The sequence below is a fragment of the Harpia harpyja genome, chromosome 2 (assembly GCF_026419915.1).
Source record: "Harpia harpyja isolate bHarHar1 chromosome 2, bHarHar1 primary haplotype, whole genome shotgun sequence".
Classification (NCBI taxonomy): Eukaryota; Metazoa; Chordata; class Aves; order Accipitriformes; family Accipitridae; genus Harpia; species Harpia harpyja.
Genome location: NC_068941.1, coordinates 43,125,060 through 43,382,386, shown reverse-complemented (window position 1 = coordinate 43,382,386; position 257,327 = coordinate 43,125,060). Strand labels below are relative to the sequence as shown.

Genomic DNA, 257,327 nt, shown 5'->3' with positions numbered 1-257,327 from the left:
CCAGCGACATTCCTGGGATGATACAAGAGAGGTAAACATCCCTATAGGAAGACTGGTACTTGACACACCTCCATTTCTTTATAGCACTGATGGAGCTATAAGGTGCTTGCATTTCTTTGGTTTGCTTTTTCTCAGTCACTTTGTATATTGGGAGAGAAAAATTTGACTTTTTCAGAGGTGGTTCAAGGACCAATATACATCTGTATTTCATGGCCTCCGAAGACTTTTCTGCACAATTCAAAGTCACTGAGAACTCACATCCAGAACTTTAAAAAGTTTCTGGAATTTTACTGCCCTAGTCACAGAAGAGGCTGTTCTTTGTTTTTCTTATTCTAACAAAAAGTTCTCTTTTCACTGATAGAAGTTTTTTTCCCCCAAAAAAGAATTATTTCAGTTGTGATATATACCCACACTTTTGCTCAGAAGTGGGATGTATTGTAAATTCTGCTGTAAAAAAAATTACTTTATTGGCAAAAATGGTAAATCTACCAAGGCGGCAGTGCCCATCAGTAAAAATGAAATATTTTCCTCTAAAATGCTAACATATATACCTGCTTAATACATTACTTGCTATTTTAGCACGTATGCTTGATATGCACCTTAGTACAGGACAAATGTGGTGGCCTCAATATCCGTGGCTATAGGGGGAGTTCTGTCCACATTCTTCTTTGCTATTGTTTGCTATTTTCAGTTCTAAGTCATTTACTGATTTTTTTTCCCCTTTTGGAGAATGAGGCTAATCTCTTCTATTGGCTCAAAGATGGTTTGGGTTTTTTGGTTTTTTTCCCCAGAAAATTAAGTTTGTATTCCTATTAAACTGGTGCAGTTCCTTTTTCTGGATTTTTCCCCCAGTATGAGTGAATCACTATCTCACTGTGCTCCCTTTTTATCCAACCCAAATATTAAATATATAAGATCATAGGCAAGCACTTGAACTTTTGGAGAATCAGGATTATGCAATGGTGGAAAATGAGAAGAAAGTGTTTTTTAAAGGTTGAAGAGAATTCAGCTTCAATAGACAGGGAAAATCCCACAGATTTAATTCTTGTAATGGATGGCAGTTACACACGCTCTGCTTTCTGGGATGAGTATTATTCCATAAAGGAATGCAACATGAACCAGTAGTTAAACTAGGACAGATGTTGCTGGAAATATTTAAAAGATGTTTACTTTATATTATTAGTGATCAAATATGCAATGTTCTTGGGTATGTCATCCTCATGACTTCCCACAAGACATAATATTTTCCTTGTTGGAAAAAGCAAATAACTAAGTTGTAGGCAGCTTTTAGTAACTGAGATGTTTTGGACTGGTGATGTAGCTGCTTAAGTATCCACCAACGCCACCATCCCCCAGCCCAACCCCTTCCCCAGGCTTGCTCCCCTTATTCCCTCCATACCTTAAAAATGCTTCCCCCATCTCCCAGTCACCCTCTCCCAGCCCAGCACTGGTACTTTCCCTGGTAACTTTCCAATGAGGAACTTCCACCCTGAACTTCCTGGAGCAATCTGTTCCTTCCTCCCGTGGCCACCACTCAGAATAACCTGTTTCTTACTGTCATTTGCTGGGTGAATCTCTCCGGGATTGACTTACGAGGTGAAAAGGGATTTTTCTGACTGGGGTGTGAAACCAGCAAATGCAGAGTTTTCCTTCACAAATCTCTCAAAGGTTTCACCTATAGCAGTAAAACTGCTGCAGCCTTCTCTGAGGACATGGTTGTAGTGATTTAAAAAAAAAAAAAATTAAAAAATCACTGCAGTTAATATGCTCCTGTAAAGTTAAAGCTGATTTAAGACTGCCTACACTCAAAGTTGCAGCAATATAATCCCCTTTAACTAATCAGGTGTGAGTTGTGTGTAGAATGTACCCAAATCCTCTATTATAGATGAAAAAAGACTGAGCAGCTGCAAAGAAAAAAAGGGAGGTGTGAACTCTGCCTTCTTTTTTTCTCTCTCTCGAGCCTCCCACCCCTTCAGAACCAAAGCAACCCTGTTGCACTAAAGCAGGGACAGCACAGAAGAGAAAACACTTCTTCGTGATCTCCTTACTGCTTCTCCCCACCACCCACCCTGCCCTTCATCACCTGCCTGACACAGGCATCACCCTCGTGGCCCCCAGCCCTCCCAACCCGGTTCTCCTGAATAACTGCAGCCACGTCACCCCAGGGAGGTCAGATCAAATGCCTTTTTTCTTTTTTAAGGACTAATGACCCATACCACGTTTTCAAAGCCAAAAAAGCAACGCTGTTCTCTTCCCCGTTCATCCTCACTATGTACCCCCATGTTGTCAAACTCCTTTTTGGTTTCTTAGCTCCCACCTACCTTGCTTTTTCAGTTCCCTACCTGTTGCTCAATCCCCTCCAGCGTCGCGGAGCAGAGGGGCTGTGCGGCGGGAGGGGAGGGGAAGGTCACAGGCCGTGGCTGGGCCTCGTGCTCCGAGACGGTCGTAGGAGGAGGTTGCCCTCTGCTACAGCACAGGCTTTGTCCCCTTGGTTCCTCAGCCTCCTTCCTCTTTTTCCTCCTGCTTTTGGTCTGCCTTCCCACAGTAAGCGTGAAACTGGAGTAGCCGGAAAGATGGCTGCTGCCATTTTCCAGCTACCCCTCCTACACATCTATCTTTGATGGGGATCGAATATTTTTGCCTTATTGTGAACTCTTTTTTGGCCTGTCGGCAATGGCCAGTGAAGGAGGCTTGCTTCTAGAAGAGCTGAAGCTCTGTGCTGAGGTGGAAAGGCAAAATACTGGAGAGAACTCTGTATGCTGGCCAAACAGCAAGCCTTCTGCAGGCTCCTACTTTTTAAATGCTCATCTGCTAAATATGTTGCTTTTATATCATTTACAGAATGTTTCCCTGCCCTGAGGCCTTTTCTATATATGTTTGCTACAGTATGGTCATAAATTATTTTTCTCATCAGCCTGAGGGCACAAAAATTGATACGGCTCTTACACCACTGCAATCCCATTGACTTCAGGGGAATTACTTGCCATTACAGCAAGTGAAATCAGGATGAATAAATACGCCGTTTCTCTGCTATTCACCGTTAATGCTGTAAAGCCCACTGGAGTAGGCAGAGAAAGCCAGAGATTGACTCTTGCTTTACTCTTGTTCAGTGCTGCTGCTGAGTGCATGACAGGATAAACTACTTGTTCACATACACCTGCAGAGCGAGGTAAGAAGATAAACTCTTACACGTATACCACTTTCTGTCTCAGATCTCACTGGCACATAAATCAGCACCTGCCTCTCTCACCATGCAGTAGACCAGCTGTGGCAAACAGGCTGCAGGACGGGTAGCGCAGGGCATCCTCTTTCTCACTGAGAACCAGAACTGCTCTGACTAAGCATAGAAGAGCCAGTGACAGAATAATGATCTGCTATCTATTTTTACTATCAATTTGGAAATCCTTTTTTTATTTTCTCTAGCTCGCTCTGTTGGGAATCAAGGCACTCAAGCCATTCAGTCACACACAGAGGGCTTTCATCCTCATCTTATAAATGGGAAAACCCTGAGACCCAGAGATCTTAAATCATTTGTCCTTAGCCATAAATGTGGTGGAGGCAGAAAGAGTTTCCAGTTCCAGATTGCCACTTGTTGTGGTTTAACCCCAGCCGGCAACTAAGCACCACGCAGCCGCTCGCTCACTCCTCCCTGGTGGGATGGGGGAGAGAATCGAGAAAAAGTAAAACTCATGGGTTGAGATAAAGGCAGTTTAATAGGACAGAAAGGAAGAAAATAATAATAAAGATAATAATATGACAATAATAATAATCAAATAATTAGAATATAAAAAACAAGTGATGCACAATGCAATTGGTCACCACTCGCTCACCAATGCCCAGTTAGTTTCTGAGCAGCGATCTGCCCCCCCCCCGAGTTTATATACTGGGCATGACACTACATGGTATGGAAAACCCCTTTGGCCAGTTTGGGTCACGCTGCCCTGGCTGTGTCCCCTCCCAGCTTCTTGTGCCCCTCCAGCCTTCTTGCTGGCTCACCATGAGAGGCTGAAAAATCCTTGACTTAGTATAAACATTACTTAGCAACAACTGAAAACATCAGTGTGTTATCAACATTCTTCTCATACTGAATCCAAAACACAGCACTATACCAGCTACTAGAAAGAAAATTAACTCTATCCCAGCTGCAACCCGGACACCACTTGAATACCTTTAACCACAAGACCATCCTTCTTCATTATTCCTTAGAGTTTAATTTAGACGCAAACATAAGAAGGCAACAAAACAAAAGAAAGAAAACCTCAGGCCCTGATCCACCATGAGTCAGACACACAAAGCTGCCAAACTGCATCCAGCCATCACATGGTTGCTGTAGAAAATGCTGGCAGTTGCCTCCCTATGCAGAGGTCAGTTACGATTGCATACTATGGAGATACTCCCCAGATGGGCTGTGAGTTATTTGGGAAGAGGAGGAGAAAGGATCTGTCAAAGCCAGACACGTTCTGGAGACACATCCTCGTGAACAGACCCAGGAATCACCAACCCAAGCTATGTCCTTAGTGGATCTCAAGTCACAAACACCTTGAGGAGCCCCTGCTGGGTCTGCCTGGCCTTCAGTTTCCCTCCACGTGTATTAATAGAATAGTCTATCCTAATATTTTAATCCAAAAGTTACTAATGACAGTCTTTCTCTTCCTAATGTTAATACATTTTTCCTGGTATCTTCCTTTTAGACAATAAGGGAATAACGAATATGTCAATAATTAACACCTTACAGTTCTTTGTAATAAAGAGGTCATGTACTTTCTCAGCAGCTTCTGTCTCCACGGATGCAACCAAGGCTAGTGTTAAGGCTATGGTGGTATTCTTCTGAGCTTTGCCTGTGTACTTAGCTATATCTATTGAAGTGAGCAGCAGCAAAATGGCTCAAAACATGGACATGTACAGAGATGAAGGTGGTACTTCCAGCTCATAGCTATCATGTCTCACTGTACACAGTGTTGTTCCCAATGGAGAAATTAGTTTTCCTACCTTCACACTGTCAGCTGCACACTGATCGAAATCTTGAAGGTTTTCTTTATGTACAAGACCTAGAATATATTTTTGTTTCAAGCAATGAACTACAAAAATTATTTTCTTGTCTGTGCCCTCTGCTGATACATTCTCAGCAATGAACACATCTTCCATTCTTCTCTAAAATAAATAGATTTCCTCTACCCTTCTCACTGCCCTCCTCCAAGTTAGAAACGTCAGGAATTACAATTGCTGACACTGTGCTTGCTGCAGGACTAGCAAGAAGTGGGGCTTTGGTATAAGCAGAAATTTGACCTGCCGTTTTCTCAGCCTTCAGCTCAGGGAAAGAGGATGTTGTCTCTTGCATAAAGGGGTTTCGCAGAGAACTCACATAACCTATTCTCAGACACTGCTTGTTCATAATTTCAGTTAAAATTGCAAGCAAATGAGTACGGATTTACTTGGCTTGACTAAACGTTTCTACTTTAAAAAGAAAAAAAATCATGAAAATATTGCAGCTCCAGTTTCTCTCATTTCTCATGTCACTAACTCACAACTTCAGGCTACCCTGTAGCAAAACTGTGGAAGTTGAGATCTAACATTTGCAGCAACTGATTTGCACAGGCTACAACAAATCCTTTTGCAGATTTACACAAGAGAATAAAGAGTCAAAACCAGCTCAGTCCCTTTGTTCCCACTGTAGTTTTCACTGTTGCAAAAGGCAGTTCAATTTCATATAATCACAACAGCAAGCAGCTATAACAGAATACATTAAAAACACATTTGTTCAATAAAAGAATGCCATTTCACAAAAGGTCATGCTTTCAGTTTTGAGGAGGCTGCTAGTCACAAGCAAAATGCCAATATATCATGTCACAAAGCACTGACTTGTCTATTCCCTAGCCGCCTTAGCTACAAAAATGAGACAAGTAGTATTTACCTACCTCCTCAGGTACTGAAATATTTGGTCATAAATTAAAAATACATACTACTGAATATTTAAAATGAGGCACATGTGAAATAAGACATGCAGCTCCATAAAGTCGATAACATATGGGAAACGCACTGTTAAGAGTCTCATCAGGAAGAAAAAAACAGTAACTACCGGTTTTAGCAGTTTACTTAATTGTGTACAACATTCCACAGCATTTATTTAGAAGACGGCTACTTGATACTAAACTTTAACTATTTAAGACAAACTGCCATTTCAGGGAGTTTCTCCTCTCCACCTAAATGACTGCAGCCGTAGCAGTCTGTTTCCAGTGATGGTGTAAAGGACACTGCCATAGTTATACACTACTGCATTATCTCATCCGTAGCTCTAAAGTGCTATTTCCTATCATTTTAGCCTGCATCCTGTAAAGTTTCCAACATCTTTGAAGGTGATTTTTATGCTAGAAGAAAATTCATTTTTAACCTAGGGGTAAATTATTGCATCATTTAATCTGCAACCTCCTCTTGAATAGAAGAGCCTAGCTCTTTGTCCATTTGTCTCTTGGGCACTTAGTTAATGAAGGAGGAGAATTTTGCTGATTGTATTGGCTAAATTTTTGTCTTTTTAAAATGTTGTCCAAGCAAAAAGATGAATACTCATCAGTCCAAATAGATGGGGAGAAATATAGTACTGCCTATGATATTAAATCTTCTCTTTTTTTGTCCTAAGTGATATTTTCAAGTAAATCAGATTTCTGTATGTCAAGTATTAGAGGCAGCAGCACCTGTAATTATGATTTGTTTTTAAGGAACTACTTTTTGGTGATTTATACCTTTTCCAAAGAAACCATTCAATTAAAACGGCTGGCGGTGGATGGGCAGTCTCATTTTTTAAAAGATTCAGCTATCATGGATCACCTTTATCTCAGAATTTGGGGAATAGAAAAGTACATAGCTTTGCCCTTACTATAAAAAACAAGTAAAAAGAATGGGTTTTGTTAGCTCTCACACGTAGTAACTCCAGAAAGGACACTTGAAATTCCTCAAGTTTGCTGTCATGACGAGGTTGTGCTTTTGCAGTTTCCACCTCACCAAGCCCTACAGCTTGGGGCAAACAGTTCATCATTCTCAGAAGCAATCTATAAGAATTTGTCGCCTAAGTTCAGTGAATATCCCCAGTACTGCATGTGCTTCACATCCTTTGAACAGGGAAAAGAGAGAACAAGTCTAAAGATGAGAAGGTATGAAAATAACGCGAAGTGTGAAAAGGTGGCTGTGAAGACGGAAAAAGATGAGAGCAGAAGAGCCCAAAACCAACAGCAGGAGCAGGGGATGGGGGAAAAGGCTGCAAGCCAGGAGGAGACAAAGGCAGAAGCTGGGGAGGTAGAGGTGGGAGCTGAAGAGGTCTTTAATCAGTCCTCTCTCACACCTTGTTTCAGAATTTGACAATGAACAGACAGCTCTTGAGCCTCAACGTACTTCTGCTGTCTAGCAAACAGCTACAAAACCCAATGGGGAAAAACATGCTTTCTCGTTCCCCTTATGTCTTACCTTTAAACATTGCCTTCTGCAACCTTTATTTTATTTTAATTTCTTTTTTTCAAAGTAATAAAAAATCCCTACTGTAGCAGCATTAAAAGACAATCAGTTTTGACTGTTGGGCAAAGCACAGGAGGAATGCAGATAATCAACAAAGAGTTGACAACCTAGAAATTCTTGTCCCCTTACAGAATAACTGCTGGGTGGATATAAATTCTTCCTCCTATCAGTTACATACAGGCTTTTTTGCCTACATACATCTTAAACATCAATTATCCATGCAACTTAGAAAAAAAAAATCATAATTGATGCTCTCTTACTCAAGGCAAGTTTTGAGAGAAAATTGGTGCTCTAAACGGCAAAATATTCAAGCAAAAGCACTGATTATAACTCTGTTATCGATACGAGCTTTTAAATGGCATATGACACATCCAGATTGGTTCAGTAAGAAAACAGGTTTAGGGTTGGATAGTAGCTGAGATTTTTTTGTTGGTTTTATGGCTAAGGGCAGCCAGATGGATAGGGATTTTATTATAGGTATTGGCAAGTTAATGCTGCTGAAAGCCTGACACATGACGCATTGACTCCAAGTTGGAACATCAGATTTTCATCAACATTAAATTCAAGCAATTTTTCTGAAACTGCAGCCTGGATGTGCCACCACGGTTTGTGTATTACCTCCCTCAAAAGAAGAAAAGCCACAAACATCAGGAATTATTCTGTCTGAAGTGAAAAAGATGAGCGAAGAGCATTCACCACAAGAGAAAAGCCAGAATTCTTGAAAACTTGTGCATGCAAACACGTATGCTAAGCTCTGCTCACCCGCACGCTCCGCTCGCAGGCAGGTCACAGAGCACGCTGCCCTCTTCGCATCACCCAGCCTAGAAAACTGGATTTCACCATCAGTCATCTTCTGCCTTCCAGCCCAGCTTCCAGACCAGGGAGAAACATTCCAGTAATCCCCAAATCCTGTACTGTAGATGAACCCCTAATACATATGTGATTTGTTGAAAATACATGCATCATATTCATCGGTTAAATTCCTGATTTCCTAATTCAGATATGAAAACGGTGCTGGCTTGGAATGCCTGAATCAAAGCAATCTGGCTGGACTTGAGTAGTCTCCAAAGGAGTCACCCGTGGGTGACATTTATCTTTGTTTCTTCATTTGTAGCATAGACAAAGGGAGCCATTTACATTCCTGAAAGATCTTGTCTCAGCAGTTTCCCTTTTGAGACCGTACAGTAAGGGGAAAAGCTAACTAATCTATTTGTGGACTTCAAATAGTACACCAGAAACTTTATAAGCATGGACAGGTGCCTGCCTGGGAAAGCTGGTCATCTAATTTTAGATACGCCAAGATGAATAGGAGGAAAAAAAAAATATTATAGAGAGAGTAGGCTTAGCAAAGAAAGAATTATGGCCAGTAAGAGAACAGAGTAACTCGATCAGTGCACATCCACGCAGCATGATATTTCATTATTAACACGAAGGATAAAAAACTTTACCGTTAATATCACTTGATCTGCAGTGATTAAACATCTCCCTGGAACTTCTTCTCTCTTCAGAAGAGGAGTTCTTCCTAAATTTGGCCCCTATCTCTTAGCCAGCCTCGCATCAGACCTTCTGCAACAGTACAGATTTCAGCTGCCATAGTGGGCACCAACTACCTGAGTCACCACAGAAAGGTTACCTGAACTGAGCTTACTGCAGCAATCAGCAAGGAGGGGGGCTCAGAAAAATGAACAGAGAACTGCTGCATTTGAGCTATAGCAGAGAAGGTCAATGTTTTCCTGACTAATCAGGGATTTGGGTCAGGAGACACTGGAAATGAGCTAGGTTTTGGATGCTGCTTCCACCAAACCCAGGATCTGCTTGGCTTGTGGTGCCTCCCAGCACTCAGCAGCCCAGCTGGAAGCCATAAGCAGCTATCGGCTTGGGGCTCATGACATCACCGTGGCACCGAGCACATTTTTCACATACTAAGACAGCACGGATACAGGCTGTTAGCTGATGGAGTTTATCAAACAGCCAAACTGCCGGCTGCAGACGCTTCATTTCTGCAGGTTAAGCTTTTGTTTTGTTGGAGTGGTCACATTTTTCAGCTGCGAAGAGTTTATTAAAAGAAAAATCATTGCCATTAGCATCAGTTAAACTTGCATGTCAGAACACCTAAAAACTAATTTTTGGAACGCATACAATGCCTTGCAACTCCTCTTTGGTTTTCTGAAGAGGCCGAGGTTTCTGGTTGTAAATTTTTCTTACCAGTAACTCAACTGTCTTGTGAAACGTGCAGAAATCGCAGAAAGCAGTTTGATAAAGGAAGGCACGTATTTAACTTCAGCAAGGCCAGCCCCTGGGAATAATGCAGTTTTGTACCGCAGCGCAGGCAGTCTTGTGAAAGAGAAATGAATCAGCCATGTACTCTGCCCTGTAGCCTCACAGAAGCTATGCTGAACCACAGGCGGAGGGGCCAGCTTTTCACCTTATTATACCTTTGGGAAACAGGAATTACTATTGTTGAGGAATGTTGCAGCGTGCTAAGAGGTTTCACAATCCCAGGGCAGACGGAGATGGTGAAAGAACCTAGATCTGTCAAGTTAAAGGACTAAATCATTGCTTCAGTCATGTGCCTCTGGCAGCCGCCACCCACTCGCCTGCAGTTGGGTTGCCTTTTTCTGTGCTAAGGGAACGCAGGGTTGCCAAGGCAAGAGACGAGGATTCATCTGGGGGCTCAGACGGGGGAAACAGACACACGCGCCCTTACAACGGGCAACGCTGCCGGTAGCCCACGGTCTGGTTTTAGACCTGAGGGAGAAAGGCCAAGCCTAAGCCCAGAGCTCTGCTGCAGCCCTGCGGACACCGACACAACACGCGGGAGAAAACTGTATCCTGATACAGAGGCTGTGGTTGGGCATCCACTCCTCATGGGGCCTGGTTTCTTAGAAGAGTCCCGTCTTTTGATTTCAAAGCCTGTGAAGTCTTGCTCATGATTCCTAGAGTGAGAAATGCATAGAGAACTAGTATTAGAGGTCTACTTAAGTCTACTCTGTATTGACCAGGTAGATGTCAGCTGCTCAGCAAAACAGACTTCTGCTGGGTTCTTTAGGTCTGAGTGATTTCTGAAGACAGCACGGTATCAGAGCTACACTAACAAAATGCTTTTAATTCAAAGTTTTAGTGTTTCAAAGTTCAGATGTGCAGCTGGTCACATTTACAGGTAATTTTAAATCGAATTTTTACTGTGCCAGGAAGCTTTGGGTGCCAGCAAGAGTGAAATACAGAAGGCAGCTTTATTTCTGTTGCTGGTTTTAAGGCAAGTTTTTAACAGCTTCCAGTTAGCTTGGGCAAAGGAAGCTAGCTGCAAAGTAAATTACAGAAACTTAAGATTTGCTACACTTACTGTTTAACTGAAATAATACACTGCAAATGTACAAATAGCACTGTAGCGGTCATGAGTCCCAAACTGGAAGGACATGTGACCAAAATAACTGAGGACAAGTTACACTGAAGTACAGGTTTGAAAAACAGTTTAAAAGTTGATGTCGTTAATAAACTTTGTCTCAACTAACAAGATGACAGAATCCCAGTTCCAGGGGTCTCCTGTGTCCTGAACACAGCACAGCCTGAGCGGTTACTACTACTTGGGGGTTCCCTACTGATTTTTTTATAGGATGGCTAGTGTGAAGCCTCAATCTCACATCAGCAAAAAGCTTTGAAAGAGGAAGACAACATTTTCTTATTCTCTGTTGGTGGCATACAGCCACTTTCCCACACACTAGACGGGAGTTTTAAAAGAGCTGTACACTTTTGTCTTCTACCCAGTCATGACTGTTAGGGTCTGATTTAAGACAGCTGAACTCCAGAGTGTACTCTTAGCTATAAAGGCATGATTTGACCTTGACTTCCGAGCAGCCACTGCTCAAAGCCTTTGCATTCTTCTTCAAATTGTTCCACCTCTTTATGGATTTTTCCGGCTGACCCTTTTGATCCTATTTGAAGAAGCTGAGTGGGGGCAGTTCATTGCATGGAAGAATATTAGGCCTGAAGAACAACAGCTGTAGCTCCAGCAGAAGAACTTTTATATGGAGCTGTCTTCCTTATAATTCCTACGAAGCTGCCTTCTAAGCACAAAATATGCTTAGCAGTTCATCTTAATTCTCTGATGACTTTGCCTTTCCCCAGCCAGCAGGACAGCGATTTTGCAGCTGCTGCTACTGCACCTCATTTATCAGCAGCTTGCTTTGCCGGTGCTTAGAGCGCCGACAATTGTGGTCATAAGTCATGCAGAACCAGGACTCCACTCTTGAAGGAAACAAGAGCTACATGATGCCCTTCTACAGCTTTCACAGCTGTGGGAGATGCTTAGCTGGATTGCCGAGTCCCGCTCCCGCTGACGCCCACTGCCAGCCCCGCGTCACTGTCAATGCTTTGTAATGGTCAGGAAGCAGAGTCACAAACTGGAAACAGAATGAATATATTCTGCACTTTTCCAGGAGTTACTCCTCTTGTTAGAGTGTTATTAAGGTCAGAAATAACGACAGCTACCCTCACAGGGGGCTTTAGTGGTGAGGAAGGGAACAATTAGAATATATTTCAATAGGTTACCTTAGACAGTCTCCAGTGGAATAATAGTCAGGTCCAATATGACATACAGCGAAGGGTAATAGGTCTGCAAAGCTGAGCTACTTGATCCCAATCTAGAGCTAGGCAAGCAATCTGAAACGAGCTTTTACACTAACCGCAGCTGGGGAAAAGCAGAATTGAATTGGCACCAGTCCCACAAAACATGCGTTTCAGTATTATAGCCAGCTGTAGCTCTGTTACTTCACCAGTCCTTCAGGGTGCAGTTTTCATGTTACAGCTAAGCTGAAGTAATGGGCAGGCGATGCTGGAAAGGCGAGTCGTGCTTCTCCCTCTCATCCTCAACACCTGGTTATGGATTCTCAAGGCATCAGTAATAGCTCTCATCTGACCCCTACTGCAAGCAGGTAGGTAAGGGTAGATTTCCACCAGCAAACACAAGTGATCAGCAGTAGATTGGCTTAACTAATGAGAAACCCACTACCCAGAATTCCCATTTCATCACTGCTTGAAGTGGACTACACTGAAAGGGGCAGACCTGTCGTCCTCTTCACCTGCTGCAGCCACTTCCCTTGCACTGGCAGTAGCACCCACACGCTCAGGTGATGAGCTCAGAGACCCAACCTCATCTGATGAGCACAAAGATCAGAATAATGTGCTTCTTGGTTGGACAGAGCTCTGAGCAACCTGATCTAATTGAAGATGTCCCTGCTTATTGCAGGAGGGTTGGACTAGATGACCTTTAAAGGTCCCTTCCAACCCAAACTGTTCCACGATTCTATAAACAGTGTTCCTTCCTGTAGCAGGCACCTAGTCTTCTCTTTCTCTTGGTGTCAAACCTTGCATTTCATCCCCTTGGCATGTGGGAAAAACTCAGGGTCCAACTGGGTTTGGCATTTGCTGTCCTTCAGAAACCAGTGGTGCCTCTTAACCACTCATTTTTACAACAAGAGCCACTACTTAGTCTCAAGCAGCAGAAAGAAATCATTTAATATCCTTTGTTTCAAGACACAGTTTGTATGTTTGTCTAATGATCCAAAAAGCACCTTATCCTCAAGGGCACCCACCATCTCCAGCTACCCAGCAGCTGGCCAAAATCAGCCAGCTCCCCAACAACAACGGCCAGGATTGCCATGGCAATTTATCTCCTTACTGAATGAAAGTCACATCTTGTCTGGTCATGGTTGCTTTTCATCTTCTGATTCCCACCACATGGATTAAAATAAGCAGCACCAAGACTGAATCAGAAACTTATAACAGACACTGGTACAGAGTCAAGTGGCGTTTATGACCCATAATTTTACATTTTTGCTCATTCTTCCTTTATTTTCTGCTGTCCCTATCCTTTCACATAGTTTAAAGCTGTGACGCTGGTTACAGTATTTCAGCTCGCATGCGTACTTCAGAGCAAAACTGCATTATATCACTATTTTCTATACTAAAATAGACAGGTATAAAGATGCTGCATTGCCACAGCAGAACATTCATTGCAGATACCTGCATGTCAATGTGTAAAAGCTAGCGCATGAGCTGTTTCTGTGAAGCAGTGAGTTAACATCTTGTACGCTCCACATGCTTGCCTGTAACACCTTCCCACTGCCTCAAACAAGAAACTCACTCAGAGACAAGTTTGATCCTTCAATTCTGCCTTTATTTTTCTGAAAACTCGCACTTCTCTTGAGTGGTTACTGACTCCTGCTATTTCTCACTAAGTGTTGCTCAGTAGCTTGTCATGAGTTACTTTTCCCCACATCATTTATGCATCCCAAGCAAAAAATAAAACGCACAAGAGCAAAGCAGCAGGTGTTTGGAAAACCAAAATACATTTCTTTGGCAGCATCCATGTAGTAGATACTTTCAGCTAAACTATCCTTATAGGCACAATTGCAATTGTACATAACAAGCTTTCGAGGCAGTATATAAGAATGAGAGAACTCTCTTTTCTTTTTTCTTCCCCAACAGACAGATGTCTCGATGCCAGACGCTATGTCTCTGACTCTTTAAAGCAATTGCCAGGAAGGGAAAAGGGAGGTGTATGCATCCCCCCACCCCAAGCATGTCTGGTAGGACTGTCCAATGACGAAGGCATTATTTTAGGACTCAGAAGAGCAGGTACTAACCTTTGCCGCAGCCTCCCTGCATACCTTTGGCCAATCACCTCATCCTTCTGTAATGAATGGCGGTAATTACCAGAATGCTGAGAAAACTAACAGGAGCTGCTTTTATGCTGAGCCACAGACACAGGGTGAAAATTCCCCACCTGCCACCAGCCAAGCTTAATGAAGAATTAGGAATGGTTAATCAGTGTGGTTAACTCAGCATGGTACTGAGATTAAAATGTGTTACAGAGTGACTAGAGACAGGTTTAGTGAATCCAGAGACGATCTCAGTATTGCTGTGTAGTGCTGCACCATGTTGATAAGCTGTGCTATCAGGATGCTCTATGCTATACAACATCGCAGAGCGTGTAAAACTGCATTTAACTCGAGCAAGTCCTCCACACTGTAAAGTTCACAACCTTGTTTCAACCTCAGCTACAACGCAACCCAGCTTAGCATCACAGCTCTAAGAAAAAGGGCAGCGGTGTGCACGTTGGCAGCCAACCATCATCAAACTATTGGAAGTGCTACAATGCAAAGGGTAGTCTAATGCTGCCAGAGGTTTCACCCCAGACTGCTAACAAGCTTATCTGTGTGCAAAATTGTAGTTACATGCTTTTTAGCGTATTCCTCTTTTGTCGGGGAAAGAGTGACGCTTAGCGATACTCAGAAACCAGCAGCGAGACAACCTGCAGGTGCAGTTTGCCGCTCGGGTTTATCGGGACAGCGATTTCTAGGGAGCCCCACTTCAAGTGCTTTGCCTCCCAGGATGGGACCACCGAGCTCCTAGCTCTCCGACTGGACCAACGTTTGAAATCTCCTCAGCACAAATCACACAGCCCATACCAGCTTTCTTCAGGGCTGGCAGAGCAATTGTTGGCCACCAAAATAGACATGCAGAAAAAGCTTCATATATTTAGAAGAAAAGAGAGAATACTAACTTCAAAAGCAAGTGGGGAGAAGGCAAGCCAGCTTCCCTGTAAGGTTTAGTATGATCCCAGAGATGAACTAGTTAGATTAGGTCCTTAGCAGCAACATAGTTTAAACATCACAAGGGTCAGGACAGGAAGCCTTCTAAAGATGAGAACAGCATTCTTGAATTACCAGCTTCCTTATCAAGGGCATAGGCACTCACACCTGGGAAGCCACCAGGTCTTCTTCAGAGCTTATTTAATTCAAGCACATAATAACATACAGCTACTCCTCCAACCGCTCCCCCTAGCCAATGTATTACCTACGACAGCCAGAATTTATTTAGCAACATTACAAATGGGCTTTGCATCTTTTGCTTGTGGTGTTTACCCACTACTGAGCAACAGGAGAGACTACTGCATTCTTGGGGGAAGAAAGTGGCACACAGAGAACCAGAGGCAGCTGTCTACCTTCAGGGTGTAGCCATAGCTAGGTCTAACACAGATGGTTTAAATACCAGAGGCCTGACAAACTCACTTGAAACGCTGGTGTCTAAGCTATGTCCCCAGTTGTACTGTGCTGACATAGGTCAGTTCGTCGCTCACTTTGGCAATCGCATCAGGCAGACATGCAGAGGACCCTGCTCAACAAGCCATCGGATTGAGTCACCCTTTCACGTTAGGGACATCAAACCCTTACAGGAGACTGCCAGAAGTGCAATTATGGTAAACAGCGGGGCAAAAGAAAAAAATTAGCTTTCCCTCAGCACAAACTCCATTTTTGTTTTATCCCCGTGCCAGGCAGCCCGCTCCCTATATTCTTGAACAACAAGGCCACAATGCAAGGGCCAGGCTGGCCTGGGACTCGGGCAGCCAGGAAGGCTGTCTTCACCCACACAGTAAACGGGCTGCAATGGTTCAGGCATCCCAGGCACCTCTGCTTCCCAAATGAAAAGGTAAGATATCTTCTCTATTAGAAACAAACCTAAAGGATTAAAGCTGTTGCACCATGATAGTAGTGCCCTTACAGGAGCCAGTCCCTTAAAGGGCAGGAGGAGCTGATGGTTTGGAAATGTGATTTTTAATTTCACATTGCTCATGGTGCAGCCCTGTTTCAAGGTCAAAAAATTTGCATGTTCTAGGGAATCACAAATAGTTCAACAAAAAATGCTCAATTCAAACCTCCTATATTTTTCAAAGCTGAAGCAAACAATTTAGGAGACTTGTCCATTTTAAGGCTAACAGGACCTGTGCAGATCTTAAAAAGAAAAAAAAAAAGGTGATACAATACTGTAGAAAATGAAAAATTAAAACATTTATGTGATAGTAATGTGCAGAAAAGAGGAGAAAACTCCCCAGGCTCATTTTGCCTAGCAAAAAAGAGATGAGGTAGTAAAATAAAGCAAAAATGGTAGTTAAGGACCTATTTGAAAGAATTTTGTTATACACAGGCTTAGACTTCAACTCAATGGAAGGGAAAACATTTTCGTGAGCCAAATATCCCAGCCCTTGACCCCTCAGACAGCACAGCCACTCCCAGGGAAGATCTCAAGCAGACCTAAGTGTCACTTTGTATTTCCACATCTACAAACATTTCTCTGCCCGTAGAAGTGGGACCTTTCTTCCTTGGTGGGAAACTCCTTCCTCAGGGGAGCCTGCTCTCCCTCAAACACTATTTTGTCAGATCACAGTGGAATGTCTCTTGTAGCTCCAAACGGAAGAAATCCAGTTTATGAGATTATATTTATTTTTAAGTGCTTGACTGTCACCCTTAAGCCCTTTGGCCTTGTGTTGACCTTTAGGATTTCAAGACAAAATGCTACTCTACTTGTACTGCTTAAACTGTTTTAGCTTTGGGATTGCGCCAGACAGACAACTGACTGTAACTATTATGAGAGTCATTTTCCAGCATGGGGATTACTAGCATGTGGCTGCTTAAGCTAATTTTATATGGGATTGGAAGCCTTGTATGTCACAGTCTCATGGTTTGTCACTCAGCTGCATGTCCTTTATGTCTAAAATCCTGTTTCATATGTTCAGACATGCTCTCTTCAACCATATCTGTATGCAAAACCAAAGATTATGGTGCATGGATGACTAGCAGAAAGCTTTGCTATGTTATATGACTTCTGCATTTAGAGAGAAAAGGAGGGAGAAGACTGGCAGAATTTTGGCACAAGACTTAGTTACTTCATGATATAGTTCACGTTTCCTTATGCCTGCTGTAGCTTTCAACTCCTCATTACATATGAGAAGAATCTCTTCATCAGTTCTGATCCTCCTTGCCATTTACATAAGAGGGAAAATGGTTAAATCAGTTGTTCACCACTAATATTTGTATTATTTCAAGTCACATCTTTTGACCAAATCATGGAATTCAACTGCAGAGTTTGAGAGTTTTTTCAAATCTAGGTATTATTTTCTTTTTTGCAGCTGTCAGTTCTAAAAGCTCCTTGGCAGCCCTCTCAGCCATACCACGTAAGTATTTATTAATACAGGTCTCCACCCCTTCCCAGTGCTTGGCCATTTTATACCCGTCAGCCTGTGCATCTGCCTCTTGCTAACTTGCCACAGTCCCAATCACATGAATTCTGAAAGAGATTGGCTAGGTGTCCTTTAGAAAAAAGTTAAACCAGTTGATATGACCAAGAGCTTAACTACAGATTTTTAAAAGTAGTGAAGTCAGAGCAGAGTAGCTTCCTGGAGTCTTAAAATCCTGGCTGGAAGCCCAGGTTTCTGCCCCACACAAACCGCTGAGCCAGCCAACGGCCCACAAGTATCAAAGAGATCAGGAGCTGGAGCAATCTCACTCCTTTTCTCTCTTGTTCCTAGCTGAGGGGTCCCATCTCTTCCCCTGCCCTTACACTAGCACTTATCGGAGCCAAACTCAACTTGTTAACCCAGCAGACAACCATCAGCAGCTTTTTTTCTGCAAACATGCTGCACCTAGCTATGAGTGATTCAGTGAGCAACAGAGCAAGCCACAGCATAAGCAACTTGCAGATGCAGCTAGCATGACAGGAGGAAAGATTGGACAGAGTAATGGGGTCTTCCCCTTGCTATAGGGGTTAGCTATTAAATTGTTTCAAGCCTTCTCATGAAAGCATAGACTTAGAGAGGGAAGCAGCTACACAATTTGGCAAGAAGAAAGCTGGAGTGAGGTTACAGCTCACCACAGCACCGTCATCGGATGTACTTTTCACACTAAAGAACTTTCATTCTCATAAACACCAAATCTGGTTAACCACTATAACAGGTCACCATTTGTGCAGGAGTACTAACAGGAGCACAAATTACACAGCAGTCGTAGTAGACAATGCAACAGACATTCCTCCTTATTTCAAGTGTGTGCATGCAAGCTTTTAGCACCTTTGAGCATGAGAAAATAAGCAGATTTATTTCCAAATGCTCCAGAGTTGATAATTACCACAGCCAGACCAGAAAGCCAGAAGCTGTATTCAGAGCACTGTGAAAAGCCCTTGATGCCAAAGTTCCTGGGCTTTTGCTTTATTTCCAATCCTTGTTAGCCTGACAAACAAGCAAACCTCAAACATTTCAGTCTACAGGTAAGAAGTGCTTACACCCTACAAACCAGACTATACCTCAGACCTGTTCAAAGATGTTCAGCATAATTACAGTCGATCATCTCCTCTCCATTTTTATTTTGTAAATAAGGACCTTCCAGTAAGCTGCAGAACACTAAATAGAAATTCAGGTCATGGAGAGATTGACAAAAATTGAAGACCTCTTTATTTTAAACTAATTCATAATCTAGTAGACACAAGGTGTCACTCATTCCTGTTAGGTTGAGTAATTTTTAAAATTGGATATATTACGTAGTAGCAACACATTTTTCAGATAGCTCTTTTCATAGACATTTGAGCTAAGTGCCAGCCACACAGGTGTGTGGAACCTCTGCAGGACCTATTCCAACAGTCAGTGTCTTCACTTTCCATTATTTTTTGCAGTTAGTTTTCACACTTTAAGAGCTCCTGTTTACATATATAAGTGAGGTAAAGCTTCCAAAGATGCTGATAGCATTCAATCAGGTTCCAAATGTTGTGAAGCCTTCCTGTTAGATATTTCTTGCAACATTTACTTACTCCACTAATGGGTTATCGGCTGTCCATGCACTATTAGATCTCAGCTACAAAACCAAGGACAGCTATTTCAGAAGTAAGTTTTAAAAAGGAAGATACCAAACACCACTTAATGTTCATTTCAGAAAGTTTATTGCACCAAATGCCGCAAAGAAATAGACCAAAATGATAGTGTACATAAACAACTATAAGAAAAAAAACCATGTAGTTTGACATTGGTATTCAGTCATTCCTAAAAAAGCCTATGCTCTCCAAACATGCAATAGCAACACACATTTTTTTTCTACTATGGAAAACCTGCTATGTATGTCAAATTAGCCTACCTGACCACAAAAAAAAAAAAATGTCTAGAGTATATTCAGCAGTTCAGACTTGATTTTGATTTGGGCCCTTTTAACTGAAGTAGAACTTATACTTGAGGGATAAGCGATCATTTTGTGTAAACTTTATATACAAGAGTTTGGTGTGTCTGAAAAGGGGTTTTGACTTTAAGAGTAAAGATGCATATAGTAGGGAGTGGGGAAGATCAGTCTATAACTCTGGAGGACGCCATTAGAAATGTGAATTACAGAATCAGTGTCTATTCATTTCCTGTTGGCAGAAAAAAGTTGCATACCTTAGTTCAGCGAGTACCTACTTAAATCAAAATGTTTAGATCTTGGTATTGTTTGGGGTTAAAGAATTCATTTAGATTACATACTACAATTTAGCAGTTCATTCCTCCCCTCTGTGTGTGAAGGTTTAGTCTTGCCTGAAAAAAAAGCATACATTCTTTAAATTGCACTGTGTAAACTGCATTTATGTGGGATTTTGGAAAGACTGTGCACTCCCACTTAACCAAGAATGTATTAAGTTTACAAAAAACCCCTACGTAATACTGATAAAACCAACTTTGGAATATTTGAAAATTAAGCTACATTATCAATTTTAAACACATTTGTACATTCATATCACTTTTCATCCTATTAAAACAAAACCAGAAACATGCCTTAAAGATGTCTAACAACACATCTGTAAATACTTACTGCCCTATCATGCCACACTAATTTACATAAACAGCAAGATGCTACCAAAAACAAGTTAAAGACTTAGAGTCAAAAAAAGCCCTAGAAGGTGGAATCCTGTCAACTGAGGTAGTACATTTGGTAGAGGGGAAAACATGTATGTAACTTTAGTCTAAAGCCTTTTAAAGGTAATAAACAGCTTTCATTTTGGATTTTCTTCCCCCAAAACCAAAACTATGAGAACAAGATAGTTCATCATGTAATTTCTGAAGAGCAGCAAAATGTTAGAGAAAGCAGCAAGAACTACAAAGTTTTAGCCTGGGCTGAAGAAAATCCAAGTGCTTTTGACCATTGGCTCACATGCCACCTAGGTTAATTTGATGTCTTGCCAAAAGGCAGATTTTTAATTTTTTTTTTTTTTTTAAATACTTGATGTAAAATCAGGTGTTACTGATCATGGTATTAGTCTTGAAATCACTGAACATTGCCTGACCTTTGACTTTCTTAGTACATTCTATGATAACAAAAGCACATATTTGTATGTTAGCACATATTTCTTTGAAGAATTGTCAGTCTGTTCAGATAAAAACCCAACTAATACTTTAAGAGAACTGGAATTGACTTTTAATGAACTCAGCTACTATTTAAGAGTGACATGAAATAGAGAAAAGTACATGAGGGTTTCTATATATACTCAGGGAAGCAGTTTCATAATCTTACACATGCGCACGCACACATTCTCCATCACAGGGGTAGTTTAGGAATATGCGACTTGCTCTATGGTTCTTACTTTGTCTTAACCTTGTGGAATAGAGAGTGATATCTGCTAACAGCTATATGCAGAGGTAAGTTTACTTTCCAGCAGATAGAAGGATTCACAGACCAAAGATATGAAAAGTTTGCTTAACTATAAGCAGTAGGAGAAAACCTGAACCATAGAAAGATTTTAGCCTTTTTAGGCAGAATACTAGGGACAAGTATGAAAATGCAATAAAAGAAACATCTGGAATGTCAGGTCAGAAACCCAGCATATAAGGAACAGCTTTAGAAGTATTGTATCAGAATATTAAGAATCCCTCCACTTGGAAGCAACCTCTCTTCACAGTAGGTCAGTCTACCTATTTCCCTCAAAAAGCAACACAAGGTTAATCAAGACCCCCATCACATTTAAACAATTCACAATATGCACATTTCATTATTTCAAATCATTGAAAGTTTACTGTAGAAAAGTCCAAACATCAAGGTAGTAGGAAATAAAAACACTTTAATAAAAGTGTGTCCCTTCAGTGTTAAAAATCTGTAATCACCATCGAGGAGAACTCACAACCGGTGACCAGGAGTTTCTTATTAGAATTCACTATTCCCAAGCAATTGTGTTGCTAGCAATTTGCTTGCAAGCTGACAATTTCAGACACCTCATTCATGCTGGCTCACAACAGAATGGTCCAACATTGACTTTTCCATTTCTTTAAGAATGGTTTTTTTTTTTTGATCCTTTGTTCTCTCCTCAGTCTGGTCCATAGTTTCATATCCAGCTTAACAGTGCTCTATGCAAAAAAAAGTAATTTTTTTTTTTTTACATTCATGTTATCAACCACATGAGAACAGTAAAATACAAAATTTTATTTTGCTTTCTAGAAACACAGAAGGCCAGTATCAACTAGTGGAGAAGTAGTTTCTGGTCTCAGAGTAGTTAACCTATTAAGGAAAGGCACCCGGATGATAGTTCAAGATTTCTGTAGAATCAGAAAGGGTAATTGCAAACATTCATAGTAATATCAAATATTGGGGTTTGCCCCCTACATTTCATTTTACTTCAAACAATGCTCCTCTTTTATTCCTACTTCAAGTGACAACTAGTAGCTGGAGAAAAGTAATACTTTGACTAAAGGTTTGGTGAAGGGTTGTTTGTTATCTTTTATTTCCCCAATAAGATTGTCTTCAGTTTGTGCCAATTGCTTGGTGTACGTGCGCACAGACACGCACTAACAGCACTGGTATCATACAGAAGTTTGTCAAATTCATACTCCTCGGAGATAGTAATACTTGATGACACCAAGACACGGGTTTATTTCCCAGGACTACAGTCATACAGAAACTCAAGAGAGTTACTGAAGTTGCATCAGCAACAAATGTAAACCTGTAGCAGAAATTCCATAAGGCTTTCCCACAAAATCCCTATCTCAGAAGTCCATTCCATTCCACTTCTAGCCATGGGCTCATTTGAATGCCTTCTCATTAAAACAGAAGCAGCCATAGCCTTCTTAACCTCTTGTCCTTGAAGGAAAAAGTCACATCACCTCATGCACACCTCCATTCCCACATAACATTTGGCTGCTGAATCCAGGTTTCTTGTTCTGAGCCCACCACTTCTACTATACAAAATCATGAGTATGTTCTGCAAGAAAATCACGTCCCATCCAATACACTTGTGTATAGGAATGCTATATACATAGTTTACAGTTCCTCCTCCTCCCCAGCAAAGAAACATACACCACACCACACTCACAAGTGTAGTATTACAAAACCCATTCTAGCCCACTTTTTCTTTTAACTGTTACTTCATGGTTTTGAGCAGCGTTTTGGACGGCAGCTCCTGGTCTGCCACATAGTGTTAACTTTTGTGTCCTTTGAATAAAAATAAAATGCAAGGATGCAGTCACTTTCTTGATTTAAGTCAGAAGTGAGACTGTAAGAAAAACCTGAATGCCTTTTACGTTATGTAAACTGAAGTCCTCCGATAAAACATCCGGTTGAAATCAGAATTGGAAGGTGGTAGAATGTACAGTCATCACCAGCTTTCCTCAGTGTTCCCCTTTACCAGTGTTTGGCACCTCTGTTCTTCATTCAACATTCCCATTTTCTTTATTTTACTTTAAGGGAATGACTATCCTGAGATTTTAATTTATAAGAGTATTTGAGCAACATACGGGGAATGAGTACTTGCTATAGCAGCCAACAAAGGCAAGTCATTGGATTCAATCCTAGAAATTAAAAAAAGAGAGACAGATTTTAAAATATACAGTCACCTTCACAAAAGAAGAGAAATACAAGAAGATATTTTTCATCCACTTCAAAGAAACTGGAAGAGTCTTGCTATAACTGAGTTCATTGTTTCATTATTATTTATTGCCATTACTCATAACATACCAGGAAAGGTAGGTAATAATGTTTAAAACCAAGAAGTATGCTACCATGTAAGTCAAAAGATAGCAGTATTACACTTTGTGGTATATAATCTTTTGTGGTTTAAATAAAAACTTTTATTTATTTGCTAAACCATAAGCCTTCGCTTGTAGGCAGTAGGCACCAATAAGCCCACTTTAAGAAGATACTAAACATCAGCTTACCGAAGACTTTGCATTTCATGTTTTGAATATAACTCAGTTCACCATATAGTAGCACCTTCTTACAAAAAATGACCAAAAGCTGGAATTATTAATTATTATGCAATAACGGTACCAGGAATGTCTCTCAAATGCAATGGTTAGTTTCCAACCATTTCCAAATGTAAAGCTGCTCAGAGGCCAGGATGTATGTATATATTTATATATATTTATACACATACACACACACACTGAGAAAAGTGCTTATATCAGGTTTTTACTATTTACAGCTACATTTCTCAGTATGAAATCTTGAACAGTCTGGATAAAGATAAATTTTTACCTACAGTGCTAAAACCCATATTCTTGGGAATGTGTATTCACTTCTTACCCCTTGCCCCTCTTCTGCTGTCAGCAGGTGCATCCCTAAAGGTTGTATGCCAATCAAATAGTATTATTAGAAGGCAGCTGCCAAACAGGACACGTGTCTATTTTCCTACACCTGCTTCTTGAGAAACCCTCTTCCCTCAAGATACAACTGCACCACCTAACCTTCCAAAAATTCTCAAGTATTTGTTGGGATGAAGTTTTCATTAAGGAGATCAAGACAGAAAGAGTGTGTATGAATGCGTGGATAACCTCCTAATGACCAAAATCCAAACTTTTTTCATTCTGAAGATTTAAGAATGACAAGTAATTTGTTCTTGCTGTAGAACTGTGTCTCCTCCTGATTTCTGGATAGCTCAGCAGAACCCATTTTTACACTTTATTAGGCACATGAAAGAGGAGAGTGCTGAACATGAAGTAAGCAGCAAGTCCTCATGGGAACAAGATGTGAACATTCAGAAACTGAAAAGGAAAATACTGCCCCAAGTTTTGCCATTGGTTAAGACCGATACCTGCAATACTCACCCCAATACAATTCCTAGTTCTTTTACATGCACTCTTGTATGTCCTCGCAGATATTCTGAAAGCATTTTGCTTTTGAGATACATCTCTTGTAGTCTATCCTCAAGATGCATTATGCACTGTAAACACAGACCAAAAACCTCAGAATGGCTTTAGCAGCCACATGCAAAATTTTACAGAAATGTAAGCATATCATTTTAGCTTTTATCTTAGCTAGAACACCTTTCAAACTAAATCTCCACTCCAAAATCCAGAAGTCAATTGGTTTTGTTACAGCTGTGCTAGCAACATTAAAAAGTTGCACTACCCCTCAAAGGGGAACCTCCTCATAGAATTAGGGCATTCCAGCTTTCTTGGGCAGCAAGGTTGTTGCACAACCTGCACACCCATTTTCCACTCAAGTCAGCCAGTGTTTCTCCTGACTTAAATGGTTTTAACCAGGTTCAAAGACACTCGAGACATCTTACTAAGAATCAAACCAGAATACTTGGATCAAGACATCTTTGTTATGTCAGTACTATTTTTTCTGAAAGACTCAGTTTAGACAACACGTCCTAAAATTAGCCCTCTAGCTCTAGGGATCTACCATTCAAGAAACTAAGGCTCAAGAAATGGAAGACACCATTGTCTTTTTAATCATAAAATTATAGCTCTTTTGCTCACTACTTTACTGTAGAAGCTAGGTAACAAATCCTTTTTAGGCATTTGTTTTTATTAGTCCTAGGTGCTTCTAGTTTAAAATTGTTTAAACCTTTGATGCTGTTTGCCAAAAGGTTCAAGTTGAAATACCAATTTAATCACTCCCCTTTTCTTTCAGCAGTAGCATGCTAGAAATGCATATTATTTTTAAATACAGTCATGTGATGTATGGTAATTTCACACACACCAACTGCAGGAGAGCAGATGAACCTTAGCTTCAAAGAGAGAGGGATTTTTTTGGTAAAACAAGGTCAGTAGGTAGGATGTCTTAACAGGTACTTTGTTCTAGGACAAAAGGTACATTCAATTTGATATACTTCTCCTTTCCACAGGGATGACCACTTCAAAAAAGTTAAATTAGTTCAACTCTCCAAACTCCAGGAGATGAAAGCAGGAGAACCTCACATTATCAAATGTATAATCATCCGGCAGGCATAGACAGCAATTAGAAACAGGAGCAAATAGCTTCAGGCCATCACCCAATGTACTTTTCAAGTTGAATGAAAACCATAAGTATTAGAAATGAGGTCCTGCGAAACCAGTTTTCCTAATTAAAAAATAATGAGCAAAAAAAAGACTCATGCTTGTCGGTAGCCTGCCATGTATTCTTCTGATGGTCTGGAGCAAGATAAAGATTTTTAATGATTCTCTGAGCTTACATCAGGTCTTAATCACAGAAGATAAAGAGGCATTTTAAAAAACATGCTACATAGTAGTAGAATAAGATCACTGCCACCAGTGGCGGAAAGGCAAGAGATTTTTGAGAGTAGTTTGATCTATTTGCTTCAAGCAAGTTTTCACTCAAGTCATTATAATCGTAACACTTCTGATTCTAGCTGAAAGGAAAACATTCTTATCTTTTCCATTACAGGTAACCCTAATGCAAAAAGCCTATGAGCACTTCCTCAGTGGTTCGGGGGAGCATGCAGCTGATTCACAAAGTAGCAGTTCAATATATTTCAGTTCCAGTACTCATGCTAAAGGATTATAGATTTTTATTATTTTAAGTTGTGAGGGAGCAAGTAAGGACAAATCCCACATTATTCTAAAAGAGACATTCTTTACATAAGATTATCTGCTCCTCCTGAATGCCAGCAAAGGATCATAAGCTTGGTACATGAATCCATTTTGTTCAAAAATGTCCACATTAAGAGAGGTACAGAAGTCTTTTTTTTTTTTTTTTTTTTTTTTTACGTTAGCTTCCTCTGCAGCTTTTCTCATTGACTAAATGGAAAAAAAGTAAAGGTCAAGTCACTTCTAAAAACAGAAGTGGAGCTTAAAATGAGTTAAGGTGTAGGTAAAACTTTTGACATATTGCTGACATGCAGCAGTTGTGATCATCACTTCCCTCTCACCCTGGCATACTGCAAAGCTCTCTGCAGTATGGTTACCAGTCTGAAGTGCCACAACAAAGATATCACCACTTGCCTTTCATCCAGTCTCAAGTTGGGTATTGTTTTCTGTCGTACCACAAAAACCCCAAAAACTTATTAATCTGAACAGTAACTGCATGTAAAGAAACATGCACTCCTAAAGGAAACTTCAAACATACTGCATTATGCTCATCTCTGATCGATATTAGTACATATGTTTTTGTCAAAATTTAAATCAATAGAATCACTACAATAAAAAAGTCACACTTCTCCCCCTAGAGTTTAGTGGAACACTTAACTTCAATGCACCGATGGTTCTGTTTTAGCAAAGAGCTGTAAAATACACTGACAGAAGGATCAAAGTGTCTCTAACGTGGATTATAAAAAATTTACAAACTACTAGCACTGTCACTTCACTGTTCCTTTTTGTAAGAAAAAGGAAATAAAAAAATCCTGAAAAACATTCCACCTACAAACCCCTCCCACACCAAACAAAGCATGCAGAAATTGCATACACAAACCCCAAGGCAACATTGGAAAGAACACTTCAGTTGCAGAATCAACTATTCAGTTTAAAAATGCCAGAATTTAAGGTGTTACTGTGCAAGTGTTAGGACATAGAAGTTGCATATGTTTCAATGCCCAGAAGAATCCAGAGACATCATTGACAATGTACCCACATATTTTGCCTACCACTTGACTGCAAGAACTTAGATAATCAATACCACCAATTTTATCCAAAACACTGCCGACTAATACTGTTTACAGCTGTTAGTGTTTAGCTGTATCTTTGTCTTCCATCTGCTAGCACAGTCATTAGAAAGGCTTCCCACAAAGTTTCAAGGCTATCTGCTGAAGGACAAACCAATTCTGTTAACTGAAAAAGCGGCGACTACTAAAAAACACCCCATCTCCCCTCACATACAATGGTGCATTAAAAACTGTATTATAATTACCACTGTCAGACTCCTGGGTAATTTTGTTGTAATCAGCAAAACGAGCATTACTGATTTGCTCTGAAGTCCACTACTAATGAGGACAGGAAAGGATGCTGTGGGTTAGGGAGTATGCAATATGACAAAGTAACATCCCCTGCTGCAACCCACCCAACCGCCAGGTGTTTTCAGGTTTCAGTCTCCTCCCAGCAATCCTATGGAGGCATTGGCAAGGCTGAGACAGCACTTGCTGACGGGGTTGGCTAAAATGTGCATAAAACAGAAGGGTCAAGTAAACACACAGAGGCACAATTATGTGGGGAGGAAAGAGAAGAGGCATCCACTGCATGGGGGTGAATAGAAAGCCCAAGAATAGAAAGTTGTATGCTAGAAATGGGCTTGGGTAGATAGAAGCTTCAACAACATAAAGAGTAAAGAAGTGTGGAAACTATACAAACCAAAAAAATAAAAGCCAAATTTAACAAGTCCTAATCATAAACAGGAGGACCATGCTAAAATTGCCTAAAACAACTTTAGTTTTGGCATATGTATTTTGGAGTAGTTAACTCTGATCTATTAGATGTAAATTACAGATAAAACAGTATCTGTTATTGGACTGTAGCATGCATTCTTTTAAATATGTTGTACCAGCTCTGCATTATTTCAGGCATTAGTTCATTGGCATAGCAACATGGTGTACAAAACTCTGCATTTGCTATCTAAGCTAAGCAATTTTCATTACCTTCAGTCTTCAGTAAAGAAATACTTACAAAGTCAGCTGGGACGTTGAGTTTGTAAAGCTGTAAAATAGACTGCAATAAACTGGATACTTGACTTGAAACCAAAACATCCTTGCCTAACTTCATATTGTCCATCATCTTTCTCTGGCTTGTGGCTACTTGTACGTTCCACTTATCTGTGTCTGCAATAATGCAGACGGCTTCTGCTATGGGCTCATCTAGCACTGGATGCTGCAACAGATACAAAATACAAACATTATGTGACACTTTCGTATACATTTCCACAACTTAGTTTGAGGTTCCATTTTTATTCACACTGAAGCAGGGAATAAAAAAAGTCATCCAATGATGTTTTTGTCCAATAGGAAACCAAAGGCATCTCAAAAATGACAAGCAATACCAACTTCAGAGTTTACATTCAGCAGCATCAGGTCAGTTAAGTCTTAACTGCCAATTTGATTAAGGCATTTAATTTTGTTTAAGTAGTGCTTCCAAATCACTACTCCAACGTTTTTTCTTCAAGTATTCCACCTTCCCTGAAAAGATAACTTTCTTCCAAAATTAAAAGAGTAATAATTATACTGATCCAGTGATGGTGAAAGTATATTTAATGTTTCAGAGATGTGTGAGGGATTTCACTATGCACAATCAAGGCAGGGTATGTATGAAGGGACAGTATTGTATTAGACCAGTCTGATGTTGTTTAAAGAAGTTACATACACACACATCACTGTTTCAGATAGTACATGAACTCATTCCAGCAGGATGATTCTTAATTGCTATAAGAGAGAAGCTGTTGACAATTACTAGATAAACATTTAAAATTGCATACTAAGATCACGCAGTTACTTTAGTGAAAGGTTAGTTATAAATTAATCATATAATTCAGGAGTACCTAAAGTAGAGTAAGAACATGGCAAAGTTCTTACCTATAGACAGTTACTTTCTGTAGTCAGTCACTTCTGCTACAGTCTAGTATAATACAGGCCTCCACAAAACTTCATCTCCCTTGCAACACATGCCAGTAAGCAGTAAAATAAGATGTTTCAACTTGCATATCATTTTTATGAAACATAGATAATTCTGTCTGCTATTGTGACTAAAAAGAGAAGCAGTCTGAGGTTTTTCTCCTTGTTTGTAAGTTGAAGTTGCAAACAATTTTCCTTGTGTTTATCTTTGAAGAGAAGGCTTAAGCGAGTATAAGGGAAAGCACACGTGATTCTTGTGTGAACAGGCTTTGCACACAATTAAGGGCTTACATCTTTCAAGAAGGAAGACATGTCAGGTGTGGCTGTTAAGAACAGGTAAGTAGAAAGAAACTTATTCAAAGGACCTGCTTCTGTAGATCTCAGTAATACCACAACTCCTACTATGACTCAGAAGAGTACTTTAACTCACATGCATTGCATGAAGTAGGTCTGCTAGTAGACACTGCTTGAGTTTTTCATCATTATTTATTCCATGCAGCACTAGATCAGGTATATATGTATGACAGTAACCACCTAGAAGTGATCTTCCAAAATTTTTCATGCATTGACTGCTGATTGTATTTGACCTGAAAGACAGAAATACAAAGCAGGTAAGATTCTTGCTTGACAGACTGCATTCAGATTTTACATGAATGCAAAGTTTGGTTTATCACTCCTGCTTCTACTACAAGTACTAATCAACAATTGTACTCTAAATACAGTAAGCCAATTACTGGTGCTCTTTGAAACGTGGATTTTAAAAGCTGAACTTTAACAACATATTGATTCCTTCAAATTTATGAAAAGGCAAATCTACATGTATTAAAGCTTGTGGTATGTATGAGCTCCCTGTTCTGCAGCTAACAGATTTGCTAAATTTGAGTTTTCTCCAACTCAGCCCAGGAAGCAAACTCTTTCTAGCTGCCTACCTTAAGCATCAGCCAGCTTCACGTGCACCTGTAAAGCTCTAAAGTTTTCAAATAGGATGCCCTTATTTATTTCAAATCTGTCTGTGATTTGTCAAATATGTCAAATCTAAACAGTTATCAGTTTAAGCAAAGCTAAGTTTTGCTTGTCCTCAGATGGTCTATCTACATGACTACATTAAATGTTTCAGGCAGTTTATATAAAAAAAAGTTTGATCACTTTTTATTAGACATTTCAAGAACACCTTTGTCACAAAACTTCACTACCTAAACCTGCTCTGTCTTGGTTTTCTTTTTGCCAAGTCTGTTTACAAGAATCCTAGCTACATCGGTGTCTGTTATGGATTTGTTTGCAAGGAACTTAGTCAAGCACCCAGAGGATTTCAGACTTGAAACCCTGAACATCTCTAAAGTAGCAACTGCTTTTGACTCCATTTAGTTCTAAATTAAACTTCTTTACCTTGGTAAAGGAAGTTCCACTTCTGCAAACTCTTCAAGTCTTTTGCTGACATTATCATGATGCACTTCATCAGGGATACAACAATCACCTTCTTCATCACTAGCTCCAAGAGCACTGTCTGAACTCTCATTCCTTGGAATGTCCCCTTCAACTCTGAAGGGGATTTTCCTTCCAGCATCCCCATAGGGGACATCTTTAGCACCTACTTTAGGGGAATCCTGTTTGACAGCAGAAACTACTTCTACACAGCCAGGGGAATAGTTCTCCAGATTGCCAGAGCATAAAGTTCTAGCTTCTTTCAGGCTTGGCAATTTTACAGTTTCTATGTTATCTGTGGGCAAAAGTGGTTCACTAGATACTGTGTTCACTAAATTAATTTCAGTTCCTTTACTTTCCATGTGTTGGTTAAGTATACTCTCCTTCCCTTCACAAGGTGGGATTTGTGCATAACAAACATTATGTTTACTGAAGGGTATAAAGGCAGCTTCACAACTTTCTTTTTGATTCTGGGAAGCATCTATGGTCAGATTTGTGGAACTTGAAGCACAACGTATCACCTCTGGATTTTTTCTGAATGCCTTCATATTTTCTTCCATTTCTCTTCTATGAGTTTCCAAGTCTGACTCTGGTGATGCAGAACTTCCAATCTGAAAGGTGACCTTTTCTAAGTGTGAATTCCTGTGGCCAGACCTCTCAGGACAAGGTAAGGCAGATGACCTACTAGACAATTGCTTTTCTACTTTTCTCTCATTCTGGTTCTTGTTCTTCTTTATATCCATTAAATCCTCCAATTTAGATGGCTCTTCAAAGTGGTAGGATACGATTCCTGTATCAGTGACAGTTCTTTTCCTACCATCGGCTGCTCCTTTACGGAAACTGCTAGTTAGACAGTCAACAGATGCTTCGGAGTTCTGACTGGCCTTTCCTATTGCTTCTCTCTTTTCTTTTGAAGAGGCTGGGACAGCATGAGTGCTTTCTTGGTCATGTGCCCACTCTGCAATACTATTGTTCTTACTTCCCTCATTCTTTGGAGGTAGCATTGGAGGCACAAGTGCAGGTTCATTTTTAACAGTGACAACCACATAATCAGACTCTTCTACCTCTCCCTTTTCCAGTGCAGTTGTGATCTTGCTTCCATTTAGCACTTGCTCTCCTTCCCCAGCCTTCTCACTCCATGTCAGCTGATTTTCCTGCAGCTCAGAGCACCGAATGAAGTAAGTTAGAACATAAAGCAAACGCTGCACCAACTCCTTGCGCTTTCCAACAATAACGGTTCGGGTCAATCTAACTGGAGAGCCTATGGCACCGTAGAGATCACCTATACAGGAAAAAAAAAAAAATTTCACATGCATATGTTTGGTGGTAATATAAGCTATACTGTTTAAATTCAACACATTTTGAAACAGCATTTACTATGGACACAAATCAGACAGTTTCTTTCACAGTAAGTTCATAAAAGTTTAAAACAAATAATAACAAAAGTAGTCCCCTAGCACTTGTTATACCTGGCTTGTGTCCAGAAGGGTTTTGGTGTTTTTGTGAGGGATTAGCTGCTATTACTCAGTTTCTTTCTGTTCAAAGCCACTAAGGTTTTTATTTACATGATGCTTACAAGATATTATCACTTGGAAATTGACACAACAGGGGGTGAAGAAGAATATAGATCCAGCTAAACTCTGAAGCCAGCTATACTATTTTCTATTTTTCTACTCATTTTTTTTTCACATCAAAGTTATTCTGTTTTATTGCAGTGACTTTTTCTGTTAAACACAGAAATTTTCATACAAATAAAATCTAAATTATATTTTTCAGGACTAAGATATCAAAAAAGTAAAAAAGGATTCAATATTAGCTTAATAAATAAGGTGCTGAAAAAAGAGGCATGTACTTTGGGCAAGGTACATGCACTTCTATGTATTTGGAGTTAACCTCACTAGCATGAGCATTTATCTTTGGCAGGGGGTGGCACAGACCTAGAAAATATATTCACTACTTAAAATACAACTGTAATATGAAAGGTAGGTACTACAACATAATCTGAGTCCCCCCAAGAACTGCTATTTGCTAGCTCATTTATCCTGAAGAACTGCTTTTTTAACAGAACTAAGGTCATACATATCCTACTTTCAACATATTTGTTTGGGAGAGTAGTAACTATCTTCCAGCTGCCTATAATCCTCTATCAGCTGAAGAGTTTCTACTCCAAAGTTCTGGGATAAGTAAACATAGATAGCCAATAAAGGAACATTCACATGCTCTGTCAAAGATGGGTTAACTCAAGAAATATCTATTACCAGGTTGAGTTAACCCAGTTTTCTTCACCTGATACCCATTAGAGAACACCCACTAAACTGCTTTTGCCTAGCCAAATTACCAGCAGATGGGAGACAGCCACCAAAAGCTCAATTTTCTTTAGCCACCGTAAGTGTTCACCTTGAAAGCAGGCTTCTCTGGCTTGAAGCTTTATCAGTTACCTGCTAACCTATCAGATTGTTTTAGGTGCTAAGTCCTTGTTCAGGGCTGCTCAAATGTTCTGGAATGAGTTTGCCACCAGGATTTTGTACTAAACCTCAAGAAGCAACACCAAATGTAAGTCATAATCAGAGCTTCAGGAAGGTTTCTACCAAGGGCAAGGGGACCTCTGGTTTCAACATGAGGAGACTAAACCAGCAAAAAAAAAAAGCCCAAACAATCCCAACAGAACCACCAAACAACACATTTATGCCCAGCCTCCTCTTCGTCACACAAAATATAAAAGAAGTAAGGCTACTGACTCCATTCCTGCAAAACAAGGATCGATGAGACAGGAATTTCACTGCTCTCACTGTCTCCTGCACCAAGATCTGCCATCTCCCATGATGCCAGCGATGCACTGGGAAGGTGTGGTGGCAGTGTGCTGTCTTCTCCCAGTTAAGAATACCCTTGCAACTAGCCCCATAGCCCATAGCCTAACATGTCAGCAAATTCATTCCTTATTATTGGAAAGTAGCCTTCAGACTACTTATCTAGAATTAACCTCAATGCCTGGTGGGCCACAGAGAGTAGCAATTTGGAAAGGAAATGGGAAGATATCTTTTTAGTTTTGAGTTGAATACAGTTGCTATAGAAATCAGATTCAGGCTTCATGTTCATTTGCACAATTGACTTTTATATAAAACCATTACTAATAAGACAGCACAAAAAGTCAAAATTGTGGTCTTCAAAACATACTAATGCCTACTGTTAAGACTGTTAGGTTGAAGCTGATGTTTAAGAGACAGTACTATATCTTCCTGACAGTGGTACAGTTGTATCAGTCTGTAATTGTAATTGATATGTAATATGTAATGAAAACATAGGTCTGAAGGTAGAAAGACAGGTACATCAAAATCCTTTCCTTAATAAAAAGTAATTTCCATTTTAAAGCACTAAGCCCCATGATTTTTTATTTCACACACCACACCCCCACCCTTTCTTAAGAAGGAGACCAGCAGAGGGCAACATCTTACTTTCATTATCACTTACTGCAACTACCAGATAATGGCTTTTAGGCTTTATAAGAAATAAACGAAACCAGAAAGCATTTTGAGTTCAGGCACTGAGAACTTGGCTAGGCCAATGCTGGTAGCAACATACAGCCTGGGAAGGCAAGAAGAGAAACAGATTCTTGACTAGTCACCAGTGGTGGCTCTTGGGAGTGACCACAAGAGCTACTGCTGATCTTACGCCTCCAGTCCAGCTGTTTTTTGTAACCCCAGGCCCGGCTCCATCCTCAACACCCTAGCAAGCTTCTGTTTTCCCCTCCAAGTCTAATCCGTTACTCCTCTGCATAACATTTTAAAGACATCCTAAAACAGGAAACACTTAAACTACAACTACATGGCCAAGGTAGCAACTCTTAGTTTCATAAAAATTGCTGAAAATAACAACCATAACTGAGACAATTAGCAAGAAACACAGCCAGTAGCACAGTGTAAAAGTCACATTATTGCTTTAGTGTGCATGTGTGTTATTTTACACGGCAATATAGTATATCAGTTAAAGTTAAGGCCAATTTGATGTCAGACTCACAGCTACTGCCAAGAAGAGGAAGAATTTTCAAGGATTTACCACTGGCAGCGTTATTCTCTCAGCTCTCACTCACCTACTCATTTGACAGCAGTTATTGAATCCCCTGTATCAAGATAACTTATAAGCTATAAAATATTTGTCAGAGAACAGCCTGAGGAGCTGGGCATAGAAAGAAGAATCTTGGCCCAAGCCCACTCACATAACTGTGAATGAATGGAGGTACTGCCAGTTGCCAGATTTCTACTGTTATCTTGGTGTCCATCCTAGCTCTGTGACAAAGAGATAAAAGGAGGTAACCAGGGCATTTTCAACTACAAAGGGCCTCCAAGGCCCAGAGAACTTCCCTCAATCCAGTCTGTTCCCTCTTGTTCTTCCCAAACTGCTCAGATCGTTCACAGCACTTGCACCATCTTCATACTTCTATACCAAGTTACTTAACCAGGCAGTGTAACAGAGGATGACAAGGGACCAAGGAAAAAAGCAGAGCACTCAGGCTATGCAAACAGGCCTCCAATGCTCTGTTTAACCAGGTGCAAGACATCTGTTGATAGCTCTGCCCAGCTTACAGCAAGGCAAATCAGCAAACATGATCTGGATCACAAGTAGCTCTTAGATATGAGGAGTGGATGCAGGAAGGTGCCAGTTATAGAGAGGTCTGAAGCTTTCCATTTCCTACTGACCAAGCTGTGCCCAGAGAGGGTTATATGGATGGGATTTTGCCAGCATGTTCACAGACTGTGATGTGCGCTTCTCGGAGAAGGCTTTTATGGGAGGATGGTCAACCGGCATTACCGTTGGGACCCAAGCCAGATGATATGTCAGCACTGCGGTTAACAAAGCAGCAAAGAACCTAGGAAAAAGAATATGACCGAAGTAACACCAGTAAAAGAATATTAAGTGCTTTAACATCCACATGCATAAGGAAGCACACAAGGGGTGGGGTTGGATTTTGGGGGGGGGGGGGGGGGGGGGGAATTGTTTGTTTGTTTTTTTAAGAAAAAGGAAGTGGGAGAAGCTTACTGATTTTTGTTGATCTGTTCTATCAGAAATGTAAATTCTTTAAGAAAACGCTGGCATAGCTGATTCTTTTCCAGGGTGCTGGACATCATATTAAGCCACACAGGCTCTGCAATTCTTGGAACAGAATACAGGTTCCAGATGGTAACTCTGCTCAAAAAAAATTCCCCAAGAGTAAGTGTTAACATGCACATTTCAACCTTGCAAATACAAGTAGCCCCTCTCCTCTTCTATCGTCCATTGCTTTTTCTTTTTTTTTTTTTTTGTAAGGTCTAGAAGACTAAACAAACTGGAAGAGTTTTCCAGACACACTAATTACTAGTGTCCCAGAACACTAGTCTGTTTAATTTAGTGTACCAGTAACTTAGTGTCTTCATATGAATTATATATTTGTCTTCCCTTTCTTGCATTCCCCTATGTATTTGTATTCAGAGAAATGATTCAGAAATCATTTTGAGGGGGGACAGAACCCATTCTATTCATTGCAGTGATTTGCTTCCACATTCCAGACATTACAGAAACTCCATCCCACCAAAGCCTTGTCTGTCTCTCCTGGGCTGCCTTTCGTGGCCTCTGGCCATTCCTTCCTCTCTTAGGTACCAAAAAGAGAGCCTTTGACAGCAACTTTCTTGTCAGTTACACCGTTCAGCATCTATAGCTAGGAGTAGACAATTCATCTGCCTGAATACAAGAATTGATCCACTCATCTACACAGGCATCAGCGGAAGCCAACTCTTCATGAGATCTTAAAGACTTTAACTGACAGTCCCAGGTACAGGTGGGTGCAACAGAACTACTTTTACTCTCATTCTGAAAATGGCTGAGATGGTTTTGCTAAAGTTTTCTAAAAACATGTACCCAATACAGAAAATTCATTCACACTAACTTCAAGACTGGCTAAATTAAAAGACCCTGCATTCAGTTGCTTATAACTGGAAGTGACAAGTATCTTTAGAGGGGCATGAGAAGGGCTCTCCTTGTAATTCAGAATTCCATCAACTCACCTGAATTCTCCCAGGGCATCCATGACACGGCTGATATAAACCTGCACTCTTTGGCTGGATTCTGCTATTTTTCTACATGAGATCATGGCCTTGATTAAGAGTTAAAGACACAAAACAGCTTCTTAAAGGATTCACATTCTTCATCTTTTTAAGCTTCATTAACATGTCAAAATAATTAAGATCTAGCCCCAGTGCTATACAGCCACTCAGGACAGCAATAGCTGCCAACCTCCCTCCACCTCATGAGAGACTAATCCCTAAGACTGGACATGGGGAGAGAATAGAACATTTTTGAGAGAGTAAGGGGAAGACAGCAACAAACATTTTGTGTATCTCTTCTAGTGACTGCATGAAAGGATAGAATACCATCATTTCCACAGTCTCCAGGGAGTCGAGAAAACCTCATAGTGAAATATGGTGAGAAGAAAAGAAAAAGAAAAGCCACCCATAGCATAAAACTCTCCATTCTCATTCTGACTAGAAAATAAACGCTCAATTCCTACACTGGGCTCAGGTTCAAGACTACATGTGTAAGGAGGGAGGGAGGGAAGCTTGAAACCACGCACCTTCTCCCACTCTTCATCTATCAGATTCTAGAATACTTCATTCTGTTTGACACTTACTTTTCCACATTAAGCCAAAATAGAATTCTGTACCTTTTCTATTGCATATTTCAGCTTGTTCATGTGAGATTCAAAAAGAGGAAAGTGAGAGAAGAAGAAATCCTGGAAGTTTCTCTGTGCTGCTTCTTTTTCAGGCAGAGAAAAGATTATGCTGATTGCAATTTTTTTCCTCCGAACCATTGCAGGATTGGAGCTGCAACTTTCATCAGCCATACTAAACATTTCTTCAGTGGACCTGTAAGACAGATTTGTTAGGACAGTTACCTATGTACTGAGAGGTAATTTGTCTTCTATCCATATCTCTCTCTATAGTAGAAGGTAATTCATTCTTAGGTCTCCTTTGACTGACTACAAAAGACTTTGCTGTCACCTGTCTCTGAACAGAGGATATCCATCAAAATGTCAGGTAAGACCTATGTTTGCTCAGATAGGAGGAAGGCAACCTCCAAAGATGCCAGCTCCTAAAGTGGTGTGAACATTTTCCTCTGAAAGAGAGTTACTACAAAATCCCTCCTTCTGGATTTATCTTTAAGGGAGATTAAGAAAAGAGAATGGAGACAACATACAAAATCATTAGCAAAAGAGGTTAAAGGTAATTTCAGAGCTGTGAACTGCATTCAGCACTCAAACTCCTGCCTAGGTGCTCAGCAGCGTGTCCATAATGCTCTTGAATCTGTACTGCCGCTCACGAGGGAAGTTGGGAAACATGCTACCTATACTGTTCCAGCATCTGAAGATGAATGTTTTAAGGCACTTAACCATGAAAAATAAAACTTTCTATTTTAACTGAAGACAAAATGTCACCACTTAGTAATTACTGTGAAAACACAAACTTAACACCTACAAATACATGTATGCCTAGCTCAAAGTTGGATATACTTCAGCTTAAAATGCTTTGTTTTCTGCTAAAAAAACCCCCTAACAAACCAAGAACAAAAACCAAAACAAAAAAACCACAGTGGTTATTTTACAACCATTATTATTTCCCCAAGTTCTCTTTATTCACTTGACAGTTCTGCCACATTTCTTTCAACAGTTATACCACTTTTCAATATTTCACATGGGTTGATACTGAGATCAATACTGCTCAATATCTTCATTATCAGCCTGGTCTGTGGATCAAAACACACCTTCAGCAAGTTTGCAAATGATGCCAAATAGGGGGGAAAATGGTTAATACACTGGAGGGCATTGTCCAGAGAGGCTGTGAAATCCCCATCCTTGGAGATTTTCAAGACTCAATTAGACAAGTACCACAGCAACCGGATCTAAATTCCAAGCTAGTCCTTTTGCACAGGCAGCCGATATGGATGATATCCACAAGTCTCAGCCCAGCATAAGTTCTTCTGTGATTACACAAAAGGGTGGCAATCCCCTCATCCTGTTCCTCCATAAATACTGGCATTGCTGTGCTAGATACTGATGTTGCTGGATTTACAGAACTATTATTTTTTCTTGCTTAAAGTTTCTTGATCAATTTAACTGAAAAAAAAAAGTATATACATGAATGAGTAAAATAGTATAGTCAAAATGTCTTTTGGAAGGAACTTTAATTGAATAATGGCTTTTAATCCACTGAGAAATTATAGGGGGAGAAGGGTAAGAACAGACAAGAAAGCCATTAGAACACAAATGGAGACATTCAGAGCAGCAGCTCATATGGAAATAGCTTGGTTTTGGAGTTTCTTTGTAAGTTAAGACTGCAATATCAGTGAGTGGTAATTAAAGGCTTGAAGGCTTTTCATATCAGAATTATCTTGAAATGGAGCCTGTGGCATTTATAGACCACTATGAAGCAATTAACAAGAGGAAAGCCTGAATGCTAAGCATTCATTCTAAGTTCATTCTAAAAATAAGTGGTTTACAGTTTAATTGGTTTGACAAAGTTAAATATACAAAACTTTCTCATCATAGAGGTATGAGTCCAGGAATACAGGAAAAAACCACACACAATAAAACCCCAGAAAAAACCAGCTTGTGGGAAACTAGAGTTCAAGACAGAAACATAACCTCATTTGAACTTCAGGAACTTGCATGCAGAGACAGAAATTCCCAAGGAAGTTGGGAAAGGATGGTCAGTCATCATCTAAGAAACATCACAAGCTTTTGTACTGCTTCCCAGGAACAGAAATTGAAGACTTTAGGTCTGCGAGAGAAGCCTTTTCAACAAAGCTGCTAATTTAGCTTGCCTGCCAATTGACTACATGGAGTTCCAGCTAGACATCTCATTTTCTTTGAGCTATTGGCCTAAAACATCAGTCACAGAGACTGTAGAATCTTGGCTGTACAAACTGAAGTGCAAACTTTGCTGTCACTGAAGTATTCAATCAGAAGCCTACTGTTTCTCTAGCAAGTAATCAGAAAACAAGTATCTGAAGAGGCTTTTTGGCTTAGAAAGAATCCCAATTCAAGAGTAGATCTAGATAGCGGAAATAAAAATGTCCTGTTTCCAATATCTTTCCCCAGCATAGATTCTCCAACATGGAAGAAACACAACCTACTCCCTACAGCGAAGCAGCCGCCCAAAAGGGCTGCTTTCCTCTAAACAATTTTTTAGTTTCTTAACACTTTGAGGAAATTTCTATTTGTGAAACTTTGACTACTACTTAAACTGGGCTGAAATTACCTTATTTACCCTAAATGTTTTAACTTTTTTGCATGCACTGCTCTCAGCCCTATTTCTTCAGGAAACTAGACCAAAAAGTACTTCAATTTACTGAAAGCAAAATGTTTACTAGCTTATTCTCAACTGCAAGCATGACTTAGAAAGCATGACTGCTATATTAGCACCACTGCATGATTCTTCATGTTAAAAAATGATTCGGAAAGAATATCCAGGAAAAGCTTCAAGTGTTGACCCTAGGGAAAGAAGTCTCTTCCAAAAGGTTTTTGTTTTGTTTTTTACTGACCACATATTTTAACTGGCAGCTTTTAAGCTTCCTTTAACTGAAAACAAAGAGGGAGAAAGGCCAAACAGTAGGAATTTCTTGTAGCTCTTCACTAATTCCATGCTGTCTCTGGGTACAGGTGGATGAGTACATATGAGCAGATAATCAAGAACCATTTGCTGTTTTGCAGCTGACAAGGAAAGAATTTGCTTATTAGCTATGAAAGGTCTGCTGCATTCCATGCTTTGTTATGCCACTGAGCTACAAAAGCTAATAAAATTCCAAAACAGAAGCCAAGCTTTTTGATCACAGCTCTTTTTTTTCTTCCTGTTTTGGCAGAAGTCACATCAGGAACATCCTGTACCAGCCAGGAGAGTTGTCATGGGCTATTACTCCAAAATTTCAGTAACTGCTCACTAGTCAGACTTCATCATAGTATAATGTAATTATGGCAGCAGTGCTGTTACAGTCCCTTTCATCTCAACAGGATGCTCTGCTCCTTCAGAAACTTTTTAATTTGCTTTTCAGAATGTGGCTTCAGACACAGCCTATACGTTCAATAAAAATAAGTATGTTTCAAATCGGGCCTTGCAGTTCATATTCAGCCAAAACCTTTCTTCATATTGGCAATCTTATGTAACATGCATAGAAGTTAGACTGAATTGAGAGCATTTAATAACAGGATTTGTCCTTTTAAAGAAGAGAAGCTTAAGCTCTATTTAGCTTAAATGCCTGCCAAACAGCTGTTGTAAGAAGGAAGGTGTTGCACTCACCACCTTGGAACAATTCCATTCTCTAAACTGGTTGTCTGACTTCGGAGCCAGCGACGTTGGTAGCTGCTAGAAGATGATGAAGAAGAGCTTGGAGATGGAAAAGGAGTGACCAGAAGGCTGCTCAGAGATGCTATCAAGAAAGCAAGAAACCCCACATATACTGAATTGCAAAGTGCCGGTTAAATATTTTTCTTTAACTGGGAACAAATTCCCACAAATATTGCTCTTTCTTGCCAATCTTTTTCACATAACTCACTTGCTACAGGAGACACAATTATTTTAAATAAATCTTGCTGCCTGAGGACATTCTTTTCTTACAAAGTCATAGATCTTCCTCACTAGAACATACTGAAAGTATTCTTATTCTCATTAAAAGCATTCTGTCCTAAGAGGTGTTGCCCTCCCATTACAACATACAGATCTCCTGGTCTCCTGCCCTCCTTTTCCTATTCAGTGCAAAACCATCTTCTTTTCCCTTGCTTTAGTAAGGGCTCCAGCCAGTTCTTTCTCCAAATTATATATTGGTTAAGAACCCAGAAAACAATGGCTGTAAACAAAGAATATCATTACCAATATTCTTGCATTAAGGCTTGGGGCAAAAGGAGAAGGAAAACTCCTCAGCAGATCCAAAAATTTTGGATTTACAGGTCATAAGGTGCCTATATGTCAGGTGAATCAGTGCACCAAAGAATTGTAACATAATCACAAAAGCAGGCAAAAAAGACAGCAGATACCTGACCGAGCAATGCCGCTGTCTCTGTCCTCATTTTGTCCTCTACTAGGCATATCAACAGGCGTGCTGTGTGCTAAAACAAACAGATCAGATCAACAGAAAATATTACATAACTAATCATACTATTTGTCAGCATTTAAAAAAAAATGTTTAAGTTTAAAGGTCATAAAACAGCAAGGTTACATACTGTACTGTTACTCCAAATAAGCAGTATGGTGTGAGCAGAGGTGGCAGCAAACAGTATTCCCATACTGAGTTACTAGAGGAAGTTGGTTATTTGCCCCAATCTAAAAACATCTCTAAGAAGCTTAAGAATGTGAATACAGTCTACATTATTAGAAATCAGATATGCTTTGAAAATGAGGGCTGGTGATACCCCCATCTGTCACTCTTTACATTTTTTTGTGTGTGCAAGATTGTCATTTTACACAGGTTAACATCATAATGAAATAGTCAAACAGGAGGTCCATTAAACTTCTGATTCACTCCACAAGCAGAGATTTACTATCCAAAGCCTCACAGTAAGAAACATTCAGCTTATGTCATATTATGTTGAAGTGTTAGTAGTGCAGAGTCACTCAAATTGTAGAGCATGCAAGATTTGCAAAGGCTGTGAAGAAACTGCATTGGTATTCCAGTTCACATTTTTGCAATTAACAGAACTAATTAGGCCTAAGATCTACCCACCTGCATGGCTCATCAGTATGCCTGTAAAAGGAGACTTTATGTAGTTTAAAGTTTTGAAAAAGATAAGAAATTGATATTGTTAAAAAAAAAACCTTAAAGCCTCCCAGACTTAGCTCAAGAATTAGTTTTGAATGTCTGCCATCAAATTAAAAAAAAGTAGCAAGAGGTAAGAGAAGAAAAAAGCTGTACACCAGCAAGACACCTGCACACTAGCAAGAAACCAGCTACAAGCCAGGAAACATAAGTTCTCTAAGAAACATGAGGGCTCATTCATTATTTAAAACACTGCATAAAAATACCTTTAAAATTAAACACAGGAATTAGAAAAGAAATATGAACAAAAAGCAATTGATTTAGCTATTTTTTTGGAAGAAAGATTTTTAAGTATAAGCAGATACATCTCTTGTCACTATTTTAGCCCTTTCTGTTTCTAGAGAGTAATTATGTATGTCCTGCAAGGATTCAGAAAGAGCTGGATTTGTGTGTGCATATGGATGGGTCACACTGTGGCTGGCATTCCACACAAACCTGCAAAGAAAGAAGCACTGCGGATGAGCCGGAGGGGACCTCCTTCAGACACACCCTGCAGCAGTTTGCTGCTACACAGCTGTAACACACCTAGGAAACAAAAGCAATGTAGAAAAAACGCAATGCAAAAAAAGGGGGGGGGGAAAGGTGGTGATCCACAGGAAAAAAATAAACTGAACGAACAGATGGCCTCATGTTGTCAGAAAGACATAGAACCTGGAAATATTTACCTAAATTACTTCCACTGCGACAGGTTCCCAAAGCATTCTGATTCGAGCTCAGCTTTCCCAGGCTGGGATCTTGGTTGATGTATTCAAAGCTATCTTGTAAGCTAAAAAGGATGAAAAGGCCAATGTTCCTTAAGAATGTGATCAATAAGCATTAATATAAGCTTGAGAATTAGGCTCATTTTATGAAAAAAAGAAGGCTGAGGATTAACTTTACAATCTAACTCAAGGACCAGTAGGTTTTCTGAAGCTGTAAGGAAACAGGCATTTATTTTCTATATAGGCTCCCTCTTTGTATTATTGTAAGTTTCTGTATGTCACATTTGGGATTCAGTTTATTCACATTTGTGCATTTTTGGGACAGGGAAAAAGGGAACAGATGAGAAACAGTGTATCTTCTGTCATTGTTGAAAGAAACAGAAAGGGGGTACAGAGACACAAAGGTTTCTCAACACACACCTCTTTTTCACCGTTCTGGTGGCAGCAGGAAGACATAGAGGCTTTGATTGTCCAAAGCACCTAACCTCTGAAGTTAACTGCATGCCCTAGACAAATTAAGAAGCAGAAACTTGGAGGGATTTTACTTTTTAAACTTGGGTGGCCTGGCTGTGATCTATAAAGAGAATCCTTCTCCACAGCTGCCATTTCTGATTTTCTACTAGACTTTTCCACTTCAGCTAAGTCAAATTTAGAAGCAGTGACAGAAGGACTACAAAAGGAGAAAGAAGAAAAGACAACTACATTGGATATGGAAGAAAAAAATAAAAACAAGGTTCTTACTTATTGTTACTTCCACTGAAGCTTCCTACCCTGGCTGAGAAGACTTTACTTATCATCAGCTGTGGGGGAGAGCTGAAAGGATAAACAGTCATTTCAGTGAGTCATCAATTCCAAGCGCCTGACAAGAGAGTGCATCAAAGAAAAGGACACTCACCGTATATAGTGAATTTTCAAGGTGGAGCCTTTGTAACTCATTGCCACTGAGCCAAACATCATTTCTCCCAGCATGTTGACATCAGAGGCTGGTCTGGTGTACTACACAGACAAGATGGGAAGAGCAAAGTCAATAATAACTTGGCATACTATTTCAATTTAACATAGTGCCATAGTGCTACATTTTGGATGGAGAATACAAATAAGTTCTGCTTTTCCATGTAGACTAAGATCCTGTGTGGTTCTAACACACTGAGTGCATGTACAAGCAAGTACAGCTGGAAGACATACTCTGTTTTACTCACTAGATGGGCATTGTTACCCTTATACCAGGGGACTTCCAAAGGCAAGAAAGAGGAAAAAAGATATACTGTATTTCCAAAGAAATAGCTGTGTCCAGCAACATTCCCATATAATGGAGTGTTTGATGAAACCTGTAGGTGTTCACAGGATTTAAATTCTGTGGTCTGGATCCCCAAGCATTAAACTGTCTTCCTTATTCAAATGAGTAAATTCTCTTTCTCTGCCTTTATAGAAAGCTTCTTAGAAACATTTTTGATTAGAAAATAATTTGTGAAGACTGTGTTTCTAAGTATAATCAGACCGATTTCTTATTTTGTTTCAAAGACTGATCATCAATAGCAAATATGGAGAGAAGTTTGTTAATTCTGAAGGAAATCACTTACCTTCTAGTTAAATATCATTTTTTTTCTACCTTAATCTATATGTGCTTCAAAATTACATTTTTCTAGATGAAATGTTTATGTTTTCACTGAGAAACAGCCAGAGTACCTAGAAAACAGTTCTCTTAAAAATTTCATGTCACAGGAAGACAGAATAAAGGGACTCTTAATATACCATGTTCAACAGCTTCTTCAGAACTGACCTGAAGCATAGGTAGACATCTTTCAAAACAAGAACAGAGAACGGTATAGTGCTTTTTATGACCTTCACAAATAATAATGCTACTAAATATCTTTTGTAACTCTTTCAAAGACAAGACCAAGATAGACCAAAAGGTTAAGATGTACCCACATGTTTTACTCTACAGCTCTTTAAAGATAGGGTAGATATCTCAAGGTTCAGATCAACTCGTAATATACTAGAAATATAACTAGTCATTCAATGCGTGTAAGTTAAGGCTTTTATATACAAACTTCTTCAGTAAAATGGATAAACACAAGCAAGAAAAGTAATGAACATTACCTGATACTTCGGTATCTGTTCTTTGATATTTTGCATACAGCTTATTGAGGGACTATGGGAAGAAATATTGTTGTTCCCATTGCTTGCTTGGCAGTTCTTGGCAGAAGTCTTTACAGAAGCATCCTCTGCCATTTTCTGTGTCAAAACAGAGCAATATGATGAAAACAATTAAAGCAAATATGAGAAGTCCCATCTGTAAACCTACCATGGCAAGATTTTTCTTAAACTACAGGTAAGCAACAGAAATAAAAGATACTCTTATTTGGTTCAGAAAATATGTATAAATTTTAAAAGATTTTTAAAAAAGGCCATCAGAGAAAGTGCAAAACTACTCGCACATTTACAGTCAGACAAGATTTCATAGTATCACACACAGTCAGAGTAATTAGTCAAAGTTCCACTGGAAGATCATTCCCAATTGTCATGAATTGCTCTGTGTAACGTTTACCAAAGTTTATGTAAACAAAATCTCAGCTTATAGGTTGCTTACAAACCAATTTTTATAATCATTTGCACAATTAATCACTCAAATTGCATAAAACTTTTTCTCCCCAACTGAGCAACAGATTTCTTAAACAGAACAGCCAACAAAAAAAGGGGTGAAAAAATGCATCATTTAGTAGAATTACCAGGTCATAAAATCTATTTGTTAAACCTATAAAGGAGTTGTGTTAAAAAAAAAAAAAAAAAAGGCAAGCAAATAAATGCTTAAATACAGATGACCACTTAATTCAAAGTTTACTCTCAAGTCACTGTTTTAACGTCATCTTAGAACTGATCAGAAAGGTGCAAAGGAAGTCTTGGAAAGATACCGATTACATTAATGTTATTCGTATATGTTTCATAAGACAAGCTGCATTTAATTCATTGGGATTTGCTTAATAGTTTTCTTGAACGAAAACCAATGAGTTTCTTGTTTTCTTTAACGGCTGCCTTCCCCCCCCCAGTTTGAATGTCCATTAGATGTCAGTTAAAAGGGCCACATTATTTCAAACATACTTCTCACGCACTTGAAAGGTTTTGTATGAAGGGAGCAAAACTGTAACTTTGCAGCAATGAAAACTACTTACAAAGTCTAAAGAAAGCGTATCTCACACTCTTGAACTTTTTATATATTTAAGAACGTCAAAATCCCTTAATGAACATATATTTAATGTGTATTAATGTAAACATTCAATCATACGGTGCACATCAGAATGAAGTGTATTTTTACAAGTCTTATTTTGCACCAGCATGGTTTACCTCATTGGGAACGTGCATTGGCAGAGATCAACTAAATTTTTTTAAAATGTCAACAAGGTACCTGTAGATAGTTTACAGAAAAAACAAGCAAACAGACAAAAAGAAATAGTAATAACCTAGATGCTAGTAAAAAGCAGCCATAGCCAAATTTACATCACATATTTTGGGCTCGGCAAGACAAGAAAGGAACGATAACAGGAAATTAAATGGAAATAAAAGTAGAAGCCAATATTCCACACGACTGATTTTTAAGATGAACACTTTGAATGCTACAGTGCAGTAACTGTAGTAAGTTTTAGAATACTCAAGTCCCGATGACAGAATGATGAAATGGGCAAAAGATGCAGAAGAAGAGGAAGAGCAGGCCAAGAAGAGCAGAGTAGATGATCTGTCATTTTTTAAAAGTTGAATTTAAACTACAGTGATAGCACAGCTCCTTTACTGATTTAAAAATAAGCCTACTAGCATGTTAAAAAAGTAAAATCCTGGACTTTATATTTTATCCTATATTTGCACTCCTTTTGTGCAGTTTCTCCTGGCATAGTATTTGTGCTATTGCTTATCTAATCCCAATGTGACTGTCATTAGGGGTTTAGAAATGCACCAGTGCCAGTAGTCATGTGTTGAATGAGCTATTGACAAAAAATGCCTAATAAAAGTGGTCTGATATATGCCATCTGCAGAAAGAACTGGAGATTAGATTAAGAACACTGAAAAGAAATGCAGTATATTAAAGAAAAAATGTTTAAATGGAATACAGACCTGCTAGTTCCCGCAGATAAGTTTATTGCATGCTTTAAAGACAAACAATGTATTTGAATGTTCAATGTGAATAAGCTTTACTGTATTTCAGGAAAATGGATAAATACACAGTATAAACACACATATACGCTTTCACGACTTTAGTTTAAACAGAACTGAGCTTGAGAGTAATTCTGCCTTAACTTTAAATGAATCAAGTTTTAGGCTCACTGCTTGATAACATACCAAACAAATGATGAAACATTCAAGATCACTTTTAACATCTGTGTTTGCATGCCATTCAAAGTGCTTTGGCTGTTTTAAAAGGTACCCAAATTAGCGTCTGGCCACAAAACAGATTATAGCCTGTATCATGTGTTATGAGGGAGGTTCTAAGCTGTTTTATGACAGTGTTGCATAGAGTTTCTGACAGGACATTTTGTAGTTAACTTTTAGTTTAAAGTATTCAAGCAAGTGGAATAATTTGAGTATTTAAATGAAGCCAGAAATACAGTTCTTCCTCACATGCTGGGTGTTTTAAACCAACCTTAAGACACAAAGTAATGACCTTGAGGGGGGAGCAAGATTAACTGACCAATCTGACCCATTTACCCTCTTAAGTAGATGATCAGTCATCAGCTGATGATGCTCATCAGTTTTACTGATTTGACACAATAGCATATTTGCAGTGTGACCGAAATAGAGATTGCTGGTTTTTAAGCATCTTCCTATGTAATTTCTACAAGTCACAAATATTTGTATATAGCTAGTGATTCTACAATAAGCCATGCTAGTCTGACAGGCTGAAGCTGCTGGTTGTAACAAAGGCTTCAAAACAAACAAAAATTTGAAATAATTCAATGTAGAAGAGAAACACAGAGCTAGTAAAAAAAAAAACAAACCAACCAACTAAACAAACAAAAAAACCAAACCAAAACAACCACAAACCAGAAGCTACTATTGTTTTACTTGTCTTAAAATCACCTAAGTTTCCTGGAAGTATTATTCCACAATTTGTGTGCCTGGAGAGCAGCACAAAGAATTTGCATCTTGACAGCACCTACTCTTGCTTCTATGTGTGTCACCAAAACTTATGTGGCCATATATTGCCATGTGTCAGTCTTACACATTACAGCATGGTTAGCAAAAGTGGAGTTGTTTTAATTCACATAAAGCCAACAGCTTTACTAATCCAAACACCAAAGGAAGACAAGCACATTTAGAGACATGCTAGACATCACTGGAACAATGGAACAGCACAACCAGGGCTAACAACAAAAAGCAAACCCAGTTGACGTTAAAAAGGCTAAGGAAATACTCAGTTTAAAGGGGTATATATAGATTGCTTTGCTTGAAAGCAAATCAGGTCTAAGTTGTTAAGTTTCAATACCATATTTATAATAAAAATACCAGATACCACATATGTGTTCGTAGGCTTTTTAGAATCTAACACACTCTTGTTGCAGCTATCACAGAATCAAGTGAAAAATCACAAGTAAGATTGAGAAGTTGACACTGTCATACGGTAATTCCCGCTTTTGCGAAGGGAAACAAAAAGAGCAGTAGGACAAAAGGAAAATTAGCATTTCATACCTGAACCACAGCTTCATCAATTTTGCGGACTGCTTTGGAATCAAATAAGACCTGTCTGCCTCTCCTCTCACAGTCTTGGTAAACTATCAGGCGGATTTCATTCAAGTCAAACTCTGAAGAGGACCAGCTGCAGATTATAAACACAAGAAGTTAAAATAGTGTGCTTACTTTGCAGGCTTACTTAAGTGAAGAAACAGGTATTTGGCAAACACATCTTTTACTCAGCATTTACAAGAAACAGGCTTAAATCACAGAACTCTGACCAAAAAGGAACTCAAAGGAGCATCTAAGCCCAGTGTCACTGATACACAGGCAGGCACAGCCAGACCAATTTTCATCCAACCTTTCTTCAAAATTTTCCAGAAAGGGAACACAAAACTTTGTCTCAGCAATCCGCTCCAGGGCTTAACTTCTCTTAAATTTACTCTCTTCTCTGTACAGAGTCTGGGTCATCCTAATTGCAAGATAGGTGTACTATTTTGTGCAATTCTCTCAGTCGCAATAAAGAACAACGGATTACCATTCTTTTTACTACAGCCTTTCACAAGCTCAAGGCTTATACCCTCCCTCATCCTTCTCTTCTCTAAGCACCACAAATCCAATTCCATTTGGCCTATTCCTGGCAATATAAGTTACGATTTTTCCGAAGTTTAATTCTTGTAACTGAAAGACAAGGTTTATGTTGATCCATTACTTTTCCCCTTTCTTTTCTGAGATGTTTGAGGGTTTACAGAGTAATTGTAGATTACCAAGACTTGATCTCTCACTATGATGAAACTCATTTAGTAGATGGAACCAAGATACCACTGAGATTCAATCTGAAGCAAAAAACTCTCAAGCCAGAATCTTCCCGTTCCTCAGAGATACACCATGGCACACGACTTGCCTCCTTGCGCTACCGCAAGAGGCTAAGGAGCACAACTGATCATGGCTGCAATGGCAAGAGACTATTTCCTAATTCCAAAGGGAGTCAGTCTGCACGTCAGAATATGGAGGTTTGCTTGGCCTCCGGTTCAACTACAGAAAATGCTGTTCATCTTATGCAGCTGACAGGATGGAATTAATGGAAAAAACCTACTACTGCATATAGCAGTGCCACACAACACTGGCGCTCAGTCATATTGCCTCATCCCTGACCTGGATGGACCACATCTAGGGGGTAAGAGTACAACTGTTATTAATAGTTGTTGGTTTAACAAATTGCATAACAGTCAAGGCCACACTGATCTCCCACCCAAAAGTATGTTTCATACATGACTTTTTCCAAACTCTGCCCTACAGAGAAGGACAGTATAGAATTGAAGAAAGAGCACAAAAACTCTATAGAGCTGAAAGACAAAAATTTCTGAAGCCATTTCTTTTATTCCATGCTCTGTTAATAGCCATAAATCAATAGTGAGTTAAACACCATCAACTCCTGCTAGAGTCAGTAAGGTAACCATAGGCAACTGCTTTAGGAGCACACTCAGAGACTTGCAAATTTAAAATCATTATAAAGCCAGCTTAATTTCTTCTTTGTGCTTCATCTTGCATTTCAGGGATCAACTCCCCTTTCCATGTAGCTAGAAAGAAAAATAAGCCTAAATAAGCACCTTTTTCAAACCTGAAAGACCTCATCAGTCTGGAAGGTTTTATTCTATTTTTAAATACCTTGGGACAGAATAAGCCAGATACTTATCTCCACTGTAAGGCACCCTGATACAAGTATACTCCATGTACGTAATATACAAGGGTCCAGTACACATCAAAGCCAGATCATGGAATGATGCTAAAGGCTGTTTTGCCATCAACAGTGAGGAAACTTGTTGATATGTTTGTAACATGTTGCCTCCAAAATGCTAGGAGTGCCAGGCAGATTTCTTTTCAAGTCTTCCCTTTCAAAGGGAGTCACAGCATTAAGTTAACCTGCATGAGATCAGACCTGATACCATTGTTGATAGTTGCCCAACAAAGATCCTACACACCTCACATATACAGAGAGCTGTAACTACACCATCTGTTTTAAAAGCCTGTTACTAGTTTCCCAGCCCACTGCCTATGCCATGCTATTACAAAATCCAGTTATACAGAATGTGAGAAGTCAGGGCCATCAATAGACTTCATTCTAGTCTGCTGCATGAATCTGATATTCTTCAGTACCAGATAACTCTGATACCTCTTCAGTTATACAGCTACCTATTTATTTACACACTTTCTACAACAGACAATACCTGAAGTAACTATGCTGCGTTCTTAAAAAGGCCACAGGTCTTCCCTCCTTTAAACAACAAAGAAAAGGTACATCTCTACGGCCTTAATTTAAATTGTATGCAAGTGCAAAGCCTTATTTATCTCCAGGACTGGCACAGCAGGATCTGTAGTTCAGACCACAGGACTGCAAGTCTAAACTGAGAAAGATTAATTGCAGGCACAGATTGAGTCAATCCAGCTCTGCATCGGCCCACCGATGCTAAAAGCATGCTCAATACTTATGTTGCATGAATTTAGTTTTCCTTATGAACAGGTGAACTCCCACATTCTGCACTAAAGCAAACTATATGTTGCTTGTGTGGTGCCAACTTCTGTATGAGACGTGAACTGGGTTTTATAACAAATGCTGAAGTAGAAGCCAAATTAACAGCCTGCTGAGGTGCCTTTTCCACACAGCATGCTAGAAGTAGAGATTGCTGCAGTCTTTCAGAACTTCAAACAGATTCTAGTACCAGACAGCAACAAGCTACGAAGTTACATAAAATTTATCATACAGAGCTTTATGTGACTAATAGACCAAATCTAGGGAAGTGACTTCAGATAATGCTGCTTGGAGTATTAACCAAATACCAAACTTATGTTCTAATGAAGTCTTTGCTTTCAGGCTTTGGATTACCCAAAACACAGATGCAGTTCCTGCAGCAGTCCTACCTGTTACAGGAGAGATCCATCCTACTAAAATCTCATTTGATAAGATCAAGTATATCTATAGGCAGGTTATACAGGCATATAAACCCATAGTCTCATTACTTCCACGTGGAATCTAGCACCAGGCCCAAGACTAGTCAGATGACCAGGATGTTTTTCCCCATCACAAAAGCTGATGAGCAGACTGCTTACAGTACTTCCACCCTTTATTGTTCAAGCTAGCTTATATAACATACAGCCACCAAAACAGGGACAGTGGGAGTATTCAATCATCTCCTAAAAAGCAGTGTGTTGAATACAGACAGTACAAAAGCTCATTGGTCAGCTCCAGTTTCACATGCATAAAAACCAAAACCCCAAACCGTTACTTGTCTCCGTATCAGCTTCTTGCTTATTTAGCAATGCTGAAAGGCATGTGCTTCTTTTTTCTTCACATACAGTTTTTGAAAAAGAGTTAAGATTCTCTTGCACAAAATATCAGTTTATGAAAAAAACCCCACCACATCTGCACTGTATAGCTTAACATTCCTTTAGATGTTAGAAAGTAATAGCTTAAGGGTTTGAGTAAGACGAAAAAACCTTTCACTTTTCAATCAGTTGTTTCTAAAAAGTAAGACCAAAATATCTGAAATAGGCAACAGAAATATTTTAGCCTATTTTTTCCTAAGGAAAAAAGGCTCCTGTGCTCACAGGCAACCTATATGCATACAGGTTCACCTCGCCCAATTATTTGTTAATTCACTAATCAATTTCAACCACCAAGTTTGACGAAGGGATATGTATTTCTATCCTCCAAAAATAAATAGTGAAGGAGATAACAGACCCTTTCCCCTCTCCCCCCCAAGGCCACAATATGAACTAATGTTAACTTTAAGGCAACAAGAAGATCCTCACGATGCGTATGTGAGAGATAGAGGATGGGGAAAAAGAAGATTCTGAAATTGTTATGTGAAAAGCTTGCACCAGAATTTGCACATTATTAGATTGAATTTTCTATTTTTCATTGACAATTCTGTAATGAAATTATTAATTCTTCCACTTTCGGACTGGAAAGCAAACCGTCAACACACTTACAAAAAGCTCCTTATTTTCCAGCTGCACCACATTATGAGATTCTAACAGTCTACTCCATGTCCAAATATAACAAATACCAATGTTTATTCACATCAGAAGTGCCCTTTTAGCACTTCACCACCACCCCCAACACTCTCCTACTTCATGTCTCAAGACTCAGTTGTTTTCCTTATACTCATTTGGTAAAATCTAAACTCTAAACTGGCACACTGTTGATTGTCTCTTTTTCCTGTTTCTGCCTAAAACAGCTTACCCAACCATATGTAAGTACTGAAGGAAGCTATGTGAGTTATATATGAGTAGTTTTGCACATGTACCTACTGCTGAAAGTGTTACTTCTGATAACAAAACTACATAGCCCCCAGAGTAAGCTTCGTATTTCTTATGAAAGTTTAGCAAGAATAAGTGTGCTACAATCACTGCTTTTGGACAACAAATGTTGCTTCTTTCAGCAAGCTTAAAAAAAACCTTCAAAAATAAATTTTGCTAAACACTAACTGAAACATCATTTGCCTTAGCCCTGTTTACATAAAAATTTTCTCATTCTGCTTATACAATAAAGATCTTACATATTCAATTCCTGTTTAAGAACTACTTAGTAAACAGAATGATAAAAGATCTGTGCTGAAGGAATACATATTGCTAAATGACTTATAAAACAAATGTTACAAATAAAATGAATAAAATTATAGTAGGGTTTTTTTCAGCCACCTGAGTGTCAGTGTAATGCAAAATGACAAAACAGGCTTCTGAAGAGACTGACAGCTAACTGAAATGTTTCACTTTGGCTTAAAACCAATGCATTATGCCAGGTCCTGCATATTCTTAAAAATTAGCTGAATTAATTAAATTAATATGAGCTTGTGCGGGTGTTCATATTTCAGGTTAAATGTGGTTATTTTGACCAAACGTAATGTTTTCTTATTTAACCACAAAAAAATAAAAGCCCCACATATCCTTTCTCCCTTCTCCTCTTTTTGGAACTACATGACCCTTCTGTAAACTAAGCGAATTCTCTGCAGCAGCAGAAGTCTATCCCTGCACATGAAAGCAGATCAGAAACGTAGCTGGAAAAAGGAAGTAAGAACTGGAAGGCAATGGAATCTCCACCTCTTGGTGGCAGCATGAGTTATACTAATTCACTTCATCCATGGAGGTATATACCTTTAGGAAAGGGCACAAAGAAAACGTTCCCAATACATTCCAAACAAGTATCGAGGCTAGTTAGAATGTTAATTGAGTTTTCTTGTTTCCAAGTCAGTTTTCTGCCTGCTTAGTGAGCTGAACTGACTCCCTAAGGGGAGCCAGTTCCCAAAGGATTTGGAAAGGCCAAGGCCAGCACGGGGAAAAAGGACAAGAGCATGATGTCAGAAAGCAAAGGAAGAAGAGGCAATGTGATTAATCCCTTCAGCATCAGCAGTCTGTTTGAACAGCCTAGCTTATCTAGCCTCACTATCAGACCAGATCTTTCCTGCATGTGGAAGATGCTAGGACTAATAAACATCATCTTCAAGTCAAAATAAATAATAAAAAAAAAATAATCAAACTTTCTACTTTCATACAACAGGAAAACCAGGTCTACTAAAGATATTAAAACACATGGATTTTTTTTTTTTTTTTTTTTTGAAGTGAAGCCACAAGTTTGGAACAGGTTACAGATATCCTGGGAAGTTTTCTGCCCAGATTCCCTATTAAGCTTAAGTTTGCTTTATTTTCTCTTAAATTGGCATATAAGCTACTTTCCTTTGGCTTGTTCAACATTTCTCCCATTACAGATATGAGACATGGAGGCAAGAAGGTGTCTTTTACTTAGGGGAAAGCAGACTCGTTTGTTTCTGGAAAAAAGTCACAAAAAGTTGCCTCATTCTGCCCCAAATCAGTATTTTCAGCTAATATAGATCTCCAAATCCTGATCTTTACAAAGAAAGCTTTTGGTTCACCTTTATAATAATCAGCACACATGCATGCAATAGCTGAAGAGTGACCTATTAATTTATATTCAAAAACTACTTCAGCTGACCTTAAAACATTTTTGAAAGTGACTAACCACTCACTACTTCAGTGCAACTTCTATAGGCTAGAGAAATAAAAAGGCTGAAACATATCTATATACCTACCTATCTATATTTTTCTGCTTCTTAGATCAGCAACCCTGAATGTAGAATATTAATTTGGAAGAAAGCTGCCCTGAACCACATTTTCAACACAGTTACATAGCAGTAGCGACTCAGACATTGGAGACATGCTGGCACACATCTGAAAAAGACACTACAAAAGTCAAAGAAACACTCTTCATACTCCAGATTACTTTGATGTAATGCTTGATCTAAAGGTCATTTACAAGTTAAAGCAGAGGGTTCCCCTCTCCATTCTTCCCCCACTTCATAGCTTTCTCTCCTGTCTGCTCTGCACACTGTTACTACTTGACCCACTAACACAGGAGGTGGCAAAAAAAAATAAAAGAGGGGAAACTAATTAGAAAACTAGAAAGAGAAGGTAAGATTATTTAACCTTAACTGAAAAGAAAGGCAATTATTCTTCATGCCTCAGTTTGCATATACATAAATCTTACACATCAGAGTCAAGAATGTAGATTCAGTTTCAAACAACAGGGAAGACTTTCTGGAGTACCAGTCACCATGATCAGCAAGAATAAGCTTCTAATAGAACTTTTCCAATTATTTACAAAATAGCCTTTAAGGCACATCATTATAAATATAATATCAACTAAAAATGTCCATTCTCTGTCAAAAATCATATATATCAAAAAAGTTACATGCATACCTGTTTTGCAGCAGTCTAGTCACTTTGTTCACACAGCTGACACTTTGGTCTCTCAAAGATTTTCTAATCCTTTCATCCAATTTGGTACAAGAGAGATTATTTCCAAGTGGTATATCATTGTTGTTTCTTGGTCTTTCTATTTGTCCCCCTGTGCCATTTGTAGCTTTTGGTGTACCCCCACACATTTTCTTTTGCTACAAATCCTCTTGTAAAGCTCCCTCAAAGAAACTAAACAGCTGCTGAAGAGATAGAGCCTCAAGCGGATTTCTTTACTATAGATCAACCATTAACGATGGTAATTTACCATCAGCTTTCTTCCCTATACAGGAACACTCTCCACTGAATTTCCTGTTCGGAAAAAAAAAGGCAAAGAGATCTTCATATATTCTATAAGCCATTAATGCAGAAAGACAGCTGTAGCTAATGTACTGCTGCAATTATTCCAGACAGAGGAGTAGACATGACTTTCAAGTTTCAGAAGCCATCGTAGACTTGCTCTTGCTGCTGTTAAAGAGTTTTTCCTACCAAGCCTGGCACAAAGCTGTAGCAGATACAACAGCTAATATTGACTTTAGCTATGTTTGTTTCCTGGTATGTGATTAGGTAGCCGGCAATTATGTAGTCACAAGACTGAACCATATGGCCTCTTAAAAAAAAAAAAAGCATAGTTGCTTTTGCAGTGACTCGCCCTTAGTTGCAAGGTTGTTCTAACACTGGCTACAACACCCTGTTAATGGCTCTCATGTGAGCAAGTGTCATCTGACAGCCCCTAGCAACCTCATATAGCTTAGGAGCAAATAAGAATCTGTCATCATTGCCATATGGTTATCAGTTTAAAATAATGACCAACACCAAGAAACACAGTAAATATGCTGCACTGTAGTGCTTTTACTTTTAAGGACAAATAGTATTTACACTTGGCTAAGAATCTGAAACTACTATTTTGAAAAGCTTTCTTAAAAAAGTAGAAGGGAAAACAGCAACCAAAAAAGTTTGTTACAGACATCAAGTTGGTTGATGAGAATTTATAGTCATGTGCCTATTAAAACAATTTAATGGAAGTACTGTTGACAAAAATATCTAATAAAATATTTCTGACCAAGAAAATTTAAGTTTTTAAACAGAACGAAGGAACCTGACATTTTGTTCAGGCTCAGGTAATTCTACTGTAGAACAAAGTCCTTTTCTCTACCTCTGCTTTAAAAAAAGTTAGCCATACATGTCTGCTCATAATTCACACCTTACATAGCTCCCTCCCCAACAGTAAAATTTTAGACTTTTTATAAGATGAGAGCCATAGTGCTATTTCTCTTCCAGATTAAAAAGGGAAAATAACTTTGCTAATGGTCACCCAGAAATACAGCAGTAGAGTTAGAAAACACAGTAAGATTTCAAAACCTAGGGCTACGTGCTACCTCCTAAATAGCACAGCACCCTTCTTAAAAGGATTTTGTAATCTCAGTAAACCCCAACCTCTAAACACCGGACAAAAGTCAAGTAGAAAACTAGAGCAAGGTTAGATTGAACAACTTGCTCAGTTACAGAGGGAAGCCTATAGCAATTAAAAAAAAAAAAAAAAGCTCAGTTTCAATTCCCATAGTGAGAAGTACTAAATCACAATCATTCCTCCTCCCAAGGGGAAACAAGTGAAAAGTGTTGGCCTGTTCTCAAGTTATTCAAACCATCTGCGAAAGAGTGACTCCTAGCCCTCACCTCATTGAGGAGGACTACTTTAAACATCAGTGTTCATAGTCACCTTTGAGGTGCGAATGAAACAAGCAACTGATGGCCAGGTTCCTACACTTAGACCAAGATCAGCAACTGACAGCCTTCACTTGTCCTATCTTTTCCCCAAACAAAAACTGAAACAAAATTCAGAAACATTCAGGTAAATGACTGCAATATTGGATTCACATCAGAGACTAGAACTAGGAATTCCTGTAAGCTCACTAAATAGATGTGCTTCACAACACTACCTCATCTGTAGATGAAGTCATCTGTAGAATACTATAAATCCCCAAATACCTGGGGAATTACCACCAAAAATCCACAGAATAGTTTCTGGACAAAAATAAAATACTGCAAACCCACACATGGAAAACACCCTGAGTCCAAGGAGCAGATAATACAGAAAACAGAAGAAAGTGCCCTGCTTTCCAGATATAATCCTCTTGGAAGCACAGTTTAATCACTCTTTTTCTAGGCTATGTGACAGCATGTCACCTGCTCTGTTTGTAGGTCATTTCCTGTCCTTCATCTCCACTGCAAGACAATTGCCTAAATAATTTCAACTCAAGGTAATACTTTAGCATGAAAATTTGGGGTGGGGGAAAGAGGAAATATATATGATGGACTTATCTACTTACAAATAATTTTCTGTGTAAGTTACAGCTGTTCACTAAAACTTAAGCACTGTTTTCAAATCTAACAGAATATTTGCAGAGCCCCCTGTAAGATTTATTTTCCAAACAGCTTCTAGAAGCAGGCTAGAGGAGCGTAGGAAAACAGAAAGTTTGAATCAAATCATACCTGCTGTTTCAGTAAGCATTTGTTTTTGCAAAACATACACTTTGCAAAATTGATACACAAAAAATGCTTGCGACCCAGACATTCAGGATGAGTGCCAAAACACACATTTAAAGGTGAAGTGAAATCTATTTTGGATTGCTTAATGATGAATTTCTCTCTTTTAGTCTCTTGACTAGCTGATGTAGATGTAGGTTCCCTTACTCCCTCCCAATTTGAAGTATTTACCCTGCATTGCTCCTCCTCTTTTTAAAACCTTGGATATGGAAAAGTTGTGCTGATGCAACACATTCTTTTTCCACAATGATTTAAAGTAGTCCTAATATGGTGAAGCACTATTAACCTCAGATGAACCACCTTGTTCAAGCATGATACATAGTTACTAGTTTCACACAAGTTAGGCGGGATACATTGCAGATTAGTCATGCAACAAGTAAAGGAACATGTTATTTGCAGCACTTCTCTCTCTAAGATTTTTCTGTAGAAAAAAGTTCTGGTGGAGGAAAATAAAGTCCTTGATCTCAGATCACTGTACAGAAAGGTTTGGTGGTTGTTTTTTTTTTTTAAGATAATTCTATATGCTACTGTATGAAAAGCAAAACAACATTGGATATATTTGTTCACTGAAAAGTTAGAATTCCATATTAGGGAAGGAGAATATACTGGGTTTTTGCAAGGTTGGAAGCATTTTTCATCATCTTTGTTGCTAGAAAGCAATACCATCACACACATGCACAAAAAATGACCACAAAAACCACACACACCTGATAGAGGCTAACAAACAGATCTATACAAGTTAAAGTCACCATAAATCGCACACATCAGCTGTCCACAAACATCAAGAACAGCTATTAAACCAGTGTTTCACAACTCAGCCAACTTTCATAAGTTTGGATTCACTGTTCATTGGCTTATCTACAAGTCAGAAGTTTAGGAGCTAGGTTTCGTACAGTGTCTCAGTGATAATGTAAAAAAACCAAACCAAACCAACAAAAAAACCCAACACAAAACAAAAACCCTAACCAAACAAAAAAAACCAACAAGAACAACGTGTTTGAAGTAGTACCATAAGCAGCACAGAGACGATGCTCTCAGTTGCTAGCCCCAGAAAAGGAATCCCTCATTAGCAAAAAGAAGAGCTCAAGACTTGTAATTGCACAAAAACGTGCATTATTTAATTGTGTTCTACCGTTAAGAAAAGTGTATTTATTTTTGTTAAACCAGGACGTTAAACAAAGAAAGGTAAAGTATGCAATAAGGTTAGCACCCTAGAACCATCACGTAGTCCTTTCCTCAGCACAACCAGCCTTGCTTAGTCTTAATCAAGTTTCCCCATTCCCTCCCACTCCCCTCCCCAACCCCCACAGCTTCTAACAGCTAGGAGAGGTCAGTTGATCTAAATTAAGTCAAATACTTTGCAGAAGTTGTTTCAAAGTAATAATCTTTATCATTTCAAATAACTGAAGGTTTACTTGTTAATTTAACACTCTTTAGGGTTTGTTTGGGGTTTGGTTTTGGTTTTTTTTCCCTGTTTATCTTTTTCAAAGACACCGCCAGGAACCAACTTCCAGCTTTCACTGGAGCCAAACTGGTTTAGCCGAACGGCGGCAGCCGGACGGGAGCAAGCGGAGCTCGGTCCAGCATCTCTGCTGAGCGCCGGGGCGCAGGCCACCCAGCCGGCAGGGCCACCCCACCTCCTCGGGCACGCAGCGCCGGGTCTCGGCTCATGCATCATTCCCGTGTCACTTGTTCCAGCGGCGCCATGTGACTGGGCCAGCGTCCAGGAACACAGCTACTAAATACAGACACTGCCAAGGCACGTCTGAGAACTGCCTCTGCCAGAAAATGGGATGAATAGAAATCTCTCATCCTACCAGCTTTCCTGCCTCTGCCTTTCCCCACCTTCTCTCAAACAGAAGGAAGAACTACACGTTGCACATCTGAAGGAGAATTTTGAGCAATAGCGCAAGCCAGAATCTGGTATTTATAACACTGTACTGGCTCTTGTTGCATTTCAACGCTGTATGAAAGTACTGACAGATCTCAGACCTTAATATCTCCTACGTAAATGAGCAGGCCAGCACAGACATCACCACCACACCTTAGGGGCGGTATCCCGAGGCATGGGTTTGGTTGCCTGCTCTTTCCTGTTCCTTCTCCCTCTTCTATAAAGCCCTACTTTTTTCAAAATTTTTTTTTATTTAATAACAAAAAGTCTGTATGCAGCTTTCAACCCTCTGTTCAAAGGAGTAGTTTTAGAATATGAAAATAAAAAAACCTGACTAAGAAACAATATTATTTATTAGATGTAAGTAAATACATATTAATGCCAACTGATACAGAGACATGAACATTTGATGTTCAACATCCCCCCCCCCAATTTTTTCTAGTTAGCTGAAAAATACTCCTTTTGCTAAAACACACACAAACAGCTTCACTCAAAGTCACTAAAAACACCCACATATTAACAAAAACAATTTCTGTACAAATTTCCTCCACTCCTGCTATGAAAAGGTTACGTTCACGAGAGGGCTTTGTAAACTTCGGAGGACATGACATTCTCTCTCAAACATTAGAGCCAAATAAGTTTAGGGTACTCTCTCCAGGGGTACGGAAAGCATTGCAAATCCCCTCCTCATCCTTGTTCTGAACACGCACTCCCACCACACAAGAGAACACTCTCAAGCAGGGCTAGAGGCAAGAGCTACCCGGGGACCCCATACCCTTCTTCCAAGGGAAATTGCTTCAGAAGGGGTCAGTTTCAACTAACCCAAAAGTGCATATTCAGCAACATGATTTTACTTAAAAAAAAAAAAAAAAAAATATTAGAAGTTACTTAGTTCTAGGTACATCCTCCCAAATTCATAATACATGAAATCAAAGATACCAGATGTGGCTCTCTAGCACTGTCGAAAGCTGGAGCAGCCCAGTTTTTTTGATCAGCTAACATAATATTGCTGAGCCCTCTGTAAATGTTTAATATAAACTGTTGTAAGAGCAAGACAGTTTTTGATTCTTTTAAAAGAGAGATTGTAACTGAAAAGTTAGTCTGCAATAATCGGGAAGGGAACAAAAAAAACTAAGTATCTTAAATATTTATGAAAGTTCACCGATTTACCCAACTGGCAAGGATATAAGAAGGAACACATACATAAGAAGCCATGCTTGATCACCCAAAAGTTGCTATAGCATGAACAGCAAAAGTCCATCGCCTCTGTCTAGATGAATGCCAGGAAATCCTGACTTAGATTGAATGAAATAACGTGGACGGATATAACGTCAGCCCCGGCATTTTTCACTAGTTATAGCCAAAAATATGTTTTGCTCCTCTTGTTGTTATGATAATTTGTCTATTCCATCCAAAACGCTTTCCTTAACCCTCTGTTGTAGACAGCATGGAAGGTAGCTTTCCAGTAACTAGCACTGAATCCAGAAGGCTTACATACATTTATTTTCAAGTTTCACTGGAAAGGGAAGGAGGAGCCACATCTTAGGACCCCGTACAGAAGATCAGGGTAATTAAATCACTCATACCGTAATACCTTCTCAATGAAAAACACTACACACAAAACCAAACAAACCACACTCCTGTAGCTGACTGGCATGGGCAAACCTAACCTTGCTGCAAGACACTATGCAAGAGAGTTACATTCTGTTTACCACCAATTGCGTAGGACTTTGAATGTATAAATAGTCATTAAGTTATGAAATAGCCTCCTCCTTAAAGCAGGCCAACCGCTCTAACTACTCACAGAGGATCCTAAAAATTTTCTCAAAAATACTGGTATTATATTAGACTTTAAAGTTTATACAGCCAGGTTTATACATAATTACAGTTGACCACACCCAGTAACACGCTAAGATTTGGCTGCCACGTAGCAGTCTGTCAGTCATGAAGTATCTGGACAAAAAAATAAAAAAAATCACAAAAAAAGAGCCAGTTGCAACTGTGTCATGCAATAGGAAAATGTTTCACATGTTGAAGATTCAGTGATAGAAACAAACGAAATTTTCAGTTAGCAAGCTTATGTAGCAATTATCTAAATAGACAAATTAGAAACCTTTCTCCTCATGAGAGGGTAAGAACTGGTCAAGCTCCTTCAGTGTTCCCCAGTAAAACACTGTATAAGAAAGTCCTTTCCAACACACCTGATTTTCTCCTGAGATGAAGTCTACCAGAGCAGACACACTAGGAGCCTTCTTAACAATTACAGGTTCAGGACAACTTCATTAAAAAACAAACAAAACTCTCACTTTCTTTTCTAGTCGAAACAGGGCCCAAGGATACAACTCTAATGAAGTCTATACTCTAGCCAACTTTTAGTGCTTCAGTAATGCAAACGAAAAGCCACTGCTTCTATCAGATTTCCAGTTTACACGCCAACACCACATTTCAAAACAAATATACAATTATTTCTTTAAGCAGTAAACAAAGTTTAATTCAGAGGTTCGAGTCATCTTTGACATTCTGCCCAGGTGCTTTTTGCTTAAAAACAAAGAAATCGGGCAGATGTAGTATCAGTGTGTACGCAAGTTCATTGAGTTGACCGATTGTTGCGAAAAACCCATGCCCGCTACAAAATACAATATTCTATTCTCATTTTCCTCTCCACTGCATGCCTTCCCCTGGACAGGCATTTTACAATTACCAAGTGCCACCATAAGGTGACAAACAGAAAAAACTAGTTTTCAAATACGCATGATTTTCCTAGTTCCATTTAAAAGCATTCCCGAACATATTTCTGTCTGTAAGACTACATACAGGAACTTCTGAACACAAGAAGTTTAGTACCTGAATTGTTTCTGAACTAAACTGTACTCTGATCTAGTCCACAGTGGATCACTGACTTACATCCTCAAGTCTCCCAAATACTGAAGTCATCAGGTGTTACTCACCCACTCTAGAACTTGGAATCATATGTGAAATTGTTTTAGCACTTAGTTAGCTGTATATCTACAGCCAGATGTCATAAATATCTTTATAATCAGAGAGGGTTAATTTTCCCAACTCTTTAACTTGATGTGGTTTAGAAACTCTTAACAGTTGGTAAGGCAGAGGTTGGCACTCCTGAAGCTGTTTCAACTGGCTACCATGTGAGAGCAGCCTTCCTCCAGGCTAAAAGCCAAGATCAAGTAAGAGCTCAGATGCATGTCACTACAGTTGTCTGCCAAGTGAACCGAAGTGGTTACCAATTTCCAGCTCTTTATTCCAGCCTTCTCAACACAGCTGAGGACTAGAACATATGAGCCCTCCATAACCATTTCTTCATGAAGTCTGACAGCTTAACACAAACTACTGCAAGAGATGGTTATATCGCTGACCTTTACACAGACATGACCGAGGAGAGCTCCTACACTCTCTATTCTGTCAACGCTACCATGGAAGTGACAAATGTCCAGCCAATAATCAATTTCAGCACAGCATGGGAGAATGCAAAAGTATCTTGTACCACTGCAGCCATTTCAGTTGTCGGATAATATCCACATTCAGAGTTCAGTGCTAAGACTCTGCATAGAAATCCATAACACCAAGTTCATTCAAGCCACTGTTTTCTTTCATAAAAGTCAGTAAACTTAGTGACAATAAAAGCTAAGAGTTATTATTGTAAGAAGCTTCCTGACTTCATTATAAAATATAAAGTACTAAAGTGTTCAGAGTTCTAATTTGAAAGCAGTGATACCAAATTCAGCCTGTTAGCACCTCTATTAGAAAAGTAAATAAATATTATCAGATTGTTTACTTAATACAGCTGATTTCATTAGCACTTGTGAAACTCCACTGAGCACCTTGCAGGAGAAAAGTTGAAGTGTATTGCATTGAGGTGAGAACATGCTGCAGAGAAAGCTCCATACTGATTCAGTAATTACATCACATGCAGCTCAAGTTTCACTTCAGCACAGTCTATGGAAGGAAAATCATGAGTCAGTTTTAACAGCAACAAGGGTGATGTAAAGCCCTCATGCCCATTTATCAGTACAATTCTAAGAATCTCATCAATATCCAGGAAGCATGCTGACTAACAAAACAGGTATTTTAGCTGTTGGTCATGTAAAAGCACCTGTACTTGCCCTAATTGTTGTGGGGAAGGCACAGGCACTGTTACTGAAACTCCTAAACTCGTCCCCTCCATGCCTCAGAAGAATGCTTTGCCTTGCGGTCTGTGCGTGAGCTTGTCTTGTGACCTCAATCTTGCATATAAAAACATGACATTGCTATGGTATTCAAGTGAAAAACTCGTACAAATAGGGCAAATGGAGTGAGGCAAGAAAGGCAGCAAGCACTGTTAAGGTGAGGAGAAAGCAGAACAGAGAAGAACCTGAAGATTAAGAAGCAGAGGCAGAGCATGCACAGAGGATATGATTCATGACAGGCAAAGGTGAACAACCAGGTCCATGCCTGTTAGTCAGATCAGTAGTTATCTCACACTATCGCAGGAAGTGCATGCAAAGGTGCAGACACATATATTTGCTGTCTTCACACAAGAAGTACCCAATTCAAAGTCCTGCTTTTCTCGCTCATTCTCTCTAGCAAGCCTGTTAACTACCATCCTACAGAATCGCAGTCCTCATATTTTGCCTAACAAGTGTACCCATGGAAACCTTCATAAAACAAATACTGATAATTAGGATAGCATAAGAACATTCTTCTTACAACACTTTGTCTAAGCAGCATGCAAGATGGAAGTGTGCTCTTAATCAAGGGTGTACTGAGTAGAAACAACTGTTGACAAATATAAAACACAACATATGGCTCTAAAACTGAGTTTCTCTTCAGAAGCCATCCTTGAACATCACTAAGGTGCAAAGTAGATTACAGATGAAAGCACATGATTGTTAGTGTCAGAAGGAATACCTAAAGGAACAGGTATGTCACCAAGGTTTATAGCGCACATAGTCAGTATTAATCCAAAGAATTCTCTTTGCAAAAGAAGTCCTCAGCACCTTCAATATTACTGAAATGCCAGAATAAGAAATAAATTGCTTTTATGGAAACAACTACTCCATTTTCTGGACCCTCTGACCCCAGCTGTTTTGTCACATCTACTCTCTCTGGGCTTTCGGTTTGCTGTTACTCACTGTTCAGACCAAAGCTACAGCTAAAGGCCCATACCATGCACTGGAACACCTACATGCCACAATGTCAAAGTGGGATGGATGACATGATGACTAATGATTACAACATTTTTGTCAAACCTCTTCCATCTTCCTTTCCTCTTAAGTTTTAATAAAGCTATTCTGCTACTTCAACTAAGTTTACATGAAGCCAGCCTGTACTAGCAATAAAGCTCTGCATCAGCTTTTAAAAAGTTTCTCTACAAATTCAGCTTTTATGAATGAACGTCCACATTTTTCAGCCCCAAGCAGCTCTATTTTCTCACTCACATCAATCCATTTACATCAACAGACAAGCATTCCCCTACAGCATTAGCATCATTGCTTTAGATTGTAGTGTATTCTGCTTTAAGTTGTGCTACTGACAAGGGAAGGTAGCTCCAAGGCTTACTGTTGCTACTATTCAGCAAATCACTTTCTACTGAGCACAGTATGCGGCAAAGTACTCACCTACCCAGTTTTGGAGACGTAAACAGCAGAAGTACCCTAAGAATAAGCAATCAAGTACCTACTATCCAACTGCACATCAATTTAAAGAGTCCTGTGTGTAGGAAATACACTATTAGCTGGTTATGCCACATGGATAAGTTACTTCTAAATCAGAAATAAGATAACCCACTGGCAAAACCAATTTGATCAGTCAGAGAAGAATGCATCTTTTCATGGAATTAAATTAAATAACCAATGTACATCATCCATCCCTCTCAGAACATCAGTAGCTCATGCATTTCCACAGATTTTTTTAGCCACCCATAGCAAAAAAGAAGAAAGAAATGGGTGTCTTCTTGAAACTTTAAGAGAGAATGAGAGTTAATCTCAGAGCAAAGCTAGAGGAAACCAAGCAGTTGTTCAGCTACAGAAGTGTGTAGGGGAAGAGAAATCCAAACAACTTAAGAAGGAGAACAGCCCTGGTTCCTGCAAAGCTCAAAAGCCAGAGGACTTGGGGTTTGTTTGTTTTCCTTCAAAACAGCCCCAGGCTGGAAGTGTGGTTTCCACGTCAAAAGACCACATTTTCAATCACTTCCTCTCTAAGCTGTTTTCTTCAGTGAGACTGTAATAAATCTCTTTCTGTAGAACTTACTCTTTAGCTCTTATTACTGAGGAAAGGCTAATGCCAGAGCAGAGGTATAATACTGCACCTTAAGGCTCACCTTCAGCTGTCAGTGAAGAGGTTTGTGGCTTAGACTTGCTGTTTAACCTTCCCTGCCCCCATGCTCAGACCTGGCCCTGGGCTGCATCGCCCTTCCTACAGCATATAAAATGGTGATTTTCTTTCAAATGCTTTTTGAAGGGTTTACAGCCAGATGTTTAATGATATTTCCATGTATGAAGATGCACCTGGGTGCTCAGTAGCATTATTGCTGTGTGGATGTCTACAAAGCTGCAAGAAGCTCAAGAGAAACCCAATTGGGCTACAAGAATTTACTGCGGGAGTGTGTCATTTTAACAAAGATATAACAAACTGACATGCAAGCAGACTCAAAGCTCACTACCGCTTTCTCTCCTTTTTTCAGAAGGTGGAACGTTGCCAGGCTGGCAATAAATGCTGTGAAATAATGCTTAGCAAGTAGGATCTCACCAAGCATTTCGGTGCTATGACCAAAGGAATTACTGGTATAAGCTGCCAAACAAATGATCTCATATACCAAAGCTAACAAACTGTTACCAGATAGATATCCTGCAGTTACATCATGACATCCGCTCCATTATAGACACCAGAAGGAGCAGCTGATACTTAAAGCTGAAGAAACAGACCTTTTGCAAGTTTCAGGCACAGCTGAAATAACACAACCTTTTTTTTTTTATAGAATCCACATAAAGTGAAATTATTCCCTGTTTTACAACATTCCTTCACTAAACATACCCATATCAAAGTAATTTCATCAGAGGTTGCAATGCAGAAATTACACATTCAGCAGTGAAAGCACAGTCTTCCAAAAGCTCCAAGGCATTTCTTTTCGTTCTTACATCCCTGGATATAGGGACTTAATTAAAGAAAAAAAAAAGTTAAAAAAAAAAAAATTGAAGACTGAAATTAGTGTGAAACCTTAGCCCTCAGTTTAAGGATAATGTCAGTATTTCATGTTGAAAAGTACAGAAAAGCACTGATGTGAAATCTCATTCTAGAATCAGGTAAACACAATTACAGAGGAACTGCTATAAATTTAAGTACAATCAAACTATCTCCAACCCATATCTATTTCCTTAAAGCCGTCCCCCAATACCTTACTCAAATATATGCTTAGCACTTGAGACATTCTAGTCTTGAGATACTACACGCTTATAAAATACTCAATCCCTAAAATTTAAAATTCACAGGGAATAGGATGCTTTGTTTTTGCAGTAATAGCTACCATCCTGCTGAGCACATGACCCTGGTAGCACTCCAAAAACCTGTACAAACTACTCTAAATCAATCTTGTGAGGGAAATCACATTTGATAAGGAAATACAAAATAGTAGGGGAATTTAGCCACATAAACACACATTTCTCACACACAAAGTAATTACGATTTCCTCAGCGCATTAGAGGCTAAAAAGAAATATATTGAACTATAGTCACTCAAATGTCTCTGTTGAAAGGTATGTGGGGGGGGAATATACACATATATTTTTATGTATGCATTATACACATATATACACAAACATATATAGATATTTTTAGTTAAGGGAAGCGAAAAGCAGTAGTAACAGTAACCAGAAGCTGAGGATCTGTGTACAAAACTGCTTAGAACAAATACAATATCATATCACTAATACCCATCTGTTCTCCAGCTGGTTTATAATTTCTCTTTTTAAAAAAAGAATTAAGATATTCTACAATTCTAACTACTACCCTTCTACCAATTCATACTTCCATTATTTTGAAGGGAGGCACAGGCCAGTAGAAAGTCCTGCTATCCTAGTAGCTCTATATTAACATCTACACCTCATGTTTACTTTCTCCTTACCCAGCAAGTAAGGTTGCGTTTACATGAACATGTAGTGCAGCCCAACATCACTAGATCCATAGAGTGAATTAATTGGTGCTAAGGACCTGAAACCCACACCATACGTGTTCTGGGGTTTTGCTTTTGACCAGCTGTAGTCTGGTCCCAGGGACTGAATGCCCATTAGTGGTTGGAGCATACTTTCTAATTTCATTCATTCCAACAGGAATCCCATTTATGCACTGAAGCCACTTGGCTATGTGAGCCAAAGTGCAGCAAGTGGAGACAATTGAGAGGTTTTCTTTAAAAGAGCGCTCCTGATCCAAATTAAGATGTTAATGCTCATGCACCCAAAAAAATATTTCCTGTGGCTCCACATTCAGCTATAGGCACCATGTCTCTCTTTGAGGCTGTGCCAGCTTATCCTGGTAAGCAGCATGGACCTTGTAGCTTGCTGTCTTCTTCAGAGCCAAAGAGAGGAAGCAGCACTGACATTTGGTCAAGATTTAGCTCCCGTTAAAGGAGAGGGAGCAACAGAACAAGCACACACAGTACTTGTAACAGGCAAACCTCAAGCCTGGTTGATGGCCCTCTGCGGCTGAGCTTCTCCTGGTGTCCTGGGAAGACTAGAAAACACAAAGCTTCCTAACAACGTACTTGAAAAAAGTTGTCAAATTAAGTTAATTTGAGGAGGTATTATCTACTAAAGAGATTTTTGGTGATTCTGCTATTGTTCTGGGTAAGGAGGGTGCGTGAATACACTTAGGCTTTCAAGACTTTCATAACAATTCGAAGTCCAAGGATACAGATTGTTGTTGGTCTTACAGGGCCACTTAAGAGAGCGATATACAGCAAGACATACTGAATGTGGAGGGACCTCACTAACCAAAACATGATCAGGGAATAAAACTAATTAAAAGCCTTAAAAATATAGGTTTGCCATTAGAACAGAAAATGATCCTGCCACTTTGCCTCTAACAGTGACCAGCAGCATATGCTTAATACAAGGAGCTACCAAAGAATTAAGTCTTCCCTTTTACTTAGGTCCAGTCACACCTCTCCATTCAAATAGATTACTGTTCAACAGAAAGTCTATTAAAAGCATTGTAGCAGAGCATCTAAGACCCAGTAAGTATGCTCCTGCAGGTCATCAACAGATCACTAGAAAGAAAGAAAAAGCATTGCAGCACATTTAGAAGTCATAAGGAAGAAGCTTAATGCAATATTAACAGGTGAAAAAAACCCAACATGCAAAATGCTTCAAATAAATTTATTAAACTTAAGTTTGCCAAAAATTAATCAGACAACAAGAGAATGGGGAAAATGGGATAAAAAGAGTGGTGGGTACCTACAATAGTATTTTAATGAAAACAGGTTTTGTCTGAAGTGTCACACCACATAAATGTTATTGCAACAGAAAACTGAGTGTGGAACATCTTACCTCAGGAATAGGAAGAAGGAGAAAATAAATACAATCCCGAACCTCACAAAATACTCCAGATGGAGCAGTCTTACCAATTTTAATGGGGGACACACTGTGCAAGGAAATCTGCCTTCATGGAGATCCTTGACAAATCCAATAACCTTACAACTAGAACTAACAGCATTGGTCTCTGATACAGACTACCTGGTAAGATTTTAAGTACAAGGCAAGTAACAGAGTTAGTCGGGAATTGTCACGCAGTTTACATGTGGAAAATATATTTGTTTTCTTTCAAATTAGAGGAGGTATTTAATTCACAAGGTGAATAAGTGCTACAAAAAGTAACTAGCAATTATGGCATACAGACTTTACAGCCTCCTGAAATTCACCAGCCCCGTTCTCTGATATGAATGCAGCACCAGTACTGTGTCCTACTACTTTCAAAGGAATAGCCTTATAACCCAAATATCCTAATGCCATTTTGATGTTACTCCATTTTTCACCATGATCTTGCAACTTCGGCCACGCATGTGGCTGTGGCCCACCCAGACCATCTTCGAAATCATAACGGCTCCATGATTGTGCCGCTATGGCACTTTGTGGATCGAGGTATTATCCACCCCTCTCCCTTACCATTCCTTAATAGTTTCAGCAGTGAAAGCCCAGATTCCATTTCAATCCTGTATACTATCTGATCACAAGACTAATCAACTCATGCCAAACAGAAAAAAAAAAAGACACAGAGCTTACCCGACACGCATGTGATAGCCACTGTGCTTACCAGGGCCGGTTTGGTCTTGTGAGCAGAACAGATGCTGAAAGTAACAAAGCTCCAAACCACCGGCCTGAACAAAATGCTGTCCCCGAGGGCTTAGAAAACAGTAATAATCCAATATTATATAAAGATTACATATTCAAGCCCTGAAGTAGCAATAGGTACTACATCTCACCTTCAAGGATTTGCGGTACGACAAGCAGAGAGAGCAGCGAAAGGTACCTAATGCTCAGTGGGTCACCAGACTACGCACGTGTATTTAGGTCACAACAATTAAGCCGTTTTTTGATTTTCCTGTGCTGGTGAGACCCGCACGCGAGTTATCACAGCAATCACACACGAATGCCAGGGAAGAGAAGGCCTGGTGCCTCTCCGCCGGTGTAGCCGAGGGGCCGGGCGGTGAGAGCCCCAGGGTTCCCCAGCCTCCCACCTCCAACTCGGATATAAAATGGCTGAGAGACCCGACGAGAGAGAAAGGCGGGAGAAGAGCCACCCACCCCGGCGCGGCGGTCTCGCCCGCCCGCCCGCCCGGGGGTGCCCCCTCCCCGCGGGCCGCTCCTCCCGGCCCCTGCGGAAACTCGGCGGAGGGGCAAGCCCAAGGGGGGCTACGGCACACCTGCGCCGCGGCCCCTCAGCAGGCGGCCGGGGGCAGCGGCGTTCTCCCTCCCCGTCGGCCCCTCTGCCACCTCCCCCGGGCCCGCGCGGAGCCGGCTCCGGCGAGCCCGGACCCGCCCTGCCCCCGCCGCTCACCTGAAGGCGGGCCCCTCCCCCGGAGCCCGGCCGTGAGGGGCCGCCGCGCTGCCGCCCCTTTTGTTGAAGAGCTTCTGGAGCAGGGTGGGGGCCATGCTGCCGCCCTGCCCCTGCCGCCGCCCCCTCGCCCCCGGCGGCGGCCCCACCGCGCCTCTCGCAGCGGCTCAGCGGGCGGCGAGCGGCGGCGGCCGCGGCAGCATCCCCGCCGCCGCGGAGCCGCCCAGCATTGCGCGGAGGCGAAGCGAGGGGAGCGCCAGACCGCTGAGCCGCGCCGCTCCCGGCGGCCGCCCGTCACCTGACCGAGGGGCCGAGCCCGCCCGCCCGGCGGCGCTGACAGCCGCCCGCCCGCCTGCCTGCCGCCCGCCGGACGGGCACGGCACGGCACGACGCGCCGCCAACAGCCGCGCGACAGGGACAGGGACGCGAACGCGCCGCGCCCCTCCGGCGCTCCCCATTGGCTGCGCGGTGCCCCCTGCCCCGCCCCCAGCACGTGGTAAGGCGCCGGAGGCAGGCTCAAAGGGACACGGGCCCTGCCCCGCGCGGGGCGGGGGCGGTTGGGGACGCTGGCGGGGGGCGGGGCAGAGAGGGGCGTGTGCCTCCGCGTGTGCCGAGGCAGGCTGGTGGGCCTGGACGGGCGTGCCCGTACACGCGTGTACGGCTGCATGTGCACATACGTTATACGTATTTTATGTACCCATAGTAATAAGCATGCGCGTATACATACAAGTATTTATAACGTCTGTATATTTTACAGTGCACTTTTCTCTCTCTCTCTAGCTATATGCGTCCGTACACGTACGCGTACACATGCACATACGCATCCCCTGTACACACACACGTGTAAGTCACCTATCTGTGATTTACAGTGACGTTTTCGTGCGCTGAAGCAAGCACAAGCAAAGCCACTGCCTGCAGCAGGCGGGCCCGCTCCCCCCCTTGGGCCGACAGTGAAGCACCGCGGCCACAGCCACGCCGGCCTCCCCCCCTCCCTCACGCCTGACGAGGCCACGGCCCGACAAAATTCCATTGGGTTTTTTGGGAAGCTCACGTCCCTCGTTTTGCTCCACGCGCAAATTCCAGTCACCAGTCTGGCAAAGTTTTAATCCGATTTTTTCTTCCTAGTCCTGGTCTCTGTAACGGAGAGACCCCTGGCATAAAATTGCAGAAGTACTGCAATTCCCTTCGAGAATCTGAACTTTGACTTCAGCCTTTGACCAGGCAAGCGAGAACATCTTTGCAGGAAGGTAGCTCTGCTGGGACGGTGCCTGTTTTCACTCATTTCTCTTGAATTGATCTATTTAATTCACAAAATAATTAGATAATGCTACGCTATTTGGGGGTTGTTTGGAGTTTTATGTTTTTTTGTTTAATTTGGGGGAAAGGGTTGGTTGTGTGGTTTTCCCCAGCAGCAGGATAACACCACCATGCACCCACCAAGAGAACACAACCTCAAATGCTCCGTTTTAACCAGCTAGGTAGCTGCATAGTCTGGTGCAGGGGAAAAAAAAAAAAAAAAAAAAAGGCAGAATCACGATAGCTTCCTGCTCTTTTCAGGAAACCTGGAGAGGAGACATGGAGAATGGCGATCACTACAATAGTTGTAATGCACCATTACAAAAGTTGACTGCAAACTCAACATCCAGTAGTGGCAGAAGAGGTGGAGGACATGCTGGTGCTTTAGAGCCAGCCTTTCAGTGGCTGGAGAAGCTGATTTCTCTGTAAAATAAAAATCAAGAGATGACCATCTACTGGCCTGATAATCTGATCAGCTGCTCCCTCTGTAACACCAGACAATCTTGTAACACTCGGCTGACCCTGTCTGGAGGTCCGTTCTCAAAAGGGATCACCATTTTGCAGGCTCTCAACCACTTCATCTGCAAGACTGAATACCCAATGTAAATCTTTCAGCTTGGATGTTCTTACTGCTTTTGATTCTTTACTTCCACCACCATCACCAAATGCCCTCAGACATTAAGTTCAACCCACTCAGCCAAAGCTGAAGGACAGAGAAGTGAGGGTACAGTGATGTTAGCCCTCTGAAAGGGAAGTGAATAGCAGGGTGTGGCTGGACAAAATGAAAGACATGGTGGTTGGCATAGTAATCAATGTGAATGAGAACCTAGGCATCCAGCTCCAGAAATAAGCACTGGACTGTATTTCTCAAAGAACAGTCTTGAGAAACTTAAAGTTGCAAACGATGTGGCTGCCGCTCTCTGGTACATCTGCGTTAGCAAGTAGTGCTGACCAGTGGGGGCAGAACCATAGACTAAACCAGTTGTCTCACAGAGGCTGATGTCCACATCACGAACATTTTACAGGGTTTTATTTTGGACTAGTTGTAATTTGGTCCTGTCAGCAGCAGAATGAGTGTCAGTGGTTGGAGCACACTGAATGTGTTTCTGAAAAACATCTGGTTTAGTTTCATCTGAAAATGATCCACTTTGTATGCCCAGATGCCACTCCAGAATGTGAAGCAAAGTCAGTGAGGAAAACCAGGATATGGACTTCAAAAATGCACTTCTGATCTGAGCAAAAATGGCAGTGTAAATGCACCCTACAGGTCGGCTGATGCTCTGTGCAAAATTAGTTCTCAGTATTTTCTGTTAATGTGTGTGACAGTCACGGTGGTCTGAAATTGATAACAAAACATCAAGACGCTAGTGTTTTGAAGGTTATTTCTGAAAAAATAATGGGGAAAATACAGCAGAATCAGCAAAGGACTACAAAATAGCTTTCACAGTCAGTATGCACTGTCCCACCCCAAACAGAGTTTGGCTATAAAGAACACCTGGCAGAGCAAACATGGTAATTTTTCACTAACCCACGAGTGCAAAATATGAGCAGATGTAATGGAAAAAGCCATACCATCTGTCAAGCAAAGACCATTTACAGCAAGATAGTGTGTCTACAGCCCTCACTCTTCTAGGAAATATAGGAAATAAAAATGGGGCTTATGACAATCAAAACCTTATTTGTAATATTCTAAGGGTCACGCTCTTTATGTGCAGAGAAAGACAATGTAATTGATCAAACTTCAGTCAGAAAAGGAGCCAGATTCTTAATGTAGAAATACATGGGACTTCGTTAGAAAGTTGTCAATACATAAAAAGGATCATTCAAATCCTTCAATAGCTGAATGCTTGGGTAAGTATTTCTGCGTTTCAAAGAGCATAAATCTCTCTGAAGAGTCTCTCCTGAGAACGTAGGAACTAGGTTTTACAGCCAGGACAGGCTGGGTTAAGAGCCAAGTCTCCGAAGTCACACTGCTTCCCTGTCACTCAGACCTGGATGAAACTTTGAGTTCCATTACAGCTGCCTCCCTTCCACCCTTCTCAGACCTGAACACAAAAGTCCAAAATGCTCCTAAACCTTTGTTGTCAGAACTAGGCTTTGCAGGAACCACAAAAAGAAGCCAGAGGCCAGAACAGGTAAACTCTGAAGATTTAACAAAAAGTTTGTTAATCCAAGATGCTTGTTAATGACTTACTGCTTAGTGTGGTGACGCATGCTGTATAAGTTAGATGAACACAGGTAAGTCTTGCTACACTTTGCAATGCATCAGCCACACTTTAGATTCTGCAAAATAAATAAAATCCGATTTTTAATGCCACTTCAACCATGTTGAGTAAAATGTGATATCAAGAAATGTCTAGAATTATTCTCTCTCCATATTGTTATTATTTAGCACAATAAGTCTAAATTACTCTCCATAGAGAATTTTAAAACCTATTATAAAATGTATTCCACTTTGCAAGCAGGGATAGAAAGTGACAGGAAGAGAGAGCTTGGATTTGCAGCCCCCTGCAAACCAGCTTACTCATCCTACATTGAACGGAGCATTACATAACTTGCGCTGTTGCTGCAGCAACTTTTCCCAGCCCCTGAACAGCGCCACAAAGGTGCTGCCTTAATACAGATAAGCAGTTTCACTCTTTTTACATAGAAGATACCATCAGTTGAAATCAAAAGACAGTGTAAAGGGAAATACTAATTTAAGATAATTGTTTCAAGATTACTGGGAAGTATTGATGTATGTAATGAAACATTTAATTTTCAACAGTCTTTGGTGTTAAAAATAGAGAAAGGCCAGATAAGGGATGTCTTCTTTTAATCATCACAGTATAAATATCGAGCAATACGGTGAGAATTGGACTGTGTGAAGGTAATAAGTATTTACAATCCTCTAAAGTCGCTACTCTTACTTGTGTATCTTGTTAAATTTCCTAAAGCAAAGGTACGTGACTTTTTCCTCCACAAGAGCCTGAAGATTTACATACCTGTGATTGTTCAAACACTTGTGTAGAACCTGGTTTGGTTCCTTTCTACAACAGAGTTGTTAGCATCGGTAGATTGTATTTCTAAGCCTCCTGCCCAGGACTCCATCCAAAGGTGAGCTGGAAATCCTCATGTCCCAGATTTTCAATGGCGAAACCTGTTGGGGGACTTACTATTTGCTGGTTGCACTCTGGTCTTTAAATCCATGCTGATGTAGTTCACCTTGGACTCCATCCTATGCACATTAGATGCAGATCAAAAAGGCTTTCTACATAATAAAGAGTACAGTCATCATAATTGATATTTTTAGCATCTTTTGGTGATAACGATGATAAACAGCATTATATATTTATGTGAAATTGCAGTAATATACAGGACATACATTTCTATCAAAAGTGAGGGCACGAATTTAGCAACAAAACCGACATCCCACATCAGCACTGTGGCAACAGCGGCCAGGAGCTAGCTAACACTTTGCGCCTCTCCTTCTCGCAAGCCATGACTTGTACTGTTATCAGAAGTCATAGGCACTCTCAGCCATGCCTCCCTGTGTCCTGAGGTCCTAAATGCTACTCTGGTTATTTGCCTCTAAAACACGTTCTAAGCAGAGGTAAAATATATAGCTAAAAAGTCTGCTTATTTTTGCTTGGTTCTTAGCTAAACCATTTCTTTAGGGATCAGCGTATCTGAAAGTTAGTGATGAGTAAATGCATGACTTTTCTTTCAATTTCTGTCATATTATGTCAGCTCTGTGTAGACAATTTTCTTTTTAAAACGTCCTGAGACAAGAACATATGGTTCTTTCATTGTTTAACATTGCATTTTAATTCAGCTTACAGGAATCGGTTCAGAGTCAGTAAGTGCTCAGTAGGGGTTTAATCTGAGACCTCTTTATTTAGCTTTATGCAGAAAAAGACTTGGTGCAGATGGGGAACAATAAGCCTGACGATGAGAAAACAGATTTATTTCTCTCCCTCCTGTCTCATGTCTCTCTCCTGAAGGTGACATGCTTGATGTGCCAGGTCACATGGGAATAGCGCATGATGCACCCTGTGTGTCACACGGCACAGGAAAGGCCGAGTGGCTGCTCTATTTCACAGCAAGCAGTGAAAGCATCCTTACCAAGTCTGTTGCCAAAAAATTGCATATTGGAAGCTTCTTGATAGCTGTTCTGAAAAGCTGGTGAGAGTATGTGTTTCAGTTGCTTGTCAGGTGGATCCCATGAGTACTCTACTGGACCATATTCTGAAGCTACAATTCAGTCCATTGAAAACCCCACAAACATACGATTACTCCCATACAAACCAAAATGGCTTTTAATGTCCTTAGACAAGGCAGTTCTGCACTGAGCCAAAGCACTCACCTTCTGGTGGAATAATGTGTTTAAGCGTCCATTTTCTTCACAGTGTCAAATACAGATTTAGAGGTGAAAAAAAGAGCAAGAAAATTAAACAAAAAGCAAAAAATCCTAGTCTGAATGTGTACATATTTGCCCATCTTACACAACCAGCAACAATTATAAATAATCTTTATTTTACAGTTTATTCTTTTGTGAATGGTATTTGACAGGCTAGAATGATTATGAAATAAATTTGCTTATTGTGTCTTCCATCAGAGTACAAGACTTAGAATGATATATGCATTTCTATGTATTTATCAGTGATAGCTTCTTTAGTCAGGGAGGCAAGAAGAGGTGAAAATGAAGATTTTATAACTGGCTGGACGTACAAGACCCACATCTCTTTCTTTGAGTTCAATTAGACTGGAGTGTCATATTCCAGCAAGTATGATGTATTTGGTGGAGGAGAGACCTGTACTTGAAGCCAATGGCTTCAAGTTTTTAGCACCCCCAACACATGTTTATCTAATGATAGTACTCAAATTAATTTTACTGGGTAGCCAAAGCTGTATGTGCAGAAAAATAAATAGCTGAATTAAAACATTTAACAGACAATTCAGTTATAGTGCCTATTTTCAATGTACTGCTTTACAAGTATTTACTATGTAAACTATTGGAAGTGTCTAGGTGATAGTTTTGGTGATAGGAATATTTTTAAATTACACGATCACAAAGCATTAGAGGATCACAAAGGCAATTTTACTGTTTGAAAACAGATTTTAGAGGACTTTATAAAGTAAGCCTGACTTTGAAAGAGATTATCTATCAATTTAGTGTATAACTTATTAATTCAAACATAAAATCACTCAGTAAATTCTTGACAGAAGTCACGCTATACATGTTTTTTACAATCTGTCAATGACTATAAATTAATATGTATAGTAACTATGCTACTGCAGTGCTTGGGAGATATTCAATCAGCTCACATATTTTCCAGAATCTCCTACTGACACTGAGAAAGTTTCTTAATTTCTCTCTTGTTCAGCTCACATCTTCAAATTAGCACAGGGATTGCCTCTTTCTTTGTACCTCTAAAGCACCTTGCGCATAGGGACTTCCGAGCAACTACTGTAATATGAATTACTAATCTAGAATCTAGACTATTCCAGCTTGGCTAGGAAAAAAAACTGCAGGGACTGCGTAAGTCTGCTCCTGGAATAATGAATCACTGCTTCTTCCTGAGAGGAAGCTGCCAACAGCTCTTGCGGGGGACACACACCAACAAAACACACTTTGCTCTGATGCCTGCTAAAGAAATCTCTTCTAGACTGTACTCACTTGGCTAGCAACTGCCTCACTGAGATCACTTCTCCTACAGCACTGCACCTCACCTATGCTAAGTGTAATAATAAAAATATCTCAGCCAGTGACCATGGCCAGATGCCTGGTGACTTACAGATGACTCAAAGCTTTGGTGGCCTTTGACATTGTGGAGCATGCAAAATCCCTGACACAGCTGCATGACCTGGCTCAGAAAGAGAAATGCCTTAGCGTGGTTCCACTGATTCCTCACTAAATGTTCCCAGATGGTAGCAGATGGCTTTTCCTTCTGTTAAGGGTTCCCAGATGCAATATGCAACAGCACTCAGTGCTGATCACCTTTTCTATCCAACATCTGTACAGAGGCTGTGGGAATGATCATGATGCAGTATACGGACTGCAGTGTTATTAATATCAATGCTACTTTATCTTTTCATTCAATCTGGGAATTACAACTGCCCTCTGACACATCTAATATTGAGAACATACTGAGAGGAAGATGAAAACCAGCTTGATGAAGCTCAAGTCCAAACATATAAAGATGACATGAATTAGAGGAGAAAGTCTTTGGAGGATGCAATTAATCAAAGAATGAATGGAGAGGTTTCTGGGATAGATTAGAGAAGTCCAAGGAATAGAGAGGCTCATTTTAACCAGCAACACTCCCCAAAGGACAGTAAGTTTGCAGGAGTCAGAGCCCAGCACTCTTCTGCCTCTTCTGCTTTTGCCTCAACACATACCTTGCCTTCAGGATGCCAGCGAGCACAGGACCTGGCCATGTTGACCATTCATCTGCTTGGGAATTCTGCAACTCCAGCAGCCCCAACAAAGTCTGTTGATGGTATTCACATCCCTTGGTCAACACAAGTGGCTGAAAGAGATGGCTTGCCACGGAGCAATTATCGTGACAGTCATACTTTGGGAAGAGACACATTTTGTTTTCAGACCTTAAGAAGACTGAAGTTATTCAGCGTTTCTAAACATTTATGTGGCAATAGTCACTTTCGACAATTTGCCCATTTTTCCATGGGTCACAGCTTCTCACAAAGCCTGCATTCCTCTCATAAAACATAAACCCAGGCAAAACCAAAACCCCCTCTCCTTACCCGCCTTTCCAGGCCTTCTGTGTGTGTACATACCCTCAAGAAAGAAACATTTTTTCTTTGCAGACTATCTCCAAATCATTTACGGCTGCTCGGAGGCAGGACGCAGAGGCAGACCCTTCCTGCCGCCATTTGCGGGACCCTGGCTCCGCCGTGCGGCACCCCGCGCCCCGCCACCACGGGCGGCCTGCCCGCCCGGCCGCCTGCGGCCTCGGGGAGCGCTGCCCGGCCACGCCGGGGGCTCCGAGAGACGCCCGCGACACCCCCCCCACCCCCCGCGCTGCCGGCCGAGGCGCCCAGCCCGGCCCCGTTCCCTCAGCCCCGCCTGGCAGCGACAGCCCCCACCGCCACGAACCCGCGGGCAGGTTTCTTCCCCCCTCGCCGGCGGCCGCCGCCCGCCCCCGCCGGTGGGAGGAGCAGGGAGCGGCCCCGACCCCGCGGCGGCCGGAATCGCGGGCGGCCGAGTAGGCGGAGCCGCCGCTGCAGCGGGGAGCCGCGATATGTCGCACCCGTCCCCTCTCGGCCGGCCCAGCAAGCCCTGCAACCCCCGCGTCTTCTTCGATGTGGACATCGGGGGCGAGCGAGGTGGGGAGGGGGCGGGAAGGGGCCCTGGCGGCGGGGAGCGGGGGCGAGGCCCGCGCGGGGGGGGCCGGGGCCGGGACACCCCTGTGCGGAACGCGCCAGGCGCGGGCCGGGCCGCGGGGAGCGGGCGGCAGCGGCACGGCCCATGCCCGGGCCAGGCGGCGGGGCCGAACGTTCTCGACGGGGAGGGACTGTTGGGCTCCGGTGGCGCCGGGCCGGGCGCTGTCCCCGCCCGGGAGGAGGAGAAACACGGCCCCGCCGCGAACGGGCCTGCTGTGGGGCGGGGGGAAGGGGCCGCCCCGCGGGGCCCTGCGCGCTCCCTCCGAGGTTTTCCCGCCAGAACGAACAGGCCCGAGGCAAATAGAGAGAAAGGCAACGTGGCTGCATCGGCACCCCGTTCCCCGTGGCTTCCCAGCCGAGGGACATACCCGCGGGTGGCGCAGGGGAGCAGGTACCTCTGTGCCTACGCCGGTAGGGACCCCCTGCGACACGTTCCCTTCACAGCCGCGCCCTACCGAGCACGGCAGAGCCCTACAGTCCCCGGCATGCCCATGGCGGCGGCCGGCTCCGGCAGGCGGGCTTCCACGTGCTGCCCGTGTGTCCTGCTTCCACGTGCTGCTCGTGTGCCCACCTCGGCCACCATCGCAGCGACGGCCGCCATCACAGCGACCCCCGCCTCGGGCTGCCACTGCTGGCTTCAAGCCGTGCCCACCGCCCGCCATGACTTGGGGAGGTGCTGCAGCATGCCAGGCCTTACCTGGCTCCTGTTGCCGCCGCCGCTGCCGGCCGGGGGTGCGCCGGGTAGTGGTGGTCTGCGGAGGTAAAAGCTGAGGCAAACTGGCGGTCCCGGTTGTTCTCTTGGCATCGACGGTGTTGCCAGAGGTCATTCCAAAATCTGGGCAAACGGTCAAAATGGAAATAAGGAAACAGCAACGTGGAAGCTGGGGTAGTAGTTGAAAGCATAGGTTTTCGAAATTTGCTTGGGTGAAGACAGATGCTGCCTTTTTGCCAAGATGCTGCCTCTCATTTATTCATTCTGCTACTCAAAAGAATAAAAGAAGAAAGTCTGTAAGACGATTTGCCTTTTATTGACTTTCAGTTGTCTAATTTGTTTTCATTCCTGTATTAATTAGAACTAATATATTTACATTTAGCTTCCAGGAGAGTGAAGTTATGTTAACTAATTGACTGTGAGGCTGATGAGAAAGCGGGAGCATCAACTGATGGCGGCTGCTAGGAGTGAGAAATAGCTCTCCGAGAAGCCAGTTTGTTAAAAGATGAGGATTTGACACAGAATCCATTTATTGACTATTACAGGATCTGTTAGCTACTCAGGTTTCAGTTCCTTTAGTTAAAACATGTACATGTTTGGATTTAATGATTGCTTGTAGCGTTTGTAACTGTAAATAGCCATTACCCATATGCGTGTTAAGCATTACAGTGTCGTAGTAAAATTGGGGCTTTAACAGAATGAGGTGTAAGTGAGGTGTAAGGTCAAATAAAAGTCTCCACAAAACAGTCTTTTTTTAATTGTATCTTTTTTTGACTGCACGAGCTACATATGTATGTTAAAATAGACATAAAATAAGAATGCATGTTAAAATACATAATTTGGCTTTAATATATGTGTGTGTGACTTCCCACGCAGATTTTTTGGCAGAAAATGCATTTGGCATTTTTGGTAGCTTTTGGCAGAATCTGTATTCCCCCTGATTTATTCTTAATAGTGGAATTCATTGTTGCTAATAACCTTGCTAAAAACTTAACGTAACTCTGCCAGCGATTGCCGTAGAACAACCACAAAATTTAAATTCAACAGTAATCTAAATAAAAATAATGAAGTCTGAAACATTAATTTCCTTTGCCCTGTAATGCTCCAGACATCACCATGCCAAGGACGGGACTTAAAAATATGTCTCATTCTCTGTCATTTCAGTTGGACGCATTGTCTTTGAATTATTTGCTGACGTTGTACCTAAAACTTCTGAAAATTTCCGTGCGTTATGTACAGGAGAGAAGGGAACAGGGCCTACCACTGGAAAACCTCTCCATTATAAAGGATGTCCCTTCCACAGAAGTAAGTTCTATGAAATCCTCTGTTTTCCTGTTGGTAACAGAAGTCCTCCATTATCAGTATTTGAAATAATGTTAAATAATATTTCAGAGCACTTGTTTAAGAAATAACTTGACTGAATGTAAGTTTTTGACTTTTTGATCCTTCTAGTGACTAGATGTTCTCACCATGCATTGACAATAGTAAATTATAAATTTACTAGTAAGTTAGTAATAGTAAAACAAGTGTACTATGAGTTGCGAATAGGTTGAACTGGATTTCAGGTAAAGGATTAAATATCAAGTGATGTCCACTTAACTGAAAAGGAGTACTTAGGGGACACTTGATAGATAAAAGGTGGGTTTTGGTTTTATTTAGGTGCAGGTGCTTGTGACAGGGATTGCTCTTCATCTCTGAATTGTTTTTCTTCATGCCTTTCCCACCTTGATGCTATATTTTATAATAATTTTCTTTTGCAGTTATTAAGCAATTTATGGTCCAAGGTGGAGATTTCTCAAACCAAAATGGCACAGGTGGAGAAAGTATATATGGTGAAAAATTTGAAGATGAAAACTTTCATTATAAGGTACTGTATTGAAAATAGCAATTGTATTAAGTTTTTGAAGTTTCAGTTATTTTTATTTTTCTTCAGGTTCAGCATTAGTGCTCTTTAGTCCAATGTATTTTTAAGCAGTGGAAAGAATGCAGCAAAAAAGCCCCAAATTAGTTTGTCCTTAAAGTCTTTGTAGAATACAGAACAAATACATGTATGAATACATATAAAATAAGGTCAACCTCATTAAGACAAAGACAACCATAGTTTAGATTTTCTTTTTAATTGCACAATCAGAAATTAATTTGAAGCAATATTTCAGTTGTCATCAAAGTAGGGATATTATTTTAAAAGAGTGGCAGATTTTGTCACTGAAGCATATACAGTATGTTAGCGTTAAATGGATTTTATGCTTTTTTTTTTTTTCCATATACTAATAATATTCATAAGACTAGATGTGAGAAATAGCTTTCTTAAGAAGTGGGGAATCCATGGTAGATTGCAGAATTAATCCAAAGAAAAATTTAAAAGAAAGCATTTTCCCCACTACAGTTACTTTCAATGATATGAGAAGTAAAAGGCTTTTTACGAATGGCTTTTTTTCACCCAGAATGTTGGGAAAATGTGCTGTGAACAAAGCAAGTTTTTCAATATGCAAAGGTCTCGATTTGAGGATGTCATTTTAAGAGATGCTGGCTTTGATGGCAGAAATTCCTACCCCTCCCATTACTTATTCCCACTCCTGTATCACAGCTCACTATTTCATTACTAGCAACCATTAGTGCGGTCCCACAAGCGGTTTTGTCAGCCCAGCTGCGGGAAGAGAGGAGGGAGCTGTGCTGCAAAAGTAGGAAATTCTAAAACCGTCTTTGTCCTCAAAATCGGCATCTAGTGACACCAGGAAGACTGCAGGTGCATGTGCTTTACACACACAAGTAGTACAGTTTTTGAACAACAGTTTTCTCAGGATGCGCCCCATGTCTTTTCTTGTTTCTTTTGCAAAGGCATAACCGTCAAAATGTCCATTACCATTCCTCAGGCTTCTCTGTCATCAAAATCAAACGCAGCTGATGCCTCCAGGATCTGTCTTTTGACATAAGATTGAGTTCTTCTTTGTGCTTTTAAAGAAGAAATGTTTGCCTTCTGTATTTTTAAATCCTTTTCTTAAGCATTTTAGTTCTACCTTTCTTTAAAAATGGGTATTCCAGAAAGGGAAGAAGACTGCTTTTGACCATACTGTACAGCAGGTCTGTGTACCTTAAGCCTGCAACGTATACAGTATCTGAAGATCTCCAAAATTAAGTATTACCTGTACACTGTGACTTATATTTTTTGGCTAGCAGACTTAGCTATTCTGGAGAAAAGTGGCAACCATTATAATTGTTCTGAGTGCTCATCCGTGTTCTCAGCTGTACATAAAGGGCTGTGTGGCTGGAAAAAGCCCCTGTGCTTGAACTATCAGTAATTGCATCTTCAACCTGCGTGGGAGTACTACTTGGAAACAACAAAAATAACATGTTCTGCAAGTACCCCTTACAACAGCCAAGACACCTGCTGCTGTAGGTGTAACAATTCTCAGCATTGGCATGAACTGTTTTCATATCGTGCTATTATGTGATAGCATATGAATGACTCCTCAACAAGACTGACTAAAAAACTTACAGACATTGTTGTCCCATGGTTAAGACAAAGCCCTGACTTCAATTGTGCTTGCCACCAAACAGTATTTTAGGAAAAGAAAATACGGCAATCCCCCACTAATCAGGCATCAAAGTCCACGGCCAAGGTTGGAGCAATAACTGGAAATGTAGCTCCAGAATTCATCATAGAGTTAATTATAGTTGTGAGAGATGTTCTCTGAAGTCTGACACTTGCTATGGTGATGCCCATAGCACTTCTGCTTAAAGTTACTCTTCTGCATTGGTCCTTGTCACAGGATCTCTAGCTCCCTGAAGAAGGAGACTTGGTGTCATCGTTCCTTTTTTAGTTGTACTGTCAAGTGAGATCTGGAGGTAATTATGAATGGAATGCAAATGATCCCCACTTCTGTACTTCTCTGACTGCTCAGCTATAACAAAAGTTGTCAGTGTGCCAGGGATGAGTTGAAGAACTCACTTGGATCTTGTAACAGAGTCTGGGAGCTCAGTTCCCATCATCTGTTGGCCAAGTATGTTAGGATTTTAGTGGGAGTTAAAATGCCTCTACTACATAGAAATTCACTGGATCTTGCACTTAATCTAGCAGTCCTGCAAAGTCTCATCAAACCACTGTCTTGGTCAATGATGAGTTGGTTTTTTTGACACTTGAGGACACTGGAGCTACCTGTTTGTTCTTGTGTTGTTTGTATGGTTTCTTGTAAATTGCAATAAACTGCAAGACTTTGTAGTCAGCTTAACCATGTCAGATCAATCCCACTAGGCTTTTTTTGGTGTTACTTCTCCAGCTAATGGCTGTGCTGTTGTGGAACACCGAACTTACTTAGTCCTCAAGCAGTGTTGTTACCATGGTATAGTTTTGCAAGCCTTGAATCTGTCAGAGAATCTGTTTTCGTCTGGACTTTTTTACTTGCTTTATAAGCTTACAAAATGACAAGCAGAAACCATCACGGGAAAGACTACCGTACTCTGCAGTGTTCAAAACACTCATGGCAAGAAAATGCATGAGTGACAACAGTTTTGTTTATAAATAGGGACTCTCATCATGAGACTAATGTTGAGACTTGGTCCCAAAGGAAATGGGGTTGCATGTTAAGTGTGAAGATCAGAGCCGCCAGACTGCTGTATGTAACTTTCCAGCTTGTCCTCCAAGTCTTTACAGACAAAAGGTAAACATGCAAGTGTAAGGCAACACCAGAGCTTACTGTTACTTGGCTCTTTGTTTACAAACCATTAGCATTAGTTGTAATTGGAAAAAAAAAAAAAAAAAAGGTAAGATTTACAGGTCTTATTCTGCCTCTTGTGCAGTGAATCAGTGACCAGCCTCAAATGCTCTTTGCAAAAGTCTCCTATGGCAGAACCTTTGTGATTAACTTGTTTGCCAGCAACTACGATACGAAATGTCAGATGTTTCTTTTGGAGGCTGCATTCCTGCAGGCTTGCTACCAGATGCCTTCTCTTGCTGTGGATCACAGGCTTCTACTCTGTCATTTGCCATCTCTTGATTCCCAGGATGAGTTTCAAGATTAGAAGAGATAAAGCCAAACTTATTCCAGTAGTTCTCTGTTGGCTGGGTGCAACTCTAGCTCTTGGCTGTACAACCTTTTCCCAGAGTTCCTGAGCCAAATCCTGGTTGAAAGATTCAGATTCATTGTGCCGTATGACCAGATGAACACCTCAGGCAAGGAGTTCTCCCTACTACCATGAAAATCTAAACACTGTGTGGGAAAACAGTTTTCAAAACAACAGGTTCTTCAAAGTGGTAGAGACTATAAGGGACAAATTGGATGCTTAAATACAGCTGTCTCAGAGTGTTGTCTCAAAGTAATCAACCTCCCGTTGAGCTGTGAGGTCTGCTTCACAGCAATTTCTGCTCCCGTCTCCTCTGTGCAGTCATGCTTTTTTTTTTTTTCCCTCCCATCCTCCTTACAGTATCAAGTTTCTTAGGAATACCACAGCGTGCATGCTTCAGACATGTACCAGTGTCTTGGTAGAATATACTGACTTATATTAAATGGAGTTCCTTGCATTTAATAACCAGATCAGCTTGGGGAGAATAATATCTTAATAGCTGGGTCATGCCAGTTTAACAAGAGATTCACAACACATACAAAAAGTACATTTTTGCAGTACAAGTGAAAATGAAATAATCTGCATGATGGAGCAATATAATTCCTATTTCAAAGAAGGAAAAAGTACTTATGGCAAACAAAATAAACAGTATCTTCTCATGTTGGGCTGTTTAATAAATTTTTATTAGTTTGCGGCCTGGTAGCATGAGCCAAAATAATTAGATGGTTAAAAATCCCAGCAGAATAAAAACTCTCTCTAGGAAAGTGAAGGAGTTAAACCCCCCCCCCCAACCTTTAAATAATAAAGACCACAGTCCCCTAAAAGCCACAGTTTTTCAACATACTTTCTGTGAGTAGCCCTTATAAAATTAACAGTACATACCCATCTTGACGGTGTAACATTAAAGTTGGTTTAAGTGGTGTTTAGCTTTGTTTCTTGAGGCCAGTGGTCTTGAATAATCCAGTGAGGAACTTCACATGTATCTCAGGTGATCTGTCTAAACTCAGCAGCTGTGCAGGGGATTGAGTGTACACAAGCAGACATGTTACAGCATCACATCACAGATGTGGCTCTGCTTGCTAGACTGCTAGGTGGCAAGTGAAGATGCAGAGCTGGACGTTTGCCCTCTTCAGTCATGACAGGTAAAATTAGTTGCCAACTGTTATGTAACTGGTTTACCAAGTTGTCATTATGGCTGTCCTTGCTATATGTATTAATAGGCTTACAGAATCTTATGTGTGGTTTTATAACAGATCTTTTATATGTTGATTGTGATTTTTTTTTTTTCCCTGCAATGCAGCATGATAAACCAGGGCTGCTGAGCATGGCAAATGCAGGACCCAGTACTAATGGCTCCCAGTTCTTTATTACAACGGTGCCTACTTCTCACCTGGATGGGAAACATGTGGTGTTTGGCCAAGTGATCAAAGGAATGGGTGTAGTTAAAATATTGGAAAACGTTGAAGTAAAAGGAGAAAATCCTGTTAAGGTAAACAAAATCCAAAGCACTTAGGGATAATGTTTATTCTTCCTTATATGATGTATATTCATTTCTTCTAAATGCTTGGTGTAATGTTTAGCACTATTAAATGTTAGCCAGTTATTTTTGCTAACAGTGTTAATTTCCATTTTACTGTCCTTGTTAAAAGGCTTTTGTTCCTTTGCTGTAAATTTCCCCTGCACAAACAATTGATTTATTATTCAACACAGCTGTGAGGGTGGAAGCCTTTATCAGGGTGAAGGTGGAAATGCACAGCTGGAAGTGTAGGTTGGGTGATGAAATTAAAAGGTGGAATTCACAACCCTACCTAAGTGATATGTAATTCTTATGAATTTTATGTCAGAAGTTGTTGTACTTCTGGAAGAGCAATCAGTGTGTAGGTCATGTCAGTTTGTGGTTGTTTGAAAAATTAATACCTCTGTAACTTTAAAAGACTTGGCAATTTAAGAAAGAACCGTCTTCTCTAATGTAGTAGAACTTCCATGTCTTGTGTTTTGCTGCAGCTCAGCTTGCTGCCAGTTCCTCTTCCAGCCTCTCCATGTAGCGTGGGTATGGTGTTCTTGGAATGCTGCTCCTCTGAACACAACATTTCTGTGATAAAAGCCTTTTGATGAGGATAGGCTAATGATGTGATGGGTTTCTGAAATCAGTGCACCCAAACAACAGATGAAAAAGCATTTTTACTGAATTTCAAAGAGGACTCGGAAGTTGTGGCTTTTTGGGGGGGAAATTGTCATAATAAGCAATATTGCTATTTACACTTTATTTTTTCAGTTGTGCGTCATTGCAGAATGTGGAGAGCTAAAGGAAGGAGATGATTGGGGAATTGTTCCCCAGGATGGATCTGGAGATGTTCATCCAGATTTTCCTGAAGATTCAGATATAGACTTGAAAGATGTAAGTTTTTTTCTTTTAAGGTATTTTACAGAATGCAAGACTTGTAGGTAATCTGAGTTATATGGTGTCTGCGATGATGTTCACTAAGCGTTTTCTCTTAAGAATCGATCAAGCTCCTGATTAAATGGTGACATTCAGTTTTAGGAAGGAGAATGGTGTGGGAGGGGATTGCTATCTCTTTTTTTTTAGTGCTAATTGCAGCTGATTTTTTCCCCAGTAACTAAAACCACAATTACTTACAGTTATTACACTTTTTTTTCTGTTCTTCGTTTCTTTTTACTTTTGTTTGTGCTGTAGTGACAAATTGCAATTACTAAAACTCCATCCTGCAGATGACTAACTTAATGTTGTACCTACACACTTTTTCTGTGCAACTTTTTAAATATCCACCCTTAAGAAGATTTTGCCTTACTAGAAATAATAAAGGATTAATGTTTTTAAAAGATTTTTACTACATCAGAGCTAGTTGTTCTCAATTCCCAGTAGCTGTGTGCTTCTCACGTTGTTCAAACTGAAGGAAGACCTGTTGTTGAGAGTTACGGAGCAGACTGGTGAAAGCAGCTCTTCTGCAGGTTTTTGCTTTATCATGAAAGTGAAATAGACACACTGTAAATCAAACAGTGATTTGTGAGAAGGTAAAAAAAGGGGGCTGCACATGTAGATTCCAAATACAGAATTAGAAATAGAATAGTAAAAAAACCATTACAGCTAGAAACCAGGAACTCCTTGTATGTGGCTATTGAGAAGCACTTGAACTTGTGAAAATGTTTTTGGATAGCATTTGCTGTGGTTCAGAACTGAAGTTGGCAGGTGCCTGCCTCCTTTAACTTTATAAACTTGTTCATATAAACTAACTACAGAAACCATGGTGACATTGGTCTCATGTTGTGATCAGTTTTTTTCAAGGTCAGTAATTCTAGTAGGGTAGAAGTGTAAACTGATAGTATTACAAATGACAATATATACATTTGACAGAGCTTAAGACATCTGCTTAATAGACAGCAGTAATTATAAACTGTTTATTGCCACTGGAAAAGTAACTTAACACTTGAAATGTATGCCATTCTGGAAATAGAAATGATGGATTTGATAAAGACAGGCAGTTGTTCTTTTTTTTCTTCAATAGATGTTTTAAGTGTTTTGAGAGAAGGAGAATTGTGTTGATATGACTTCTTTGAGAAGTTTGAGAGTGTGCAGAGTTCAGGTGACTAATACCATTTTGAGAAGCAGAAGACAAAATTTTCTCAGGAAATAAGGCAGTCTTAGTTGAATACTTTGATTGTTAACATGACTTCTTTTCTATGAATAACGGCCAACACCTTTATATATAGCTTTGTGTGGGTAGCAGCATTTAGGGGAAGAAGTTGAACTGCTATGTTGTCTCTGGTATTTTCTCACCCTTTATACTGTAGAAAACCTGTTAGGAATTTCATCTTTCAGACTATTGTGTGACATAAAGTAGAGAATATTACAGGACTGGTTTGAAGCTAGTATTTGTCTAAAATTGGAATATTTTTATTCCGAGATTTTATAATCTTTGAAAGAGGATGGACATGGTATCCTACTGTTAAACATCAAGTAATTCAAGACTTCTTTCATAAGTACATTCATACTTTATATTTTCCATCTATTTTATTAGGTTGACAAGATTGTGGCCATAGCAGAAGACATAAAGAATATAGGAAATACTTTCTTCAAATCGCAAAATTGGGCAATGGCAGCTAAAAAGTATAGTAAAAGTTTACGGTAAGGCTATCATCATTCAATCAGGTAGTTCCTGTAACCCAAATTAATACTGCTATCAAGCAATGATATGTGCATTTAAAAAGTGCCTGTTGCTGTGCTCTTTCCTTTTTTTTAAAAAAAGAGCCTTCTGAATCTGGAAAACGTCAGGTTGATTTTCACCTACTTATTCACATAGGTCTTCTGCTCATTGCTAGGTAAGAGCTATAGGCAGGAAGTATTGTTTGGATCTGACTAAATGCTCCTTTTTTAATACTGTTGCTGTGCTGGTGCATAACTGGGAAGAAAAGCACAATATTATACAGGGTAGTTAATGGACAGGAAAAGAGGGAGATAACTTTTTGTCTGATTTCTAAAAAACAGTAGGTTTAGGAAATTGGTAAGTTCAAGATAGAGTACCCCCAAATGTGACCCTTATTAATTCATTATTATTTTTTCTGAGGCTCCGTAGCATCATCCTGACTCCATGTATAATTCAGACTTGCCTTCAAAATCATAGTCTTTCTGCTTTTGTTTCCATACTGCTTCTTTCTTCTTTTCATGCTTTTTGCTTTATGTATATGAGCTTCTCCTAAAAACTTTTTTTTTTAAAGTTATACTGACCTTTATCCCTACCTTCTTAATGATCACTAGCAGTAACAATAATGAAAGAAAAAAAGAATTCAGGCATGTTTAATGCTTCAGCTGAGTTTAACTGACTGGGTTTCAAACAAATGATGTCCTTCTGAAGCATAAAAATGAATCCTTTAATTACAGTTATTAACCCAAGATGCAACGTCTCCCCTTCCCTCAAAAAGCCCATGATAGACCAACAGAAGGCCCAAAGTAAATTGGATTTCTATGTAAACCTTTTAGAAATCGTACAGAAAAAAGGCTGGAGTGGATCTTTAAGGATCTTTGTGTTGTATCTGTCCATTTCCTACCCCATTCCTAGGCAAATATCAGGTATAACTATGCCATCCCTTACAGTTGCTCGTTCTTAAGCACACCCAGTGAAGGCTCTTCCAGTTTGAGTAGACAGCTTTTATTTGGTGTTTATTTGTCCCTGTGGATGGAAAGGATAGTAACTTTCCTAGACTAAACAAATCTGATTGTCCTAGCTCTTCTTTATAGGTCAAACTGCTGTGGACATGTCCTGTTGTTTTGTCTTAAAATCTAATACTTTATGTAGGATGGTATACTTTAGCTGGCACTTCACCAGAACTGATAGGAATAGAATAGCTCTTATTGGGCTATCTCCCATGTGTTGTGTACAACTCACCTAGCAAACCATCTGGCAATGTTGTTTTTTTCTTTTTACCAACAGTAACCATTATAACCTTCTGTTCTTTTTCTTGTCTTAGAATCATAGAATGGCTTGGTTGGAAGGGACCTTAAAGATCACCTAGTTCCAAACCCCCTGCCATGGGCAGGGACACCTTCCACTAGGCCAGGTTGCTCAAAGCCCCATCCAGCCTGGCCTTGAACACTTCCAGGGATGGGGCATCCACAACCTCTCTGGGCAACCTGTTCTACTGCGTCACCACCCTCACAGTAAAAAATTTCTTCCTAATATCTAATCTAGATCTACCCTCTTTCAGTTTAAAGCCATTTCCCCTTGTTTGATCACTACGTGCCCTTGTAAAAAGTCCCTCTCCAGCTTTCCTGTAGGCCCCCTTTATGTACTGGACAGCTGCTGTAAGGTCTCCCCGGAGCCTTCTCTTCTCCAGGCTGAACAACCCCAACTCTCTCAGCCTGTCTGCATAGGAGAGGTTCTTCAGACCCCTGATCGTCTTCGTGGCCCTCCTCTGGACTCACTCCAACAGGTCCATGTCCTTCTTATTTTGGGGGCCCCAGAGCTGGACACAGTACTCCAGGTGGGCTCTCACAAGAGCAGAGGGGGAGAATCACCTCCCTCAACCTGCTGGTCACGCTTCTTTTGATGCGGCCCAAGATATGGTTGGCTTTCTGGGCTGCAAACACACATTGCCGGGTCATGCTGAGCTTCTCGTCAACAAACACCCCCAAGTCCTTCTTTGCAGGGCTGCTCTCAATCCACTCATTACCCAGCCTGTATTTGTGCTTGGGATTGCCCCGACCCACGTGCAGGACCTTGCACTTGGCCCTGTTGAACTTCATGAGGTTCGCACAGGCCCACCTCTCAAGCCTGTCAAGGTCCCTCTGGATGGCATCCCTTCCCTCCAGCGTGTCAACCACACCACACAGCTTGGTGTCATCAGCAAACTTCCTGAGGGCGCACTTGATCCCACTGTCCGTGTCGCCAACAAAGATGTTAAACAGCGCCAGTCCCAATACCGACCCCTGAGAACACCACTCGTCACTGCTCTCCACTTGGACATCGAGCCATTGACTGCAACTCTTTGAGTGTGACCATCCAGCCAATTCCTTATCCACCAAGTGGTCCATCCGTCAAATCCATGTCTCTCCAATTTAGAGACAAGGATGTCGTGCGGGACAGTGTCAAACGCTTTGCACAAGTCCAGGTAGATGATGTCAGTTGCTCTTCCCTTATCCACCAACGCTGTAACCCCATCGTAGAAGGCCACCAAATTTGTCAGGCCTGACTTGCCCTTAGAGAAGCCATGCTGGCTGCCACCAGTTACGTCCTTATTTTCCATGTGCCCTAGCATAGTTTCCAGGAGGATCCACTCCATGATGTTGCTGGGGACAGGTGAGACTGATTGGCCTGTAGTCTTAATGCTGCTTAACCAGTTTTTTTAAGGTATTTTATATGTAAGAATTGACACTTTTTTCGTCAAAAAATGTATTGCTTCCTATTGTCTCCCTTGATACTCATCTTACTGATTTCTTTGACTTGGAAGCTCTAATTTTGTTTCCAGAATGGTCTTTCATGTTTTGGTGTGATTTATAAATATTATAGGTGTATTCTATTTGTTTTGAACATAACAGTTTTGTATTATAACTCTCCCTAGCTTTTTACTCTTTTCTCTCCCTTCTGGTTCTCATCTTTTGCATGATGCCCAGCAAGTGGAAGAATCACTGGGACTATGTCTAATTTATTTTTTAAGTATTGCTTATTTCTGTGATCCAAAGTTGTATACAAACCATTCAACACTCAAAAGACAGGGCATGCAGAAATTGAACTTACATAGGCACTGATCTGCAAAGACTGCATTAATCATGGCATGCTTAAAATGTGAATGCATGCAAACACATGGTTTTTATTTTTTAAATAAAAACCACAGAGGTTCTATCAAGTAGGCCATTAAAAGAGTTAGAGCTTTTACACCCACAACAGACCTTTGCCACTTGAAATAAAAAACTAACAGCATTAATACATTGTAAATTAAGAAGAAGGAGATACAGTTTGCCTATGAAACAGAGATGCAGTAAATGATGTGGCTTAGTTCTGAAGCAGTGTCAGTTTTGAAGTTCAGGAGAAAAGTCATAAAGGAAGACCGTGCAAAGGAGGTGAAGTTACTAATGCTCATAAACTACCCTCCTTTACAAAGTAAAATTAGCTTCAGGTTTCAGACAGAAATGCCTAAACTAATTAAAATATTACTGAGGGAACTGAAGAAGAGATGAAGCTTCCCATGAACATGGAAGGTGCAGTGGTGGTGTTGACTTTTTGCCACTGACGAGCAACATGTTTTTTGAGAATAAACAGTCACTGAGATAAATTCTAATGGTTTCATGCCACCTAGAAGAGTGTATTTGTCTAAGAAAAAGAATGCTGTTAGTACAGTGGAGGACTAGGAGTTACAGGAAAACATTCACCAGTGAGTTCATCTTTTTTGTCAGGGTAGGTCTTAATATATTAGTTTAATAAATATTTGTAGTAGTGGAATTGAAGCTGCTTTAAAAATACCAGTTTGGATAGGCCAGTTTGCACATATCTGTGGAAGGATAGCTGAGGGCAGAACAAAATGGAAGTTGCGACACTAATACATGTTCTTTGTAAATCTGTTTTTCTGCAGGTATGTAGAAGCTTCTGAAGCAGTGGCAGAGGAGGCAGACAAACCAAAGTTGAAGACTGTTGCTTTGACCTGTGTTTTGAACATTGGCGCTTGTAAACTAAAACTGTCAGATTGGCAGGGAGCCATTGAAAGTTGTTCAGAGGTAAATTTAATGTTTAGTATTTTGATTAACAATTAGCCTATATAGAAAATGGAGACTGAAACTACAAAGCTTTTTCAAAGAGTCTTCTGACAAGCTTATGATTTGAAAGTAAACAAAGTAGAAGGCTGATTGTGAAGTTATTACTAACTTTCCAGTATGTGGCTTTTTAAAAAGCTTTTGAAATTGAAATGACTCATTAGGAACAAACAGAAGAGGGCTGTTGCTTACTGCCAGAACAAAATGCATGCTGTCATTGTCAGTTTGGGTTGCAGAGCTGATTTTTATATTACAAAGAGTTAAACTGTCTTCAGTGGAAGAGGAGAGTACTTTTCTCTGGAAGACTAGTATGAGCAAAATGTTATACTTGCTTTTAGATTTGATGGTCTTGTATTTTATTAATTCAAGTGATTTTTCTAACTAAAGCCTTTTTAGAAAGGCTTAGTGGTAAAATGAAACCAGTGAATAGGAAGAAAGGAGGAAAGAATAAATGTGGAAATAATGAAAAATAATAGAAGTAAAGAAAAAAAAAGCAACAGTGACATAGACATACTGACAGAATTTAGTATATTTGAGGAAACTTTAAATAATTTAGTAAAACTCAGAAATTTTGAAGGAAACAGAGTAAAGAATGCTCTTATTTGTTAGCAGAGGATCCTGAGCAGCATCTCCTAGGGCTTCATGCTGAAAGCAGGAGTCTCAGCTAATCTGTGTGTCTTTAGAGAGCTGGCTTGCTTTCTAGCCTGCTGATGGTGTTACCACAGGGAAGACTTTCATAAACCTATATTCAGAATGGACAAATGGGGTATGAGGAAAGAAAAGAAGTAAGAAAACTGTGTAATGTGGTATCTGTCATCTAGAAAATGGTAAAAAATTAAACAGCATTTGTGTTACAGATAGAAATTACTAATTATAATACGTGCCATTGTGGGGGGGAGAAAAAAAACACTTCCTTTTTCTTAAGATTACAGAATTGTTAGATAAAGGCAACTGCATAGCTGTAATAGACCTTTGTAAGGTATTTAGCTTAAGTCTCATAACAAGTGTTAAACAGTGTATCACTGTTTTAATCAGAACACCAGTTTCCTAAGATGAACTAGTTAGAGTTCAAGGTAATTGTTAATGAGAAACTACACTTTCATTTTTATGATTTCCTAAGGCCAAAAGTGATTTAAATTAACAATCTGTAATACATGCATTATTTGGTGTAAATAAGGAATTACACACGGCTGAACCTGGTCAAACAACCTTGCTTTAAAATAACTGCAAGCACAGTGGTCGAGCTAAAAACAAGGAATGCTACCTATGTGTACACAGTGCAGACACCTAATTTTCTAATTCTTGACACAGAAGAGGCTCTAGGCTTTATAGCAGATGGATCAGGATGAGCGCCCAGAGTAATACTTCCTTTATATTAACATCCAATACTGCAGTGATTTAAAAAAAATCTGGATGCATTGTCTAATGTATATAACTTTTAATTAATAATTTAAAGTTAATAAATGAAATAAAGCCACACATCCATGCAAAGAGATTTCCTCTAATAACTAAGAAACTATATTATTTAAAGTAATTTAAAAAAAAGACACTACAGAACTATCTGCAGTAAGAAAAAAGAACATGATCTTCACAAGTGTCCTGGTTTCAGCTGGCATAGAGTTAATTTTCTTCCTAGTAGCTGGTATAGTGTTATGTTTTGGGTTCAGTATGAGAAGAATGTTGATAACACACTGATGTTTTCAGTTGTTGCTAAGTAGTGTTTAGACTAAAAGTCAAGGATTTTTCAGCTTCTCATGCCCAGCCAGCAAGAAGGCTGGAGGGGCACAAGAAGCTGGGAGGGGACACAGCCAGGGCAGCTGACCCAAACTGGCCAAAGGGGTATTCTATACCATGTGATGTCATGCCTAGTATATAAACTGGGGAGAGTTGGCCTGGGGGGGATCGCTGCTCAGGAACGAACTGGGCATCGGTTGGCGAGTGGTGAGCAATTGCATTGTGCATCATTTGTTTTGTATATTCCAATTACTTTTTTATTATTCTTGTCATTTTATTATTGTCATTATTAGTTTCTTCCTTTCTGTACTATTAAACTGTTCTTATCTCAACCCACAAGTTTCACCTTTTTCCTTCCGATTCTCTCCCCCATCCCACTGGGTGGTGGGGAGGAAGTGAGTGAGTGGCTGCGTGGTGCTCAGTTGCTGGCTGGGGTTCTGGCTGGGGTTAAACCACGCAACAGGCAAGAAAACCAAACAGCTAGCTAGCCATATTAACTGAGGTACTTTGAAAAAATAATTTAAGTAACCAAATAGTGGAACAATCTCTTTGCCCAGCCACTGTATTTCCTATTTTGATATTGTCACATTAGAGCTGGCATATAAACCTTAGTGAAACCATTCAGCTCAAAAAAGGCATAATGACTGGAACTTGGCCAGGTTCCTGAAGCCTGAGATGGATTGCTTGTATGTATCTTTCTAGCCTACAGTAAAAGCAGCTTTACAGGAAATCTGCTTGTTTTATGATGCCATTTTTTGGTGTAAAGGAAGAAGCTGCACTGTGAGACTCAAGGTCAGGATAATTTGAACTGCAGCAACACCTTTGTCTTGACAGCTATATATATATATACACACACACACACACAGAGGTTCCATTTGACCCATTTTATGCTTGTCCTTCACAAAAGACCACTTCTGGTGCAGTGGTATTAAGACTGATTAGCTAGCTATTCAGTGTGCTACATTATAGCATTCCTTTTTACACAGTTAATGTTTTGACAGCTTACCCTCAAACCAACTGGGGAGATTGTCTGCTGGTGTGAACTGTGCCATTTGCAGAGATGGGAGGCTGTGAAGTATATGAAATGTTAATGTGACAATTTTATTAAATTTACAGGCTCTTAAAATAGATCCAGCAAATACTAAAGCTCTCTACAGACGGGCTCAAGGATGGCAGGGAATAAAAGATCTCGATCAGGCATTGGTAATGATCACAATATTTAATTTTCTTTTTTAAATCTAAACATTTTATCAGAACATTAATTTATATTTCTCTTTTATTTAAGGCTGATCTTAAAAAGGCTCATGAAATAGCCCCTGAAGACAAAGGTAAAATAAAGCTGTTTCTTTATAAATTCTTTACTTTTTTTAAGAATGTAACAAACCAGGGTAGTATTCAGTAGGAAATTGTACCAGCGGGATGCCTAAATGCTGACTTCTAACAGCTTAAATGCTGATGTATTGAGCACAGAGCCCACTGAGGTGGAAAACCTGTTTTTATACAGCAGTGATGCTTCTGTTGCTTATGTAGGTCAACAGCATGCCTCTTGAACCATCTCCCTATTTCCCAGGGGTTTTATTAACTTTCTTAATTTCCTGGTCTAATTGGATAAGATTTTTAGCTCATAAATTCTGTGTTGGCGCCAGTACTATGGTTGTACACCCTCCTCTACCTGGTTCCTTTACCAGGTGAAACAAAGTAAGGGACAAGGGTTTTTTGCTGCTAGTATCTGACCTAATAGAAGATTAAATGCAGTTCTATTAAATGAGATAACATGGGTAAGTTGCAGCAGCATGACCTGGTCTTGACATATAAGAGACCTAATGTAGAGATTACTATAACTGTATCATGGATTTTCTTTTTAAGCAGCTATCCAGACAGAAACACTCAGAATCAAGCAGAAGATAAAAGCGCAAAAGGAGAAAGAGAAGGCAGCTTACGCTAAAATGTTTGCTTGATTTTTTTTCTAAACTTTTAAATCTATGCACTAACTCATGCAAAAGGATAAATGGAGCTGCTTCTTTCATTTGCCCTGTACTGCAGTTTTCAGCATTTACAACTCAAAAGCGTAATAATAAAGAAACTGTTCAAAGGAAAAGTGGTTTTCTTTTTTTAAGCTGTACTAATTTGTGTTTTGCAACTCAGATGTGTTTCTAATGTATCAGTAGTGGTTGTGTAAATCAGTAGTTAGTGCTTCCTAAGCAGCTTGGTTTCACACCAGGACAATTTAGGCAGTTTCTATTAGAGTTTTTATTAGAGCAGGCCTGATTTCTTGTAAGGAATAAAAATGCTGGTAGACATACAATGAAGGTGTAATACTTGCACTTTTTTTTTTTTTTAACTGCTTTACACATTGTATTGCAGATAGGCTCCCTATTATCACCAGGAAAAAAAATGTAACTGTAAATTTGATGTAAAATGTGTAACACTTAAAAGCAGTGACAGTTTTCTAGACTGATGTATTTTCCCTACTGCAAGGTAGGATTACATACAGTTAAGTCACTCCAGATAGAGATAGAAAATACTTTTTTTAGGGGTAGATACTAAATTCTTCCACCATACCCACAATTCTGGATATGGCTCCTGTTATCACTGAACTTCAGCAATAAATCCAAGATCCAAAGTTCCTTTGTCAGTCCTGAGAAGAACTCTCTTCTGCCTGCCACACAACTCCTGTAAAGAAGTCCTATTTAAATAAGGCTAGGGTTTAACCAGAAGGCACTGACTATCCATTTAATGCAACAGTCATACCTAAAATTCAGAATGGCATTTAGTCTCAAACTCTTTAACAGTCAAGTCAGTGCTGTACTTTTACTTACACTGCAGCATAAAATACTCCAACTTATTTGTTGGTGATCAGAAGTCACTGAATAGATTTCCTGTCAATTTACATGCCATTATAAGCTGGTCCTCCTCCACCTTCAGGCACTACCCAGTTAATGTTCTGACTTGGATCTTTAATATCGCAGGTTTTGCAGTGGACACAGTTCTGAGCATTTATCTGCAGCCTTGATCCTTCTCCTGTTTCCAGAGGAATATATTCGTAAACTCCTGCAAAAAGCATAAGAGAGCTATCACTTCACTGAACTGTTTCCCCCTGCATGTATGTTCTACTACTTAACCAGCAATCGTAATGAGGGAAGTATATTGCTAGTGTGATTCAACTGCCTTCTTCCATGTGTACTAATTATTTCACCATGAAAATACTGTTAATATATTTTAAGACCTGCACTTGAACCCTCTTCTTGGAGGATTTGGATAGAATACCTGAAGAAGTAGTAGGCTAGGTGGACTCTTCCTGAAGTACTTAAGTCTTTCACCTTGCAAAAACAGCTGACATTTTTATTACTTACCTGCTGGACAAAATCTTTGTTCCGGTCCATCGAATACAGCCAGATTTCTGCTCACAGGGATGCTGTCATCTTTGAGAGTTAAATGAGCAGGCTGGTCATGTTCATGGTTTGTACCACTTAAAGCCACAGATGACAGGAGATCAAAACTGATTTTTCCATCAGGCTTTGGGTATTCAATAGGTGTGCAATCTTTGGCTGGCTTGAGCTGAGCAAAATCTGGTCCTAAATATATTTTTAATAAGTAAGTTTCAGTATAGAATTACTGTAATTTGCAGTTACTCAAAAACAATTTAATTAAGCTATTTTAACTTCCCTTGTCATCAGAACAAAGTGTTTTGTAAAAGGTAGCCTTTTTCATGAGACAAAAAACTATGCTAAGTAGAATAGTGTTTTAATGTCTTAATTTACATTATATGCTAGGTAATATGGCAACATCTGCTTCAATGCCTTATCACCGATTTCTTTTCTACACTTTTAAGGCCTCACCACTTGACCGATGTGCTCTAGCTTCAACTAAGACCAGAAAAATACTGACATATATATGTAGTATCTTCTTTCCAGAGATACTGAAATTACCTGGATGTTTCAATGTCCATGGTTCCATTCCTCTCAGTATCCAATAAAATATACCTGTGTAAATCATGCCTCCATACACACCAAGTACGCTATGGCAGGATGGTCGGATGTTTCTAACTCTGTACAGCTCTTTCCAGACCCAGGACTTTTTCAGGTTCTCTTCATATTCTTGCACATCAAGTCCTAAGGCAGTACATTACTTGTTAGGTACCTACAGTACATAAAGACTATCCTTGAAATAAAAAATAATTGCTGAAAAAAGGCAATTGTTAGCAATGAAGGCAGCAAAATAATAATTTCAGAACAGTAAGCTAGGAATATACTAGACAACATATTTCAGCCTCTTGAAGAGATCTGTTTTGTTGGCAGTTATCAGCAGATACCTACTGCTCCTTTGTAGCCTCTATTAAATGACCCACAAGCAGCATTAAATTGCCTCAAACCTTCAGCTAAATGTAAAGATAACTGGCCAGGTGACTATAGTGGCACCCCTATGGGAAAACAGCTACTCGCTCATAGAATCTTAAGAATTGACCAGGAGAGTTTACCTGTGATCCAAGAGCCAGGTTTGTAATTTTAACGTTGTCAAGGTCAAAAGCTCTTTCTTTACAAGTTATGCAACTACAAACATGCCAATTTCAGTAACTGACTGTGGCCCAATGAATGATGCAAGTGCTAGAGAACATGTTTTGTCCCTTTGTAATCAGCAAGTTAATGAGATATATTAGACTACAAACTTTTGATTTAAACTCTTTGATTGTGTTCTTTACGAATACTAGACACTGCACACTTGCCACATGACATCTACTGCAGTGTAGTTAAAGCCAAGTAATTATCTCAGGAAAAAAAAAAGTTTCTTCAAATGAAAATTTTCTGAGACCTTCCCCTTCACCATTCTCCATTACTACTGTATAGGAATAGATGTTCTAAATATTAAGTTTTAAGCCTTGTCTATACATGAAAACATGCTTCAGTCCATATTTTCTGTCTCACATACAGCTTTGAAAAAAACTTGTTACCTATGCACAAAGAAAGTGGACTGTAATATACTACTGTCTTGACAAAACTGGAAACAGTATATAAAACCTGTCCATAATCAAACAAGAGTGGCACACTACCCAGTAAGAGTGTTTATTGTTTCAGATGGGTTCTAAGCATTTTAACCTGCTATACTAGTTGAAGTTTTAATTGTTCAACATACTCTCTGTGGCAAGATGTATTGCATGTTTCAGCTGAACAAGAGCTCACTAGGACTGAATCCACCACTACAGAGAAAAGATTTCTAAAATAATCATGTGGCACCAGGCTATAGTGTCCATCTCCAGAATGACTGAAATTCTAATGGGTTCTCTCTGTACAGTCTTTGTTAACAGATTTAAAGGAACAACCAAGGCTTAAATAAATCGCTACAATGCGGTCAGGATCAGGTGATTACTTCAATGTGCTTGCATTACATTTAATAGGAAATACACGTCTCAAACTGAGAAGACTATAAAATTAAAGACAGAAAAAGAGGACTGAAGGAAAAAAGTATCCTAACAATTAACAGTGAAGAGCAAACTTGAAAAATCTCACCCTGTTTTGCTTACATTTAATCTGTTCCTTTAATTTTTTTCTCTCTGATTCTGCGGTCTTTCAGTAACACTTTTTGAATCATAAGGTGCTAATTTTTAACATATTTGTAGGAAGGAAATGCATACTATTCTTGTTTACTTATACAGGAAGCATGAGCTTACTTTTCAGATGCTTGTTAGAGGCATATTTTTGTTCTAGCGGTAGGATCAATACTTAAGAACAACTAAGCAAAACTTTATTAATTTCTTTTTTTCTTAAATCATTTGACCATATAAATAGTAAATAAACAACAGATATCTTTTTAAACCACTACACTCTTTTCACAATTTATTTGCATTTCCAACTAATTTGTTCAGACACATTTAGTTACTGCTAAGCTGTTGGTGATTCTAATTGAACACAAGGTATACAAATCAAAGTACAGTGATCTTACCTATTGTCTTTGATTGGAGGTTTTCATTGATTAATTGGCTAAAGATGGCTTCTGAAGCCAACATGCCGCTCTTCATCGCGGTATGTGTCCCTTTGATCTTAGGAACATTCATGAGTCCAGGACTGCAACCAATTAATAATCCACCTGGGAAGGTGAGTTTGGGTATTGACTGAAGAAGAAACAGAAAGAAAGGTGGTTTGTTTGTTTGTTCTTGTTTTTCAAAGTGAAAATAACATTCTGGAAATGAAACTGGCATGAGGCTTGAGTGTCCTTTAAGTTTTTAGACTTGCATGTGCACTATCTAAAAATACACAAAACTTACTCTGCTTAATCAAGGAATTTTGGCATAGTAAGCAAATAAGAATACAGACATTGTACTGGGGCTGAGTATAAAATAACGACAAGACAACATTTTCCTTATGTCCTCTCTCCAGTTACTTCATCTGCAACAAGACTGTGGTAATGTCACCCACCGATACTGTTTTCCTCCTTCAAGTTTAAGTGAATTCTTTTTAAAAAAAAGACATTTGTGTGTTCCTGTTTTACACACAGTAAGTTGTATGCATCTCATCTCAACAGTTTATTACTCAGTGCTTTTTTCCACAAATCTTTTCTATGAAACTGCACAGTGCCCTCCCTGCACCCCCCGCACAGGTCTCACTTATTTCAGAAGCTGCTCAACAGCCAACAAATATATTTTTGGTGCAAAATCATTGTCTTACTCCCATTCTGTAAGAAGCATAATGTCACTGAGTACAGTCAACTCACAAACCTAAGACAGCCAGATGATTTGCAAACATCAGGTCTATAGTATTAATATACTCTGTTCTATGCCCATATTAACTAAGGAATACCTCAATTGTCAAGACAGTTATTCTCACCCTCATCCAATGAGATTAAGATTTTAGACAGGGAACAGCTTCAAAACGCGGATCGACTGCAGCACTTTGAGCAGAAAGCTGTGATCAAATCCTAGGTCTGAAATTGCTGAAGGTAAGTTATGAACATAGCCTTCCTCCAAAAGTCTTTAGTCCTGAGCAGCGCTTGTGAATCTAGCATCCTGCTTTTGTTAAAGCTGCCTGGAAGAATTCATTTTTTAATAGCCTAAATAATTTGACCCCAAACAAGTAGTTTTATTTCATGAAAACTATCCAAAAAAATGTATCCCTTGGAATTCAAGACAATCTGAAACAAACACTTTGTTTCTTCTGCTTGTTCAATTGTTACCTATTTACTATTCACTCAGAGCTAGTTACTTTTGACTATTCATATAGTAGCCACTAAAGAAAGTTGTACTATGCAGCATTTCCCCTATGTTTTGGGCAATTTGTTTAATCATAGACTTAGTGATTTGGTTCATAAGAAAGGTAATTTAGGCTGAAAACACAACTACAACTTTTAACTTAGTTTTCGGTGACCATAAGTTCAGCTACATAACAGTATTTCAAAGGAATTAAGTATGTAGGATGTCCTCTCTTTTCACAAGACCTTTCGCTGAGAACAGTTATTCTGTCATATCTATTAGGATGCAATGATGCAGCACTGACATCAGCATAGGAAGATTTCTTGACTGATTCTTTGAATCACATAGGAAGGTGGTGATCAAGTACTTTTCTTCTGCAACAACTGTTTCACTTAATAGGTACACACTGACCAACAGACTGTCAAAGTATGTATGAGACTAATCATGCAACACAAAAGGTTACACATACTCCAGCTTTGTTAGTAATTCTCATTATTAGTACTATGGCACTTGGTGCCTGTTTTCACAAGTCAGTTGAAGGAACACATCATGCCAGTACAGCACAAGCCCTCCCTGTCCCAAGATACAGGGTGAAATCCTTTCAACCTTGAGCAGCTGGAGAAGCCACCACCCTCTTGGCAGCAGAGACAAAACAAAGCTGGTTTGGAGGAGGGAAGAAGGGCAGATGCCTGTTCCCTGCAGAGTCCTCCCCGCCAGTGGACAGGGAACCCCACATTCTCCTCCCCTCAGCTCAGCTCAGGGCTGAAAATCTGTTAAGTGAGTCTAATCTTTGACACTTGCACGGGTCATCATTATGAAGGATTTTTTTCCCTGATGTTCATAATATACCTTGCTCAACAACAGCAACACTTCTTATGTTTTCCACAACACTCTTAAACCTTTTCGAAGTTTTTGATAAAATGGAGACAAAACAGAGGTTGCATGGGAATTTCTGAAGTGCTTGATTTTGCAATTTTAATAAACAGAAGAAATAACAGCTATGTAGATGTAGTCTATTAAAGTCTGTCCCCTCCTTCCACATATCCCCAAAAGCTATAAAATCGGGGAAACATCCAAGAGCGCGCTCTCTCTCACATACCAACTTAGCATCACTATGTTAAAGACTAAAGAACATGGTCATAAGGTTGTCTATAACAGACAAAAAAGCTTAGATTTATGGTAATTTTATACACCTATTTGATGCAATACTGTCACCAAAATGAAAACTGGAGCTACAGAACCACTTACATAAGAAAATATTCCTGGACTCCAGTGATGCAAATGAGTCAGGCTGCTTCAGTTATTAATCAAAGCAACACATGCAAAAGAAGAGCTAATCTTAAAAATCTTCCTAAGTGAATCATCAATAAAGCTTTTTTTTACTGAAAGCATGTATTAAGAAAAAGCCATTTAAAAGTGTGACTTCATGATTAGCTAGACAATTCTATCTACAGGAAATAAAAAAACCCCAACAAAATAAAAGATGCTTTTATATTAGGAACAGTGCAAAGTAAGTGACACGTTATTTTAAGTCCAGCAAAGAAGTCCAAAGATTAGGCAGAGATGCGCAAGAGCTGTAGTCCTACTGTCTGTGTAACTTAACAAAAACAATGTCTGTGTCTTAAAAAGTATCGTGTTCCTTCAGCCATATGTTTCGAGCAGTATAAGGAGTATGCAACTGAAGTCACAATCTGGCTACTTCACCAAAGCCAGAAATTCAATAATGACTATCTGTGATAGAGAAACCAGTGCACGGGGTGGAAAGAGAAGCCCCTCTTGTATAAAAGTCTAGATTAAAACATCTTGGTATTTTGTATCTTATCTGTGTCAATAACAGACCAACAACGGTTTCTGAAATAAGCTAGTAACACAGCCGTGTTACAACGTGATATGACGCATTTCCAGAGTGGACAAAGTAATCAACCCACAGATTGAATAAACATGTATCACGTGTGTAATCAAGAAGTTGCTTTCTGAACCCAGGACTCAGTCTCAGGCATGCACACTGGTGTCAAAGCCTAACTCCCCAAGACTGTGACAAGAGTTACACTGCTGCTGAAATTCTACTTGTATTGCAAAAACTGCACAAAGCCACATTTATACTAAAGAGGTTCAAAAACAAAAGACAAAGTAGTCAGAGGACAGAGTGAATGGCCACACACACAGGCTGCTGATCATGAATGCTCAGGCTAGTTTTAAGCTCCAAACTGAAAGAAGCGTCTAGAAGATGGATCTGGGAGTCCAGGACACACAGCCATGTCCTGTGTTTCAAGATTCCCACCTTAGAAGCTAACAGTTTGAAAGGACTTTAGCTGTTGAACAAACTCTAGACTATTTCTCCTGAAAGTTGTTCCAGCCCTTTCAACTGACCTTAAATCTTGATGAATACATTTTTTAAATTTTGCCTTTTGGACTCCTTAAGGGAACAAAATGAACAAGATATTCCATCTCCCAAGTTGTGCCTGAAAGATACTGAAGGTATCTGTACTTGAGGAGGTGAATACTTTTATCTGCCAAGCTACATAACAATTTCAGCACCATGACTGACTTCAGGGTCAAGCATTCGAACAAAGTTCCCTCTGCTAGGATAAACAAGTAATTTGGAAAATACACCCCCCCCAACCCCACAAAAACAACAGATGAGTGGTGCTACCCTCTCTTCCCCAGAGTTCCAGGCACAACAAAGAATCACCTGTTGCTTCTTTGCTGCTGAACACATTGGACTGCAATATAAACTCCACTTCATATTTCATTTAAAAAGTAAAGTGACTATGTCAGAAGATTTTTAGTATGACAGAGCCTAAGTCTAGCAAATCTCAGCAGCCAGTATCCAGAAAGATAACAAGGCTTTTCTGTCCAGCAAAACTTTTGGCTTTATTCAGCTTTATTATAGTTCAGTTGTTTCCCAAGAGCATGCAACCCAAATCTACAGCACTAAAAACATGGATATAGAGAACTCAAAGTAAAAAAACTCCATGAAAAAGTTACCTGGAAACCACCTTCATTTAATGCTCTGGCACCATAGGCAATCCTTGTTCCACCCTCCAAAGTAGGCTGTACACTAGGATGGTGCTTCCACCTCTGAAACTCCCTAAATGGATTCAAATAGGGATTTTGATAATCTAAACCAACCTTAAAAAAAAAAAAAAAAAAAAGAAAAGAAAAAAGTGCAACATTATGAAAGTAATGTATGGAATTTCAACAAAAGTTTGAAAAGAAAACCATTAGATATTACCACATCAACTCTTTAAATCTATTTTATACTAAACCAACCTCAGGATCTTTCTACTTAAAGAAACTACTGCCAAAAATACATTCTATTAACAGTACAATAGAAGCAAATCTGAGAATTTGCTTCTACAAGACTGTTCTCTGCCCTACCTGAAGCATGGAAAATATTTAACTGCATTGTAACCACCTTCCATCTGTCTCAAAATAAAATAGTGAAATTAAGCATGGTTTAATGGGCAGGATAAGCGAGAAAACTTGTTTTAAATTTGTGTTTCAAAACCTCTTTGCCCTAGAAAAGCTGGAAGGAGAGGTAAACAATTATTTCTAGATAGTTATGTCCTTGTGCTCACATATTTTAACCAGTTCTTCACATCATTTAGTGGAGTCAATTACCATTTCCAATTATGTGAGGCATTGTAACAAAGCACAGGGGAGCAATGATGAAAGCAGAAAATGGGGGACAAAAGACTGCCAATTGGCTGGATGCCCAGGATTCTTATCTTACGCATTTGAGAATTTGCCCAAAGATATACTCTGCATTTCCCATCTTTAATATACTCTTAAAAGGACTTTTGTTGCTGAATTTTCTCTTTTGAGAAAGGGATTATTTCTGGTTCCTGTAAGCTTTATTTGAGACAAATAATAAAATGTATCATGAGTCTGCAACAAACAGTACCTTGATTTCTCTGGCAGCTCACTGCTTTCAGAGCACTGCTTGCATCTACTTTCCTTGCTAGATAAAGTTAATAAGCGATTTTCAAAATAAGTGCAAGATAATCCTACTAAAAAAATCAGCTCAGACTGACAGTGTAAAGTTCAAAGCCAAAAAAGTGCTTGGATGTTCACACAAAAGTTGATTTTCTCCTATGTGAACTGGAGATAATATGAACATTACTGATTACCATTCTCAGTAAGAATCAAAGCTCTCTACCCTTCTAAAAGCAAACAGAATTTGAATGTCTACTGTCTGTACTTATTAATTCCAATACTGGAAATCTGCACAGGACAAGTATGCATGTCTGAGAAAAGCTAACAATTTTTTTTCAATGTTTCTTGCAAAACAGTTAGACAAAAATACAGTTTTCACCCCCACACACACAGAGTCTGGAATCCTTCTGAAATTTAGGAGACCAAAGTGTCACCTCAATCCCATGCTGCTGAAAGTCCAGATTGTGTGCCCGACTCTTACAACATCTGTGTGTAAAGCACATGCACAGGATAAATATAGTGCACGCTTCATTTAGGATTGTAGGTGCTAGAGCAACATTTCCTACTTGCTACTTGCATCACCAGCTGGTAGAATGACACAAGACTGTGTCTCTAGTGATCTCAATCCTTCCAATAAAGAGGCAGTAAAAAGAAAAAGCTGCCTGTCCAATTCAGAAAGACAGTTGCTAAAGAGGGCAAGGCAAATGGGGGTGAAGAATAGTAAGAACATACTGAAGAGCTCAGAAATGGAAGGGATGCTGCTTGTGGAACTGCAGAGTGCTTCCACTTTTTATGCTTCTCATAAAGTAGAGCTGCACCCAAGCCTGACACATGAATAAGGAAATAGAATTATACAAAGTGTACATGATTTAGACATTTCCTAACTTGCAAAAATTTTGCGAGCAGAGTTTTGATTAATCATCTCGTTTTAGCTTTACCAAAATTTGTTTGGTTTGCAAAAAAAATTATTTGTAATTTCAATTTTGTTCTTAATAAAAGACACTGGATTAAAGATAGATTAATATGACAAATTAGCTTTCCCCAATACAGGCATAAGTGCACTTAAGACTGAGAAAGTACTAAATTTGGTCTGTTGCTATTCTTATGTTTTCATTTTCACATTAAAAGTGAAAAGAAATTGCATAAAAATGAAGACCAAACAACAACAAAAAAGCATGAAAAAAACCAACTTCACTTACCACAAATCCAAGAGCAACTAAAGGTTCACCCTCATTTAAGTGATAAAGAAAGGATCCTCCATATGTATGTCTGTCTAAAGGCCAGCCTACAGTATGTTCTACTCTTCCTGGTTTCCATTTCTTTTCATCAATAGTCCATAACTGAAGTGAAGATGACGAAAAAATTACTTTATATTGCAAAGTAATGGCCTTTCAATAATATAATAAAAGACAAACACACAATTAAATATAGAAGAAATTAGTTTACTGCTATGACCAATGCATAAATTCATATGGCAAAATACCAGGTAACAAGTATACTTTTTTTGGATTACCATTTAAGAATTTCCTAATACTTCTCTTTCTTGAAATGTTGTGCATCAGAAAATGTGACTGAGACTCCAGTAGCATACACCAAATTTGCATTCAGCCACAAGATCCTTTATGTCAGTGACTTAAATAGATACTTCTGCTAAGGAATGCAATGCTTACATTGACTTTTTTCTTTAAAAAAATTATTTTTTCGTATGAATCACTGCAATTTCCTCACAAGTTTTTCAAGGTCAAGCTTAACAATATGCCTGAGTTGATCTAAATATGTGTTGTCAAACAGGTAGTCCTCTCTCTGCTCTCTCCTACACATCTCCAGTGCTCATCTGACCCATGGTGAACTCACAGAAGCATCTGCCGGTTTCCACTAGCAAATCAATTTTCTGCTCATTTCACAAAAGTCTCTTCACCATGAAGTTATGTGCCAGGTGCAGTCTAATGACAAAAGGGCAGTTGAGCACCATTAGATCAGCTCCAGCATGGAGGGTACATCTATATTAATGTTTCAGTTTAGATTAAGCAGCACATTTTTGAGCGAGACTCCTGATTCCTCCGACTTGCTATACTTTGGCGCACATTGTACAGCAGCCATGGATGGCATGAATTGGATTCCTTTCACATGAAACTAAACTGTAAGACAGGCTTCAGAAGCCCATCTAAAGCATTCCAGTCACGAAAGGACACTCAGTCCATGGGACTAGACCAGAGCTAGTCCAAAGTAAAAATAAACTTGAAACGTGCATAGTATGGATATCAGCTCGTCGGCACCAACTATTTCACTTTACAGACCCATTCCTATTGGACTGTACTATTTGCTAAAGCAGACACAGGCTCATCTGGAAGCAAAGGAACTCTACAGCAAAATCCTGCTTTAACGAGAACTTGGGTATTTGAAATTGTAACTATGTCATACATTTACAGAATGGTTATTCTCTACAGAAGTGTAAACTAATTATTTAACAAATATTCTGTAGCTGGAAGCACATGCTTAAAGTAATGAATAAATAATATGTTATAGTCAAACTCTGAACTTGTTCTAAATAATACAGCTTTTTTTCATGAGTGATATTTCCTGAGTATAAAATATTTTAAAAAGGAAACCTGATCGCTATCCCAATTTTATAAGCCCAGTGAAGGGATTTTGGGGGTGGGGGTGGGGTGGGGAAAGCTCATCCAGAGAGTGTTTCAGAGACTGTGAAGCATTATCTGGAACAGTTCTTTTTTCTTTCTCTCCCTCTCTCTAATTAATATATGGAAAACCCATAGAAAGCCTTTCCTCCCCTCCTCAGCTAGTAAACCCCCCCAAAATTAGGCAGCATGAATCCCCCTCTCATTTAGTAAAAGTACTGAGAAAAGATTTCACAAATGAACCTAATTTGAAATTAAATTAAGAGATTAATGAGTGGATTCACCAGTACCTCTAGTTATAACATATATATGAGAAGAAGCAGCTGAAACGAAACAGTCACGACATTCAGGGAACATCTTCTCTGATCAGCTTCAGAATAGCAAAGATTCTGAAGCCTGAAAGTGTAACTCAAAATCTGTCATTCTATCATTCTAATGTCTTACACAAATTAGCTTGAAAGCAAACAAAAACTACCTTATAGCTTCACAGTATTTTCCTTAATTGTTAAAATTATGCAGGTGATACCTCTTTCAGTCCAATGCCATAGCTCTGGGGTTGACATTTCTCCCTCAGATTGTATTTTTTGTACAGCTGTTTGGCTAGATGTCCATGACAACCTTCAGCAAAGACTGTGACTTTAGCGTGGAGTTCCAAGCCTCTTTCAAAGGTAGCCTGCAAAAGTAGAGCATTTCATCAGCAGTTAGATCTGTGCCACACCAAACTCACAGCAAGAAACTGGAGGGCAATAAAGGGATTTTACACTACTTTGTGGCACTGCCCAGAACCTACAAACCATTGCAAGCTATGGCTCTAGTCCAGGTGTCTTTTCCACCTAACCATGATGCACCCTGGGCAAATCTTGTAAGGGGATTCCAGTAAAGCAGCACTACAGTGAATTGCCATTCGTTACTGAAAAAGAGAATCTTTTCCAGCTCGGAGGATACTTATATCACATCTGCTGATTCATACGGTGCAAAGGAACCCTGACAGAACAAAGAATCTTAATCTCTAACTTCACACTTTAATTTTTGCTCATGAAGTCACATTACAATAAAACATTGTGTGGGCCCCCCCCAACACATGAGATGCTAGACAAACATCAGATCAGAAAAACCTGCATCACCCCTACCCCCAAAAGAACCCACTACCTCAGAATAAAGTTACTATAATATTACACTAATCTTGCATGTTAAAACATACAATAAAATTAAACTAACATTAAGTATCATTATAAAAAAAATTTCTCATAAAAAATTCCAACAAGATTGAGAGTAAGTTAAGGGGAACTGCCATACTTGTGTATGAGCATGTCACCTGCATATGTGAGCACACTGGACGAGAATATTACTAGATTATATTTGCAATGTAAGGATACAAGATTCTTGCAGGGAAAAAACGCAAAAAGCTTGATTTGAGTCAGAAAGTTTAATGTTGAAAAAGATAATTAAAACAGTTTTGGATGAAGATATCCAGCAGTACCCAATAAAACCATCTCAAGGCAAGCCAGCATAGGTCCAGGAGAAGCTTATTGCTTTGGTTTTTAATTGTCTCTCAGCTGCAATCTGCTTGTAGCTTACTGGCTGGAAACCTCTGAAAAAGGCTAGCAAATGAAAATGCTCCCTCTAGTTGGGAATTACCTTTAAACAGGAGTTACAAGATTTTGCCAATTTTTTTGTGTATTCTTTGAATTTCTGATTGTCCACCTGAACATGAATTAATCTTACAAAATACTAAGAGAACTACAGTGACTTACTACTTGATCTAAAGATTAAAAATATATACTGTCCAATTTGAAGCAGATTATATAAAATAAACAAACTACAACTCTGCATTGTAGATATCAGAAATTCATGAATTTGAAACGTTTCAGTAATGTGACAAAGTTGTGTTTCACAGTTAACATCCTTCTCCAGAATCTACACAAGAATCAATGTGCAACTTTTTAACTATGTATTTTTACCACTGGCATTTTTGTTCGATTGGTGCTGACTGCAAGGTGAAACTCTATTCATTAACCACAGCCTATTTGATTAGGCTCTGTATAAACACATTGAAGATATTCTTGCCTTGAAAGTTATATAAACTACATCTATTTACCTGAACCTCTATACACTGGAGGTAATATCAGCTGACCTAACAAAGCTAAACCACTTGAATACTCAAAAAGTTGCAGTAGTAGCACACTAATTATGTACATTAAAAGAAGTTAATAGACACATTCTTCCAGTCTAGATGGAAAAAAATTCTGGCTTTTGAGGATGCTTAAAAAAAAAAAAAAAAAAATCATAGTTCCTTCCCATTTTAAACCAAAACCAAACCAAACTCCCAATAAACCTTCACTACCACAGCAGGCTGTATGCATTACTTGAGCCTCCTACTGGGGAAATGCATACCTGAAAAGAAGAGCGTGTCTACCCCCTACAGGTGACAGACCATCAATATTATCTTGGACAAATACATTACTTTTCTCTTCCTCTTCCATTGGCTATATTATTTCAAAACAAGAATGAGTCTTTTCTTCTCATTCCCTGCCCTAAATGGGAAAAATAGCCCACAATTTTATGTGAAAGTAAGTAGCTCCTTGAAACATTATGTAACTAGTAAGAAACCTTATAAAAGAAAGTAAATCTTAAGAAAAAACTTGTACCCTTAATTTCTGTAGCCAAGTAATTCTGTGTGAAAGTTGTTCTGAGGTGCCAAATTCTCCCTAGGTATTGCACAGGGAAGCAACACGCTTATCACTGGTTCTGGATTCCACTAAAAATCAAAGTCCGACACTTAGGGCAGGGAGTCACCTTCTGGATACAGAAATGTGACCAACCAGCAAAAAGGTATAAAGATTCAGTGTGTACCTTGCCCCAACAAGATAGATAGACTGTCAACAGATCGACTGCAGTTGTAAATATCAAAGAAAGCAGATCAGCCAGAAGCATACTCTCTTACACACTGCTAGTTACCAGCTAGACAACAGCTTTCTATTTCACCTTCACACCTTTCTTCTAGGAGTTCCTGGAATTGTTTCCTTTCCGGATTTCACATATGCCAAAACACCCTTACAATATTTCCTTCAAGTCACCCTCAAACAAACCTCCTTTCTGCAAAGGCTTTTTCTACTAATCCCAGAAGAAGTTTACAGTGTTCTGAACCCAAAACCTTCACAGGTAATCGATCCATTTTACATACAGAGAGGGAAGACAGGTACTGAATTTTACACTTTCTCTTAGGCTACAGCAAGACTACTGATGGCAGTAGAAGCAGTTATATCACAATTTCCATAATTAGACCCCTAGTTATGGGGAAGGTAGCTACTTACTTTAGGTGCTCCATCCTTTTGAATGCCTACATCATTAGTTGCTATCCCTTTCACGCTACCATCTTCATGAAAAAGAACCTTTGGAAATATTTAAACAAACAAACACAAAAACATTTTAATGATCTGTCATTTTAATCCATTCATAAAAGGTTCTAATGCAGAACTTCTAAGCACTATGTCTTTCATTGTCAAACTTGAAGATTATGTATTTATTAACATACTGTACGATCCACTTGCACTTTGCTGAACTGGGGCCAGGGAATTTAGACACTGAAACACAGTTTTCACAATACACGTCTGTTAAAAAGAATGTTGTGAATGTACAAATAATTGGGAGTGAAGGGGGTTCCAAAAATGCTTTTCATATACACACTGATGTCATTATTACCTCAGCTGCTGCATAGCCTGGATACACCTCAACGCCCAAAGCTTCTGCTTGTTCACCTAGCCAACTCACAAAGTGGCCCAGACGTACTATGTAATTTCCATGATTAACCATTGGAAGTCCTAGGCAAAAAAGACACACACAGATGAAACATAGAACAGTAAGCAAAATAACAGAAGTTGTATATATCAGACATCATATCTTCTTCTACAACTACTATCTTCACAGTAATGTCATGTGTTATCACAGCCATCATCTACATAGACCCTATCACTGTAAGCTGTCATGTTCTACATATGCTTGCTCTACTACACTGAAATCAAAATTGTTTGATTCATGGAAAAGTTGAAAAAGACACAGAGAAAGATGACTCCCTACCACCTCACTAAACTTTACCTGGAAGAATTGGCACCGGAATTCTATATTTCTTTGTTAAAATTCCAAACTTGTCTTCAGTTACAGGAGTATTAAGTGGAGCCTACATAAAAAAAGAAAACAGAAACAGTACTGAGAGTTATGTTTTTCTAGCCAATCCAACAAAAACAACAAATAAAATAAACAAAATAAATCAACCAATCACACTGGCAGTCAAGCAAAGGTTTAATAAAGCACTTCTGTAGAAAGGTATCACAAGAGAGAAAATAAAATACTTTGAGGCAGTCATCAGGCAAGAATCAACACAACTACTAAGGTAAAAAAATGGAACAGGGCCTTGCAAATCAATTCTATAGTTTGTACACAGGCTTGTACTACATCAATATTCTAGACCTTTCTAAAGAAGACAGCTCAACTTGCATATTTATCCCAGTAAGACAAAACAACTAGTCCACAGCCCACTTCTTGCAGCTCCCAGGTGACAGCAGGCAGCTGGCTACAAGCCAGATGGCTGTTCTGACAGAGATGGCAACTCATTTCTTGCTATCCTCCCTCCTAAAAGCATCTTAGGCCTCCGTTACACCATCACGTCTGCACAAAAATCAGCGTACTATGCGCCATTTCCTGAGACTATGAAGAACTATTGTACAGAAGCAACAAGTCCGACTTTGCTAAGAATCGACCATCTTACTGTTTGTGCACGGGAGCTGGATTCTGCACAAATACAGTAAGTGCAGTGCATCCCAGGACACACCAGACATACTGCGTATATGCAGTAGGACTACTATATAAAAGAGCAAAGGCCACAGCACATCTGTGTAGACACAAAACTTCAGCATTGCTGAACTAGAGGAAACAGGCTAAAAAGAAGGTAGGAATTTTTTTGTTTTGTTAGATCAACATATTTTAAAACGGTATGAAGTACCAATGGTACCAAGGTACTAAGTCATACCAGAATGAATCAGATATGGAGCTCATTACAAGCTAGCAATTAATTTCATTTATATGTTCATACATACCCCCCGCTCCTTCCAGTCTGGAAAAAGTTCTTGTAAGGACCTTGGCTCAAGACAAGCACCAGACAGCGTATGTGCACCAATCTGAGAAGCCTTTTCCACCAGACAAACACGTATTTCTTTGCTATGCTCAGCGGCTAACTGTTTGAGTCGAATAGCTGCAGAAAGACCTGCAGGGCCTGCTCCAACAATGACAACATCAGCTTCCTCTGCAAATCTTTCCATGTTTACCCCTTCAATAGAAAAAAAGATAATAACATAAACCAATCTCCAGTTTCTCCCCGCCTCTCTCTCACTAAACCTTACTCTGTGATACTGGCTACTGGGTATCCCAGAAGTATTACTTTGCATAAAAGGAGGCTAAATATTCAAGACAATACCCACTTCAGTACTTGGAAGAGTGCAGAAGAACATTAGCAGCCCAATGTAAAATTAGCTCATTTTAAGTTGTAAGAAGATATACCATAAAAACATATACTCAATCTCTATGCACCATAAGTAAGTATCACCTTAGAATGTTGAGCTTAAGAGCCCGGTTGGCTAGCTGTATCAAAGACATTCAGTGAAACTCCAGGTAAGGGAGAAAGAAAACAGACCCTTAGTCAGAACACGTGACTTTATTTCACACTAATTAATCATTGTCTTTTCTGGAATTGAAGCCATTAAAATTGCTGAATGTAGAGACTAGAATGCCGAGAGATATATATTAATCTTATTTTCTCACAAACTCTCATGGTAAGAACAACTGAAAAAATCCAACAGATACATACCTGACAGAATTAAATGTTGTTGTGATAGTCACTAAAGCAAAAGCTGCTTATATATTTTCTTTAAATAACTAGGATCAAGTTTAATCTGATCCCATTTTATAGCACTAAAGACACTCATTGTGAGATAGGAACCACAAAATTTCATTTGGAATATTAGTACTGTATTTAAGAGTACAGAATTTCTGTAAAAAGAAAAAAACAGCAATACATTTCAGTGTCTTTAAAACTGAGCAATAATAACAATAAAGAAGCTTTTAAAGAATGCATTTTTTTGCCTACCTTCCCATCGTTTGTCTTTGTCCCGAGGATGAATTGTATAATGCGTAGTTATCCGGGGTACAGAGGCAGTAGACACACATCTTGCAATATGCAGTGATGGAAGGCACTCTCTCTTTATCAACTTTAGAGCGTGAAAGCACTGACGTGCTGCAAAAATAAGCAGCAAATCTGTCAAATCAGTCATTCCCCAAATTTTTCGACTTTTCAGAGACAGAAGTGGCACAACAAATGTGACAGCTCCACCACCCCAAAGGCTAGCCAGTAACGTGAAGATGAGGAACCATAAACAGAGACTTTTAAGTTTTCAAGTTAGGAATGCGCTGTATAATTTTATATCAGAAAAAAAAAAAAAGAGCTTCCAGTTTAAGCATTCTTCACATAATACCATTTAATACACTGGCCATTTCTGACAGCTGATGTAGGAAGAAAACATGTGTACACAGGTGAAACACATTTTAAGCTCCTACTATATCATTTTAAACTTCAAAAGACTTATTTCAAACTTCGTTAAAAGTGACCAAACAACTATAGAGATAGGACACGCAAGTTCATCTCTTTTGACATCTCAACACATGTTGAGACACACAGTCTGGGCTACTGATACTAGACAGTTTGTCTGAAGTAAATGACATGGTCTACAATAAAAGCTCAGACTTAAACCCAAGTATACTTTAGCCAAAGCTAGGAACAGTAGATATAGTTAATCTTTACCTTTGCTGCAGATACATTAATTGTTGCAAGAACAAATTAGAATTTCTTTTTAAGCAAATAGCCCAAAGGCAAGTTTAAAATGATCAAAATAGGACTCTGTTCAGAAGGGCTATTACACATCACATTCTTGTCTAGTCTTCCTCTCACAAAAAAAATTGTGAAGATGTGGACGATTTGTACTCAGAAAACTAGTATGGTTAGCACCAAAAGTAGTTATAGTTAAAAAGTCTGTGAACTAATGCACCTTGACAGGTATTTTTCCTTCCTTTAAGGATTCCCTTTCTCTAACTTCAGGGGTGAAGGAGAATATTGTATTTGAAGTGGAGTATTTCTGCAAAACTACATAAGTAAAATCACCAATGTCCTACGACTGAAATGTTTTGTTAAGTGTGGCAGTTGGCAAGGCCAGCGCAAACATCCTCCATTATAACTCTGCACAGTGACAGGATACTGGTCTCTGCACGCAAGGTAGTATTATCTACATTGGTTTCTTAACAGCAATTTTGTACTTAACCAGCATAACATAAAAGCTATTATCATACCATCTCATGACTCTTAATTACCCTTTGCCTGCAACCAGGCAGGATCTGAGAATGAGCAATGTATTTTTTAAGCATGGTAACAACTACACCTACACATATATATCAAAACACAACACCTTAACTTACTTTTTGAGATATTTTTATTTTAGCAGAACTGACGGCACTATGAATGACATAGTACAGCTAAAAAAATGGCAATTGTTTCACACGCACGCAAAAGAGGGGAAATTCCGCTCAGAATACATCTGATAATTACACGAGCAGGTCCAAGCCCTGAACGGGCAGATTCTTCCCAGCGAGCGAGCCGAGCTCACGCCACCACGCCGCTGAGAGCTTACGGGCTTGGCAAGCTGATGGGAATGAAACGTTTGCACGAAGCGAGCAATCCCTAAGCAGAGACTTTACTCTTCCGCAGCTCTTTTAATGACTGCTGCCGGGACGTTGCCTCTGCAAGTTATTTCGTCAGTAAGGGCACGCATTCGATTGCTGCATTTTATCCTTTAAAGCAGGTCACCCCTACTACCGCTCCGAGACAACGAAGTGACACTGTGGACGCACCACGGTACAGACAAGCAGCGAAAGACGCCGGTAACACACGGCGCTCCCGCCCCGCCCCGTCCCCGTCCAGCACCTCCAGACCGACAGAGCGGCCGCCGGGCCAGGGGGAGCCCCGGCCGCGCCACCGCCGACCCCAACGGCCGCTCAACGCCCCCCGCCCGCAGGATCCTCCGCCGGCCCCGCTCCCGGCCCCGCGGCCGCCCGGGCGCGCCCCAGCCGCGACCTTTGCTCTCCTTCCGCGCCGCGCCAGCCGCCGGCCCCAGCCCGCCGAGCGGCGGCGGCGGCGGCCGCCCCAGCCCCGTCCCCTCGGGACGGTCAGCCACCCCCGGAGCGAGCCGGCGCATTACCTCGGCTGGAGGACGGGCAGCGAGAGAGCAGCATGGCGGCGGCCCGCGACCCCCTCGGCGCCCTCCCGCCGGCGCTCGGCCACGCCACGCCGCGCCTGCGCAGTCGGCCGCCGGCGGGAGGGCACCGGCCCCGCCCCGCCCCGCCCCGCCGGCAGGACTACAGCTCCCAGAGCTCCCGGCGGCATGACCCGGCCCAGCTTCCCTCGAGGGGCAACGGCTCCGGCCGGTACGGACGGACCCCACCGCCTAATATCAGAACGGGAGACGCTCGGAGGAAGCGGCGCGGAGGGCTGAACGCCCTGCCGGGCGGGGCGGCGTCCCGGCTGCTGCCGTGAGGCACCGCGGCAGGGAAGACTACCGCTCCCGGCGTGCAGCGCGACGCCCGCGGCCCCGGCCCCCCCCCCTCGCCCCTCACCAGTGCGTGCCGGGATGCCGGCGGCGGAGCTGAGGCGGGATGGGCGGGGCGGCGGGCGGTGTCGGTGAGGGGAGCGGGACATGGCCGAGGCGGGGCCGCTGCCGCCCGCGGCGGTGCCCGAGGGATCGCCCGGCGCCGGGCCACGGAGGATCCGCGGCGGGAGCCAGGGGTCGCGGCCGCCGGAGCTGCCGCCCGGCGACCCGCGGGAGCTGCTGGAGGAGGTCGAGATGCAGATCGGCGACGTGAGTGCCGGCGCGGCGGGCGGGCGGCGGGGGTCGCCTCACGGAGGGCGCGGGGGGCGGGGGGTGCGGGCGGGCGTCGGCGAGCCCCAACCTCTCTGCCGTCCCTCCAGGCCGCCTTCTCTCTGGCAAAGATCCTGGAGGCGACGTCGGCCGTGTCGGCCCAGGTGGAGGAGCTCGCCACCAAGTGCTCGGAGAACGCCCGGTTCCTCAGAACATGGCGGGACCTGCTGAGGGAGGGCTACGAGTCCCTGAAGCCCAGCGGCTGACCCTGCACCCGCGGCGGCTCCGCCGGGTCTCGCTGAGCTGCCCGCTTGTGGCGGACTGGAATGCGGGTTTTTTTTTTTAAACGACTTTCTTGAGGGAGTTCACGTGGATTTTTGTTTCCCCTCAGCAGCTCCCCGTGAGCCCGGAGTTCTTTCAGAAATACCTGATGATGACTCGTATGGATGTTGTATGTAAGTCACCGACTAAAACAACTTTGTTTAGGGAATCAGTTCTGACTTTTAGACTCTTCCGTTGCAGTTCAAGCGATCTCATACGTGAAAAACTCTCCCCGCCCCCCCCGCTTTCTTTTTTCTGGTAACGTGGTGGATACAACGTTGGTATGTGTGGTACATCCGGAACTCATTCCTGGTGGGGAAGTGGTGTCCTGCAAGGAGATAGTGTCAGCCCTCCTTTTTAAAAGCTGTCACCAGTGGAAACCCTGCCAACTGCAGAGAAACTCGCTGAACTAACTTCAGTTTTTCTCTATGCACGCTTTTTCTTGGTGTTGAGGATGGGATAACTTGGCAAGTTGTGGCTTATTTACAAGCTTTAGGTAAGCCCCGTATCCCAAACCTTACAATTTTTGTAGTATTGCAATACACTTCTGTAAAGCTGCAGATTTTTTGCAAGATGTTTGATTACTGCACACCATTTTACACTATCTTTTGTTGTAATAAAGTGCCTTATGATGGACTGTATATCTCTGCATGGTAGAAGTTTAACAGCATTGTTGACTGATAGAATGGATTACTTCGAACTGTAGGTAAAAGCTTCCATCAGTTGGAAAAGAATCTGTGAAATGTATTCTCCCATCCCTCGGGAAGCGCGTTAAGAGCTTTTTCAGTATTTGGTCCTATTTTATATCTTTGCCTTAAGCAATTACTAGTTATTTAGTCTCGAGCTTACAGTTAACAGAACCTTTTGGTCTGGAAGATCGCTAACCTGTAGCTGTACTGAAACTTCTGTACCTTTACCAGCGTAATGTGAAAAAAGTAATGCTGAAATGCGATGGGGGACTGCAGGAGAACATGGTTGTACCATGATTTATTAGTCAGCCTTATTTTTACTGGTAGAAGAACTTTTTAAAAGACAAAACTGTAATTTTCTTACCAAAAAAATAAAGATGTTACAAAAAAATCTGAAATAATGAATATTCTTGTGTTACTCATAGAAACAAACACAACATTGTATATATCCATAATCAACTTATGTGAAAAACAGAAGTAATGGTAAGGACAGACATCCTTGCGTATCTCATCAGAATTAGTTACAGTCATTGAAAAGGCTTGGGCCCTCAGAGGACACAAATTCTATTAAATCGAGTTCTAATTGCTCCAGTTAAAGGCGATCCACATGGCAGGATTTCACTTAGCTGTTTTTAACCCCACAACCCAAAATATAGCTAAGCAACTTGGAAAAGAAGTCATTTTGTTCAGCAGATAATCTTTTATTTCAATAAAACATACAGTAGTGGAAACAAGATGTTTAACAATCTTCAATTTCAAGATAATCCAAAGTTCTGTAAACAGTTGAAGTGTGAGTTACACTTTTTTTTAATTCTCCTTCTTATGCTGTTAAGAAGTTAAGTGCAAACATTGGAAGTATCTTTTAACTTCATTTTAAAAAGCTTCAAATCACCAATGCAAAAGAAGTATTTCTTCTACCTTTGTGGGCTTCTAGGCCGTCAGACTGTGAGTACGGTACTGAAAGAACTAGGGAAGTTGTAGTAATTTGTAACAGAGAACATTCTCTTCAGTAAGTATATGCAAAGGAACTGCCTCTAGAGGATTGTTTCAGATGGGATAATTTTTTTTTTTTATCCTTGTAACGCTGGGAGGTAAAATAATGCCCCCAAAAGTGCTGAATGGCTGTGCTCCTTAAATTATTTTAATCGTAATGCATCCAGTCAAATGCACAAGGTGATTGGAACGTAGATGTCATGACACCTATTAAGTCTTCTATTTGGCCATCTCCCATTATTCCGTGTACAGAGATAGACATCTCAAGACTGAAATTTGCTGAAGTCTGCAAGCTGTGGAGAGCCACTTATGGTAGCCCGTTAACAAACAGTGAGGAAAACAGCAGCATCAAGATGTCGGGATACTCAGTCCAGTCTTTCTGGGGAAGGATGCTCTTCTGAAGGGGGGAACTTCCATCAGCTATGGCTGGGGGACACTCAGTTGAAAAACTTTTTTTTTTTTCTTCCCCACAGTTCTGGTTCTGCCTGAACTAGAATGATCATTACAATTTCAGGATTGTCTTTACGAGTGAAATAATTGGTAAATTTTTAAAAGGAACAACATTTTCACTTGCTTGGCTTTGACAAATATAATAAACTGGTCTAATTATGAAATTGAAATATTTTTCTTAGGGCTATTGCTCCCTAAAGCTTTTAAGAGCTGCTGCTGCCTAAATAAAGCCAATCAGAAATTTTAAGGAGAAAAAAAAATTCTTAATGAGGAAACCAATCAAACCTCAACAAAAAATCAGCTATTGAAATGGGGAATTTAAAAAAAAAAAACAACAAACAACCCCCCTCCCGCCCAAAGACAGATGATTTTGAAACATTCTGCTTTCAGGGTGAGATGTTTCAAATGACAATTCATTCCTTTTCCACACTCCTGGCTTCCGGGAGAAAAAACCAAACAACTGGCTTCTCATTCTGATCTAGGATGAGTTGTCAAAATGTCAGGTACCATTGTGAGATGGTGAAATTATTGTTGTGTCAGTTCTGCCTGCAAACAGACACACTGCTCCCTCTTCTTCCTGCTTTCGTTCGCGTGAGCCCAGGTGTCACACCTCCCTCATTTTTCCTCATTGCTGTAAAGCAGTAAGCCCACAGATGTGAAGCTAACAGTGCAGATGTCACTGTGAAGATTCAAAAGGTATTTACATGTATGAATTTAGTCTTGTTGACTGTGTAGTCACCGAAGCATCAGAGGAGTCTGTACAAAGTACAGGCTTCGTTACCTTTGGCGTGATTTCATGCATGGGCCACATCTCTACCCAAATGAATGATGGACCATATGTTTTCTGACTGCCTTTACCTCTTTTGGATCTTCTTTGTCTGTAATTATACCAAACCTGATGAATCATTTCTTTGAAAGGTCGTGTAGTCAAAGTGTAGAGAAGAGGATTCAAAGCACTATTTATTGGCAGTATAAAAATCACCACCCAAGAAGTTATGGTACCTTAGGGAGGGAAAAAGAAAGGAAGCTGTAATATGCATTCCAGCGTTTGTACCTGTTAATTAATGCAAGCGCTCAATGCCTATGCAGCACAGCTTCCTGGTGAGAGGAGTGGTCACGTGCTCCTAGGCTGAGTTCATGTCACAACAGGTACTTTACTTTTTCTTTTCAGTGTTACATTTGCATGGCCCTCTTGCCTCCCTCAGTTTCCAGGACTGCCTGCAAAACCTGACATTTTTTACTTTCCCAGTAGTTCCATTTATCCCTCTTTTTAACTTTTCAGTACTGTAACTCCCTATTTGCCCTGGCACGCTTCTTGTTCTGGCTGAGCCCCATTTTCTTGCCCCAAAACTTTTTGTCTCTGCTTTACTCCCTATCTCTTCCTGTGATCTCTGTTGCCCATCCTCTTCCCATGACTAGTGACATCCAGTCCTAATGATGTCCCTGATGTCCTGTCCTCCTGCAAAGCAATATCCTCCAGTCCCTCTGTCCCCTCAGAGGCTGGTTTTCTCCTCTCCACCAGGACTTCTCCATTCTTCCCCCCACAAAGGGCATTGTATACATCCTCCTTATTTCCTTCTTGCCCTGTTGGTAAGATTTTCCATGTTCACACTGTCTTCCTTTATGAAGGTTTCCTGCTCTCCTGTCTATATCATGGTCTGTGTGCATCTTTCCAGGACACCCTTCTCATCCTTACTGTTTGGGGGGTAAGTCAGCTTGTTACCTGAAGGACAGGCAGAGAAGCGACAGGATTAAAGTGCTGAGAGATGTTAGTGGGTGCCCTCTGTTGCATTGTTTGATTTATAAAACAATTCTAGAACTGTTCCAAGCAGTACAAAAAGCTTAATTCACTCTCCCCACCCCCCAGCTTTACGACTTTGTTGCAATATCAATACATTCCTATTGATGCCCATAACATTGTCTACAGTTTTGGAAACAAGCAGAAGCTTAGTTCAAAAGCTGTCACAGTGTATCCTCCAAGAAAAAGAAATGCTATCAAATGGCATTTAAAACTTCTGTAAACTTAGACAACTATCTGTGATGTCTTTAATTTTATGGAATGAGTACTGTTTAATCTGGTTTATCTAATGCAGAACATTCATTTGCTGAACCCAAGATCTTCTACTTTTCACAGTATTTTCTTTAAAATTTCTTAGGTAGTTTGATAACTTGACAAAGAAGCATTTTAGAAGATTTAAAATAACTGAAAATATTTGACATAATCAATGTAACTCCCAGACATTTGAAATGTAAGTCAAAACTTTGAAAAGGTGACTCCCAACACTCCTGGTCAGCACATAAGATAAAATCCTCTAAGCTAAAGCTAAAATGTTTTCTCACCAATGTAGTATTGCGATATATATCTGTACGTTGAGTCTGAACCTGCTATTGCTGACGGTACTGTTCATGTTCACATGTTCTTTCTAACAAGGTTTACAAGCCCTACATAAAGAGGCTATTTTTCAGGCATTTACTGGTATTGCAAAGAGAAGGAAAAAAATAAGGTGCAATTTTTAATCTTTTAGGTTATGCTATTTTTACATGGGCATATATTCATAGCATAAAGAAGATAAGCAGAGCTTTATATAACTTAAAGTTTTGAACTATAAGTACCAGTTTGTAAAAGAAAGTTATTTCAGGATAACAATTATATTGTTAAATCAAGATAGGAAACAATGTATTGTCCTGAGCCACATTTAGGCAACAGAACCAGCAAAAGCCATAAGATGAGAAAAGCCAATGCAATTCAGCCTTGGTTTTCAAATATATTTTGTATGTTTTATGGATAATCTATGGAGACAGACTTGAACGATTTGAATTTTGGGCTTTTTTTTGGCTGACTCAAAGGTGGCTAATCTTTGATGATTATAGTAATATAGTTCAATTCAGTAGTAAAACTACATAGTTCATTATAGTGTGTGTACATATATATAGATATATAACATAGGGTTCATTATAGTAATATAGTTCAATATATTAAATTCTTCTTCTGAAGTAGAAACAACACTGTTTATACAGACACAGTTGAAACAGCCTCACAAAAGAAAGGACATACCTGGTATTTCTACTTGAAGTAAAGAAAGGAGTTTCAAAATAAAAATGGGTATCCAACATAGTGCATCAGTAAATACAATGAAGAAAAAACGTTTAGCAAGGATCATCTCTTTTTTAATATGATTCCGGATTTCAGTAGCCATAATAGCTGTTTGGTGAACACTGTAGAACATACTGCCGTAGGAAAACACAATGATGATAAAAGCTGCCAAGTTTACACCTGTTTAGGAAGTTAGAATTAGTTATAATTTAACAGCATAATGGTAATTCCACATCACCTACTTGCAGGCTGGGTAGTAAAGAAAAGTGTTTCATCTAAACTGCTGGTCCCATAGAATTAAGTGGCCAGAAAATCTGAGTCTGTCTTCACCTGAACACTGAATTTTGGCCTCTGCTCAGGTATTTATTTCATTCATTGACACCTGACAAATGGCTGCCTCCTGATCCAAACTATGTAGTTCTCCTCTGGTCTTACCATTGCTCTACTTTCTGACAAAGTCTGTTCACTCAGGAACTTATTGGTCATTAGTTTCTTTCTGCTTTTTCAGCCCTTCATGCATTTTAAGCTATGTAAGTATCTATCTAATACAGTAAAATATTCAGGCTGGAAAAAGTCTTTTAAGTGCTTACTGGAGCATCTAAATACGAGGTGTGAACATCATAGCAAAGCTATCTTATTTGTTTGAAAATTAAGTTCATTTGCAGCTCTAATCATATATAAAGAAGAAATGCAACTTACCTAAAAAAATGACAACAGAATAAATCTGACTTCCTGAACTTTCTGATTGTTCTGAGTGAAGAGGAAAACAGACGCCGTTGGTGCCATAGTAGTTCCTGAAAAATTCCTTATTGCTCAGTGGGATAAAAGCAACAGCAAACCCAATTATCCAGATAAGAACCAAAATGGAAATTGTCCTGCATTTTCTGGGCTTCAAACACCTAAAAGGATAAACTATGCAGATGTATTTTTCCAAAGTCAGGTAAGTCAACAGTAAGACTGACACCTCTGTAGACAGAATAGCCAGCGATCCCACCAATTGACAATGAATACTGTCCATCCACAACTGAGCGTGCTTGTTGTATTCTCCACGATATTTAAGATCGAACGCTCCAATCACAAATAAATATATTCCCATCAGACAGTCAGCACCTGTGGGCACAGCGCTTAACATCATTATTTACACATCTAAATTTCCTATTCTCTCTGTGTATGTCTATTGGAAAATAGACATACACATGTATATATGAGTACATATTTATAAGTCAGCTAATATATAGATATAAAATCAATATTATAGCTGGAATGCTATTGTGACTTACAATTAAGGTGGTATAATTCAGTTCTATTCCTCCTTTTTTTTTTTTTTTTTAATTTTCATTTGGACTGACAGTCTATGTTTCATACTTGTTTCCAACCTGGTTTTTTGAAGCTCAGATAAAATTGGTTTGCATGTAGAAAAAGATACGGCTTCATTTATAGAAATATTCTTGCAATCCTTTTTTCATTAGGTCTTATTCCTTTTGATATTGACATTTGGCTTAAGATAATTTGCTTTGAGTAGAGCATCTCTGCTGGATTCAAAGTTTAGTTTTGGTTTGTCCACCTTATGCTAGTTCAAAACTGATGTGCATAGTCTTCTAAGACTAGTAAGGGAAGAAGAGCTGTCAACAGAGAGCTGAAGGCTTCTCAGGTATTTTGGCTAGAAGTTTTGCATAGTATTCAGATCGTTCCCATAGAAACAACAAAGTTTCAAAATCACTGACATGCTGTATTTAGAAATGTTGCAATCATTTTATACACTGTTGACAATTACCTTTCAAAACGGAACTAATTGTATTTGTGAAATAGACTCTCCTGTATTGAGACAGGGTACTCATGATTGTAGTGACTGTACTGCCAAATAGTTCATCCATAAACTTGTCTTGGTCTTAGGACTAAAATAAAACCCCCTAATTCTTAATATTGGGGAGGTAGGAGGGATTGATTTTCTTTATTTGCATAAGTGACTTTTTGCTCGTGCAAAAAATAATAACTATCTCGAACACAACATTTACACATGCAAATTGCTGTTTACTCAAAAATGCATAGTAAAATCTAGGTTTATGGGCCTTTGAAAATTTTGGAATTTTATTTCTTCTTGATGAAGAAAGTGACAATTTAACACAGTACCCGCAACATTAAAATCAAACATGAAACCTTTGGAATTCATCAGCTGCCGAAGGCAGTGTTTAATGAGACCTCATCGTGCATAAGATACAGCATTTTGTATTGTCATTCACAACAGCATGAAAGTTCAGTTAATCCAGTGCTGGAAATATGTCACTATATTGTAATAACAAATATACATGCTATGAGCAGACAAACCCAATATTCTTTTACTTTTACACATGGAGTACTCACAGCAGAGAGACATTATTGAGATGGCGTGGAGCTTATTCTCCGACCTGATGTAAGGCCTCATGCAGATAACAAAAATATTTCCAAAGCAGGTGATGGCAGATACAACCCAGACAAACACTCTCTGTATGATGCTAGCCAAAAGATTCTCAAGGGATGAAATCCCATCAGTATTGGGCTTACAGCTGCGCACATGAGGGGCATATCCACAGTACTGGAATTTCTTAAAATATCTGGTTGTAAGAAAGAAAAACAGATAAGAGATGGTTCTAGTTTGGTTACCAGAATATCAAAACTCTCTAGTAACTACTGAGAAAACGTATTCTGAAAGAAGAAAAGTTAATTAAAAACTGTCAAAATTTGACAACTGCTCACATGCTGCTTTTCATACACTTTCACTTTCAGTTATCCAGTATTCTGTAAATTGTAAAATTCAGACCAAAGAAAGCAAACTGGAATAATCTACTTACATGTGGGAAAGGTTTCTCAGGGGTCTGAACATTCTTCTCTGGATGTTTGCAATTTCAATGCCCTCTAAGCTGCTGTAAACAATATACTCTCAGTAAAAGGCCATAGAAACTCAGTAGTAAAAGAACAAACTTTATGAGCATTTACTTGTGCTTCTATGATTATAGGAAACTAGAGATGAACTTTAATTGCATCTAATCTGTCATCCCTTTGAAACTTCAACAGAAAGTCTGCGTAAAAGCTAAAGTGGAATAAAATAAATTGCAGTTAATTCTAATAAACTTGCTATTCTTCCAAAATCATGAAGAAGGCTCTTTCAGTGCTCTCAGCAGTGCAATCTCCAATTATTATGTTGCGCCTCCAAAGTATTGTTCTACTGATGTTCTTTCATCATCTCTGGTAAAATAACAACTTGTTCCAATAGTAATATTTTACGTCTCTTCTGTCTTTTATCCCAGGGAGTGCTTTAGTAGACAAACAAACCACTGCAGGAATTCAGTCTTCATTATGTCAAGAGCAGCAGAAGCTGGGTCACAGACCATGTAAGGAAAAATGCTGGCATTCTTGTAAGACATAGATGGGATTTCTTGCTTTAATTTTTTTTTCTTTAATATATTGAAAATGGCATTAATATTTCCCTGCAGTGCTAGATCAGTAAAGTGTAACTGTGTAAGTTGTTTTAGAACTTAAGTTTCTGTATTCTTCTAGTCCATGCCATCCACTGGTTAGATGTGCAACTGGTCAGAGGTCTTTAGTCCTCCTTGTGGGGAGCCTTATTTGAATTCACTGTTCAATGCTTTGAATGCAATACTCATGTGAGTTCTGAACACATTTAGGCAAAAGTGGAGAAAAGTACCAGTCTTACTGGTTAGTTGCTGTGGGCTGGTGGGCAGTTTCGCTAGAAGACAAGAAAAAAAGCCCCCAGTATGGAAGTGTGTTGGTTTTATTTAAGCACTGCAATGAATCTTAGGGTGTGCTTTCCCCAGCTATTCTTACTATTTCAAACTAGCAGAGAGGCAACTGGTGTTCTACAAACTGCTGAGATATACAGTTACCAGTAAATCTACCTCAAGATTTAACAACTTACTTAAAAACATGGAAGGTCATGGTCACTGAATTGCATGAGTTCTTTGGTGTTAAATAATGGATAAAGTACATGCTGTAGCCTGACTGTTAGGGAGGTAATTAATTATTCTTTTCTGTGCTCAGCTGCTTTTTTTCATAAAATTGTACAGATTTAGTACTTTCGGGTTGTAAGCCATTTACCAAATTTAGTTTAATTTGGCCACTGGATTCCAAATCACTGCGAGGAAGCTGGACTGATCAACAAAGGCATGTGCACTGCTGGCTATAGCTCAGGGGTCAAATCATAAACTCCTATTATGCTCCCATCCAAGGAGACATCTCTTTTTGGATCTCCACAACCTGTTGCGATAGGACAAGAGGTAATGGTTTTAAACTAAAAGAGGGTAGATTTAGACTAGATAGAAGGAACAAATTTTTTACGATAAGGGTGGTGAAACACTGGAACAGGTTGCCCAGAGAGGTGGTAGATGCCTCATCCCTGGAAACATTCCAGGTCAGGCTAGATGGGGCTCTAAGCAACCTGATCTAGTTGAAGATGTCCCTGCTCATTGCAGGGGGCTTGGACTAAATGACCTTTAAAGGTCCCTTCCAACCTAAACTATTCTATGATTCTATGATTTTGAAATGATGACTGACAAGAACCAATGCTATTGCAGACGTGCTATTATTGCAGACGTGCAGTGGCCTGTGAAGATGTGCTTAAATCTACTGCAGGATAATTTCAAATTTGCAAGATTGTCACTGCACTATCGCACACTTTTTGGAAGAGCTCTGCTGGCAGAATTCAAGTTAGAGCTGCTGTGTTAGTGCATCCACAAAGACTCCCCCCTAAACTCTTAAAAAAATTTGTAAAAGTCCCACCTCTGACATGGCAGCTGAATCGTACTTGGTTTATATTGTTCTTTTCATGTTGTTAGCAATAGATTCTATAAGAATGGAAATATGTACCCAAACTTATACCAAATTCATTTATAAGTCCTGTCTTTACATTATGGTACCTACCCATGGTGCTAATAGCCCCAACTGGACCTTGCATGACCCTTAAGCCATGTGAACAAATTGTGCAAAGTGAAATGAGGGTTGCATTAATCTTGTTCTGTAATAGCAGAAAAGACAATGTCCTTCTCTAAGCTGAATTTTTGGTCTCTTTCTGCTGAAAAAATTTCCATTATGAAACTGGTATTTTCAGGAAGGAAAATTTGGGTATTGCTAGTAATTATTTTCCAGGCTCAAATTGTTGAGGATCATCAGCATAACTATGAACTATTTCAAGGGCAATTTCTTACAAATCATATTCTGGATCATGTCCTTCTGAAGGAGACATGCATAATCACAAAGAAAATATAACTAAAATATAAAAACTTGATACTTACAGGGATTTGAGTTTAATTAGAAAATCAAACTGGTCTATTTGTATTTTCTTGATGGGGTTGTAAGAAACGTTCCTGTAAATACAACATAGACATAAGTACTTTGTACATCTTCCTTACAGATTGTTCTAAAAATAAAATCAAACTACATAACCCATTTGCTTTTCCAGTCCTTTAGGAAGGACTTGTACAAGTGGCAGTTCCAACTGCAGATGGTAACATTCATTTAGTGTTATTCAGCTTGCTAAGCCAGCAGAAAGAGCAGTCAGATGCTTCACAGGCATGCTATTGTCATGTACATGTACACAACTTCCTCCCCCAACCTGATGCTTAAAGTTTTTGTCTATAGAAATATTTAGTTATTAAACTTTCCAGACTTGTCTTTCCAGTAGAAGAACCTAGCTGAACTGCATGCATTTAGAAATAAATTGCAATCGATTTTCCTAGTTGCTAAAATCTATTTTTTCGTAATTGTTTGTGTGAGTTCAAGAGACAGAGGCAGTGGAATGTAGAAATAGACATTAGCATTAGATGCTGTTGCTCTGTGCAAGAGTGTTTCTAGGTATATCCCCTTTTTCTTCTCCCTGTAACCTTTCCTTATGTTTTCTTTTTAATATTGTAACTAAAATGTGCAAACTCAATAAATGCAGCTGTACACACTGGGTTGCCCCAGTGTATTGTGATGGATCCCAAGGATGCTGGAAAAGCACAAAATTAAGTTATTCCACATACTACCTCCTCTCCTCCAGAAAGGTCTTCAATTTTGTGACTAGTGCCTCTTTCAGATTATGCAACAAAGATAGGGACTTTCCAGCAGCAGCATTTGAGAATTTGCCTATATACACGTCATGGGAAAAAGACAGACTGTCTGTCTGGTTTTATAATACCTTATGGTTTTGTGGAACTCTTTCACAGGAAAAAAGCAGTTGCAAACAAGGCATCTGTATGATGCTCTTACATGTTTATGATCTATTTTTAGAGCCAAATCCTGATATCACATTAAACATTCCCATCAAATTATTAATTCCTCATGATATAGCTAGCATAGTTCATTTTGTATATACTAACAAGATCTAGAAAAAGGTAGAATTTGAACTTGCTATCTTTTGGGACACGAAAATACACATATTTTATAAAACTTTTGGGCAAAATGTTATATAGAATTATTTTGGGGATAAGTATTTTTTAGTGTGCTGGTTTTGGCTGGGATAGAATTAATTTTCTTCACAGCAGCTGGTGTGGGGCTGTGTTTTGGATTTGTGCTGAAGACAGTGTTGATAATGCTGAGATGTTTTAGCTATTGCTGAGCAGTGCTTACACAGAGCCGAGGCCTTTTCTGCTTCTCACCCCACCCCACCAGCGAGGAGACTGGGGGTGCACAAGAAGTTGGGAGGGGACACAGCTGGGACACCTGACCCCGACAGACCAAAGGGATGTCCCAGACCATATGATGTCATGCTCAGCATATAAAGCTGGGGGAAGAAGGAGGAAGGGGAGGACATCCGGAGTGATGGCATTTGTCTTCCCAAGTAAGGGTTACGTGTGATGGAGCCCTGCTTTCCTGGAGATGGCTGAACACCTGCCTGCTGATGGGAAGTGTTGAATGAATTCCTTGTTTTGCTTTGCTTGCGTGTGCAGCTTTTGCTTTCCCTATTAAACTGTCTTTATCTCAGCCCACGAGTTTTCTCACTTTTACTTTTCTGATTCTCTCCCCCATCCCACTGTGAGGGAGGTGAGTGAGCAGCTCTTTGGTGCTTAGTTGCTGGCTGGGGTTAAACCACGACATTTAGGCAGAGCTTAAATGACACATACAAACAAAGGTGCTCTTTTCTTTCCCAGTATTCATGGCTGAAAGCATCATATCAAATGAGTAATATACAGTTATATATAATAATCAAGAATCCTTACAGTTGTGAAAGCTCCTTTAGATCCTTAAATATGTATGGAGGAAGTGATTCAATCTTGTTGCTAGCCAAATCTCTGCAGAAACAGCCACAGGTAGGATACAGTAAATTCTTACAAGGCTCAGTAATTTTACCAAACAGTTTTGCAATTTCAAGACACGCAGTTTTATTCTGTTTGCCAAATAGGATATTATTTATTATATAGGTTATCAGAAGCTTGGACTATAAAAGAATGCTGTTAAAACAAAGTGGGAAGCTAGATCCATCATATCTCTCTTTGCCTAGTTAGTTCAGATATGCCATTAGATACATAATTTGTTATTATTTTATTGACATCAAAAAGAAAGTAAAATACCCTTAACTTTGGTTGTAGGAGCTTGGAGATAAATTAAACATATTGTTTTGTGGTGGGAATTCTTTCACATGGGCTAACCAGCAGATCTTTCCTTTTGTTCTTCTCTCTGCCTTGCTCCTTATTTTCACTAAATATAAATCTCAATAACTGGACAGAGGGGTAAAGATCTCAGTATGACTGAAACTGGCAAACTGGTCTAAAAGACACTGAAGGCACAGACACACCTAGGCTGTAGTGATTTAAGATTAATTAATATTATTCTGTTCAGGGAACATAACGACCTTGTGAGCAAAACCCATGATATTATTGGTAGAGAGTATGTATTTTATTGACTATTTCTTCCCTGTTAAATATATAGAAAAAAACCTGAAGACGGGTGCTATCTCCAGAGCATGTTATATGAAATAGAGTTTATGATAAATGACATTTGCAATATAAATTATAAAACTTTGTGACGACTTGTACAAGTAAGAGAAGAAATCTACTCACAATTCATCTAACATCTGGAGAGAAGAAAAGCTGTTTTCATTTAAAGAGCTGATTTTATTTCGTCTCATCACCCTGAAAAAATAAACAAACTTATGTTGCTGCTTCTTGACACCTATTTGGGTTTGGATGAAAGTTTTTATAAACTTTAAAAATTCTCTGTTCTCTGCATCTTCAAATATTTGCCCAATTCAGTTAACACGCTAATCAGATCTAGAAGCTTACCATTTTACCATTCTTAAATAACTTTTGTTGCCTATACACACATGTATTTGTGCATATATACATATATATATATATACACACACACCCCCACTCACCCCCCATCGGAGGCTAGTATAAATTGACTGAGGGCAGGAGAAAGATTAAGTGGGCTAGAAGGCTTGTGACCTAACCGCATCTCAGACACAGGCACATGGCCATGCAACTTTTCCTTCACCCGTATTTCATCTGCCACTGAGCTTGCTCCTTAAATGAACAACCTGGATTTTAAAAGCAAAGAGAGAGCCAAGAATGTGAGTACTGCACAAGAGTTAAAAATTGAAAGTGACAGCTACCGTGGAGCCTACTAATCTATCAAAAAGTGGAAGGGATTTTCTGAAGATGATTACATCATGACTGAAGAAACTTTGAGGGAAAATTCTAAAATTAGTAAGCCAGCCAACCCATCAGCCAATCAAACTCTTTAAAATGAAGAAACAAGCTATATATTTTGTATGTTTGCTACTTCCTATTATGAGTTTTTTGCCTCCTTTTTCAAGAAAAAATTAGAATGAAAATTTCTAAATCTTAATATCAGTCAAAATCGCTTCAGTGAAGTTTAGTTGCATATATCAATGCTGAACTTTGCTATAAATGTAAACAATGGTTATTCTGTATAGCGCTCATTTAAAACCAAGCATTTTAACTTAATCTACTTGAGATCTAAATAACCATGATACTCAGGAAACTTTTATATTAGCTGTAATGAATCACTTGACAGTTCAGCACAAGCATGTCTCACCCCAACTAGCTAGCATATCCTATTACTTACAGTACAGTTAGAGTGTTGCAGGAGATGAAAGTGACATTTCTTACATGATGGATATGGTTGCCTTCAAGGTCTCTGGGATATAAAAACAAAACACCAATCACTGAAAATAACTTCAGGCAGTTATTCTAAGGTAATTAAAGAAAAATACTACCAGAACTTCATGACTGCACAGAAGAGAGTCAGAACCAGACATGTAATATTTCTGCACTCTTAATTGATGACTTCAGGTCATCAACCCTACAGTGACCCAGCAGGCACTCTGTAAGATCCAGCACTCCATTAGAAAAAGTGGCGTGGAAGTACCACACAAAGACAACAAAATAATATTTTTCTAGTGAAATAAGGTAGACTTACAGCCAGTTTAGTCTTGGCATATATTGGCACAGAGGTTTATCAGGCAAATGAGCAAGAGAATTATTCATCATGTCTCTGAAAAAAAGAAATAGTATAGCTGGCTATATTTGCAAAAAATTACATTATAGAGAAAAATCATGTCTCTTACGTTTGTACTTTTGAAAAAAAGGCAGTCAAAGCTTGATTCATTTCTCATAGTCTTGAAGGTAGTATTATTTTCTTAAACTTCCGCATATTTTCCCTGCGGCATTCTGTGGAGCAGTATTTTATCTTTAACTTGTTAATTACCAGGTAAAGGAAAGATGTTCACTTCACTGCTATTTAAATAAAACATAGCAAGTCAATACAAATATGTTGACTATTCAGTCATAACACATAACTTCTATGGGTGACGGAGGAAGGGGGATATGAAGGGAGGTTTCCCTTCAGGATGCGGGGGAAGAGGGTCCCTCATCTTTGGGGCTGGAGAGAGCAGCGGCAGGTTACGGACAGGGTCTCGGGGTGGGAGGCAGGGCTGCTGCCAGGGGGCAGGAGCTATGGGACCCCCACCTCCTGCACTGCAGCTCTGGAGAGCAACTGGAATCCATTGCTGCAGCTGCCATATCCTTGCCCTCTCACTGACGTTGTCTTTTTACCATTTTTTTCACCCATCTCTCTACACTTTTCCAGATACTGCATGTCCGCTGCTGTGAAAATCCTCCTACCCCAGCACATTTTGCCTGGGGGTAAGAAAAAGCTACAGGTGTACTGCCAGTGCTCTATGGTAAGCAAGCACAGTCTTTATAAAAAGATTTTTATATATATCTGCCCTTTCTGTTCTGTTCTTTTAAATAACACTTTTGGTTCTTATTCCATACTTACAGGAAAATAAGTGATTTGAGTCCATAAAATGTTAATGGGGAGATCCGATTTATCCTATTATTTTCAATTATCCTATAAATTACAGCAAAGCATGTATCAGATTGATAATTGACTGCAGTCTTAAATTGAACAGATGATAAAAAGTAACAGACTTTGAAGTGGATAGCTCCAAATGTACATTCAAACTACTTAAAAAAATAACATACTACTCCTTAGCAGGTCAGGTTATTCACCAAATTAATTTCCTTTAAGAAGTATTTAATTTAAAAAAAAAATAAATCTTAGAGAAAGTAATTACTTTCAACTTAGAAAAAAGTGTTTTCCTGTGAGTTTTTAAAATTCTTTGATCAAGACACTTTGAATGGATTCTCTGTGAAAACAGAGCAGCACTATGTTACAGTGTTCCATGGCAATCCAACAGTTCCAAACACACAGAAAAATGTTAGGCATGTTATTATTTGCTTATTTTTAATAAATTTACTGAGTCAAAATAGTATTTCATTTTCATCTGTCTGAAAAGCAGTAATAAACCAATATGTCAGATTGACAGTCATTTTGTCTGGGACATTTCAAGCACTATTTACAGGGAAAGACTTGCCCCCCAAATTATCTTTCTACTGTATCTAAGTTATTTCATGTAATAATTTGTAACAAGCAATTAGTAATAAATATTATTTAGTATTGTAGAAGTCATCAGTCATTGGAGCCATTAAGGCCCAAGAACTAATTTCTGCTCTCACCAAAGTCAATTGGATTTTTACCTCGCACAGTGTAACAGGAGTTCCTTAGTTATCTAGTATAAAGTACTGCTATGCACAAAAATGAAAGCAATCCAAATATTTCTTTGTCTTGCTTTAATTATTCCTTGAGAAGATAAACATACAAATAAGAAAACAACATACAGCCATTCAAGTCTGTGGAGATCTTCAAAGACACCAGGCTTCAAACTGGTTATCTTGTTGTTACTCAGGTATCTAAACCAAGACCAACCAAAGATAAATGAATGGAATGATTAATTAGCATCAGATGCATGAAAATGAGTTTTAGATTTTTTTTTCCTTGACGATGTATCAGAATACTGCTAAAATTTTTCATAATTATCATTTTTGATTATGGTAATTTTCATGCCCTTCTTTGAGAGCAAGGCAGGACTCCCTCTAATGAGGACTGTCAGAGCAATTATGTAGAACATTTTGTCTTATCTATAAAAAAACACAGCAAACTAAATATTTTCACTGTGTCATATTTTAGGCCCTTCCCAGTTTCCTTCTGTGGAGTGATTTGTTCCATGAATGTTCCCAGGATCCTGTTCAATCTTTGCTAAGGATGTTAGTCATAAATGTAGATACTAGAATCATGGAAAAAGAAAGGCTGAGAAATGAAGGGGAAGGGGTACTATAAATGGTCTGGGAAGGTAATAACAGCAGCTGTAATAACAGATAATCAACCACACTCATGTGACGGAAAAATAAGAGGTACAACATTTTAGATTTTTCCTTTTAAAAACACTGCAGAAACAAAAAACTGAACTGAACAATGCAATTTATGTGATGTCTCTCACTGAGCATTTTCCTTAAAAGTTAGAAGCTCCTTTCAAAAAGCTGCTGCAAAATAAAGAAAAAAGTGTTCTTTTCATCACCCGATACTGGTTACTTTGGTTTTGCTTCTGTAAACCAAAATACAACATTAAAGTTTTCTTCCATCACAAGGTCTCGCTTTTGGTTTACTCATTTTTCATTCTCTCTGACTTTCCGCAGGGTAACTACCATACTGTCTCCTTCTTCCATTCTGAGGATCTGGGGAACAGGAGTGAAGTATGGAGCCCACTTGTATTTTCAAAGTATTGTCCTGTGCGATAAACCTGCACAGATAGCTCTTAATCTATCTTTGCTTTCTAAATCCAATCGTTGAATTAAAGTTTTGGACCATTCTGCAACTTCCTAACACTGAATCAAATAAGGGAGAAACATCCATAGCAGCTCTCAGAGCTCTTCCCACTGCTTTTTACTTCAATATTCAAAAAGCAATACTTACAGTTTTGTCAAGTTGTATAAACCTTTGAAAGCACGTTCAGATACAGATCTGATTTTATTATTCTGAAGATACCTAAGAAGATAAAAAAGCAACAATTCATTCTCTAAGCACCCAAAGTCAAAGCAAACATAAATAACCAACTAAAATTTATCTACTAAACTGAATGCATGTGTGATACTCGAAAAGAAGCTATCCTACTTGTTACACCTTAAATTTGATGATAACCATTTCACAGCTATAGCTGCAAAGACTTTAAAGGTGTTTTAAGAGAAACACGTCCGTCCCCCCCGCCCCCCCGGCCCCCTGCAGAATTACAAAATTCCTTCAAAGGGATGCTTGGTTTGCCTGAGATGAACAATGAAGTGGTTTTTTGCAACATCCTGTTTTAGGTCCTAACTTTAGAGTTCTCACCTGTGTGACCTGATCTTTATGTTTAGCCAGAACCCTGCTACAAGCAAAATTTTGCATGGCAAATGTAAACTTAAAATGTATTTTTGAATTTTCTGTTTATAGTGTCAGAGAATTTTCAAAATGCTGCATTTTTAAGATAATATCATAAAAATGTAAAATGAATCTTACTGATCTTCTGTAAACTAAAGAATACTATTTTTTTCCTCCTCTTTATCTACTTTGAAGAAATAATGAGTTAAAAAATATTATCAACGGCAAATATTAAATCCTTTTCAAATATTTTTAAAACATTATAGTGTTATTGCCTGAGTAATATTTAAATATAAATCCTTTTAATTAAATTACAGTTAATAAAACATCCAGATGCATTCCTGTTAAAAAGCAATAAGAAATCTGACACTGGCTTTTACAAAACGGGTTTCTGTCAAACACTGCTTAGGAGCTTTCTGAAAATGTACCTTTCGATCAGAAAGGTGTGAAATTAATATTAGAAACAAATGTTTTGTACAGATAGATATGGACTTATTTCTTTTAATGAAAACTATCTTTCAAGACTTTAAGGTCATAGTGGTACTTAACTTTGTGAACACAAGATGGTGCTGCAGTACAGCACAGTTTCCATAAAAGTTACACTCCAGTGAGTTTTCTAGGTGACATGGGAACCCTGCTCTAGACTTCTGCATTTAATTCTTAATTTCACTAATTCTATAAAAAGCAAACTTGTTAAAGACTATGATTTTTGAACAACATGTATATTACATATCATAAAACATAACACAGTATTGTGTTGCCATAACAATTTGACTAGTTGGGGCATTATCAAATTGGTACCAGAAATAATTGAGTAAAACCAAGTGCCATGTGAGTGAGCTTCCCATGACAAAGTGAAGCTTAAGTTTCCAAACTTTTGTTTTGTAGAATAAATGGATTAAGTTACTTTAATTTCTATTGGCATATTATTCTTCATTATAATTGTAACTTCCTTCAGACACGATGAAAGTTTAGCATATTTCTTGTATAAAATAGTCAATATAAAAAATTAAATGTGCAGAAATTACAGTTTTGCAAAAAGAGAGATGTCAAATCAAGCTGTTTGAGCCAAACAGGTTACACAATTAGATGAGGTACTGAAGGGTAAGACAAAACAGAATTTTGAGTATAAACTGAGGGTTGTCACTCAGATGTTAAGCTCTGTGTGTGTGTATGTGAGAGGGAGAGGATGAATATTTAAGGCACTAAATAGATATTTTAAGTTGAAGCACTGCCTTACAGATTTTTAAGGTCTTGGTATTTCTTGAAAATGTCAGCAGAAAGTTTCCTTAGCAGATTCCTCTGAAGAGACCTGTAGGAATGAATGCACAGAGTAAAAGTACTCTCCCAGCTTCCTACAGTGCTGCCACTTTTTGTTATTCAATAAGAGCAGCTTTCACACTGCTAAATAATAAAAGCAACATGAAACCATCTGAATATGCCTCCTCTGTTTGTCTGAATATTCATATCTATTTAAGCAGTAAGCTAAATACTTTATCATCAAAAAATATTCTTCCATGTTCCCAGAGCAACTGACAAAATAGTTAAATCTAAGATTTAAAAAGATTTGAGTATAAACTAAACCACAGATTTATTTCAAACCTCAAATGCATATAGAACCCATTTCCCAGTGCATGTGTCCCTATGTCCCCATCTCCACTGGGCACTGACTCAAGTGTCCTGTCAAGAACAAAAACCGTTCAGGGCATGGTTGGATTAGAAGAGACTGTAGCCCGAAAGCCAGCTGAACTGACTCACTGCTTTTTCTAAAGCTAGAACTGGGCCATTATTTTTGAAGTCTTTGTTGACTCTGAGCCAACAGCCAGTTTAAAAATATATTTGACATTCCACATCAAACTTTGTTAAGAAGTATTGCAGTACTTGAACACAGACCCAACAAGGAGAACCTCTGCCACAAGTAAGCACAAACTGGTACTGAACAGAAAGATCTGTACCCCTGCTCTACAGGGAAGTTCCTCAGGCAAGGACACGTAATGCTGCCCTCTGCTCACCACACAGAAAATGGCCTCTCAAACAGTGATGCACAAACTAAGAGCAATATTAACCATTCCCCGATCTCTTCAAAAAGTTTGGTTTACACATATGTATCTGTATGATGACCCAGCCCAGACTAAATCCTTTTAAATAATGGCACATTCAGAGACATCAAATGAGAACTAAAAAGATTTGTTCAAGCAGGTAGTTCCACTGAGTTCAAGGATATTGACTCTGTTGGCAGGAATATAGACTAGTAATATTGGCAGGATCATAGAATAATAAAAAGTCCTAAGCATTTTTTCTTAAAAGGAAACACTTCTTTTGAACATTTCTTTAGATTTCCTGAAACTGTTGTTAGCTCAAGTCACTGTTACAAAAAAGAAAGGATCACTTCACACAGAGTTTTCTAGTTCCTTTTCTCTCCTTTTATGCAGGGAAAATCTGTACTTAAAACATTAAAGGACAACAGAGAGACACTATGCTTTCACAAGCATCAGCTGAGCCAACCGGTCATAATTATAAGGCTGTAGTTGTGAAAAGGTTGCAGGATTGATAGTCAAACCTGAACAGAGCAAGAGACCACTTTTCTGCTCTACTTACATTATGGTTATGTTTGAAGAGACTGATGGGACAGTATGCATTTTGGCAGCATCGCAGAAGATCTCCAGCCCTTGGCAGGTACACTCTCCTGGCACAGCACCAGTCACTGCGTGAGAACAAGAACATGGTTGTGGCAAAAGGTGGGATGGGTGGTGTGATGGGATGTGGAGAAAAGAAAAATGGTGTAAAAGAACAGTGAGCGCAAAGACAGACATACCAGGCTGTGTTAAACAGAAATTAAGGCACATGTTTTTACACAATTGATTTAGACATGGGAAGAACCTAACAATAAATATAAAGGGACACAAACAATTATGTTACCTCCTGACCTCTGTGAAAGAGCTTGTAAAAGCTCTTGAGTTTTAGGCTTGATATACAGGAATCTGGCATGGATTTTTTGTGGCTCTTTTTTACATTATTCAGTCCTCTTATATTTACTAGAATGAGCACAATTCTGTCCAGGTGAAAATGGGATGAAAATGGGTCAGGAAGTCTGTGCTCCCTTTCACCCCATCTCTGCGCTTCAAGTTAATGCTCATAGTAGACAGCAGAGTCAGAAAATCTGTACAAAGGGACGAATGCCCACAGAATTGGAGGGGGTTTGCAAGAATCGTTTGATGTACAAAGAAGTGAATTTGGAGGAATGTTGCCTTCATTTCACTCTGAAAGATGTGTGTTTCATTGTCTTTCCAGCAGTATTAATATATTCAGATAAACATTAATATTGCCCTCCTAATTGGCATATGTTTCACACTCCTTTTATAGAAAATGAATCATTCCTAATGGAACTGAAATTAGCTTCAATGCATTTGTTCGTCTGCAACATGAATTCTGTTTTACTATAAGTGAAACTGCACTATATTTCTCTTTCGGATAAGCATAATTGCTGTGTATTTCTTTCTAGGAATCGTCAGTAATAATCACACAAATAATATCTGTAATTACTTACAGCACTCAGGTGTCTTTGTCTGAAATGCATACAGAGATTTCAGTTTATTGTATTTGTCCTTTGTATAATGTTTATCAAATTGCAGAGACCATCCATTGTTGTCTTCTAATAAAAAAAAAAACAAACACCACAAATAGAAGACACATTAGGCAGAAACTGAAGGTAGAAATACCTTCACTAAATTTAGTTGCATCAAGATTTATCTAAATAACATGTTTTTTCCAGAACATTTCACAGACCATTAGATGACCTTATCTTTATACAGCTGCCTAATCACATGTATGTACGGAGATTATGAGCGGCACAGTAAGAATAGTTTTTTATACCTTCAACAACAACATTTCTTGTGACAGTTGCACTGAGAAAGTATAATCTTTCACTTAGAATTTTTTGTTTGCATAGGAGTCTAAAAACGAGAGACAACCATATTTTCCCACCTCCTTAAATGTGTGGGTTTGTCACTTTATCCAGGAAAGCTCAAATGATTACTACTACTCCGACTACTTCTTTCAGAGGGCTGTCTCACACTATCACAGCCTATAATTTCTTTCCTGAAAATCTAGATTAAGGCCAAATGAACACTGCTTTTCAAGAGAATGAGTGACATGGTGTAACATAATTAAGTCAGTAAGTTGAAGTTAAGCTTAACATGCACCTTCTTCAATAAAGCATTATTCCTTATTATCAGTTTGGTCACTGTGCACAGATGTGCTGGAACAGAGTGGTTTATGGCCATAAAGGTGAAAAATGAAGAGCACCTTTAAGTTCATTCCCACAAATGTTTTTTTCCAGATACAGTGGTGCTGGAAATAACTACGGACCTGTTTCTTGGAACATATCTGTCATATATCTGACAGCTGTAAATTAACTGATCAGGTAACCACTTCCAAAACAGGGCAGCAATACACACCACCAAAAAAAAGAAAAAACTCCAAAACAAAAAAACTTGCCTTTAAAAGCTGTGATCCAATTTTAGTTTTATTAATTTGAGCCTGACCTCTCTTCAGCTTTGACAATACCCACACCATTTTAGTTTAAAGCATCTCAATTAACAAATATGCACCAGTAGCAGAAATGCTTCTTAAGACGGCACTTGCTAGCTGGTGAGTCAAAGCATCAGTGATAATTGAAAGCATCACTTTGTAAGGATATTTACTTTCAAACAACATTTATATGAGAACACTCAGCATGGCTCTGCTTTCCTAGTCATTACAGTCTTAGTTTCACTTTTATGATATGCTAGCAACAGTCTTTTCCCTGCAATTTCATATGGTAATTGTTTAGTTATAAATACATTTCCTCAAGGACATTTTTCTATAAATCTTTATATTCAAGTAAGCATTACAACTATATCTGTTGGCTTCAAAATAGGCAGGGAGAAATAAAATATATTCAGGTCTTTGCAACTTTTCCCATTCTGAAATGGTGTCTCATTTTTCATGTCACATTACATAGAATTCAGTTGTTTTCTCATCTAGGTAGGGAAACTACCTTGAAAGCATCTCCTGAAGCCTGCCTACGGAGTGTCAGCAGATGGAGCTGTTCTGAGAGATGCCTGCCTCTTCACTGCCTAAACTGGAAAGATGTATACATGCTGATTAATAGATATTATGAAAGATTAAGTAAGTTCACGCAAACTATCTTTTATCTAGTTGTTGTTTGTTATGCATAAATTGGAAACCTAAAAGATTCAAAGCAACCTATAATCTTTGTCTTCAGGAATTGCTCCATTAAGAGAAAAAACAGACTTGAAAAGCACCTTCTTCACTCAAAAATTAATGTGAATTAATTTATGCCCTGCAAGAATGCCAGCTTCCCACCCAGAGAAGGCATTTGAGCACATTTTAACTTCCTCAAGAGCACCTGGTATGCTCTGATCCATTAGCAGTTTGCCAGTTTAGATCATTAAGCTGATATTCAGAAGCAGCCTCATGCATTTTGAACAAAATGAAAGGTGTTGGCAAACCTGCAGAAATACTGCTCCTGCCTGTTTTAAATACTCAGCAGAAGTTCAGTTTTAGGACTAGCTGCAACATGGAATCTGTTATTGATGAAGTGATGCGAACAGATCTTTTGCCAAGTGGTGAGTGCCTTATAAACCTACTGCCCTGTAGTTAGGACTGTAATGAGGTTTCCCCATGACTATTTCAGAATATTCTAACTGGAGCACATCCATTGACTTTCATTTGCAAGACGACCCAGCAACTGGGACCTGAATAAACTAGTGGATATACAGTATATGCAGAGGAGGTGAGCTTTAAGACTAAAGGAATCTTTCATTGAGGATTTCTAAACAGAAATTTGTAAAGATGTATTAAAAATTAGATTATTCTTGGAGTATAATCATACCAAATAAATATTTTGCAGTCAGGAATAAAGTCTCAAAATATTTTGGGGCTTTCTAATTCATAATTGTATTCATAGAAAGCTTTGGACAACTAACCACTTATCTGCAGATTCTGAATATATACTTAACAGCCATAAATTCTAATCCTCCTGTAAGCCAATGAACATATAAAGTAAAATTTTTCTGCACTTCCCTGCTTCTGACACTGAAGAGTGGATAGATGAGATTTTATTCTGCCTTTTAGTATTTTTAGAATGCTTTGCCATGTGACAAAGCATGTACAAGAGGTGACCATTACTGCAATTCACATCTGCAGAAAAGAAGGATGAGCAGTGCCTCCTACACTAATGGGAATGAGGGAGCAGTTCACTACAAAGGGGAAGTTCACCAGCGTTTTCAAGGAAGTTGAGAGGCAGCTGTGTATTTTTGGGTGGCCATAAAAGAGAAGGGGGAAAAAAAGCACAGAGAAGAGAGAAGATGGATTATTTTCTACTGGAAACATTCCAGTTGTCTGGAAATGAAATGCTTTTCGCATGGCATTGATTTTCTTGCCTTCTACTAGAAACACAGGGGCATATCTGAATATAACAAAACAACTTATTCAAAGTTTTCTGACCTTCAAAAATGTTTGCTTTGGGCCAAGCTTTGTGCCCAAGCCTGGGACAGTCTTTATTTTATACAAACTGTTTTGTCAAATCCCAGAAGAATGTATTGTGCAAATAACTATATTTAGTACAGGCATTTGGTGAAGCACTCAATGCTAGAACTGTAAATCACTTTGTGATCGTTTAGAGTTTATATGGTAGGTTTGTGACCTGTTTACTTCTGTCGAGACGAGGTTCTCCAAACACTTTAAGAAATGACTGGTAATAGTACTGGTCTTGAAATCCCAAATCTATCATTTGGGGGAGCACAGCTCAGATGAGAAATTGCTTTTTCCTGAGCCAGTTCTAAAACAGATTATGTTGGCTGCACTTCTGTAAAAAATGAGATCTGAGAAAACAAGGCATCAGCAAATCTTTTCCTACACGGGATAAATGAAATAAGTAATTGTAAACTGGACTTATCTGACTGCAGATTAATACACTGTTCCTTGCTAAAAGTTGTCAATTACCATTTCTGATGGGAAAGGAATGAGAAAGAGTATGTTAATTCTGACAAACTACAGATTTGAATAATCCTTTCAGTGACAGATCCAAGAAAATATCAGCTTTGCTTAATTAAAGACACATCTCTTATTTAGTATGGAGCTTATGAACAGGATGTTATCTATATGACTTTCCCCTTCTCTCAGCCATGTCTTCATGGGTTATTATGCAGAGAAATGCTATCAGTTAAATGCATAAGCAACTCTAAAGAGACACTGTGTCACCCTTTCATTTTGCCTTTGCTGTTGGTGGGCATAACCCGTGGACATATTTCTTTCTGCCAGTTGTTCAAATATACTTTCTCTTGCTGTAAGAAATTATTTCAGGCTTTTCACAAAAATATCTTTTAGTACAACAAGGAAAACCTGAGTCCTCCAGACAAGAAGCAGTTCCTTTTAAAATGTTTACAGATAAAGGAATATAATTGTCCTTTTCCACAGTGTTGGGGCATATGAATATAGTCATTAGACTTACAGTAAGACCAAAACCACACTGAGAATTTATAAAACAGTGTTGCAGTGCCTGGAGCATTCAACTCTAGGAGTGAATTTCACAGCCCCAGTTTAGATACACAAGTGGAAAAAAATGAAGAACCTAAAACTGGACATCTACCAGTCAAGGCAAAGGCAATCTACCCCACACCAAACTGTGTGTCACTGCACATTGACTGTGTCCTGTACCTGCTGATTAACTGAAAGGTAGCTTGCCTACTTATATGTGACAATACCATCACAGAAAACCAGACAGGAATTAAATCAATTCAAATAAGGTTTATACTTCTCTGGATGAGCTAGATTACATGCTTACACAAGTTTATTCTTGATTTTAGAACAACTTAATTAATCCAGTGCAACTTTTAAGAAAATAGGCAGGCTCAAATTTCCAAAAGAGAAATATCTTCTCAATATTGTACCTTTATTCCTGTGAAACACTTGCATAGGGGAGTTTTCTAGTTTAGATAACAATACTTTTAATCTATATAGATTAATCCGATTTCCTATTCTGTTTTGCTCAAAGTATTTACAATTTTTTAAATAAATGTGACAGAATAAATTAAAATAAGCTAATAGAATGAATACATCTATAAAACCTTGTGATGCTTGAAAGTTCCCTTAGCAGTAAACCACTACAGTGGAGACCAAAAGAGACATAAATCTAGTGAAATGTAAAAGTTACTCTTAGTTATCAACAATATTTAAAGATCTCAAAACCAAAATTGATTAAAAGCCTCCAGCACTTCAGCAAAGCTATTCCATTTGCTGATATTTGCATATCAGTGTAAACCTGATTATTTCAGTGCCATATACTGTGGATGAATGGCAATGACAGTGAGAATAAAATTTGGCCATATACGAAAAACTTCCATGCGAAGCTTGAAAATCTGATCTTTTGCCAAGTATTTGCTACATTCTAAGCATGCTGCTGACTTCCAAGTGGTTTCTTTTTGCTTTATAAACAGAATTTACTATCTAGGGCTCAAAACTGAACGGTGTCTCATACATTTACATCTCCCATTTTAAGTATGATGGAAAAAAATGCCATGCCAGGAAAAGATGAGACTCACTATAACATTATTCATTATTAGTATTAATTTGAAATATAAAGTCATCAAGCTCTCCTGCAATGTGCTGAGGCAAAAATGGGAAACTCAGACGCCCTGAAATTTCTCATCCCTTATGAGCAATCTTGTAATATTAAAACATACATCTTTTGTATAGATGTTTTGAAACCTCCCATAGAAATTTAGATTTCTGCTATGGAAATCTAAAAGATGATTTAATGAATCTACAGAACTGCAATAATTCTCTGTAAGTTTATAGACCTTCAGAGAAACACATATGAAAACAGCATGACATCTATATAGATTGTTATTACTTTCATCCTGTTGAATTTTATAGGCTCTTTTAAAAAAGAGGTAGCATGCTATAACTTATTTAATAAGGCAAGAGAGTCACCCGATGACTGCATGGCACACAGTAACAGATGAAGCCTGTGCTTTTAGAGGTAAATAGGTGCAAGACTTCAAACAGCCGCTCCCTGCTCCAGTTCTTTTGGAAACCTTTGTCTGTGATTTCCAGCCTATGAGCTAGACAGAGCTTAACGAACATCTATAAGCGAACTTCACAACTGGGGAGCTGAATGCTGCCTTTTGTTCGGAGACCTCTTAGGCCTGGGAGCAACACAATGGTAAATACATTTAGCCAATGAAGAACTCCTCCAGAGAGTCAGAAACATCTTAAATTAAATCTGCATGCCTGTTCTTGCTTCACTGGACTGGAAAAATGTGGCTATGACACTGTGATTAAAAAACAAATGCAGACACACTACAACCATTGCCAAACTGCCAAAAAAACAGTTTTGCAGAACTATCAGCAAAGTTGTCCAGAAGCCAAATTTCTAAACACTGAGGAAACCTGTGCTCTCAAAATAGCTCAGGCTACTTTGTTCCATTAACTACTTTACATAATTAAAGACCCTGCTTGTGAAAAAAGATAAAATTAAACACCCTAGCATGGTGTTCCTTCCATTCCCCTTTTATTATTGCTAGTAAGTAGAGCGGTAGTCAAATATGTAACAGTAGTCGCTGGTTTTTTAATGCCCCATTCATGGTGAAACAATCTGGTCTACAGAGGTGCAAGGGATTAGGCCCAATGCATGCGATTTTGGTTTTGAAATTAATAAGAATTCTGGTGTTTGCATTTTTAAGAATTCTTACAATAAAATACTTTTTATTCTAAATATGACTTATGCCTGTGTTATTTGCACATAATCATTTCCTCTGGAGATTTACTAGTAATAAATGAAGAACCTATATCAACATCCAGTTCCAAGATGGAGCATAAGAGCTATTCAGTAGTGTGAAACGACAGTAACCCTAATTTTAAACAAAGCATAAACCGTATCTACTCAATTGCCAATTAAGTTTAAGAAAAGAAGAATTAAGGCATGTATTTATGAGAGTTAGGTATCACAGGCTGCATGGGAAGATACTGTATTTTATATCTCCTGTTTCTGTGACAAGTTGCAGGAGATCACAACCTAGATTTCTTCATCTCATTTAGAGAAAAAAAGAATAAAAAAATCACTGCTAGCACAGTGATTCCAAACAGTCTTATCCAGTACTATTTAGGAAGGCTATCACACGAGTCACAAACACTGTTTTTTTGAAACATCTGAGCTTTTCATTAGTTTCCTAATTTAGGTAAGTTACGACTCTTTGCTCACTGAAGACAGTGGGAGCCTTTCCATTGATTTTAGTGGAGACAGTCCAGGTCAGTTCTCGCCAGGCCCAGCTTTGCTTCGTAAGACCTGTTGTGGTCAAAATCCCAGGTGCTGTGACTGAAGATGGTACATCAGTCTTATTGCTCGCATTTTAAATTAGAACAGAACATCATAAATCCAATAACTACATAGATTTTGACTGCATGTTTGGGTACTATCAAACCCTAGTGGAAATTAGGAAAAACTTTTAAATGTGAAAGCAGGACTATTTATAAAGAAATGAGTGCACCTGTACTTTACATCCAAGGGATTTTCAGAACCTGTAACTACAGGATGCTGACACATAGTGCTAAATATATTAGAGACAAAGCAGTAGGCTTTAATCTTAGACTTCAAGACATATCATAAAGTATGCTTTCAATTGGCCAGGTAGGATGTCCAGAGTTTCCCCTGAAAGGAGAAAAGCTCAGTACCTTTTAAGACTGTTTATGTTTCTGTATTTCTCCATTTACGACTTTGTACCAAACTAATTTCAAGAGCTGATGGGTGGTTTTGGAACAAGAAACTTGAGGTAAGTTACTGGGAGTAAGTTACTGCAATTTACTGGGAGGCTTCTCCCCAAGAACTGGCATCATATTAGCATCACAGCTAATTTACAGTTACGATGAACAAATCATGCTGACTATCCAGCAGAATGGCTGGAATATTAGGGTCAATTGCAAAAAAGATCTTAGAAGATCACACAGGAAAAGCAAGAATTCAGTCTTTCAGTCATTTAAAATTTAACTGCATTGAGCATTTTTGCAGCACTTTGTAATTAGCATGAAATGACTACAAAATTATAACTGACCCAGTGATGTATCTAGAAGAGATAATTACACAAAAGTTGTTAGACTAATAACATTACACTTTTATCATTGCGTGTAATAGTAGGAAAATTTTATTCAGAGAAAGCTGACCCTTATCTAGGACAAAAGTTTGCTCATTCAGCCCTCTAAGTAGATGGCATATCAGAGAGCTTTAAAAAAGAAAAGATAAAGTGCTTATGTGTAAGTTTTAAAATTTAAATACTTAATTAGGGAACAGATTAAGGATTTTTTTTTTCCTCTAAAGCTACTCAGAGTTGGTATTTTGAAAAAAATTTGTTCATCTGAACAAACATGCATGTTAAGACAATAAAACACATGTGGACTCAGTGTAAATCTACATTCAAAATACTGTTGTTCTGTTATTTTTGTTTTGCATTAATCAACTATTGGGTTTACCTACTGTTGGTAGTTTTAATTTTGTTTTGTTTATCATTAAGCATCACTGTCAAAGCAGAGATTCCAAAAGGCTTCTTTCCTTGAATATGTACTTGGGAATACGTACTTGCCACTTTTACTGTGCCATTGGGCTTCAAAGGGCTTTGCCTAGAGATTGTTTAGAATACATTAACAATAACATTGCAGCACTAATGTCTTTGATGTGAGAAATACTCTACTTGTTTTAGGAACAATTCCCATGTTAACACTGCCATAGCATTAGGTGAGCAGAATTTGTGATTATGCCTAGTATTTATCCTTTCTGCTCACGTTTAAAAAAGCAATGAAGTAAACAAATGTTCTAATCTCCCATCTGTAAACATCAGGTAGCTGCAGAATCAAATCTTACAGCTGTAAATAAACAGGAAAAGCTCTTCCCTAGAAAATTAGGCTGAAGCCATTACATTTGAAATCAAACATAGTCTCAGTAGGACAAAACACTCTCAAACGTGCCTTGCTTTGTGAACTTGAGCTTTAATCAAGCCTGGGCACAGAAGTGTGCTGGAATTGCTATATTTTTTTTTCCACACATTTTGAGTTTTGCTAACAGACACAAAACTAATTCCAAGTGAAACATGTGATACAGGCTAAACTGTTTAACAATGTACTCGGTCTTTTTAAGAACTTGATGCTTCAGAAAGATGAGCACGGGGCAGAACAGCAGAGAAAATTTTACTGCCATACTCAAGCCTAGAAAAGGAAAGTCCTCAAGACTATAAGCTTTTATGAGAAATTATGAAACTTTAAATAAATAATTTTTATTGAAAAATATCATATTGATGACAAATTTACATAAAACACTCACTTCTACTTGATGGACTATGTTTTCAAGTTCAAAAAGTAAGATTGTATTTTCCATGCACATTTAAGGTTATCTCGTGATAGTTCAAAAAGAGCCCCCCTTCACTTTGGGCATGATAAATTGCTAGCCTCCTCCTCTTATTGCAGTTTACTACATTGCCTCAAGTTCTTCTCATCAGGATATCACACACGGTATTTTATTGGTTTTGGAAACCCAACTAGGTGACAAAGGCATGTGAGCTTCCAAAGAGGAGTGAGTTCACTCCACTGTAACATATCAGCTACAGTCTACCCCTTTCCAGAAGTGGAAGAACTGCTGAAGTTGAGCTGACCAGCAGGATGTCCACACCCTGAGGTTAAGCAGTAACACAGCAGTCTTGAGACCTAGAGTCTGTTCCCAACTCTGCCTATGATGCTAATTTCAGGTCATTTCACATCTCTGGACCTTAGTTTTATGTTTACTGTTTGGACATGGAGAGCATGGTAGAAGTGAAAGAGGAAGCAGATTTGAAGAAGGCACCATGAAGCCAATCTTTACGTGCCTGGATTGGGTGTGAACAGTGATTACAGCACATCTGAAAACACATCTCTCAGTGAGGATTCAGTTTAGTTTGAAATATTTGCAATCATGTTTTGCTGTTAATGGGCATGCAGTGCATGAAACACGACTAATATCACAAATCATCTCAAAGATTACAACAGTAAATATTTCTATAGGAATGAAGTGGGGAACAAGAGAACTTTACTCATTAGAAGAGGAAATGGACAGAATTGCTACAAGATAGTTGGAGTGACTAGTTTCAGTATTTTCAGAGGCTCCTGTCATGTTGGTCTCTTTTGCACCGAAGCCTTTTACTTTCTGTTTCAAGGGCATTTAAAGACTTTTACAAAGTAACTCTCTTCGAAGATCTACGTGTGCTTTTTATGCTAGTTGCTTCTCTGCTTGTTTCCTTCACTGATGTTTCTTAAAAGTGCTATTTCAGTAATTGCAGTTGCTGTTAATATTCAGCACACTTACGGGCTTGTATTGAACAGCTACACTTTGGATTTTCTTATGTTTAGAGTACCTGTTTTGTTTTTTTTTTTTTCCCAATAGTAGTATTATTGTTGTCAAAAGAAGGGTTTTTTCCCTTTTCTTCTTCATCAATATTGTCCTTTCCATCACAGAAAGAACTATTGTCCATGACAGATTTTTGCTTTGTGTTTCCTTACGTTGTAATACTGGTTTGTACATAGGATATACGCAAGTCTTCACTATAACATTTTCTGTAGGCTTAAGATAGTGTTTTATCATTACTGAAGAAATCCTTAGTAAAGCAGCAGCTTTACCTAGCTGTGTTTGAGATATATGCATTAAAAAAAAAAATAAAAAAAGTATTTCTGAATTCCTTTGAGGGTCTACAATGATTTTTTTCTCTCCCCACACTTGTTGAGTTGAATGTTGTAGACCAGCCATCTCAAAGCTCTTATTTAAATTTATGCAAGATGAAAGTGTGCAAGAATTTAGAAGTTGCAGAAGCTACTTAATTAGAGTACCTTGTGGATCAGATTAAAATTTCCAATGGTACTGCATGAAATAATTACTACACTGGAATAATTTCATTTTGAATTGCTTTTCTGTAACCAGGAGCAACAACTTCAACTGAAAACTAGTTGTAAATTTAAAAAATGGGTAGAAGGAACCAGATATAATTGCTTGCATAAGGCAGGCATACTGAAGTGGTCCTGGGAAACCGCAGAAAAAAAAAAAGCTGGATAGTTTCTTTGTCTTGGGAGCTAATCAATGAGGCTTCCTTTCTTGGATTTTAAGCGAGATGAATGGTCACAAAACAGAGCTATCCCACACTTACTACAGTGTAGGGGCATTGCAGAAAATCTCATCAGGACACTCCATATTCTCAGGCAAGGAATTGATTCTTTCTTTACTTGAACAACAAAGTTGGACTGCAACGCCATTTTTTGAGAAAACATTACTGATGAGTATGACCTTACTGCATTATACAAGGCATGCATTTCTAAATGAGAATATGGGGTCAAGATATGAGAAAAACACTAATAGCACAGTTTTCCCAGTAAGTCTATACAATGACTCTTCATCTTTTGTAATTTAGGCTTTCAGAAATTAATGCTAACTCATTCTTGAATTACTATACCCAGAAGAGGATTCAATATTGCAGCTCAATTGTCTTGCAAACTATACTGTCTTGTACATCCCATTATGAAACTGTGTATATCCTAATTGCCATTTGACCAAGTGGTACACTTTTAGCAAGTCCTTGTACGATAGACTTTCTGGTACTATACAGAAATGAAACATGGATAAACCAACTGTTTACAGTGCTTGGACTTCTTAAACATAAGAGGGCACCACCACCAGCAATTTCTGCCACTGCAGGGCAGGATAATTATAGAAGAAGAGAACAAGAGCCAATTTTGTTCAGGATCTTGATTACTGGCAACGGAAAGCATGTTTATGGCATCAGCAAATTACATAAAACTAGAAAAAGCTGCAGGTCCGTTAGGTGGGACTAGAATTAAAAGTGACTTTCATATGGAGTAAGACCCTGAAATTTGATAGGTATAAGAATAAAATACTACCCATTGGTACAAAAATCAGCTTCACAGATACACAAGAACAACTATTTTCAAAACCTCACTGACTTTGCTGAGAAGGCTTGTGAAAAATATCGTATTTTGTCTGAAATTTCTTTCACAAAATTTCTTTCAGTATACATAGCTTGGAAGTTGGAATTTTCACTTAATATTTTAATTTCCACCACCACCACCCCCAACATAGAGCTCTGAATGGCAGCATGCCTGGCTGGGATAGGCAAACATTTCACCTGCCTGGCTCCAGGGAGCTGGAGGCATCATGTGAGTCAGGGCAGCAAGCATCTGGCTGCCCTCCATGGCTACAGGCAAGCTACCAAGGAATAGGAAGTCTGGTTTCCCCATCTGCCATAGATCAGCAGCTCTGGAGAGTAACTCTGAAACTATCCAGGCTGTTAGTAAGCTGACAATACCAGTAAATAAAATGTGCTAGGGCCGATTTTCTCTCCCTGTGGTCATAGCTCACAACCAAATGGCTAAGTTCTCTTCTCACTAAATACAGGGAGGCCTTTGCCAGACTATCCCAAGTCTGTGCCACCCTCTGAGCTGTGTCCAGGCACTGCATGGGAGATACTGCTCAGCGCAGAATAAAGCTGTGCTGGGGCCATGCTCACAAATAAGCAGCTTGGACAGGTAAGTGCCAGTGCAAAGCCCATGGTCTGGCCCTACTCAGTTTGCAGCAGGGGTAAAGCCTATAAACCAAGTCAAGTTCACAGCTACCATCCGGCAGGGTCAGGACTGGCAAGGATCACAATAGCAGGCAGCAGTGACCAGACTACATGTATTCCCTGAGATTTTGACATTTCTAAACCTCAAAGCCTGGTAGCAGCACAGCTTGCACAGCACACTCACACAGTCACGTTTTTTCTCCCAAATTAGGACATAAATGATTTCTGAAAAACCCTGAAAATTCTTCTAAATTATGTTTCCCAGCCAGTTTTAAAAGTCATATTAAGCATTACATAAGCTCTGTTAGTGCATACATCTACCTCTTCTCAGCACAGATCTTTGCTAGATCACGTACGTCCATTTGTACACATCAAAATGACATATGCAAACAAGTTCAAAGCAGGGATAAAATTGGATAAACTGATACCATACACAAACAAAAATGTGGTCCATCCTTCTTTCCTAGCAAATGGCTTGTTGGGTGGCTTTATTAGCTAAACCAAAGACCCGCTGTATCCTCTGCAAAACATTTAACTTTCTTACTCCTAACACTCTGCAGCTCTCTATTTAGTGTGAGCACTGCATGGGTTTGAGTGACTGCAGGTGCTAGACACAAAGAAAACTCTCAACCACATACCACAGTTGTCTTCGTCGGCCCGATTCCCACAGTCATCCTCACCGTTACAGTGAAGTTGTTGGGGCAAACACTTTGTGATATTGCCACATGGGAAGTAGCCCAGGGGGCACCTGACCCCAACTCCAGAAACATGATCTTCCAAAGAGTCATGGATGACTAAACAGAAAGAGAAAGAATATGCTTACTTTAAGATGTGCTTTTAATGTTTAAAGATCTTTGAGATTATGGTTTTATAAATACTCATTTGCATTTGAATGTCAATATCGAGCGATAAATACATATTAGTTCATTGGACATGCAATTACAATAATATATTAAGTACTTAACTAGGCAAAAACATTTATATCGTCAGCTAATTAAAATTTGCCTTGGTATAAAGCAACCAGGTAATTCCTCCCCACGCATCCTAGTAATAAGGTGAAAATGCTAATCATACAAGACAAATGACCTAAGGTCACTATTTAAAAGGATTGTTTCACTTTGCACTAGAAATTATTACAACAATATACCAGATTAGCTATGCAGATATGGATTGTATTAATTTGTGATGAATTTTAGACCTAGATAGATAAGTCCTTTTATACAAAGTCAGAATTATATATTTTTAAATGTATCCTAATTCCAAAGCAATTACTAGATAACACTGATCAAGGATCAAAGAACGAGGAAAGTAACATCAAATCTGTGATGCAGCTTTGCTGAAGAATGAGCAAGATGCCACAAAGGTGCCATTTTGAATCCTTTGGGAGAGTTGTCAGCCTGGTCCAAAAAATTTGGAGATATTGTCCAGAATCTATCAGTCTGAAGTTTAGATACACAGATGCTCTTCTGCTAAGCCCATGCTTTATAGGAAGTAATTTCACAGAATACAGGGACTTCATTCAAGCAGTGCTGAGGGGAAATGTAGGGGGATGCTGATGAGGGACAGCCAGGGCAGCTGGAGGACCCTACCTGTCCTCTGTTCCTCAGTTCTCTGTACTACAGCAGCTCCAATTACCCACATTTGCAGATGTATGATGCCTTAACAGTCCCTCCAGTGTACCTGAGGGACAAATTCTGCCACCACCACTTATAGAATCATAGAATCATTTAGGTTGGAAAAGGCCTTCAAGATCATTGAGTCCAAACATCATCCATGCCCAACCATGTCCTGAAGTGCCTTGTCTACGTGCTTTTTGAATACCTCCAGGGATGGTGACTCAACCACTTCCCTGGGCAGCCTGTTCCAATGCCTGACAACCCTCTCGGTAAAGAATTTTTTCCTAATATCCAACCTAAACCTCCCTGGCCACAACTTGAAGCCATTTCCACTTGTCCTATCTCCAGACACCTGACAGAAGAGACCAGCACCCACCTCACTACAACCCCCCTTCAGGTAGTTGTAGAGAGCGATAAGGTCTCCCCTCAGCCTCCTCTTTTCTAGACTGAACAGCCCCAGTTCCCTCAGCCGCTCCTCATAAGACTTGTGCTCCAGGCCCCTCACCAGCTTGGTTGCCCTTCTCTGGACACGCTCCAGCACCTCAATGTCTTTCCTGTAGTGAGGGGCCCAAAACTGAACACAGTACTCGAGGTGCGGCCTCACCAGTGCCCAGTACAGGGGAACAATCACCTCCCTGCTCCTGCTGGCCACACTATTTCTGATACAGGCCAGGATGCTGTTGGCCGCCTTGGCCACCTGGGCACACTGCTGGCTCATAGTCAGCCGGCTGTCGATCAGCACCCCCAGGTCTTTCTCTGCCGGGCAGCTTTCCAGCCACTCTTCCCCAAGCCTGTAGTGCTGCATGGGGTTGCTGTGACCCAAGTGCAGGACCCGGCACTTGGCCTTGTTGAACTTCATACAATTGGCCTCGGCCCATGGATCCAGCCTGTCCAGATCCCTCTGTAGAGCCTTCCTACCATCAAGCAGATCAACACTCCCTCCCAACTTGGTGTCATCTGCAACCTTACTGAGGGTGCACTTGATCCCCTCATCCAGATCATTAATAAAGATATTAAACAGAACTGGCCCCAGTACTGAGCCCTGGGGAACACCACTTGTGACCCACCGCCAACTGGATTTCACTCCATTCACCACAACCCTCTGGGCTCGTCCAGCCAGCCAGTTTTTTACCCAGCGAAGAGCACACTTATCCAAGCCATGAGACGCCAGCTTCTCAAGGAGTATGCCATGAGAGACAGTGTCAAAGGCCTTGCTGAAGTCCAGGTAGGCAACATCCACAGCCTTTCCCTCATCCATTAGGCGGGTCACTTTTTCCAGTGTAAGCGCAACTGACCTAGTGCTTTTGTAATGGATTGCAGGGTGCCCACACAGATTTCTTGTCATACAAGACCACCTTCTTCCCAGGAGCATACTAGTGAGAGGGTTTTAAATTACTCTAGAATGAAATTTGTTCAGATTCCAATATTTTGGAAATGGAGAAAAGCATCATCAGCACAGAATGTTACCTAGTGCTCCCAAAGCTTCAGTAAGCTTACCTAGTGAAGTACCATTCTGCAAGGGCCTGCTAATTTAATTTTTGAAGCACTTTCAAAAAGGAGTATCAATTCCTCATTATAGTTAGCATTTGACTTAGTGGGTGTAGCCACAAAAAAAAGATAAAAATTCCAATATAAATTACATTTTAAGTTTCATTGTTGTCTTAGAGCACTTGAAATACTCTATACAAACTTCATTAACTGTGACGTGATTCTTGCTCAGATAGTAAATTGTCACTTCTGAAACATAAACTATTTTTCCAGCCTATTTTCATAAGACAAAGTATAAAACTTTTACGCAGCTTGCTCAGATTAACAAGGAATATGTTATTACACAACATGTGATTTTTGTCCTAATTTTTCTCCTGGGCTAAGGGAATCACCTGAAATTGAATCAAGTACTTCAGATTCATAAGAAATCTCTTCTGGAAGAACTTTCACATGTTAAACCTTTGACAATGTTTACAGTCGTGGAAAATTGAAATGTAGGAGCAGTATCTGGAGGAAATTGAGATAAATATTCTGTTATTCCCATATGCACAGAATTATCTGTGCTGTCAGAGCATCCTGCATAGAAAGTCATATATTCCAGCTAACAATCACCACATGATTTTGAAAAGTTGATTTGCTTTTATCCACAACTGTATAACCTATGCAATTGCTTGAAGAGACTTTTGCCTTAGTTCCTTATCCCTTTTATGTATAGGTACCAAAAATAAGGCTGTATTCTAATCCTAGGGTGAATTCACATTTGCATATTGTTCATAAACCTCTCTGATGTTCTGTGCTTGTATTCAGAACTTTATGTTTAACCTGTTCCACCCAAAAAGAAGGAGAAAAAAATCGTATGCAGGCATAGTGTTAAGCAAACAGAATATGTGTAGTATTTTGTGTCTAAAGTCTCTTGCTGCAAAAAGATAGAAGTCACAGACAAATGAGGCTCCCTTCAGTGCAGTTATCTGTCACAATCTGAGGAACTACTGAAACACCTGGTAAAAGACAACAATATAGAAAAATTAAACATAAATAAAAAAACTCCAACCACCAAACAATGCCTTACATTTTGTCAAGCCTTTTACCGTATACTCTAAAGAGATATTCAGACTGAGCTGAACTTTGTGCTTAAAGGGGCTGATCTCTATGCAGTTTCAATTTAAAATGATGGCATTTATCTTCTCACAGTACAATTCAATGGATTTTTATAGCATTTTCCAGAATTTATTATTAATTACTCAAATAATATTAATCCCTGAACTAATTAATGAATTTACTGTCACAGTTTAGAAATCATTCTTTGTGAGAGAGTACATAATCCCTCACTGTGTTTAATGTTTTGAATTATCTGTAAATTTATAGCCTTGATGATATCTATTCTGAATTTCTGCATTACTCATTTTGTGCTATGTCAGATTACCCTGGCATGTAAATATCTGCCTGGGAAAGAAGATAACAAAGCATCAACACTTAACAACTTCATCCTAGTTGAATCATTGAAAGCACTGGTCTTTGTCCATTGACCTGTTAACATCACTTTGTTTATGCAAAAAAAAGACAGAAGTTTGGACCCTGCAGATTGTGGGAGATTTATGAATGGAAAACCCTCCAACTCTGTAAGAAAATATTTGGCAAAGCTGACAAAAGTAGACAGGAAATAAGACAGTAAAATCCATTGTAAAATGCTAGATACTATTCAGACAATTCTCTTGTGGATTAAGGAAATTAAAATGGTGTCTCTTATGTGAGGAGAATGGATAAAGATAGCACTGCAACAACAGCAACAAAAAACTACGCTTCTTATTTTGCAAACACAAACTTTACTGATGCTGGAGTTTATCATGCCAAGATAATGATCTATCATGCTATCTTTGTGATGCAGTATTAAGGGTGTCGACTTTTCTACCTGTTATTGATTTCCACTATGCAAAAATTGAACCACTCTTCTAGTATCTTGTTTTATTGTACATTTTTTTTAGCAGCTAAACCTCCTGATAGAATAGCTCTAAAAAAAATATTGATTAACAATTATTTCATCACATCACGTTACTGGCTGTTTCACGTTGGTGTTATATCAAGAAAAATAAAAATGTTATTTTGTAGTCCTTTTATTAATCCACGTTATGTCTCTTTTCCATATGCATAGCAAGCTTCAAAGGTACCTCTATTGTTTTATAGGTTTTCATTCACAGCTCATCCAGGATAGAACATCTCAGCTTTGCCTCTTACTGTCAAACTAGTATTGTAAAAGCATGAGACCCCCTATAACACAAAAGAATTATCATCAGCAAACCATATAAACAATCAACTTGAACCCTAATAGGGCTTGATTAATATAAATTATTTCTGTTTTATAATGACTAAGTTTGGGCCAATATTGTTATCTTACACACTCAAGAGAAAAAAACCCTCATGTCCTTCAGAGATATGGCAAATGTAGACTGATAGATAAAGGAAGACTAAAAATTTTTAAACTGTGTATAAAGAATTTAGCTACAAAGGTAGGAACTAGAGAAAAGGTGGAACTCAGGACAGATTTGTTTAGGTCTCAGTTATGAAGATAAAAAGTATAAATCTGTGACAGACTTGATTATGTCAGAAGGTTTGCTTTTACAGATACTCCAAGTAGAAAAAATCTCTTCTTTGTATACCTCATACAGAAAATGATCACCTGCATTCCAGTGACAGAGATAATTTCACATATTTCAGCTATACTGTACCAGCAAAATTTTTTTTCTCATAATGATCAGAGTAAATATTAAAATATTTGCAATGTTTCTAGAATAAATAGAAAAGAAATAGGTGAACTGGTATCAGTAAAAACGGCGAAAACACCAACAAGCATCTTTTTGACAAGATGTTTGCTGTCTCAATACAGAATAATGTTCTACCTGGTAGTGCATGTTCATGATTCTACAAATTAAATATTTCTGGCTACCATGTGCAAAGGGTCCCCCTTCATCCCCCAATTCTCAAACTTTCAAAAAGAAAACAAGAATTCATGTCATATACCTTTTAAGCTTGTCCAGACCTGCTGCTTCGAGGCACTTACTGCTAAGGCAGACATCTGTGATCTTTCCTCTAGCTTGAAAAAAGCGGATAACTCTTTTCCTGCTAGTCTGTAAAATAGAAGACTAATTTACCACTGCTTTCCTTTTTTAAAAGAATAAGCAAGACTTGGGTTGTCACCCAGTATAAGATGGTAAGGCTCCTTCCTCTGTTGCATGGATGCAGAATCACTGGGGAAAGAACATGACAACTCCTCCTTAAGCTCTCATGAAATGAAATCAAAAGAGGGAACGCATTTGGGAAAGCCAAGAACAAGATATTCCTGGGAGAACATGGCTTTCCTTCCAACTAAATTGATTCATGAAGCTAACTGCTTTTGTGCATTCTTTGAAAAATGGCACAAAATTTTGAAAACAGAGGACAAACCAAATAATGTGCACTAGAAAAACACGAACTTAACACAGTTACTTGTAGCTTCCGTAAAACAAGTGAATATGACTAATGGGAACAACACTGGGCTGATTAGACCGAGTCATAAGCAATTAAACTAATCAAAGCAGCATTACTCATTGCTTGGTACTTGCTAGTCACACCAGTCTCAACCGTATCGCATATAGTTTCAAATAAGGGCATATTGTAATATCAGGAAAATATTTTTGTATTTTCAAAAATTTGAATCGCATTTGAATTGCAAAAATTTGAATTGCAATGGGCACATTGTCATGAGTCCAAAATGACTGTCAAATTCCATCAGCCAAATAAACTAACAAGTTTTTCTTCACTTTAAGTTATCGGCTTAAAAGTACTGGGGCTGAGGAAATCCAACTGTTTTTAAAAAGGAGTCCTCAGATGACAAGGACCGAGGAATGATCATGGTACTGAAGAATCCACCCTGTACTTACTATGACAGAAAGTTTTTCAAAGAGATCAATGCAAATTTATCAAATGGTGGGACTTTTCCAACCATCCCATAACTTATTTTAGTTGCTGTACTTCTAGACACAGTGGGAAATGGGCTAGAGCAAGAGAAGACTGAAAATATTCATTTGTAACGCTTGTTTTCAAACAGAATGTTTTCTTCAGCTAAACCAGAAAGAGTCAACAAAAAAAACATTAAAGTTGAAATTGATTTTGCCTGTCATTTTTGTGCTAGCCTGAATACTTCAAGATGACAGTTGATTAAAAAAAATTCCTCTTCTGCGGAAAGGTATTTGAAGGGCATGTGAACTGGCTTTGAAAAACCTTTAGTGTAATACAGAGGAGACCTCTAGGCCTGTAACCTTTATTTTCAAAGATAAATCATCAGAACAAGGCTGTAAAACAAGTTTGTAACTATGAATTCCTTTAACTTAAAAGATGGTTAATTAACGATTGACAAAGAATAGTAGTGACAAGTGGTTGACCAACTCTGATCAGAAGCATTTGAATCACCAAATGGCAGAAAAAAAAATATATGACATCTTAAACAGATCTTATTTTTTAAAAAATAATTTGTTGTCTGAATTTGTCCATTACAATAATATCTAGAAGTGAATGATACTTAGTTCAGTCTTACATTGATTTTCCCGGTTTTGTTCTGAATTATTCAGCTTCTTCCCACTAAACAAAGGAATTTTGTAGCATTTTATGATAGAGACTAGGATGAAGTTAGTCCAGTGTATTTCAGGATAGAAATACAAAGGTAACTTTTGCATGCTTTTATTTAACTTATTACAGCTTTATCAGTGGGAATGATTTTTTTTTCAGCATGTAATTTTATAAAAAACACTTTCCTAAACTTGATACTTCTTTCAGGAAAAGCTTTCTAGCGATTTCTGTGAAAATGTAATGGGAATCCCATACTATTAAAATGATTTTTATTAACATTTCAAAATTGTCCATAAATGACATATTGAAAATAGATTCCTGTTTCATACAGGAATAAAAACAGTTTACGCACTTGAACTTTAATGCTGTTAATGTACACATTTGGAGTAACCCCTTGGGCAAAACTTATAGACTTTGCTCTAGCGGCAATAGATACTTTAGCATTAATCTTTGAGGCAAATCATTAGGGGCTTAAAAGTTTTAAACATCTGTACAGGATTCCCACAGGAGTATAATTAGGCTGTTATCACTACATTGCTTTTTCTGTAATTTGCTCCTCTTCTCTTTTGCTAATTGTTCAGCCCTGATGTCTATAGCATTTTCTAAATACCCGTGTAGCATATGCATCGTGTTTGTAATTTTCAATTTTATTGGGTGCAAGTGACACAGTGACATTTATTCAGAATGCCAAATGGTTGCAACAATTTCATTTCTAAAACACTAGCAATTTTTTATATTTTCATTGTTGGTCTTGCAACCAGAATTACATTTTCAGTTTTACTGCATTACATTTATCTTTAGCAGACCACATGAGTTGTCATTGTAGCAATATGTGGTACTTGAACTACACGCATAAGTTTACGACCGACTATATAAAATGTTTGCTTTCATTAAACACAATATAGTGCAAGGATTTTTAGCACAAAACATGCATGTATTATGACTGCGTATATTACGTGCCAATCTTAATTTCCTATAGTACCTTTATGTGTTGCTGTGGGTTTCACATTGCTTTCATTTCAGAAGCATTTTCCTAAGCATAAAATTTGTACTGTCTTTTTGAAAATATAGACTCCAATCTTATAAAAATATTACTGAAGTTAGTTACCAGTTATGCCACAGATAATTCAGTCTAATTAATCCAGCTATAGTGCTGGAAGATCCTCTTTGTATAACTGCCAGATAAAGATACTCCAGGGCCAGAAACTGCTATTAGAGAATTCAGACTGGTCATGTGGCACCTTGCCAGAGGATTTGGCTCTTACACCTTTTATTAATTTGTCTTTTTGTTCTATTTACACAGAACTTAGAATAAAAAGATTCTGATGCACAGAGAGAGATGAAAGAGATAATATTACTTGAAAAAGCCCCAATATGTAGTATAATGAATTTTATCTGGAAACTCAAATTTTGTAGGGCATTCCCAGAGGATGAGGGTTCAGCACAAAGACACAAATTAATGAGCAGAGTCAAACCTTTCCATCATTCCCCTTCCCCTTTTCTTCATCTTTCCAAATACACAGAATTTAGATGATCTCTGACTATTATTTCTGTTCAGAAATCAGTTCTAGCTCGTATTCTGACATGACTTGCAATAGAAGATACATCAAGGTAGGTTTTCCTTTGCCCTAGTGTTGTTTTGCATTGGTGTAACTCCTTCGATTTCACTAATTTCTTTTGCACAGTGGTGCAATATCAAGTCTAAAGCTGGACACGTGAAACACTAGGGTTTTGTTCAGGTGTCAGTAGACATAGAACAAAAATGAAGGCACCAATGTAAAATGTGTTAAATACACCATGATAGTCAGTACAATCCCACCTGAAAGGCCCAGAAAGGCAATGGATAGCCACCAAAATCAAGGAAAACTCCTCTCCCAGGAGCTGATTCTTCCTCATAACCACTGAGGAGTGTGCTTGGGCTGGTTCTTTGAGCCCCAAAGATAAAAGAAATCTGTTTCAAATAATTTTTTTTTTTTTCTTTGAAAGACATGCATAAAAGAAAAAAAAAAATCTCTGAAGCTTCACACCAGGAATGGCATTTTTGATGTTTTGTAATAACAGGGAAAAAAGATTCTTATATAGCAGTATTTGCCATGTATCTTACATTTATTTTCCTATTTTATAACATGCTTATTAGTAAGCTAATGAAGACTTTTTTTTTAAATCTGAGCCATCAAATAATTTAAAATGTACTTTAGCCAAGAGGATCAAGAACAGCTGGTTATCAATAAATTAGTGTCCCTCAAGCAACTATCATTCACCTCACCTGGGTAACCAGCATTCTGAATTTAAATACATAATGACAGTAATTAGAGATTACTGCAAAGTAGTTCACTTTAGACTTGTTGCTTTGCACAAGTTAACCCAGTCAGCCATATATGTAAAGTAAGCATGAATGAAACACTGATTAGTGAAAACTAAATTATTTAAATTAACAAACAACAGACATTTGTAATATGTCTCTTAAGTTTCTATAAAGAAAAGGCAGATTTAAGTGACTTTCATGACACAATATCATATACAGGAGAGGAGTTTGTGTACAAGTGCATTCATGCATGGAAGTAAAAAGAAATCCAGGCGATGAGACAGAAAGTACTTGTAGCAAAGCCCTAAGAGAAAGCTGCAGTTAAAAAGGGTGTGACATTAGAAAGGCAATGAACAGGGAAATTACTTGCCAATATTCTAATTGTATGATGTTCTGAGAATACATTATTTGTAAATGAGCAGAATAGCAAAGAATTATGTGACTATCATTAACTTCTCATAACAGAAAACAATCGAAAAGGTCATAACACTTTGCCTAACTTTTCTTAGGTCAAAAAGGGCAAAATTGACTGACTTCCCCCCCTCAAAAAAAAAAAAAAAAAGCATGACTTAGCTGTAACTTCTTTCATACCAATTTTGGTATGGTTTTTTTTGTTTGGTTTGGTTTTTTTTTTTCCTCCCATCACAAGAAAAGACTGGTAGAATGAACATTGTGCAACGTTGATGATAGAAAAATAGATTTGAGAACAGCCAGCCCGACCACAGGCCGAGGAAAAGAACCCGAAGTGGGGTAGTGGGAGATTTTATTTTCTCTTTCTCCATCTTCTTTTGCTCTTTAGTGTCTTATTTTGCTACTGAGTCACTTGAACTAAGCAAGCTCCACATCAGCCACAATTTCAGAAGCCACAGTATTTTTCCTCTTCTTCCAAGTAACACAATCTTAAATAAATCTTTGTAAAATACTCTCAGGTAAGCTTTTTCTAAGACTCCAGAGAGAAAAATGGAAGAAAGTGTTTTCAGAGCCCTGCACGAAGTACTTGAAATGTGAAACATAATCTGTTTTTTTCATTCATTGTGCCTTTAATAAAGGCTAAAAGGATTTTAATGATAGTTCTTACAATGGAACTAAGCCAGCATAACTTAAAATGAAGCTCTGAAGCATACTTAAGATTAATTTTGTAACAATAAAAATATATTATTTCTTGGTGAGACTGAGACAGGATTATCTGATACATTTTATTTATTCAAATACTTTTGTTACTAAGAACCATTTATAACTATTAAGAATTTAAATTTAATATAGAACTACAAGTTCAGATTTGGGAGGTTGCTGTGCCCTATAAATCTATGAGATTCCACCCTCCTGAAGTATTATAAAAATGGAATCCTTTGTTGTTCAGCTTTGAAGCAAAATAATTTGAAAGTATTTTAAGGAATTTGTCCTCTAAGAGCTCACGTGACTATTTTCTGAAAAATCAATTGGCAGACACTGTGCTTAAATAAATGCATTACTATTGGATTCTCACTCATGAATACTTGGTTCAATTTAAAAATCACAAATTTTCCAGTCTCTACTATATTTTATTATGAATAAACAAAATTCACCACTATAAATTGTGACACTCCAGTTAAACTGCCATAAAACAGAAATTATCTCAAGCTAATAGGATTTCTGACTTTCTTAAAGTGAATAATGTTAGCTGGTTGAACCATGAGCTGAGACATCTGGCTTATTTCTTCTTTTGCAGGTTATATAAAAATGCACATGCGGATTAAGATTTATAGATTTTAAGATTATAACTTCTAGATTTTATACAATTATTAATGTACATAAAGAAATGTTGCATTAGCAGCACATAGGTGTAAGTTATCTGGATATTAATTTTTCCCAAGTAAGTTAGAAAAGATAACGAGAAACTACATTCAGAAGTTTGTCTCCATTTTAGATGCTGTTTGGCTAAACAGTACATTCACATGGATTACTGATGGATTTTGCCTCCACATAGTCTATAGCTCCTCCTCTTCCTTTCAACCCCACTCCAGCTAAATTACCACATGATGATGTCCATTCCTGACACTGAGCTTTTTCTTGTTTCTAACACAAGTGAAAGCATGCTCTGCGAAACAGCTTAAATTACCATAGTGCTATCACAGTCCCTCTCTAGCATGGCACACGAGGCAGGACACAGGGTTGGGAGGAGGAGACGTTTGCTCCAACAGTGATCTGTTGCATCACCCTGGTCCTGTGACACCTTCCCATCAGGTCCCCGTTCAGCCCACATCTGACTTGCTGACTCAGACAACGGGCTTTTTGGGGCAAGGCATGCAGAAGAGTGCCTAGAAAAATACAGCCCCGGTCTCAGCGGGGATCGTAAGAGACTGTTGTGATAGAGCTATCACAACAGTGGAAAGGGGACTGAGAAGAGAGAGTATTGGAGCACAGCTTTTGCCGAGGCGTTAAAAGCTACATAGCTAAATGCTTTGACAGACATCTTGAATCACGCACAACAGGATGCGAAAGGACATTAATGATCTAAAGTCAATGTGTCTGTGTACTTTTATTGTCTATCATATTAAAGACAGTACCTTTATTTTTTTAACTGTAGGATCCTTACTTAATTTGACCTACATGATTACCTATAGTCCACCCAGTGAAGATGTATTAAATATTCTTAGCTCCTAATGTTTCCCTACATAAAATATACAGGATGTTGCTGGATATGTTGAAAGAGTAAATCTTAAAACTTCACATCTAAAATGGAGAATTTTTGCTATGATACCTTATTTCAATGAAGAGTTAATCCCTAAAAAGAGTTTTTTATGTTACCAGACATCACAATCCGGCTGTATTTTTTTTTATATATAGATTGAATATTTATAGATTGAATTTTTTATAGATTGAATTTTTTATAGATTGACATCAGAATAATATATTTGTAACTTATGTTACATTTTAAAAGAAATCAAATCTGATTACAGCTAAAATCTTAGGAATATAAAGTTATAGTGTGTGACTATAGTAGATAAAGAACTTAAAGAATGTGTAGTACTGTACTTTTAGCTGATTATCGTTGGCTTATATTTTCCTTTAAGAAGCCAAGAAGATTTGCTTCTTGGAAACTCCCTACCTTTCCATCTTGATAACTGAAAGACCAATCATTGAAAAGGTTAGATTTCAAAAGAGAACATAGTATACATTTTTATGCAAACTAATATAGATAGTGATGAGAATCATACTGCGCAGAATCAGCTAAAAGAGGTCAAGAAGCGGACAAGTGAGGAAGACTATGAAAGACCACCAGAGGGCTTCTGAAGACCACCAGAGACCTTTGCTGCGCCTGCATGAAGAGACATATACATATGCTAATGATTTACTGGAAAGTTGATGATTATGTATAACATTTCCCAGAAACTTAATGAATATGTATAACAGGTGTGTATTTAACTGTATCATTAGACAAGACAGGTGCACACGATAGGTGGAGCGATCCCCCGTGTGCCCAGTGCTGCAATAAAGGAGTGCCTGCTTCTTAACTTCTCATTGCTGTTAAGGAGTTTTATTCCGGATTTCGGCAACAGTTTTGGCGACCCAGATGGGACCTTGCGAGTGAGACTGGACGAGATCGAGTGGTGATCGAACTCCAGCCAGCACCGAGGGGTTCTCGGGGAGGAACCATCACTCTCGACTCACAAAGCTCCTCGCAACGTTCCCTGGAGAAAGGGTAAGGCACTTCTTCTTTGGAATCTGTTCGGATAGCCTGCCCGTAAGGCGCGGCGAAAGCTTCGCAGGGTTGGGGCTCAGAGGGTACCCGTCTGTGTAGAAGCCTAGGCGTCTGCCCGTAAGTCATAAGCGAAAGCTATTGCTGGGTTGGACATCTGTGTATCTGGGACAATTGTCATTTGCATTTGTTTGGTATTTGGTATTTGATACTCGATATTTGATATTTGGCATTTGATATTTGGTTATTAATATTTGGAACTTTGATAATTGATATTTGGTGCATTTAGTATTTGATATATATAAGTATAATGGCATTAGCCAAATTATTTAAGAGTAAGAGTATGGGAAATATAACCACTGATGAAAAGATACCGAAAACATCACCATTGGGATGTTTATTGGCACATTGGAGTGAATTACATGATGATTTACGTAAGAGTCAAATGATTGAATATTGTAATCATTGGTGGCCTTTGTATGTTTTGGAAGATCAGGAAAAATGGCCAACGAATGGAACTTTAAGTTATAATACTATATTACAGTTAATGTTATTTTGCAGGAGAGAGGGTAAATGGAGTGAAGTGCCATGTGTGGATCTGTTCTTTTATTTGAGGCAGAAAACGGATTGGCAAAAAGAATGCAAGTTAATTAGTCGAGAAAATTTGGTGATGACATTAACTTCAGAAAATAAGAAAACTAAGAGTTGTTGTTCAGCTTGTGATATTGGAAGGAGATACATTAAATGTACGGTACCAAAAGATGATGAAATGGAACTAGAATTAGAAATAGCCCCACCAAGGGAGGAACAGGATCTCTCTCCCTCACATTCACGGGAAAGGAGTATTGAGTCAGGGAGAATAATTTATTGGATAGTACTGAAAAACAGATGGTAATAAAACTGGAAAAGCACAAGCAGAGGCAGCACTTATGAATGAAATGCTCTCTGGAACTTTGGAACAGAGTTTTCCTTCGGGAGATCCCCAGTGGGATCCAAATGACCCTGTACACAGGAGAAGGTTAACTCGATATCAAAAATAGGTATTGTATGAAATAAAGCATGCAATGCCAAAAGCTTTGAATTGGTCTAAATTATATGAGATAAAGCAAGATAAAAATGAATCTCTCTCTGTGTTTTTGGAAAAATTGAAGGAAACCGCTAGAAAATATACTGATTTGAAATTGGAGACAGAGGCAGAACAACAACAATTGGCTTCGATTTTTTTATGAGGCAGTCAGCACCTGATATAAGGCAAAAAGTCCAAAAATTGGAGGGAGAGGATTCAAGAAATTTAAATAAAATGTTAGAAACAGCATGGAAAGTCTATAATAATTAAGAGAAGGAAGAAAAGCAAAGCAAAGAAAAAAAAAAAAAAGATCAGAGACAGTAGATTAATAGCTGTCTTAACAGGGAATGCAGCAAGAGGAAGAGGACGAGCTCGGGGAAGAGGAGGTTTTAGAAACTTTGGCAACTGGGAACCTAATACACCTCTAGGAATGAATCAGTGTGCATATTGTAAGGAGGATGAACATTGGAAAAGGGATTGCCCTAAATTGCAAGCAAGTCAGCAAGAGGCTGCAAAAATGATGACTTTAAATGAATGAAGGGGACCGGAGAGAAACCCAGCTGAACCTCTGGTTACAATTAAGCTGGGAAATGATAAAGTTGAATTTTTAGTTGATACAGGAGCAGTATATTCTGTTTTGAATACTTATAAAGGGAAATTGGGAAATAAAACAGCGAACATAATTGGAGCGACTGGGAAACAGGAAAATAGACCATTCTTTCAACCCCTTGATTTAAATTTGGAAATAAGGCAATTACGCATGAATTTTTGTATGTGCCAGAATGTCCGATACCCTTGTTGGGTCGAGACTTGTTATCCAAATTAAATGCACAGATAGCTTTTGAGGGAGGAGAAATTCTTTTAAAAATACCAGAATCAAAGACAGGAGAAATATTGATGATACAGGAGAAGGTTAAGATTCAGGAGATGCCACAAGAAGTTGATGATGCTGTGAACCCTACAGTTGGAACACAGAGATACTTGGAGAATCTCAAATGACACAGCCTGTAAAGGTAGAACTGAAGAAAAATGTGAAGCCAGTGAGATTAAAGCAGTATCCAGTTAAACCTGAGGCTAGATTGGGAATCAAGAAATTAATTGATAAATTTTTGGAATATGGAATTTTAGAGGAGTGTAAATCTGAATATAATACTCCAATTTTACCAGTGAAAAAGCCATCAGGAGAATATAGATTAGTACAGGATCTGAGGGCGATAAATCAGATAGTGAAAGACATATATCCTGTAGTGACCAATCCATACACACTTTTAACAGCTCTAGGGGAGAGTCACCAGTGGTTTACAGTGCTTGATTTAAAGGATGCTTTCTTTTGTATATCCCTGGAAGAAGGAAGTCGAAAATTATTTGCTTTCGAGTGGGAAAATCCAAAAACAGGACGAAAACCACAATTGACATGGACAAGATTGCCGCAAGGATTCAAGAACAGTCCAACAATTTTTGGGAGCCAATTAGCAAAAGAACTTGAGATGTGGAAACGAGATGGTCCCAAACCTGGACATTTGCTCCTACAGTATGTAGACGACATATTGATAGCGACAGAAAAGAGACCAGCGTGTATAAAGGTAACAATTGATCTTTTAAACTTTTTGGGGCTAAGCGGATACAAAGTCTCTAGAACTAAGGCCCAGATAGCAAAACAGACTGTGATATATCTGGGTTTTGAAATCTCACAAGGGCAAAGACAGTTGGGAACAGACCGCAAAGAAGCAATTTGCAGTATCCCGGAGCCGAGAAATACCCACGAATTGAGAACCTTCTTGGGAATGACTGGGTGGTGTCGGCTATGGATAATTGTCCTGGTTTCAGCTGGGATAGAGTTAACTGTCTTCCTAGTAGCTGGTACAGTGCTATGTTTTGAGTTCAGTATGCGAAGAATGTTGATAACACTGATGTTTTCAGTTGTTGCTCAGTAGTGTTTAGACTAATGTCAAGGATTTTTCAGCTTCTCATGCCCAGCCAGCGAGAAAGCTGGAGGGGCACAAGAAGTTGGCACAGGACACAGCCAGGGCACCTGACCCAAAGTGGCCAACGGGGTATTCCATACCATGTGACGTCCCATCTAGTATAGGAACGGGGAAGTGGGGGCAGGGATTCGCCGCTCGGGGACTGGCGGGGTGTCGGTCGGCGGGTGGTGAGCAATTGCACTGCGCATCATTTGTACATTCCAATCCTTTCATTATTGCTGTTGTCATTTTATTAGTGTTATCATTATCATTATTAGTTTCTTCTTTTTCTGTTCTATTAAACCGTTCTTATCTCAACCCACGGGTTTTGCTTCTTTTCCTGATTTTCTCCCCCATCCCACTGGGTGGGGGGGAGTGAGTGAGAGGCTGCGTGGTGTTTAGTTGCTGGCTGGGGTTAAACCACGACAATAATAAACTATGGTCTGTTGGCTAAACCATTATATGAAGCTCTTAAAGGTCCACCATTTGAATGGGGTCCAGATCAGCAAAGAGCTTTCAAGAATCTAAAACAGGCCCTGATGACAACACCAGCTCTGGGACTTCCGGATCTGACTAAAGACTTCCAGTTATTTGTACATGAGAAACAACACATTGCATTGGGAGTGCTGACTCAGAAGATGGGAAGTTGGAAGCAACCGGTTGGATATTTTTCCAAACAATTGGACTTTGTAAGTAAGGGCTAGCCTGCTTGTTTGAGAGCAGTAGCAGCCACTGTGATGATAATACAGGAGGCCCGAAAATTGACTTTGGGAAGGATGATGGTGGTATATGTACCACATATGGTGATATCAGTGTTAGAGCAAAAGGGGGGCCATTGGCTCTCCCCAAGCAGAATGATAAAATATCAGGTAATTTTGATAGAACAAGATGATATAATTTTGAAAACCACTAATTTAACTAATCCTGAAGTCTTTTTGAGTTCTATACAGGAAGAAGGACAACTGGAACATGATTGCCTGACTACCATTGAGTATGTATATTCCAGTCGAGAGGATCTGAAGGATGTACCTATGGACAATCTGGACTGGGAATTGTATACAGATGGTAGCAGTTTCGTTGAAAATGGAATCCGCTATGCAGGATATGCGGTAACCACTGAAAAATCAGTTATAGAAGCCAATGCTTTGCCAAGCACAACTTCAGCTCAGAAGGCGGAATTAGTGGCTTTGACAAGGGCTCTAGAATTGAGTGAAAAAAGAAAGTGAATATCTGGACTGATTCGAAATATGCATTTGGTGTGGTCCATGTCCATGGGATTTTATGGAAGGAAAGAGGATTATTATCCTCTCAGGGGTCCAACATTAAATATAAAGAGGAGATTTTGCATTTATTACAAGCAGTTCGGAAACCAACTGCAGTAGCAATCATGCACTGTAAAGCACATCAATCAGGGAATACAAAAGAGATTGTAGGGAACAGATTAGCAGATAAATCAGCTAGGGAAGCAGCCAAAAGGAATGCCCTACAAATGGCATTAATTCCTACAAAAACTATTGCATTACCAAAAGAAAAACCTAAATATTCAGAGGAGGATGAGAAATTGGGGAGATTATTAAATGCAAGGAAAAATTTGGAAGGATGGTGGGTGACATCAAAAGGACAAGTAGTAATTCCACCATTTGTAATGAGGGAAATAGTACAGACAAAACATAAAGAATATCATTGAGGAGCAGAAACATTAGTAACTCTTTTGAAAAGGCAAATAGTATCAGTGAAAATGCTAGAAATAGCATCGATTCAGAGATAATAATGAACAAGTTGGCTACTTCAATTAGTGATTTAACTAAATTACAACAACCTTTACGATCTTTGTTATTGACTTTGGAGACTAACCAGTGGCTGTTGTCAAATATATTACCAAAATAGGAAAAGGTAAATATAAGGGACCACGAATTGATTACTGATGCACTTGGGGTGGTCCAAAATAACCTCTCTTTGACTCTCAGTTGTATCCAGACTCAAATATAGATACAGTCCGTAGCCGCCTCAATTATAAGAGAAGGTGAAGAAAGTATTCTCCCTACTGAAATTCGGAAAATAATTTGGGACAGTGCCACTGATTTTGAGAAGGAACTCCAATCCTGGTGGAACCTGGTAAACTTTACTTATGATCCCGTTACAAACACAGCTACAACTTTTGTACTTACTATATATAATGCTACCATGTACCCAATTTATCCCATTATTACATTAGGGTTGAACCACAACGGAACTATACTCTATCCTTTTGAGCATAGAGTATGGGCCCGAAAGGAGAATGAAAAACGGCAAACTGTTAATTTAGAATCTTGCATTGTACGGGAACAACAAGGATTTGTTTGTGAAGGTAATGCAATTGAGACACAAGATATTTGTTTAGATACTGAACAAAATATTTACCATTTTGAGATTCATCCTAATGAAAACCCTGAAACAGTACTTATATATATTGGCAAAGGCTGTGTATGTTTGAGGACTGTTTGTGACTTTTTATCTGTAGACGAGGTAGTCGTAGAGACTAAAAATCATTCAAATTATTGTGTTTGCAATTTTACTAAGATTGTTGGATGTGACTTTTCCTATTCGGCCCCGGTCACGTCTCACCAACTTTTGCAATCTAACTACATGTTGATTCATGAATTACTACCTATACCCATCGGAATGAATCTTGCTTTGGTAAAACAGTTATTACAACACAAGGATTTAGTTGAGATTTTGGAAAAAATTAGGCAAAATGGACAGAAAACCTTAATAACTGTTCATAACAATGTGAAAGAAATACACCGAGTTTTTGAAAGAGTGCAAAAAGATGCAGAACATAGATGGTGGGACACACTTTTCAGATGGTCACCTACTGCTACAGGCATCCTGAACAAGTTGTGTCACCCCATCGTGGTTCTTTTGATATTGGTTTTGATCAGTTTGACTCTGTCAGCAATATTATATATCCTAACCTCGAGAATGATGAATCGGTTAACACGTTTGACTCGTGAAACTTCTTTCAATCATATGATCGTCCAAGCTGTTGCAAGACAACAAAATGGACAAATAATCCCAGAACCTCCTCCAACATATAGTAAGTGATCAGTAAAATTATAGTGAAAGTATTGAAATGATTTTCAAAACTTTCAAAGGGGGGAAATGTTACATTTTAAAAGAAATCAAATCTGATTACAGCTAAAATCTTAGGAATATAAAGTTATAGTGTGTGACTATAGTAGATAAAGAACTTAAAGAATGTGTAGTACTGTACTTTTAGCTGATTATCGTTGGCTTATATTTTCCTTTAAGAAGCCAAGAAGATTTGCTTCTTGGAAACTCCCTACCTTTCCATCTTGATAACTGAAAGACCAATCATTGAAAAGGTTAGATTTCAAAAGAGAACATAGTATACATTTTTATGCAAACTAATATAGATAGTGATGAGAATCATACTGCGCAGAATCAGCTAAAAGAGGTCAAGAAGCGGACAAGTGAGGAAGACTATGAAAGACCACCAGAGGGCTTCTGAAGACCACCAGAGACCTTTGCTGCGCCTGCATGAAGAGACATATACATATGCTAATGATTTACTGGAAAGTTGATGATTATGTATAACATTTCCCAGAAACTTAATGAATATGTATAACAGGTGTGTATTTAACTGTATCATTAGACAAGACAGGTGCACACGATAGGTGGAGCGATCCCCCGTGTGCCCAGTGCTGCAATAAAGGAGTGCCTGCTTCTTAACTTCTCATTGCTGTTAAGGAGTTTTATTCCGGATTTCGGCAATACTTACAAGATCATATCCCAGTACTTAAAACAGTTGGATGTTAGATGCTCCAAAGCTGCATACCCATAAATACAAGAACTGTTTCTCTGGGCAAAAAACCAAATCTGGTTAAAGATGATGTGAAAGCAGTGAATATGTAAATGAAAGATTTAAAAAAGAAAAAAAAGAAAATAAAAACAAATAGTTATAAAAACTAAAAATGTATAGGTAGGCATGCTAGAGAAATAATCAATACTTATTTAAAAATAACTGTTTTTTCTAAAACATATTAAGAAAAAAAGAAAAACCTCATGTGACACATAAGTCTTAGGAGCGTAGAAAAGCCCAACTATTCAATACCCATTTCTGATACATATTTGGAAAGAAGAAAGTGGCTGTATTCTTTCTGCATGATGCTGAAAATCTGTACTGAAGATAAAGCAGCATTTCTAAATGAAAATATTTTCAAACCAGCCACAGGAGGAATTTGAAAGGAATTAGTTGTGAAACACTTTGAAACTAATGTTATTATACAACAGGTTCTGAAATACAAAGAAAATACCAAAACAACTAGAGGCTTGCAGTGTTAATTGAATACTAGAAAAGAATGAAAGTTTCTGAAAATCGGTGTCTATAATTCCTACGTAATACAACATAACAGTAAATTCTTGTGCTTTAACCTGGAATTGAAGACCAGAAAATGACATCAGGGAGTGTATTTTCATGGTAGATGGGCCTTCTTGAATAACTGTCTAAAAATGCAGATCATCTTTGTCAACTGTATTACTATTACCTTCTCCAGACTAATCAAGGCATTTGACCCACAATCACATGGCTTTTAAATTCATTAACGTAGTCCCTTTTTTTCCATACAGCCCAAATTTTGGCTTTAACTATGTTGTGGCCAGAACTTAAGTTTCATGAAAAGATGCTGTTCTTAGTAGCTGATTCCAAAGAAGAGGTTGTCTATTGCTCTCTTATCTATTTTTAGACCTCTTTTTTTAATTGCAACTGAAAAACAAAAGTAAAACAGAACAAAGAAATATTTCTAAGTAAAAAAATACCACTACCACCACCACTTTTCCAAGCACTGTGCCTTTTTCCCCATGTTCAGCACAGCACTGACAATCAGGTCTGTGATGGGAAAAAGACTCCTCTCCCAGGTCAAGTCAGTGCTTTTATTTTCTCTGCAGAACACAGGAGAAAGGCAACGTTCACCTGCTTTGACAGATGTATGTACATCTTCAAGTCTCAGTCACCATATAGCCTCTGCCATTCTTAGTGCTGTAGTGGCACTTGCTCTCCTCTGGAGGAAACAACTACTTTTTAAACATTTTGACCAAATAAAGCCTCAGGATTGCTACAGAGTACGTGGGTGGAACACAATGACCTGCGGTATACAGGACTGGGTGATTTAACATCCTCTCTGGATAAACTCTGCTAAGTGATCTCATGTGCACAAGTCCTGCAGGATCACTGTAGCTGCTGCTGGGCTCTTCCTCCCCACTGCCCAGCCACCCTCTTCTCCTGACATCAGGTATACAGGACCAACTTGCCCTCCCAGGGCTGGCTCTCCCCAGCAGGTGACAGCTGATCGCTCCAGAGACTCATTCAGATCCATATTTTCCCATCAGTCGTTCTTCCTGGTATCTGTATCTTGCCCTGTCACGCAAGTCAACTGCATGCTGGATCCCCCATGAGCATTGAGGGCAACGCAGCAGGTAGTGAGCATAACACCGTGCATTACTTCTTTGCATACAAAAAGTCACTTCCTTATGTGTGACATCAGTTTTTAGCAGCATATATTCAAATTCTGTCACAGATCTTTAAATTCCATACATTTCTGCAAACACACCTCCATATAATACTACAGGCATTTTATCTACACTTTGGTTAGTCTTCTAATGGATTACTGATTCCCTGCTGCTTAGTCTACAGTCTAACCACTTACAAGTTACAATATTAAATTCCTCATTAGTTTAGTCATACAGCTACAACAATTAAACTTCCCATATTTAAGTCCTCACAGATTGCTTAGATTACAGTTTAGAATATGGTATTATTGCTCAGATGGGGAGCTGAGACATTAACATATGTATGGCAAGGATTTCTGCTAATTTTAGGTTCCTGCTTTCAGAATCAGTTTCACAGATTACTTAAAGCATAGCTTTTACAGATTTCAGTGGCAGCTGTGAAATGAACACTGCCACATCAGAATGATCAAGTAAAAAAACCTAGAAAACCTACCATATAATTATTATCCACTTACGAAGCATTTAGAGCATCACTGTCTGGGGCAAGAAATGGGAACAGAAATCAATTTGCCAGAGCAGAGTTCAGTTGCCTTCATCACATGTCCATCATTTTGTAATCTCCAGCCTCATTCACTTTTTATCTTCTACAGCAAATGAATAAAGGGTCACACAGGCAGCGTAATTCACTATAACTTTGTGATTCATTCTTCAAATGCAGTACACAAAGCACAAGTTTTTGTGGAGTTATAGCATGAGGAAAACTTAGTATGTGCACATAGGACTAATTAAGATTGCATCCTTTATCTCTATTCCTAAGCACTGAGTTTGCAAAATTAGTAACATTCTTTGACATAGGTAACATCCTGGGCTATTAAAAGAGGAAATTGGTTTTCCTCTGACATTTCATAACATGACACCATGCTGCATCACTAGTTCAGATCCTTTAGCCTGCCAGACCTTCCGCGTTTGAGAGGGTAGAGTGATCCGATAGCATGTTACCAGCCCCTGAGCAGAGGTGTTATGCAGGAGACATTTTGCTAGAAGACAGTGAGCAACAGGACAATCTTGAGCTTCCTTCTGGCTTTGTAGCACAGTGCTCACCCCACTAAGCACAGCTCCTTTTTCTGCTCAGTCCCATCTTTTCCTCACCCTGGCTGCTTACCTCACTTTCATCCTTTCTTGCCTAATCACTACTTGCTTCCCATTCTCTCCTCCTCTTCTGCCTGCACAGGGTCCCAGTTCTGGTCTCACTACCCTCTGACTTTATTGTTCAGACACTCTCTTCTTGGAGCTCCTTGTCCTTCTCCTTCAATTAATTCACTGTTCCCTGCTGGCTCCCTCTCACACATCCCTTTCCTCAGTCTCTACCCTCCCAGACCAACAGCCTTTCTGATTTCCATTTTCCCTTTCTAAGTAGCATTAGCCTTTTGCCTCACCTCTCTGCTCTCTTGTCCCACCTTCCTCTCCCTTTAGCCCCTGCTTTCAGTCTCCTCATTCAGTCCTTCCCAATACATTTGCACCTTCTCTGTCTTTCAGACACAACCAATATGGCTTCCTGATCCTCTCAGCTTCCTAAACCTCCCTGCCTTGAACCAGTCATTTCAAAGTCTGATTTGATGGCTTCAAAGCACAGGACACATGGCACCACCAGGAAACCCTCACAGAGATCACTGGTGACAGTTCCTCTGATGAGTTGCACGCTGGTCTCTAGCATCCAGGAACATGCATTAGAGAAGGTTAATTTTTATGCTACTGCAACTAGGCTTGAACAGGCTCATTAACTCTAGTAGGATGGCCTGTCAGAGGACTATCTCTCAGACAGTGATTTTGTAGAGGAATACTGTAGAAGTCCTTATTCGTTTAAGAAAAGGCATTGCTTAATACAAGATTCCCAGAACTGTTCAACATAGGCAAAGTACCAATTCCTCACTTTCTGAAAAATGGAAATTATTTTGGTAAAGTTTTGCTTGTCTTCTTGCTTAAGGTAAAAAAAGTCCACACTGCACATAAAATTTCAGAGCAAATGGTTCAAGTCTGGTAGAGTTGCTATAAACAGTCAAGGCAGGTTTGCAAGCTGGGTAGCCCCTAGTGCTATTGATGGCGAGGTGAAAGCATCCTTGCCCATGCAGCAGTTGCAGGCAGACCAGCCTGTGCAGATGACAATCATCTAACTTTCAGAGCTTCAGTATTATACAGACTTTTCACTACCCTCTAACTGACATTAGAGGAAATTTTCCTCAGGAAATCTAGTCTTCATCCCTGATTTTCTGTGAGTATATTAATTTTTGTTGTATGCACAGACATACAAGATGCACATTATTCTTCTAGCCACAGGGAAGCCAGATTAATGTCCAAGATAAATGAAAGAAAAGAAATACCCCCAAAATCATTATTACACAATGATTATTTGAGCTTGTGCAAAGGTTGAAGTAATTTCACTTTCCTATTTATAAATCTAGAAAGAATCTTAAAATCTGTTACAAACTATGTAAACAAGAGCACTATCCTGCACTGCCATGTCCCAAATGATTCGGAATGGTCTCTTTCCCACATTTGACAGAAAGCGTTTGGTATAAGAGATCTTGGCCTTGAAAACAGCTGTCACATACACGCAGCACCAGAAGGGCTAACAAGTTTCAGATGGTTTTAAGAAAGTTTTCCTTGGCATTTTGAAGTGAGGGTAAGGGAAGGAAAAAAAAGAAATATGAGGGGAAGAACAGAAAGAGGAGGGAAGGGGAACTGTAGGCACAAGCAGAAATAGGATTGGGAAACTTCAGGTAGGGGCACAGAGCATACAGGGTTAAAATAGGAACAGTCGCAATTGTTTTCCACAAGGAGCCTGCCAAATCCCTTTTGGAATTCACTTTGAATAGTTTTAGATACTAATGTTCTTCTGTTTTTCTTAATGATTGATAAATGGATTGTTTGAAAGTCTGTCACTTAGCCAAAATCCAGGAGGACAAAGTATTTTTTTGTCCCCAGAAAGCTAGTCAAAGTGACTCTAAAGACACAAATGTGCACTATTGTTGTTACAGCGATTACTGTTGATTATTTTACTGAGAGAAGATGTGGCAGCAGCCAGCGCAATGCCAGTCACATGCCTAAGTGACCTGCTAGCTTTGCAAGGGGGGTGAGCCACTCAGGCAGATGTTTATCCTGGCTACCCATTCAATACTGCCAGTTCCACAACTGGAGCCTGAAATGTACTTTTCTGCATGTTACAATTGATGCTGTCATGCTGGCAAAACCCATGGCATAGATGCTGCTTTGTTTTCAAAGAAACCCTCTACCTGGTATAGTATAGTCCACATGGGAAAGTAGTCAGGAAGGTGCCGAGAGTTGCTGGTGCATAAAAAGCTTGATTATTTGGATTAGTTTGATTATTTGGATTTTGGAAGGAAAAGCTTTCATATAAAGAGACTTACTGAAGAATCTGAAGGAAGAGAGTAAAATAAAAGAGCTATTGGAGTTATTTATGTGCAACTTTAGCCATTGAATAGAAAACTAAACAGGTGTAGATTGACTTAATATGGATGGGTCAGGCAAGAGAAGTTTTTGTACAATATATATTTCTCATTCTACTTTTTAAAGAATTAGGAGCATCTATGAGCTGTAGAAATTAAAAAAAAAAAACACCAGACAAAACCCAACAACAACAGCAGCATGCGCTCCCAACAAAACTCTACAGCTGAACTTCTAGCAGTCTATAAACAGCAAATCCAATTTCTAAGCACAGCTATACTTATTTCAGGAGTGTTTCTTTTAATATCAGCTAGCCTAAAGACTTGAGCAAAGCTTAAATCTATTGTGCAGATGAAATCAGCCAACTTGTAGATGCGGTTACAATTCAGAATGCTGGCTGAAAACTCTGAAAGGCAGTGAAGCTACGAACTGTGCACTGAGCTAGGTTGGGAGAAGTGGCACTAAACAGATTTTGGGGCAAACCAGAGCACAAACAGGTGGCAGAGACTCCAGGCATGCATGTGCTTTAATCTATGAGTGCACTGCTTCTCTCTTTGACAAATCTAGATGAGCCATGTGATTTTCTTATAAATGTTATAATATACTATATATGATGAGCCAATAAACATCTAAAAAGGTAATGGCCATCATACCTATAATACTAGAAGGCCTGTAGTCATTCACTGTCCTCATCTGCTATCCTATTTTGCAATATGCTTCAATATATTTCAATAAGTTTTATAAATTCCACAGGTGAGATTAATTTAATCCAGCAGAAATATACCAACAATGATTTGCACATCTTGTATGAATGTTTCAACATTTTACTGTTTTGGTATAGAAAACAGTAATGTGAAAGGCTTAATTTGTTGAAATCCTTTAGATTTTAGTCTGCATACCTTGAAGTACTACCTTTAAATATTGGATTATTGCTCATGGATAATGCTGGTACATATGAAGCCAGACTTTGCTCACAGGCTTGATAAAAATCTCATTATCATAGCCTGCTTAATTCCAAATACATTAATATCACTGTTTTTTCATGCCTGCAGCTCACATATTATGTATTACTCCAAAACATAATAGAACTGCTTAGAGTTTTTCCACAGATTTAACTAAGCTTTGCAATGGTAAAAATAACTGTAAGAGGAGCTCTATTTCCCAAACTCCTAATGTGGGCAATATCCCTTACAAATCTTATGTTAAGCAGCATAGTATGCACACGTAACCCCAAAAAGGTTTAATTTAAAAGTGGGAGAGAGAGCAAGCTATTGTTTAATACAGAAGAAGGTGGCAGAATTCAACCTTATGCTCCTATTAGTTTAACAAAACAGTTGATATTGCAAAGGCTAGCTATTTCATCTGCAAAATTAATAAAATATTATTTTAGTATTGGCAATGTGCAACAAAATGCAATTTTAAATATAAAAATTACAGCTAAAGAAAATGATAATCATTAGGAAAATCCAACATATAGATCAGTATCAGCAGCTTCACAGGGACAGCTTTACCAAAGTCAAAAGCAGCACTTACAAACAGGTTACTTGAATGAAATGAAAAAAACATTACTAAAGTAAGCAGAAGGTCAGGTGTAACTCCCACCACACTGAAGGGATTTGCATCTGACAGAAAACTTAAATTTAATTCAGTGTCCATCTTGCATGCTATACTGCCTATCATGCTGTATCAGAGGGTAAAAATTCCTGCTACCTTCACAACCTACTTTTCAAGAGCTACCAATTCTAGTAGTGCTTGCACAGTACCACTACAAACTACTGAACTGGGTCTAAAATGTGGATTTCATGGCATCTGAAATGAGTCACTTCTATATGTACCCTCATTAAATATTTACAGCAAGCATTCATGCAATATTTAAACTGTTTCTTATTTTTAAATTTCAGCTCATAACTATTAATAATAACTCTCAAAGCATTAAGTACAGAAATATCTGATCCTTACATGTAGCTAGTAACCTTGAGAGACTGCATTATACTTCGATTCTATCAAAGAATAATTGCCATGAAGAACTGTAAAATAACACTGAGATATCATAGTTTTAAAAAAATCCACTACTGAAGTTTATCAGCTATCTGCTTTGCAATGTTCAAAACAAGAAAAAAAAGTCAGGTACACTTACCCTTGGTACCAATAAGCAAGAACATATAGAAGCAGCAGTCAGATGTCATATCTGTCCTTCAGCAATTCAAGGAATAAAGTCAATGAACGTTGTCCCTTAAATTGCACACCAGCCAGCGCGCTGCTCGTACAGTCTGCTTCTGACAGCCTTCAGCAGTGCATGAAGCAAGCTCCCTTCTCTCCCCTGCCTTCCTCCCTTACTCTCCTTTGTGCTAGGTCTCCCTCTCTCCCCCCTCTCTGGCACACACACACAAAAGTTTCCAGGATCACACCGGCTCCTCAGGCTCTCCCTTTCAGGATGGAGTCTGCTCTGCGGCAGGCAAAGGCTGGGCTGTGTGCATGGACATGAGTCTGCCCTAAGGAAAGCTGCTGCTGCTGCACAAAACACAACCAGAACCAGAGAATTGTCATCAATAGTCCAAATTTTTTTTTTCTTTAATTTTTTTTTTTCTTAAGTCACAATACTGTGAGAGGCCTGAAAAGTACAGTTTTATTTAGGTAAATCTGTTTGAAACCAAATATTTTCTATAGTTTAGATAAAAGCTGGTGGTTTTTCAAGTAAGGGGAAGTGAAATTTATAAACACAGTCCCTTTGTAGCAATCCAGTCACTCACTGAAATACAGAAAAATGCACAATGTAATTTATTTCCAATAACAGCATGTCACTATTTTTTACACATTAACCACTCTTGATGACTAATCCTAAAAAAAAAACCAGTCTGAAAGAGCAAAGAGGGATGTTCAGAAACATATACTATATGGGAATAAGATTTTTCACAGATTTTCTCCTTATTTAAATACTTCGAGACATTCCTATATGACCCTTGACTTTACTGTTACCAGTAGATCATGGTGTACTCCATCATATATACAGTCACACAATTAAAAATCTTTTACAATGTGAAGGCTAACACTCATCAGCACAGCAAGATATATTTCAAAATGAGTCAGTCAGTCGAGATGAACTCAAGACAAGGAGCTAAATTTTATCTGCCCTCAAGAGATTCAGATTTTTTAATATTTTCTTTTTAAAAGAAGCTTGATAGATTCAACAGCTTGCCAGGATGACAAGGGTCAGGGGACACCAGTAACGTGTCAGCAGCTACATCAGGTACCTAAGGAAGAAAGCCTCTCAGACTAAGAAAATATGAGCATGCATGGACACATACATGAAATTGTGAATTTAGAGAATAGGAAAAATCTCTATCATAGTCAAAGGCAAAGTCCACATTGTTGCTATGGCAAAGTTGTCTATAAAATAGATATTATGAACTGCCAGTCTCTTGATTTCTAGTATAAAAGAATACAAAATATAGAAGGGGTTAAAACAAAAGGTTCTTGTCTATGGAAGCCCCAAGAAGTATGTCGGCATCTACTGTACCAACACCAGTACTAGGCAGTGTAAAGGCAAAAATTGATTAAATGGATTAGGGACCTACAAAAAAATTTCTTAATAAAGTGGGGACTAGTTTTAGAGCATATCAAGTAAAACCACACTTACCTCAAACAACTATTCAAGATTTAAGCTAACGTCTAGATATTCTAGGGCTAATGCCTGAGCTGAAAAGGGCTTTCAAGGTGGGAAAGTAAGAGGAAGAAACTGAACCAAGAATGTGAAGAATAGAGAAATACACTTTCAAGGAAAATTAAAGCTCTACCTCTTTACTGCAGGATGAGGTAGAACTGATGTTCTAGAGAAAGTTTTTTTTCCCTAGTAGTTTCCTCTGTGGCTTTCTGCTTCTGATTTAGTCACCTCTATTTGAGATGCATAAGAACCATATATGGTTTGGGAATAGACCGTTTTTACCTGATAATACAATAAATCGAGCAAGCTGTTTCTTCAAAAAGCAGTCTGATCCACTACAAAAGGTCAAAATTTTCTACTTCAGAGTAAACAGGGAAAATCCCAAAATATGGTACATACCACCCACATACATTTTCGGAAGCTCTGCCCCAATGGGAGTTGTCACTTTCCAGCCTTCCTCTTTTTCAAGGACCTTTAACAAGGATACTCATTAGTTTATTTTGGTGCAAACACTTGCTCTATGGAAAATCCACTGAGATCTTCCCCCTTCTAAACTTCTTATACTTTCATAATAATACATAAAGAAGCAGCAGCACTTTCCAGCTCATTCTCTCAGTGTAATTATATTTAAACCAATAAGCTAGAGCTACAAACATGCACATTGCTGAATTCTGGAATGCAGAGCAGAAAAAGGAGAGGCAAGCTCGTTACCAGAGCAAAACATTAAATAGGACATTACTAGCTTTTGCAAAACAGTTTTGGCTTACCTTACTGAAAGCATTCCTACTTCTTTGAAGAAACACTTCTGTGCATTAGAAAGGCAATAAGTAGTTCCCTCCTGCCTAAAACATAAAAAGCTACAACATTATGGTGTTTCAGAACTCTGTTTTCAAGAAAACAATAGGCTTTATATGCTAATTCCTTACAGAGCAAAGACATAAGACATCAGAATTACATCTTTGCTTTAAAAAACTTTGAGAAGACATTTGCCTTCATTAGGATGGTCAGTATTTGCTTGTATTTCTACTTACAGCAATTCTACACTTGAAATTCCAAAAACATCACAGAAAACTGTAGTATGGGTTATGATGCAGATGTTTACCTCTTAGTTCCAAGAAATAAGCAGGTTAAACTAAATTCACTGGAATAAAAAAGGTGCCATTTGACTTCTTTACTGGTTACTGACAAATGCTTGCAGTTTGACTTTCTGTCTTCACAGTTATCTGGTACTGGTCTAAAGCATGTCTAAAATTGCAGAGTTTTAAAACTGTAGGAACCTACTTGTCAGATCTGTGGGGGACCCCCCGCGCCCTGACATTCAATGAACATTGTGCCACTCACACCACAAACTAACACAAGACATTAGTGAACTGCGTCACTAAATCAAAATAATTATGGCTATTATGTTATCAAGAAGAGTCACCTCATGTTTCTAGTGTTAGAAATTAAATTGAGTATACAGGGCTTAGAATTAAATAATGGTAATTATGAGGCACTTTCAGATAAGTGTTGATAGTGAAGTTCTAGCACCCTGTAGTCTTTTTTCTATAGTTCACATTAGGTGTTACATAGAAGGAAATTCATAGAAGTAAACAAATCATAGTTGTATGTGTCACCATTAAAAATAAAAATACACTAAGCTGTAAATCATTGCTACTGTAAAAATAAGTTAGAATGACTTTTCAGCTTGAAGAAAAAGGTTTACTTACCCACAGGCTGCAGCTACTCCCTTGGAGGTTAACAAATATTTCACCTCAAAATCTGACTCTAGCATGCTCAATGTTACAGCTGATAAACTTCAAGCAGATTCAGTACAGGTGGGAGCAAAGGTATCTCTAAGTTTTAGTCTACATGGGGCAGATAGATGCATACAAACTCTACCTGTTACCATGCTGCTTCAAGTACTGAGTAGTATGGGTCTCACAGATATTTCTGCTCTTTCCTAATGTGGGAATTTTCCTTGGTTTAATTAAGAATAGTTTCAAGGATGCTTTATGTCATGTATCAAATCAAAGACCCACAAGACAATAAGTATTTCAATGGTGATTTTATAACTGAGTTGCTCATTAAGCAAAGTAGATTTTCAGCTGAAAATATTGAGTAGATTATCAGCTGTTTTGCTGCCCTAGTGAAACACAAGAAGTGCAGAATGAAGCACTGAAAGTAAAACTGGGCCCATGTTGCCATCCGCAGTCATGAAGACTATATAGTTCATACTTAGAAATGATACCCCAAGAAGTGAACCTCTTTCTTTCTCAGCCATTGATGGCCAAACTTTAGGTTTTGTATTATAGCAATGTGAATATTTAGTGTACAGATAAGGCTTCAGAACATAGCATTTAAAATGTAAATCCTCCATTATATATGTCAATCCTACAATCCAAAAGATTTAACTGTGCAAATGAACATAATTGGCTTAATTATATTTAATCTACATTGCTTTCAAAGCTCCATCGTTATGCTTTGCAGACACTACAAGTGAGAATAAGACATTTATATTTTACAGGACAACTGTTGCCTTTGGAGGATATATTCCTTATTTAACACCTACATCCAGGTTCCCTGAGTTCAGAGCAAAGCAAACTAAAGGACCTCTTAGGAAAAGCACAAAACTATCTAAGCAGCCTAAGCACAGAAAGATAAGGAAAGACCTCATCTAAGCAGTTCTTTCCAAACAGTAAGCTATACTGCAGTACCGTTATCTGTCTATTTATCTATCTCATACACTTGTGACTCAACCAGTATTGTAGGAGCGTGTTATCTTTTCCTAAAAATTACTCTTCCCCCTTGCACAACTGCAGAGATTTAATAGGATTTACCTCCCAAAACATGAAGAGCCAGTGATGCGTGGCCTAACAGGACAGCCTAACTGCACAGGCATCTTTGCTGTAGGGCCTGCTGACTTCTCATTTCCCTTTCCAGACCCTCTTTATCAGCACAGCTGCAGCTGAGCTGGGATTACTGGCATCTGCATCTGGAGAAAGGGGAGAGACTTTCCTCTGCTGGAAAAACTACCTGAGCTAGATGTTCTCTCCTGAAGGGCTTTATTACAGGGACAATACAGAATTTTTTTTTGCAGTACATATGTATATCCATCAAGCATCTCAAAACAGAAATCAGTTCTGCCAACCTTATTTTAAGCTAAAGCAATTATACAAAGTTTGGCTGTAGTGCCAGCTTCCAGCTGTAGAGCAATCCTAACTCCCCCACTAGGTCAGTGGCTGTAGCTACAGAGGGGAACATGGACAATGAATTTCACTTTTCCACAGGAAAAAGGCAGACAGAAGGGGAAGGATTTAGGGATAAAAGTTTGTCCCTTATACGTCTTTTGTTGTTTGTAAATGGGACACTAGACTGGCTGTAGACAATGGCATACAAGCAGCGGTATCTAGCTAGCTCTGAGCTCATTGAAATTCTTTCCTTTCCTCTGCAGAAGGTACTCTCTGCTTCTGGGTGGTTTGGTGACCCTGTCCAGCTGTCCTTCTATAGCTGGTGTGGAGGAAGGCACTCAGAGCAAACTTAATCGCTGCCTCCCTCATTTTCCCCAGTTCTCTCCAGACGTCTGTTCCAGCTGGGTGTTTTGACTAAATCAGAGAAAAGCTCACCAGCTTGCCTGACTCAAAGCTGCTGCTGGAATGTAGAAAGTACATTTCTTTCAAAATAACCAAACATACAAGCTTTGCCAATTATATCTTTTCCTAATCAGCCATTTTCAGTCCTTTGATTGACTAAAGATTGTAACAGTATTTCTATGATTCTGTATGATTACAGGCATGATGTTAATGGCTTTGTTAAGTTACTGTACCATTTGGGAATGTCATAGGAATTGTATATGACATCCTGATTTTCAGTGTAACTCTTTTTCCGTGTTATCTCTGTCATATTTGGGGGATTGCAATTTTTGTTTTACAGCACCTAAGCTTCTAGAAGAAAAGGCAAACTTCCTAAATATGAGTAGCTGAATGTACAATATCAGAAGATGTGAAGGTTATAAAATGTTCACTAGCAATATATTTACATATTTTAACATGAGATGGTACCAAACATATGATCATTGACAATTAAGTCATACTTTGATAGAATGAACTCTAAAAAGGTACAGTTTATAAAGTTTTGAGGAGGCAAGGCATTTCGATAACTCAGCTATGAGAACCTTAGTGTCAGGGAATTATCAAGCCAACTTTAAAGTCAGAGAGAGATAGATATGTGGTACCAGAATGGTCATACAGTTCGGCTGTCTATCATCTGAATTGAGAAATTATCCTCAATGCACTCCAAGAGCCTCCTGGACTGCTTGCAGCTTGCTTACTCATCCATGCCTTTACACTTGAACCCACAATGTTCCCTGCAAGGTATAAACTGAATTGAGGAAATATTTAACTAAGATTCAAGAAAAGGAACAGCCAATTAGACATGTAGGATAAATACATGCTAAAGTGAAAAAAAAAAGAAGAGAAACAAACCCCCCAAAACCTCGTAAGAAGTGAGAAGGAAGTGGAGGAGAGTTATGGTATGAGGAAGCAGAGCTTATTAAAGGGCAAATATATAATATGAGAAGACACTACCAAAAGTAGGAACCACTGAAATGAAGAATGCATTTGAGGGATTATTTGTAGGACTATCCATACTTGCAGTTTGCCACTGCACTGTTGTGGAGAAAATAAACTCTGTAAAATGAACCCGCCTTTTGTCAAGTAGGTATGATTTCCAATCCAGTGGCTTTTATGTAATGCCTTAATTTACAATTCTAATTTTGTATTTCTGCAACAGCCTACAGAAAATAGAACAGAAAGAGCAGAAGGGAGCTGTGAAATTCAGAAATCCCAAGGTCATCGCGATATAATTACAAGTGACCGGTAAAATAACATTCTCCTAATGGTAGTAAATATCCAGGACCTAAATTCACTGGGGCTTTGAGTTCACTGTTTGGGGTGCTAATTAGATTTGTTCTTTTACATAGATACACATTTGATGCAATCAGCAAAGAAAGTATAGCATTTATCTGTATCTAATACTGCAGCTTTTGAGAAGCGTAAAATGAAAATTGCTTGACAGAGCTAGGAAAGATGTTGGTTTGGGGAACAGCTGACAGCCTGTGGTGAAGGAGCTTATATTAACAGATTTTTTTTATTTAGGTGAGCTTTTCTTCCTTTCCTCCAACTAAATTGTGCATGAAAAAAATCAATATTTCTATGAGCAGCTTGAGCCAAAAGGAGGAATTGATTTCAATGTTAATCATAGAGTTCTAAAGCACTGGGAGTGATACAAGTGGAGAAAACATCTTCAAAGTAACCATGCGGAATGCATGGTTAAGCCATAGGAAGTTATGACCTCCAGCTTTTTTCTTGTTTGTTTTCTGATTTTATTTTGAAATATAGCTGAAACTGCTAGGTTTGCCAGTGATAGTTTTACAAAATCAACATTTCAAGCAAAAATATTTGGTATTTTCCCCAAGTGTTTGGCTGAATAACACTATAAAAATCTTTTTTCCCCTTGATGATATTTTTTTCTAATTATCTTGAATGTTCTAATACCATTAAGAATATAAAATACAGTCTTAATGGATAGTAAGATAAATTTAAATAATGCATTTAGCCTGTTTTTGTATTTTATCCCAGTATGCTTTCCATGCTAATTCTAGAAAATATCCTTGTGGTAGGAATAATAAGACAAAAATTCTAGGCAAGTGCTTGAACTACTAGCATTGTAGTGGCATGCTATATCTTGTGCTCTCTTTCTGGCTCAGTCTGGGATTATTTTTTGTTCAGGAATGTAGCTTCATAAAAGAAACAGTTCATTGTCTTCCCCTTGATCCCTTGTGCACTCCTCTAAGATAGGAGAGGATTGAATGAAATCTTCCACATCCTGCTCAAAAGCTTTAAATGTTGGGCTATGACATGAAAAGAGGCAATACGATCAGTACTGGTTGGTGCTGACAAACACTTATGTTAAAGGAAACAGCAGGGGCCATCATTATGCTTTGTATAGAGGCTGACTCTATTTTGGTGTATAGGTGTGCTCTGAAATTAAGTCTTCAGAGGGCTCAGGCAGGTGAATACCTAGTTTCCGGATCCTGTTGAAGTAAAGTGAAATAAAACTGGCAGGTGCTTTAACGTGAAGATAACAAACTGTCTCCGGTGGCCTGGAAGAAGCAATTTAGCAACGGATTTTACTTATATAGATGCTATGTGATTTCAACAGTCTGATGCCCTTTTTAGCTTTAGCCCTTATTGCTTGCTTAAAAGATGTGGTACGTTTCTACAGGTTTTGATCTCGCACAATGTAATGTACGTTTTTTTATTACCTACAATTCTGCCCATCGGCTTTTATCTTCAGGCCCGAGGAAATACAGATTAACAGTTATTATTCCTTTTTTGACTTTGTAATTGCCCAAAATGTTAAAACAAATAAATAGGAACTGATGGGTAGAATTCTAAGAAGCAACAATTATTGTATTTCTGATCTATGCATGCTTTATCCAGGCATCATTTAAATGCCTTGATAGTAGTGTTGTCTTCCTCTAGATCTGTATTTCTCTATCAATATATAAAGCCTTTAAATCTTTTATTATAAAAGATGAATCAATAACTGTGTGCTGAAATAGTTTTAGCATAAATTGAATTCCAATAATATAAAGTATAAATCCCAAACCCTAAGCAGAAGGCATTCAGTGTAAGGACCATCCACATTCAGCACAGCTAGAGGTACACTGGCACCCTTCCAGAATAAGGTGGGCAATTCGCACCTTTTTAAAAAAGTATTTGTAACCTCTGATCTAAAAATGTGGTGGGGATCTATGCAAACATATACCTGGTTTTAAAATCAGATAGCTAGATTTTAATAATGCTGCAACTGACCACCGTTACACTTTGTTTGAAGTGTAAAACTAGCCAAGCTTTTGGGATGTCTTCCCAAGGCCACAGTACAACAATACTTATCCTGGCTAACGCAAAGCTGGCTTAAGTTACTCTATGCAACTTATAGCAGCACCTTTGGCTGTCACGTAGGCTACCGTCTGCATTTTATCAACTCCGTTAACATATTTTGTCACAGTTGATGCTATATCCCTGTAATCACTGAAGAACTACAGTGCCCAAATTTTTGCCACTGCAACCTTTTGGACTTTGCAGCCTTGTGAAACGTGGGGAGATGAAGGCAGGTAAAAATGGCAGCCCCTGAGGCAGGGACCCTCCTGATGTAGCCATTAGGAAATGCTGAGGAGAATGAAGTGCCTTATGGACCGTCCTGCCCTGGGACTGGAGCAAGCAGCACTTGCTACACCTTATTGCTCTTGAAGTAGTTTTTCCTCACATCAGACTCTATGTTTCCTCATGAAACACCACTAGACAAAAAGCACATATGATTTTACACCTTTCTCTAACGAATCACTAATTAGGGTATTGCCCTAAGGCACAATAGAGTAAAACTCAAATCCCGCTGTCATGCAAATCCTGCAGTACTGGAGGCATTGAGACCAACATCTCTATGTCAGGGAGAAGGAGGTACTTCTTTACATCAGGAAGCAGTTGGGAAGGTGCCATTAGGCCTGGGACTGGCCCTGACATGGGGATGCCAGAATCCCCAGCCTTCCCTTCCAGTGAAATCCAGCCATCCCTCAGGGGGGCTATCTGTGACCTTTAGCAGCTTCTTACAGTGTAATCTCTCACAGCCAGCAGTTTCTCATCTTGTGTTCAGCAGTTTCATGTGTCCTGGTCCATTAGCATGGCTTGGTCAGGGGCTTGGGCATTTGCTTTCAGCCCAAACGCTTTACCCAGCAGGCACTCATCTTGCTGTGGAGCCTGATAGTGTCAGCAGTTCAAAGGGGATTAGGTAAAGTCAAGGGCAACAAGGCCACGAGTGGTCTCCAGAAGGTCTAGGCAGGGTTGTATGCCCCAACACAACTTGTCCAACGGTCTCTGTTTTCTGTGAGTATGTTTTGGGTTTGTGTGGTGGGGTTTGGGTAGTGGGGGAGGGGCTGCAGGGCGGCTCCTGTGAGAAGCTGCTAGAAGCTTCCCCGGTTCCCAGTCGGACCCGCCTCTGGCCAAGGCCGAGCCCATCAGTGATGGTGGTAGCGCCTCTGGGAGAACAGATTTGAGAGGGGAAACCTGCAGCGGGGAGTGGAATGTGACAGAAACACCTATGGAGATACCGAGGTCAGTGAGGAAGGAGGGGGGGGGGTGCGCCGGAGGAGGGGCTGCCCCCGCAGCCCGTGGTGAGATGGCAGGCTGTGTCCCCCCAGCCCATGGAGGGGAGCGGGGGAGCAGATGCCCACCTGCAGCCCGGGGAGAGAGGAGCCCACGCCGGAGCAGGGGGATGCCCCCAACGATGGCCGTGACTCCATGGGAAAGCCCGCGCTGCAGCAGTCTGTGCCTGAAGGACTGCGGCCTGCGGAAAGAACCCATGCCAGGGAAGTTTCATGAATTGTGTCCCGGTGGAGGGACCCCAGACTGGAGCAGGGGAAGAGTGAGGAGTCCTCCCCCTGAGGAGGAAGGAGCAGCAGAGACAAGGTGTGATGAACTGACCCCAACCCCATTCCCCGTCCCCCCGCGCCGCTGGGGAGGAGGAGGTAGAGAAAACCGGGAGTGGAGTTGAGCCAGGAAGGAGGGACGGGTGGGGTGAAGGTGTTTTAAGATTTGGTTTTACTTCCCATTATCTTTGTTTTGATGGGATTGGTAGTAAATTAAATTGATTTTGTTTTTTCCCCAAGTTGAGTCTGGTTTTTGCCCGTGGTGAGTGATCCCTCCCTGTCCTTGTCTCGACCCATGAGATTTTCTTTATATTTTCTCCTCCTCATCCCACTGGGGCCAGGGAGAGGAGGAGTGAGTGAGCAGCTTCGTGGTGCTTTGTTACCAGCTGGGCTTAAACCATGACAGGATAGTACACACTATGCCTAGGTACCAGGTCAGTGGTTAATTTGTTGAGATAAGCAGCACAATAAGTTTGCACTGACTTTACTAATTTTCCTTTTACCTGCATCAGCAAACTGCAAATCAGTTTCTTATTAGTAACTGCTGGTCCAGATGAACGTTTTTCTTTAAATATGGTTATTATGGCATGTTTAAGAAGCATGGGCAAAGCTCCTGAATATCAACAGTTTCCTCTTCCGTGGCTAAGAAGGCTGCAGAACATGGTTCATACAGTCCTCTAATTACATATACACCTACCCCAAGAACAGTCATAATTCAGAACAACATAGAAACAACAAAGAGGCGAGAATAACACTTTCTCACTTCTCAAAGGACAGATTTCTGAGGGAAGAGTTTTAAGTAGTTCTTCTTGTGTGATGATTAATTTATTCCTACCTGACCTTTACTATAAAATCCTTCCATTATTCTACTTCCTTTTAGAACAGAAGAGGTTAGAAAACAAGCAAGAAATGATTAAATGGTGAAGTTAATTTTGAAAATAATATGAAATATATAATATTTTTCAAGTTCTGAACAAAAGTTCATTATTTTTTCCCTATATTTTAGCCTGCATTTAGTTTAATCCTTTGGTCTCCTTTTCCAGTGGTCATAATGACTGATTAAAAAAATTCTTGCATGGACTGTGCAGCACAAAAAAATCTAAAAGTAGTAAGAATTTGGATGATGCTTTAATGAATTTCTTCTCCCCATCTTGAGCACCTGACCAGTAGGAATTAATGATTCTATTTTCCAGCACAGATAGAACAATCCTTTTCTGAGATACCTGCAAGTGTTGCACTGATAATCTAATCTAGTATCTGATTCTAGGAATGCAGGTAGCACTTGGAAATGGCCCTCTGTAAACTACAAATTGTTATAGCATTGTCTTTGCTGCTTATAATAATACCTCCATCTTGAAGCTGGGGATGTGACTTGACTTAAGTTCACTCATCCTGCAGCCTCATGAAGCTTATTACTTTGAAAGAAAACAGCCTAAGACACCGTGTTATTGTGGTAGAAATGCACTGGTATTGGATACCAGTCAGTCCCATGTTACTGTCTGGCTCACACTTGTCATTTATTTTCATCTTTAATTTTGGAAATACTTCCCTATCCCCTAAGTATATAACTTTACAAATACTTTCCTGTTACTGAAGCATCTTAAAGGCAAATACACTTGGATTGGGAAATTAGAGTATTTTTATCAATATTACCCTTGGAAAATGGAAACTAAGTATTATAGCATCACACTTCTTATAAATGACTGAGGGACTAGGTTATCAAACATTGAATACATTTTTGAAAGTTCTTCTGGGTAATTGTTGCAAATTCTAGGAAATTGTGCTTGTGGGGTTTTGTGTGTGTGGATAAGGCAGTAATCAGGGTAGAGAAATTCAGTAGATTTTTAGCAGTTATTCTCAAGTTTTCAAAATCTGCTCACATGAATGAAAGGTTCAAGATATTATATGAGGTATCTGCTCTTTCCATTTCCGTGGGATCCCTTTCATTGTCAAGTGCTACAGGTCAAATCTATTCTAGGACATCTCATCATCAAGCAAGGTTATAAGTCTGAGTAATTTTTACTAAAAGAACTCAAGACACAAGTTTTTTTCTCAGAGGTTTTCTTCGTGGATGGATCATGAAAAGTCATTAAGTGGGACAGCCTTTTCATCAAAATTTTTTAAAATAAATTTTTGTTTTTCTTTAAATGAATTTTTTGTTTCTTTTGGCATAAGATACCCATTTAGCTCAGTTCACATGGTTTTAGCCATGTGTACTACTGCATGCACTTTTAAGTGTTGCAACTCTGCTGCACTGACACACAGTTTTCCCTTCGGGGCAAATTTTCCTCTCCTGTTTATTTCCTCACGAGGCAAAATAAAAAATATCACAGAACACTTTGACAAAGTAGCTGCCACCTTTAGGCAGTCATTGTTCCCTGCATGCTTATTACATGTACTCAATTGTTATTACTTCTTTATAGCATCTGTGTGTAATTTAACAAAAACAATAATGGTCTGAAACTTTTGACATGTTTGGAGAAAATACAGCTGCAGGGAAGCTTTGGCTTGAAAAGCTGGTGCAGTACAAAATAAAAATAGCAGGCTTCAAAAAGCAGACTTCATAAATCAGAGGTTTCGTAGGTGAACTCTTCTGAGATACTGATAAAAAAAAAAAAAGCTGAAGAAACCTGGCAGCTCCTTAGAGATGCAGTATTTAGAATAAAAGTGTAAATGATACTATTCTGGGGGGAAGAAAGGCAGAGTAATAAAAGATCAGCTGGGTTTAATCAGTAACTTTTTGTTGCCCTCTAATACAAGAAGGGACTGTACTGGAAATGGAAATGAAATCAGATTGCTGAAGATGATTACAAAGGTACAGATCAGGCATGCTGGCCAAAATCAGATAACCAAAAAGTCAAAACGAGATGCAACTAGCAAGGGACATCAAGAACATAAGAAATTGTTGGACACATAATTTAAAAAGAAAGGACAGGGTTGGGACTGTGTTTACTGATAAATGTATTGTGAAGGCTATTTAGTGTAATTCCATTTTAGAGTGTTTAAGGCTCTTTATCTAGACGTTTTCACTCAAAAGTTCAAGGTGATCAGATGGCCAACATAAGAGCAGCAAAAAGGGGCAAGAAGGTAAGAACATTTTGGGGTATATGTAAATAACTCAAATATCTTCCTACTGTTCTGGCCCAATGATCTTCACCCTAAAGTGCCTTGAATGTCCGGCTAAGTCAATTAGAGAGGTTAATGGTTATCTCTGCAAACAGGCAAGTGCATGAATACTTGACCTACTTTCCTGATGGTTTGTATAAATTAAAATTTGTGGAAGAGGGAGTTAAAAACTAGGAAAACATGCTGAGAACATACAAAAAAATAATAGAAGAGCTTTAGTGAGTCATTCTCTGTAGGTTATCAAAATAGAGATCAAAAGGTAACTTGATTATGGTATATAACTGCAGAGTTACTTTTGCTGGGTACCAATGGGCTATTTAATATAACAGAGAAAGATGTAGTATGAAGCAGCAGTTAAGAGCTGAAAGCCAGACAAGAGCAAACAAGAAATAACGCGTGGCTTTCTAATAATGAGGATAATAAATCAGTGGAATAAATGACCACAAGAAGCAATATATAAACCATGCTTTGGTCAACACACATATAATTTGGGCTCATGTGGGGGAAATTTCTGTACAATTATGTGTGCTATGTTCTCTCTTCCCTACAGCTGTTGCTTGTGGACTTAAAACCTGTGAAATTCTTCTCATTTATCCACATGGCCAAAACCAGCATAAGTACGCTTTTTCATTTGGGACCATGATGCCATGCAGGAGCCCTAGATTACATCTCAGAATAGAGAATATACATTTATTACTTATTACCTGATCAGAGTTTGGCTACTTTCCAGCTAAGACATGTGTATTTTATTTGAATTATAATGGGTTTATAAAAGCCTGAAATGTCATTTGTCAAGTACAAATACATAGTTGTGGCATGACAGATACTATAATATAGAATCACATTAATCCACAGATACTCTGTAGATGCCACCGAGAATTTGGAAAAACTCTGCTTCTTTATTTCAAAGAATGAAAACATAATAATGCTACCCCAAAGAACTCCATGTTTTTTAGTGTGGACTTTTAAAGTCCTTTCCAGCAAAAGTCCAACCCAGTATATGAAACTGCAAGTTAAACTACAAGCTAAAGTTTAGTACAGTCCACATAACAGCTTAGTGGGTATTGTTACTCAATAGTTCAAAGGAGTTGTCAATTAAAAGTGTGAACAAGAGATGAAGAAAAGATAGGGGCATCTTCAGGTGTGAATATGTAATTTATTTGGAGCCAGCAGGCAAGGCTGGTGTAAAAATAGAACAACTTTAATCAAGTCAGTAGCACTATTGGAAGTTTGCTTTGAAGCAGAATTTGCCATAAGAGCTCTGACAATCCCTATTAACCAGACCACTGAGGTAGCAAGAAGTCTTTTTTCCCTTGTATATACCTCAAAGATTTAAGGATAAAGGTTGTACTATGACACCATGATGAAGGGGTTACTGAGCACTAGTAGAGGCAGACAGAGCTTGTGACTTCAAGGGAGTGGTTCCTTCCCTTGGAAACAGTGAACACACCCTGATTTTTTTTTTTTTTTTTTTTTTCAGAAAAGCTTCTAAGTATTGCAGCTTTTCCAAAGATGAACTAGTGGCAATGTTCAGACCAGTCAGGTTTTGTCTTTCCTCTTCAGCAGAGGTTCTTGAGAATGAGGCCAAAGGAAGTCCAAGCAATCAAGTGGTATTTATTTAATCAGTTTTATGTCTGTTTTTTTCTCTCTTCCCACTTCGGCAGGTGCTATTTGCAGACTATTTAGTTGCTTAGTAAGTTGGCAAGGCAATTTTTACTTGAACACTGCACTAATAATGGTCAGCAGGTTTGAAAAACCTTTATACAGATAGAGGAACTAATTTATTTGTCTTCAGTGTTGCACATAACCCTTTATAAATGCTTAATTGCATGTAAGGGATATTGCAGACTCCCGTTCTCTCATTCTCTTGGTGCACTACTCTTATCTCTGTTCAAAATCATTAGTATTTCCTTGGGACACAGATAGATCAAGCACTACATAAAGAAGAAACAAGTAATGCTTTTCTGTCAGCCTCCACATTTCCATTTTTTCCAGGTTTCACTTTTGTGTATAGTTTATAAAACCAGCAAATTTCAGAGGTTATAAATGCGCTTTTCGTACATCCATATATTGGGAAATGGAAAAGCTGAATAGAATTCTGTGTTAGTAGCAACCTCTCTTTCCATTTATTTGAAAGAAAGCAGAAAGCTACAGTTTTGTCAAAACACTGCATTAAACTAATAAGCAGTTTCAAACAATCAATGCAAGCTAATTAAATGTGACCCCACGTTTCTAGACTAACAAGCAGAGAGTTACATTTAAATTGAAATTATATTCAGCAAAGCCATAAGCCCCTCTTCAACATTGTCTATAAAATTAACCAGGTACAATATGCCCCAATACAGATTAGCAGTTCCCTCTCTGTAGGGACATAAAAAGTACAATCAGCAGGCACTTTAAAGCTCTGAAGTGTATTAGTACAACATGCTTTGCCATATTTCAAAATTGGCAAAATGGCACATGACATAGTAGCTGATCATTCAAAATCTCCCCATGTGGCATGGATGGTGATTGCGTGCCGCATCTCTTATTTCCTTTGCCACCCTGAGACATTAAACCTGTTTTGCTATATGGGACGCTGGTTTCCTAGGCTCACTTATGATGATAACACGGACACTGTGGAAGATGCAGTATGCCACAGGCATACAGAAAACATTTGCCAGTACTCATATACTAGGTTTCCTCAGAATTCTACTGCTGTGTGCTGTTCAGTGGTTTTCATAAGAGTGCAGTGAACTTTCCACGGTATCTGCATGAAGCTCCTCTTGCAGTCACTACATTTGTTGGTCCCATTAGAGAGGCACCTAGTCAGTTAATGTATGCCATCTTAAACAGATCCAGGTCTTCCCCCTCACAGTAGGAGTCTAAAAACAATTGCAGGCAGTGCAACAGGCCTGGCCACAGTTCTAAGACTGCTGAACCTCATGCAGTTTCCTAACTGAGTATATGTTGTGGGCCACAGATGGTAAGTATTCCTGATTTGCAAGATGATAGGACAGCCATTAGGCTTGTCCTGCTAAAGAAAAGCCAGTTTATACATGGAGTTAAAGTATAAATCACTACATTCAGCATTCCCTCATATGTTTCATGTTGGCATCCTTACTGTCTACCCTGTTGGTAAATTCTCCAACTAACAGTCATAAAAAGCTGGGCTGCCCTCATAAGACACTTCTAAAGAGATCTCAGGCTCTGACCTGGCATACCAATAAAGTAAAAAACTCCTCACACACAATGCCTATGAAGCTCATATGTGGCTCTACCATAGTGTCTTTGACTAAGGCCATCAGGGTAAACTCAGTGGCCCTGTAATTATTCAGACAGCAATACCTAGAAGGCCTCCTAACACTACTGCAAAGACTAGAGGTGAAATTGAGTCATATAATCCTGACCAGGTTCCAAGTCTGGATTTTTCTGAAGTAAAGGTATTGGATCAATTTGGATGTTTCATTCAGAGAATTTCATTTGGCCATAAATACACCTGAGCCAAAAAATGTGGGTAGCAGACTTCCTAGCATCCCTGGTTACTCACATATAAAAACAGAGGACTATTTCTTTGTGCTGACTTGTATCAATAGCTCATTCTCTCAAAAAAATAATGCAAATTAATGCAACTGAGAAAGGTAATTCACATACTCCAGCTTTAGGCACATAATCTAGATGTCTGTAATAGGAACCTCATGTTCCTCTGTATCCAGTGGAATTTACAAGGATTATTCAAAGTTTCTTGGTTTCTTTTGGGAAGCCCAACTGACTATAGTGAGCTATGATAGGGTACTTAGAGTTAGCTTCTATATATGCACTCCCAGAAACTCTAGAAAGCCATTATAAAATGCTGGAGACTGCTGAAGAGTGTAAAGTAAAATTTAACTATGTTTACATTTTTACTCATACTCACCAAATACTGTTGCTAACATCGCACTTTAAGTCTGCCAGACTGCTTTCAATTTGGCTCGAGTTAATCTATTTGATGAAAACAACCATCTCAGCATTCCTATGATGTTTCTTCTTTTTTTCTCCTCTCCACCTATGGCCTCCTTTCTTACATGCCAGAAAGAATTCCTGCTTAGCAAGTATGATACATTACAGTCTGCTTGTGTTGGCAACTACACAAGCTCTTGCCCAGAACTACCTTTAAATCAAGCATATTTCTTGAAAAAAATCAACTGAGTTATCTTTAAAGTTCTTTTCTAGATATACATTCAGTAGTATAACTTATTCAAGCTTTGGTTTTAAAATATTTGGGTGTATGTGATTATTTTAATAGCAAGTAATAAAAGAATGTAAGAATAACAATGCTTTGGTTTATGTTTTCTTTTTAAGAACAATTGGCTGCTGGGGCATATAACTTCACCTGCTTCCAACTGCATCTTTTTCTAACTGCAGCTGTGTGCTTTCATCCCCTCAGTGAGAAAGTCTGCAGTCAGTACATTTAAAAAAAAAGCGTAATAAATAATATTCAAGTTTATATAGTTCACTTAAGTCTCTGCACTTTGGTAAAAGCAGCATGTAATTTTTATTCATTCAGTTGTTTGTATTTCAAATATTACTTTGATTCTTGTCTAGACTCAGAGAGAAAGTAGCAGTAAAGAGTAAGAGAAACACATGCTTGGTTACCCTGAAATCTGCAGCTTTACATGATATATGGGATCGTATGCAATCATATTTTCATGTTATGTAGGCACTTTTCTCATTGCGTTTCTAGCTGTTAGTCATGGTAGCTATGCTACAAGTCAAAAATGATGGTTAAAATAGCACAGATGTAATATAACTCACGGAGGAAAAATGCTATCCTCAGAGTGCCTCTGAATATAAAAGTTAGTTCAATATAATAGAAATAATATATCTGAATATAAAATGTTAGTTCAATGTCAAGATACCACTTGCCAGTGAATGTATTATGCTATTGTAGTTATACTAGTCCTAGGGGATGTCAAGATGGATTTTTAAAGAGTGATCAGATCACATCATGTTCTTATTTATTTTTTATACAGGCTTACGTGCATAAAGACTTATTGGAGGCTTCATGGCTGATTACACACACAGACTCTAATGGTGAAAATTCTTTTTTGGGGGGGAAAAAACAAACTACAAAGGAAAAAGACAAGAGAAAGGGAAAACTGCCCAGTGGCTACCTGGGAAGAGAAGCAGCAGTCTCCCAGGCCGATGTCCCCCTTTGGGTGTCCTCTGCAGTGCAATACATGTCCCTGCACGATACTTTTCTCACAATAACCGCACAGTCTCTGCCAGGACCTGCTCAAATGCCACTCTAAGCAGGTGTTTTATGCTAGTTTGCTGTTCAGTTCCTTGTTGGGTTCCCCTGTGTAAATTAAGAGCAGGAAAAAGCAGGGGAAAGGAGGAGCGACTCTCACACTGGTGGCAATCTTTTCCCATGAGAACCCGCCATAGCAATAGTGTTAGGGTTTGCTTGATACGATATTGGGGTCTGCAGGTGAAAAATGCCATGAGCTGCTGTAACTTAGCTGAGGAATTTTTTAGCTTAAAGAGCTGCAGTGAGTTCTCTGGAGATTCTGGAGATTTGACTTCTTCCTTTCTTTCTTTTTTTGTAGAACACACAATTTAAGTACATGGGATAGATGAATGAAGAAGATAACATCTTGTGCAATACTTCTCCTGTAAGGAAAATTAAGCAATTATGACTTTGATCCTGCAATCAGATTTGGCAGCATGAAATTCTAGCTAGCTCATATATGGGCAATAACACAAAACTGCAGAACTGGAAAATAGATTTGTTTTGGACTCTTCTTTAAAAAGTCCAGCACTCTCCTGGGCAGACATTTTCCTCAGCCAGTTCATTCTAAGACTGGAGAAAAACCATCAATAAAAATCACTATGTTGTCTCTCTTCAGGTATGCTGGACAGTCAGCACTGATGGAGGTGGGCAATCAGTGTTTATTGATCCATTCATCATTTTTCCAGACTTAATGGACTAAGACTTAAATAGCTAAATATACTCTGGTTCTGGCAGAGATGTGAAATAAACTTTGATTTTGTTTTGCTGCCTTTCTAGAACTATAACCTTCCAATATTATAAGGACTTGATGAATTCCCCTTTAGTTTAATTTTCTTTTAAAATGTCATAATAATAATTATCCTAAGGAAGCAATAAAATACTCCTTGGTACAGGAACTTTGGAGATCAGTTTTATGAACTCAGGAAACATTGCTTTTCATTGTATTATTGCAACAGAAAGATAGCAAGTATGTTGTCACAATGTGCAAGACTTTGAAAATAGTGCTCCTCACGGAGATTATTTCTCTAATTCTATTACCATCTCAAGAAAGAGATGGTGCTGTTGTTGGTTTTTTTCCTTTTATTGTTACTTATATCTGTCTTTTCTACAGAATCTTCTTAATTAATATATTCTTTTCTTGCCTTCACATATTCTATAGATTTTCTTATTGATCCAAAATCAGCTCACCATGATTCTGTCTTGAGGGCCACGATTCAAACCCTTATACGTGATCCAGCTGCTGGGTATAGCAGTAGTAGCTTCAACTGGACAATGTGACTACTCTGTTCACCCTAAAGAAAGTGAGAGGGGACAAAAAAAGGGCGCTTTAAGACTGTTACAGGATTTTAGCATTTGACTGCTTAAAAAAAAATCTTCATGTACTTGTGCTGTTTTTAGTAGGGAGTGACAGAATATTTAGTTGTTTCATAAATACAGAATACCATGTGTCTGAGCATGTTATTACAATAAAACCAGCAACAATATTGTTTATGAAAAACTATACTAAACCTAAAATAAAATCTTAACTAATAACAGTAAAAAAATTCAGCATCTCATTCTAAACACTAATCACTTTAAAAATGTTGGCAAATTAATTTTCACAGGATAGCTGATAAAAATATCTACCTCACACTGATTAAAAAATATTCTGAGGAAAGTATCCTTTTAATGCAATTTATCTTCCAAATGAATGTAAAACATTCCTTTCATTTTTTTTTTAAACTTTACTTAAATTTCACAGATAATCTTCATTTTCAATTCCTAAAATTTCAATACTTGTGGTAAGGCAGAATGGGTATTAAAACCTCTATCTCTTTTTTTTATTATAGTTTTGAGCAATAGCCCATGTTATTAAACTAACTTAGCATTTCTTTAGTCTGGGCAGTGAGGTTAATGTCTAGAAAGAGGACACCTACACTAAGAGTTGTTTACATATTATTAGTATTACAGAGATCTAAAATAAAGACGGTATTCTTGTGCTTAGTTAAAAGTGTATGTTAAATAACAGCAACATATCCTTGCCTTGACTTGCAAGTAATGAAATTATCTCAGACCACAGAGGAAGCATGAAACAAAGGATGCGAAATCCCAAATCCATGTAGGACTTCAATGCAAAGTTAAGCATTAAAAAGCAAGGCCTTTTTAAACCACTTTTGCACACTTTTTGTGCACATTGACATGTAAAGCAAGGCCATTGGGGAAGAATAATTATATTGGCAACTCATAGACAGGGAAAGGACTGAAGGAAACCATTTTCTGATCAGTATTTCCTTCATTGTGGCCCTGGAGCTCCTTGCAATAAGGTTTCTGTTGTATTGTCCGGACAATTGCTGCTTTAAGTCATTGACAGTGTCCGTTCATATGATTTAGTGGCTATCTCCCAGTTTAGATCTTTAATAACTGTTTAATGCACAATGTATGACATCAGAATGTACTTTAAACAGAGTAACTTTTGGTCATAGAGATGAATTAAAATGAAAGGTTACGAACCAGGAATATTGAGCATCTGATAACTGAATTCTTTGTCTTTGTCTGAATATTGTTAAATCCAAAATAATTATGTTAATTTTGATTAACTTTGTTGAATTTTCTTTGACTGATATCTGAATAATGATTGTTGCTTTGAAAAGTGTTTGATTTTGCCTCTAGTAGATAGCTACTGTTATCACCTAACATTTTAGGTAGTAATGTAAGTACATCCTCAAGAAGTCTTTGTTCCTGTAACATTACTCAGTTACAATAGGTTGAATGGGGAGTACTAACCTGGGTCCTTAATAAAATTGTGTTTGTTGCTCTCATGATGGCAAGTAGCATCTCTTTCAGATAGGGTTAAGAAAGTCAGTCTCCCATTCTAGTCCCTAAAACCTTCCATGACCTGCACAGACGGAAGACAGGAGGTAACATGCATTTTGCAGAACAGCCACTGGGATCAGTGAACAAAAATATCAACCTCAGAGTCTTGTGCTTATGGTTGGTGGCCACACCAACTGTCTTTCTACCATCTGCTTAGGGAAATAGAAATTCAAGCTCTGTTTCAGAATCCTGTTCAAAGATACTCAAAGATTTACATTTTGCTAGACAAATTTATATAGTGTAGAAGATAAATGCTCTTGGGTATATGAAGCAACCTAATAATGTAATATAGTTTCTTTGTAAGTGATTAGAATAAAAGTAGCATACATTTTCAAATGGAATATTTTGTCACACACACCTATACAATGGCACAGATAGATGTTTGTGATAGGTCCAGTGGTAGCTATCAAAACCACATTTGTTAAGTTGTTTTATTTATCTGAGGTGCTGCTGTTTCTTCCCCATACTTTACTGGTGAATAGCAATGTGTTGTGGTTTAAGCCCAGCTGGCAACTAAGCACCACGTGGCTGCTCACTCACTCCTCCCTGCCTGGGATGGGGAGCAGAATCGGAAGAAAAAGGTAAAAACTTGTAGGTTGAGATAAGGACAGTTTAACAGGACAACACAAGGAGAGAAGAAACAATAAAAACAATAATACTAATAAAAGAATATATAAAGTGAGTGATGCACAATGCAATTGCTCACCACCTGGAACCTGATGCTCAGCCTGTTCCTGAGCTGTGATTCCTCCTCCCCCCCACCCAGCTCCCCCAGTTAAATACTGAGCATGACATCATATAGTATCGAATATCCCCTTGGCTAGCTCTGGTCAGCTGTCCTGACTGTGCCCCCTGCCAGCTTCTTGCAAAAATTAACTCCATCCCTGCCAAACCCAGGACATAATGATGACTACCTTTTCCAGAAGACAGCATCTTGGCCTATTGAAAGAATGGTCACAATTATCCCAAATTAGTTATTTGTATGGCAACAATATGTATGTTCTTACTAGACAGTTCAATTCATTTTGTTTGCAGTCAACATAGCTTAGTAATGTGTGAAACATTGCTAGTGAGAAAGAGCTAATAATCCAGTACCTAAACATGGCTTCAAAAGGAAAGAAGGAAAGAAGATTGATTTCCTATATCCCAACTCAGGCATGGGCAAGTTTGCATATAGACATTATATGATCAAAGCTTGTTATCATAACAGATGAACAAGAAGAATTCTGGTTTGAATCTGTGAACTACTCAACTATAAGTTAGCCCTATCCTTGGTTTCACCAGATTTCAAGGTATCTTTTATCTATGTAATAATTTCACTTACATAAAGGCAACGGAGATGAAGGTTGTTGATTTACACAGGAATTTTAATTTCAGATATTCCCTTTAACCACTTCACTGAAGTAGCATATGAAAAATATACAGATCCCACAGTGCTATAGAATGTGTTAATATATCATTAAAAGCAAAGAGAACAAAAAGAAATAGTTCAATGATTTGAGCAGTCAGACTTGCAAAACTCTTCTTGAATGGTTTGTTTGTTTTTTATTTCTTTCCATCATAACCTTTCCACTAAACCATTCACAGGTTTTCAGTCCCCAAAGTTTTTGTTATAATTAACATGAAGTTTGGCTAGGAACAGTAAAGCTCCTTCCACTTTCTCATCCAAGAAATTCTGTTTAATGTCTCTGTACTTTTTCTGGCTAAGTCAAGGGACTGAATTCAGACAAGATAAAAAACCTGTCCTTTCCATTTTCCCCTGAATTTCTAGCTACCTGCTAGAAGTTTCTTGCACTCATGAGCCTTGTTTAACGTTGCTCATAAGTCTTCTCTTTTTTTTTCCTTCTGGGGACACACCATCATTTTCAGTGCATATTATCATCTCTTGATTAGTGCAAACTTCCCTTAAAACAATGAAATCCCTTTCTCAATTAGTAACAGCATACTTAATAAGATTAGCTTACACAGACACCTTTTCTTATTTTTGCAACTTGTTCCATCTTTCTCTTTCCATAGTATTTCCTCTGTCGATAACAGACTTGTTTTCTGTTTTCCTTGTCACCTACACAAATGCAGTAACATCTTGCCAGTCTTTAGCTGAATAGGACTCATCTTTGTTTTCAGCGATGTCTCCCTCTACCACACCAGCCATGTAGCAAGTATCTTTCAGGCAAGGACCTTTTTCTATCTACACTAAGCTTTAATATCTTTAAATTTTCCAACCTTATTTCCCATTCTCCTTTGTTCTTACATCCAGAGGAAAAACCAAAAAGTTTTTTTGCCAGTTTCTTGTATATCACACAAGCATCTGCAGTGCTCTAAAGCTGGTACCATGTGGTTTGTGATCCTGGGACTGAGAAAGGCAAAAATCTTTCACCTTGTAACCAACAAAGGGTTTGCTTATGCCCTAAAATGACAAAAAGCCTCAGTTATGGTAATTGATTATAATGACGGTCAGATGTCTATATGAGTCTGCGAAGCGAACCAAGAAATCTTAGTGTGAGATTCATGCTACTGTCTCTGTCAGGTGTGCTGATAATTATTTGAATGTTATTTAGCACTTGTATCGGTTTCATTTTTTAATAGAATAGAGATAGTGGTTGTAGGTGATGAAGACTTCTGATGTATGCAGATAGTTCTGATTTATGCTCTATTTTGGTGTAAAAGTGAAGAGTACCAAGGACCTCAGCCAAAAATATTCAGGCACATTAAAGGCATCTGAATGAACTTAACTGACTCCAGAGAAAAGGTATAATCATATTTTGAAGAATTATATTATAACCTCACTGATTGCTATATTATGGTTGGGACATAAAAGATAAAATGTTTTTCCCTCCTGGTATTCACTTTCAGCTTCTGAATCTAGCCTGACTGCACTTAACGGTATGTCTCTGCTAACAAAGATGGACAGTTGCAACAAACATTTATCTGAAAATATTTTTGCATAATGTATATTCTAATTTTTATTTGGTTCCTTAGGTCCTGAATTCTTCAAATATTATAGAACTGTTCAGATGCTTCTAGTTAGGCGTATACTCCAATATACAAGGCTGTGCATAATACTATGATTTCAGGTCATAAAACAATGTTATGAAAACACACTTATTCCACCATTTGTCTACATACCAAATGGTAGTATTATATTCTTTATTTGCATATATTTCCTTATATAATTCAATAAATTTTACTCTAAGAATTAGATACTAAGCAACTAATGTCATTTTTATTCATCAACTTCCCCAAAGTAGGTTTCAGGTCACATATTGGCTCTATGCAAGGTGGGCTTTGAAGATAACTATTTAATTTTCTCTTCCTTTTCTCTTGACCCCATTGAAAAGATGGGAAAGCTTAGCATTAAAAATTGTGTACCTCAGCAGCTGCATTTTAGCACAATGATTTGAAATATGTGGTGACACCAGCGCAGTAAGAATAAATGGATTTAGAATCTATACTTTTTGTCCCCCCTCCAAACATGAAATTTTAAAAGTGGGATATGCATGTAAAAATCAATATTCACTCCAAAATTCATCCCAGTTCCCAAGGTAAAATAAGAGGCACCCTCTAACAAACTGTCTTGCCGTGTGTTGGATGTCTAAGGGTACAGAACAATTAGCAGAGGGTCCAGAATAGTATTGAACTATTCTTAGAAGATATTGACCTTCTGCAGCACCTACCGAACATTCTCAGGAGTGGAAACTAACGAGGCGGTATGAAAGTGTGGCCTCGGTAAACAAATCCTTTCGCTGCGTGTATTTGCTGTGCGATTGCTAACCTTAAAAAGGATGGGGAGAAGGGATGGAGAAAGCAAAAAGAGCGGGCATAGCTGCCATTTGGCCAGCTTGCAATTTATAATGTCAGCAACTAAGCTTTGAACAGAGCATTGGCACTGACATGCTAGATATGACTTGTCTCCTATTCCCTTTTTAATATTACCTGTCAGAATCTAACAGTCAAAAGTTAGTAACTGGTTAACAAAATGTTTTATAGATAAGGAAGACTTGTGCATGTCTTGCATGCACAAGACATCTAGTGAGCAATGTTTAATTAAACTATTGATTATAATTCTACGCTTTGAATAAAACATTTGTTTTTCACGAGTGACTAATTTTCCCTTTATTCAGCTCTGTCTCACTCCCAAACACCAGATCACAGACTGTTCTTACCTCTCTTGTAGTTCTCAGAGTATTTATAGAAATAATATGCTTTACTATTGAAACCTATTGTTTCTTCCCAACGCCCCTCTTTTCCTTATTCTACTCCCTCACTTTTTAATCCATTTTTCTCCTTCCTGTGACCTTCCTCCAGATTTTTACCAGTGCCTACATCTCCTCTGCTGTCTCCATTCCCATGCTGTCTTGCCTTTATGCCCCTGCCTTTCTTATTTTTTTCCCTAGTTTCCTTTTACCCTCTGTGGAGGGGCTTGTATGTCATAGAGAAAACAAAGCTGCCAGTGCCCTCACACAGGTCTGCGCACAAGGCAAGCTCTTGGGCTCTGAACAGTCTGTCTCAGAAAGCTGCAGGACCTGCTGTTTGCCCCTCTTCTGGGACCTGTGCCCCTAGAATTGGTTTGAGGGGTGCACCCTCCTCGCACCCACCAGGGCTGAATGTATGTTTCCTCCTGTGCACAAGGTCCAAGTTTTGCTGCTTCCATTTTGGCCTCGTAGTTATTTATACCTTGGAATTGTTTCCTCCTAACACTACTTGCCTTTTCAAATTAATGTTTGATGTGTGTTGCCATCTCCCCAGAATGCCTGTTTCTTCTCATGCATAATTAATCTCTGTTGTCTTCTTCTCCAGTAACGCTTCTGTCTTTGTCACTCCACCTGTTCTTACCAAGGTAAATCACCATACCCTTCCTGTGAAGTGAAAAAACAAGTCCTATTACTCTTCAACTGTTTGTTGTGCTTATGACTTACATTGAAATTTTTCTATTAGTCTCTTCTTCCCACCAGTTTTTCTTTCAACATGACACCGTGTTATAATATTTTTGTTGGTGTTAGATCAATCCTACCTTTGAAAGCTTTTGCTAAAATCCTCCCTCGTTGCAGTTTCACCTATTTTGTCTAAACCTGGAATTCACTAAATGATTATCTGCACCTTATATCTGTTATATTTACCTCTTGCTGCCTGCTTAGTCCTTTTAGTTATTAGTCCTCTATCTCCCTAGATTCTAGACTTCACATCTTTATTCACAGCACTTCATGCTTTGAATAATTCTCCAATATCTGTTAAGCTCTTCTTCCTTACAAGCTCTACTCTACATTTTCTGCCCCAAATATCCCAGTGGCCCTGCATTCAGCAACGATGCCACGCCCTCTTTTCACTGCCATGGTTTGGGTGTCTGCTAAGAACTCCAGCGAGGAGGTGTTGAACAACTTGCTAAGTGACAGTAATTCCTTTCTTACAAATACCAGTTACAAAAGACATGCAGAAAATACTGATGATTTACTCATGGTTATCCACTTGGCCAGTAATTAGTCAGTGAAAAAAAAATGTCTATTTGAGGGAGTAAAAATTTTTAGAAAATTTTGTTTTAGAGACAATGTGTTTTGTTACACAGTGTTACATCTGGTACAGAAACTGAAATAACTTTGTATCCCTAGAGTTATGTGAGGTGACTAGTGGATTTATAGGTGGATAAAAGCTGCATGTTAAAATATAACATGATTTTAAGATGAAGACGATAATAAACAAAATTAAGAATATCTGGAAGTTCCTAAAAGCAACTTTAGTTTAGAGTTTTAAAAGAAAACCAACTGCAAATTTAACACTGAACAAATTAGTAGTTGCCATTTCCTCTGCTGTACGAAAATCCCAAGTTTTATGCTGCTTTTATGAAAGGTTTTTCTGGCAGAAAACAGCATCACATAATCTCACTAGATTTTTTTTTTTTTTTAAATACTAGTGCTAACTTATTTTGTACCAAGGCTTTGTAGGAAAAAAGTCACAGCAGAGAGCCACTCCCATCAGCTTCAGAGCACTGCTGTCTTTTCTATCAAGAGTTTCAGCATTTCGGAACACATAAACAAGTTACTTTGACCAATTTGTTCATAGAACCACAAAAGAAACCCATGGCCAATTTCAGGCATGCTATAAGCTACAGCTACTGAAGTCATGCTGAATTTGGATGAAATGAAGGTCATTCTATCCAAAAACAATACAATGAAGTTCTTTGGTCAGTAGCTTTAAATGCAGAATAATTTGGATTTGGGTAAATAAAAACGTATTTTTTTTCTAACCTTTAACTGTGTGGCTTTAGAGAATTTAAAAAATATGTTTAACCTGGTGAACTCAATGATATCATTGCAGCTGATTTTAGTCTGAGTACACTTTGATCATTTAAAAGCAAAAGAGGAACACAGTTTCTCTACTAATAATGAAATGTGCGGCCTTGAAAAAAAGAAATAGTTTTTCTTCAGAGGGATTATTTCTAGTATAGCAGGAAAATATTAATCTTATAGATGGTGCTGTTCAGAGTTCCTCTTGTGCTCTGAGTGCCATTTCAAGTTATTCAGATTCAGTTACACAGAGAAACTATGAGGATGATCAGGAGAATGGAAAACCTACCTTAGCAGAAAAAGGCAAAAGGAACCTATTTATTAGCCTCATAAACAGAAGGCAGAAAGTAGCTGGGGTTACTTCCTGAAAACACTTGGTGAAGGTGCAGGAGGTGCAAGTCCTCATGAAAGAGTGGGAAGGTGGGAAAGACCTGTTTAAGCTAACAGACCACACTAGGATGCAAATACATGGTTAACAACTGGTATGAAAAAGTTTAAATAGAAATACCACAGTGTTATTATTTGGAAGGTACCAAACCATCACCACAAGGAGTTTCTAGAACAGCTTTCCAAATAAGTATAAATATGGGAACCAACATAGTTTTAAGATGAAAGCTGGTGAGTATGGGATAGATTTTATGATACAGTTATCTGCACCATCAGGAATCTTGGTCAGATAACCAAAAAGCTTCCTTTCAGATAGGTGGTCCTGAATGTGAGAAATCTATAGCAGATTGTGAATACTAACAAAACATTTAGCTAATTTTTTTCAGGTCTTTCCTTCTCAGTTTTCTTTTGATCTGTAGAATTATAGCAGTATTTCAAAAGAAAATGAATAAAAAAGACCCTATACAAGACATAAGGCTTGAGGCTTAAGGGGACATGGAAATTTGGGCAGTCTATCTTTTGGACATTACTGCTTAACAGCATTCCCTTTGGATGGCTTATATAGCATGACAATATATAATGGAGTAGTTAATAGAGGGAAATGGTATGCATATTCAAATAGCATTATAAAAAGGAACGCAGGAGCAGTAGCTGGTTGGCAATAGCCACATTCAAACAGTAAGAACTACAGGCTATTTTTTATTATTGTTAGAAGGAATACAATAGCACAGTATTTAAAATAGTATAAAAAAAACAGTAAAGATTTTTTTAAAGGTGGTCTTCAACTACAGAACATGATTCTTTCTTTTATTTGAGGATACTCCTACTGACTTTCATGAGGTTTTGAGATCATGAACAGAGACTGACTGAAGTTAATTTGCTTCTGGCATTCCCTATTTATGTATTAAAAAAAATTTCCCCAAGAGTCTTCTCATGAAATTTCATCAAAATCTGAAAGCAAAGGGGAGGCTGACCTCATGACTCATTGCCCGAACCAGCTGTGTTGCTACAGACACTGTTGAAATAGGTGTGTGCTAATAATTCTGTTCATGTGAACAGTTTGGGAGCTTTTCTATTCAGAGTAGAAAAATACTATTCTGACTGGAAGACAAGAGATACCATTTTGTCTCTGACTACAAAATGAAAAGTAGTTGAATATTTACAGCAGAACAAAAGACAGAGTCTTGGCAACAGCAGAAGTAAGCTATTAGTTCCTTATTACATCAAAGTTCTTCAAAGGCACTTGTGATAAATGAATGAATTTATTATTCTCAGGTTTTCTATAACATGTACCTCAGGTGCATATGACCTCATTTTTTAAGTAGCACTTAGTTGCAAGGAAAGATTCTTCATATCACTGCAATGCAGATGCATTTGTAGGATTACCAGGGTATTGCAGGTCTAGTCTTGCAAGGATTTCTGATCAAATCAGGTCAGCTAGCATCTTTGTGAATCCCCAAAATAAAGCTAATTTGAAAAGCTAAGGTGAGTGTGGCAGAGGGATCTCTTTTATATACTTTTTATGTGGAACCTGAATATTCAGATATAATCATGACCATAAATAATCTATTGCATAGAATTCCAAGAAAGATTTTCCAAACATGCTTTCCTGGATGAATATATGGGAATAAAGGATGTTTTATTTTCTCTTTTTGAAGTCCAGTATTCACCTCTATGTTGCAAAAGTACCCCGAGATGTAAAGAAAAACAAAACAAGTCCCTCCAGACCCACTCAACCATGCTGCTAACACTGTTATGAGTGTTGTGTTAAAGTTGACTTATTCGGGTACTGACTTTAGATAAATAGATATTGAAATTACTTTCTGTTAATAGATGTGCCACAATATTTCATGATAATAACCCAGAGCTGAATCTATTTTCCTTGTGCATATCTAAGCCTGTTTAAGAATGTAAATTTATATACTAACAGAATATTTGAAAAGGATTTTTATCTAGGCCTTATGAACCTCTGCTACTTGATGTGCCTTTGCTTTCATGGTTTTGGAACTAGAGTGATTAGTACTTTTATATCTACCCATTAAAAGGCTGTAGACATGATTTTAATATCTTTTCTCATTTTCTTTTGCAGGGACTTAGAACTGCTGCTTGACTCCTCTAAGATAATTGACTGTAAAATCAAGTTAAACATGGAATAAAATCAAATTACACTGGTTTTTTTCCTCATGATAACAGAATACTATTTAAAAAAAATGACTGAAAAGTTAACATGCAGGAGTTGTCAGTTAAAAAGAATACCTGTGTGCAGTTTATCAATTCTGGTTGAGGATATTAAACTGTTAGATTATTGAATACATTATTTATTAATGCATATCAAGTCCACCATTTGTTGTCACATCTCTTTCAGAGCAGGGAAAGAGAAGGTCACCAAGGCTCTGGCATTTGTCAGAAGGATATATGTGAACAACAGAATGGCTGGGATTAGGGAAGCCTGTCCAGCCTACTCTGACTTCAGAAAACAATGATATTTCCTTGGAAACAGGACAAACAGGACACCTGCCAATTCAGGATTTCAAGGCTTATTATTTCAAAGCTCTCAAGTTTTGAGATACTTGGAAAGGTGTTAGTCTCAAGTGCTTAGGGAGGGAATGAAAGAGTGAGGCATAATCTTCAGAACAGAAGTCTGTAAAACCAGGCAAGAGACTGAGACACAGCTGCAGAAAGAGAAGGGAGTCTCTGTGGGCCCACAGATGGGAGAATAGACTCCTCATGACTGACCTGTCTCAAATGATCAGAACTGATATGGGAAATTATGCCAGCAATATATACAGATTTTGTATTTCTTTAGGGTTTTTTCCTAGTGAGTAAGGAGTGATTATTTTTGGAATCACTCAAAAGATAATCATATAACTTTCATAAATAAATAAAATTATTAAATTATCCTCAAAGCCTATCAAAGAATCATTTCTTTGCTTTGATCTTGACATGTCCATGTATAACTGATTTACAAATCCTGAGTGCCCATAAGGTGGTACCAGTGGGAAATGCTGTACTCATGATACTGTCAGCAGTGATCCTTAGGACGTACAGCAGCAGTGTTACAAAACCATAGTTTTGTGAAGCAGTAATGTCCAGGAATAGAAGGAAATCTATGTTCAGGATACATGTCTAAATAAAGAAAAAGTCCTGGTGAGGGAGCTCAGCTTGGACTTTCTAGCCATGTTATTACTTTTTTTCTTTTTTTAAATGAATACCACCTTGGTGCAATGGTAGTTGTAAAAGAAAACCAGAGACAATTATAATTTTAGGATAAAAAACTTGGGACATTTTCTTTCTCAGCTGTTTTTAGTAATTTACTAGGGTTCTCCTCCACTCAACTTTTCAGTATTCTGCCTTATAATTATATGCTAGATATAGGATCATAGAATGTCTTGAGTTGGAAGGGACCCATAAGGATCATCGAGTCCAACTCTCTGCTCCTTGCAGGACTACCTAAAACTAAACCATATAACTAAGAATGTTGTCCAGATGCTCCTTGAACTCTCACAGACTTGGTGTTGTGACCACTTCCCTGGGAGCCTGTTCTAGTGACGGACCACCCTCTCAGTGAAGAACCTTTTCCTAATGGCCAATTTGAACTTCCCCTGATGCAGCTTCATACCATTTCCTTGTGTCCTACTGCTGTTCACCAGAGAGAGGAGATCAGCACCTTGAGGGCACATCACAGACTGAACACCAGTTCAGTTTTACAGTTTTAATACCTTTTGTTCCTTCTGCTACTGAGAGTCCAAGTATTCAGAAATCACAGATTATAAAAAAAAAAAAGAAAAAAGAAAAAAGAAATAGTAGCAAACTGATTTTAAAATGTGGCCTGAATTTTTTTGTTTCACTTCCAGTTTCTGTAGTCTCAAATCATCCTCACTTTACATTTCACACTTTTCACTCAACACTTACAAGATTCCTGATAAAAATCAAGAGACTCAACAAAAGTAGAAGATTAGATGTCCCTTAGTTGAAAATACTTGCAGTTGGAGAATGGCTGAGCTAGAAAACCTTTTATGGACCATAAAAGATTTGAGCTCAGGCAGTCTTTCTTTTAGGACAGATTGGAACTGAAAAGAGGGGAAAACATCATATTCTTGTGATATACATGTAAAAGGCAAATGAATTTCAGTCCCAAAGAAAATAAGAATGAAGCAGGATGATGGCTTTATTTCCCTTATGCCAACGCACAGAGCAAGCCAACTGCACTCAGAGAAACAGGTTGGCCTCATCTAAAGAACAGAGCAGCTTGTGCAACCTCATAAGCACAAAGAAGCTTGAGTATATTTTTCTTGAGATGATCTCTGCACAACACATGATGTTTAAGATGCAGATTTTTTTTTTCCCTCCAGAAATTGCTTCAGAACTCTTTCCTCACAATGTGGAAGCAGTTGGCTAGCATGAAAAAAATAAAAAACATCCACCACAATTGTATTCAGATTTGTGATCTTCAAATTAATCTGAGGTCTATGTAAAAAATTCTTTACAACCTTTATTGTATGACAAGAGAAAACAGATACTGACAAGATGAGTGTAGTGGGCACTTCCAGGCAGTGTGCAGCAGCATACTATTTTGTTAGGGAGAGAACATGGCATGTGAAACACAGAATGCATTTCTCATAAGATATAGAATTGCTTTGTACGATTTCCAGTTGAGTAGAAGTGGAAAACCAAGTCTGGAGAAAGTAATAGAGATTACATCCTACTGAGAAAAAAGAAGCCTAGATAAGCATTGGCCAAAAAAAACAATTAGAAGGGAGAGGAAAAGAAGACAAACACATTAAATCCAAGAGTGTTGTGTATGTTGTTGTAGAAGGAAGAGAAGTTGAAGAGACAGATCTGAACAAAAAATTATCCAAGACTAGTTGTTCTACAATATCACTTCCATTACTTTTAATTTGCCAGTCACTAGATGATCTGCAGCAACAAATGAAAATAACATGATGCTCCCACAGAAACCTAAGATGGATCTCCAGTAAATCTTCACCTTTAGCTAGGACTAGTATTAGTCTTTGGGTATTATTCTGGGGATGTCACATTTGAAACAGAAAAGACACCTCAGGCAAATGGCTAAAACACATAGATTAATCAGTGCATATGAAGAGGTTGTTACTGCCAGTTAGCAAGTCCATAACAAACCAGTGAGTCATAGAATCATAGAATCATTTAGGCTGGAAAAGACCTTCAAGATCATTGAGTCCAAACATCATCCATGCCCACTAAACCATGTTCTGGAGTGCCTTGTCTACGTGCTTTTTGAATACCTCCAGGGATGGTGACTCAACCACTTCCCTGGGCAGCCTATTCCAATGCCTGACAACCCTCTCAGTAAAGAAATTTTTCCTAATATCCAACCTAGACTTCCCTTGCCGCAACTTGAGGCCATTTCCACTTGTCCTATCTCCAGCCACCTGACAGAAGAGACCAGCACCCACCTCACTACAACCCCCCTTCAGGTAGTTGTAGAGAGCGATAAGGTCTCCCCTCAGCCTCCTCTTTTCTAGACTGAACAGCCCCAGTTCCCTCAGCCGCTCCTCATAAGACTTGTGCTCCAGGCCCCTCACCAGCTTGGTTGCCCTTCTCTGGACACGCTCCAGCACCTCAATGTCTTTCCTGTAGTGAGGGGCCCAAAACTGAACACAGTACTCGAGGTGCGGCCTCACCAGTGCCCAGTACAGGGGAACAATCACCTCCCTGCTCCTGCTGGCCACACTATTTCTGATACAGGCCAGGATGCTGTTGGCCGCCTTGGCCACCTGGGCACACTGCTGGCTCATAGTCAGCCGGCTGTCGACCAGCACCCCCAGGTCTTTCTCTGCCGGGCAGCTTTCCAGCCACTCTTCCCCAAGCCTGTAGCGCTGCATGGGGTTGCTGTGACCCAAGTGCAGGACCCGGCACTTGGCCTTGTTGAACTTCATACAATTGGCCTCGGCCCATGGATCCAGCCTGTCCAGATCCCTCTGTAGAGCCTTCCTACCATCAAGCAGATCAACACTCCCTCCCAACTTGGTGTCATCTGCAACCTTACTGAGGGTGCACTTGATCCCCTCATCCAGATCGTTAATAAAGATATTAAACAGAACTGGCCCCAGTACTGAGCCCTGGGGAACACCACTTGTGACCCACCGCCAACTGGATTTCACTCCATTCACCACAACCCTCTGGGCTCGTCCAGCCAGCCAGTTTTTTACCCAGCGAAGAGCACACTTATCCAAGCCATGAGATGCCAGCTTCTCAAGGAGTATGCCATGAGAGACAGTGTCAAAGGCCTTGCTGAAGTCCAGGTAGGCAACATCCACAGCCTTTCCCTCATCCATTAGGCGGGTCACCTGGTCATAGAAGGAGATCAGGTTGGTCAAGCAGGACCTGCCTTTTGTAAACCCATGCTGACTGGGCCTGATCCCCTGTTTGTCCTGGACTTGCCGTGTGAGTGCTCTCAAGACAAACTGTTCCATAATCTTCCCTGGTATCGAGGTCAGGCTGACAGGCCTGTAGTTCCCTGGATCCTGCCTCCGACCATTTGGCACTGTGCCTAGTGAGCAGGATGGCTTCACTGCATTGGAGGAGCTGACCCTCCTTGTTGCTGTAGAAATTGCCCCATCACTTTTAACAATGACATATGCTTGCCTGACTTTGATTTTGTAACATACTCGTCAGTATAGTCTCTAGCTGTTTGCTGGTTTTATTAGTTTTACTGTAAAGAACACTGCCCTCCTGTACAGCTAGGGATCAAGCTGTCCTCTTGAGCCATACCATTTGTTGAGTAGTTGCTTCAGAAGATTTTCATCTTCATACAATATACAGATTTGGTTGTTTACCCAATGGCATGTCAAAACATGCTGGGCAGTGTGTGATTTGCTAGGAATAGCAAATAATTTTGGAGATGCTCTTTCCAGTGAACTCTTTCAGATCCTTGCATAATTGCTGAAATAAACCAAAATAGCATCATATTTCCTCCATTTCAAGAATGAGAGGGAGCTATACAAATGGAATTATGCAGCATGTTGGTTTTGGAGAAACTATGCTGATACCCATAATAATAACAACACTGTATTATTTAACAATGCATAATAATCTGTAGCAACATTGTTGCCACCAATTAATCACAATAAAAGAGCTACTTATTTTCGAGTCGAAGGAAATTCCTTGGTTTATTTCATGACACAGGATAGGCAATGAATACACAAACTACATGTTCAGTCTTAAACAAGTGAACTATGTAATATGTAGAGGTGCAGTAAAATCCTGAACATCATTCACAGAAGCGGGACATTAATGCCAGATATATACCCACAGCCCTTCTCTCTGGGGGAAGAAAAGAGTAGGTGTGGGACAACAAGATCAAATCCCTGTCAAAGGTAATAGAAAACTGTCACCATTAACCACAATGTAGTTCAAACTAGACCTTACCATTCACAGCGTAAAGCAGGTTAAAACTGCATATTCATTTTTCCAGGAAACTGTCCTCTGTGCTAAAACCCCATAAAATGGTTTTGAAACAAAGCAGATGACAGCACTTTCATGGTTTAAGATTCTTGAAAATGTAGTGGTGTTGCTCTGAGAAGATGTTTGACAAAGTACAAGAAAACTCGCTGCCCTCTTAACCTGTTAAAGAATGGAAAGTTTTCAAGCTGGGACATTAAATGCAAGAATTCTGATGAGGTTACTTTAGCTATTAAATCACCAACCACACAAAATTGATAAAGATAACTTTAAATTGCCTGGACTTACTTCATTATCTGATTCAGTATATTGAGTGTGAAACTTAGAATTAAGTAGCTTGAGAAAAAATTACTCTTTGATGACTGATGATTAGCAAACAAGGTGAACTACTAACTCTTGCTTGTTAGTTTCACTGAGGGAGGAATACAATTTCAGAAAGGGAAATCTCATTAAACTTTCACTTAAAGCAGAAATGAAAATGAAGTTTAAAGTATTTGAGCTTTTCTTTTTTCCTTTTCAAAAAAGCTGGATTAGGTAAAAAAATTGTTACATTTTTATTTGAAGGATTTTGAGCAGCTGAGAATGAGTATTTTGAATTAATCAAATAATTGTAGTTTTGTAATTCAATGAAATTAAGCATGTTCCTCTTTGGTCAAACATAAGTCTGAACTTTTTGATTTCAGTCACAATCATCCCAGAAAGATAGAATGCATAAAACTACAACATTTTTCCTTCAGCTAGGATCTCAAAAATTACAGCTGATTTGGTACAAATTCCTGTAGAAAAATAATAAGGATTTTACATAAATGGGAGACTTACAGATGGTCACCCTAACCCCATTCACCACTGCAGTGAGTGTTGTTTGTGTTGACTATTGAGGGACCAGAACAAAACAGCCTTCAACGCACAGCAGATGAACTCCAATATAAACTCAGTAAGGTCTCTTCAATTATTAATATCCCTAAAGTAGTAGGAATCTGTTCAGGTAAGAGGTCTCAGTAAAGGACTGTACAATTGCTTTTTATGTCTCTAACCGGAAAACAAGTGAACTGTCTAAGATAAATTCCTGGAAAAGTGATTCCTACACAGAGAACAAGAAAGCATTGCTTGTTGCAACCTCTCTGCCACAAGCACGTCCTTATGCGTTATCATTAATTACAGACTTTATTGGCAAATCTAGAAGAAAACAGGAGATATTTAATATTGAAATGCTACCAGGTTTGTATAAAGAGTAAGTTATCCCAACAATCTGTTCTTCTTCCATGAATTCTTCATTACTTGAAATATCACATATCCTAACTCTTAAAAAAAAAACCCCAAATGAACAACAAAAAAACAGCTTCTAAGACAAAGCTTAAATTAATATTGACACCCACCCACCCCCCACACCCATTCCTTTGGTTAACTGTTACCAGAATATATTTCTATTTCTGTATCTTTTACGTCTTAATGGAGTCTCATACCTCCTCCTTCCTGCCATGGAAGGGAGCCAAGTAAAAAGATCCATCTCAAACTCATCATGATCAACGCAACTGTAGCTATACCCTGTTTGTGGCAAGACTTTATAAGAATGTCATGAAGAATTGTATAAGCAAGTAGAAAGATTTGGACAAACTTACTGTATATGTCTCACCCTAAAGGAAAGCAAATGTGATTTGCCCTTAGATGTCCCATGGGAGCAAGAGTGGTTCATATGTCTACCACTATTTAGTACTTGAATAACGAAAGAGATGCACATTTAGAGGCCAAACAGGCAAGGGTTTTGTAGTAGCTTTAAAGATGATGATCAACATGGACTGGTACCTCACATAGTCCAGAAATAAAAGGTGGAAGCTAACAGAGACTAAAAGATACACTTCAGAAGGAGACAGAAGCACAGATGAAGTGGGGAAGATAACTGACTAGGAGCCGTAGGGCAGAAAATAATTTTGGTATTATTGTGAACCAAAAAATCCAGAGCAGATAAGTTGTTGCAAAAAAGGCAAATCTCAACATGACACTCTGGGGTATATTAATAAGCATATGAGAAAGGGGTTATTCTTTTACTCGGGTTGATACTGGTGGGATCTCAGTCGGCCAAGACGACATCCAGTCTGAAATGTATTCTTAAAGAAAAGGACAAACAGAGAGTCCAGAAGAAAAAAAGTCAGAATTATGAGAGGTTTATAAAGTAAGAAGACAGTTTATTTTCTTTGGAAAAAAGAAGACAGATTCTTGGAAAAGAAGTATTTAGATGAGAGAAGAAGTATTTGTTGTTAGCTCTTCAGAAATGACAAGCAGAGAAGGTCAAACTGTTGGAGGGCTGTTAGTGTTCTCAGATCACAAACAGCAGTGTGGGTAGAGAAGAATCAGCAGCTGTTATCTTAAAAGGTAAGCATCAGAAAATATGGTTGATGTCTACTCCACAGAGACACTCAACATGAAGAGACTTCAACAGTTTTGGGGTTTTTTTTTGTTTTTGTTTTTTTTTTTTACTTCTACAGCAATTGGAGCTGCAGGGAACAAGAGTCTGTCAGGCACAGGATCTTCAAACACCTCCCATGTGATCTGCATCCACTGCTGTCAGAGAGGAAGAGCTGGCATCACACAGTTGCCTGCACAGCTCACAGGCAGGTCCAACAGCTGCCAGAATTCAGCCAACACAACTTCTGAGCTCCACTTTCATTCTTTTCTGGCATACAGAGACATTAGCACTGCTGTAATATGCTCTTAAGCTCCCAGACTGCAAGTAACTAATTTCATACTGTATCTACCTAGAATGCATTTGCAGAACTCCAAGCTGCACCTTCAACTGTGGTGCCAGGAAAAAGTCTGAATCTGAAGACCTTCTGGCAGGGGTGGGGGGAGTGGCTGGAGGGGAGAAAGAGGCAAAGGATTATCCACTGATAAGTTTATCTCCTGCTATTTGCCCCAATTTCTATCCATTTACTATCTCTTGTGAGGACTAAGAATTTGCCTCCATGAATTCCTTATAGCTCACAATTCTTTTTTGCTCCACAGAGAAAAACTCCCACAAAGCAACTTAGAAGAGCTAAGTCAGGACAAAGGCCCAGCCATGACAGTTTGCCTTATAAAAGACCAAGCATAATTCAGTATAATTTTTGTAAATGGAGAGTTGTTAATTATGAATTTAGATCAGTATAACCATCCCCTTTACACCCAGTTTTTGTTATTTAGATGCTGGTTTTCCATTTCAAGAGTTACATGAATGCTGTTGCCTATCAAGGCTATCCTGAATAAAAACACCAATACAAAAACCTGGGTTTTGTGCCTGTTGGAACTCTAGATCTTACTTGAAGCAGGCAGTCAAAACATTCAGTTTACAAGCAGCAGCTCTGACAAGAAAACTAGGCACTTCTACTATAAATTCTCTGTGACAATTTTCTAATAGGATTATAAATAAAAGTAGATGACAGAAATACAAACAGCCACTGAACAGGCTAAGTCTAGAACATCATCAAATTTATCATATACCAATAATTAAAGGGTAGATTTATCAATGGTCAAAATATAAAGAATCCTTAAGGAGTTTTTTTACCCTAAGGATGAGAAAATACCATTTTACATTATGCTTGTCCTTCCAAAGATCTCTTCCCCCATCACAAAGTAACATGGACTAGTTACATTAGCCATTCTGCAGCAACATGTCTTTGGCACATTATATGGCAGAGCTCAACAGGGCCCACAAGATCTTGAAGACAAACTGGGAAGTTTGTTGCTTCTAGTGCTGGTTACAGGGAAAACGTAGATGTTGATAGCCTGAGTTAGAATTTGGCTGTGACACTATGGATTAAGACTAGAATCAAACGTGTTTTGATTCTTTTTAGAGTTATTCTTAAGGAAAAATATTTGCAGCACATTTTGACTTCTTAAAAAACAAGACCAAATAACTATTTACATTCAGTTTCAGTTCTGTTCCCCACCAGGCATCCCCCAAGATGTGTTATTTTGAGTGTACTTAAATTTTTTAAAGTATGTTAAACATCAAAAAGCTATTTTGCATAGCCATGTTGTCCCTTCACATATGTCTCCCATGCCTCAATAATCTTTATAGAGTCACTCCGTCACTTCAGACACTGTAAGAGGTTCATCATTTCTGTGGTCATAGCTCAGCTCTGGAAAAACCTCAAACCAGAAAGTGACCTTTGTTCAAATTTCTGGCTTTGCTTCAGGTCACTTAGCTACCTTCCCTCTCAGACTGACCACCCCCCACACCGCCCTGGGCAGCTTCTTTCCGTGATTACAGTTTAGCAGAAGCTCTACCGCCCTTATTGCATCACAGCCTTAGAAAAACAAAGTACCTGAAGTATTACCTGTTTTTCCCCTACTCAGCTTCTAGAAAGCTGCTCTGTCCCCTCCTCAACTTCTCTCAGATCTGACACCTTGTTCAAATTAATAAGTCTGGTTTAGGACTGCTAATCCTTTGCTGTCCACTTCTTAGTTCACACACCCCACCAAAAGTTCACTTATGTTGTTGTCCTAGTTTCAGCTGGGATAGAGTTAACTGTCTTCCTAGTAGCTGGTACAGTGCTATGTTTTGAGTTCAGTATGTGAAGAATGTTGATAACACTGATGTTTTCAGTTGTTGCTCAGTAGTGTTTAGACTAATGTCAAGGATTTTTCAGCTTCTCATGCCCAGCCAGTGAGAAAGCTGGAGGGGCACAAGAAGTTGGCACAGGACACAGCCAGGGCACCTGACCCAAACTGGCCAACGGTGTATTCCATACCATGTGACATCCCATCCAGTATAGGAACTGGGAGGTGGGGGCGGGGGATTGCTGCTTAGGGACTAGCTGGGTGTCAGTTGGCGGGTGGTGAGCAATTGCACTGCGCATCATTTGTACATTCCAATGCTTTCATTATTGCTGTTGTCATTTTATTAGTGTTATCATTATCATTATTAGTTTCTTCTTTTCTGTTCTATTAAACCGTTCTTATCTCAACCCACGGGTTTTGCTTCTTTGCCCGATTTTCTCCCCCATCCCACTGGGTGGGGGGGGAGTGTGTGAGTGGCTGTGTGGTGCTTAGTTGCTGGCTGGGGTTAAACCACGACAGTTGTAAACAAAAAATTAAAAATATTAACCTGAAACTCCATCTGTCTTTCTAGGCAATAATTTTTAAAGCAATGTTAGTGCAAACAGAGAAGGGCTATTATGACAACTAGTAGAAGGGATACACAGTCTGTTCATATAATAGGTCAGAAAAGAAGCTGGGATAATTTAGCATAGAAAAAATGAAGGCCAAAGGGGAACAAACTTAATCCCTCTAGATATATCTGCTGGATTAAACACTAAAGAAAGGAAAGAGCTATAAAACAGTACTGGTTTAAGAATAAATGAGCATATGTATGATGGTCATATGCAAGTTTGGGACAGATACAAGGAGAAAGTTTCTAACCATGATGGAAAAAAAAGGTTGTGGAACCCTCTATCTGTTAGAAATGGCAGAGATGAGAAAACTGATTATAGTCAAGATGTACTTGTTACATGTCTGGAAGTGATAAAATGACATTGTTGTATGTGACAAGAGGGCAGTGGAAAATGCCAGTCTAAACTTACGAAGCTGCTTTATTACTAACAGTGCTTGAAAGAGAAATGAAGTCTGTTGTGAAATCTATCCTACACACCATATCTGAAAAGTACCTGATGCTCTAAAAAAATGTGCATATGGTATGTAGCTGCCCATCTTAACTATTACTTATCTGTAATTGTAAAAGAGACAATGAACAAACATGTAGACAGTTTGGGTTTAGAAAAGGAAAATGTGGTATCTAACCATAAGACCAGCATATTATGTTCACTTAAACATGCAGCTTGGTCTTTGGCACCCTGAATCCAATTTCTTTCACCAGTCATAAACCTCCACAGCACATTTGAGTTCTTCCACCAAAAATAGTGTCCTTTGGCCCAAAGAAATGAATAATTTCTTTGTATTTGTATGTGGAGATTTGTAACATCATTCTCACAACAACAATAAAATCTAGAAATGTTATGCATATCTCCAAAGCAAGGAGTAGCATTTTTTGGTTTTAAAATGAAGACTATTTGGATGTGTTTAATAAGATGGTCTTAAAATTCAGGGGCATGGCTTTTTCAATGAGGCCTAAACTGGTTTTTGCCACTGAAGTAATCCTCGGGACTCTATTCATAATACTTCCAAAAATCTCTTAGTCTTCATTGTAGAACCCTTGCCTCCCAGAACAACATCAAATTTCTTTACCAGCTCATTTGAAATCAGTTCCCTAGAATCCTGTCCATTGTACTTGCCCACAGGAGAATGAAAGGAGTCATCCTCTGTGATTAGTTTCTTACTTGTACAAAACCTAAGTTGTCGGATAAACTTCCACAGCCAGAATAGGTATAAGGATATTCATAGCAATATGTCATTAAAACTGGTGGTAAGAGGAGAGGACACCAGCCAAGATTCCAGTTAAGGAGGGTGCAAGAAGGCATTTTAAGGAGGGTGCAACAAGGCATTTTTTATATATATAAAAGAATATAATGAAGAAACCACCATCTCACTTATAGGTGCTAGCTTAGGTTAATAAAGAAAAACTGACAATACTACAGTTTGTGCCTTTTCTGTCCTGTGGATAAAGTGCGCAGAAGACTATCATCTCCAGGTCTGTCAATTCGATACATTTTAAATGCATTTAATTTTAAACAGAAATAAATTACTGAGTAGTGTCAGTATCTGCTCTGGAAGAACATACTGCTTAGGAGGATGAATAACGTCTGATGCAAACATCAGCCAAAGAGCTGCAGAACATCAAAGCTTAAAATGGTTTTAATAAGTTTAGTAAAAGAAACAGTTACATGGTGTTGAGGGAAAATAACTTTTGGTTAGCATAGATAATTTCCTTGGGAGCCAGGATTGGCTTTGGTTCTGTTGTTACGTTATACAGAATGTATGCATTTTAATTAAATGTTGCTCCGATACATCTAAAATGTAGGACAGATCATTTTCTGTATCAACAGGACATGCTGCCCTAGGATGTACAATCCTTCACAAAATTAACCAAATTGGGCTGAACTGTGAAAAAGGTCAGGTTATTTAAGCAATAAATCTGGTTTCCATCACAAAGTGTACTATATGAAAAAACCTCTTTCTGTTTAAACGGCTTCATTGTCAGCCACACAGTGGCCTGCAGCCAAAAACCCATTCTCTTTCTGCCTGTTTTGGGATTGGCTTGGATTGCAGGAACACTAACCGGTCTCTAGGAATCAAGTGAATGAAGGCAGACTACAACGTGTAGCAGGAACATGCCTTACAAAGCAGATTAGAGTGTGTAATCAGACAGAACATGATTTAGAAGGTCTTTCATTAAAGTTGTATTTCCCACTAAGGCAGTCTCTTCCAATCATTTAATTGTAGATTAGAAAGTGATAAAAATTAGCAGGAGAACACAGAGGTCATATTTGCACTTCTGCCAACCAGCTTCTCCAAACTTTTGTGCTTTTGGGGCATGGGAGTCATGAAGAGCAGCACAAAACAAATTAGCAGAAAGAAGCTAATTAAAAACCAACCTTTTTTTTTTAAATAAAAAAATATATCCAGACTTTTCAATACCAACAGTAAGTGCATATTGCAAATCAGAAGGGTCTAACACTAAGCATTTTTTTGCTACAGAAACCTGAAAGTCATCTTTCTGAAATAATCATCCAGAGTTTTAGAATACTGTTGCATTCTTGGGCCCTATATCCAAAATGTGTGAAATACATACTGATTTTCTGTCTCAAGCACTAGGAAAAGCTTAAGCAACTACATTAATCTACTGAAAGCAGAAATTTGAGACTAGATCTCAGGAATTTTATTATAAACCTTGAAAAATTCTTCATTTGGTCCCTGCCCCTACATTATAGGTGAAATATTACATCTTGAATGTCTCCAGCTGATAGACTCACCATGTCCAGATGCAAATTCACCCTAGGGATTTCTGAGTAAGTTTTGAAAATCACTCTTTTTAATGTCTTGGGAAAGAGCCAGACAAGGCTGCAATGGAGAGAAAAGATATTTTTTGAAAACAGGTTTCTACCTGTGTCGTGGTTTAACCCCAGCCAGCAACTAAACACCACGCAGCCGCTCACTCACTCCCCCCCCACCCAGTGGGATGGGGGAGAAAATCGGGAAAAGAAGCAAAACCCGTGGGTTGAGATAAGAACGGTTTAATAGAACAGAAAAGAAGAAACTAATAATGATAATGATAACACTAATAAAATGACAACAGCAATAATGAAAGCATTGGAATGTACAAATGATGCGCAGTGCAATTGCTCACCACCCGCCGACCAACACCCCGCCAGTCCCCCGAGCGGCGATTCCCTGCCCCCCCACTCCCCCCAGTTCCTATACTAGATGGGATGTCACATGGTATGGAATACACCGTTGGCCAGTTTGGGTCAGGTGCCCTGGCTGTGTCCTGTGTCAACTTCTTGTGCCCCTCCAGCTTTCTCGCTGGCTGGGCATGAGAAGCTGAAAAATCCTTGACATTAGTCTAAACACTACTGAGCAACAACTGAAAACATCAGTGTTATCAACATTCTTCGCATACTGAACTCAAAACATAGCACTGTACCAGCTACTAGGAAGACAGTTAACTCTATCCCAGCTGAAACCAGGACAACCTGTAATGATCCAATTACTTTTCCTAGTCCAGTGAGATGGGTAGGAATGGGGTGGTATAATAACCTTCGAATGTACTCTACCATTAACCTACTGAGTATCCTCTCATGCAGAACTTACTCTTGTGGCTTGGCAACTCTGAAAAGAATTTAGCTGGTGCTTGCCTGTTCCTGGGCACCCACGGGAGCGTGCTTTCTGACAGCAGAGGAGCTCACTGTTGTACTGTAGCGGCTCACTAAAAAGCTGAATATTGGTCATAGTCTTTCACCACTTCTGAATTGACTTTTTTTCTTTGCATCCAGTGACAATTCTCCTCATGCAAAAGGTAATGTATTATTTAAACTAATATGCTTACTTGTCTTCAGAAAGACACAATACCCAGCAATTTGAAAAACACAGAAGTATTTGCTTTGTTATTTTGCTTTATCCCTAGGCATTTGACATTTTAACTCTTTTTATTTAGCCATTCTTCATATCCTTATTTTCTTGCAAGTGACTAACCTTTCAGAGCTCTAGAGAATAAATTGTTTGCTTCTGCTTAGAAGAGAGGGAATAAATAAAAAATAACCTAAAGAAAAATATATTGCTCATTGCTTTATTCTTTTTTTTTCCCTTATTTCTCAACAGATGACTATTTGCAATATTCTCAAACTTTTAGGCTAATTTTTTCAAACTGTTCTGCCATAGTTGTTCAAAATAGCGCATCTGTTTTTGTATCTACAGCCTTCATTGCATGCCAGCAACAGTGATGTGCTGCAGTGTTAGCTGTTTTGATCTAAGACCAAGACATTTCCTGCAGATTGCCCCTTCCCCACACCCCAAAATCTCTCCATGGAAGTGTTCAACAGTTTTTGATTGGTGGAGTGATAACTACTGAAGCTGTAAATCATTTACAGTAAATTTAAGGCTGCCATCAAGTAGTTACCTTTCACAGATGCCTTTGAAATGGTCCATAGACTGAAAAGCATTTCTCCACAACATATATTCCAGACCACAAACTATTTTTCTTTTTCTCCCAAGATTAATTATTTATCTATATACTGGCAGGTGGAAAACAGAAGATTGTTTACTCTGTTTGCTGGGTTTTCCCACAGTTTAGAAGACTCCTAAGGAAGCAGGCAGTCAGCACAGTCAGTGCTAAGCCATAGTCTTCCAGTTCAGGCTGGTGGAGACCCTTTGATGTGACTGTATCACTGAATTGTAGTGTCCTCTGCTTCAAAATGGCTTGCTGAAGCTAGTCATTGAATGAACTGAACTGGGATGTGATCAGAGCAGCCTTGAGCCAGCCCTCAGATAAAAGAAAGGAAAATAAAATTTGTTATTTCTCTCCTGTGTGAATCTGACTGGTGGTCAGTTATTTATGTACCAAAAATGAAAATTCACTTGCAAACAGTAAAATTATATAGTCCCAGAAAAAACAAACATCATGCTAGTTTCTAGCTATTGCAAGGCCTCCTTCAGAAGATTTACATTTTACTGTTGTGTTTGCAAAAATTAATTTATCCTCTGCAGCCAAACCTTTGAGACCAATAATGCTGCATAATTTTTTGTTGACATTCACAGAATTTGGGAGTCAAGGTCTACTAGCACATTATATTTTACATTTCTCATCAGATTAACAAGCAGTAACAAAGCCTTACAGAAGACAGAATTTCCTATAATTTGGATGCCTTCCCCTCCCTTCCCCCCTTTAGTTATTTAGGCATAATATCTCCCAGAAGTCTCAGTCTAAGACAATATTGTATTTTCCTTTCGTTAAATGGTACATATCAACAGCTGTTTAAAGCAGTCCTACTCTCCTCTCATATTAGAAAACACATTCTGGAAAACTCTGACCCAACAGAGACCAAATTTTACTCTCAACCCACATTTTAGATCTCATACTATGGGGTGAGCTGGACTGATCCAGCACTCTTGCAAATAATGGAAGTTATGCTGATTTATACTAAGAATCTGGATGACTATACTTATTTTATTCCTTTTAGTGCATTTTATAACATATATGTTCTTGAATTTCCTTACATTTTACATTCACAGTTTAAACTGTCTACTTCTAATTACTGCTGACACATTTAGAGTTGTGATTATAATTGCAGATTTTGCTGTTTAAATGTAAAAACTATGGAAACCAACCATGTTTCTCCGTTGCCAAGAGTGGGAGAAAAGACATCAGGAATTTACTTTATAGTACAAAAAAGGCAACCCTAAATTATTAAAAAGAAACCCACAAAACACCTCCAAAACCACCAACCAAATGGAAGAGATTTATAAGGCAACATCAGCGCTGCTTTTTGCAGCAGATTAATTCTGCAATAGCTTCAGGTTTATTTTAAACAGGGGGATATTTTATGCTGAATTATTTTAATTAATTTGCATATTTATCACTTTAAAGTTTGTTGGGTTATGTATTTTGAAACTATACTCAGCTTCATTTATGTAAGCACTCAGATTTCTATCTCAGCAATGCCAGAAGAAGTTACAAACAGAAACAGAGAAAGCACGCAGGTAAAAACCATACATTCCAGGAAAAGTATATGCCAACCAAAGCTTCCAGAAAATGAAAGAAAGAAAAGCTTCATGCAAAGCACTGAAGAAATCATAGTGGTGGGAGAATGAGAGATACAATTTCAGGAGTTTCACAGAAGGAATTGTCCCCTGCGGGAAGGAAAGGTGTATCAAACATTATCAATTTCTGTTCCAATGGAAGGGTCATTTCTTTGATCTGCCTCTTCAACATACTCACGCTATAGTAGAGCAGGACTAATCGAAGAGGAGGAGGCTAACATGGTTTCAGCATTCTATGGTCCCTCCTTTCCACACCCCTGCCCTTTAACCACTAGATGACACTTTCTTCTACATTGCCACTCACAAGGAGGAAAGATGTGTTTGCCTAACTGTTGCATGACTAAATGAAGGATGTCACCCAAAAAAAAAAAAAAAAAAAAAAAGAGGGACAGAAAGATGGTAAAGGAAAACCTTGTCCCCTCCCCCAAAATCCTAAACAACAACAACAAACCCCACCAAGCCAAATACCCCAACCAGAACTCTGAAGCACAAACCACTAAATTGCATGTTGTTCTTACCCTCAGAGGAGGAGATGTGTAAGTAGTCACATGGCAGACATTAAGGAAATTTTTAAATGCACTTCAGGGAGACACTGAAATGCTAAAATGACCCACTCAGCAGAGGAACCTATGTGGACTGGAATACACCCTAAGACATACACAAGCTTGGGTTTTGTTTTCACTTTTATCCTCTGCTACCGTGGTGCCGATATTCTCTCCTGTGTGATAACAAACAGTGGCATCCATGTTCTCTTGAAGCAGAAGCAGCTAACTCAAATGTGTCAGAATAAAGACTTAAAATAATACATTTGTTAATTAACCCTCAACATACTTTTGCTAAGTAAACATGGGGTTGGTTTTTTTTTTTAACTTTCATGTTTTCATGTCTTCAGTATTTTCTCAGACAATTCCTAACAAACAGCCTTCTCTAGTCCTGAGAACAGGAAAGCAATCAATAATCTAGCTCTGTAGCAAAAATAAGACTTGTGTTACGTTGCTCATCTCTTAAAACAGACGTCTTTGTTGGTATCACACCAAGGATGAAGAAAAGACCGAAGCATTTAATAGTCTTCAAGAGTCTAACACATTTTTATCCTACTTTATTGGTGGGGTTTTTGGCAACAAGGAAGATACCTTTTCTGTGGAAATGATCTTGTAAAATGCTTATACTCTTACGGCATCACTTGTGTTGACGCGGAAGTCACGGACACTGCACACAATCAATATGATCAAGCAGATGCCACTTTATTGCCAAGATAGCTCGGTTTATATGTTCATTCTAGTTACTGTTCACGCATAAGCAAATTAGAGATTGGTTAGCATGTGCTGTCCACGCGCCTAGTTACACCTAATGATTGGTTATATCAACACTGTACACGCGCATAAACATAAGGCATAATTGGTTGTATTAACTAAAACATGCGAAATTTGTCTCAGTCTAATTGGTCAAGATAAGCTGCCGAATTGAGGTTCTTTGTGCCAAGTTCCCTTTATCGTGGAATGCGCACCTGTGTTCTTCTAATTGGTATCTTTCTTTTTTTGTCTTCTTGTTTATTCTGTTCAAGGCCTTCTAAAGGCGTCTGGAATGCTCTTACTACCGTTAGCTAAATATGTGTCCACAAGCAAAGCATCCTTGAAGTCTGCTGCCTACAAAACATCCTTGGCTCACAAATTGATCAATTCTATCGAGTCTGGATTGTTCACTGTGTGCCCATTACTTTCCAAGTATCCCACACACTTGTAATTCAGAAGTGGTGCAAACAGCACGGGATCAGTTCCAGCATTAGATAAGACAGAGGACTCAGCAGCTTAACTTAGATGTGGATATGCTTTATTTATCTGGCAAGTTCAATTGTATTTCTTGAAACCAAGAACGTATTTTCTTGTCTTACATTAATGGTTAGATATCAATTAAAGACTGTGTTCTCCTTGAATAATGGTTTCATTTAGCATATAGTTATGATAAAATGTGAAACTATGCCTTGGCCGAGTACCTGTATGACCTGAATGATCTTTCTTTGGATCTTTAGCCTAGTACTAAACTGCCTATTAAGAATTTATTTCCTCATTATATATGCTATTTTAAGATTTGCATCTTTCTTATTTCCTTTATGGAAGGCCAGAACTTGCATACTAGCAATGTTTTCCTAGCAACTCATCTAAAGGTTGTGTAATTGAACTATGAAGTGCTTCTCAAAGGTGTTCCACAATGTAGTGGAAAGCTTATAGGTAAAGGTAAGCAAAGGCAGATATGAAAAAGAACTGACAAAATTTGCTCAGTTATCTGCTGCAGTATTCATACTGTATGGATCATTAAACTAATTAGTAGAAATTTAACTGGAGTTCTGGACCTCTATTTTATTGCATGGCCTTTTGGATTTTCCCCCTTCTTTTCAATAGTAATTGAGGATCTGGAAATCTGAAAAAAGCCTTGAAAAGTTTGAAAGAAACATGTGCTAATTTTACCTGAGAGAGGTGAAGAATAAATTCACAGAGCTCAAGGGGTTGCACAAGTCCTGAACTAGAATAAATTAGATCACAATTGTGATCAAGGTCAGGGTCAACAACAGTACTGGGCAAAGTCTGACTCAGTTTTTCACATTATATTAGTTAGCTATGCATCTTTATTGGCCACTGAAATACGCTGAGTTAAAGGTGTTTTTTTGACTAAGTTGAAATCTGTCAAAATGACCCAATTCTTCCACTACTGAAAGCATGGGAGTTTCACTACTGGCCTCAGCAAAAAGCAAGATCTATCCATATCATTGAGATCTCCAGCAGAACTCCAAGTTCCTACAAGTACTTTAGAATACCCACTGGACACTGGGAAGAGTACACTTCTGATTTATTTCTGTGCCAAAGCTAAGCATAAAATTCTGGGAGCAGAAAAGATCTCAGTGATTCTTTTTCCTCTTTTTTTTTTTCTTGCAGGAAGAGACCCTTTTATTAACCGCACTATGAGGAGAGCACACTGTTGGGTGATGTTAAGGGTAAAACACCCTTCATCTAGAGACAACATAGCACAGAGGAGGAGCATGCTCTAAGTAATATTTTGTTAGCAATTGAATATTTATTACACTTATCATGAAAAAGGGCAATGTGGTCTTTTGAGAAACACTTGTATAAAGCTTATGGTCTGGAGTGCATCCTTGAAAATTTGAAGTACTCTCTCCTGTGTATAATTCTAGTAGGAGCAATTTGAATCACTTGAGACTGATTAGAAAGACTGCGATCAGTGATTAAAAAAAGTTCTCATATTTAATATGCCCTGAGCAATGCAGAATTCTTAAACAATGATACCTTTATGTACAGCTTTACTAAGGCAGATATTAATACAAATTATTTACTTTTTCCACTTCCTTTATCTATAGAGAATCATAGAGCGAGTGTGCATTGTTTGTGTTGCCTTTGGAACTAAACTCTTATGTCAGGATGTGGTGGGGAGGGAATGAGGCTGTACATTTTGTACTTGCTAATCTTAATGAAAGTCTGTATTAAAACATTTGGCATCAGAAAGAGAAGGTATATAAATAGCTCTGCAAGATAGCAGGATATTATCAGATTGCTTTTGTCTAAGAACTCTTACATTCATATTAACATTTGTTGTGATCTGGGAATGCAAAAAGTCTAATATAAAAAAAGTCTGGCACTTTTATTTGGATAGTACTACTATAGCCTTCTCTCTGAAGTGTTATCAAGAGTTTAGAAAGGATAAAAAGAACTTCTTGATGTGAGATTTTATATACATGTATAAATATATAGGTAAAAATATTGCCTTAAATGTACGGATTCAAGAATTAATATCTGACCTTGACCTACAATCTCCCTATAGTGACAGCTTAGTCCAAGCCAATATTCCAGCCAGTTCGCAGGGATGGAAGTAGGGGTGTTTTTTCCTCTTATTCATTCAAAATATGGTCTTAGAGTAATAGCTGTTGGCTGGAATGGTAACTTGGCTTTTAACTACCACAGAAGGCTGAGGTCTGACCACTGCTCTTGAGGATCAGTTCTTATATTCCTGGGCTTTCATCCAAAGAAGGGATGTTTTGAAGGATTCTTCTGTACCATATTTGTCACGGTAACCAGCAGAACAGAATGCACCTTCATTCTCTATAAACAAGATAAACTTGTTTACTCATTTGATAACAGGAGGAGGAACAGAATGAAAATGCTTTTGCAAAGGAAATAGTTGACTGATTGTCTGGGTGGGTAACACTGACATTGTTGAAAAATAGACCTGTGTGCTAGAACTAAACAATGGAAAAGGAAACCAATGTTTACACATTGGCCGTGTTGGTACCAGTATTTCTGTTGTAACTTGTTTAAAAACCTTGAGAGATGTTTCACTGCAACTGCTAAGACTCCGTTGGTTTTATGTAGTTAATAAACATAAATCCAATACATGGGTGAGAATAAGTGGTTTTATAATTATGCAAATATAACTTTCAGTTTTTCATATTTGTTCAAAATTTTCTTTACTCACTATTAATTTTATGGAGAACTTCTAATGTTTTACTTGTCACCTTTCATTTTGGCAAGACTGTATAGCTGAAACTAAGTGGTCTCTCAGATTGAACACAGCAATTAGCTGTTCTCTAAGTTATTCTTGTATTGCACTACAGAAACTAAAGACATTCACAAAAACTGTGCAGTGTTGAACTCTTCTCTTACAAGTATCTTTTCTAGGCCAAAATCATCCTTTTATCCTGACTCAACCTCCCCCCCCCCCTTAGTAACAACTAGTTATTTCCTTCAGCTGAGCCTAAATTCAGTACTATCAAGCATTTCCTGAACACAGCCACACAGTGCTAGAACAGCTTCCAGCTGAGGTCTGTGGGATCTTACTGTAAGGTTAATAAAAATACAAATAAAACACACAAGAAAAATTTAACATCCAACTCCTAGAAAAAAAATTCTTATGTGACCCCCATGAGTTGCCAAAGCAGATCATGTTGGCTTTTGAAGTCATACTTATTTGCTCTAGATGCATCCAGCTTTTGATTTGTAAACAAAAATGCCCATTTACTCTGTAAAAACAAAAAAGAGCAGAGCATAAAACTAAGGTCTAATTCTGGCAGATGTTGAACACCTCTGTGCTTTGCATACTTAATGGGTCTCACTTACAGAAGATTTAATTGCTGCAGTAAGAATTCCTATGTAACTTTAGAGGTTACCTTCTCAGAGTCAACTCTAAACTATTCTTTCCACTCTGATCCTGCCTGAGTTCCCTCTAGATCCTAGAGATTTGATTCTTGTGACACAAGAAGATTCAGCTACAAAAACTTAAATTACACCTGACGTATAGTGCTCTGATAGGAGTGAAGGAAGATTCAGGTGCTTTGTGGCATCCCCAATTCAAATTTGGAAAGCTGAACATTTTCACAGAAGAGATTTTCAAGCAATCATAGAGAACAGTATTTATCAAGCAGGTTAAACTCCTTCCAAGAAGGAATGCTACCAAGTGACCATACTATGTGATCATCCAAATTCATATCTAATTATATTATACCACTATCTTTTCAAGTTTATACTTGCTCCTCTGGGGACAGCACCAGGTATTTTAAAACAAGGGGGAAGAAATCTTTCCATAAGCAGTTAAATAACCCACTTCCACAAGAGTTTCCAAGTAATGTCCAAGACTTATGTATACTATCTTGTGCATCTCCTCAAATTATTTGATATTTTGATCTCAGTAGTCACAAAAAGCTGTTAGTTTTTAAAATCCAGATTTTCTAGTACTTATGCCTGAAAATACATGATTAGACAGAAGACAAAGAAATGAAAAGAAGGCTCTATATTAAAAAAAATATTGTGACAACACATTGGTTATGCCCATTAGCTGTCATATAGGATTAGTCTTCCTTGCTTCTTCAAAACTGTGAAAGAGCATTCTGTAAAAAAATTATGTTGCATGACAAGTATATCCCTTTATATAAGCAGCATATCCCTTTATATAAACAGCACAAACTGAAACTGAAAACTTTTTTGATGGCTTCTGTTTAATTCATCCTTCTCAAAGACTGTCCTGTTTGAGTTAAGTTTTTCTTCTATTATATCTTTCTGAGGATAGTCCCTTTAAATTCAGCAGAATCACCAGCTTCAATATTTAGAGTGGCTTTATAATTAGTAATCACTAGCTGAATTCTCTTTTGCTAAAAGATAAGGGGTTTTTTTGTTTGTTTTCATCTTTCTCTTTGTTTTTAAGGAAACATCATACCTATATAATAGTAGTTCCTCTTCCAACTTAAGTAGTTTAATACTAAAAGCATTCTCAGTTTGTACCCTGAAAGATCTGATTTCTTCTTGCAGCAATGGTAGTAAGTCAATAATGGGAGTCAGTACTTTTTTGTTTATTGTAGGTGTGCATCAAACAGTTTTCAAGTTCTTTGCAATATGTATGTAAAATATAGGAGGTTCCTAGCAGAATTTTAGACATGATATTACAACTGAAATACCTCAGTCTTCCAACTAAGCAAAAGGAATAGTACAATATAACCCAAATCATTAATATGATCTTCTAAACAATACCCACCAATCATCTCACGGCTTGTGAAATCTCCAAGGGCTGAAACTAAACAAACTGTTTTAATGGGTATTTGTAAATAACAACATTCTTAAGTATAGCATTAACCTGTAACTAAAGTCTTGAGGGGGAAGAAGCCTTGTGTTTGTCAGGTGCCTTATATATAACTAATAGCTTAATTGGCTCTACAGCTGGATGAGAATCTAATTAACTCTTTTCCACTTGGCAATGGAGAGAGTTCATTTCTCTCACATGTTAAAGGAACAGTTGTGTTAAGAAATGGTCAATTTAAATAATTTCATGGCTCTCAGAATGAGCACATCTTCCACTACCAATGTCATACATTTGTAGTACAATGCTTATTAAAGGAAAACTTGCACATAGAAACATTTTGAAATAGACTATTATTGTATGAAGAAAATGTGCTTAGCTATTGCTTTACTTTGCTTGTGAGGCTTGTCTCATTCATAGTCTCTTGCAGTGATCATAATTCAAAAGCAATTACATCATAGCATGTTGCTATGGAAAATGTTATGAGTTTATTTCACTAAAATACGGAGTAGTTGAAAGCTGACTTTTTATAAAGGAGGTCATCAAGCTGAAAATCAAAAATTCCTGTTATTTAGCTAAAAATGTCAGAGAAAATTGCTACACTTAAAAAAAGATGGCAAAGGGAAAGAAAGTACTTTGTAACCGACTTTTTAAAACAGACATATGCTTTTTAACAGTTGCTTTAGCCAAACCCAGAATTTAGAAATTGGATCTTTAAAAAATAATAAGCTGATAGTATTTCTTTAAAATAGTAGAAAGATCATAAGAGGCAACAAAAGAGCAAGCATTATTAGAAACATCCCCGTGTAAAGCAAATAAATTAAGTAAATGGATATATTGGTAATGGACATCAAATTGAATGTACTTTGCTAAAGTAAACTGAACAGAGATATCTAACTTAAGAGTTTTCAAAGTTCCCTGAAAAATTTTCTGTGCAAATTTTCCAAAAATTTCTAAGCTATTAGCTCTGAAAGAGAAAATGCATCATAGGGAAAGGCAGCACACATTGTCCTGCCTATGTGTCTCACCCCTCTGCACTTAGTTTGATCTTTGGCCTGTGGACTGAATTGCCCAAGTAAATTGCAGATTTGTGCCACTTGGTGGTAATTACTATGTAGAGACTTGCCAGCTAGACATGAACCGTGACCAGTAATTCATTTGCATCAGATACAGAGCAGCTGTCAAGTAATAATAACGTTCAGCCACAATGATCTGTAATGAAGCCAGTCATCTGGAGGTTCAGCCTTGCAGATCCCAAATGATATAATTTTAATGTACTTTTGATTAAAATTCATACTTCTCAAATCTTATATGTTGTTAATTTCACCTTTTACTGAAAAATAATGACTAATGTACTTAATGCTTGAGCTGTGCTGAAATGCATAGGATGTGTGATTAAATATGCATTTGAAGATTAATTAACTTGCTTTGAGTAATCAGACTGTGACTTAACAGTCTGCAACATTATCTTTAGTAGAGTGATAAGACCTTTTCAAAGCCAACTTTGTTTCAAAGCATGAAGAAAAAGAAGCTAATCCTTCTGTTGATAAAACCTCTTTGACAGAAATCTCCTTTCAGAGAAACAAATTTGCCTTTAAAATACGACCATGAATATAAATAACAAAAACAACAATAACAGGAATAATAATAATAATAATGTTGCTAGGGAACTACCACAAATAAAAATACTGTAAACTAAGCTGAGGATAACAAATAGAAAAAAGAAATGGGGAAACACGCTTCTTGCTTAAGTTGCTCACAATGGAGCATATTGTTCTGTCCGCATAGGGTTTTTAAAGGTTGAGAAACAGTATGCATTTGGATTCTTAAATGTTTTCAATTTTAGTAGTGCTTTGCCATGCCAGGATAGTTGGGTATTGTAGTAGCAAAACACTCTTGATATAAATGAAGGTGTATTAAAGACATCACACTGTACCAACGTGGTAAATGGGTTATGTGAGCTCTACTGAGAAAAATGCAGTTTTGCTGGTCCAACTTCTCAATTTTAAGGACTTGCAAGGACTTGGATGGCATTGCACCCCACAGCAGTTTAAGGCTGCTGTATTAACTTGTCAATAAAGGAGAAGTGTTAAACTAATGTAGGTTGCAGTAATTGGGAAAAGTACCTGTGCCAGCATTTGCTTTTCCATTGAAAAAAGCAAGAAGAAAGAGGGGAAAAAGGACATGAAATGATCCCAAAGTCTCAGTATGCTATGGAAGTCGCTACTTTCAGAGATTTTTGCTAAAGAAATATGAAGATTGCATTCAGAAGTCTTTTCTCCCCATTCCCATTGCTTTTCATATCAGAAATTGTTTATCTAACTATTGTACAGTAAGCAATACTAACTGCAAAAAGCAGAAGAGAGGTGGTATACTGCTAAAAGGTGTGACCACTTCTTTGTTTTCTGATGACTGCAATTTAAAATCAGATTCTTTTGTTGGTTAGAGATCTATATCTATATAGTGCCATACATAAAACCAGTCAATGAGATTTAACATATGGTTCATTTGAGCTCCTCTTGCTTGAGCAGACAGCCAGCATGCTGTTGGCATACTGCCTTGACCTTCTAGGTAAGAAAGGGTGAAGATATCTAGAGCTTTATGACAGCTCTGAACTTTAGAGGCTAAAAAATTAAACCTGACACTATACAAAACAAAGGCCTGGAAAAATGATTAAAAAAGAGAGTCCTTCCTATGCAGTGGTAGAATAGAATAAAAGTTCGTCTTCGAGATACATTACTAACATGAAGAGGACAAGCCTCTAGTTTGCGTAATAAAAATCTGAAAATAACAGTTGCAAATGAACCCATAATAATTCTGAGTTGTGAATTTCCCTCACATTCTTGAAAAGTAACCCAAAGATCTTGTCCGAGATGCATTTTGGGGGTTCTTGCTTTCTGTATTCCTTTGCGCAATTAAATTAAAATGTTCATGAAATATTTATTTCTGCAATTTAATTTCAAACAACTTTCAAATAAACAAAGGAAAGAGATTATGTTAATGCATAAAAGAATAAAAGGTGAATAATTGGGATTTACTGAGAGCAAGCCACTTATCTCCCTAGCGAACCACAACAAAACAATTATGTCACTGTGGTAACCACAGAGAAACATTGAAACTGACCATCAGGAAACATGGGCTCACTGAGGCTTGATCTTTTCTAAATGGATGCTCTGAGAACTGTTCACAGCTGCCCATTCCCAGGGCAGTGTCCCTTTCTGTCCCCATCCACAGAAATACTGTTATTCTAATTAAATAACGTAAGAACTGAAAAGACAGGCTTCCGATATGTTTCTTTCGCATTTTTCTACATTTTTTTTCCCCCCTCCTCCAGATTGGTGAGTGAACATAAAATGATTGGGAGGCCCCTAATCTCACATGCTGGAAACGTCTAGCAGCCCCAGGTGGTACAAGGGCTGGCCAAGGCTAATCTGGGTCTTCTAGTACCTGCATCTAGAATTCTGTATATGAGTTCCCATGTACTCTGGTTTCTTTCTCTCATTTTGAAAACCTCTAAAATATTTAGGTGGACCTATGGTACAAGCTAAGGGTATCAATTATTTTATCCTTTTTGCCAAACACTCATGCACATGTGCACTGCTGTATTGCATTTTGTCCAAACTGAGCAATCCTGTTAGCGCTTCTAAATTCTCTTGCTTGATAACTGCCTGGCAGTTGTCCTTCCTCATTTTCCCTTTTCTTCTCCCTCTTTTTTCTTCTTTATAACATTATTCCTCTCTGTAGCATGACATCTTTTGTTTCCTTTTCATCCCTAACTTTGTTCTTTGTATCACTTAACATCTCTTTGTTGGCCCTACTTATGCTTGCTCCCTCCTTCTACCCTTGCACTTTCATCCATGATGTTTATTCTTTCTGTTCTTACTTCCTTTCACTCTCATGTCTGGTCTTTCCTATTTCTAACTACTGCCTCTCTTTCTCTTCAGCAGTCTTTCTTTTTCTTTGGCACCCTCCTTTCTCCTGCTTCTCACAAATTGTTCCATCTCTCTCTTTTCTGGATTTAGACTATACTTGTCTCAACTATCACAAAAAATAGTTAGTGAAAGTTGAGACTTAGGTATAGCCTAAATCCAGACCATATTCTTAAAATGAAGACATATCACACAGGCTATCTAAATTCATATTTTAAATATATTGCTATAAAAATTCAGCAAGGATAAACCCCCAGAAAGTTGGGTTGAGTTGAGGAATTTAATGTTATTCAGAAAAGTAATTCTAGTGTATAGGAATGCATGAGCAAATGGGTGGTATGAGCCAAAGTCAGCATTTTTTCAGGTATCCCTAGCCCAAAGAATTCAAGTCAGTTTTGCGCTTAGTAAAAGTGTATCCTGGTGCATACAGAAGCCTGGAGAGTCAGCCTAAAACATTATAGTTAGGTGTAATATTTTCCTTGTTTGAAATGTGTGTGAAATAATAGAAAATACCAATAGAGAGCAAGTTTTTATGGGATAGACAAGTGTTCCAACTCAATTTCTCATCCCACTTTGGGAATTTGTCTCTTGAGACCTGCCTTATGAAACAAATCTATTCTGCATTCATGACAGTTTCGTATTCTCAGTTTCCTGTTGACTGCAGCAAAAAGCTAGAAGCTCCTTACTGAAGAGGATTTAGGGTAACCTAGGTTGGATCTAGAAGCTTAAAAAGACAAGGTAACAAAAGAAAATTGCAAAACAAATTTAGTTTACAAGATGAAAGGCAGGAGAATGGTTTGAGAAGAATGTAGGATTTCTGATGACAGGATAGAAACTGGAAAGAAGGATGGCCAAGCTGCCAAAACATTTTTATTTTAATTTGAGAAGAAAAAATTATCCATAAACACGCAGCTTTTTCTTACGTCTGGCAAAACACAGCAGTAGTCTGCTAATGTAATTTCCCTTTTCTGAATTTGACATAAACATACTTTTTAATTACAGTTTTTAACAACTGAAGACATTTATTTATCACAAATAAAATAATCCCGTTACATAGATATTTGGTCATGTTCCTCTTTCTTTCAGAGAAGGCCTAAGTTTTCAAGATCAGCAAGCTGATGTTTGCAGAACGTTGAAGTATAAATTCAAGTTAAATCACCATTTCATTTAGGACCTTCTTGTCAGTCCTTTGGTATGTTTAAATTTATTCAGCATGTTTAGCACTTTATGTTCACATTAAAGGTCTCTGTGTAGCACCTCTTTTGGTCTTGTTCCCCTTCCCCTGTATGGTACCAATGTGCCTGTTAGGTAACGTGATAGAAGCATAGCTTCTGGTAATGTTCTGCTTTTCCACAGTGCATTATCTTACAGAAATAAATGAGTAATCTGTTAATGAATAGACTGTCATATTTGACAGAGAGTATTTACAAAAAGTTTTCTCTGAAAATCTACATCTCTATCTGCAGACTCAAGCACTACATTTTTTGCACAAATGCAGGGAAGTCTTTAAATATCTCTTGCAAGTTTACCTTCCCAGTATGCTACACTTCCTGGTGCAATGACTAGATAAACTATTTTGCCATGTTACAAAGAGTAAAATTAAATACCATGTTCTTCAGCCTACTAAGTAGCACAAGCATTTTGATTAAACTGCCAATTCTACTAGCAGCATTTGAAGCTGAATCATATACATTTCCTCACTAAAAATTAGTTATAACAATGGTGGGAGATACCTTTTTTTTTGTTGATGTTTGAAATGGTAGGATGTGTCTAGTTAGTCTCTTGAAAATAGTCATGTACCATGTGTCTACATAGTGGGAGACCCCAAGGACAGGAATTTAGGAATTATCATGCCAATTTGGGCTCAATTCCACATCATTCCAGTATGAGATTCTTTATGAAAGGATGCATCAAAGAGGGCAAATGAGGAATTACTTTGAAAGGATTCACCATTGCTTCCTAAACAGAAAATTCTAAGCTATTTAGAGAGAACAGCTTTTAGGACTGAGGCTATTCACAGAGTGAAATAATATCTGAAGGCATAGGCTTTGCCACTAGAAATAATCAAGCCAGTAACCTGCTTGAGAAAGAAACTCCTCCAGAAAGGGCCAAATAACCTACTTAGAAATTCTGTTTTCTCCATTGCTGGCACCTGATTGATACACCACAGGTCCCACTTACAAACCCTCTGCTCCAGAGGTGGAAGAGTTTACAGCACATCATGCTGTTCTTTGTACCTCCTACTGCAGCATTACAAATAACATTGGCTGCAAATCATTTTGTGTGACACGATGTGGAATTTAAACAGATAGGAATCAGACTTTTAGATATACACTTCAAATTCTAGGCTTGAATTATTTTCCACATTAGTTCTGTAAGGAATTTGTTTTCATTTATTATGTGGGAGCAGCTGCGTTATTATTTAATTAGAAATGTTTTTAGAGACCTGAAAAAACCCCACATTTCTACAACTCCAATTTATGAGCTTCTTAACATAGCTTTAGCTTAGCATCTGACTAAATTTTATCAGTACCTCATAACAGAAGACTGAAATCTAAGAACTCCCATCTCTTAACAAGGGAGTTTTAGAAAACTCTCAAAACCAGTCAAGAAAATCCTACTGTATTTATGATGCAAACACATTAAGAGGAAGAAAAGGAACATTGTTGAACAGATGATTCTTTTTTTAACTGAAATAAAATTTTACACTAATATATGTCATACCAGCTTAGGAACTCTATTTTTTTTTCTAGTGATCCAAGGTACATCCAGATACACTATTTCTGAAACAGGTGCAACCATGTTTTGAGAGAGAAACATATAATGGACTAGGAGAAAAAGAAGATTATTGGTTCATTACTTACATAGCATAATGGAGACATACTTATTTTCCCAGTTACCTTCCTGAGGATATTAACCCAGCCAAGGTTTGTGGGGGTTTGGAATTTTTTTTTTTTAAATTTAATTGCATAAGCATGTGAGCATTTCTACTTATTATGCATGGATTCAACTAAATGCCTGAAAACCTCAGCTCCCTGTGTTTGTACTGAAGTTATCCTTAAACTTCAAGTTTCAAATTATAATTATCTCAGCAGTTGTACTTACTGCAATTCTCACTTTAACAACATGGAGCCTTCCCAGAAGTAACTGTGATTTTGTAGCTAGTAATCAATCACTCTGTAGATCAACAAATGAATATTGTTCAGATGTTAATTTGCCTGAGCACAATGTGTAACAGAATCCCAGTTAGCGAGCTGAATTCAAACCACCACAAAAAGCAGGGCTGGAACTGCATGGTTTAAACTCAAAGAACCTTCAGAATTTTGCTTGCTCGATGGAGAACTCACATACTCATGTAATCGCACAATATATAATAATGCTGATTTACTGACTGAATAGAGAAGGAATTCTGTTAAAGTTCAGACAAGTTATTCTTTTTACAAGGAATAACATTATTAACCTTTTCTTTTTCTGATACCATGTTTTGTGCCTATAAACTTAGTCTAACTCTGATGTAAGGTGTAATTAAGGCAGAATACATATTTTTGTCAGCAAAATACAGTAAGATTTCTTGTCTAGGAATGGAATTGATAATATACATAGTATTAGACAAAGAAACCTTATTACTGTCATTATAATTCAAAATTCAAGAGGCCAATAAAGGTAAGTTCATAGTTTCTAAATTCAGGTGACAAATTGTTCCTGAGAATTTGTAATTATTAAAATGAGTTTGATCATTGGCTGGACAAACCATACCTGATGCAGTACCTCTCCTTAATTTCTGCTTTTTACTGGTGATCTCTTTTCCCTGCCTCCAACCCCTACCAATGTGGCTCATCAGGCTGCTGACATGTAACCCCATCACTTCTGTCTAGTGCCCTGGGGGCTGGAAACTTCAAATTAGGTGGCTTCACAGGCACCGGAACCTGCTGTGCCAGTTTTTCCTATACATTTCTCAGAAAAATCAGACTTCAGCATTTTTGAAGCTCAGTGTCTTGGCTGGCAGCAGCAAAGATGACTAGCTATATCTGTTAAAATAAGGAGAATTTTAGAATTCAAAGGCAGGTTTCTCACCTCTTGGTAAACTGTGATTAAGCCTGATGATAAAAAGATAACAGAAAGAGGGCTCCCCTCCCCACACACACTCAGAAATTCCTCTATAGAAAGGAATAAAAGATTTAAGCTACAAATTACAGCTTCCCTTGCAGATCTGTGTCTGTCCCTTCATCTTTTGCTCTGACTGCAGGGACAGCGAACATCTGACAAGTCTGCAAACTCTCCACTCCTGGTTGCTTTTTTAGCCTGAGGAATCTGGTTGTGGCTTCTTGTTCTGCATATACCACACTACAAAATCTGATCCTTATTTTTCCTTTCTCGACAACACAGTATCACATGTAACAAACTAGAATAGTGCATTTTTTGAGAAAGGCTTAATTTTAATTATGAATAGCAATTTTTATGTGAATTAATTTTGCTGGGCAAAATATCTTCATTTGCTCTTAACTATAGGGGCCAGAGTCTACAAAATATCTGACCACACTGATAAAAAAACACCAGGGAAAAAAAAAAGGATCGGTGCTAAAGGCTGTTCCAAACACTATTTAAAAATAATACTGAGCTATGAAGCATAGTGAGCTTCTGATTTCTGACACCTGTTTTTTTCTGTTTAGCAGTTTCTGCTTGTTTGATGTTCCTCAGGTTGTTATTCATATTTCAAAATTTGTACAAAACTAATGTTTTAGCTCCAGTGCATTAGAAAAAAATACATATATTGACTATAGATTTTGCTGGTGGATAAACACTGGAGGCTGAAAGAAAGAATCAACCTGAAAATTCACTTTTAATTACCGTCTTAGAAATTCCTGGAATACATTTCTGAAATAAATGGCTAAATAAAGTGCAGTTCAGAGAGACAGACTCATTGTGACGTATGATACAGTAGAATGCTTAAAGCTTGTGCAGCCAGAAGACCTTAGAATATATTCATCAAAGGACTATGCAGTAATGATGTCAGTGAATTAATTTTTAAATTAAAAGCCAAAGGCAATAATAACATCTAGCTATATAAATAACTTCGGCAAAGTAATCCTTCTATACAATTTAAGCCACAGCAATCAAACATTGTTTTATGTCACATTAGAAAAGAATGTGACATGCCAGGAATTTCTTTTTTGTGCTGGGTTTAAGTAATACTCCCCCCAACATTCCACCTTAATGAAAAAGCTGTACAAAGTATTTCACAATTATTCATCCCTTCAAAATAAACAGTTTTAAAGTACAAAATTGCATACAGGCAATAAAATACTTAGCTTTCTGTGTCACTTCTGTCTTGCTAGCCCACAGGTGAGGTATCTGGTCTGGTATTTTGATGGAGTGTCAGGGTACACAAGTTGAAGCAGCACAACAGCTCCAAATGATACTTTCTTCTCAGACCAGACGTTACTACTCATGTTTTACTTGGTTATGAGTTTTCACAACAGACAGAAAGCGTCCTGCAACACTTTTCTACACAGAACCTGACCAGCCCTGCAATGGATGGATGCAAAAGTTAGCTTGCACAGTTTCACTGATGAACTGTTAAACTCAGCAGTCCATAAATTAACATGTGATTCTCCCAGCCTTAAATCTAGTCAAAATCTGATAAAAGTTACAAATAAAATCATCAACAAAATAGCTATTGACCATTGCTTATTTAGAAGACTGGTCTCACTTTTAGCTAATCACCAAAGACTGAAGATCTATAAAGAGCCTGTGAGTCAAAACCAATTTTTTACATCTTTCATAAAAACGATGTTGCTGCTGACTTCAGTGAGTACAGGATCTTGGTGGTGAGTCCATGGTTGCAGTATAGATCCCATGATAAAGGTATAGCTGGAGGAAGTCTGAAGTCATTACTTACAACTCAGGTTACTGAGTTTTAAGACTGATTATTTATTACTGACTACTTAAGACTTAGATCACTGAATTAGATTATTGAGTCTTAAATCGTTACTTAAAACAAACAGCTTCTTCCCGTTTGAATATAGCATATTTTTATTTTATCTGGCAGAGACTGGACTATGGAAAAGAACTTACAGTGTTTAAAAAAAGCTTTTTATTTTGGTGACTCTACGTATCACTGAACTCTGATGCCACCATTTAAGTGTAATAAAAATAGAAATGAAAAAAGTTATAGAAAATAATTTGTGTTACTTTGTTTCTCAAATCCTGTCTAATATTAAACTTACAGATTTAAAGCAATATTAATAATTACTTTGTATATATCTAATATTATTAAACTTTGAGGTAGATTTGCATTACTATAAATATTAGAGTTCTGTTGTGAGTTCTATTGACCTCAGAGGAGCATAACAGTTTACTTTAGGGAGGTGGTGGGTGGTAAATTTACAAAGATTATATTATATCATGAATCAGACTAAAAAGTGCACAAAGAGCATGCTTTAATTTTTTCTTTTTCTTTTATATTGCAGATGATCTTATTTACTTTTTATTGGTAGTCTTGGCAACAACAGCAACAACAAGAAAATCACTGAATATTCCTCAGTGTGCCCTAGTTATCATGTTTAAGAACGTCATGCTCAGCCATCAGCAGAAAAAGGATTCTTTTAAAAGTATATTCAACCTCAGTAAGTTGGTTTCCCTTTTCTTTTTCTTGGAATTTTACCACTTTTACCATTATTTGCTAATGTTTTCTAATAAAAAGTGTAGTAATAAGTTTGTTATGCTGGTTTTTGTGCATCCACTTTGAAATACTGAAGTATCAACTTTTTTTTTTCTTTTTTCCCTCCTTAATACTCTGTCATTCATGACTACCATTCCCTATTGCTAACACTGAGTTCAGTCAGTACCGTGTGAACCATTTGTAATTGATATGCACCAATTCCAGCTGAAATGTTTTCACTTGTGGTAGCATCACCCATGCTGTCATGAAGCACTACAGATAGGTCCAGGTTTTATACTTCAAGACAGTTGACTTTTGAGGCAGTTGTTCAAATTTAGTGTTTTGATTTTAATAATTACACGGAAGAGGGATCAGCTAAGAAGTTTGATTCTAAATCCAGAAGATGGGCTTGTCCCTGATTTGCAAAAAGTCAGGAGGAGTTTGAATCTATCTATGCATTTTTATACATCTTTTTCAAGTCTTATATCACAGCTATTCTATATCACAGTGGACAATTCAAGCATTCCTTTAAGAAGAAATAAGTGAGACACATACTGTAGTTTCCTTTGTAATAATAATTAGATAAATTATTCAAAGCAAATAATATTAGGGATAATGATCTCTATTCCTTTATCATAAAGGCACAAATATTTGCATATTTTGCAATAAAAGAATTTTTAACATGAGAAACATCTGAAAAGTACAGAGCAATAAACAACTTTTTAATTTTGAATGTGTATACAAGGAAGTCTTCTAGGGTACTCTAAAAATTTTACTTCGTGTACTGTGTAAATGAGAAAATAAGGTATTGCCTCAAGTAAAATAAAAACCTAAGGGAGTGTCACCTAAAAGGGAAGATATTTTTGAAGTCTTTGAAAGATAGCAAGGGAAAGAAGTTTCTGAAACATAGCTCTATGCCACTTCATTTTATATCCCTTCCATTAATTGATTTAAACCACGAGAGTAGGGGAAAGTCATCTCTTCTCAAAGTTTGCATCCCCAATTGCCCTGGCCTCTGAACCCGCAACAGTTTTCCCCAGGAAACTTCTTCTTTTCCCTGAGTCATATGAGAAAGCATATTTCACACACTTTCCCCTTTGTCAAGACTTGCATGATGAGATTTCAGCTTTAAAATGCTGTTTCCTCAACAGCTAATTTTGCAATGCTTTTCTATTAAATCTTTAGTTAGAAGCTCAATAAAAAACACTGTACTTTACAAGCCCTATTTGCACGTAAGATAAATACTCCCACACACACTTCTGCAGTGCATTTTTTGTTGTCCTAAACTCTCCTATAGTTTCTTAAATGATCTTAAACCAAATTCCATACCTAGAAACAAAAACAAACAAGAAGATTAGCTCATGATATAACTGAAGTTAGGGTGAAGATGAATGGGGGTGAAAAATCAGAAACAGATGTCTAAAGCAGACTTTTGACAAGAATGTAGTTGTTCTTCTGGTAATTGCTCATGTTTCATTCACGAAAATCTGCTGAAGTGAATATCTTACACTGTAAGAGCACTAGTAATTTACACATACTTGAAAATTCATGTTTTGTAAGGAACTAAACAATTTGAAAGTTATTGAACTGGAAAATCCTGCAGAGAAACACATCTGGGAATCTATGGCTTGAAAAGGTTTAGAAGCAAGAGCCAGCAGCTTAACATATACTCTTCTTGAGATGATGTTTCTGAATGAGAAAGGATGTGCCAAAGCTTAGTAGTTAGACACCCTTCTACTGATGACATTTTGATTTTTAGCTCATATTTTACCTGGGAATGCATTTTCTTTCAATCATTTGTTCTTCAAGGGATGTCTGTAAGTCAGTTAAAGGAAACAGAATATTTAGATTGACAGGAAATGTACACCTGAAATTTCAGCCTTCTTAGCACATTTTTCCTGGCTTAGCATGAGAACTATCATTTAAATGATATAAATATTGGAGCTGTCAATTGCTTAAGATAATAGTGAAATTTGGACAATAGTATTGTCCAAAATGCAGTCCTGGTTCCTTCATCATAGTTATGCTCCTATTATCTACCCCAGTTTGCTTAGAGATAAAGCAACAGTGTGCAATGGGACTGCATATATCCAAATCGCATTTCAACACTCAGTGAGTGAGGGTGTGAGCCTGTATACAGGATGTGAGACAACAACTTGCACCAGATCTGCTAAAAATTCAGGTACAGTATAGCAAAGCTAGCTGTTGTGTCACACACACACACAAAAATCTTATATGGTTTCCACTTTAATAATTGATATTACTCTTCTGAATAAAATTAATATTTCATCATTAAGACTTCTGTGATCATTTCTCTATGCATATAGACATGCCTCTTCATTACTGCAACATGCTCAAGCACATGATAGTGTCATGTAATCCTCTACTTTTAAATGATAAATACTGCCCATGTACGTGTATGTGAATTCAAATGCTGTTCAACAAGAAAATTCTATTACTTTTAGCGATAACAATGTGACAATTGAGAACCAGTTGGCCCCTGACTGAATGTCTTGTTCCAATGCTGGGACAGGGAGAGAGGGAATACCAGAGGTTTGTACAACAGCTCTGGCAGAAGATGGGTGTAATTTTTGCAAGCAGTAGTATTTTGCGGACAATGCTCAAAACAAATCTGCTGAGAGGACATGACATATAATGCCAGCAATGTAACTTGTATCTTATGACCCACTCCAAAATCTGACGATTTGATAGATTTGTATTCCAATATTGACAGTACTTTCACCTACCTTTCTCTTTTCAGTCTAGTAAACTGAAAAGATTGAACATGAGTTAATACTACTTGCAAGGTCTACTGATGGCTCCTGGATACTGTCCATATATTAACTTTTACAATAAAAATGCCTTTCCCCCTTCTTTTTAGCTAACTTCAGAGGGAGAACAATAACCTTTGCAAAGAAAAAGCCACTACTTCTGTGTTTTCAATTAATAGGCAGTAAAGTTATCGCTTTTAATGTAGAGTATCTTCAGCACCTATTTGCCTCAGAAAAAAAACCAAAGCAACTGTACTGTGACCACAGATATTTTCTTTAGTATTTGAGTACTTTTTTTTTTTTTTTAAATAAAATGCATAAAAGCACAATTAACTACAGGAATCTCTGCTCCTGTTGTTTCTTACTGGCAAGCATTTATCTGAGCAGGAAAATTCAAGCAGAATTGATCTGGCTGCCAATATTTATTGGTCACTCCTTAGAAGAGGTAGACAAGAGTCAAGAGATAAACTGTTTTCTCCTTTTGAAGTGTTGATTATAAAATAGGCGTAGTAACTAGTATTTGTAACTATACTGTCTTTTCTCTACATGATAATTTGCTGTTATTTCTTTGTATTTAAGAATCAAGAAAATCTATTACAGTATGGAAAAAAAATCAATATTGAAGATTACTTCACTTCAGGTTTTACATAGCACACTGAGTACATGAAAGAAAACAAAACAGTTGGAAACTACAAAACTTACTCTGAGACATTAAATCACAAAATGTTACTGATTAATACCAGGAATTTAATACCCAAATGCAAAAGAAAATTTAAGTTTTATTGTGAAAGAGCTTTTAGTTACTTTGCTTTATTTTTTCTTGGAGTAGACAGTAGACACTGTAACATGGCTATTTCATTACATTGCATTGATATTTATATAGTGATGACATAGTAAAATAAAACCTACTTCTTTAAGATTTTCAATCTCCTAAAAAGTACTATTTTATTTGCCATCAATTACTGAATAGATAAAAATGAAAAGTGGCTTTTTAAGGGGGTATTTTATCATCAGAAGTTTTGTCAGTCTCCCAGCCCTCTGAAAATCAAGATGATTTCAAAGCAGAAACACTTGTGTAAAAAGAAGTTTTATCTAAACAGAAATATTATTCTGGAACTGATCTGAATTATTTAATCTTAAATGTAACAGAACAGCACTGTTATATCTAAAAAAAAATCAAAAACTACTTAAAAATGAAGCTGTGCAATTTCAGTTCACAAAACATATATTGCCTGGCAAGTTAAACTACAGCGAGTGTGTACTTTGGTTTGGTGCATGCAGAAGACAATGAAATTGCATATACGGTAATCAAAGACAAGTTTGTTCATTAGGAATCTAACATATCACCTTTTCAGTGAGACAGCTTCTGAACTTGCTTGCCCAAATTAAGATGCACCATATTTTGAAGCGTATTTAAGCAAATTTTTATCAGAATTCCCACTTGCAAAATAGATTTAGGAACTGAGAGGGAGGAAAGAGCTAATTTTTAAAGGTATTTAAGCACTTACTCATCTCTGTGCAGATTCTTCTAAGATTTTCTGATGTACCAGAACATGTCAGACCCTTCTGTTGATTTCAGCACCTACTGTCTTCTCACACCTATAAACAGGAATTTAATTGTTTAAATTTTTTAAATACCTCAGATGCATCTACAATTCATAAAATTCCAACCCAAATACAGATGGAATGAAATCTGCTTTTTAGTGTTTTCTAGAATCATTACCGAATATCAAACTCCTTAGAAATTCAAATGTCATATCTGTTGTGAGTCTCTTAGTTTATACTACCAGCACCTTCATTACAGTTAATGAACAATGTATAATACTAATTACACTCATGAGACAAGATTAGCTTGCAGGTGCACCTCTTTTCTAAAGAAAAAGTGTGAACAATGATCTCTTTCATATGTTAGCTTTCATCTGCTTCTGTTTCTTACTTAACCAATAGCAATAGCAATTATTTTTCTATTTGTTTCAAATAAGTTCAGTCTAAAAAAATTAGGAGGTTTGTGTTTTGGGTTTTTCTTCCGGTTTTTTGTTTGTTTGTTTTTCTTCTTCTGCTTCCTAGCAGGAAAATCAGTCAAAATCTGATTCACTCTCTGACTGAAAAGCAAAACTATCTGTGAACAGTACTCTTTTCTCTATTTGTTTGGCTGACTTGCTGTTCACACTACTAAAGAGGAGAAAGTATCTTCTACTTCTGCTGAAGTATTTTAAAACCACATTCCTACATATATTGCTTTAGGACAGTGCCTGAAGTTTTCTTCTTTCCAACACTGCACAGTCCAAGCTAAGGAGGTTGGTTTTCTACTCTACTAGGAAAGCCAGAATAATTTTTCCTCCTCAGTGTGATAAGGTAGCCCAGAATGTAAATCTGGCATGGTTATTTCCCATAAGATGCCTTTGATTTTACTTCTATTACTGAGAATATTGCATCATTAGAAATCTGGGCTCATGATAACTAGCAGTCCTGAACTTGTAATGGTGTCATGCAGTTTTCCACTGCTGTGACATTTAATCTAGCAGAAAAAGTTATTCTTTATATATATTTCTATACTTCTGTACAAATCTATATACACATCTATATTTTTTTCCTCAGATCTTACTCCATAGATTTCAAACGGAAGATAAATACAGATGGGAAATATAAAAAATATGTAAAAATGTAAAAATACGTGTTTCTGTTTCAGATCATTCATAATAAGCCATTTGACTACTCTCAGCACAGGCTAAGATGTAATGACATAATTTTGCTGAACCTTCACTATTTGCAATTGACAGGGAAATCTTTAAACTAAAATATAGAATAAGTGTTGCAGCAGATAATCCCATTTACTCTCTCTTGCACAATGTACAAGTATAGAAAAACTAAAGGGGGGATAAAAGCCTAATTGAGAAGTAATCGTAATTGCAAACTGTACCATTAACAGCTCACTGAAATTGTAATTTTAACAGACTGTACTGTCTTTTTACTGTAGTCAGATTTCTTATTAGTACCCTAAAATAACAGAGACCGAAATCTGTGAAGCTACTTAATCCTGATAACCAGACCTGTGGCTACAAGTAGATATTTAGGCGTCATGGTTTAAGCCCAGTGGCAACAAAGCACCACGAAGCCACTCATTCACTCCTACCCCTCCAGTCCTGGTGGGATGAGGACGAGAAAATATAAAGAAAATCTCATGGGTTGAGATAAGGACGGGGAGGGATCACTCACCACTTATGGTCACGGGCAAAAACCAGACTCAACTTGGGGAAAAAACAAAATCAATTTAATTTACTACCAATCCCATCAAAACAAGGATAATGGGAAGTAAAACCAAATCTTAAAACACCTTCACCCCACCCCTCCCTCCTCCCTGGCTCAACTCCATTCCCAGTTCTCTCTACCTCCTCCTCCCCAGTGGCACAGGGGGACGGGGAATGGGGGTTGGGGTCAGTTCATCACACCTTGTCTCTGCCGCTCCTTCCTCCTCACTCTTCCCCTGCTCCAGCATGGGGTTCCTCCCACAGGCTGCAGTTCCTCACAAACTTCCCTGGCGTGGGTCCTTTCCGTGGGCCTATCCAGTCACCAACTGCTCCAGTGCGGACTCTCCCATGGAGTCACGGCCATCTTGGGGGTCATCCCCCTGCTCCGGCGTGGGCCCCTCTCTCCCTGGGCTGCAGGTGGGCATCTGTTCCCCCGCTCCCCTCCATGGGCTGGGGGGACACAGCCTGCCGTCTCACCACGGGCTGCAGGGGCAGCCCCTCCTCCGGCGCACCGCCTCCCCTCCTTCCTCACTGACCTTGGTGTCTGCAGAGGGGTTCCTCTCATGTTCCACTCCTCTCTCCGCTGCAGGTTTGCCCTTCTTAAATCTGTTCTCCCAGAGGCACGACCACCGTCACTGATGGGCTCGGCCTGGGCCAGAGGTGGGTCTGACTCAGAGCCGGGGAAGCTTCTAGCACCTTCTCACAGGAGCCACCCCTCCAGCCCCTCCCCCGCTACCCAAACCCCACCACACAAACCCAAAACATTAGGCTATGGCCAGATTGGGTTTTGTAGCTAGTGTTATTCAGTAATTGTTTAACCTTGCGTTTTATCTTTTACTATACCAGAGCTACTAGTTATTGATTGTTTCTTAACCCGATTTCACTGAGATTTTACCTGACTAAAGCATAGGGAGGCAAGCTTTCCTAGGAAGGGAAAGGGGTAGCTCTTCTCTGCACAGCCTGAGGAATGTTTTTCCTTTGCTTAAGATCTTTACTGCTGAACTATTTTGAAAGTAACCAGAATGCGAAGGGAGCAGCAACATTAGCACAGTAGAGCACGTAAGAGGTTAGAGAATGCTGCAAGCAATAGAGGTATCATAAAAAGTATGGAGATAACATTAAGATGCTTCTACAAGCTTATGTTATGTAAATACATACCAGACCACTCAGAAGCTTTTATTTCTCTCTAAGCCTGATTATCAAACATAGTCAATTTTGTTTTTAAGGTACAACTTGTACCATAGTAACCTCCTCATTGAGTTCTACAGGTTCCTGCATGTTGTGCAAAACAATGATGGTTATATGGTCAGTTTTATTTTGTAAAACTGTAATCAGTTTTATTTTTTTCCCTATCCATGTTTAAGAGGGAAATACTGGAGCAGGTGTCAGAATAAACCAATAAAATAAAAAAGTCTCTTTAAGATTCATCTCAGAAACAGTGATCCTATGAGTAGTTCAGATTTCCTTTACAACAGTGATTTGTACACAAGTGAGGATAAGGGCATGGTTACAGGAACAGGCAAATCACCCACTCCTCCTGTCCTGCACCTGCCCAGGTTTACAAACAGCAGTGTGGGCAGAATAAGAGTATTTTACTGACTAGTTTAAAGCATCCCTGCTACTGTGAGAGAGATTTTATCATTTCCTGACCAAAGCACACCGTTACTGTTTAAAATTACCTTTGGTTCATGCTGTTTTGGTTCTCCCTCACGAAAGAAATGTAAGAGGTCTCCAAATCCTGGTCAGGGCATATTTCACGGAGGCCCAATGTACAGATTTTTTTTTTGTGTTTTCAGCTCCAGTTATCAGACTGACATTTTATGAAGACTTAAAACTGAAAGAAACCACCAAACTTTATAAATCACATCCTTTAACAGCTTCAACCACAAACAGCAGACAATATTTAATACACAACATATAAGGCATAGCCGATAAAGAACAAATCGTATGCACAACTGTGTTTACAGCAGCCAAGATTTTGAATTTCTAGTAAACTCAAGATGTTATCTGTAAAGGCAAGGAAATTATGCTAAATAGGACAAGCAGCAAATAAATTTCAAGCCTAGCAGGGCATAGTAAATTTACAGATGTTTGCAAAGTGTTTATCTTCAGGTAAAAATTAAAGCTAAATCTTCTCACCAAAGGAAAACAAAAAGAAAAAACAGTTTTAGGAAACAGTTCTGTCACAACAATCAGATAAAAAGTAGCAAGGACATACTCTTCTTAACATACTAGGCTGAGGTGCCATTCAGCGCTCCCAGAATTTCCTCAGGTGACCTTTTCACAGTGAAGGAAGTTAATGTAGACGATTTTTTGCCCATAAGTACACAAAAAACCTCACAATCCTATCCACTGGTTTCACTGTGAGGTATCTGATAGTAGCAAACAGTAGGGTAGTGGCAGCATCTTAAATCGATGTGACCCACATAATGAGAAGCACGAGTGAAATCCAGATTCAATGGCAGAAGTCTATTAATTGGATCAGTCCATCTTGATGGTACGACTATTTCCCTTAAACAAAGGGGATGCAGGGGATGTGGCAAGATTGGCAATTGCCAAATAAAAGTAATTTAAAACAAAAGGCGTGATCTGCTAAAGAAAAGTATGGCTTGATGTTGCCAAAACCATAAGATTGTACATGCACATAGTTCAGCTTATCCTCCTTTTTGTGAAACTCACTATTGTTTCATTGAATGGATTGTTGCTCACTAAGTTAAGAAAAAGAACGTATGGGGCACTAACCTATAGTAAGTGTAATCAGTGGAGAAGAAAAAAAGGCAAGCATTTTACTTCAATGTCTGCGAAATTAGAAGAGTGCAAAAGAAAGTTTTGTGGTGACTAGCCTCTCTAAAGCCAAGGGAATACAATGTATGTTGCTAGAGTCACAAGTTGCAAGTGCTTAATTTATTTTTTAAAAATATCTTGTTTTTCATATTACAAACATCACATAACATGAAATGCTGCCAAGCTCTAAAAATATTCAAATGAGCACATTCTTTAATCACATACAGCTTTATTTGGCTAGAAATAGTAGCTTTTGTATGGAATTATGAACTAAATTTCAACTACTTCACTTAAAAATGCTAGACACAAACATCTGAAGCAGAAGTTGAAGATGAGGTTATGCATGCTCCCTGCAAGTCCATCTGGAAGACTCACAACAAGCCAACAGTTTAAACTATTTCCTTTGAACTTGATGAGCACAGTATTCTTCAAGGAACACAAGCCATGATATGGTTTTATACAACAAGTTCCAACCTTTCAATTGTGCAGAAAATCAATTGGAAAATGAACTGCAGAGTCAAGGCATCGCTTGATGTGAAATATTACTATCCAGTTAAGTACCAGATCAGCCCTTCTCCTAAGCTGGTTCTGTGAAAAGCCTGTGACCTCTGCATTCCTTGGGCTCTTCCTCAGCTAGAATCTAAGCTCAGATGTGTAAATACAGTTGTGGAGCAGCTATCGTTCTGCAACTCCTGAACAAGTGCTCCTCTTCCCAGCCTCCATCCGCAAACAATAAAAAGGAAAAATGACTCATCAGTTAGAGGCTATAATTTTTTCTCTGGTCCATGAATGGTAACAATAAACAATGTCCTTTGAATCTTGCCTATGGGCTCAGTGAGAGTAGCTCAGAGCAGTGGGACACAGTTATTTCCCTCACTGCAGCAAACCAAAGAGCACATAAACATTACCGCCACCAGTTCTCCCATTTCACTAACTAGCAAGGTGAAGACCCTCTCCCGCCCCACCCCTTCCCTGCTTTGGCCCTCAGAACCGTGTGGTTTGTCTCCTGGTCCTACAGGAAATTTTTTAGAAGATCCACAGCATGAAAACCGCTAGGACATGGGAAATAACTAATGTATCTCTAAGTGTAATTTATTTCATTACTAGTGTACTGGTTCCTATATACATACCGAAACCTAAGATCATTAGGAGTTACTTACACAACCTGAAAATGCATAGTGGTGTCAGACTGCCTGAATCACTGATACTAGCAGGACAAATGCAGGTCCCGCTTCCCTTGAGTCTTATTTCCTCTCTCGGCTTAGACTGTCAAACAGGCCCTTTGGTGCAATAAGAGGCACAAGAACTGTTCAGTGTTTACTTTAAAAATCTAAAATATATTTTCTCTTTAAAAAATGTTTTGTGATAAGCATGAAAAATATAAGAACCATCACTTCAGCTGTATCACCTAAAATACAACGCTCCGTAGTCACTATCTATCAGCATTATATATAGCTAAAGGAAAGTGGAATCCATTAGTTATTCAGTAATTATGGAACACAGCATTAAACTTCAGTCTTCTATTTGAAAGCAAGGTCAAAATTTAAAAAAACTTACACTAATTGCTAGCATGCATCAGCTTGGCTGTCATTTTATTTTCATGCATGATGCAAGAAAGCTCAAGGATCAGGTCAGACTGTTGAGCTAGCACTTAATCAACCTTGAATATTGGTTGAAAAAGAAAATTATGATACAGATAAAATATAAACATGAATATAAGGATAAAAAAATGCCATTTTCACTGTTTATATTTGAAGACATAGGAATTAATGTATTTAAATTATTTTTCCAGATAACAATCATTTTTAATAAGGATACGAAAGAATAAAAAACTGGAAGAAAGGCAGTGAGTCTCAGAAAATTAATTGATAATAAACATAGGGAAAGGAATAAACAGGTAAGGGAAATCTAAAAAAGGTGACACTGAGTTACCTGGTTCCCAACACTGCACAAAAATCTTACTTGGAAACTCCCAGTCTACCTATATTTTGAAGACTAGTTTGCCTCTAAGTATTACCAGGGAAAAAGTCTTAAAGCAAGCTCAAATATATTCTTCGAAGTTATTAAACAGGTACAAAACAATATTTGAGAGTATAATTTTCTCTAAGAAATGTGATTCTTCCACCTTGGTCCTACTTTTGTTTTTCCTTCAGTTATATATACAAAAAAAATTAACACCCCCCCCCCCCCCCCCCAAAAAAAAAAAATTAGAAATATTCTGGGTCAGTTCTTACACTAATATAAAAACATGCTGGTATAAACAGAGCCATGATAATTTATATCAGCTGCAGAATTTTCTCTTATTAAACTCAGTTGCTGCCAGACTGTTTTGTATAAATAGCTCTATAAACAGATATCTGTTAATCCAGCATTTTAACATAAAAGAAGTACCAGTGTTACTTCAAACTCGAAACTTCAAGAACAATAAAATCTCAGAAATAAGTGGAATATTTACCCAATGTATTCCAGGTGAACATCATAAGAAAATATTTTGGAATAAATACATATTTAAACCATAAACCCTGATGAATTACCACAAGGGATTTTTCACAAAAAAGAGCTGCAAGAGGTGGGGTGGGTTTTTTTGGCTGTTGGCAAGACAAATCCAATAGGATAGCTGCTAAGAAAGCATTTAATAAAGGTCATACTTGAGCCTTCACAAACGAGAATTTTAATTAACGCTCTAGCAGTCAGCAGTTAAGTTTGCACATCTGATAGCTTTACAATATAGACTTGAGAACTGCATCAAACTACATATATTTACAGGGCAACTGCTATGGTCAGGAGTTCAGTTTGTTGGTTTGTTTCAGAAAGCCAATGACCTTGTACAGAAACCAGGAAATGTAAAGGTGCTCCTGCCCTGGAAGATTGAACTGTTCCCTGTAATCACATCCAGGTGGATGCTGGGCCCATACCAAACATGAACTTAAAAGCATCCCTCAAGAGAGATAGTAGAAGCTTAAGACATTAGAAAAGACTCTTCGGTTAAAGCAAACTGAAGCATATGGTAACAGTTCAAACCTAAAACCATCTCAACTGCCAAGCTATAGGCTAGCTTCATTTTTTTTGCACAACCAGCATGAGACAGAGCCAGTCCTCTAATAAGGGATGGATGTAGCAGATTCAGTTTCATTACCCATTTTCAGATTTATCTTAAACCACAACAAATAACAAACACAGCGAGCAAAACAGAATCTGAACTGAGGCAAGTAAAACCAGGCACTGCCAGGACAAATTTTTCTACTACTTGTTAACCTGTCATAACATTTCCACTACAGCACTAGCAGGCAGCTTGCCCTGTCACTACAAGTTATGGGCTAAAAATCTGAAAATCCCAAGATGCATTCACTCAGGATACTCACAGCACCAAACAAAACAGAGCTTCAGGGTACTGCAGTAGTAGACAAGGCCTATGGCGCTTCACTATAGTGCAGGATGGGAAACAGCTGGCCAAGGTTAGGGATAAACTAAGTCCCACAGTGATTGGACTTGAGCAATCCTGCTTGTTTATTCCTCGCACAGCTGGGGATGCAGATTACCAAGCAGAGTAGGTGCAGGCTGACCAGCAATTGCATGACAGCTCCTCAGTACTCTGGTACTGTGGCTTGCCTCGCTGTGGAAGACAACTAGGAAATACCATACTCCGTTTCTGCTCTGCGACACACCTAACCTTGTAACATCTTCACGTAGCTTCACCTGCTCCCCAGTTCCTTTTTCCTCCCAGAGCTTTGCTCTGCTAGAAAAGGCATCTTTGGTTTTCTGATGCTTATCTCAGTTTTCAGTCATGCCATGCATTCTTGTATCTCTTGATTCTCTGACCCTTGTTTCTGCTTGCTCCTGTTCTCCCCTGAAGGTGCTCTAGGGATTTCTGGGGCCTGAGAGACCTGTTGTGCAATATGGGTTGTCCTGGTTTCAGCTGGGATAGAGTTAACTGTCTTCCTAGTAGCTGGTACAGTGCTATGTTTTGAGTTCAGTGTGCCAAGAATGTTGATAACACTGATGTTTTCAGTTGTTGCTCAGTAGTGTTTAGACTAATGTCAAGGATTTTTCAGCTTCTCATGCCCGGCCAGCAAGAAAGCTGGAGGGGCACAAGAAGTTGGGAGGGGACACAGCCAGGGCAGCTGACCCAAACTGGCCAACGGCGTATTCCATACCATGTGACGTCCCATCCAGTATAGGAACGGGGAAGTGGGGGCAGGGATTCGCCGCTCGGGGGACTGGCTGGGTGTCGGTCGGCGGGTGGTGAGCAATTGCACTGCGTATCATTTGTACATTCCAATCCTTTCATTATTGCTGTTGTCATTTTATTAGTGTTATCATTATCATTATTAGTTTCTTCTTTTCTGTTCTATTAAACCGTTCTTATCTCAACCCACGGGTTTTGCTTCTTCTCCCGATTTTCTCCCCCATCCCACTGGGTGGGGGGGAGTGAGTGAGCGGCTGCGTGGTGTTTAGTTGCTGGCTGGGGTTAAACCACGACAGGGTCTTACGCACTCCTTAAAAGCTAGTTCTGCCCTGGAAGCAGTAGTGTGAACAGGCTAGTTCACTGTCCAAGCCCATGCAGACATGGTTCTCCTCCCTGAGAGTTCTGGTTGAACATTTTCCAACCATTTTTCCAGACTGAGGCATTAGTAATTCACTTAACATAAACTAGTGAAGAGTATAGCTCACTGAATAGTGTAGACTGTACTTGCAGACTTTAAGCAAATGTGGAAGGTGGCCTACAGGTAGTAGTAAACTAAACAGATGATCCTTCCTGAGCAATTGCATTGGTACATCAAAGTGGACTGGTGCTGTAATCACACCATCCTTATAAATATTGTATTGCATTGTAATTATTTTAGCAAAATAGCAAGCTACAAGACTAGTAATTTTGTCAGTAACTGTGTGGGAACAAGATAGAATCTGCCACTATTGAGCAGTGGCAT

The 257,327-nt window shown here is 38.7% G+C and overlaps 5 protein-coding genes and 2 long non-coding RNA genes across 13 annotated transcripts; 3 read left to right on the top strand and 4 right to left on the bottom strand.

Annotated features, from left to right (window-relative positions):
- Positions 1-19,252: 19,252 nt before the first annotated feature.
- On the bottom strand, positions 19,253-71,378 carry FNIP2 (folliculin interacting protein 2). Of its 5 annotated transcripts, none has more exons than XM_052778270.1 (18): positions 70,995-71,378; positions 48,723-48,849; positions 45,147-45,281; positions 43,942-44,042; positions 43,788-43,859; positions 43,011-43,111; positions 42,781-42,870; positions 41,567-41,638; positions 40,833-40,962; positions 37,205-37,406; positions 36,549-36,637; positions 35,548-35,694; positions 35,208-35,377; positions 30,478-31,795; positions 29,522-29,678; positions 28,154-28,354; positions 24,380-24,495; positions 19,253-23,125 (listed from the first exon to the last, which is right to left on the bottom strand). In XM_052778270.1, the coding sequence occupies exons 1-18, from the start codon at positions 71,087-71,089 to the stop codon at positions 23,047-23,049; spliced, it is 3,402 nt and encodes a 1,133-aa protein (XP_052634230.1). In that variant the 5' UTR covers positions 71,090-71,378; the 3' UTR covers positions 19,253-23,046. The 5 variants fall into 5 exon arrangements, with proteins under 5 accessions (XP_052634230.1, XP_052634214.1, XP_052634244.1 ...); XM_052778254.1 differs by lacking the exon at positions 70,995-71,378 and adding an exon at positions 55,479-56,022; XM_052778284.1 differs by lacking the exon at positions 70,995-71,378 and adding an exon at positions 49,066-49,198.
- Positions 71,379-71,936: 558 nt separating this feature from the next.
- Positions 71,937-79,349, bottom strand: LOC128137368 (uncharacterized). The gene is made up of 3 exons (XR_008233679.1): positions 75,272-79,349; positions 74,482-74,570; positions 71,937-72,710 (listed from the first exon to the last, which is right to left on the bottom strand). It is a non-coding gene; the product is annotated as an uncharacterized LOC128137368 (long non-coding RNA).
- Positions 79,350-79,443: 94 nt separating this feature from the next.
- PPID (peptidylprolyl isomerase D) lies at positions 79,444-97,534 on the top strand. 2 transcript variants are annotated; one of them, XM_052778228.1, is made up of 10 exons: positions 79,451-79,616; positions 81,550-81,690; positions 82,146-82,252; positions 86,747-86,935; positions 87,722-87,844; positions 89,484-89,590; positions 93,529-93,670; positions 96,557-96,643; positions 96,726-96,768; positions 97,310-97,534. In XM_052778228.1, the coding sequence occupies exons 1-10, from the start codon at positions 79,532-79,534 to the stop codon at positions 97,396-97,398; spliced, it is 1,113 nt and encodes a 370-aa protein (XP_052634188.1). In that variant the 5' UTR covers positions 79,451-79,531; the 3' UTR covers positions 97,399-97,534. The 2 variants fall into 2 exon arrangements, 1 of the variants encoding a protein (XP_052634188.1); XR_008233678.1 differs by lacking the exons at positions 89,484-89,590; positions 97,310-97,534 and having other exon boundaries at positions 79,444-79,616.
- Positions 97,535-97,666: 132 nt separating this feature from the next.
- ETFDH (electron transfer flavoprotein dehydrogenase) lies at positions 97,667-117,613 on the bottom strand. The gene is made up of 13 exons (XM_052778216.1): positions 117,493-117,613; positions 115,335-115,481; positions 114,289-114,518; positions 113,291-113,372; positions 112,898-113,016; positions 112,510-112,587; positions 109,722-109,868; positions 107,759-107,899; positions 105,609-105,752; positions 101,378-101,546; positions 99,370-99,552; positions 98,794-99,015; positions 97,667-98,491 (listed from the first exon to the last, which is right to left on the bottom strand). Exons 1-13 carry the CDS (start codon positions 117,524-117,526, stop codon positions 98,328-98,330), a joined length of 1,860 nt encoding a protein of 619 aa, XP_052634176.1. The 5' UTR covers positions 117,527-117,613; the 3' UTR covers positions 97,667-98,327.
- Positions 117,614-117,965: 352 nt separating this feature from the next.
- On the top strand, positions 117,966-118,642 carry C2H4orf46 (chromosome 2 C4orf46 homolog). Its single transcript, XM_052778204.1, has 2 exons — positions 117,966-118,149; positions 118,260-118,642. The coding sequence occupies exons 1-2, from the start codon at positions 117,988-117,990 to the stop codon at positions 118,413-118,415; spliced, it is 318 nt and encodes a 105-aa protein (XP_052634164.1). The 5' UTR covers positions 117,966-117,987; the 3' UTR covers positions 118,416-118,642.
- A 2,345-nt stretch (positions 118,643-120,987) lies between these two features.
- On the bottom strand, positions 120,988-180,323 carry RXFP1 (relaxin family peptide receptor 1). Its single transcript, XM_052778185.1, has 18 exons — positions 179,918-180,323; positions 152,732-152,887; positions 139,994-140,098; positions 139,045-139,150; positions 137,687-137,758; positions 136,006-136,077; positions 134,874-134,945; positions 133,972-134,043; positions 133,111-133,185; positions 132,757-132,828; positions 131,727-131,798; positions 130,887-130,958; positions 128,982-129,053; positions 126,525-126,596; positions 126,058-126,287; positions 124,396-124,806; positions 123,658-123,876; positions 120,988-121,604 (listed from the first exon to the last, which is right to left on the bottom strand). Exons 1-18 carry the CDS (start codon positions 179,964-179,966, stop codon positions 121,303-121,305), a joined length of 2,301 nt encoding a protein of 766 aa, XP_052634145.1. The 5' UTR covers positions 179,967-180,323; the 3' UTR covers positions 120,988-121,302.
- Positions 126,939-135,907, top strand: LOC128137335 (uncharacterized). 2 transcript variants are annotated; one of them, XR_008233671.1, is made up of 3 exons: positions 126,939-127,064; positions 133,780-133,873; positions 135,729-135,907. It is a non-coding gene; the product is annotated as an uncharacterized LOC128137335 (long non-coding RNA). The 2 variants fall into 2 exon arrangements; XR_008233672.1 differs by lacking the exon at positions 135,729-135,907 and adding an exon at positions 135,223-135,679.
- Positions 180,324-257,327: the final 77,004 nt, after the last annotated feature.

Coding starts and splice junctions, on each gene's coding strand:
- FNIP2 (XM_052778254.1), bottom strand. CDS start 55,663: ATGTGTGGGGGTACACCAAAAGCTACAAATGGCACAGGGGGACAAATA. Junction 44,043..45,146: donor AACAGATACCGAAGTATCAG/GTAATGTTCATT, acceptor TTGTCTGTGTAG/TACACCAGACCAGCCTCTGA. Junction 23,126..24,379: donor GAACTAGGAATTGTATTGGG/GTGAGTATTGCA, acceptor TTTAATTTCTAG/GATTGAATCCAATGACTTGC.
- PPID (XM_052778228.1), top strand. CDS start 79,532: ATGTCGCACCCGTCCCCTCTCGGCCGGCCCAGCAAGCCCTGCAACCCC. Junction 87,845..89,483: donor CAGATATAGACTTGAAAGAT/GTAAGTTTTTTT, acceptor CTATTTTATTAG/GTTGACAAGATTGTGGCCAT. Junction 89,591..93,528: donor AAGTATAGTAAAAGTTTACG/GTAAGGCTATCA, acceptor GTTTTTCTGCAG/GTATGTAGAAGCTTCTGAAG.
- RXFP1 (XM_052778185.1), bottom strand. CDS start 179,966: ATGACATCTGACTGCTGCTTCTATATGTTCTTGCTTATTGGTACCAAG. Junction 126,597..128,981: donor CTAATTAAACTCAAATCCCT/GTAAGTATCAAG, acceptor TATTGTTTACAG/CAGCTTAGAGGGCATTGAAA. Junction 124,807..126,057: donor CTCAATAATGTCTCTCTGCT/GTGAGTACTCCA, acceptor CTGTGCCCACAG/GTGCTGACTGTCTGATGGGA.
- C2H4orf46 (XM_052778204.1), top strand. CDS start 117,988: ATGGCCGAGGCGGGGCCGCTGCCGCCCGCGGCGGTGCCCGAGGGATCG. Junction 118,150..118,259: donor TCGAGATGCAGATCGGCGAC/GTGAGTGCCGGC, acceptor CCGTCCCTCCAG/GCCGCCTTCTCTCTGGCAAA.
- ETFDH (XM_052778216.1), bottom strand. CDS start 117,526: ATGCTGCTCTCTCGCTGCCCGTCCTCCAGCCGAG. Junction 109,869..112,509: donor AAAAGGATGGAGCACCTAAA/GTAAGTAGCTAC, acceptor CTACTTTTGCAG/GCTACCTTTGAAAGAGGCTT. Junction 107,900..109,721: donor ATGGCATTGGACTGAAAGAG/GTATCACCTGCA, acceptor TCTTCACTTCAG/TTATGGACTATTGATGAAAA.